Genomic DNA, 288358 nt, shown 5'->3' on the forward strand with positions numbered 1-288358 from the left:
GTATCAACTATGGAAACTTGGTTCGGCGAGGCTCTGTGAGGAGAGTCTGTGGGGAAAACATTTCTTGGGGCAATGTCGTAGGAAACGGCCTTTGCTGGGGATATGAACTTGCTAATCGTCCTCTAGCTGGGGATTAGAACAAATCTGTTAGAAATAATCTGCTGGGGATGAGATGAACACTGGGAACACCACCCTCTTGTCCGTTGGATATGCAACCACTCCGCTGTTGCTAGGAAGATACAGTCTGACACCGTCAACTCCGCTGGGGATATATAGTCTGGATATTGTCAACTCTACTAGGGATAGACAGTCTGGATACTGTCAACTCTGTTGGGGAACATGCTCTGCTGAGGAGAGACTTTGTCAACCGCTTGGGGATGAGGATTCATGACTTGGCATCCGGTTCCTGTGACCTGCAACCAAAAATACACGTATGGCTCGGGGGAATTACTCGGTTTGAATTCACCGTCCGGGATTAAGCACATTCAAAGCAATTTTAAATGTTTTCCTGTGCAAATCATCTGCAAAAGCCACCATTATGTTCATATGCAATATGTTTTATCAAAAATTCGGACATTTTTGCAAACAAACTGATAAATGAAAAATAAAGAGGCTCTTTAACTAAATTATTCGACTCTTACTGGGGAGAAAATTTGTGCCAGGAATAGGCGAGGGTATCAGGAAGCTGATCCCTGAAAAGAGGTGATCGCTATAAAAAAAAGAACTATCCTAATGGCAATGGGGATACGGGGTCCCACTGAGTTTCGACTCTACTATGACTCGTATGTCCTCAAGACGCTCTGCTCATCTTGCTTTCTGAAGTGGATGATTAGTCGATCTTTAACCTTCGAAGATTGCCGGATTGAATGAAACGGTGATATAACACTGATGAACTCAGATCACAGTCATTCGCTTATTCCCTAACTTTTGTCTGGATCGCCCCCTTTTCGGGTTTTCAATCCACCGGGATACCCATTTTTGCCTGAGCCGCCCTTTTGGGTTTTCGACTCACCGGGTGTACTCTTTTTTTTTTTTTACCCCTAATTTTTGCCCGAACCTCTTTATTCTTTTTTTTTGTTCGTCGGGATGCCCCTTTTTTGCCTGGACTATTCTTTTTACTGTCCAGCAGGTCTATTTTATGCGAAGTATTTTTTAACCGCGTCTGAGTTAATAGGGGACGGGAATCCTTCGCCCTCCATGGTTGTTAGCGTCAAAGCTCCGCCATAGAAAATCCTTTTAACCACGTACGGACCCTCATAGTTCGGTGTCCATTTGTCCCTGTGATCTGTGTTGGGAGGAAGAAATCTTTTGAGTACCAATTCACCGACTCGATACTCCCGAGAGCGCACTTTCTGACCAAATGCTTTCTTTATTCGTCTCTGACCGAGATACGTCAATTCTGGGTACGTAGTTCCAGCATAGCACCATTTCCCGTTGGTTTGATTGATGACCAAAGCTGAGTCCCCGTATACATCCAGGGTTTCAATCTGTATATTGACGGCTTCCTCAAGTCTTAGGATACAAGCTTCGTATTCGGTTTCATTGTTGGTGCAGGGAAAAGTTATTCTGGCACCAAATGGCATATGAACCCCCTTCCGGTGTGATCAACACTATACCACCTCCGCGACCATTGACGTGGACCGCCCCATCAAACATCATAACCCATTTGGATTCAGGGTCAGGCCCCTCCTCCGGGAGTGGTTCCTCTCAATCTTTTGATTTGAGAAACATGATGTCCTCATCAGGAAAGTCAAACCTCATAGGTTGGTAATCATCAATCGGTTGCTCTGCAAGATAGTCTGACAAGACACTTCCCTTGATGGCTTTTTGTGAAGTGTATTGGATGTCATACTCTGTCAGTATCATTTGTCACCTAGTGACTTTTCCGGTAAGTGCTGGCTTTTCAAAAATATACTTGACTGAATCCATTTTTGATATCAATAGAGTCGTGTGAGTCAACATATACTGTCTTAGTCGGCGAGCAGCCCATGCCAAAGCGCGGCAAGTTTTCTCGAGCAATGAGTATCTTTGTTCACAGTCGGTAAACTTTTGCTAAGGTAGTATATTGCATGCTCTTTTCGACCTGACTCATCATGCTGACCGAGCACACAACCCATTGACCTTTCTAACATAGTCAAGTACATGATCAACGGTCTTTCCTCTCGGCCTGTAGACTGGCCCCGATCTTGATCTCTTTCTTGTCGTCTTCGGTACCAACGTTGATGGTCTCAACCACCTCCTGATAAGGTGTAATAGCTCGGTCCTCCTGTTTCAACAATCTGGCTAACCCTTCAGGCAATTCACAAACTTCCTCAACCTTTTCTTCGGCTTGATAGATAGGATTGTCGAAGTCATACTTGGCCATAGCAGTGTCGTTAGCAGTGAGATCCGGGTGGTCGGCTCTGCATGATGGAGGATCATGCTTTACCTTAGAATGAGAGATTTTTTTTTTGGAAAGAGAGAAAAAACGAAAAAAGAAACATTGCCATTTTTTGGTAAAAAGTAAAAAAACTGAAAGAAAGAGAACACAAAATTGTTTGCAAAAGCCGTCCTTTATTGATGATAAAAATAAATTACGAAATGTAACTAAATGGATGGCCCTACAAATGAGCCGTTACACCTTGGGCAAAGTGTAAGACTTTATTATGCATGTAATAAAGGAAAACAATAAAAATCACTCTTTCAGCAGAGTAACCCGAACGGTTTTTCGGACGACCAATTGTCGAGCTTTTCTCCTGGGACACACGGGCGAATCCAGCTATCTAAGTCACAGTCGCTGTCAGCCTTGTCTTCATCTGCAGCATTGACGGTGTGGGGAGGAACCAAACCCCCGCTGGAGAAAGTACCGGTTTCATTCTTCTGAGATCCCGGAGCATACCCCAATCCAAACTTGTCTTCTTTGATGACTGGCTCCATAAATTTGCCCCAGCCTTGGGCATTACCAGCTTCAACCACTTCGACAACATTAATCCCCTGCCCGCCGTGAGCCGGCATCGGGTTCTGGATAACATTAGGCACCGGAGCAAAATTGATAGCCTGGGCGTCTCTCAAATCTTGTACCTTTAACTGGAGATCCTTGCAATTATCTGTAGTATGGCCAGGTGCGTTGGAGTGAAAAGCACATCTGGCGTTGACATCATAACCTCTAGGCAAATTATTGGGATCGATTGGCGGAGCCAGAGTTCTCAACGTAACCAGATTCATGTCAATCAGCTTGAGAAGTAATACTGAATAAGGCATTGGGATTGGCTCGATGACCCGGTCCGTCTGCCTTGGACGTTGTTGATAGTGTCTCTGTTGACCCGGATTACCTCCTTGTTGTTGATTGTTGTACCTGGGTTGTTGTTGCGGATGATATTGCGGTTGAGGAACAGGTGTTCGAATAGTGACTGCGGCCACTTGATCTTGATAATAATTAGGGCGTCCTCTACCCCTGCCTTTGCCGGTATACACAGCGCTTGTCTCGCCTTCTTTTCTTCGCTGACCGTTACCAGCAAACGGTCTCTTGGGACCTGATGAGTTGGAAGCACTATTGTCTTGAATTCGGCCCATCTTCAACAGACTCTCGATTCTTTCTCCAGCAATTACTATCTCTGCAAAGCTGATTGACGGGCAAGCAACCAATCTCTCAATATAATTGCCTTGAAGAGTGTTCATGAACATGTCCGCCATCTCCCTTTCAGACATAGGGGGTTGGACGGACGCAACAATCTGTCTCCAACGCTGAGCATACTCTCTAAAGGTTTCCTTGGCAGTCTGAGACATACCTTGCAACAAGGTCCGATTTGGAGCCATGTCCAAGTTGTATTGATATTGCTTGATAAAAGCCTCTGCCAAGTCTTTCCAGCTCTTGATGGTAGTACGAGACAAGTGAGAATACCATTCACGAGAAGCTCTAGTTAGACTGTCTTCAAAATAGTACATCCACAGCTTTTCATCTTCCGTGTGAGCTCCCAACCTTCCCAAATAAGATTGGAGATGAGTGCGTGGGCAAGAAGCCCCGTTGTATTTCTCAAAAGTAGGGGGTTTGAACTTGTGAGGAATCCTTACTCCCTGAACCAGACCAAGATTTGTGACATCAAAGCCTAAGGAATTTTGAGACTCCAAAGATTTGAGCTTCTCAGCAAGCTCATCCATACGGCGAGTGGTCTCGAGGGCCTCGTCGTGCAAAGAAAATTGATCATACTGATAATCTTCAGTAACGGGGTGCCCGTTAATCCGAATTCCTTGATTCACATTGTACCTTCCGCCAATACCATTTCCAACATTCCCTGTGTTGCCAACATTACCCGGGTTTCCATCAGCATTTGCGTTACCCGCGTTACCAGTGTTCACAGGGTTATCAGTGTTCCCAGGGTTACCAGGGTTTCCCTCAGCATTTAGTATCTCCACCTCAGGCCTCGGTTGCCCAACCAATTCCTTCAGCTTCGCCTGGCCTTCTGCCATACCAGTCATCAATGTCATGAACTGATCCATCCTTTCACGCATATCAGCCAGCTCTTTCTGTACTTGGTCCATCGCTAGTCGTGGACGGTTTTCCTTTGTCGGGTATCTGTGAACTTGCTTGGGACCAATAACTGCCTGATACAGGGAACAAACATTAGACACTGCGGTGACACCTGCAAAACAAACAAGGGTTAATATGCATGGTATGCGATGCACTGCTTGTTCAGTTTTAAGGCACCCCCGTTTTGAAAGGGAATACCCTGCAAATGAATAAGCATGAGATGTTGGATGCAAATATGCAGATGATATTATGCAATGCAAAGGCATGTCAATCAGAATTGATGGATCCGCTTGAACATCTGCCAGGTTGCACTGTCTGGAGAGAAATTAAGAGCACACCAAACAAAGGTCATGGGATGGATCATGTTATCCTTAATATCAACCACCCATTTTGGTGGATTATGGTTTACACCTTATCAACACCCGAGTTTCATTGATATTAAGGATACCTGATCGGATTAACCATGAATCAAGGGTTTGTTGCAAGTCACGAGCATGGAGTTTAGGTTAAGAACCACCCAAAAGGAGTGTACTAAGGTTTAAACCTGCCAAACATGTTCTACAAAAGGTTCCCATAGTCATAATCCCATCTTTCGGATATTATCAGAGGAACGACTACTCGTATTCCAACAATATTCTTAAGAGAGACTCTTATGAGTGTAGTATCGCGTAACAATCGTATCAAATCTTACACTTGAACGACTTTCGCACTACGTCCTACGAATAGGCCAAGATGGGTTTGGTAAACTAAGGTCCTTGGCTTCTTAGGTCTATATTGGAACAAGTAATGTCTAACCACAACTTACTTATGTGACATTATTGATCTCAACATGACCTCCACCAAGTGAATGGGCTTGCAAGTCAACTCGCTAAGGAATACTCCACACAAGTTGACAGGACTATGCCATTCTCCTATCCTAAGTGCACTCGAGTTCGGGTATAGAACTCATCTCACAAAGATCACCAAGCAGCCATAGCCAACAGAAACATCAATGATATATACACAATGCAATAAGGTAAAGCAGGTAAATAAATAACTGCACAAAAGCATGAACACCCAATAAACAAACAAACTACAAAAGCTAGGAGGGACTCGCTTAGGGAAGATGGACCAGCAAGAGGTCAACTTCTTTTTCCCCAGCAGAGTCGCCAGCTGTCGCAACCTGAAAAATACAGTGCGCGAAAAAACAACCAGTGAAAGAAAATGACAGAAGAGTCGCCACCGTGCGTTATTCATCCCAAAGGAGGGAAAGGAAACGCTCGAAGTAAACCTGAAAAAGGAAAGGACAAGACGGGGTCTCGCAACCAAATCTTGGGTTCGGGAGTCGGTTATGCGAAGGGAAGGTATTAGCACCCCTACGCATCCGTAGTACTCTACGAGATCCACTTTTGTAGTTCTTGTCTAAAGGGTGTGGGTTTATCTTGTGCTGTTTGCCAAAAAAAAAGGGTTAAATGAAAATGACTCGCGCGGATGTCGCATCCACTGCATACGTATCTCATCTGAATATGAGAATCAGAGTCTTCGTAGCTCGGATGACCTATGGGTTGGGGGGATGTGTGCTCGCTAAGACATCGCGTCTTATGCCTACGTATCTCATCTGGCCTGAGAATCAGAGCAAAACGTAGTTCGGCTAACTACGGGGTTATGGATTGGGTTTTGGACGAACGACGTTACTACGCAATCTACCGGATGCTCGACCTTTGGAGACTTACTCGCCTGTAGTAGAAGGAGTTAGCGTATTGCTTTGGGTTTTAGGGTTTGGGATGCTCAAGGGCAAAAAGGGCAGTCCTTGATGAAGGAACCGCGCTACCTGCAGGGATACGAACACAAAACACAAAACATGTATCTTGAGGTAAACACAAAACATTGCCTCCTATCGAGGTCTTCCAGCTAGGAAAGCAGTAAAATGTGGGAAAAGGTAAAAAGTACCACACGGATAAAGATCCAAAGTAACAGCAACCAAGGGGACAAGAAACCCAGAGATCTCTCCAAGCTAATGCCATCAAAGAAAAGTGAGTCAGTACAGGTAATCGGAATGAACCTCCAGGGGTTATCCCACAAATAAAGTGGGAAACCACGCAAGTTATCCCTGCAAAAGTCATGTGAGCCCTCACAAAAATTCAACAAAAGGGTTAGTGAAACATCATAAGCATTTTTTTCATGAATAACAGTATGGTTTCAGAAACCTCAAACCCTGTGGCATACACTCAAAAATTAAACGGTTAAACATTCAGGGCATTGTTTATACATTCATATACATATTAAACCCATAGGCAAAAAACCTAATGAAATTCATCCATCATACCTCATACATTCAGAGTATTCAACTTCAAAGCAAAAGGTAATGGGAATAAAGGCAAACCTGATTGGAGAGCTTGATTGAAATTGAGTTGCACCCGTGAGGTTTACAAAACAATCTTCAGGGTTTATGTGAGGCAGAGGTGAATCTGTGTAGTTGAGTTCCCTTCGGGGTTTGGAGGCTGCTCTGAACTCCGTTAGGTCTTCTCTCACTATCTTTTTCCTCAGGGTTTTGTTCCAAGGAAACCTCAGAGTATTTTGCTTCTCTTCCTTCTTCTCCTCTTCTGTGTTCTCTCAAGTGAAGCCTTGGTATTTATAGACTGAATTTCATGGTTTTGTGGGCTTAGATGAGAGATACCCAAGTCCAAAATTTTTTTTATTATATTTTTTTTATTTAATTATTTATTTAATTAATTAATTAATTAAAAAAAAATTTATTATTATTATTTTTTTGTAAAAAATTATATATATATATATATATATATATATATATATATTTTTTTTTTTTCGTTTTTTTTTTTTTTTTTTTTTTTTTTTTTTTTTTTTTTAGATCTAATTCTGATTGACATGATGAAATGCAATATGAAATGCTAAATGAATGCATGAATGAGGAGGGCAAATTTTGGGGTGTTACAGGTCTGCGGCAAAATATGCACAAGAAGAAGATGAAAATGGTATAATGAAAGTTGCACACAAAAATTCTAAAGTGTGTGTTTACACTTGGCTATAGATTCGATTCGCCCCCACCAATTTAGGAAAATATTAAGAGACTTTGTGGCGCTAAAGTCATGGTAAATTTGTGCCTATCTTTCTCCTAAAACTTCCTCTCTCATCTTTTTTTTTTTAAAATTTACTTTTAGTTTTTTCTTTCATAAAAATATTTAAAGTTACCAAAGTAAGGGTGAATTAAGTCACCCAATCCATTTTCTGTGATAGGTTTAGATGACTTTGTGGTGTCAAAAATGTTTAACCCATTTTGACCCAAATTGTAATGGATTCGTTTAACATATTTTAATTTAATCACAGTCGATCACTAACAATTCATTAAGAAAAATAGTAAAACATCTTTTTAACACTCTTACGGATTATTTTTTGTGACAATAACACATCCTTATCAATCTCTAATAATTCTAATTACTAGTATGTGGCCTTTAGTTATAACTCGATTAATTAAACAGAGACAAATAGTTTGACAAAGAGAAGGTTATACCAACAAAAAATAAAGTAATACCAACAAATAAAGACAAAAATAAAATTAGAAAAAAAATTAAGTAAAGGCATTTCACCATCTAGAATGTTGTTCGGGATTGAGATTAGCACTATGATGATACGTGTGTCCAAATTGATTACTCCTTATATTACTCTTGAAGTAATGGATTGTTAATAATATGATTTATTAGAGACTAAACTTATCAAATTTATTTGGTTTGCTTCCAAATTTGTCTAGTAATTTCATCTTATGATTTCCACCATTTTTGAAAGCGAAGGTTCCCCTAAAATATCCTCAAAACAATATAAAACTCAATCATATGAACTAAATTGAGAAATAACCTAGTCAAAATGAGATAAAATTGCATGCCAAAAAAAGAGGAATATGTGATGCAAATTCAGAATGACATGCATTAGGAATGCACCAAATTGGTGCAAAAAATGCTTTCTTGCATGGATACTTGGAGACCGTATAAATAGAGATTGCAGTGCACATGATGCCACAAATGGAGAAATGCACATTAAAGGTGTTTGGCAATAGTTTTTGTTGGCTAGTTTTTTCTATTCCTTTTAAATGGAAATTGTTGTTGAGATGATTTCTAATATCATTCATATGGAAATGGGTGATAAGAGCTTTTGCTCTCGGTCTCGTAGTTCCTCTCGCACTATGCCTAAGAATGTTTGGTATTATGACTAAGAATGTTTGGATTCTGGAACAAATGATAATTTAATGTCCCATTTAGAATTGTTTACTTCATATACTTCTCCTTCTAGAACATTAAACTCCAGCCTTGTTATAAACCAGAAGACGTTTGCATGTTCCCACACACTTTCATAGTTTTATCCTTATTCGTAAGCTTACCAAAGAACATAATTATGAGGTAATATTTTTTATTTTCGTTCTACTTTTTATGTTCTCGCAACTGAAATATGATTGGAGTTGTTTAGGAACAATGAGATTTTTACTATCTATCTGATGATTGAATTGGTCATAATGTTGTTATCTTATGCACTTCAGTCAAGTGATAGTATCACACTTCTATCTCACAAGTCTAGCTTCAGCCCTAATGTCTTGATTTTCCTCTCTTTTTCTTGACGAGGTCTATGTTTCAATATTTGTTTTTAAAATGAGTCTTTTAATTTTGACATTTGTTTGTTTTCTAAGCACCAACATACTTGTTTTCTTTCTAGTTTTACTAAGGGTATGTTTGAATTGATGGAATTGATGGAATAAAATGGAACGCAGTGAAATATAATTAGATTTCACTATTTTTATTTGTAAATAATGGATGGTGTGGAATGGAACATGATGGAATGCATTCCATCATATTCCATCAAATCCTTCCAATTTCGTTCCACCCAACTTCAGATGTATGCAATGGAATGAAATAATTTGTTCTATTATGTTCTGTCAATTTATAAAAAAATCCAAACAATTGAATGAAATCTTTGTTCCATTTTTCTCCATTCTACTTAGTTCCATCATGTTCAATTCCGCTCCACTCCGTTTTAGTCCATCAATCCAAACAGAGTCTAATAGTGTTATTAACCTTTTGATTTAGATAATTCTAATGTTTGGGGACTTTTACTATTTCTAATATTTTTGGTGCAAGATAGTTTTTTTTATTAATGACTTTACTCGAGTAATTTAACTTTTTTTATTAAGGATAAATTAGAAGCATCTCAAATGTACATTCATTTTTACAACAAAGTACAAATACAATTTGGAAAACCCAAGTTACTTTTTGTTTTGGTTCCTCATTTCTCTTTTATTTTTAGTGAATCAAGACCCTCAAAACCAACAATGACCAAATCAAGTGAACTACTTTTAGTGTATTATAGAAGAAGTAAATCCGACCCATTATTGAAACAACCTCAATCGCTTGAGTCAGAAGTAAGTACTGAAAGTAACTATTCTATTATTGATTCTTAGATTTATGATACTTACGATATTGATCGAGATGATTTACATATCTTTTTGAGAAAAGATAAAAGGTATTGTTCCAAATATACTATTTCTCAATTTTTCTCCTATAATAATTTTCGTATGCAGCATCCGAGTTTTATTGTAGTTGTTGAATGTGTGAGAATCTCATCATATGTTCAACTTAAAGACAATTGGGTTGAAGCTAAGGACGGGAGAACGGTAGCACTTGAAAGAAATGCGACTTGAGTTGGATGCAAAGAAACCAATTGGATGCAGGTGGATCTATGAAGTTAAACATAAATCATACACCATCTTGATTAATACAAGGCTAGACAGGTGGAAAAAGATACCCTATGACACATGATATTAATTAAAAGGAGACATTTTCTCCAATGGTGAATATAAACATTGTTCAAATCTTAATGTTTCTTGTTGCTCTCCCTAATTACAACTTATGCTTGTTTGATGTAAAAAAACAGTTTCTTACATATAAACTTAAAGTAGGATGTGTATATGGAGATTTTCCCAGAATTTGGATCAACTGGTGGAACAAACCAAGTGTGATGAGTGAGGAAATCTTATATGGGATAGAATAGTCTCCCCGAGCATGGTTTGAAGATTGACAAAATCAATAGGGGGCATGAACAACAAGCTGATCAAGGGAGATCATACATTTTTTAAACATTTACACGGAAGAAAACTTATTATTTTTCTTGTTTATGTTGATGATATCATTATTAGGGTCATGATATGGTCGAGAGACAATTATTCAAGGAGAAACTATCTGCAGAGTTTGAGATGAAAGAACATTTTCTTCATATTTGAGGTGGCTTGCTCACAACAAGATATTTTTATTTTTTAGTGAAAGTATGCTCCCGCTCTCTTTGTGGGAAACAAACATACTTAGATGTAAACATGCAAGTTTTTCCATCGAGTAAAATCATTAGATAAGCTATGAAGTGAAAGTGCTACGATTCACAAGGTTCAGTATTTAAAATTAGTCATAAAGTTTATTTACTTGGCTCATACAAGGCCAAACTTCACATATGCAATCAATATTGTGAGATAGTTTATGCATAATCCAAGGAAGAGCCACCTACAAACCATAATATATTAAGGCTATTCGAAAGAGATGACTCCTTTTCAAAAGACGTTGAAGTTTTACTATGGAGACTTATATTAATGCCCACTATGTAGGTTCAATGAGTGATAGAAGGTCCACTTAAGTGTATTGTATATTCGTTTGGGGAAACTTTGTGTCTTGGAGAAACAAGAAAAAAAGTACAGTGTCTTGTTCGAGTGTTGAGGTAGAATTTAGAGCCATGACACAATTTATGAGCTGTCGTGGATTAATATTGTGTTAGAAGGTTTAAAGATAAAGTGTGAATCCCTATGAAGTTGAGTTTATTTGTGATAATAAATCGATCATCACTATTATTTATAATTTTGTTTACCATAATGGAGAAAAATACATGAGATAAACAAACATTCCTTAAAAATAAATCAAATAATGAATTAATAACTATAACTTACATTTCTTTTAGATATTAGTTTTATTTTATATATTATTTGACAATCAATTTACTTATAATATGTGAATGATACCAATTTGAAAGAGGGTCTTGTAAATATTAATGAGATTATAAGAGTGTGAGCAAAAATCATCTATATTTATTACATTCACTATCACTATTCCAAATATACCCCATTCTTTTCATATTTATATGTTTTTAACAATTTTCAATGCAAAAAGTAGGAGTAAAATTAGAAAGAGTGTGAGACTTTAATGCATTTAGATATTTTTCTTAAATGATGATTTTTTTTGTAACATTGCTTATATAGGGGTGTACGTGAGCTGGTTTGGATTAGGCTTGGCCAAACCCAATACCCAATCCATATAGGATACTTCGGTTTGGGTTAGGTAAAATAACCACCCATTACACCAATGAGCCGGTTTGGATAAATCCACTAATTTTCGGGTTGGGTTGAGTTGGGTAGTGGGTTGCCCAAATAATTTTTCTTTTTATTAATATTAAATAATAAAATGATAATTCATCATATTATTTTCATAAAAATTACTCAACATTTATATTTTCTTTAAAAAAATTAGATAACCTATTTTTACTATCTTTTAGCATCATAAAATAATAAATGATATCATCAATTAATAAAATTATTATAAAATACTAGCAATAAATTAAAGTTTTGTGACATAAAATTGTATTAGCATTAAAAATATTAAAGTGTGAAACATTCAAAATTAGTTAAAGTCATGATTCACTAAAATAATAAATCTTAAGAGACTAAAATTGCAATAACTAAGATAATATTCATCAAAACCATTAAAATTGTAAAATAAATTTTTGATTAGTGAGACAATGAGTTTTTTGAGTTTGGGTCTGATTTTACTCGAAACCCGATTTTTTTAATGGGTGTTTTAGTTTTCAAACCCATATCCACCCAATTACCCAACCCAACCCACTTTTTTGATTTTTTTTAGGTGGGTTTAACCGGATTTTGTGGGTTGACCCAACCCATGTGCACAATGAGATCGAAGGGAGTAGCAATCTTTCCTTCATATCTCCATTTAGAGTCTCAACTTTATTGTTAATAACTACACCTTTTTTGTTGTGCTCGAGTATTAGAAGCTTCTAAAAAAATTTTCTAGCCCACACAAAGCCAACCATGACATGGACAGAAAATGTGTTTAGTCAATTCATGCATTGTCACCTATAAAAATATTTTTAGACAATCAATAGGATTATGCAGTATTTATAGGTGTTCATGGAGAAGTAAAAATCAAACTATAATGGTAAAGTTGAGAATGCATGATAGATATTTGTTCACTTATTTGAGAAGAAGTAGTGTGTTATAGGAACATCTTCATATCTTCCATTTCATGTGTGATGTTATCACTCCGTTTACTTAATTTTAAAATAGCCACTACTCTAATTTATGCACTCTAATTTATGCACATCTTTTTCTGTTCAATTTGATTACAAACAATTAATATTCAAGTCTAATCATATCCACTCTTGAAAATTTGTAACCTCCTATTTTTTAAGTACTTTAGTTATATATAATGTATTAAACTATAGCTTATGACACATAATTTTTGTGATGGATGTTTAGGTGAACATGCTCACACACACAAACAAGGTGGATATAGATCCCAAGCAGAGAGAAATCATAAATAAATTAAAGAAGACATATGATAAAAAAGAAATTTAGAACTTTATGGTGAAGCTGAAGTTGGTGTTCCCAAGAAAACAAGGTCAGGGGAGAGATTTTATGGACATTGAAAAAGGATCCAAGGTTGTTCTTGATGGCGTTGTTTAGGATATCTCCCATTGGGAAGATGTCACAAACTTAATTGAGTACGTAAGAAAACATCAGAAGGAATCTCACCATATCAACAATGAAAGTTAGAAGATGTAATTCAATGTTTTGGTAAAAAAGTTGTATTCGACGTAATTATGTTAGACAACATAGTCGAAGTAAGCTAAATAGAAGCAAATTATGTTTGACGGAGTCGAATACAACATGTGTATCGAAGTTTATAAGCATGTATTCAACATTGTTGAATACTGCAATTATTGAACTTTTTTTGGTTGAGAGAGAGAGAGAGAGAGAGAGAGAGAGAGAGAGAGAGAGAGAGAGAGAGAGAGAGAGAGAGAGAGAGAGAGAGAGAGAGAGAGAGAGAGAGAGAGAGAGAGAGAGAGAGAGAGAGAGAGAGAGAGAGAGAGAGAGAGAGAGAGAGAGAGAGAGAGAGAGAGAGAGAGAGAGAGAGAGAGAGAGAGAGAGAGAGAGAGAGAGAGAGAGAGAGAGACTACAATCAAAAATTAATATACAGAAATATATTTCAATTTTACAATAATAAAATTTCCTTTTCACAATATAATTTCTCTCTCTTCTTCATTTTCTTCATTTTTCTTGAAAATCCTAATTGTTATAATAAGTTAGTATCAACGAGTCTGGCTGCGATTCAGAGTGAATATGTAATGGCAAACGGAAACACAACATGAATGCAATTTCTATCGAATCTACAGAGAGAGAGAGATACTGGAATCAAAAATTAATATACAGAAATATATTTCAATTTTACAATAATAAAATTTCCTTTTCACAATATAATTTCTCTCTCTTCTTCATTTTCTTCATTTTTCTTGAAAATCCTAATTGTTATAATAAGTTAGTATCAACGAGCCTGGCTGCGATTCAGAGTGAATATGTAATGGCAAACGGAAACACAACATGAATGCAATTTCTATCGAATCTACGGGTTTTCAAATGTGAGAACTGTGAGAGGTGGATTGCGCAAATGAAGTTCATCTTCAAATTTATAGATGTCACTAAAATCATAAGTGATGGAGTACCTCCATTGGAAGAGAATGCAAATGATGTCCAGAAGGCTACGCATAAGGAGTTGTAAGACTCCAATTTTGACCCTAAGATCCCTCATGCTATTCTCATCATATGCATTAACATTGGGATCAGACCTTGTCATCCTGCTTACCCTTCATTCATTGGGTTTGCATTGGGAGAGATCACCAAACACATTTGATTGTATCATACTTCATTTTTCATTATTTACTAACCAAAATACCAAAAATATGTCATTTGTATAGTTTAACTGCTTTTGTAGGTAGTATGTATGCTCACCTTTGATCTATCAAGCTCATATCTAGGGTTCAAGACCCCCAATGCAAGGAGATCAATCAAGATGTGGTTTACTATGGCTCTAATTATCATATATGGATCCCCATGATCTTCACATGTTATTTTGATCAAGAAATCATCAAGAGTTTGGAGCTTGTTTGCCTTGGAAGCCCTATTTCATATGGGTATCTTATGTGACTTCTTCAACAAGTTTCCGTAGAAATTGATCAAATATTTAAAGGTATATTTCAAATTTCATCATCTTATGCATATATGATCCTCCATGAGTCCCAAAAGTCAAGAGAATATCAAGCTAGCAAGTTGGTTCAGGGTGGTTGACCAGAGGAATTCAACTGGTCAAAACTGGGGTTCCCTAGACCCTATCTCCTACAATTTTTATAATATGAAAATGATTCCAAGAGCCAAGTTACTCTAAATGACATTTCAAACAACTTTCATGTTTAATTCAATAGCTAGTTTTGTTTGGAAAGTCATTTTTTATGGTGAAAGATTATAGGTCATTTTGTCTAAACCCTAATTTGGAGATCAACTTCCCAAGATCATAACTTGCTCATTTGGTATTATATTAAATCCATTCAAGTTGCATGATTAAATTCAAGATGTCTACTTCAACTTTTATGTTTGGAGTAAGTGCAAATTCAACTTGAAAATGCATGCGCCAAGAGGAAACATTATAGGTCACTTTGGACCAATACCATTGAACAAGTGATTTTCCTCAACTTATGAAATGGATAACTCCTTCATCCCAAGTCCAAGTGAGATCCAATTTGTGACCACTTTGAATGGATTTGGAAGAGCTACAACTTTGATGAAGGAACATTTCTCATTTGAAGCCCATAGAAAAAGTTATTCAAGGTGGAAGAAGTGAACATATGGCTTGGTACTTAGAATTTTTTTTGATATGTTTGATTTTTCAAACTTCCACCTCAAAATTCATCATGATACAAGCTTCAAATGAAAAAGTGTTCAACATTAAAGTTGTTCCTCTTGATCTAACCTTTCCAAAAAGTCGAAAATCATCTCATTTGGACAAAGGATGAATTACTTGCGCATGGGTTAAAATGGAAGGACCATTTGGATAATATCAAGTTCCACTTTTGATACACGAATGTTTGGCTTGACAACATGATTTCAGCATGGCTTACACTCAATTTCGGACCTAAGTGCATCACTTGGTAGGCCTATCACACGCCCATGCAAGCATGCAAGAGAGATTTTCAAGTTTTGCCAAAAATGGAAGTGTGCAAATATCAGTCCCATTGGCCTACAAATAGAAGCTCTTTTGCTCAGAAATAAGGACCTCATGCGCAAGCTTTATTTCAGCAACCCTAAACCCTCACCATTAAAGGATAAGCTTGAAGATTTTCTTTGAAAATCGAGTTTCAAATCTCTAACTGTTTTGAGATTGAAACTCCAAGAGTTCATCCCTTTCCTTGATCCATTTCTATTCCATCAAGCATCTGAAGCAAGGCCAAGCATAATTGAGAGCAAGATCGTGCCAATCTGAAGCTCCATTGAAGGTGATTTTCCAGATTTTTCCACTCTTCGACTCTCTTATTTCTCCATTATTCTTGTTGATTTTTGGTTGTCTGAAGTCCTACCAATGTAGGCAACAAGATTGAGTTGCTTAGAGGTCAAATCGAAGCAACTCAGATCATGATCCTCAAATTCAACTCCATGTATCTTCTTATATACTCGGAGTTAGACAAAATTGAGGTCAGATTCGAGCTCTTGAGCATTTTTTCTTTAAATCCATGTCTTGCTTTTTCATTTTGGTGATGGTTGAAGGTGGACCAGTTCGGTGAGGTCCACCGAAGAATAAGACCGAAGCTTTGGCTCCGGCGATGTGTTGGCAAGTCTCTGAACCACATGATCCATTCAAAATGTTTTAATCCTGAGCATTGGTTATGATTACCATGTGTGCTGCGCAGTTGACTAGAGATCATATGGAAAGCGTGCTTTGGACCATTTGATCTGCCACATCAATTAATGAGGGAGATCAAATGGTCCACATATTTTTGATTTTTTTGAAATTTCATTTTAATTGATTTATTTACATTAATTCATATTAATTTTAATATTGATCCAAAAATTATGGGACTTTCACCAAAAAATTTCAAATATTTTTCTCTTTCATTTTCTGAATTAAATTTATTTTTTGGATCAACATTAATATTTTTCATGATTTAATTGTTTTTATGCATATTTTTAATCGTTTAAAAATACTTTTGACTTTCCAAAAATAATGAAATTTTTTCTCCAAGGTCCTTTGACCTTGTTTGACCTATGATAAATCTCTTGGCCATTTATTTGGTGTTTTGAAGAGGTTTTAGGTTTTTGATCAAACATAATTTAATTTAATGCATTTTTAATTATTTTTAATTGTTTAATTGTGAATAAATTGTGTTGAGCTATTTTTATTGACTTGTGAAGTTTGACTATTGTGTTTGGGTCTTGGTCAAGGTTGATTTGACTTTGTTGGATTAAAATCATTGAATTTAGGGGATTGATGAAATGTATATTTCATCTCCCAAAATGAATGAATGATTTTAATTTGATAAAATTCTTCTCATGACCAATTTGTGTTTGTCTCATTTCCCTTCCCTCTTCATCTCCAATCCCCTTCTATCTCATCCATTTCATTGACCAATGGCATCTCTATATCCTAAGGCTAATTAGTCCATAAACCAATACAAGTATGGATGAGATTAGGTCCATCCTTTTGCCATTTTCTTTTTAAGTGTGGTATGTTTTAAGAGTGTGATTCATTATACCGTATCTCTAACTTGCATTAACACTTCAATTTCTATTGCCCAACCTCAGATAGTTGTGACTTCTACATAAGTCCAATTACGATTGCTTAACACATCACTAAATTTTGACCCAAAAACATAACATTCTAGTAAGTGAGATTGTAAGTCTCCCCCCTTTCATGGTATTGTATGGAAACTTGGCCTTTTTTCCTTCCTTTGGAAGATGTCTTGGTTCAAGGATCCATGCTTGTGAATAGAGGGTTGAGTGTTCACCAAAGAATGACTTAAACAATTGAAAAGCAAAAATAATACTAACATCAAATCAACTAACATTTGACTAACTTTTAATTTCAAGACATTTACCTTATGCACTTTAAATTCAAGCCCTTTTATCATTTGCCATTATTCATATCATTTAACTTGTTTATTTTAATGTCATTTTCAATCTGCTCACTTGAGCCATATATTGTGATTGTATATACTTGTTTGTGTATTTTGTTTGTGTTTGTGGTCTTAGGACCTTAATGCACATAACAACAAAAAAAACCCTAAAAAATGTTTGTGTGGACTGTTGGATTTGATCTGAGCTTTGGACTTAGAATTAGGCAACACTCCCTATGCAAAAGGACTTGACCAATGCTAAATTTTCTGAAGCCAAGTCATTATGAATTAAACTTTCATCTGATGCAAGTATTGAGATCCCCTTTGAGTTCATCTACTACATGGTCCTGATGCAAAACTTACTTTGAACCTGTGTCTAATGCCTTATTCTAAGCTATTCAAGGAGTATGTCATCTGATACATGGAAGATTATGAAGAAGACTGTGAATTTGCTAACTTGGTGTCATACCCTAATTTTGTTCGGCCATTTGTGGTTTACCCATGAGATCTCTTTGTTTCAAAGGCCCATTTGCATAAGCGTGTTCATAATCTAAAATGTGGTTTGAGTTTTTTTACATTACTAATCCAAAATCTATTTTCTTATTAGTAAGTATTATGAGCCATGTTATTATTTCTATGATCACTATTTACTAGTCCATTTACACATTCCACCTTGTATAATTCCATCACATTTGTCAACAAAATCAACATGCTTTATGTATCATAATTATTCATTTCATTCAAAAAACCAATTCTAGGCCAAACTACACTTCATAATATGCTAAACCATTCACTTTCTTTTCATAAATCAATGCACATCCCATTGTCTTATACAAGTAATGATTCAATTCTTTTCAAGCTTTCCATGGAAATTTTCAATCATAAGTCAACCACATTCATAATCATCATCTTTTCACTTCGTACATACCATACATTTTGAATTAGATTTGTTTCATGCTACTTGTTCATGCTTGGTTAAGAATGAACTTTGAACTTTATAACTCCATTCACATTCATACACCTACTTCCTTATGACATGATTAAAGAGGTGACTTCAAATATTTGAATTCATTAATCCATTTCCAAGGTCCATTTTACTTTCATACATGAAGTTCTACATACATACATAGATAACATGAAATTAATATGGAGAAATTGTTTGAAATAATATTAAAATCATGTTGAATACATAGTTGTTAATGGCTATTAGACTTCAAATGAAACAAGTTGTACAACTTCCAAATGCACCAAAGTCCAATTAAACTACAAGTATTACACGTCCATCTTCACGTAGCCTACATTCCATTCCATCAAGTCAATTCACCTGTAACATGCAAAGAGAAAAAACAGCTTAATTAAAAAGCACTTTTCAGAAGCGCTTGAGGAACTGAAAAATAACTAAATAAATTATTCAGTTTAATGCTTTATCCAGAAGGCTAACGTGAACATCCAAAAAGCATGTCAAAATTGGTCTAAAACAAGAACAAATCAACAAAAATCAAATCCCACATAATCTGGGATGGGACAAATTGAAAAAGGAGTTTTCTTCAAGGCTTTAAAAATTCGCCATTTAAGCAATGGATCAGAAAAAAGGTTAACAACAAGAGAAAGAGGACAGAGGAGATAACAGAGCGGTTTTTTTTCACACATCATAAACACAACAGCAAGATATTTCAAAAAGCCCTAAAAACTAAACAGTGAACATCAAACATTTTTTCAGAAATCCCAGAGATTAAGAACATCAAACATAAAATTTCCGAAAAAAACAGTGAAAGATAAAACAGAAAGTTGAAACAATTTTGTAATCCATAATCCTCAGACGAAAACAGACAAAGAAGAAAGGTAGAGGAAGAAAACTTATCCGAAACTGCGACGGGTTGCCGGCGACGGACTCGGATCAAAGCGCTCCTTCTTCGCCTGAAGCCATCTTTTTGCCTCCTTCGCTGTGGTAAGTGAAACAAGATCCTCCTTATTTTCCTTAAGTCTTCACATGCAAAAGCCTCGATTTCGCGGTAAGGGTTTAGAGATCTAGGAGATTTGAGCGTGGTTTAAGAAATTTTAGGTTCAGATTCGACCTCGGAAGGGCGTGTTTAGTAAGCTAGGTGGTGTTTTGGGGTAGGGTTACCGGAGAAGGACGGAGGCTCCTCCGTGAGCCGCCGCCTTCGGTCGTCTTCTCCAAGAGAGACGAGTTTTTAGGGTTTCTGCAAAGCTCCTTCTGAGCGTAAGTTTGAAGAGAGAGAAAGAATGAGTTGAATGTGAAAACGTTTCCAGTTTTTCCTTTTTTTAAACCGTGTTTTGGTTGGTGAGGTGGCGGTGACAAGTGTCACCAGTTTGAGACACTTGTCACCAGAGAGAAGGGGACGGCGACTCTGTTCCCATGCATAAGGGTATAGCGTGTTACCACGCAACCCTTTATAATCTTCATTCGATTGACAAACCTGGCCAAAGCTTTTGATCTGACGATTGGAATGGATCCCTGAAGTCAACACGTTTGACTGGGTTATTCTGAACCCCTTGTGGACTGAAATGGGCCACCTCTCTCAAGGCCCATGTTCTTTCTACCATTTATTTTCTTTTTATTCTATTATTTCTTTTTTGCACCCCCACAGTTTAGAATAGAACAAAGCTTTGACTTATTTATTTTTATTTTCGAAATTATAATTATACTATTGTTAATATTATTTTATTTTCGAAACTATAATTATACTATTGTTAATATTATTTTATTTTCGAAATTATAATTATACTATTGTTAATTTTTTTTTATATATACACTAAATATGTAATTATATTACTATTATTATTATTATTTTTTAAAAGTAAATACACAATTATATGGTTGTTATCATTATTAATATTTAATTATTTGGTTATATTCATTTTTTTATTATTACTATTTATTATTTAATTAAAATAAAATAATTCGTTAAACATTCAGTTAATTAATTGATTATAGAATCACAAATGACCTTCATAATTTAGATGTTTATTTATCTTAAGGAGTGTATGTGCACGATTATTCTTTATCTATTTGTTTATATTGAATCTTGAGTGTACACGAAATAAGATGTTATAATTGTGACAAAGTCACGTCGCTTTCATCGATTTTAAAATAATCCGAGCCGATTTCAAAATAAATCACATACTTCTCGATTCAAAGTCGAGCCCATTTTCAAAACACCTCTGTAAGTCGATCGCTTGTAAAAGCATCGCCATCAACCTCACATGGCTTACTCTTGGGCCTTCTTACAATGAGACATATTCGGTTTTAATTAATCGATTAGATGGATTATTCACTAAATAAATTCAATTCATTCACAAGAATGAAAATTTTAAAACCTCGATTCGACATCAAAAGTTAAATTAAAATACCCAATCACAATCAAACACCATTTCATTTGGAAATGAAAAGGGGGATGGCTTTGAGTTTTCAATTCCTCTCCTCGATTATTTGAATACGAGTTCTCTTACTCGGTTAGTCAATTAGTCGTCATTTCTAATCCACTTAAACATAATTAAATCAAACATTCTTACAATAACAGAAATCATAAAAGGAGATGGTTTTTTGAGTTTTCAACTCCTCTCCTCGATTGTTTAAATACGAGTTCTCTTACTCGGTCAGTTAAACACTCGTCATTTCGTTACAAACTTCCAAACCCCGTTGAAATCAAATTATTTTCATATTAAGCTAAATGAAAAGGGAGATGACTTTGAGTCTTCAACTTCTCTCCCCAATTGTTTGAATACGAGTTCTCTTACTCGGTCAGTCGAACATTTTTTCCACAAACATATAACCTAATATAATCATTTTCATAACAAACTATACGAAAAAGGAGATGGTTTTGAGCTTTCAACTCCTCTTCTCAAATGCTTGGATATGAGTCGTTTTACTCAGTTGTTCAAGTATTTGTCGTTCATGCTAAAATACGTCAACCTTATACAACCTTATTTTCATAAATATTCGGATGAAACAGAAAGCGGTCTAGAGTCTTCTATTCCTCTTCCCGATTATTAGGATGCGAGTTGTCTTACTCGAGTATCCAAGTAATCGTCATCCATTCAAAACACCTTAATTATTATCCAATCCTTTTCATAATTACTCAGATGAAACAGAAAGCCGTCTAGAGTCTTCTATTCCCTTTCCTGATTATTTGGATACGAGTTGTCTTACTCGATTATTCGAGTAATAGTCATCCAACCAAAAACATCTCAATACATCAAATCTATCCTTTCCTCACCCTCGTGCAATCAAAACCAATCAAACAAAACATCAAACACATCAAACCAACTCGTCACCCTCGTGTGACCAAAACTATTTTCAAAAGAACACTATTAATCCTTTCTAATGCGCACAACAAACTAATGCTTAAGCCTCCGCCGAGAGTAGACAAGCCAACGTTTAGCCTTTAGGATGCGATCTACATAGTCGTTCATTAAAAAACACCAACCAACCGTAGTTCCCCGAACTACGAATGCTCTAATTTCCTTATTATACCATAAGGATACGTAGGCAGGAGATTGCTGTATCTTCGTGAGCACACTAATAAAAAACCTCCCCTTTCTCCTTTCTGAGGTTCTCATCCATTTCTATTTTCAATATTTTATAACCCAAAGATAACAAACAAACATGAATTAACACTCAAAACACACATTAGAACTAAAAGGTTCCCGTTGAGTATAACAGACGTAAGGGGTGCTAATACCTTCCCCTTACGTAATCCACTCCCGAACCAGAATATGGTTGCGATGACCATTATTCCATTTCCTAAAGGTTTTATCGATATTTTCCTATTCCTTCATTGGGATAAATAAAGTTCAGTGGCGACTCTGTTCGAACATAAATTTTTCCGCGACTATCGCGAGGAATCGTATTTTTCGAGATGCGACAGATGGCGACTCTGCTGGGGACTAGCTCCAAGCAAAAGAGAGTGAAGCCTAACTTAGTTCAGTTGATGTATTGTGTGTTAATTTTATCTGTTTGTTATTTATTCTGTTATTATTATGCTGTCATGATGAGTGTATTGTGATTTATTGAATATGTCTTATTTGGGGTTCTCTGGTCGGTGATATTTTGTGAGATAGGCTCTCTACCCGAGTCTGAGAAAAACCATAAGATTAAGTTGGTGGTTGCGTAGTGGGCGCCCACAAGGAGTCTTCCTTGTTGGGAAGAAACGAAGACCCCGCCTAGAGGAGATTCTCTTGAAATATTGTTTCCCGACGAGTTTTCGTCACGACGATAGCATTCTCAAGTTGGATCAATGACTCTAGGGACCTTTTAACCCATTATATCTGGTGGTTATGTAGTATTTACCTGAAAAGTCTCAGACTTATTAGGTTAATACGAAATCCCCAATCAGATGAGATCCCTTGGGCGTATTACTACCTTACAGTGGTATTCCCAACCTCGATCTATGACTCTGAGAACCTTATTAGAACCTTGGACTCGAGAGTTGTGTAGTATGGGCCCACTAGGAGTTTTCCTCTTTGGGACCATACGAAGGCCTCACCCAGATGAAACTTTGTTTGGGGATGTTATTTGCAGATGAGTTTTCATCATGACAATAACTTTTCTAGATATTGATTGATGACTTTGGGAACTTCTTACCTTTAGCATTCTACCAAAAGGGTTTTGTTTAGTAATCAAGAGTACCCACTCGCATGACTTGTATATCAACCTACATGTGACACGCATAATATCATTCATAGCATAGCATTCATATTATTTTATTTCCAAGGAATCTGAGTATCATGGGTTGCAGGAATTCAAGAAGCATGGAATCAAGCAAAAGAAACATTTACTCTTTCAAATTCAAGGATCCCGATCTGAAGAACTTACGTAACCTGGTCTCTCAGATGCACCCTGTATACAGAATCAACTTTGGAAAGAATTATGGCAATTTTCTCAGCATCCTCAATCAACAAGTGGACCATACAGGCTTGATCACTTTAGCCCAATTTTATGACTTACCTTTAAGATGCTTCACATTCCAAGACTTCCAGCTAGCACCAACGTTGGAAGAATTCTAGCGTCTTGTTAGGATTCCTATGAAGGACAAGTCATTATTTGAAGGGACATATGAATCTTTTCCCCTCGAGGTCATTGCTAGTGCGCTTCACATGGATGAAAAGGAAGCAAAAGATAACTTAGAGATCAAAGGGAATACCAAAGGATTTTCACTAAGTTTTCTTTTGGAAAGAGCTCATACGCTGTTGAAGGCAGAAAGTTGAGATGCTTGTTACTCTGCTATTGCATTGGGCATCTATGGCGTCGTCCTATTCCCGAATATGGATGGTTTCGTAGACATGACTGCCATTTGTGTCTTCCTTACTGGGAACCCAGTACCCACTTTGTTAGCTGATGTCTATTATCACATAAGTCATAGGTATACTAAGAAGAAAGGATTGATTGCTTGTTGTACTCCTTTATTGTATCAGTGGTTTCTAGAACATCTTCCGAAGACATGTGCTTGGGTTGAACAGACAGATGTTAGTTGGCCTCAGAGATTGGGATCACTCCGATCTGAAGATCTCTCTTGGTACTCCAAAGAATATATCAACGTAGACATCATATTCAGTTGTGGAGATTTCCCAAATCTACCGCTTATTGGAACTCAAGGATGTGTGAATGCTAACCCAGTTCTATCACTCAGACAACTCGGTTACCCAATGGAAAGCCCTCCAGAGGCAAATTCTTTGGAAGCTTTCTTGTTACTTGACTTTGGGGTTGAGAATCCTAGCTTATTCCAGCAAATCAAAGAAGCTTGGAAGAATATCAATCGAAAAGGGAAAGCTGAGTTAGGGAGAGCAAATGGGATTACAAAAGAACCACATTTTCAATGGGTAAAGGAAAGGGTGCAGATGATTAAAATGCCATTTTTCATTCGGACACCTATACCTCTTCCTGAACCTAAGATCACCCATGTCCTTATTGAAGAAATGGAGGAACTCAAGACCACCATGGCGAAGCTAGAAAAAGAGAATGAAGAGCTGCAGATAAAACTCCAATAAACCATCAATGAGAAAAACAATATGAAGTGGGAGCTCGAGAGAAAAGAGGCACAACTTCAAGCCCACATGGAAAAGTTCAACAAGGAAGAGCATAAGAGAAAGAAGATCAAAGTGGGATTAGAACAAGCTGATCATTTTTTGGATACTCTTAAAGGTCAACTACGACAAGCTCAGAAAAAATGTCAAGACAATGAGCGTTGGTGGCATCTAGCCACAAAGGAAAACAAGACGATAAGGGATACACTTAGGGCTCAAATAAAAGAACTCACCAATTATGTTCGTCATGCAAAAGCTGAAGTAGATCAGGAGCGCTGACTCAAGAAAATAGCCACTGAAGCTTCTAGGGTGTCACCCATGGTACGGGAGGAGAAGTGTCGAGAAGTAAGAGATGCCAGGGAGTCTGTAAACTATTGGAAGAACCAGCTAGAGTCATTACGCCAAGATAGCTCCATATGGTTGAAAGAGAGAGACTATGTGATTGAAGATTATGAATCCTTTAAGAAGACCATAGACTTCTTACAAGGGGATAGGGATAAGTTTCGTGCAAAACTCGATGGGCTAGTAGGATTCTGTAATTAGGCAGCTAAAGAATTGCCATGGAGGTTGAGAGACGCAGTCGAAGAATTGAAAGAAGATAGCACTCCTCCAGCCATAATCAATTTCATTCTGCTCTATAAAGGGTTGTTGAAGAGATTCAATGAGGAACTAGAAGAGCTTCAGGCCAGAAAGCCAGTTGTTTAATTTGCCTATGTCTTGTATTTTGTTCCTTTAACAAATGTACTTTTGAACTATGACCTCTTTGGACCTCTATGTTATGTATTGGAATGAATGACGTTTAAAAATTACTCCATTATTGCTATTCTAAGTATTTTTTGTTTCTTCGAATTACTAAACAACTAATGAAACTCGAATAACTCCCTGGAAATAAAATATGCATAACATTCGCATCTTCATTATGCATCACACTTCATGAAAATCAAAAAACTTACCCAACCTTTTTACCTTTTATCCAGCCACACTAACTAATCAACACCGGTACGAGACGCGAAGCAAATACAAGATGACATTAGAACAAGTTGAGGCCAACCAGGTTACCATGAGGACAGACATCAATACGATCCAAGAGAAGATGGATCAGCTATTGGAGACAATGCTTGCGATCACTCAGAGAGAGAGGAGCAAAGAGGAAGAAGCTAGGGCAAGAAGGAATGATGGCGCACCAGGTCCGAATCCCCAAGACGAAAGTTACGTCCCCACCAAGAAGAGATTGGTTCAGATACCAGTAGGAGGCAAAGGAGATGGAGACCGTGCAGAACCTTCTGATACGTCTACTCATCATGGATCCGAAATTGGAGATGACCAGTATGGTGCATTCTATATGCCCGATAAACCAAAGCCTAAGATACTTTCAGATCCTGCTGCAGATAGGCTACGTGTCATGGAAAAGAAAATCAAAGCCATAGAAGGAAACAACATCTTCGGTGCTTTTGCCATGAACATACGTTTGGTATCGAATTTAGTCATCCCGGCTAAATTTAAAACCCCTGATTTCGAGAAATACAAAGGACAGACTTGTCCAAGAAGTCACTTGGTGATGTACTTCAGGAAAGTGGTTGCTCATACCGAAAATGACAAAATACTTGTACACTGTTTCCAAGACAGTTTGAGTGGAGCATCTCTGAGATGGTATATGAGTTTAGAACAGGGGCGAATTCAAAGTTGGGAGGATTTGGCTGACGCATTTCTCCGTCAATACAAATACAACTTAGATATGGCACCCGACCAAATGCAGTTGCAAGGGATGGCTATGAAAGAGAGTGAGTCATTCAAAGAATACGCCCAGCGGTGGAGAGAGTTGGCTGCTCAGGTAGAGTCACCATTGTCGGAGAAGGAAATGACCGGGATATTTATGGACACCTTGAAGGACCCATTTTTTGATCGATTAGTGAGCAGTGCAGCATCTGACTTCGCACATCTAGTTACAATTGGAGACCGCGTAGAGAAGGGGTTGAGGGATGGAAAGATTCCAGGAGGAGTGACAGCACCTAACGCACCAAAGAAATATTCTGGAGGTTTCCCGAAGAAAAGAGAAGGCCAAACAAACGCCATATCCAGAAACTACAAAGGGAAGAAACAGGCTTCATATGGCCAAGTCTCCTCCGTAGTACCCATACCCTATCAACAGCCAATACAACAACAACAAATGTGTCAGCCACAACATCAACAACATCATCATCAGCAAAATACCGCACCACCAAGACAGTTCAAGCCAAGACCTCCAAGAAGGCAACTTGACCCTCTACCAGTACCTTTTAGTTAGATATTCCCATATCTGCAGAAGGAGGGCCTTCTAACATTGAGGGTGTTAAAACCAGCTGTTTTTCCATATCCACCTGGATACGACACTAATGCCCATTGCGAATTTCACATGGGAGCACCTGGTCATACCTTGGAAAACTGTTTCGCATTTCAGAATCGGGTATAAGACTTGATCGAAGCCAAGGCCGTTTCTTTCACTCCAAGACGCCCGAACGTGAACACCAACCCTATGCCGACGCATAAGGATGCTTCCGTCAATGCCATTGAGGAGAGTGATCAAGGCAAATTGATCCGTAAGGTTGAAGAGATTCAAACCCCTATCACCATGATAGGAGCACAATTGCTGAAGAGTGGTCTGATCCCGGAAGAGATGGTTGAGGAAGAGAATAGTGAAGAGTTGAGGAGTTTTATATAACAAATGTTGGATCGAGGCGAGTTACAGATAAATTACCGTGTCAAGAACAAGCGTCAAGAAGAGATAACGGTGGTGGACATCCCCTATGATGAAGTTAAAGTAGAAATACCTATAACCCCTTGGTGATAGAGTTCCCAGCACCATTCGAATATAAAAATGAGAAGGCAGTCCCATGGATATATCAGCCCAGAGCTTTTAAGCAGGGGCAGGAAGAAAAACCTTTAATGATTAACGAACTAAATGTCACTTCAATTATGGGGCCAGCAGGAATGACGCGTAGTGGCCGGGTTTTCGCACCAAGAACTGCTGATACTTCTGAGAGAGCTAAAGGGAAGGAGGTTGCTGTCCAGATCCCCATCCCTAATCAGGGGATGCAAGACATGCACCTGTCTCCTAAAGCTGCTGTCACTCGTGAGGAGGCTGAGGAGTTTTTGAGAATAATCAAGAAGAGAGATTATAAGGTGGTGGACCAGCTAAACCAAACACCTTCCAAAATTTCCATGTTATCTCTCCCGCTTAACTCAGAAGCACACAGGAATTCGCTGTTGAAGGTGTTGAGTGATGCTCATATCACCAAGGACATAACAATAGAACGGTTTGATGACGTGATAGCTTGCGTAACTACTGGGAATTTCTTGGGTTTTAATGATGACGAACTATCAATTAAGGGAAAGAACCATAATAAGCCTCTCCATATCTCCTTGAAGTGCATAGATACTATAATGTCAAGGGTGTTGGTAGACACAGGTTCCTAATTGAATGTCATGCCGAAGACAACTTTGATAAAGCTGCCAATAGAAGGGATAAGTATGAAGCCTATCACCCTAATCGTAAAGGCATTTGATGGCTCAAGGCGAGCAGTGATAGGAGAGGTTGACTTACCCACCAAGATAGGTCCAACTATTTTCAATATCACGTTCCAGGTCATGGATATACATCCTGGTTACAGTTGCTTACTCGGGAGACCCTGAATTCACTTCGCAGGTGCTGTCACCTCCATTCTGCATCAAAAACTAAAATTCATTACAAATGACAAGATGATTGTGGTTGGAGGAGAAGAAGATATCTTGGTTAGTCACTTGACATCTTTCCGATATATCGAGGTGGATGGTGAAATCACTGAGACACCCTTCCAATACTTGGAAGTAGTAAACATGATGGCCATTCAACAGACCTTGGAGGTCCCGAAATCCGGACCATCCATGGCCTCATGGCAAGGAGCTAAAGCTGTTATGGAAAGTGAAGATGCACAAGATTGGGGCAAAGTGGTGGAATTGAAAGAGAAACGAGACAAGTTTGGCTTGGGGTATGACCCATTGTAACACCTCAAAATTTGCCCTCCTCTCTTGGGACTAGCATAACATATTGCATATCATTTTTAGGTCATTAGGCATTGCATATTGCATATCATGTGGTTACATTGTGCAAGTCATCCTCTTAAGTCTTGATCAGGAGATGAAGAGGTCATGGTGCAAGCTAGGGTTTCATTGGACTGGTCATTAATCATCTGAGGATGTGGAGGTCCAAATTAGGGTTTTGTGGTTCTCAAGGAGATTGGTCTTCATCTTGGTGGAAATGATACATCATCATCATCATGGTTTTGATATCATCCCAGAGGTTCAAGAGATTGATCAGATACCTTGGGATTAGGGTTTTGACCACTGGTCAACCCTAATTAGTTGCATTGGGCCAATCAGGGCATGGCAAGGAGATGGGGTCTATGATGGATATGGGGATCATTTCATGATTGTATTGAGCTTATTGAGGCTAGGGTTTCACCATTGAGCCATTTCATCAGAGAATTGGGGCTCAGATTGATCAGTGCATTGCCAAATTCATCTATCAGTTGAAAAGTCAACTGTGGTCAACTGTGCTTGATTTTATGGATTTGGAGGTGGGAGGGAGTTGGATACACTTCATTCATGTTGAAACAAGTTTTATTTGACATGTCAAAGCTCAAGAATGAAGAAAATAAAATCAGACAAAAAGTTTCCAAAAATGGAAAGTGACTTGTAATGGAAGTTTCCAAAAATGGAAAGTTTTTCACCACAAAATTACATGTCCAAAAAAGCTTCAAATGAAAATTTGTTCAACATGAAAGTTGTAGATCTTGGTCTCACCTTTCCAAAAAGTCCAAGAACTTGAAATTCTCATGTATGGTTGACAAGTTATGGTCCATTCATTTTCCAAAAATGCCTATAATCAAAGTGGCATAACTTTCACATGGAATGTCCAATTGAGTGATCTTTTTATGAGCAAACCCCATTTCACATGTACTTTTATGGTGAATAATCAAAATTCATCAAAAATGGTCAATGCAAAAAGTCAAATTTCAAGTGGATTTAAGTGTATTTTTGGTGTGAGATAGTGAATTTGAGCAATACAAGGCCAATTGACATGAAAACCATTCCAACACACTCCAAATGCCATTTAGAAGTTGTTTGAGCTGTCATCTTGCTGTCCCATGGCCAATTTGGAAAGGTCACTTTTGCCCTTGCATTAAGAAATCACATTATGCTAATCTTCCAAGTTTTTGCTAATTGAGATTAAGAAGTGATTAAAGCATTGGTATAAATGGCTAATTGTAACAGAAATGTTAATCACAATTGCATATTCCAAGAGATCTAACAAACTTTCCCTCCATTTTCTCACAATTCTCTCAAGAACTTCATCAACATTTTTCATCAAAACTTCACCAATTCTTCATCAAATTGCATAATTCTTTTTGATTCGATCTTCTACAAGCTTCCATCTCCATCTGTTTTGGTGAATTGTTGCAAAAAGACTCAAGAATCGTGACTGTTCATAAGGTGCTCATCAATGGTGATTTGAGATTTCTTCCAATTGAAGCAACATTGAGCTTAGCTAGGCATTGCATTCAACTTCCTATACCTCAATCATCATCTGTTTGGAGCTTTAGCATCGTGAATCATCAAGAACAAGATCTGCCATCTCCAAGGTGCAAAAATTCGAATCTCACCATTGCTTAAATTATTACATGCGTTTTATAGATCTTTGATTGTAAATGAACATGATGCTTGTGGTTTGTGAAATGATTGACTGTGGAGAAAGTAATCACGATTTAAAGTTTTGTGTTCATATCTTAATTTGATCGATCCCGTGGCTGTGTTAGGAATTAGGAGAAATGAGTTACATATCTTGAATCTACATGGAAAGCCGGTTCTAATGACTATATGCTTGTTGATTTTGGTTGCAATTCGTTGTTCTTGATTTCTGGAATTTTCTGGATGTGTTCTTGCTGAAAATGCTTCATGAACTCGTGTTTGATCCAACATTTTGCCTTGCCTTGTTTAAATGTTGTTTGGCGCCACCGCTGGCCAATCAGGAAGCGCCAACGCTTCTTTTTGAAACGGCGTCGTTTTGCGCCTGAGCCTAAATATTACGACAATGCCACTGGCGCATTTAATTATTTATTATTTCACTTTCTTTTTCTTATTTTCTTTACATTTTGTTACATGATCTTGTAAAAATCATATCTCACTCATTTTGCATCCAAATTTTGTGAAATTTTTTGCATAATATTCATGATGATGTGTAGAATTTGATTATGATTTTTGTGAAATTTTTGCACGTGTGGAAAATTAATTGGCCTAGGGTTTGATTCAATGTGTCAGATTTATGTATGTTTTGCCAAATCTCTCATGAAATGATGATGCCTTCAAATAAATGAATGAATTTTTTTGTGCTTGTTCTGGATATCTTGATGGTGATTTTCATGTAGAGTTTGTGGTTTTTGGATACTTGGTTGATTAGATATGAATTTTTGAATTAAGGTGTGACAATTTGTGTCACACCAAGCTAGGTCAACTTCATGATTTTATTTGCCTGGCCTAGAGATGTTTGATTGAGCTAATTTTTTGCATGAATGATCATTGATATGTCAAGATAACATGTGATTTTTGCTGGAATTTTTGATGGAGTTTTCTAATTGATTGATAATTTTCTTCTCTGTTGGCTCATTTTGTGACATTGTGTGACACATGTTGGCATTATGCTTGTGAAATGCTCATATGGTATTGGATGAAGATGAAATTTGACATGAGCATTCTAGACACATTGTAGGACATCATGGTTTTGATCCCATTCATTTCCAATATGTTGTCACTGTTTTATGAATTATTGAAATGGATGCTTGTGTTGATGCCTTGAATTGGCTTGTATAAATGTGTCTGGACTTCTTGATTTTCATTGACCTACTTTATTTTATCCAATTTAGCTGAAAATTGACATGCTATACATTGAATGTGTCCTGTTTAGGTGTGAATTTTTGTGGAATTAATTGAATTGTTTTGGTATGTTTTTGATTGAGATAGTTCTGTTTGGTCATTTGAAGGTGCAAATTGCATGTTTGATACTAAATTGTGCATGAAATGATAATGATGAATGATATGAGCATGGGACCCATTGCATTTGCTTTTGATTTGTTTGAATGTGATTTTGGATAAATTTCACTTGCTGTTTTGATTTTTTTATCCCCTTTGGACCCTAGGCTTGGCCTAGTGGTCTAGTTTCTCACATTTGGTTTGGATTTTCAGATTGAAATGCAAAAGGCTTAAGGGAAAAAGTGCAAGTTGATTAAATTGAGTTTTGTTTGATGTTGTAAACTAACATTGGCTTTGTGTTGTAGGTTTGATGCTTGAGCTTGGGCTCATGGCTTGCACTTATGTGCATTAACTTGTGTTGTCTGTATAGATTGACTTTTGCTGTTTACTGTTGGTTTGTCTGAGTACTGATGATGCTTGATTGATTTCAGGTACATTTAGTCGCTTACAGTTCTTTAAGAACTTGCTTGATGCTGCTTGGTTGTGTAAACCAGTTGAGGTAGACTCTCTTGTCTCCATGTAGTCTGGAAGACCTGGCTTGTTATTTAGCCAGGCAACTGTCTGAAGTCCTCCTTAAGAGGCGATGATTGTGATTGTTTACTTTTGTGCCAAGCAGGTAAAGACCTCTATGAGGCAATTGGCGGAACCCAAGGGATATGCAATCTATCCCCCGCTATTCTGTTGAGTCGTCCCTCTGTTCACACCACTGTGTTGACGCATTGGGACACAAACCCAAGATCTTGTACTTTGTACAGTTGTGTCAGAGTCTTGAGCGTAGAAGGGTCCCTCCATTCTGGACCCACGCTCCTTTGTCTGAAGCTCTCCCTGGCCAGGGATAAGAGCTGTGAAGTCTAATCTTCACTCACCTTTCATCAGCTTCACCTTAGCCTCTCAATGGCAAGGTTAAGAGCTAACTCTACCTTGTACAGATGACTTGCCTCGGCAGTCCACCCTTGTTTGAGCCTCACTTGACTGGATATAGTGTGTGCTATGTGAAATGTTTGTTTTATTGTGATTGATGCTTGCATGCTTGCTTTCTTCCTCGATAGGATTAGCTTGCTGTTGTGCAAGTAGGTAGAAACCATAACATAGGGCAATGATGCATGATAACACTAGGCTCGAGTACAGCTCCCTGGTAGTGTGTCTCCCTTTGTATCTGGTTAGAATTTCTTTCCCTTTCAGGGGAACTACATCGCCCTGATCCTCGTTCCAGACGAGGTATATAGGCAGGAGACCGTGCGAGGTCTCTCCGGGCACTTTTTTTCTTTTTGTGTGCGTTTGCTTGTTATCTTCTTGTGTGTCAGGATATGGACGTAAGCCCAGCGATTGGCTGTACGTATCCTGATTGTGTTTGTTTTGGTTCGGATGCTGATGTAAGTCCAGTGATTGGCATTCAGGCTCCCAGTTTGCCTGTGTTTGTGTTTGCTTGTTTGGCGTGCGTGAGCCGAACTACGGCAGCTCTGATTCTCGTTCCAGACGAGATACGTAGGCATAGAATGCGACGTCCTATCGAGCTCTCTTCCTCTTAACCCCACCTGTGTTGTCTTCGGTGCGTGTGTGTGTGTGGTGTTTTAGCAACCTTTTCTTTTCTTAGAGCGTGGATCCCGTCGAGTACGACGAACGTGAGGGGTGCTAATACCTTCCCCTTGCGTAACCGACTCCCTTACCCTTTCTCTTTGGTCGCGAGACCAAGCTTTTTCCAGGTTTCTCTGAGCGTTTCCTTTCCCTATCTTGGGATAAATAACGCGCAGTGGCGGCTCTGTTTGTTTTTTTGTTTTAGCCCGCCGGTTGTTTTTCGCGGATGCGACAGTTGGCGATTCTGCTGGGGACTTTCAAGATGTTGACCTGTGCTGGTCCATATTCCCTAAGCGAGTCTCTCCTAGCGTTCTAGGATGGTTTAGGTTGCTTGTTTTGTTTTTTATTGCATTTATTATTCTAACAAGTGTATATATTTTCATAAATATTTGCATGCATCATACTATCATGTTGCCGTCCTCAGTGCAGGTGGTTCCTCTGTTTGGGGTGGGTGTTATGAGTGGGGCTAAAACCCAGGCCCGAGTATACACCTAGGATTAGCGTGGTCTCACGTCGCTCACATGCCGGTTGGGCACATTGTTGCGACGTGACATACCACAAGCCGAACGAGGTTCATCTGAGAAGTGCTCTTCCAGTGGGGTTTTCCACTTTGGTTGGGTTATCTCTTTTGAACTATTGACTCCGGTGACCGATCATTTCCCGGATCTTTGGTTTAGACGATCTTAAGGGAGCTACAATGGCACACCCGAAAGGGCAAACCCATTGAGTATCTCTGCCCGATTGTCGAGACTATTATCCGCCTTAGGATGACCTGATTAGAATTTACCTGTGAGGGGAGGGTGATTCTTACAGATGCATGTTCTGTTGGTGACTCAGATGGTGACTGTTGGTTTCGTTGATCAGAGTCATATTTATAAGTCGGATTTATGGCCGTTTATTGCCGAGACGCCGGAGTGCTGTCCGTGTTATTTATTAGTGGGGATCCGTTTATTTCAGGATTCCCCGGGCCGATTCAGAGGATTATGGTTATCTGACCAGAGATTGTTTGGTGATGATGATGATGATGATGATGTATCTTTCAGTTCCGTTTATTTCGGAACTCCCAAGTCGGATTTGTGGTTACATATTCCTTCAGATGGTTGTGATCGGTTCAGAGATCAGGTTTCAGTGCAACAGTTGATCAGATGACTCGGAGGATGGCACAGTGCATTGCATTCACGCATCTGCATCATTCTCATTTTGCATTCATCTGCATCGAACATATGTTTAGCCATATGGGGAGTATTATTGATTGAGAATCTGGTTGAGAGACATCTTGAATTTCAGAATGTGGATGTCAAAATATTATCTGTCTCGATGAAGCCAGAATCAAAGGACAGAGTCTTCCTCATATGGATAGATGGTGCATGCGTGAGTCATACTAACCCATTTGCTGTTTTGTAGGTGTCAACCGGTGCGCATAGCTTGTTTGCTCAGATATCCTGCTAGGGGCAACAAATCCAAACTGATGGATTCTCCCAACGCCGACATCCTCGAACTGAAAGAGATGGTGAGGGATTTGTTCAGTGTTGTGCAAGGGCTTGCCTTGGGGCAGAAAGCCATGGCCGAGAGATTGGAAAGGATTGAGGGCTGGATGATCGAGGAGAAAGTTCAGGGAAAGGCTCCGTCATCCGAAGTGACAAATCCCTCTGGCTCTGTAGCAAAGAAGCCCTCTGGTAATGGTCATCTTGAGAAGGAAGTTGAATCAGACGGTGTGCAGGCCAAAAGAGAACACGGTAAGGATCGTTACCACCCATATGCTGATACGGTAACAATCCCTACTAGTAATCAATCTGCACAACAGCGGCAACCACCACCTCAACAGAGGACACAAAGAGCAGTGGGCCAAGTGAGAAGGAGGACGACAGATCGTCATTTCAATAAGCCGCCTGTGACTTACGCCTCGCTGTTTAACAGGTCGAAGGATCTTGGGTTGGTGCAGCCGAGGATGTTGACTCTGTTGAAACCTGATCAGAGGCCTGCCAGTTACGATGAGAATGTCAGGTGCGAGTTCCATGCTGGGGCACCCGGACATCATGTTGAGGATTGCAAAGCTTTTAAGCATGTGGTCCAGGACTTGGTGGACTCTAAGGCAATCAATTTTGCACCGACGACAGATGATAGTGCTAACCCCGTGACAAGGCATGGTCCTGTAAAAGTGGAGATGATGTCGAAGGACAAGAAAGGGATAGAGGTGACTGAGAAGGATCAGTTAAGAATGCCTATGTCTGTGGTCCCAAAACGCCCGACGAAAAATGGAGCTTTCCCTCGTGTTGATGATTGTTGTGCGGCCATCGCAACAAAGGGGTGTGTAGTAATTGGGGAATCGGTCCAGAGAAAGATGAAAGTAGAAATGGACGATGTAAGGTGTAAAGCACCCAGTCTGGCAGTTGAAACCATCAAGGTGAAAAATGCTGTTGGTGTTGAGAAAGAGAAAAAGCCGTCCATTTCTTCTTACAAACAGGCGGTGGAAGTGGTGAGAAATGGAGGGATCCCAGGCTGGGGACAGATCATAGGCATTGTGGTAAAGGCGGATATGTTTGGGATTGGTTATCATCCAGGTCAAGACTCGTCTGAGCAGAACAGAGGACGTCGTCCGTCGTTCACCTTTGTCAGTGCTGGAATGCTAGATTCAGATCACGCCTATACAGTGGGTGAAGAGAGTGACAGCGACCGCGAGCTAGAATCGTGGATAAAATCGTGCGTACCAGGGAACTGGAAGGCCTGAAAAATCAGCACTGTCACTCATCCGGAAGAGTAATGTTTCTTGTTTCTCAATTTTATTTGCATGAAAGCCATACGTGTTGCCCGACACGTAATGGTTCATTGTAAGGGCCACCTCATGTTCATAATTTGCAACATTTCTGCATCATTAATAAATGGATGTTTTTCAGTCAAAAAGCGGTGTTCCCTGTTTTTCATTTATTTTTGCAGTTTAAAAACAAATAAAAATGGCAATGTTTGTTTTCATTTTTTTTCCTTTTTGATTTGTCTCGTTCTGACCCCGGAAAAATAATTCTCCGGATCTCATTGATAACAATTTGGTTACACCTCATATGACTTCGACGATCCGAGCTATCATGCCATAGAAGAAGGCGAAGAAGATTGTGATCTGCTGGAATTAACCAGGTTGTCGAAACAAGAGGAGAAGGTGATTCAGCCGCAGGAAGAGCGAGTTGAGATTGTTAACCGGTACACTGCCGAGGTCGGAAGGAAAAAAAATTGGGGCCGCTTCAGAGGCGAGTCGAGAGCAGAATGGTAGTCCTGTTGAAGGGACACGTGGATACCTTCGCCTGGTCATGTCAGGATATGCCAGGGTCGGATACCGGTGTCGTTGTGCACAAGCTACCATGGAAAGGAGACTGTCCTCTAGAGAAGCGGAACGCCAGCGCATGTATCAGAGAGCCATGGTGACTTTGTTTCATGATATGATTCATCATGAAGTTGAATGCTATGCTATGACATGATAGCAAAGTCCCAAACAGAAGAGGGGCATCTGGTGGGTCTGACCAAGCTGAGTGAACTGGTTGAGACAATTCAAACTGAGGTTGAATTCAGATAAGTGCACTATCAGAGTGCGGTCCGGTAAGATGTTGGGGGTTCATTGTAAGAGAGGAATCGAGGTCGATCCTGCTTAAAAAAAAAAAAAAAAAAAACAAGAAATGCCTGAACCGAGAATGGAAAGAGAGGTTCGTGGTCTCTTAGGCAGATGGAACTACATGTCATGGTTCACATCTCACCTAACAGCCACGTGGGAACCCATTCAAGAAAAAAAAAAGATCAAACGGTCAGGTGAAATAATGATTGCCAAGGGGCATATTGAAATAAAGGAATAAGTTGCAGGAACCTCCGATTCCGATGCCTCCCTGTGGAGGGACGAGCATCAATTCTGTACTTGACGGGCCTCGAGGGGTCTATGAGGTGTGTACTGGGGCAGCATGACGAGTCTTGTCGAAAAGAGCATGCAATTTACCTTAACAAAAAGTTTACCGACTGTGAAACAATACATTCACTGTTCGAGAAAACTTGTTGTACTTTGGCATAGGCTGCTCGCCGACTGAGACAGTGTATGCTGGTTCATACCACTTTGTGGATTTCGAGATGGATCCGATCAAGTATGGGTTTGAGAATCTAGCGTTGACCGGACGGGTTGCGGGAAAGCAAAAGAATGTTGACTGATTTGTGATGCTCCCGGAAAGCGATCAAGGGGTGTATTGTCTGATTACATCGCTCCGCAACCCATTGGGGGTCATCAACCAATGAAGTTTGAGTTCCCTGATGAGGACATCTCGAGGTACTCTAATCGAAAGATTGAGAGTAACCGATCCCGGAGGAGGGGCCGGACCCCGAATCCGAACGGGTTTTGATGTCTGATGGGGTTAATGTGGACAAGTTAGTGCTTTGGTAATGCCGAAAGGATCCCATATTCCTTTTGTGGCCCGGATAACATTTGAACGCGCCGACAATGTGGCAAGTACGAAGCTTGTATACCGGGTATCGAACCTCGGTGCGCCTACTAGGGCAGCGCCTTTCTCGTTGGTGTATGGAATGAAGCCGTGCTACCGTTTGAGGTTCAAATTCCCTCTTTGAGAGTCCTGAGGGATGTGAAATTGCAAGAGGTGGAAGGGGTAAGGACCCGGTACGAGGAGTTAAGCCTGATTGAAGAAAAGAGGCTGGCAGCCATCTGTCATGGGCAGTTATACCAGCAGCGGACGAAGCGTGCTTTTGACAGAAAGGTACGACCTCGGGTATATCACGTGGGTGATATGGTGCTGAAAAGGATCCTTCCTCCTCAAAACGATCGAAGGGGCAAATGGACACCTAATTATGAAGGTCCATTCGTGGTCAAGAAGGTTTTCTCTGGTGGAACCTTGTTGCTAACGACCATGGATGGCAAGGATTTTCCATCCCCTGTGAATGCGGACGCAGTTAAAAAATACTTCGTATAAAGAGACCCGCTGGACGAAAAGAAGAAAATAGTCCAGGCAAAAATGGGCATCCCGGCGAACCAAAAAACAGAAAGGAAAGGTTCGGGCAAAAATTAGGGATAAAAAGGAAAATGTACACCCGGCAAGTCGAAAACCTGAAAAGGCGACTTGGGCAAAAAAGGGTATCCCGATGGACTGAAAACCCGAAAGGGCGGTCCAGGAAAAAGAGGGATTGAAACGAACAACTGCGTCTAGCATGATCGTTTGCGCTTTGGTTAAAGCATCATGGATAATACCCGGTAGGGATCAGTCAGAATCGTCTTGTTCAGAAGGCAGAAAGCATGGAGAGTCTGAGGACATATGGGGTGTAACTGAGTTGGAACTTGATGAGATCACGGGTTTCACATTGCCATTAGGATAGATTTTTTCCTTTTGTGCGCAATTACCTCTTTTCAGGAATTGCTTCCTTTGTATTGCTCATTTGAGCCACATTTTTTTTCAATCAATAAAATGCATATTCAGTCAAATAATTTTGTTTTTGTTTTTCATTACCGCTTTGATTGCAAAAACATCCAGATATTTTGATAAAGAATCTTGCATTTTAAGACATACAGGTCCCTTCCAATGCATGTATATAAGATTGAAGATTTGAAATCTTATTCGGAAGGTTGAGTGACCCAAGTGTTGAAATCTTGACATGCCTGGGGCATGGTTTTATCTAACGATCTATTTTGCAGGAACTGTTAGATATTTTCACTCACTTGCAGGTTGTGATGTGGAAGCTGTTGACAAAACAAATCCCCATGGAGTCCGATCAGGGACGAGTGAATGGATAGTGAAGGGATGATGAAGAGGCGTTGAGACGTACGACGATCCTTGAATGATAATCAAGAAGACTCTTCAAAATCGGAAGATTGGAAAGTCTGTAGAAATTCCCCGCAGGGTCTAATCAGGGACGAATGAATGGGTAGAGAAGCGACGAAGAGACGACGAAGGACGTACGACGATCCTTGGAATTAATCAAGAAGACTCTTCAAAGTCAGAAGATTGAAAAGTCTGTATAGTCCCCAGGAGTTCGCTCTTCGTCGATCGCGGCGCGACTTGGAATACAAGATGATGGAGCAGAAAAGGTCCAGACGAGTCTGGGAGTTCTCAAAAGTGGAAGGCTGATACGAGATTGGGAGGCGGATGCCGTGGTTCGACGATTCGACGGGTGTTCTGTACCAACTTTTCTCATTTCCCCAGCTATATCCCCAAGCAGAGTTGTGAGGACTAACTCCCCAGCAGATCCAAGGTCTGTGGATCCCCTAGCTGAGTCAGGATGGTTATCCCCGGCAGGTTTAAAACGGTGTTTCCTCAGCAGCCAGGCCTGAAGGTTGCTATTCCCCGAGTGGAGCGGGTTTCAATGAAATATATCTCCAGCAGTGTATCCTACGTATGGATTGGATGGGTCGTCCCCAGCGGAGTAGCATTCGTTTCCCTAGCAGGGTCAGGATGGTTATCCCCAGCAGGTGTCAGATCGATGCTTCCCCAGTCGCCAGGTCTGGAGGTTGCTGTTTCCCAGCAGAGCTATCTGTGAGCATTTTCCCAGTGAAGTCGCTAAGTATCTGTGAGGGTTTCCCAAGGCAGAGTCGGGATTGATATTCCCATCAAATCAAAAGACTGAGGTATCCCCACAGAGTGTTGGTGGTTCTTATACCCAGCAGTTTCCCGAGCGGATCGGGTGCAAAGGAGGCTTTCCCTAGCAAGGGTTACCTTTTCCCAGCAGCAGCAGTACTATTCCCCAGCGGGGTGGAGATCGGAGTATTGTCGAGTTCCTTTCGGCGGAGTGTCTCGTGCTCCCCAGTAGAATCCCTTGAGGGGGACGCTTTTTATGCATTCATCATGTAGAGTAAGCATAGCATATTGCATAATAAATCGCGTAGCATTTCCATAATTATGGAGCATTACGTAGAAAAAGTCATGCATCATTGCAAGCATAGGCTAGTCTCAAGCTGTGGTTATTGTTTGAGAGGTGGTTTCGACAGAAGTTGGAAGATGCTACTCTGATGGGTTTAGCATCATGATGTCAGATCAGCAATATTCCCCAGTAGTGCGATGCTGGAGGAAACTTTTCCGTCGGACAGAGATAGAAATGTTACGCGATCAGCGCGACTCGAGCCGTGGTTACCGCTTGAGATTTGGTTTTGCCGGACAGTGAAGACAATACTCCGAGGAGTTCAGCATTGTGAGTTTGGAGCAACAGTATTTCCCAGTCATCAGTAAGTGTCTGGTCGAGCTTTCTTTGATGCCTGTAAACATCATTGTTCGATGTCCTGTCAACATCATTGTTTGATGCCTGTCAATATCATTGTTTGATGCCTGTAAACATCATTGTTTGATGCCTGTCAACATCATTGTTCGATGTCCTGTCAACATCATTGTTCGATGTCCTGTTAACATCATTGTTTGGTGCCTGTAAACATCATTGTTCGATGTCCAGTAAACGTCGAGTTTTCTCCCAGTCATCAGTTAGTGTCTGGTTGAAAGTGTTACTCTGAGGAGTTCAACATCATGACGTCAGATCAGCAGTGTTCCCCAGTAGTGCGATACTGGAGGAAATTTTTCAGTCGGACGGAGATGGAAATAAAATCAAAGGATATTACGCGATCAGCGCGATTTTGGGGTTCAACTGGAGAAGAGGAAATGTTGATACATTTTCTGGAGATCGGGGTCCAAATGGAGAAAAGGAAGTGTTGCGACATTTTCTGGAGATCGGGGTCCAAATAGAGATTGAAGTTGAAGATTATATCCAGGATGAGGTCCTAAGGATTATCTTCTGTTCATGTGTCACCTTAGACTTTGGCAGAGGCCAACAGAAGTCGTTAGGGGTGTCTTCTGAAGAAGAGATGCACGTGTTACCTTCCTTTTGTGAAGGTGTACCCTCTGATATGTCGCCCTCAGAGTGGTTTGGTATTATTTCCGATGTTGCCAGCGGAATTATCACGAGAGATGGGAGAGCGGGGTTCAAACGGAGAAAGGGAAGTGTTGAGACATTTTCTGGAGAATGGGGTTCAAATGGAGAAAGGGAAATGTTGCGATATTTTCTGGAGAATAGGGTTCACAATGGCGATCACAAGTTATCGTCAGGCGACTGGGGTTCAAATGGAGAAAAGGAGACACGAGGTGTTTTCTGGAGAAATGGGGTTCATTATTTTGGCAAACAGGAGAACGGGGTTCAAATGCAGTGATCGGGGATCATTTACGCCGAAAGAAAATTTTGGGGTTCAAGAAAATAAAAAAAAAGGGGAGATTATCAGAAAAATTTCGGGGTTCAAGAAAAGCATAAAAAAAAAAGATATAATCCCCAGCGGATGTGTGGTGTTCAAGCCATGGTTATCCCTGTGTTACCATTTATTTTGGTATCCAGGTCGACGTTTCTGTTTCGGTGATCAGGCCGACTTTCTCCGTTCCAGACGGATGTTTCTTCCAAGATTGTGTTCTTTGCCGATTCTGACAGGCATTGTTAATTATTTTCCCATCAGAGTGCAAATTGTTCGTCTGTTCTTGGTATTCAATCACTCTTCATCCTGATCATCTGAAAGCCGAGGCTATTCAAATCGACAGGTTCACAGTGGATTGAATAGGGGCAGCTGTAACACCTCAAAATTTGCCCTCCTCTCTTGGGACTAGCATAACATATTGCATATCATTTTTAGGTCATTAGGCATTGCATATTGCATATCATGTGGTTACATTGTGCAAGTCATCCTCTTAAGTCTTGATCAGGAGATGAAGAGGTCATGGTGCAAGCTAGGGTTTCATTGGACTGGTCATTAATCATCTGAGGATGTGGAGGTCCAAATTAGGGTTTTGTGGTTCTCAAGGAGATTGGTCTTCATCTTGGTGGAAATGATACATCATCATCATCATGGTTTTGATATCATCCCAGAGGTTCAAGAGATTGATCAGATACCTTGGGATTAGGGTTTTGACCACTGGTCAACCCTAATTAGTTGCATTGGGCCAATCAGGGCATGGCAAGGAGATGGGGTCTATGATGGATATGGGGATCATTTCATGATTGTATTGAGCTTATTGAGGCTAGGGTTTCACCATTGAGCCATTTCATCAGAGAATTGGGGCTCAGATTGATCAGTGCATTGCCAAATTCATCTATCAGTTGAAAAGTCAACTGTGGTCAACTGTGCTTGATTTTATGGATTTGGAGGTGGGAGGGAGTTGGATACACTTCATTCATGTTGAAACAAGTTTTATTTGACATGTCAAAGCTCAAGAATGAAGAAAATAAAATCAGACAAAAAGTTTCCAAAAATGGAAAGTGACTTGTAATGGAAGTTTCCAAAAATGGAAAGTTTTTCACCACAAAATTACATGTCCAAAAAAGCTTCAAATGAAAATTTGTTCAACATGAAAGTTGTAGATCTTGGTCTCACCTTTCCAAAAAGTCCAAGAACTTGAAATTCTCATGTATGGTTGACAAGTTATGGTCCATTCATTTTCCAAAAATGCCTATAATCAAAGTGGCATAACTTTCACATGGAATGTCCAAATTGAGTGATCTTTTTATGAGCAAACCCCATTTCACATGTACTTTTATGGTGAATAATCAAAATTCATCAAAAATGGTCAATGCAAAAAGTCAAATTTCAAGTGGATTTAAGTGTATTTTTGGTGTGAGATAGTGAATTTGAGCAATACAAGGCCAATTGACATGAAAACCATTCCAACACACTCCAAATGCCATTTAGAAGTTGTTTGAGCTGTCATCTTGCTGTCCCATGGCCAATTTGGAAAGGTCACTTTTGCCCTTGCATTAAGAAATCACATTATGCTAATCTTCCAAGTTTTTGCTAATTGAGATTAAGAAGTGATTAAAGCATTGGTATAAATGGCTAATTGTAACAGAAATGTTAATCACAATTGCATATTCCAAGAGATCTAACAAACTTTCCCTCCATTTTCTCACAATTCTCTCAAGAACTTCATCAACATTTTTCATCAAAACTTCACCAATTCTTCATCAAATTGCATAATTCTTTTTGATTCGATCTTCTACAAGCTTCCATCTCCATCTGTTTTGGTGAATTGTTGCAAAAAGACTCAAGAATCGTGACTGTTCATAAGGTGCTCATCAATGGTGATTTGAGATTTCTTCCAATTGAAGCAACATTGAGCTTAGCTAGGCATTGCATTCAACTTCCTATACCTCAATCATCATCTGTTTGGAGCTTTAGCATCGTGAATCATCAAGAACAAGATCTGCCATCTCCAAGGTGCAAAAATTCGAATCTCACCATTGCTTAAATTATTACATGCGTTTTATAGATCTTTGATTGTAGATGAACATGATGCTTGTGGTTTGTGAAATGATTGACTGTGGAGAAAGTAATCACGATTTAAAGTTTTGTGTTCATATCTTAATTTGATCGATCCCGTGGCTGTGTTAGGAATTAGGAGAAATGAGTTACATATCTTGAATCTACATGGAAAGCCGGTTCTAATGACTATATGCTTGTTGATTTTGGTTGCAATTCGTTGTTCTTGATTTCTGGAATTTTCTGGATGTGTTCTTGCTGAAAATGCTTCATGAACTCGTGTTTGATCCAACATTTTGCCTTGCCTTGTTTAAATGTTGTTTGGCGCCACCGCTGGCCAATCAGGAAGCGCCAACGCTTCTTTTTGAAACGGCGTCGTTTTGCGCCTGAGCCTAAATATTACGACAATGCCACTGGCGCATTTAATTATTTATTATTTCACTTTCTTTTTCTTATTTTCTTTACATTTTGTTACATGATCTTGTAAAAATCATATCTCACTCATTTTGCATCCAAATTTTGTGAAATTTTTTGCATAATATTCATGATGATGTGTAGAATTTGATTATGATTTTTGTGAAATTTTTGCACGTGTGGAAAATTAATTGGCCTAGGGTTTGATTCAATGTGTCAGATTTATGTATGTTTTGCCAAATCTCTCATGAAATGATGATGCCTTCAAATAAATGAATGAATTTTTTTGTGCTTGTTCTGGATATCTTGATGGTGATTTTCATGTAGAGTTTGTGGTTTTTGGATACTTGGTTGATTAGATATGAATTTTTGAATTAAGGTGTGACAATTTGTGTCACACCAAGCTAGGTCAACTTCATGATTTTATTTGCCTGGCCTAGAGATGTTTGATTGAGCTAATTTTTTGCATGAATGATCATTGATATGTCAAGATAACATGTGATTTTTGCTGGAATTTTTGATGGAGTTTTCTAATTGATTGATAATTTTCTTCTCTGTTGGCTCATTTTGTGACATTGTGTGACATATGTTGGCATTATGCTTGTGAAATGCTCATATGGTATTGGATGAAGATGAAATTTGACATGAGCATTCTAGACACATTGTAGGACATCATGGTTTTGATCCCATTCATTTCCAATATGTTGTCACTGTTTTATGAATTATTGAAATGGATGCTTGTGTTGATGCCTTGAATTGGCTTGTATAAATGTGTCTGGACTTCTTGATTTTCATTGACCTACTTTATTTTATCCAATTTAGCTGAAAATTGACATGCTATACATTGAATGTGTCCTGTTTAGGTGTGAATTTTTGTGGAATTAATTGAATTGTTTTGGTATGTTTTTGATTGAGATAGTTCTGTTTGGTCATTTGAAGGTGCAAATTGCATGTTTGATACTAAATTGTGCATGAAATGATAATGATGAATGATATGAGCATGGGACCCATTGCATTTGCTTTTGATTTGTTTGAATGTGATTTTGGATAAATTTCACTTGCTGTTTTGATTTTTTTATCCCCTTTGGACCCTAGGCTTGGCCTAGTGGTCTAGTTTCTCACATTTGGTTTGGATTTTCAGGTTGAAATGCAAAAGGCTTAAGGGAAAAAGTGCAAGTTGATTAAATTGAGTTTTGTTTGATGTTGTAAACTAACATTGGCTTTGTGTTGTAGGTTTGATGCTTGAGCTTGGGCTCATGGCTTGCACTTATGTGCATTAACTTGTGTTGTCTGTATAGATTGACTTTTGCTGTTTACTGTTGGTTTGTCTGAGTACTGATGATGCTTGATTGATTTCAGGTACATTTAGTCGCTTACAGTTCTTTAAGAACTTGCTTGCTGCTGCTTGGTTGTGTAAACCAGTTGAGGTAGACTCTCTTGTCTCCATGTAGTCTGGAAGACCTGGCTTGTTATTTAGCCAGGCAACTGTCTGAAGTCCTCCTTAAGAGGCGATGATTGTGATTGTTTACTTTTGTGCCAAGCAGGTAAAGACCTCTATGAGGCAATTGGCGGAACCCAAGGGATATGCAATCTATCCCCCGCTATTCTGTTGAGTCGTCCCTCTGTTCACACCACTGTGTTGACGCATTGGGACACAAACCCAAGATCTTGTACTTTGTACAGTTGTGTCAGAGTCTTGAGCGTAGAAGGGTCCCTCCATTCTGGACCCACGCTCCTTTGTCTGAAGCTCTCCTTGGCCAGGGATAAGAGCTGTGAAGTCTAATCTTCACTCACCTTTCATCAGCTTCACCTTAGCCTCTCAATGGCAAGGTTAAGAGCTAACTCTACCTTGTACAGATGACTTGCCTCGGCAGTCCACCCTTGTTTGAGCCTCACTTGACTGGATATAGTGTGTGCTATGTGAAATGTTTGTTTTATTGTGATTGATGCTTGCATGCTTGCTTTCTTCCTAGATAGGATTAGCTTGCTATTGTGCAAGTAGGTAGAAACCATAACATAGGGCAATGATGCATGATAACACTAGGCTCGAGTACAGCTCCCTGGTAGTGTGTCTCCCTTTGTATCTGGTTAGAATTTCTTTCCCTTTCAGGGGAACTACATCGCCCTGATCCTCGTTCCAGACGAGGTATGTAGGCAGGAGACCGTGCGAGGTCTCTCCGGGCACTTTTTTTCTTTTTGTGTGCGTTTGCTTGTTATCTTCTTGTGTGTCAGGATATGGACGTAAGCCCAGTGATTGGCTGTACGTATCCTGATTGTGTTTGTTTTGGTTCGGATGCTGATGTAAGTCCAGTGATTGGCATTCAGGCTCCCAGTTTGCCTGTGTTTGTGTTTGCTTGTTTGGCGTGCGTGAGCCGAACTACGGCAGCTCTGATTCTCGTTCCAGACGAGATACGTAGGCTTAGGATGCGACGTCCTATCGAGCTCTCTTCCTCTTAACCCCACCTGTGTTGTCTTCGGTGCGTGTGTGTGTGTGGTGTTTTAGCAACCTTTTCTTTTCTTAGAGCGTGGATCCCGTCGAGTACGACGGACGTGAGGGGTGCTAATACCTTCCCCTTGCGTAACCGACTCCCTTACCCTTTCTCTTTGGTCGCAAGACCAAGCTTTTTCCAGGTTTCTCTGAGCGTTTCCTTTCCCTATCTTGGGATAAATAACGCGCAGTGGCGGCTCTGTTTGTTTTTTTGTTTTAGCCCGCCAGTTGTTTTTCGCGGATGCGACACCCATCATCACACAAAGTTGGTAACCAATTTGACAAAGAGAAGATTCCTTCTGTGGAGAAAACGTTCACCAGCGCTGGCCACATCTTTGGCAAGCAGGTGGCAATGATCAGTGAAGAAGACCGCAAGGAGGAGGTATCCAGCTGGATGCGTCAAGCCGCGCCTAATGAAGAACTAACAAACTAGAAGGCTGTGGAAGTTCCCCAAATATTTCAAAAGTAATTTTATCATTTTTAGACAAAACCTTGTGCTCTGCCCAAGGCACAGTGGCATGTTGTAGGGCCTCCTTTATCTTTTTCAAGAGTTTTTATCATTAATGAAATGATGTTTTGCATTCAAATTTTTGTTCCTTTTCTTTCGTTTTGATCTATTTACGAAAATGGCAATCAATTTTTATGCACGCACTTTCTAAATAAACTGCATAAATCATAACATGCAGAAACACCACCGAGACCATTGATAACGACACTGCTATGGTCCAATATGACTTTGATTATCCAATCTACCAAGCTTAAGACGAAGTGGAGGAAGATTGCGAACTCCCTGAAAAGTTGTCCAGATTACTCAGACAAGAAGAAAAGGTTATTCAACCACACCAGGAAGACGTTGAAGTTATCAATCTGGGAACAGAAGAAGATAAGAGAGAAGTAAAGGTAGGCACGGCGCTTCAAGATGCGGTGAAGACAAGACTGGTAGAGCTCCTCCATGAATATGATGACGTGTTTGCTTGGTCATACCAAGACATGCCCGGATTAGACACTGACATCGTGACCCACAAGCTTCCCCTAAAAGAAGAATGCCCGGCTGTCAAACAAAAGCTAAGAAGAACTCGACCAGATATGGCTCTCAAGATCAGAGAAGAGGTGAGAAAGCAGTTTGACGTTGGTTTCCTGGAAGTCGCTAAATACCCATAATGGGTTGCCAACATTATACCGGTGCCGAAGAAAGATGGAAAGGTCCGCATGTGCGTAGACTACCGAGACTTAAATAGAGCTAGTCCCAAAGACGATTTCCCATTACCTCACATTGATGTACTGGTGGATAACACAGCTCAGTTCTCCGTATTTTCCTTCATGGATGGTTTCTCAAGATACAACCAAATTAAAATGGATCCTGTAATACCTCAAAATTTTCCCCCCTCATTCATGCATTCATTTTTAGGTCATTTAACATTTCATATTGCATTTCATCATGTCAATCGGAATTAGATCCAAGAAGCTTGAATATCATCCAAGACACTTTGTGGGTCCTATCTGGGTGATCAGTCAACACAAGGGAATGGCTTGAGATACTTCCAACATGTTCAAATGGGGTCTATTCATCTGTCAAAACGTTAATCTTGAAGGAGCAAAAGTTTGTTCATGAGCTGTCATGCTCGCTAGGCGAGCAGAATGGGTCGCCTAGCGAGTCCCAAGAAAAGCCACCAGAATCACCTACGCTCAGAGGAATTTCCTGAACTGTTATGCTCGCTAGGCGAAGCTCACGCGTTTTGAAAAAAAAAACGAAAAAAAATAATAATAATAATAAAACGAAAAACAAAACGAAAAATAAATAAATAATAATAATAAATAAATAAATATATAAATATATAAATAAATAAAAATATAACAGAAAAATCTTGGATTTGGACCTCTCTCATTTGAGCCCACAAAGCCACGAAAATCAGGTTATAAATACTAGGATTTCAGTGAAACAAAGCACAGACAGAACAGAGCTAGAAAAAAAAGGAGAATTGGTGAAAGCTGAAAACACTTTGAAGTTTCCTTGGAACAAAACCCTAGAGAAAAAAGAAAGAGAGAGATTCTAACTAATTCAGAGCAACCTCCAGAGACTGAAGGGAACTCATCTGCAAAGAACCAATTCCCTCTCATGTAAACCCTAAGATTGTTCTGCAAAGCCAACGGTGCAATTCAATTTCAATCGATCCTCCCCAATCAGGTATGCCCTATTTCCACTACTTTATACTTTCAACCTGAAATTTCTAAATGTATGAGGTATTATGGGTGAATTTGGAAGAGTGGGTATCGTTAGGTTTTGCATGTGGGCATATGTTTTAGTATGTATGTCATGTCTTGTTGTGTGGATCCTTGCCCCCTGACTTTGAATTTTGATACCCTTTTGATGCATGTGTTTGACAAGAGGTTTAGGCCTCCTACACTTGGTTGCTTTTTGTGAGATTTTTGTGAACTTTAATGGCATGATTCATGTGACTCTATTATTTGGTGCAACTCTTGATTACCCTATCTTGTTTCTCTAACCTGTTTGTTGAGTTTTTTTGTGAGGGCTCACATGACTCTTGCAGAGATGGCTTGCTTGGTATTCCACTTTATTTGTGGGATACCCCCTGAAGGTTTATTCCGATTACCTGTACTGACTTGCTTTCTTTGATGGTGCCAGCTCGAGAGATCTCTGGGTTTCTTATTTCTTTAGTTGTTATTACTTCGGATCTTTATCCGTGTGGTAGATCTCTTGATCCTTTATCTTTCCCGCATTTTACCGCTTTCTTAGCTGGAAGACCTCAATAGGAGGCAATGTTTTCTTTTGTTTGTTTACTTTTGTGCCCAAAGACCTCCAAGAAGAGGCATCAGTGCTAAAGACCTCCCTGAAGAGGCAATTGACGGATAAAAGGGATTAGTAGCCAATCCCCCGTTATTCAGTGCGTCGTTCTTTAAGATCACACTACATGTCGATGCATCAGAACAAAAGCCCAAGATCTTTTGTCCGGTCAGTCAGTGGAGAGGGTTCCACCTTTCTGAATCCCTGCTTTTTGTCATGAGCTCACCCCGTTCAGGGTTAAGAGCTATGAGGTCTTATCTTCATTACCTTGTTGATCTGCTCACCCTGACGTTCAATGTCAGTGGTTAAGAGCCCGTTTGATTACCTATTCCATGGCTTGTTTGTCGAGGTTGATATGACCCCTCTTGACTAAAGCCCTACCCATGTATGTTTGAGCCCCCTTGGTGGCATTTTACTTTATGCATGTTTGTTTTGTATGGTGTGATCGTCTCCCCATAGGATTGTTAGGCTTCGTATAGTCTCTCGTTGGCATGTCAATTAAGGTAGCACTGTTCCTTCGTCTAGGACATCCTTTTTTGCATGAGCATTCCTAAAACACAAACAAACTCATTGATTTTTCTTCTCCTAAGAACACGTTTACTCCTTCTACTACAGGCAAGTGAGTCTCCAAAGGTAGAGCATCTGGTAGATTGCGTAGTAACGTCGTTCACCCAAAACCAAACCCGCAGGTAGCCGAACTACGGCTTGCTCTGATTCTCATTCCAGATGAGATACGTAGGCATAAGACGCGAGGTCTTAGCGAGCACACTCCTCTTTAACCCATAGGTAGCCGAGCTACGAAGACTCTGATTCTCATATTCAGATGAGATACGTATGCAGTGGATGCGACATCCGTGCGAGTCATTTTCTTTTGACCCCTCTTTAAGTAAATAGTACATTAGATAAACACACACCCTTTAGACAAGAACAGCAAGAGTGGATCCCGTAGAGTACTACGGATGCGTAGGGGTGCTAATACCTTCCCTTCGCATAATCGACTCCCGAACCCAAGATTTGGTTGCGATACCTTGTCTTTTCCTTTCCTTTCCCCAGGTTTACTTCGAGCGTTTCCTTTCCCTCCTTTGGGATAAATAACGCACGGTGACGACTCTTCTTTCTTTTTTCTTTTTTCGCCGGTTGTTTTTTCGTAGGTTGCGACAGCTGGCGACTCTGCTGGGGACCCTGGTTTCCCAGAGCGAGTCCCTCCTAGCTTTTGTAGGTTGTTTGTTTATTGGGTGTTCATTCTTTTGTACAGCTATTTATTTTTCAGCATTTACCTGCTTCGTTGCATTGTGTACATATCATTGCTGTATCTGTTGGCTCTACTGTTGGTTTGTTTGTTTGTTGGGATGGGGTGTTCTATGAGAGATAAGCCCATTACCCAGGCTTGAGTGTACACACAGGTTTTAGAGTGGATAGTCATGAGGCTTGCGTGGCATGTTGCTACGTTAAGTCGTTCATGAAGACCCACATCCAGACGAGGTTTCTTTTGGATATATTATGTCCTATGGGTGTTCCATAACGGCAGATGTTCCTCTAGAAATCGTCGACTCTGGTGACCATTTCTTGAGGACTCAGTCGAGGCCTCTCCTCCGAGACGTGATTATGTTAGCTCTGGTGGGCGCATTCTCGCTGATCAATCCGAGGACCCCGAGACTGGGAACTTGCTATTAGGATGTTCTGTTGAGGGGAGTCAGTGGAGGTCTTTTATCCTGTAATAATGCCAAACCTTCAATGGTAAACGTATTATTCTCGACCGAAGGGCCGAAGTTGACAAACTTCTGTTCTTAGAACCTACCAGTGAGGGGCGGGCTAAATTCAGGAAACCTTAACCTCCAACCAACCCGGTTTTCTGGAGCAGAGCTTTGATCTTGTATTATATTCTTCAGTGGGTTTCTCTTCAGACAGTGCAACCCGACAGATGTTCAAGCAGATACAGCAATCCTGATTCCCATGTCACATCATTGCATCACATCATTTTGCATTCATATCATTTAACACATGTTTATCTATTTCTAGGGGGTTTACATCTTCCTCTTGATTCCGGTCGGGGTTTCTCTGGTTCTCTTAAGATGGATATTGGCAGAAAGAGACATGTCGCCTACAAGTTTCCTGTGGTCTGTTTGGAGCCTATTCAACAACTGATGAAGTTAATGGATCCTGATTCTCTAGAAGGATTCCGAAAGGATTACGGTTTGATTCTAAGTTTCGTCACGGTTCTTTCCAAAGATCAACACGATGCTCTCTTTACATTGTTGCAGTTCTATGATCCTCCATTGAGGTGTTTCACATTCCCAGATTACATTCTGGTCCCTACTTTGGAGGAGGTTGCTAGTTTTCTCAGAATTCCTATCAAGCCGCAGTTGCTATTCTACAGTTCCGAGTTTCTGCCCGATCTCAGCATGGTTGCTTCAACCACATATTTGGGGGAATCAGTCTTGAAGGCTAATATGTGTCAGAAGAGAGAAGTTAATGGTTTTCATCTGAGTTTCTTACTGGGAGAAGCAAAGAAGAAGCTTGAAGATGGTGACCAGAGGGGTTTCAATGCTGTGTTGGCTCTTTGTGTGTATGGGATCGTCCTGTTTCCTAATGTGGCGGAATTTGTGGACGTAGACGCCATACGCCTCTTCATGTTGGGAAATCCAGTGCCGACCTTATTGGGAGATTTCTTTCATTCAATGCATCACAGGAATGAGAATAGAAGGGGAGGATTGGTGAATTGTTGTGCGCCTTTGTTTTATAAGTGGTTCAGTTCCCACCTGCCCAAGTTAGGAGCGTTCGTTGATGTCAAGGACTCGTTGAGTTGGTCGAAGAGATTGATGGGGATAAGAGCTAAAGATATTTCTTGGTGGTCAGACCGGGGCTTGCTTGGGGCGGATATTATTCATAGTTGTGGGAACTTCCCGAATGTACCGTTGGTAGGAAGAAGAGCAGGTATCAACTACAATCTTTCTCTGGCAGTCAGACAGTTTGGATATGCTTTAAGAACTCCGCCTTTGGAAAAGGATGTGGAAGAATCTATGTTTTTCCATTCTTCATCTGATCTGACTGTATCCCGTAAGGCAGCTGAGGCTTGGCTCAAGGTGATCAAGAGAGGAAGGACTGTGCTTGGAAAAGGAGATTGCAGGACTTACCCTCAGTATGAAGGTTGGCTTCAAGGAAGAGTCGAAGAGTTCGGTCTGCCATTTCCTATTGAGGAACCTTTGTATCCACCTACTCCTGAGCAGTCAACAATGGTGAACCGAGAAGAGTATGACAAATTGAAAAATGCCATGGAGGAGCTTCAATCTGAAAACTCGGAGTTAAGTGTGAAGCTGCAAGACTGTATGCATCAATTCCATGAGGCGGAATATCAGAAGAGGGAAGCCGTCAGATTGCAAGGGGAAGCAGAGAGGAAATTAGTTGTGGAGGTGGATTTCTTCAGGAAGACAGACGAAGCCTTGAGATCATCCAGTTCTGAGTTGAGGCGAGTCAAACAGCAGTTAGCAGATGCTCATGGTAAGTTAGCTGGTTGGCAAGAGCAATGGGATACATTTTTAGCTTCTCGGAAGGCAAAAGAGGAGGAGACGGTGGTCCAATTGACTGGTCAGATGGAGAAGTTGAAGATCCTGCTGAGGGAGAAGAACCATGAGCTGCTGTGCGCCTGTTCAACCAATGGCTATATCACAGATCAGTTCAACAAAGCTCAAGGACAGATTGAGGAACTCAAAGTGCTGGCAGGTTTGAAGAAATCCAGACTTGAAGAGGTATTCGGAGAAGATGATGGGAATTACTACAGAGAGCACATCAACGAGTTGGATGGAGTTATTCACAGAAGGAATCTTCTTATCCGGCATTTGACAGAATCTCCATATCATCCTGACACAGTGGCACTATTGGCTGAAGTGAGGAGCAATCCTTATGGGTTGTATACGGGAGGCTGATTCCTGATTTTTTGTTCCTCTCTTTACTTATTGTATTGTAGTGATGATCCACAAGCTTGTTGTGGAGATCCTTTTTTATGTACTATTGGCTAAGGCCGTTTCCCTTCGCAAACTCATTTATATGATGGTTTTCCTTATTGCATCTTGATCTTCGAAGCTTATCTACGACTCGGTCTTCTTGCGTGAGACTGGAATCAAGGGGGTAGAATACCCTTTGGAATTGATAAGCATGTCATTACATTTGCATATTCATTTGCATATCTTGCATAACAGGTACCGCTGTGGTGTTCTCAATTTATTTGGTGTTCCACTAGTAGGATAGCTGATTCAGGCATTCACCGATATGGTACCCGAAGCAATCAACGGTGAAGATAGGGATAGTGATTGCGACATCGACAACTGGGTGCGTCCGAGGATCCCAGGTGAAGTCATCAACAATTGGTCTTCTGAGGAGATTGTCCAAGTCACTTAATTTTCTTTGTTTATTCATGCATATCCAAGTCTTACGTTCCGCCCAGGGCATAATGACTCATTGTAGGGCTCATCTATGTGACACTTGCATTTTTTATCATAAATAAAGGACGTCTTTTTGCATTCAAATATTTTGTTCACTGTCTTTCTATTTTTGCAGTTTTCAAAAAAAAAATCAAAAAATATTTTGGCAATGTTTTGTTTAGTTTTCACTTCTTGTTCACACTCATAAGCACATACCATCAATCATGCAGATGCACATCACCGGATCCTATTAATAACGGTTCTGCTATGGCTCGCTTCGACTTTGAAAATCCAATCTTTCAAGCTGAAGAAGAGGGTGATGAAGACTGTGAACTCCCTGAAGAACTTACCTGGTTATTAAAACAGGAGGAAAGGGTCATTCAACCGCATCAAGAGTCTGTTGAAGTGATTAATCTCGGCACCGAGGATGCCAAGAGAGAAATCAAGATAGGGGTTGCTTTGGAAGATAATGTGAAGAAAGGGCTGATTGAATTGCTGCAAGAATATGTTGACATCTTCGCTTGGTCTTATCAGGACATGCCAGGGCTTGACACAGATATTGTGGTGCACCGTTTGCCTCTCAAAGAAGGTTGTCCTCCGGTCAAGCAGAAGCTCAGAAGAACAAGACCAAAGATGGCTGTCAAGATAAAGGAAGAAGTGCAAAAACAGTTGGATGCAGGGTTTCTAGCAGTCACAAATTATCCGCCATGGGTTGCAAATATCGTTCCAGTACCTAAGAAGGATGGAAAGGTACGGACGTGTGTTGACTACCGGGATCTGAGCAGAGCTAGTCCTAAAGATGATTTCCCATTACCTTATATCGATGTTTTGGTGGATAACACAGCTCAGTTCTCGGTATTCTCCTTCATGGATGGCTTTTCTGGCTATAATCAAATTAAGATGGCACCAGAAGACATGGAGAAGACAACATTCATAACCCCATGGGGCACCTTCTGCTACAAGGTGATGCCGTTTGGTCTGAAAAATGTCAGAGCAACATATCAACGAGCGATGGTGACTCTGTTCCATGATATGATTCATCATGAAATCAAGGTTTATGTTGATGATATGATTGCCAAATCTCAGACAGAAGAAGAACATTTGGTGAATCTGCAAAAACTGTTTGAGCGTTTGAGAAAATTCAAGCTGAGGCTTAATCCGAATAAGTGTACTTTCGGGGTGAGATCTGGGAAACTGCTGGGTTTTATTGTTAGTGAAAAAGGGATTGAGGTGGATCCGACCAAAGTGAAAGCGATACAGGAAATGCCTGAGCCAAGAACAGAGAAACAAGTTCGTGGTTTCTTAGGGAGGTTGAACTACATTGCAAGGTTCATCTCTCACCTAACAGCCACGTGTGAGCCAATATTCAAGTTGTTGAGGAAAGATCAGGCTATCAGGTGGAATGAAGATTGTCAAAAGGCTTTCGAGAAAATAAAAGAGTATTTGCAGAATCCTCCTATCCTTGTGCCTCCGGTCCCAGGGAGACCGCTGATTATGTATTTGACAGTACTAGACAATTCCATGGGTTGTGTTCTCGGTCAACACGACGAGACAGGTAGGAAAGAGCATGCCATCTACTACCTGAGTAAGAAATTCACAGATTGCGAGTCGAGATACTCGATGCTTGAAAAGACATGTTGTGCACTTGCATGGGCTGCTAAGCGTTTGAGACAATACATCCTGTCTCACACAACCTTACTGATCTCCAAGATGGATCCAGTCAAATACATATTCGAGAAGCCAGCTCTTACCGGAAGGGTTGCTCGTTGGCAAATGGTACTGACAGAGTACGATATCTGGTATACATCCCAGAAAGCCATCAAAGGGAGTATTCTGTCAGACTATCTTGCTCAGCAGCCGATTGATGATTATGAGCCGATGAAGTTTGATTTTCCAGATGAAGACATCATGTTCCTCAAGATGAAAGACTGTGAAGAGCCAGTTGTTGAGGAGGGACCTGATCCAGACGAAAAGTGGACTTTGTTGTTTGATGGGGCTGTCAATGCCAGAGGAAGTTGAATTGGCGTTGTCATTACTACTCCGAAAGGTGCCCACATGCCTTTCACCGCTCGTCTGACTTTTGAGTGCACAAATAATGAAGCTGAGTATGAAGCCTGTATCTTGGGTATTGAGCAAGCCATTGATTTGAGAATCAAGACTCTGGACATCTTCGGAGATTCAGCTCTAGTGATCAATCAAGTGAATGGTGATTGGAACACTCTCCAGCCCAATCTGGTCCCCTATAGAGATTACACGAGAAGACTGTTGACTTTCTTCGCAACAGTAAAGATGTATCATATACCTCGTGATGAGAATCAGATGGCAGATGCTCTTGCCACTCTATCCTCCATGATCAACGTGATTCGGTGGAACCACGCTCCCAGGATCGATGTGATGCGCCTCGACAGAGTCGCGTATGTGTTTGCTGCTGAATTGGTAGTTGACGACAAGCCCTGGTATCACGACATCAAGTGCTTTCTGAAGAATCAAGAGTACCCTGCAGGGGCATCCAACAATGATAGAAAGACCTTGAGAAGATTGGCAGGCAGTTTCTTCTTGAACAAAGATGATGTTCTGTATAAGAGGAACTTAAACATGGTTTTGCTCAGATGCGTGGATAGACACGAAGCAGACATGTTAATGCAGGAAGTTCATGAAGGCTCCTTCGGTACTCATGCCGGCAGACATGCAATGGCTAAGAAATTGTTGAGAGCGGGTTATTACTGGATGACCATGGAATCTGATTGTTTCAAATATGCTCGGAAGTGTCATAAATGCCAGATTTATGCTGATAAGGTACATGTGCCGCCAAATCCTTTGAATGTGATGTCTTCACCGTGGCCTTTTGCTATGTGGGGCATCGATATGATTGGAAAGATTGAGCCGACCGCCTCCAATGGGCATCGCTTCATCCTTGTTGCCATCGACTATTTCACCAAGTGGGTCGAAGCAGCATCGTTTGCGAATGTCACCAGACATGTGGTTGCCCGTTTCATCAAGAAAGAAATCATTTGTCGCTATGGGATTCCCGAAAGAATCATTACTAATAATGGTTCTAATCTCAATAATAAAATGATGAGGGACTTGTGCCAGAACTTCAACATTCAGCATCACAATTCTTCCCCTTACCGCCCTAAGATGAACGGTGTTGTTGAGGCGGCAAATAAGAACATAAAGAAGATTGTACAGAAGATGGTCGTTACGTACAGAGATTGGCATGAGATACTACCCTTCGCCTTGCATGGGTACCGTACTTCAGTACGTACATCGACCGGGGCAACCCTTTACTCCCTTGTGTATGGTATGGAAGCAGTCCTACCTGTTGAAGTGGAGATTCCTTCTCTAAGAGTCCTGTTGGATGTCAAGTTAGACGAAGCTGAATGGATTCGGACAAGGTTCAATGAGTTGAGTCTTATCAAAGAGAAGAGAATGGCAGCCATTTGTCATGGGCAGTTGTATCAAATTCGGATGAAGAGATCCTTTGATCGGAAAGTGCGTCCTCGATGTTTCCAAGTTGTAGATTTAGTATTGAAAAGGATCCTTCCTCCTCAGACAGATCACAGGGGCAAGTGGACTCCTAACTATGATGGACCGTATATTGACATCAAGGTTTTTGATGGTGGGGTCTTAATGCTTGCAACTATGGACGGTGAAAACTTCACTTCCCCTGTGAACTCAGATGCAGTTAAAAAATACTTCGCATAAAATAGACCCGCTGGACAGTAAAAAGAATAGTCCAGGAAAAAATGGGCATCCCGACGAACCAAGAAAATGAAAAGGTTCGGGAAAAAATTAGGGATTAAAAATGAAAAGATCGTACACCCGGTAAGTTGAAAACCTGAAAAGGCAACTTAGGCAAAAATGGGTATCCCAGTGGATTGAAAACCCGAAAAGGGCGATCCAGGCAAAAGTTAGGGATTGAGCGAATGATTGCGCTCTGAGTAGTTCTGAATCTCATCTCGTGTCAATGACTGGAAACTTTTGAAGGATAGGAAACAGTCCAATCACTCTTTTCAGAAAGTTGATCATCTAGAGGATCTTGAAGACGAGCAAGTCATAGCAGAATTGGAACCCAATAGAAATCCATTTCACATTGCCATTAGATTAATTTCTGTTTTTATCCTTTGTGTGATTACCTCTTTCCAGGGATTGCTTCCTGATGTAAATGCCTATTCAGAGGCCATTCAATCAATAAAATCATGTTATTCAGTATATCTCTGTTTTCATTTTCATTTTACTGTTTTGTTTGCAAAAATGACGTCCGAATTTTTGATAAACATTGCATCATGAAATATAAGAGCTTTACAGGTACATGCTTAATAAACATTTAAAATTGCTGTAAATGTTAAGTGCTTTAGATCGTCTATTCAGAACAGGTACCCTCGGGGCATTTCCTTAAGGTTCCCCGCCGATGATCGCGAATGTTTTCCCCCAACAGTCGAAGTTGGTATCTTATCCCTGCAGAGCTGATCAGAGCATTGGATTCTTCGATCCCCAGCAGGCTCTCACTGTTGTACCTCCCCCAAGCGGTTGTTTCAGAATATACACTCCCCAGTAGAGTTGACAGTGCCAGACTATATATCCCTAGCGGAGTTGACAGTGCCCAACTGTATCTTCCCAGCAGAAGCGGCTGCTCCTCAGGGTTCGATGCCAGATCGATGATCTCGACGCCAAATCCATGGTCTCTTTCCTTGAAGCAGAATCTTGGTACCGTATCGATGTTTTCTTCCCCTGCTAAGTCGTCTCTCTCGCAGATTATGGTTGCCAAAACCACTATCGCTTTCCCCAACAACAGGTTTTCAGTGTCGTTCTCTCCCCAGTCAGAGTCTCGGTTTTTTGTCATTGCTAGAACACCGTGTGGCGGGTCATTTCCCCACAGAGGTCTTTGCGCTGTGCATCTCCAACAGCCTTGTCAGGGTCCAGAAGATGGTGATCATTTCCCCAGTAGATTCCCTTGCCTCGGCTTGGCATTCTACCCAGCATTTCGCATCCCTGCATGTAGAATCATATTGCATTGCATCCTCCCAAATCGCGTAGCATTTCCATTTTTTATGGAGCATTACACCATTGAAAAATTCAAACATACTCATGTAAGCATAAAACATTCTCGGTATCCCAAGTGATAAGCCAAAAGTTGTTTCCAGTACTCAGACTGAAGATTGTTCATGACTTACCTTTATTATCCCCAGCAAGTGTCATTGGCCCATGCGCCGCCTCTATTATCTTTCCCTATTTCTGTCGATGCTGACAGGCATGAAGTTTTTCCGGTATTCAGACCGAAGTGGCATTCAGGCCAGTTTTCCGATGTTCAGATTGAAGAAGTTTCTGACATTCAGGTCGATGCAACTTGTGGCATTCAGGCCAGTTTCCGGTATTCAGACCGAAGTGGCATTCAGGCCAGTTTCCGATATTCAGACCGAAGTGGCGTTCAGGCCAGTTTTCCGATGTTCAGATCGAAGAAGTTTCCGACGTTCAGGTCGATGCAACTTGTGGCATTCAGGACAATTTTTCGATATTCAGATCGAAGTGGCATTCAGGCCAATTTTCCGATATTCAGATCGAAGTGGCTTTCAGGCTAGTTTTCCGATGTTCAGATCGAAGAAGTTTCCTACATTCAGGTCGACGCAACTTGTGGCATTTAGGCCAGCCTCTCGGTGTTCAGACCGATATTAATAATCTCATATCTTCCGAAGTTCAGATCGAAGTCATTTCCAGTATTCAGACTGATGAGCGGCATTCAGGCCATGGTTATTTCTGTGTTACCATTTATTTTGGTATCCAGGTTAACATTCTTTTTCGGTATTCAGACTGACTCTCACCGTACCAGACGAATTCTTCTTTCAAGACCACCTCTTTGCCGATTCTGACAGGCATTGTTACTTCACTTCAGTTCAATGCAAATTTTCGGGCTTTTATTGTATTCAATCCCTTGATACCTCGAAAGTGTGAAAGCCGCTGCTATCTTCTTTTCGGGTCTCTAGTTGATTGAATAGGGGCAACTGTAATACCTCAAAATTTGCCCCCCTCATTCATGCATTCATTTTTAGGTCATTTAACATTTCATATTGCATTTCATCATGTCAATCGAATTAGATCCAAGAAGCTTGAATATCATCCAAGACACTTTGTGGGTCCTATCTGGGTGATCAGTAAACACAAGGGAATGGCTTGAGATACTTCCAACATGTTCAAATGGGGTCTATTCATCTGTCAAAACGTTAATCTTGAAGGAGCAAAAGTTTGTTCATGAGCTGTCATGCTCGCTAGGCGAGCAGAATGGGTCGCCTAGCGAGTCCCAAGAAAAGCCACCAGAATCACCTACGCTCAGAGGAATTTCCTGAACTGTCATGCTCGCTAGACGAAGCTCACGCGTTTTGAAAAAAAAACGAAAAAAAATAAATAATAATAAAACGAAAAACAAAACGAAAAATAAATAAATAATAATAATAAATAAATAAATAAATATATAAATAAATAAAAATATAACAGAAAAATCTTGGATTTGGACCTCTCTCATTTGAACCCACAAAGCCACGAAAATCAGGTTATAAATACTAGGATTTCAGTGAAACAAAGCACAGACAGAGACAGAGCTAGAAAAAAAAGGAGAATTGGTGAAAGCTGAAAACACTTTGAAGTTTCCTTGGAACAAAACCCTAGAGAAAAAAGAAAGAGAGAGATTCTAACTAATTCAGAGCAACCTCCAGAGACTGAAGGGAACTCATCTGCAAAGAACCAATTCCCTCTCATATAAACCCTAAGATTGTTCTGCAAAGCCAACGGTGCAATTCAATTTCAATCGATCCTCCCCAATCAGGTATGCCCTATTTCCACTACTTTATACTTTCAACCTGAAATTTCTAAATGTATGAGGTATTATGGGTGAATTTGGAAGAGTGGGTATCGTTAGGTTTTGCATGTGGGCATATGTTTTAGTATGTATGTCATGTCTTGATGTGTGGATCCTTGCCCCCTGACTTTGAATTTTGATACCCTTTTGATGCATGTGTTTGACAAGAGGTTTAGGCCTCCTACACTTGGTTGCTTTTTGTGAGCTTTTTGTGAACTTTAATGGCATGATTCATGTGACTCTATTATTTGGTGCAACTCTTGATTACCCTATCTTGTTTCTCTAACCTGTTTGTTGAGTTTTTTTGTGAGGGCTCACATGACTCTTGCAGAGATGGCTTGCTTGGTATTCCACTTTATTTGTGGGATACCCCCTGGAGGTTTATTCCGATTACCTGTACTGACTTGCTTTCTTTGATGGTGCCAGCTCGAGAGATCTCTGGGTTTCTTATTTCTTTAGCTGTTATTACTTCGGATCTTTATCCGTGTGGTAGATCTCTTGATCCTTTATCTTTCCCGCATTTTACCGCTTTCTTAGCTGGAAGACCTCAATAGGAGGCAATGTTTTCTTTTGTTTGTTTACTTTTGTGCCCAAAGACCTCCAAGAAGAGGCATCAGTGCTAAAGACCTCCCTGAAGAGGCAATTGATGGATAAAAGGGATTAGTAGCCAATCCCCCGTTATTCAGTGCGTCGTTCTTTAAGATCACACTACATGTTGATGCTTCAGAACAAAAGCCCAAGATCTTTTGTCCGGTCAGTCAGTGGAGAGGGTTCCACCTTTCTGAATCCCCGCTTTTTGTCATGAGCTCACCCCGTCCAGGGTTAAGAGCTATGAGGTCTTATCTTTATTACCCTGTTGATCTGCTCACCCTGACGTTCAATGTCAGTGGTTAAGAGCCCGTTTGATTACCTATTCCATGGCTTGTTTGTCGAGGTTGATATGACCCCTCTTGACTAAAGCCCTACCCATGTATGTTTGAGCCCCCTTGGTGGCATTTTACTTTATGCATGTTTGTTTTGTATGGTGTGATCGTCTCCCCATAAGATTGCTAGGCTTCATATAGTCTCTCGTTGGCATGTCAATTAAGGTAGCACTGTTCCTTCGTCTAGGACTTCCTTTTTTGCATGAGCATTCCTAAAACACAAACAAACTCATTGATTTTTCTTCTCCTAAGAATACGTTTACTCCTTCTACTACAGGCAAGTGAGTCTCCAAAGGTCGAGCATCTGGTAGATTGCGTAGTAACGTCGTTCACCCAAAACCAAACCCGCAGGTAGCCGAACTACGGCTTGCTCTGATTCTCATTCCAGATGAGATACGTAGGCATAAGACGCGAGGTCTTAGCGAGCACACTCCTCTTTAACCCATAGGTAGCCGAGCTACGAAGACTCTGATTCTCATATTCAGATGAGATACGTATGCAGTGGATGCGACATCCGTGCGAGTCATTTTCTTTTGACCCCTCTTTAAGTAAATAGTACATTAGATAAACACACACCCTTTAGACAAGAACAACAAGAGTGGATCCCGTAGAGTACTACGGATGCGTAGGGGTGCTAATACCTTCCCTTCGCATAATCGACTCCCGAACCCAAGATTTGGTTGCGATACCTTGTCTTTTCCTTTCCTTTCCCCAGGTTTACTTCGAGCGTTTCCTTTCCCTCCTTTGGGATAAATAACGCACGGTGACGACTCTTCTTTCTTTTTTCTTTTTTCGCCGGTTGTTTTTTCGTAGGTTGCGACAGCTGGCGACTCTGCTGGGGACCCTGGTTTCCCAGAGCGAGTCCCTCCTAGCTTTTGTAGGTTGTTTGTTTATTGGGTGTTCATTCTTTTGTACAGCTATTTATTTTTCAGCATTTACCTGCTTCGTTGCATTGTGTACATATCATTGCTGTATCTGTTGGCTCTACTGTTGGTTTGTTTGTTTGTTGGGATGGGGTGTTCTATGAGAGATAAGCCCATTACCCAGGCTTGAGTGTACACACAGGTTTTAGAGTGGATAGTCATGAGGCTTGCGTGGCATGTTGCTACGTTAAGTCGTTCATGAAGACCCACATCCAGACGAGGTTTCTTTTGGATATATTATGTCCTATGGGTGTTCCATAACGGGAGATGTTCCTCTAGAAATCGTCGACTCTGGTGACCATTTCTTGAGGACTCAGTCGAGGCCTCTCCTCCGAGACGTGATTATGTTAGCTCTGGTGGGCGCATTCTCGCTGATCAATCCGAGGACCCCGAGACTGGGAACTTGCTATTAGGATGTCCTGTTGAGGGGAGTCAGTGGAGGTCTTTTATCCTGTAATAATGCCAAACCTTCAATGGTAAACGTATTATTCTCGACCGAAGGGCCGAAGTTGACAAACTTCTGTTCTTAGAACCTACCAGTGAGGGGCGGGCTAAATTCAGGAAACCTTAACCTCCAACCAACCCGGTTTTCTGGAGCAGAGCTTTGATCTTGTATTATATTCTTCAGTGGGTTTCTCTTCAGACAGTGCAACCCGACAGATGTTCAAGCAGATACAGCAATCCTGATTCCCATGTCACATCATTGCATCACATCATTTTGCATTCATATCATTTAACACATGTTTATCTATTTCTAGGGGGTTTACATCTTCCTCTTGATTCCGGTCGGGGTTTCTCTGGTTCTCTTAAGATGGATATTGGCAGAAAGAGACATGTCGCCTACAAGTTTCCTGTGGTCTGTTTGGAGCCTATTCAACAACTGATGAAGTTAATGGATCCTGATTCTCTAGAAGGATTCCGAAAGGATTACGGTTTGATTCTAAGTTTCGTCACGGTTCTTTCCAAAGATCAACACGATGCTCTCTTTACATTGTTGCAGTTCTATGATCCTCCATTGAGGTGTTTCACATTCCCAGATTACATTCTGGTCCCTACTTTGGAGGAGGTTGCTAGTTTTCTCAGAATTCCTATCAAGCCGCAGTTGCTATTCTACAGTTCCGAGTTTCTGCCCGATCTCAGCATGGTTGCTTCAACCACATATTTGGGGGAATCAGTCTTGAAGGCTAATATGTGTCAGAAGAGAGAAGTTAATGGTTTTCATCTGAGTTTCTTACTGGGAGAAGCAAAGAAGAAGCTTGAAGATGGTGACCAGAGGGGTTTCAATGCTGTGTTGGCTCTTTGTGTGTATGGGATCGTCCTGTTTCCTAATGTGGCGGAATTTGTGGACGTAGACGCCATACGCCTCTTCATGTTGGGAAATCCAGTGCCGACCTTGTTGGGAGATTTCTTTCATTCAATGCATCACAGAAATGAGAATAGAAGGGGAGGATTGGTGAATTGTTGTGCGCCTTTGTTTTATAAGTGGTTCAGTTCCCACCTGCCCAAGTTAGGAGCGTTCGTTGATGTCAAGGACTCGTTGAGTTGGTCGAAGAGATTGATGGGGATAAGAGCTAAAGATATTTCTTGGTGGTCAGACCGGGGCTTGCTTGGGGCGGATATTATTCATAGTTGTGGGAACTTCCCGAATGTACCGTTGGTAGGAAGAAGAGCAGGTATCAACTACAATCTTTCTCTGGCAGTCAGACAGTTTGGATATGCTTTAAGAACTCCGCCTTTGGAAAAGGATGTGGAAGAATCTATGTTTTTCCATTCTTCATCTGATCTGACTGTATCCCGTAAGGCAGCTGAGGCTTGGCTCAAGGTGATCAAGAGAGGAAGGACTGTGCTTGGAAAAGGAGATTGCAGGACTTACCCTCAGTATGAAGGTTGGCTTCAAGGAAGAGTCGAAGAGTTCGGTCTGCCATTTCCTATTGAGGAACCTTTGTATCCACCTACTCCTGAGCAGTCAACAATGGTGAACCGAGAAGAGTATGACAAATTGAAAAATGCCATGGAGGAGCTTCAATCTGAAAACTCGGAGTTAAGTGTGAAGCTGCAAGACTGTATGCATCAATTCCATGAGGCGGAATATCAGAAGAGGGAAGCCGTCAGATTGCAAGGGGAAGCAGAGAGGAAATTAGTTGTGGAGGTGGATTTCTTCAGGAAGACAGACGAAGCCTTGAGATCATCCAGTTCTGAGTTGAGGCGAGTCAAACAGCAGTTAGCAGATGCTCATGGTAAGTTAGCTGGTTGGCAAGAGCAATGGGATACATTTTTAGCTTCTCGGAAGGCAAAAGAGGAGGAGACGGTGGTCCAATTGACTGGTCAGATGGAGAAGTTGAAGATCCTGCTGAGGGAGAAGAACCATGAGCTGCTGTGCGCCTGTTCAACCAATGGCTATATCACAGATCAGTTCAACAAAGCTCAAGGACAGATTGAGGAACTCAAAGTGCTGGCAGGTTTGAAGAAATCCAGACTTGAAGAGGTATTCGGAGAAGATGATGGGAATTACTACAGAGAGCACATCAACGAGTTGGATGGAGTTATTCACAGAAGGAATCTTCTTATCCGGCATTTGACAGAATCTCCATATCATCCTGACACAGTGGCACTATTGGCTGAAGTGAGGAGCAATCCTTATGGGTTGTATACGGGAGGCTGATTCCTGATTTTTTGTTCCTCTCTTTACTTATTGTATTGTAGTGATGATCCACAAGCTTGTTGTGGAGATCCTTTTTTATGTACTATTGGCTAAGGCCGTTTCCCTTCGCAAACTCATTTATATGATGGTTTTCCTTATTGCATCTTGATCTTCGAAGCTTATCTACGACTCGGTCTTCTTGCGTGAGACTGGAATCAAGGGGGTAGAATACCCTTTGGAATTGATAAGCATGTCATTACATTTGCATATTCATTTGCATATCTTGCATAACAGGTACCGCTGTGGTGTTCTCAATTTATTTGGTGTTCCACTAGTAGGATAGCTGATTCAGGCATTCACCGATATGGTACCCGAAGCAATCAACGGTGAAGATAGGGATAGTGATTGCGACATCGACAACTGGGTGCGTCCGAGGATCCCAGGTGAAGTCATCAACAATTGGTCTTCTGAGGAGATTGTCCAAGTCACTTTTTTGGAGGAGTAATTTTCTTTGTTTATTCATGCATATCCAAGTCTTACGTTCCGCCCAGGGCATAATGACTCATTGTAGGGCTCATCTATGTGACACTTGCATTTTTTATCATAAATAAAGGACGTCTTTTTGCATTCAAATATTTTGTTCACTGTCTTTCTATTTTTGCAGTTTTCAAAAAAAAAATCAAAAAATATTTTGGCAATGTTTTGTTTAGTTTTCACTTCTTGTTCACACTCATAAGCACATACCATCACTCATGCAGATGCACATCACCGGATCCTATTGATAACGGTTCTGCTATGGCTCGCTTCGACTTTGAAAATCCAATCTTTCAAGCTGAAGAAGAGGGTGATGAAGACTGTGAACTCCCTGAAGAACTTACCTGGTTATTAAAACAGGAGGAAAGGGTCATTCAACCGCATCAAGAGTCTGTTGAAGTGATTAATCTCGGCACCGAGGATGCCAAGAGAGAAATCAAGATAGGGGTTGCTTTGGAAGATAATGTGAAGAAAGGGCTGATTGAATTGCTGCAAGAATATGTTGACATCTTCGCTTGGTCTTATCAGGACATGCCAGGGCTTGACACAGATATTGTGGTGCACCGTTTGCCTCTCAAAGAAGGTTGTCCTCCGGTCAAGCAGAAGCTCAGAAGAACAAGACCAAAGATGGCTGTCAAGATAAAGGAAGAAGTGCAAAAACAGTTGGATGCAGGGTTTCTAGCAGTCACAAATTATCCGCCATGGGTTGCAAATATCGTTCCAGTACCTAAGAAGGATGGAAAGGTACGGACGTGTGTTGACTACCGGGATCTGAACAGAGCTAGTCCTAAAGATGATTTCCCATTACCTCACATCGATGTTTTGGTGGATAACACAGCTCAGTTCTCGGTATTCTCCTTCATGGATGGCTTTTCTGGCTATAATCAAATTAAGATGGCACCAGAAGACATGGAGAAGACAACATTCATAACCCCATGGGGCACCTTCTGCTACAAGGTGATGCCGTTTGGTCTGAAAAATGTCAGAGCAACATATCAACGAGCGATGGTGACTCTGTTCCATGATATGATTCATCATGAAATCAAGGTTTATGTTGATGATATGATTGCCAAATCTCAGACAGAAGAAGAACATTTGGTGAATCTGCAAAAACTGTTTGAGCGTTTGAGAAAATTCAAGCTGAGGCTTAATCCGAATAAGTGTACTTTCGGGGTGAGATCTGGGAAACTGCTGGGTTTTATTGTTAGTGAAAAAGGGATTGAGGTGGATCCGACCAAAGTGAAAGCGATACAGGAAATGCCTGAGCCAAGAACAGAGAAACAAGTTCGTGGTTTCTTAGGGAGGTTGAACTACATTGCAAGGTTCATCTCTCACCTAACAGCCACGTGTGAGCCAATATTCAAGTTGTTGAGGAAAGATCAGGCTATCAGGTGGAATGAAGATTGTCAAAAGGCTTTCGAGAAAATAAAAGAGTATTTGCAGAATCCTCCTATCCTTGTGCCTCCGGTCCCAGGGAGACCGCTGATTATGTATTTGACAGTACTAGACAATTCCATGGGTTGTGTTCTCGGTCAACACGACGAGACAGGTAGGAAAGAGCATGCCATCTACTACCTGAGTAAGAAATTCACAGATTGCGAGTCGAGATACTCGATGCTTGAAAAGACATGTTGTGCACTTGCATGGGCTGCTAAGCGTTTGAGACAATACATCCTGTCTCACACAACCTTACTGATCTCCAAGATGGATCCAGTCAAATACATATTCGAGAAGCCAGCTCTCACCGGAAGGGTTGCTCGTTGGCAAATGGTACTGACAGAGTACGATATCCAGTATACATCCCAGAAAGCCATCAAAGGGAGTATTCTGTCAGACTATCTTGCTCAGCAGCCGATTGATGATTATGAGCCGATGAAGTTTGATTTTCCAGATGAAGACATCATGTTCCTCAAGATGAAAGACTGTGAAGAACCAGTTGTTGAGGAGGGACCTGATCCAGACGAAAAGTGGACTTTGTTGTTTGATGGGGCTGTCAATGCCAGAGGAAGTGGAATTGGCGTTGTCATTACTACTCCGAAAGGTGCCCACATGCCTTTCACTGCTCGTCTGACTTTTGAGTGCACAAATAATGAAGCTGAGTATGAAGCCTGTATCTTGGGTATTGAGCAAGCCATTGATTTGAGAATCAAGACTCTGGACATCTTCGGAGATTCAGCTCTAGTGATCAATCAAGTGAATGGTGATTGGAACACTCTCCAGCCCAATCTGGTCCCCTATAGAGATTACACGAGAAGACTGTTGACTTTCTTCGCAACAGTAAAGCTGTATCATATACCTCGTGATGAGAATCAGATGGCAGATGCTCTTGCCACTCTATCCTCCATGATCAACGTGATTCGGTGGAACCACGCTCCCAGGATCGATGTGATGCGCCTCAACAGAGCCGCGTATGTGTTTGCTGCTGAACTGGTAGGTGACGACAAGCCCTGGTATCACGACATCAAGTGCTTTCTGAAGAATCAAGAGTACCCTGCAGGGGCATCCAACAATGATAGAAAGACCTTGAGAAGATTGGCAGGCAGTTTCTTCTTGAACAAAGACGATGTTCTGTATAAGAGGAACTTCAACATGGTTTTGCTCAGATGCGTGGATAGACACGAAGCAAACATGTTAATGCAGGAAGTTCATGAAGGCTCCTTCGGTACTCATGCCGGCGGACATGCAATGGCTAAGAAATTGTTAAGAGCAGGTTATTACTGGATGACCATGGAATCTGATTGTTTCAAATATGCTCGGAAGTGTCATAAATGCCAGATTTATGCTGATAAGGTACATGTGCCGCCAAATCCTTTGAATGTGATGTCTTCGCCGTGGCCTTTTGCTATGTGGGGCATCAATATGATTGGAAAGATTGAGCCGACCGCCTCCAATGGGCATCGCTTCATCCTTGTTACCGTCGACTATTTCACCAAGTGGGTCGAAGCAGCATCGTTCGCGAATGTCACCAGACATGTGGTTGCCCGTTTCATCAAGAAAGAAATCATTTGTCGATATGGGATTCCCGAAAGAATCATTACTAATAATGGTTCTAATCTCAACAATAAAATGATAAAGGAGTTGTGCCAGAACTTCAACATTCAGCATCACAATTCTTCCCCTTATCGCCCTAAGATGAACGGTGTTGTTGAGGCGGCAAATAAGAACATAAAGAAGATTGTACAGAAGATGGTCGTTACGTACAGAGATTGGCATGAGATGCTACCCTTCGCCTTGCATGGGTACCGTACTTCAGTACGTATATCGACCGGGGCAACCCCTTACTCCCTTGTGTATGGTATGGAAGCAGTCCTACCTGTTGAAGTGGAGATTCCTTCTCTAAGAGTCCTGTTGGATGTGAAGTTAGACGAAGCTGAATGGATTCGGACAAGGTTCAATGAGTTGAGTCTTATCAAAGAGAAGCGAATGGCAGCCATTTGTCATGGGCAGTTGTATAAAAGTCGGATGAAGAGATCCTTTGATCGGAAAGTGCGTCCTCGATGTTTCCAAGTTGGAGATTTAGTATTGAAAAGGATCCTTCCTCCTCAGACAGATCACAGGGGCAAGTGGACTCCTAACTATGATGGACCGTATATTGACATCAAGGTTTTTGATGGTGGGGTCTTAATGCTTGCAACTATGGACGGTGAAAACTTCACTTCCCCTGTAAACTCAGATGCAGTTAAAAAATACTTCGCATAAAATAGACCCGCTGGACAGTAAAAAGAATAGTCCAGGCAAAAATGGGCATCCCGACGAACCAAGAAAATGAAAAGGTTCGGGCAAAAATTAGGGATTAAAAATGAAAAGATCGTACACCCGGTAAGTTGAAAACCTGAAAAGGCAACTTAGGCAAAAATGGGTATCCCGGTGGATTGAAAACCCGAAAAGGGCGATCCAGGCAAAATTTAGGGATTAAGCGAATGACTGCGCTCTGAGTAGTTCTGAATCTCATCTCGTGTCAATGACTGGAAACTTTTGAAGGATAGGAAATAGTCCAATCACTCTTTTCAGAAAGTTGATCATCTGGAGGATCTTGAAGACGAGCAAGTCATAGCAGAATTGGAACCCAATAGAAATCCATTTCACATTGCCATTAGATTAATTTCTGTTTTTATCCTTTGTGCGATTACCTCTTTCCAGGGATTGCTTCCTGATGTAAATGCCTATTCAGAGGCCATTCAATCAATAAAATCATGTTATTCAGTATATCTCTGTTTTCATTTTCATTTTACTGTTTTGTTTGCAAAAATGACGTCCGAATTTTTGATAAACATTGCATCATGAAACATAAGAGCTTTACAGGTACATGCTTAATAAACATTTAAAATTGCTGTAAATGTTAAGTGCTTTAGATCGTCTATTCAGAACAGGTACCCTCGGGGCATTTCCTTAAGGTTCCCCGCCGATGATCGCGAATGTTTTCCCCCAATAGTCAAAGTTGGTATCTTATCCCTGCAGAGCTGATCAGAGCATTGGATTCTTCGATCCCCAGCAGGCTCTCACTGTTGTACCTCCCCCAAGCGGTTGTTTAAGAATATACACTCCCCAGTACAGTTGACAGTGCCAGATTATATATCCCTAGCGGAGTTGACAGTGCCAAACTGTATCTTCCCAGCAGAAGCGGCTGCTCCTCAGGGTTCGATGCCAGATCGATGATCTCGACGCCAGATCCATGGTCTCTTTCCTTGAAGCAGAATCTCGGTACCGTATCGATGTTTGCTTCCCCTGCTAAGTCGTCTCTCTCGCAGATTATGGTTGCCAAAACCACTATCGCTTTCCCCAACAATAGGTTTTCAGTGTCGTTCTCTCCCCAGTCAGAGTCTCGGTTTTTTGTCATTGCTAGAACACCGTGTGGCGGGTCATTTCCCCACAGAGGTCTTTGCGCTGTGCATCTCCAACAGCCTTGTCAGGGTCCAGAAGATGGTGATCATTTCCCCAGCAGATTCCCTTGCCTCGGCTTGGCATTCTACCCAGCATTTCGCATCCCTGCATGTAGAATCATATTGCATTGCATCCTCCCAAATCGCGTAGCATTTCCATTTTTTATGGAGCATTACACCATTGAAAAATTCAAACATACTCATGTAAGCATAAAACATTCTCGGTATCCCAAGTGATAAGCCAGAAGTTGTTTCCAGTACTCAGACTGAAGATTGTTCATGACTTACCTTTATTATCCCCAGCAAGTGTCATTGGCCCATGCGCCGCCTCTATTATCTTTCCCTATTTCTGCCGATGCTGACAGGCATGAAGTTTTTCCGGTATTCAGACCGAAGTGGCATTCAGGCCAGTTTTCCGATGTTCAGATTGAAGAAGTTTCTGACATTCAGGTCGATGCAACTTGTGGCATTCAGGCCAATTTTTCGATATTCAGATCGAAGTGGCATTCAGGCCAATTTTCCGATATTCAGATCGAAGTGGCTTTCAGGCCAGTTTTCTGATGTTCAGATCGAAGAAGTTTCCTACATTCAGGTCGACGCAACTTGTGGCATTCAGGCCAGCCTCTCGGTGTTCAGACCGATATTAATAATCTCATATCTTTCGATGTTCAGATCGAAGTCATTTCCAGTATTCAGACTGATGAGCAGCATTCAGGCCATGGTTATTTCTGTGTTACCATTTATTTTGGTATCCAGGTTAACATTCTTTTTCGGTATTCAGACTGACTCTCACCGTACCAGACGGATTCTTCTTTCAAGACCACCTCTTTGCCGATTCTGACAGGTATTGTTACTTCACTTCACTTCAATGCAAATTTTCGGGCTTTTATTGTATTCAATCCCTTGATACCTCGAAAGTGCGAAAGTCGCTGCTATCTTCTTTTCGGGTCTCCAGTTGATTGAATAGGGGCAATTGTAATACCTCAAAATTTGCCCCCCTCATTCATGCATTCATTTTTAGGTCATTTAACATTTCATATTGGATTTCATCATGTCAATCGGAATTAGATCCAAGAAGCTTGAATATCATCCAAGACACTTTGTGGGTCCTATCTGGGTGATCAGTCAACACAAGGGAATGGCTTGAGATACTTCCAACATGTTCAAATGGGATCTATTCATCAGTCAAAACGTTAATCTTGAAGGAGCAAAAGTTTGTTCATGAGCTGTCATGCTCGCTAGGCGAGCAGAATGGGTCGCCTAGCGAGTCCCAAGAAAAGCCACCAGAATCACCTACGCTCAGAGGAATTTCCTGAACTGTCATGCTCGCTAGGCGAAGCTCGCGCGTTTTGAAAAAAAAACGAAAAAAAAAAATAATAATAATAAAACAAAAAACAAAACGAAAAATAAATAAATAATAATAATAAATAAATAAATATATAAATAAATAAATAAATAAAAATATAACAGAAAAATCTTGGATTTGGACCTCTCTCATTTGAGCCCACAAAGCCACGAAAATCAGGTTATAAATACTAGGATTTCAGTGAAACAAAGCACAAACAGAGACAGAGCTAGAAAAAAAAGGAGAATTGGTGAAAGCTGAAAACACTCTGAAGTTTCCTTGGAACAAAACCCTAGAGAAAAAAGAAAGAGAGAGATTCTAACTAATTCAGAGCAACCTCCAGAGACTGAAGGGAACTCATCTGCAAAGAACCAATTCCCTCTCATATAAACCCTAAGATTGTTCTGCAAAGCCAACGGTGCAATTCAATTTCAATCGATCCTCCCCAATCAGGTATGCCCTATTTCCACTACTTTATACTTTCAACCTGAAATTTCTGAACGTATGAGATATTATGGGTGAATTTGGAAGAGTGGGTATCATTAGGTTTTGCATGTGGGCATATGTTTTAGTATGTATGTCATGGCTTGATGTGTGGATCCTTGCCCCCTGACTTTGAATTTTGATACCCTTTTGATGCATGTGTTTGACAAGAGGTTTAGGCCTCCTACACTTGGTTGCTTTTTGTGAGCTTTTTGTGAACTTTAATGGCATGATTCATGTGACTCTATTATTTGGTGCAACTCTTGATTACCCTATCTTGTTTCTCTAACCTGTTTGTTGAGTTTTTTTGTGAGGGCTCACATGACTCTTGCAGAGATGGCTTGCTTGGTATTCCACTTTATTTGTGGGATACCCCCTGGAGGTTTATTCCGATTACCTGTACTGACTTGCTTTCTTTGATGGTGCCAGCTCGAGAGATCTCTGGGTTTCTTATTTCTTTAGCTGTTATTACTTCGGATCTTTATCCGTGTGGTAGATCTCTTGATCCTTTATATTTCCCGCATTTTACCGCTTTCTTAGCTGGAAGACCTCAATAGGAGGCAATGTTTTCTTTTGTTTGTTTACTTTTGTGCCCAAAGACCTCCAAGAAGAGGCATCAGTGCTAAAGACCTCCCTGAAGAGGCAATTGACGGATAAAAGGGATTAGTAGCCAATCCCCCGTTATTCAGTGCGTCGTTCTTTAAGATCACACTACGTGTCGATGCTTCAGAACAAAAGCCCAAGATCTTTTGTCCGGTTAGTCAGTGGAGAGGGTTCCACCTTTCTGAATCCCCACTTTTTGTCATGAGCTCACCCCGTCCAGGGTTAAGAGCTATGAGGTCTTATCCTCATTACCCTGTTGATCTGCTCACCCTGACGTTCAATGTCAGTGGTTAAGAGCCCGTTTGATTACCTATTCCATGGCTTGTTTGTCGAGGTTGATATGTCCCCTCTTGACTAAAGCCCTACCCATGTATGTTTGAGCCCCCTTGGTGGCATTTTACTTTATGCATGTTTGTTTTGTATGGTGTGATCGTCTCCCCATAGGATTGTTAGGCTTCGTATAGTCTCTCGTTGGCATGTCAATTAAGGTAGCACTGTTCCTTCGTCTAGGACTTCCTTTTTTGCATGAGCATTCCTAAAACACAAAAAAACTCATTGATTTTTCTTCTCCTAGGAACATGTTTACTCCTTCTACTACAGGCGAGTGAGTCTCCAAAGGTCGAGCATCCGGTAGATTGTGTAGTAACTTCGTTCACCCAAAACCAAACCCGCAGGTAGCCGAACTACGACTTGCTCTAATTCTCATTCCAGATGAGATACGTAGGCATAAGACGCGAGGTCTTAGCGAGCACACTCCTCTTTAACCCATAGGTAGCCGAGCTACGAAGACTCTGATTCTCATATTCAGATGAGATACGTATGCAGTGGATGCGACATCCGTGCGAGTCATTTTCTTTTGACCCCTCTTTTAGTAAATAGTACATTAGATAAACACACACCCTTTAGACAAGAATAACAAGAGTGGATCCCGTAGAGTACTACGGATGCGTAGGGGTGCTAATACCTTCCCTTCGCATAATCGACTCCCGAACCCAAGATTTGGTTGCGACACCTTGTCTTTTCCTTTCCTTTCCCCAGGTTTACTTCGAGCGTTTCCTTTACCTCCTTTGGGATAAATAACGCACGGTGGCGACTCTTCTGTATTTTTTCTTTTTTCGCAGGTTGCGACAGATCCCGAAGACATGGAGAAGACCACGTTCATTACTCCTTGGGGCACCTTTTGTTACAAAGTAATGCCATTTGGTTTAAAAAATGTTGGGGCAACATATCAACGTGCCATGGTGACTCTCTTTCACGACATGATTCATGAAGAGATTGAGGTGTATGTCGATGACATGATTGCCAAATCCCAGACAGAAGAATAGCACATCATCATCCTGGAGAAACTATTCACACGTTTTAGGAAGTTTAGGTTGAGACTTAATCCTAATAAATGCACATTTGGGGTTCGATCTAGAAAGCTTTTAGGCTTTATTGTAAGCCAAAAGGGAATTGAAGTAGATCCTGACAAGGTTCGAGCCATTCAGAACATGCCTGCACCAAAGATTGAGAAAGAGGTTCGTGGTTTCTTGGGGAGACTAATTTACATCGCCAGGTTTATCTCTCGCCTCACTGCAACATGCAAACCAATATTTAAGCTTCTGAGGAAGAATCAAGGCATGGAGTGGAATGAGAATTGTCAGATGGCCTTTGACAAAATCAAAGAATACTTGCAAGAGCCACCAATTCTAATGCCCCCTGCCGAAGGAAGACCTCTCATCATGTATCTAATCGTGCTCGATGAATCCATGGGTTGTGTATTAGGACAACAAGATGAGACTGGTAGAAAAGAGCATGCCATCTACTATCTGAGCAAGAAATTTAATGATTGTGAGACGAGATATTCGTTACTCGAGAAGACTTGTTGTGCACTCGCATGGGCTGCTAAGCGTCTCAGGCAGTACATGCTAACTCACACAACTTGGCTGGTATCTAAAATGGATCCCATCAAGTACATATTTGAGAAACTAGCTCTCACTAGTAGGATTGCTCGATGGCAGATGTTGTTGTCAGAATATGATATCCAATATGTTACACAAAAAGCGATCAAGGGAAGCATACTAGCAGACCATCTTGCACACCAACCACTGGAGGATTACCAATCTTTGAAATTTGACTTTCCAGATGAGGACATCATGGCTGTTAAGGATGTTGAAGACTCCGAACTAGAGGAAAGCCTCGAGCCAAGAGCAGGCTGGACGCTCATGTTTGATGGTGCCTCAAATGCAATAGGCCATGGAATTGGGGCAGTGTTGATGTCTCCCAAGAATTTCCATCTACCATTCACCGCAAAGCTCTGTTTTACCTGTACAAATAACATGGCCGAGTATGAAGCTTGCATGCTATGGTTGGAAGAAGCTATTGAGTTGAAGATCAAGATACTAGAAGTGTTCGGGGACTTCGCTCTAGTCATACATCAAATCAGAGGCGATTGGGAAACAAGACATGCTAACCTAATTCCATACATGGATTATGTGCTAAAGCTACTCCCAAAGTTCGACGAAATCACTTTCTCTCATATTCCTCGAGAAGAGAATCAGATGGCAGATGCCTTAGCAACTCTGGCCTCCATATACAAATTGATATGGCCTAACCATCAGCCTCATATTGAGATTAAGCGTTTTGACGAACCTGCTCATTGCCTGACAACAACAGAAGAGCCAGATGGTAAACCCTGGTTCTTTAATATCAAACAGTATCTAGAGAAGAGGACGTATCCGGCAGAGGCTTCCAGCCTTGACAAAAGGACCCTCCGGAGATTGGCATCAAAATTCCTCTTGAATGGGGAGGTATTGTACAAACAAAACTATGACATGGTTTTGTTAAGGTGTATGGACAAACACGAAGCAGATCAGCTTATGAGGGACATACACGAAGGTTCTTTCGGTACGCACGCCAATGGGCATGCCATGGCCAAGAAAATTCTAAGGGCAGGTTACTATTGGTTGACAATGGAAACCGACTGTTATCATTACACCAGAACATGCCACAAGTGCCAAATCTATGCTGACAAAATACACGTACCGCCTACCCCGCTGAATGTCATAGCATCACCTTGGCCTTTCTCTATGTGGGGCGTCGACATGATTGGAATGATAGAACCCAAAGCGTCAAACGGACACAGATTTATCTTGGTGGCCATAGATTATTTTACCAAATGGGTGGAAGCCGCGTCTTATGCGAATGTCACAAAACATGTAGTCGCCCGTTTCTTGAAAAATAACATCATATGTCGATATGGGATTCCCAACAAAATCATCATCGATAATGGGTCCAATCTGAATAACAAGACCATGGACGAGTTATGCGCAACATTCAAGATCGAGCACCACAACTCATCACCCTATCGACCTAAGATGAATGGGGCTGTTGAGGCTGCAAATAAAAATATCAAGAAAATCATCCAAAAGATGGTTATTACGTACAAGGATTGGCACGAGATGTTACCTTTCGCATTACATGGTTATCGCACGTCGGTACGAACTTCAACAGGGGCAACCCCTTATTCCTTGGTTTATGGTATGGAAGCAGTTCTCCCTATAGAAATGGAGATCCCCTCGATGAGAGTATTGATGGAGACCAAGTTAGACGAGGCATAATGGGTTCAATCAAGGTACGACGAGCTCAACCTCATTGAGGAGAAACGCTTGAAAGCGTTAGGTCATGGTCAACTCTATCAGAGGCGTCTTAAAAAGGCATTCGACAAGAAAGTTCGTCCCAGGGTGTTTCAAGAGGGAGATTTAGTGCTGAAGAAAATCTTGTCCATTCACAAAGACTCTAGAGGGAAATGGACACAAAATTATGAAGGCCCATTTATGGTGGTTAGAGCCTTTTCCGGAGGCGCTCTAATCCTAGCAACTATGGACGGCGATGAGTTGCCGCTTCCCACCAATACTGATGCTGTTAAAAAGTACTTTGCCTAAAAAAGTGGAATAATAAAAGCCGCATAATCAAAAACCTGAAAGGGCGATTTAGGCAAAAAAAAATGGCTATCCCGGTGGATCGAAAACCCGAAAGGGCGATCCAGGCAAAAATTAGGGATAAAAATAAAAGAATATGACCCGCTGAGTTGAAAATCCGAAAGGGCGACTCAGGAAAAAATGGGTATCCCGGTGGATCGAAAACCCGAAAGGGCGATCCAGGCAAAAGTTAGGGATTAATTCCAAGGCAAAAAGTTGTACTCACGGACATCTGACATACCCTCGAAGACAAAGAATCAGTCTACCTCACTTTTCAAAAGCAAAGTGCTCGGGCTATCAAAGACATAAGGATCATAGCAGTGTGGGAACTCAATAAGAACTCAATTTTCATTTCCATTTTGTTTCTATGCACATCAATTACCTCATTAAGGAATTGCGTCTTTATGTACAATCACCCATTTAAGGGTCAAATCAATAAAAGAGAATTTTTCTCAACAAAGTGTTCCCAAATCATTTTTTTTTATTTTATCTGTTTGTTTGCAAAGCACCTTTTATTTTGAAAAACATCACTTTTAAAAACTATTGGAGAAAATAAAATGCATGTTTGAATAAAGTGGTAAAATTGCTTTTGAAACAGTAAGCGGACGAATCCTTCAGTCCCCAAGATTCACTCTTGTCTTTCATAAAGGTGCAGGACTGATTGCAGACGGTTAGGTTCCTTTCAACTACTGATTCATACCTCTCATAAATGTACTCATGGTATAGCCAGACCGGGGCAAGGCTCTATCACATTTCCAACAGAAACATTGACAAATCATGGATGGAGTATCGCGTGTTGAAAAGTCTGAACTTTTCAATGACTCGGAGCAACCCAAATATATTCCCAAAACCACCTAGCAGGGGCATTAAAATTTGATCTCCATTGATTGCCCCAATGATAAAAAAATCCACACTGTTGGCATCATACCTCAAAGCGAAATGTCTTAACCGGGGCATATCCAATTACCCAGTTGCATTCCCACATGCATCACACGAATCATCCATACATGGTTTTCCTACCAAACAGAAAATTCAAAAAAACACATTCATATCAATCATCAGCATACTCATGCATAACACTCCCACAAAATGGGAATTTCAGCAAAATAAAAATCATTCGCATTCCTACATGCACAACCAAATATCCCCAGCAATTGCATACTGCATACGTCTCATGCATCCTCTCATGCACAGTATTCCCACCCGAAGGGGAACATCATATAAAAATCACACCAAAATATCAAGATCCATGGCCATTCATATGTATCCCGGACACTTTTCATTTAAATTCTATAAAGTTATTACCCTACATGTTCTCGTGGAATTATTTCTTAGCAAATCATTTTTCAACTTTATGATTAATAATGATATTTCCAGCATTTTCTTTGCTAGCATCGCTCCCCAAGCAGAGGTTACCCTAAAAAGTCTCTTATGAGTTTTTTCCCCTGCAGAGCATTTCTGGTAAATCTCCCTCAAAAGGAGTCTTTTAAAAAAAATCCCCCAACAGACGAATATTCGAGATACTACTTCATTTATCTGAAGAATCTCATTTATCTGTTTGAGACGCTGCTTCATTTATCTGAAGAATCTCATTTATCTGTTCGAGATACTGCTTCATTTATCTGAGGAATCTCATTTATCTGTTCGAGATACTGCTTCATTTATTTGGAGAATCTCATTTATCTGTTTGAGATGTTGCTTCATCAATATGAAGAGTCTCATTTTATTTTATTTTTTCGAGATACTGCTTCATTTATCTGAAGAATCTCACTTTTACTATTTGAGATACTGCTTCATCAATTTGAAGAGTCTCATTATCAGATTTTTTAGAGATACTGCTCTAATATCCTCGGAGAGTCTTAGATTCAATTAAGGTATCATTCCCTTGTTCGAAATATCTTAATTCTATCATATAAGATGTTGTTTCGACCCGATACAGAGAATCTCACTTTTTACTGTTTGAGATGCCGCTTCATCAATATGAAGAGTCTCATTTCAGATTTTTTTAGAGATACTGCTCCAAGTATCCTCGAAGAGTCTTAGATTCAATTAAGGTATCATTCCCTTGTTCGGAATATCTTAATTATATCATATAAGATGTTGTTTCGACCCGATACAGAGAATCTCATTTTTTACTGTTTGAGATGCTGTTTCATCAATATGAAGAGTCTCATTTTAGATTTTTTTAGAGATACTGCTCTAATATCCTCGGAGAGTCTTAGATTCAATTAAGGTATCATTCCCTCGTTCGGAATATCTTAATTCTATCATGCAAGATGTTTTTTCGACCCAATACAGAGAATCTCATTTTTACTGTTTGAGATGCTGCTTCTTCAATATGAAGAGTCTCATTATCAGATTTTTTAGAGATACTGCTCTAATATCCTCAGAGAGTCTTAGATTCAATTAAGGTATCTTTCCCTTGTTGTAATATTTTAATTCTATCATATAAGATGTTGTTTCGACTCGATACAGAGAATCTCACTTTTACTGTTCGAGATACTGCTTCATCAATATGAAGAGTTTCATCTCAGATTTTTTTAGCGATACTGCTCTAATATCCTCAAAGAGTCTTAGATTCAATTAAGGTATCCTTCCCTTGCTGGAACATCTTAATTCTATCATATAAGATGTTGCTTCGACTCGATACAGAGAATCTCACCTTTACTGTTGAGATGCTGCTTCATCGATATGAAGAGTCTCATGTCAAATTTTCTTTATACTGCTCTAGCATCCTGAAAAATCTTGAGATTTAGCTAGGGATGCCATTCCATTGCTAACATATCTTGACTATGACGTCCAAGATACTGTTCTGACGACTCCTAGAAAGTCTTGACTGTTCCATTTTACTGTTTGATAATGTCTTTTGCCATTTCTCACCGCATTTTCTTCCTGTATTTTCTTCCTTTCATTTCCTAGGATAAAATTTGGGTCTTCTTGTAGTTAATTAACTCCCACCGTGAATGCGTAAAGACTATTGTCATTATCACTTACCGGTTTGAGGTAATTAAACAGGGGCAGCTGTCATACCTCAATTTTGTCCGGCCATTTGTGGTTTACCCATGAGATCTCTTTGTTTCAAAGGCCCATTTGCATAAGCGTGTTCATAATCTAAAATGTGGTTTGAATCTTTTTACATTACTAATCCAAAATCTATTTTCTTATTAGTAAGTATTAAGAGCCATGTTATTATTTCTATGATCACTATTTACTAGTCCATTTACGCATTCCACCTTATATAATTCCATCATATTTGTTTACAAAATCAACATGCTTTATGTATCATAGTTATTCATTTCATTCAAAAAACCAATTCTAGGCCAAACTACACTTCATAATATGCTAAACCATTCACTTTCTTTTCATAAATCAATGCACATCCCATTGTCTTATACAAGTAATGATTCAATTCTTTTCAAGCTTTCCATGGAAATTTTCAATCATAAGTCAACCACATTCATAATCATCATATTTTCACTTCATACATACCATACATTTTGAATTAGATTTGTTTCATGCTACTTGTTCATGCTTGGTTAAGAATGCACTTTGAACTTTATAACTCCATTCACATTCATACACCTACTTCATTATGACATGATTAAAGAGGTGTGTTCAAATATTTGAATTCATTAATCCATTTCCAAGGTCCATTTTACTTTCATACATGAAGTTCTACATACATACATAGATAACATGAAATTAATATGGAGAAATTGTTTGAAATAATATTAAAATCATGTTGAATACATAGTTGTTAATGGCTATTAGACTTCAAATGAAACAAGTTGTACAACTTCCAAATGCACCAAAGTCCAATTAAACTACAAGTATTACACGTCCATCTTCACGCAGCCCACATTCCATTCCATCAAGTCAATTCACCTGTAACCTGCAAAGAGAAAAAACAGCTTAATTAAAAAGCACTTTTCAGAAGCGCTTAAGAAACTGAAAAATAACTAAATAAATTATTCAGTTTAATGCTTTATCCAGAAGGCTAACGTGAACATCCAAAAAGCATGTCGAAATTGGTCTAAAACAAGAACAAATCAACAGAAATCAAATCCCACATAATCTGGGATGGGACAAATTGAAAAAGGAGTTTTCTTCAAGACTTTAAAAATTCGCCATTTAAGCAATGGATCAGAAAAAAGGTTAACAACAAGAGAAAGAGGACAGAGGAGATAACAGAGCGATTTTTTTTCACACATCATAAACACAACAGCAAGATATTTCAAAAAGCCCTAAAAACTAAACAGCGAACATCAAACATTTTTTCAAAAATCCCAGAGATTAAGAACATCAAACATAAAATTTCCGAAAAAACCAGTGAAAGATAAAACAGAAAGTTGAAACAGTTTTGTAATCCATAATCCTCATACGAAAACAGACAAAGAAGAAGGGTAGAGGAAGAAAACTTATCCGAAACTGCGATGGGTTGCCGGCGACGGACTCGGATCAAAGCGCTCCTTCTTCGCCTGAAGCCATCTTTCCGCCTCCTTCGTTGTGGTAAGTGAAACAAGATCCTCCTTATTTTCCTTAAGTCGCCGCATGCAAAAGCCTCGATTTCGCGGTAAGGGTTTAGAGATCTAGGAGATTTGAGCGTGGTTTAAGAAATTTTAGGTTCAGGTTCGACCTCGGAAGGGCGTGTTTAGTAAGCTAGGTGGTGTTTTAGGGTAGGGGTACCGGAGAAGGAAGGAGGCTCCGCCGTGAGCCGTCGCCTTCGGTCGTCTTCTCCAAGAGAGAAGAGTTTTTAGGGTTTCTACAAAGCTCCTTCTGAGCGTAAGTTTGAAGAGAGAGAAAGAATGAGTGGAATGTGAAAACGTTTCAAGTTTTTCCTTTTTTTTAAAACCGTGTTTTGGTTGGTGAGGTGGCGGTGACAAGTGTCACCAGTTTGAGACACTTGTCACCAGAGAGAAGGAGACGGCGACTTTGTTCCCATGCATGAGGGTATAGCGTGTTACCACGCAACCCTTTGTAATCTCCATTCGATTGACAAACCTGGCCAAAGCTTTTGATCTAACTGTTGGAATGGATCCCTGAAGTCAACACGTTTGACTGGGTTATTCTGAACCCCTTGTGGACTGAAATGGGCCACCTCTCTCAAGGCCCATGTTCTTTCTACCATTTATTTTCTTTTTATTCTATTATTTCTTTTTTGCACCCCCACAGTTTAGAATAGAACAATGCTTTGACTTATTTATTTTTATTTTCGAAATTATAATTATACTATTATTAATATTATTTTATTTTCGAAACTATAATTATACTATTGTTAATATTATTTTATTTTCGAAATTATAATTATACTATTGTTAATTTTTTTTATATATACAGTAAATATGTAATTATATTACTATTATTATTATTATTTTTTAAAAGTAAATACACAATTATATGGTTGTTATCATTATTAATATTTAATTATTTGGTTATATTCTTTTTTTTTATTATTACTACTTATTATTTAATTAAAATAAAATAATTCATTAAACATTCAGTTAATTAATTGATTATAGAATCACAAATGACCTTCATAATTTAGATGTTTATTTATCTTAAGGAGTGTATGTGCATGATTATTCTTTATCTATTTGTTTATATTGAACCTTGAGTGTACATGAAATGAGATGTTATAATTGTGACAAAGTCACGTCGCTTTCATCGATTTTAAAATAATCCGAGCCGATTTCAAAATAAATCACATAATTCTCGATTCAAAGTCGAGCCCATTTTCAAAACACCTCGGTAAGTCGATCGCTTGTAAAAGCATCGCCATCAACCTCACATGGCTTACTCTTGGGCCTTCTTACAATGAGACCTATTCAGTTTTAATTAATTGATTAGATGGATTATTCACTAAATAAATTCAATTCATTCACAAGAATGCAAATTTTAAAACCTCGATCCGACATCGAAAGTTAAATTAAAATACCCAATCACAATCAAACACCATTTCATTTGGAAATGAAAAGGGGGGTGGCTTTGAGTTTTCAATTCCTCTCCTCGATTATTTGAATACGAGTTCTTTTACTCGGTTAGTCAAATAGTCGTCATTTCTAATCCACTTAAACATAATTAAATCAAACATTCTTACAATAAAAGAAATCAGAAAGGGAGATGGTTTTTTGAGTTTTCAACTCCTCTCCTCGATTGTTTAAATACGAGTTCTCTTACTCGGTCAGTTAAACACTCGTCATTTCGTTACAAACTTCCAAACCCCGTTGAAATCAAATTATTTTCATATTAAGCTAAATGAAAAGGGAGATGACTTTGAGTCTTCAACTTCTCTCCCCAATTGCTTGAATACGAGTTCTCTTACTCGGTCAATCGAATAATTTTTCCACAAACATATAACCTAATCTAATCATTTTCATAACAAACTATATGAAAAAGAATATGGTTTTGAGATTTCAACTCCTCTTCTCAAATGCTTGGATATGAGTCGTTTTACTCAGTTGTTCAAGTATTTGTCGTTCATGCTAAAATACGTCAACCTTATACAACCTTATTTTCATAAATATTCGGATGAAACAGAAAGCGGTCTAGAGTCTTCTATTCCTCTTCCCGATTATTAGGATGCGAGTTGTCTTACTCGAGTATCCGAGTAATCGTCATTCATTCAAAACACCTTAATTATTATCCAATCCTTTTCATAATTACTCAAATAAAACAGAAAGCGGTCTAGAGTCTTCTATTCTCTTTCCCGATTATTAGGATACGAGTTGTCTTACTCGACTATCCGAGTAATCGTCATCCAACCAAAAACATCTCAACACATCAAATCTATCATTTCCTCTCCCTCGTGCAATCAAAACCAATCAAACAAAACATCAAACACATCAAACCAACTCGTCACCCTCGTGTGACCAAAACTATTTTCAAAAGAACACTATTAATCCTTTCTAATGCGCACAACAAACTAATGTTTAAGCCTCCGCCGAGAGTAGACAAGCCAACGTTTAGCCTTTAGGATGCGATCTAAATAGTCGTTCATTAAAAGACACCAACCAACCGTAGTTCCCCGAACTACGAATGCTCTGATTTCCTTATTATACCATAAGGATACGTAGGCAGGAGATTGTTGTATCTTCGCGAGCACACTAATAAAAAACCTCCCATTTCTCCTTTCTGAGATTCTCATCCATTTCTATTTTCAATATTTTATAACCCAAAGATAACAAACAAACATGAATTAACACTCAAAACGCACATTAGAACTAAAAGGTTCTCGTTGAGTACAACGGACGTAAGGGGTGCTAATACCTTCCCCTTACGTAATCCACTCCCGAACCCGAATATGGTTGCGACGACCATTATTCCATTTCCTAAAGGTTTTATCGATATTTTCCTATTCCTTCATTGGGATAAATAAAGTTCGGTGGCGACTCTGTTCGAACATAAATTTTTCCGCAACTATCGCGAGGAATCGTATTTTTCGAGATGCGACACTTGGACATGGCTATCTTTATTTGATGCCTTGCTCTTCATCTTGCTATTTGTGTATTGATATTGCTTGATTTCAAAGTCCAAAGGAAAAGTGGGTTTCTATATGACATTCTTGTCTATTGGATTGCATCCCATTGGTCAGATCTTTTCAACTCTTAACTTTTAAATTTTTGCTTAGGATTAGTATCTTCATCTCCTCCCACTTCTTAAATTTCAAATATCTCCCCTCTTTCAAAATCTTCTTTGCTTGTTTTTTTTTTAATTTAGACTTTATTGCAAATTAGAAACTTTGGCCTTATGCCATTGAATTTTTAAACTTCTTTTTCTTAATCAAACTTGTAAATGAACTTAACCATATTTGACTTAAAATTTCAAAAGACAAAAATAACTAACACTCATCCAAACTTTTTAGGCCTTTTGTGCCTCTTTTAAACTTTAATTTTTTTTAAAAGCAATTCACTCACTTTGAAATTGATACCACGAACTATGAGGTTTTGATCCCTCATTTTATGTTGGTACGTAAGCACAAGTTCGAAGGTCTTGTCAAACACAAAAATATAATTAATGAATTCTTTTCTTATCCCCACACTCTATTTATTGCAAACATCATTTTATACCAAAACACATGCACACACAAAAAAGGGCTCCCTAGGAGTACCTAGGACACTTTGGGTGCTAACACCTTCCCTCTGTGTAACCAACCCCCTTACCTGTAATCTCTGGCATTTTATTAGTTTTGATTTGAAAACTTCTTATCTTTGGGTTTTGTTCATACTTTTCCCTTTTCCTTTGGAAGCAATAAAAGCGCGGTGGCGACACTGGCTTTATTGACGTTAAGTTTATCAATAGCTTAATGGTCATGAATTTACCGCTACAGGAACAAAGGAAGAAAGATGGAAAAACTCTTTTCTTGATTCATCAATGTGTGGATCCTAACTTGTTCGAGAAGATCATGGAATAAGAAACGTCCAAATGAGTGTAGGACAAGTTGAAGAACTTGTACGACGAAGATGAAAAACTGAAGAGGGTGATTTTGCAGACCCTAAGAAAGCAGTTGGAGATAACACATGTAAAAGAAGATGAATCAGTTGTTGATTTCTTCTCAAGATTAGTATCACTTACAAACCAGATGAAAGCATGTCGTGAATTGATCAATGAGTCACAGAAGATTGAAAAATTGTTGAGATCTCTGATTGCAAATTTTGATTACATTATAATGTTTATTGAAAAGTCCAAAAACCTAGTTGAGATTAAGTTATAAGGACTTAAAGCTTCATTAGATGCTCATGAGATGAGGCTGAAGCAGAGGAACTCAAAAAGGAAGAAGGTGGCTGAACATGCATTGCAAGCAAGATTCATTAAGAAGTCTGGAAAAGAAAAGGCGAAGCAAAGAAAGAATATTGCAAATGATGAGAAGTCAAGCAAGAAATCAAAGAATCACTCTGATTCAACTAAAAAAGGCATGTGCATCAAGTATTCGGGGATGGAAGTTGACATGAAGGAGGTGCAGATGAGTTGGTCCTTCCTCATGAAAAGAAAATATGAGACAAAAACCTTGATAATGTAATTCATCAGTTTGGGTTATACTTAATTTGGAAAGACCATCAAGAAGATCAAATCAAATAATGGAAAAAAGTTCTTAATGGATAATCATTTCAAAGAATAGGGCATAATTTATCAAAGGACATGCATAGAAACTCCTTCATTAAATGTTGTTGCAGAAAGAAAATGCATGAATATTCTCAATGTTGCAAGAGCCATCATGTTTCAATCCAACCTACCAAAGCTTTTTTGGAATTTTGCTATCCTCTCATATTATCAACTCTCAGTCTCCCTATGAAGTTCTTAATCAATCTCATCATGACTACACCAACCTCAAGGTCTTTTGTTGTCTTTCCTTTTCATCAACACTTGTTTAAGGGCGACAAATATTTGACCATCATGCTACAAAATGTGTGTTCCTTGGCTTCAAAAAAGGCACCAAAGGATACATTGTCATGGACCTCAACACAAGGGAGATTTTCATCTCTAGGTATGTTCACTTCTATGAAGACTCATTTCCATTTATCAAGCTATCCACCATTACTAACCCTTACCACACCAAGAATCTTGATTATGACCTACCTTTTCTAGGCACACCTACAAACTAATCTACTACTCCAACATCTCAGGATCAACTCAATTTCTCTCAACCAACTCAATCCACACAATCTGATTCACCAACAACACCTTATCCACAAACTATCCCACATATTCCTTAAAACTTTGAACCTACCATATCTCAACCTTCACCCTTTTCCATAATAACCAATCCTCTTATCATTTCCAGAATCTCCAATAGAACCATCCATAAACCAAAAATATTTGATGACTTTGTTTACAACAATCTCATTGCTTAATATACTGGAGACAAATTGCGAAACTCTTTCTTAATTTCTACCATTCCTTTGTCGGGTTTTCATCATTTCACTGTATAGTTTGATGAATGATTGTAAAAACAAATTAATGATTAGGTTTTTGTTCCTCTTATATATACTGAATTTAGTTTTTAGTTTCTTAAAAATTTTCTTTCGAATTTTTGTCTCCTTAAAATTTTCCGCTCACACAAAAATAAAAGTATTTTAGGGGACTAAATTGCAATATTGTGGATGAAAAATTATAAAGGTACCCAATTTCAAAAGAAATATTTTAAATACTAAAAGTGAAATTTAACTTTTTTATATATTTAACTCTAAAATCGATAAAATTCGATCTAACATTGTCCAATAAAGACGGGATAATACCAAAAGCATACCAGTACATAAATATTTTTTATACAAATACATACATATTTTTTTTCTTAAAAAATTAACCAATAATTTTTAAATTTTTTTAGACAAATGGAAATGGGTGATCCTGTAGTTCCTCTGGTACTATGATTAAGAATGTATAGAACCTGGAACCAACAATCACTTGATGTCTAATTCATACCCTTTTACTTCATATACTTCTCCTTCTAGAACATTGAACTCCAACCTTGTTATAAAATGGAAAACGTCTACATATTCCCACATACTTTCATAGTTTTATCTCTATTTGTAAGCTTACCAAGGATCATAATTATGCGGTAATTTTTTTTATTCTCATTCTACTTTTCAGGATTTTGCAATTGGAAAGATCTTTGATGCTGTTAAGGAACAATGAATGTTGTACTATTTCTCTTCCTCATTTTGGTCTAATGTGAAGGAGAATAGCGATCCAAAATGCAGCGGAATTTAAAATTTTCTCCTTTAGTGATCCTTACGAATGGACATGATCAGTGATAGAATTGTTACCTCTTGTGACGATTGAAACCTTTGATGCAGATCTACGGAGCTATCACGAACGTTGAACGATGACAACGCCTATACTTAGTCAACACGAACGGATTCCTTCAATCTCAGTGCTAGCTGCTACGAATGAAGGCTTTGAGTGAGAGAGAGAGAGAGAGAGAGAGAGAGAGAGAGAGAGAGAAACAAAAATTGCAACTACTCAAATGCTTCTGCACAAGGGTTCTATTTATAGAACCACTTGTGTGGGCTATAAGCTAAAAAGCCCACTTAAGTGTATGTGGCCCATATCTTATAATATGCCAAAATCACTTAAGCGCATGGTACCTTACCATATTCTGTATTCTACTTAAGTATACTGTACCTTACGATGTTCTACAATTCACTTAAGTGCACTGTACCTTACGGTGTTCCTTAGTTACTCTATCTCTCATCAATCCGTCCTTTTGTGCGTGACCCTGTAGGTTTTCGCGGCATTGGCAATTATATTAAATCACGTATTTAACATAATAAACAATGAGCGGTATCTAGCAACACATCACTGCTACCCAAGACACGAAAATGTCATGTGATCTGACAAATCCTTTTGTGATAATACTTATGTGTACAATTACCCTTTTGCCCTTATGTCTATATTGAACACAAGGCATAGACCGTGCCATCCTTGTCCAGTTCAATATTGGGCCCATAGACACTTATCCTGTTATGCAGGATGGGAAAATTCCATCTAGGTCACTCATGTCCCTTAGCATGCTTCGCGGAGTACCCATCAACTGTCTTTATGGTCATCCAGTTACGGACAATGTTTGATCAGCAATAAGGCACTCGACTCTACATCCAGGGTCCATAGTGGTTTCAGGTCGAAGGGTGGTATACACCATTGTCACCATGAGAATAACTTATGACACTTTGCATAACATTCTATATAGTATTCTCATAGAGGGTCAATCCAGTATAAATATTACTCTTAATATTCATACATATGTTTAAGACTTGATAACTCCTTATCCATGATCCATGAGATGTGATCATCAGTCTATATACATAATAGTCTTAATGCTTTAATGTTATCCCACTTTACAATAAAGCTCGACTACGGATACTTTAAGAATAATTTCCTTATGTTTAATGTGATCTCATGATTAAGTCACACTTGATACATTAAATGGACTAGCTATTCTAGGGACTTTATTAAACAAACATATTAAAGAAAAATCCTTTTATTATTAATAAATAGTTCGATACAAGTACCAAAAGTATTGGCCTCTAGGGCTTACACCAACAATCTCCCACTAGCACTAGAGCCAATCAGGCATACCCCTAATGCCCATAAATCTAGTATGGCCATCATGCTTCTACTGCACAAGAGGCTTTGTCAGTGGGTCAACAATATTGTCAAGTGTAGGTACTCTGCATATTTTCACATCTCCTCTATCTATTATCTCTCGAATGAGGTGATAACGCCTAAGTATGTGTTTGGATCGTTGGTGAGATCTAGGCTCCTTAGCTTGTGCGATAGCACCATTGTTATCACAATAGAGACCAATAGGATCCACAATGTTAAGAACTATGCTAAGTTCACTAATGAAATTTTTGATCCAAACAGCTTCCTTTGCTGCACTTGAGGCAACAATATACTTGGCCTCGGTTGTAGAATCAGCAACTGTATCTTACTTTGAACTTTTCCAGCTCACAGCGCCACCATTTAAGCAAAACACATAACCAGATTGCGATCTAAAGTCATCCTTATCTGTCTGGAAGCTAGCATCGGTGTATCCAATTACAGCCAGCTCTTCCTGACCTCCATATATCAAGAATGAGTCCTTAGTCCTTCTCAAACACTTAAGGATATTCTTGACAACTACCCAATGAGAATCACCAGGATCAAATTCGTACCTACTCGTTGCACTTAAAGCATACGAGACATCTGGTCGAGTACATAACATGGCATACATGATAGATCCTATTGTAGATGCATATGGAATCTTATTCATGTGATCCCTTTCTTCCTTAGTTGAATGGGATTGTGTTTTTGATAGACACATGCCGTGTTGCATAGGTATGAATCCTTTCTTGGAATCATGCATATTAAAGTGTCTCAGCACTTTGTCTATGTATGTACTTTGACTTAGGCCAAGCAGTTTTTGTGATCTATCTCTATAGATTCTGATTCCTAATATATAGGTTGTTAAACCTAGGTCCTTCATAGAAAAGCATTTCCCCAACCAAGACTTTACTTGTTGTAGGGTAGGGACATCGTTTCCGATGAGTAATATGTCATCTACATATAATACCAGGAAAATGATCATGCTCCCACTAACCTTCTTGTAGACACAAGGCTCATCTTCGTTCTTGATGAATCCATATTGTTTTACTGTTTCATCAAAACGAAGATTCCAGCTTCTGGAAGCTTGCTTCAATCCATAGATTGATCTTTGTAACTTATATATCTTTTGGGCTTCTTCTGGTATGTCAAATCCTTTAGGTTGTGTCATGTACACATCCTCAAGAAGATTCCCATTAAGGAAAGAAGTTTTGACATCCATCTGCCATATTTCATAATCATGATATGCAGCGATAACAAGTAAAATCCGAACAGATTTAAGCATTGCAACTGGTGAAAAGGTTTCATCATAGTCAACCCCATGAATTTGTTTATATCCTTTTGCATCCAGGCTTACCTTATAGGTATGTACCTTACCATCCATGTCAGTCTTATTTTTGAAGACCCACTTGCATCCTGTAGGGTTAACTCCTACAAGAGGCTCTACCAAGGTCCATACTTGGTTTGTGTACATGGAATCCATTTCAGATTTCATGGCTTCTAGCCACTTCTTAGACTCGGGACCAGTTATGGCCTCTTGGTAGGTCACAGGCTCATCTTGATCCATGAGTAATACATCACCTTGATCAGTTATGAGATATCCATATCTCTCAGGTAGGTGATGTATCCTGCTTGACCTACGTTGGTCTTGTTCTACTTGAGCAGGTTGCTCTTCCACAACTACTTGTGTTTCCTGCTCTAATTCCTCCATAGGTGTATCAATGCTTTGTGATTCTTGAATTTCTTCAAGCTCTACTTTCCTCCCAGTGTTTCCTTTGGAAATAAAATCCTTTTCTAGGAAAACTCCAGTTCGAGCGACAAACACTTCGCCCTCAGAAGGATTGTAGAAGTAATACTCTCATGTTTCTTTAGGATACCCCATAAATAAGCATTTGTCAGATTTGGGCTCTAGCTTAGTTGAAATTTGTCGTTTCACATAAACTTCGCAACCCCAAATCTTCATGTAAGACATATGTGGTTTCTTACCACTCCATATCTCATATGGTGTCTTCTCAACCTTTTTGGATGGAACACGGTTAAGTGTGTAAGCTGCTGTCAATAGTGCATGTCCTCAAAAGGAGTTTGGAAGATCGGCGTGACTCATCATGGATCGGACAATGTCTAACAGGGTTGGATTTCTTCTCTTAGATACACTATTCTATTACGGTGTTCCAGGAGGAGTAAGTTGGGATAGGATCCCACACTCTTTTAGATGATCATTAAACTCTAGGCTTAAATACTCACCACCTCGATCTGATCGAAGAGTCTTAATATTCTTACCTAGTTGGTTTTGTACTTCATTCTTGAATTCCTTGAACTTTTCAAAGGACTCTGATTTGTGTTTCATTAAATACACATAACCATATCTACTGAAATCATCAGTAAATATGATGAAGTACTGAAAACCTCCTCTGGCTGGTATGTTCAGTGGTCCATATACATCAGTATGTATGAGGGCCAAAAGATCATTAGCTCTTTCACTTTTTCCTGTGAATGGAGACTTTGTCATATTTCCAATTAAACAAGATCTGCATGTCTCATATGATTCATAATCAAAAGAGTCCAAGAGCCCATCTTTATGGAGTTTGGAAATGCATTTCTCATTTATGTGGCCTAATCGACAATGCCAAAGGTAAGTTGGATTTAACTCATTAGGTTTCATCCTTTTAGTATTAATGTTATAAATAGGCATTTCAAGATCAAGGACATATAGTCCATTGTTCATTTGTGCAGTAGCATAGAATATATCATTCAAATAAATTGAGCAACAATTGTTCTTTATTATAAATGAAAAACCAAACTTGTCCAAACAAGAAATGAAAATAATATTCCTGCTAATTGCAGGTACATAATAACAGTTCTCTAACTAAATTATTAAACCACTAGTTAAAATCAATACATAAGTTCCTACGGCTAAAGCAACAACCTTTGCTCCATTGCCAACTCGTAGGTCAACTTCACCTTTTGCCAAATCTCTACTCCTTTTTAGCCCCTGCACATTGGTACAAATGTGAGAACCGCATCCAGTATCTAATACCCATGATGCAGAAGTAGATAAATTAATTTCAATAACAAAAATACCTGAAGTTGAAGTCTCTACTCCATTCTTCTTATCTTCCAGGTACTTTGGGCAGTTTCTCTTCCAGTGCCCGGTCTTACCGTAATGGAAGAAGGTGCCTTCCTTTGCTATGCCTCCACTAGGCTTCAAAGCAGCAACAGTGGGTTTGGATTTGGCAACTTCCTTGCCTTTCCTTTTATCACCCTGCTTGGTGGGTCTTTTGTTTTGTCTCTTTCCATTTTCGATCATCAGAATGGACTTCCCTTTTGACTTCAGATTCTGCTCAGCAGTTCTTAACATGGCTAGCAGTTCAGGAAGAGATTTGTCCATATCGTTCATATTGAAATTTAGGACAAATTGACTGAATCTATCTGGCAACGATTGCAAGATCAAATCAGTCGCAAGTTCCTTTCCGAGGGGAAAACCCAACCTCTTAAGATTTTCCACATACCCAATCATCTTGAGCACATGGGGACCTACAGAGGCTCCCTCAGCTAACTTGCCTTGAAAAAGGGCTTTTGAAACTTCAAACCTTTCATGCCTTGATTGCTCTTGATAGAGCATCTTCAGGTGTTCGATCATATCGAACGCTGCCATGTTCTCATGTTGCTTTTGCAACTCTGAGTTCATGGTAGCTAGCATGAGACAAGGAGTTTCATTGGCATCATCGACATGCTTCTTATAAGCATCTCTTTCTGCCTTAGGTGCAGAACTAGGAGGTTCCTCTTCAGGAACAGGTTTCTCCAAGACATACAGCTTTCTATCATGTTTGAGGATAATCCTCAGATTTCGGTGCCAATCCAGAAAATTTGTCCCAGACAATTTTTCCTTGTCAAGGATTGATCGCAAAATATTGTTAGAGGTGTTTGTTGTCATGGTAATCTACATGAAAATAATGAAAATATAAGTATCAATAACATATTTAATTAGGCCTTTAATTAAACATGCTCCCACTATTTTACTCAAAATAAATGACCCTCATCATTTGATTCGAAAAATCCCGTTGGAAGATTTTCTAGTGGGTCGAGATCCACATTTCACTTTGTTTTAAGTCCGTGTAGGTGGATTACACAAAACTAGGTTATTTAGGTAGGAACTCCTTCCAATTGTATCAAATACAACTCTCAAATATTTTAGTTGGGTGAATAACTCCTTATTCCAATCCATCACATGGATCATTTCCAACTCTTGCTTCTAAACATATATAATCTTATTATAATTTGTTTAGTTAAGTTTGATCCATTGTTTTAACAATTGGATATTACAATTATCCCATCGCACCTTACTAATATAGAACATGCACCTCGCGTAGGCGAAACCTACATTATCCGATACTAGTCTTGATGAGTGCTAAAACTTGGAAAGCATAAACTTAGTATTTAATTAGAGGAAATTTGCAATTATTCTGATCTCACCGGCTTATTTATCATATAAATCGTCTCTCACATGCATCAACATACATTCACATGCATCAACATACATAATGAAACAGTTATGGCCCCTAGCGCAATTGTTCTCCCAAGCCAATGAGAGAATCTAAGCTAACCTAATAACGATTTAAGCTTCTCCAAGCAAGATCTTCAAGGTTGTCCTCCTTTGATATTGAATTCTTCTCTTTCTTCATAATATTACATTACATAAAAGAAACTCGTTTTACATACGAGGCATTGAGATGAGAAAAGAAGTTACATTAAGAGATTAAAAGAGAGGGACGACACGCAGGTCGTATTTTAAAATCCCAAAACAAAATAAAGGAAAACTAAGACCATAACCAATCACCACAAGACAATAATAATAAACATATTATTATTATTAATTTTAATTCTTTTAATTAATTAAAACCAAATTAAATTTCGGTGACCGATCGCACTATGCAGAGTTAGTCGGGGTTCCGCTGCCCGGTCACAAAACAGAAAAACACATAATACAGACTTTGTGAATGTGACAACCGTCACAAAGCATGTCACGACCGTCACATCCAGCCTGTCACGACCGTCACAGGCCCGTCACGAACGTCACGCGACCAAAATCAACGCTTTGAAACCGTCAACAGAAGCGATCCAACAGGCCCTCAATTCATTTAAAATCGACGTCGTTTATGCATCAACACTTTATACTTTAAAGCACAACTCTTGCGCCGTCACAACCCTAATCACATAACTCTTTGACAGCACAACCCTTGTGTCGCCATTAACCCTAATGCACCAATTTCAGACCGTCAAACATACCTCGATTGTTAATTCAGTATGATTGATCAATAGGTCATTGCTTCACCATACTAATGTCGGATCAAGAAGCAAACGACCATTGATCGCTCAAAGGAAAACAACCATTAAGTGTTTGAATGAACGAAACAGAAACAGTATATCATATATACCATATTTTGCATCAGGATTACTTATATCATATACATAACTTGATCGATCTCAATTGCGTAATCTATGGACGGTCGATGTATCGCTGCTTCACCATACTAATGTCGGATTCCGAAGCATAGTCAACATATATCATCCAAATCGTACACACATGATGCCAAATTTAATTACTCGTTTATTCTTTTATTCATTCTGTCTTTTAATCATATTAATACAGAAAATAAACAGTTATCAGATGCATGGTTTCGTAAGTGGCTCTAATACCACTGAAGGAGAATAGCGATCCAAAACGTTGCGGAATTTAAAATTTTCTCCTTTAGTGATCCTTATGAATGGGCATGATCAGTGATAGAATCGTTACCTCTTGTGATGATTGAAACCTTTGATGCAGATCTATGGAGCGATCACGAATGTTGAACGATGACAACGCCTCTACTCAGTCCACACGAACGGATTCCTTCAATCTCAGTGCTAGTTGCTACGAATTAAGGCTTTGAGTGTGTGTGTGTGTGTGTGTGTGTGTGTGTGTGTGTGTGTGTGTGAGAGAGAGAGAGAGAGAGAAACGAAAATTATAACTAACCAAATGCTTCTGCACAAGGGTTCTATTTATAGAACCACTTGTGTGGGCTATAAGCTAAAAAGCCCACTTAAGTGTATGTGGCCCATATCTTATAATATGCCAAAATCACTTAAGCGTGTGGTACCTTACCATATTTCGTATTCTACTTAAGTACACCATACCTTACGATGTTCTACAATTCACTTAAGTGCACCGTACCTTACGGTGTTCCTTAGTTACTCTATCTCTCATCAATTCGTCCTTTTGTGTGTGACCCTGTAGGTTTCCGCGGCATTGGCAATTATATTAAATCACGTATTTAACATAATAAACAATGAGCGATATCTAGCAACACATCACTGCTACCCAAGACACGAAAATGTCATGTGATCTGACAAATTCTTTTGTGATAATACTTATGTGTACAATTATCCTTTTGCCCTTATGTCTATATTGAACACAAGGCATAGACCGTGTCATCCTTGTCCAGTTCAATACTGGGCCCATAGACATTTATCCTATTACGCAGGATGGGAAAATTCCATCTAGGTCACTCATGTCCCTTAGCATGCTTCATGGAGTACCCATCAACTGTCTTTATGGTCATCCAGTTATGGACAATGTTTGATCAGCAATAAGGCACTCGACTCTACATCTAGGGTCCATAGTGGTTTCAGGTCGAAGGGTGGTATACACCATTATCACCATGAGAATAACTTATGACACTTTTCATAACATTCTATATAGTATTCTCATAGCGGGTCAATCCAGTATAAATATTACTCTTAATATTCATACCTATGTTTAAGACTTGATAAATCCTTATCCATGATCCATGAGATGTGATCATCAGTCTATATACATAATAATCTTAATGTTTTAATGTTATCCAACTTCACAATAAAGCTCGACTACGGATACTTTAAGAATAGTGTCCTTATGTTTAATGTGATCTCATGATTAAGTCACACTTGATACATTAAACAGACTAGCTATTATAGGGACTTTATTAAACAAACATAATAAAGAAAAAAAACCTTTTATTATTAATAAATAGTTCGATACAAGTACCAAAAGTATTGGCCCTTAGGGCTTACACCAACATAATGATAGTCTCCCACTTTTGTCTCACAAATTTAGCGTCAACCCTAACATCTTGGTTTTCCTCTTTTTCTTGGTGAAGTATATGCTTCCATCTTTGTTTTTAAAATGAGTCTTATAAGTCTGACATTTGTCTATTTTCTAAGCATCATTATACTTATTTTCCTTCTAGTTTTACTAAGAGTGTGATTAACCATTTGATTTAATTCATTCTAATGTTTGGGGACATTTCCTATTTCTAATATTTTTGGTACAAGATTTTTTTTCTTTTATTAATGACTTTACTCGAGTAACTTGACTATTTTTGTATGAAGGATAAATCAGAAGTATCTCAAATGTTCATTCTTTTTTACAATAAAGTACAAATAGAATTTGGGAATCCCAAGTTCCTTTTTGCTTCGATTCCTAGTTTCTCTTTTATTATGGAGGAATCAACACCTTTGACACCGACGAAGACCAAAGCTAGTGAACTACATTTAATGTATCCGAGAAGAAGTAAGTTCGACCTATTCTTATATAATCTTGATTGGTTGATCCAGAAGTAAGTACATAAAGTAATCACTCTATTAGTGATTCTTAAATTTATGATACTTACGATATTGATCTAGATGATTTACCTATGGTTTTGAGAAAAGAAAAAAGGTATTGTTCAAAATATCTTACTTCTCAATTTGTCTCTAATAATTTTCCTCCGCAACATCAACATTTTATTGTAGTTTTTGAATGTGTAAGAATATCATCATATGCTCAATTGAAAGACCAAATGAGGTTGAAGCTATGGATGAGAAAATGGAAGCACTTGAAGAAAATGAGACTTGAGTTGGAAGGAAAGAAGTCCATTGGATGTAGGTGGGTTCATAAAGTTAAGTACAAATCAGACAACCCTCTTGATTAATACAAGGCTAGACTTATGGCAAAAAGATACCCTTAATTTGTCTCCTCTAATAATTTTCCTCCGCATCATCAGAGTTTTATTTTATTTGTTGAATGTGTGAGAATATATCATATGTTCAACTGAAAGACAAAATTGAGTTGAAGCTATGGATGATAAAATGGTAGCACTTGAAAGAAATGATACTTGAGTTGGGAGGAAAGAAACCTATTAGATGTAAGTGGGTCTATAAAGTCAAGCAAAAATTAGATGACACTCTTAAAAAGAAAGCCATTAGATGCAGGGGGTCTATAAAGTCAAGCACAAATCAGACGACACTTGATTAATACAAGGCTAGAATGGTGGCAAAAATATACTCTTAGACACATGGTATTAATTATGAGACATTTGCTCTGATGGTGAACATGAATATTGTTCGGATCTGAATGCATCTTGTTACTCGCTATGATTGTAACATATGTTTGTTTGATGTTAACAACAATTTCTTACATATAATCTTAAAATATGAGGTGTATATGGACATTTTCCTAGAATTTGGATCCATTGGTGGAACAAATAAAATGTGTAGAATGAGGAAAACCTTATATAGGGTAAAATAGTCTCCTCGAACATGGTTGGAAAATTGACGAAATCAATAGGGGGCATAGGCAACAAGTTGGGAAGGGAAAATCATACATTTTTCTTCAAACATTTACATGGAAGAGAACATATTGTTCTTCTTGTTTAAGTTGATGATATCATTATTAGAGGTGATGATATGGTTGAGAGAATTATTCAAGGAGAGAATATCTGTAGAGTTTGAGATGAAAGAAAACATGTGACTTAAGTATTTCTTCATAACTGAGGTGGATTGATTGCAATAACATTTTTATTTTTTAGTGAAATTATGTGCCCGATCTTTTTGCAGGAAATAAACATAGATGTAAACTCGCAAGTGTTCCCATATAGAAAAATCATTGGATAAGCTATGAAGTGAAAGTGCTAAAATTCACAAGGTTCGATACCAGATGTTAGTGAGAGAGTTTATTTACTTGGCTCATAGAAGGCCAAACTTAACATATGCAATAAATATTGTGAGACAGTTCATGTACAATCTAAGGGTGTGCCACCCGCAAACTTTAGAGTGTGTACCACAATATCTTAAGGCTATTTCAGAGAGATGACTCATATTCAAAAGATGTGAGAGTTTCACTGTGGAGACTTACACTGATGTTGATTATCGTATCTTCTTGTGGGGAAACCTAATGACTTGGAGAAACAAGAAGAAAACATAGTGTCTTGTTCAGGTGTTGATATTTAATTTAGAGCTATGATACAATTTATAAATTGTTGTGGATTATTATTGTGCTAGAAGGTTTGAAGATAAAGTGTGAAGCCATATGAAATTGATTTGTGACAATAAATCAACCGTCGTTGTTCATAATCTTGTTTACCATAATAAGATAAATGCTTGAGACAAACAAGCATTTCATCAAAGAGAAATAGTAAAATAATGGATTATTAACTACAACTTACATTTCTTCTAAACATCACAATCATTTTTACCATAACGGGTAAAATGCATGAGATAAACAAACATTTCATAAAAAAAAAGTAGTCAAATAATGAATTGGTAACTACGACCTACATTTCTTTTAGACATCACGTGACAACCAACTTAGTAGTAAGATGTGAATGATATATATTTCACCAATTTGAATGAGAGTCTTGTAAATATTGTTTTTATTATTTGTACAAATAGAATTTTACCCCTGTAAATTAGGCCTTATAGTTATAGGTATAACTTAGCCTATTTAATTAAGTAAACAAGTTAGCAATCATACTCTTATTAATTTTAAAATAATATTCATAAGATTATTTTCAATTCTACACCGTGAAACAGCCTCCTTGTTTTTTTATTAAGGAGGTTATAACTCAGGATATAGTGTCGTTTGAATATTCTTTTGGTTAATGTATATGATATAATCACAAATGATGAAATTAGTATAATGACAAGTGAAGACTCAATGATAGAAATATAAGGTTAAGAAGAAATGATCTTCTGATTGAATTCAATTTTTCATGAAAATTTTAAGAAACAATTTAGAAATATTTTAGAAACACTAATCAGGAACATAACAAAAAAAAAACTTGAAAAGTGGATTTGATTAGCAGATGAAAAAGATAGATAAAAAGTGATTGCCATGAGATTTGAAAACCATCATTTGAAAAGTCTCGTGATAATATCTATAATTCGTTCAATCAATAATCTTTGTGAATAATTTCTACATCACACGAATATAAAAACTTGATAAATTCTTCCAACAATTTTTTTTGGAAAAAATTGCATGAATTCTTATTTATAGACATGCAAGTTGAATGCTAAACATAACCCCTTAGATTACTAAAACTAATCTATATGCTCAAGTTACACAATTAAATTATCACACAGTCACAAAAGGAGAAAACTAAAAGATATAAAAGTTCAGCATAAAAAAAAGTTAATACATATAAAGTATGGATAAATGTCGGAAAAATTATACAAGTATTGGAAAAGTCAGACAAGTGTTCCCACTTTTTTGTACCTTCGACACTTTTAAATTATTGTCCGACACCCGTATGATACTCATATAACACGTGTCAAAAAATTCAGACAACTCTTTCAAAAAGAATTTTTTTTTTCTATGCTTCAACACACTCTACATTTTTTGGACAAATATCACACACTTTTAAAAAGTTAATCATGTATTGAATCAATATTATAAATGAAGAATTAAAGACATTAATTTTAAATATTTTAAATAGATGAATAAATGAAGCTCAAATACAATTTTATATATATATATATATATATATATATATATATATATATATATATATATATATATATATATATTTCTTGATAAATATTATTTGGACAAATCCCCTTGAAACAGGTCAGGTGGGATCGCAATCTTCCTGTCTAGCAGGAGGTAGGTTAGGAAAGAATCAATGACCATCATTGTTGGCGGTCCAAGGTTTCTTGTATGTTTTCTTTTTTTTGTCTTATTCATACATCATGACCCCTTTTTGGTATCTAGACTCCTCTATTTATATTGTTAATCTCCACCTCCCCAACATTCCAAAAGATTCACCCAATTGCTTTTTATGGACATAAGTCCAATTTGATGGTCATTAGTAGAATAGCCGTTACAGTCGCCCATTATTGATGAATGTCATAACGTTTCATGATTTATGGAAGAATGTTGTAATAGACAAATCATAATTTCACAATTGGTGAATAACCTTTGGCTATCCCTTCTAGAATCCGATATGAGTGCATCCTGTCTGAGTAAGCCATCTTGTCCATATCAAAATTCGGGATGTATACACCCTTACAGTTGTTACGTCGATTTGTACTCATCATCCAGAAACGTGCCTCCGAGAACTCTATGACCCAGACTCCTATTTGTTTCGTAAGTAGCAACTTGATTATCTTTTCCAGTATCCGGCACACCCGACTTTCTCCTCTCAAGTCTAGTGACTTATAACTCGACTTTGAGAATTTTGGGGTGTACATAAGCCTCCCGATCACGAGGTCCAACAGAATGAAGTGTTCAAATAGAGAATCCTAGAATTATTTCCTCTTGAATGGTAGTACTTCCATCTGATTTGGTTTAATCCAGCGGTCATCTCGTGCCCTACTGACATATGATAGTGGTTTTTTAAGAGTAATTATGATATTTATCTTGTCAAATCTCCTCTCTTTCCTTGTCATAATGACTTATGGAGAAGACAATCTCCATCATAACTCTAGGTCGATAGAGTTTCCAAAACATTTTAAGACATAGAGAAGTCGGAGAACCCCAATGGGATCTCAACTTGTTGGTGTCGTAGAACTCGTTAGGTTCTAGACATAGAGAATTCGAAGAGCCATAGTGAGATCTCAACCTGTTGGTGTCATAGAACTTGATAAGTTCTAGATATAGAGAAGTCGGAGAGTCCCAGTGGGATCTCGTCTAGTTGGTGTCGTAGAACTCGGTAGGTTCTAGGCATATATAAGTCAGAGAGCCTCAAGTGGCATCTCGAGTGATTAACGTCCCATTTTTAATTAAGCCAAGGCTTGGCCTTGTTATTAGAATTATGATAGCCCATGTGAGTTGGGGTCCGATGCCTAAGAATCTTTGGCGTGATGGAAACCAGATATCATTCTCATCGGAGCATTGGTTCACAATCATTTTGTCGTTATCCATTTTTTACGGATGTATTTTGTAATGTTTTGGACTCTTTTCTGATCCTTTGATAATAATATTCAAGCCCCAAGAGATCGTTTTAGTTTATGATCATGTTAGTCCTCCCATAGTTGTTATATTTCCTTAACGTGCTTTATTTCTTTGATAATTTGATTTATTCGAATGGAAGTCAAATAGAACAACAGACACCAAGAAAATTTTAGCTTATCTTTAGCTAAGGTCTGTATCGTATAAGTTTAAAGCCCCAATGAGCTGGGATTTATCGATTGATGGGTTTCGTCATTTTTAAACACATGTTGGCCAATCCCCTGGTGGATCATATCAGTCTTTGGCCAGGGATAAGTTATCCAAACCACTTAAGGTCATAGGTACGTCAATTTGACCAGGATGCCAGATGTATATTAACTTAGACTTTTGATTCGGTCAAAGTTTTTATTTAACATAAACCAATCAGAGGTTCCTATTTACTTGACTGATTTTCCTGAGATTTTATTTACTTGGACTTTTGAATCAGTTAGAGGTTTCAATTAACATAACCTGATCCATGATTTTTATTTACTTGATTGATTTTCCAAAGGTTTTTATTTACTTGGACTTTTGATTCGGTCAGAGATTTTAGTTTAACATAACCCAGTCAGAGGTTCCTATTTACTTGACTGATTTGTTTTATTCATGTGACACATTCGTTTATTTTTATAATAGTGTCTGTTATCCTCTTAATGAACGTTTGAATTCTTTGATAGGATATAGTATCTTCCAACAACCACCATGCATAATTTTTAAGAGTTAGACCAGAAGAGGTGCATCCCACTCTCGCAAGGGAAAAGAGCGACACCCATTGCCCATAGTATGTTCTAAATGGATCATTAGTTACAAACGACAAAGACATTAGCTCGCCTTATCCTACAATAACGATAATTACATGGGCACTTAAATAGTACATTATAAAAACACACACCCGATATTGGTTTTCTTAGCACTGCAGAGTATAGCTAGTTGTTAGGCTTTAGTGTTTACAAGTGAATGCAATCTTTGTATGCTTGGATATGTTGTGCTAGAATGTTGTTTAATTTAGTTGATAGCTAAGGTATACCACAACTATGTGGAAGACATTTGTGCGCGTGATGACTCTAGATAATTTTGAGTTCATGATAAAGATCTTCCATTATGCTTCAATTAACCTGGATATCCTCATGACTACACTTTATAATGCAACCATAGTTTAGTTGCAGTTGATGTTTATATATTGTTGTTTGATTAAAGATCTTGTGATAGCCTCAATAAATCACCATCTAAAATTTTAAGATAGTTACTCGTTTTTCCTTCGATTGAGGTAACCCTCACAATGTCTCTTCGTGGCTGCAAAAAGAATTTGTATATACACTTTTGACAATATTCAGTTCCACAATATTAGTGATTCATGAAATAAAGTTTTTTAGATTTAACAAAAAATATCATAACATCTTACTCGGGGAGTTAGGCCCGTATCAAATCGTGTGGTTTGGAATATGTTCTTTATAGTCCTTCAAAGGTCTTCCTCAATAAGCTTTTTCTCCAAGAATGAACACACGCCAATACCACATAGGATAATACATACAAATAACACATAGGATAACATATACCAATAGGTTAAAATTGGATGCTTTTATCCATTCCCAAACAACACATATGCACTATATCAGTTAAGTACTATATCAATTATGCACGATATTGATCAACACTCTTACTTTCTAAACAATTTTGCACTAATATCAATTCTTCGTGAAATCTGATAAAACTCTGCATCCTTGAACATATATATTACCGATTATACCATGAGTTTCATCTTTGAGAACATGTATCACTCAGTTCATCCCCTGCATCATTCCATATGGCAGCTGCCTGACTCAGTTCAACCTTGTATCATTCGGTACAGTAGTAGCAGTCGTGCGACATGGTTCAACACCTATTGTCGGGCAACCTTTAATTCAACCTCCAAAGGAGCAAGAATTTCTTCTTATGGGGTAATGTTATCGTCCTTTTAAGCAGTATGTATCCTTCTAAATTTAGCTCCAGCAGTGTCGTACCTTAAAAAATACGATCCTTCGCAAAGCGCATTACTCGCTCACGGAAAATGATCTGAACATAGTCGTTATTGAACTTTATTTATTCCAATGAAGGAAGAGGAAAATATCGATAAAATCTTTTAAAAGAATGACTAAGATTTGCTCGTCACAACCAAATCAGGGTTCAGGAGTCGATTACGCAAGAGGCAGGCATTAGCACCCTTCACCTGCATTGTATTCAACGAGAACCGTTTAGTTAGTTACGCGCATTAGTGTTAGCTTACGTTAATTTTTTTCTTCAATTTAATAAAAGTGAAAAAGGGAAATAAAATGGGTCGCACAATATTTTTTTTAATGTGTCTAACAAGATTACGGGTCTCGCTCTTACGTATCTATGGGTGATAGATAACTCAAGGCTATGTAGTTCTGGGTATAAAATGTTTATTTGTTGGTAGATTTTAGAGAAAGTTATTTTGTCTCAATCGACAGAACAACATTGCTTGCTACCCAAAACAAGTGGAGAAGAGAACGTTTACATCATGACAGAATGGATTACAAATCAACACTTGTGGGAAACGTCACTAGCTTACTCACACATATAAGTGGACGAAGCATCGTCTTGAGACGAAATACCTTTCGTTTATGAAAAGGGTTTGAAGATTAATCACGTGGGGGTGAGAAAAGAGTTTGATTTGTTGAATTTTTTATAAGTGAATGACAAATGCTTGATGAGAATGAGTCGTAAACCTCATGACCAATTATTCGGGGTTCCACCAGAATGCTAGACTCCAATGATCATTTTTCATTCAAGATATTTAAGAAATTTGTTTAATGGATAGAAAACGCTTGATAAGAACGAGTTGTATGCCTTGAAATCGTTTATTCAAGGGTTCCATCGAAATGCTGGACTCCAACAGTCCTTTTCTTTGTCCAAGTTGGTGTTAAGTGTTTTAGAAATGAAAGAATGAACAAACGGTTAACCCAAGACATGTGCATTGAGACTAATTATTCAAGGATTCAAGGAATGCGAGACTCCAAGGGTCATCTTCTTTCATGTTTGCTAAGAAAAGATTTTAATGTTATGTTTAATTGGGAAAAGATTTGTATCACATTGAAATGAAATTAATCGAGGGAAACGAGTTTGAAAAATTCACTTGGCGTTGGACCAAGGTTTTGATGTGTTTGAAACTATTCCCTTAACTATTTATCTATATTTATTACTATTATTATCATTTATTTAATTAATTGTAATATTTAAAAAATAAATAAATAAAAACCAATAATAATAAAATAAATAAAATTAAGGGGTTTTGAAAATCCACTTAGCGTTGAACCAAGGGTTTTTAAATTAGAAAATATATTTATCATTATTATAAATATTAATTCAATTTAATTATTTAATAAATAAATTAACAAATAATAATAATACAAATATAATTCTAAGTGAAACAAAAATGATATGTGGAAGTGTATGAGGCATGAGAGATATGATAGAGCAAATAGTATTTAAACAAAGAATTAATTAACTAACATTTGATTAAATTGATTATTTATTATTTAATAAAATAAAATAAATGAATTAAAAAAATAATAATAAAGTGGGAGGTATGATGAAGTAGATGGGGGATATAAATTTAGTAATCAAATATATAAAAAGACAAAAGGAATGACCTAAGTCCACTTAAAAAAATAAACAATTCAAATAAAAAAATAGGTGAGCACAGCAATCTAACCCAAGGAAGAGGCCCACATGTGCAGGAAAAAATAGTAAGATGCATCGGGTGGTGGTAATCAAATTTGGGTTTGTTCCTCTTTATTCATCACTATTCATCTTTATTTTGGTCATAACTTGCTCAACTTTTTATGGAATTAAGTAAATGAATAATGAAAATTTATCTACTCGATCTTACGAACATCATAGAAAGCTCAGAATTAAAAAATGAGCTAAAAAAACAAAAATTAAATCATATTTAATCACTTTTGCTCATGGAGGTTCAAGAACACTTTAAACTCTTGATTTTGAATCAATGGAGTTTCCATGCAAAATTATGATGGTTTAAGATACTAATTAAGTGCAGCAAGAACAATAATGCAAATAAAATTAAATAAACAAAAATTAATTCACATTTAATCACTTTTATTCATGGAGGTTCAAGAACACTTTAAACACTTGATTTTGAATAAATGAAGTCCATGCAAAACGGTGATGATTAAGATATTAATTAAGTGTAACAAGAATAATAATGTAAAGAAAGTTAAATAAACAATAAACACTAAAAGTCTACCTAAATAAAGAAAAATAAAAAATAACTTGAAAATTAGAGAGAAATTTGTGCAAAGCTTTGGATTATTCTTGTGAGTGATTCTTTGTGAGATTTGTGAATGAGAATGATTTTATTTATATGCTCTAAAAAGGGTAGTTTATGAACTTTGAAAAAGAGGTGAGAATAATGTGGTTGCCTTCTAGAAGCTTAATTAATTAAATAGTGAATTATAATGTAATATTTGTATAGAATAATGATGTAATAAATGTGAGATATTTTGGGTCTTCTAGATACATTGATTTTTGTTTTATGATGTATGAAAATGATTAATAAAATTCAAATGAATATATGACAATAATCAAATGATCATGAAAAAATTATTTTTCCAAAGTGCATAATGAAAAAGGCAATTTTAGTAAATTTCTTCAACATCTGAAATGTTGACTTTTTTTTACTATAATGCATATATGCATGATTATGGTGACTTTATTTGATGATAAAAATGCTTATGGCTAAAAATACAAAACTTGACAAATGGACATGTGTCATATGAATATAAAAGGCTCGTAAAAAATTGAGGTATGATAGTTGCCCCTATTTAATTACCATGACCCTGAAGGTATGAATGACAGCGGTCTTCGTACATTCATGGTGGAAGATAATTAAATACAAAAAAGATCCTGAATTTTTTCCTTTGAAAAGCATAGCTGAAGAGATGCAAATGTCACGATATATATATATATATATATATATATATTGCATAATGGTTGTTTATTCTAATCGTTATGATATATATCGCACTACCTAGTTTATCACAACAATCATACCTTATGGTAGAAAACATCATACTTGCAACCATACCCTGCCTCATAATGGTTGGTCAATCGTGATGGTATCTCTTTCTCCAACCGTTGTGAAATGGGTTTTCCGTAGTAGTGCTTGGTCTTTTGACTCAAATCATAAAATTTTCTTGACTCGAATCTAACTAACTTTTTCCATCCATTTTTTGTGCTTAATCCCAATCACATATAAATTCATTTTGTCATCTTATTTTCAAAAAGGAAATTTCATAATCTACATTCTGATTTTATGAAATGAACACCCTCTCATTTTGTAAAACTAAAAAACTCTTGCAAACATAAATTATTTCATCTTCAGCCTCTAGTATGATTTCATATATTGATTATGGAGATTTGTAATTATTGAGGAAAACGTGTCTTGAAACTAACCGTTCTTAAATGTTTGGTAAAGATATTCAGGAAGCTTACAAGATTGAGGTTGTTGTTATTGGTAGTGACGAATTCCAGTGAAAAGAAGGAGGTTCTTCTCTCCAGCTGACCTTGGTAGTGATTGTATGGAAGGCTACAAACAAGGTGGAGTTCTTCTAAATATTTGAATAATTTACCGCTCAAGAAATCCGTGGATTCAAGGGGTGATTGCCACACACGAATACTGTTAGCAGATTGGTGAAACTGGAAGATTCAAGAAGCGAGAATCGAGTACAGATTTTGCAGAAGAGTTTGGCATTAAGTTGTATCAAGTCAAGATCCATATAGAAGATTTATTTTTCTCAATATTGTTATGGATTGGTGATTGTATGAACTCTTGTAATATTTTTCAAAACATAAAGGAAGAAAATAGGTAATTATGGGAAACCATTGAAGAGTAGAATAGGCTCCTGCGAAAACGATAGAGTTGAACCACTATATATCCTGGTGTACTCTCTCTCTCTCTCTCTCTCTCTCTCTCTCTCTCTCTCTCTCTTACATTTTAATTTTCGTAGGATAATTGCATGCTTAGGTTATCAATTCTTAGCGTAGTTTATCATTTATTTTAGTTGGTAGTGATTTATTACGTAAGGCTAGATTTTGTTAGAATTGGTACCTAATTGAGCTTTAGTGCTGATTAAAATATGGAAACTATTGTTGTTAGAATTCGGTATTAATTGAATCATTGTACATGGCACATCTCGTGTAATCTACAATTACTCAATTAATCATTGTTTGAACAATCTGTGAGTTTTATAAATTATGCATTTGTCAATGTGATGAATTTCAATATAAGCATAAGATCTCTATTTTCATGTTAAGACTTCCACACGTTTTTAAAAACCTATTATATTCTGTTTTTGGAAAATCGTTCGAATTTTTAATATGAGTATATTCACCCCCTCTAGATTGTTTCTCTACTCCATATTCCCACCCAACATGCTGCAATATTTTAGTAGATGGATGGACTAACATATGTTGCCATATATCTACGTTCAGTGGCGGAGCCAGATAAAAAATATTGGGATGACTGCTAACGTAAAATAAAGATTATAAATAAAATATAAATATTATTTTAAATAAAACATTAAAGTTAAAATAAATACAAATTTAATTATTAAAAATTTAAATGACATGACTTAAAACTACCTTAAAGTAATGCTTTACGCATTCCGAGTGACTTGAAATCGTCAATAGTTGACTCCGAACTAATGCTTGCACTAATCTCCCTTTCAATATATATTGTCATGCTATCTCCAAGAAACCCATCATCCATCTTGTTTCTCAACTTAGTCTTAATAATTTTCATTGTTGAAAAAGACCTCTCAGTTGTGGCCGTAGAAACGGGAAGAGTCATGATAAGACGAAGTAGTCTATCAATCAAGAAGTAAGTTTCAGCCTGTCCAGATGCAACCAAACATGAACATAGTTCTTGAATAGTTGATAAATTATTCAAGTTTGATGCTTGATGAGTAACAAATAGAAAATGTTGGAGTTGAAATTGCAAATTATTCTTCTCTTGATCACTAAAATTCATAGGATAATATTTTTCAACTAAAGAACAAATAGTATCAATGCTAAAAGCTTTATATCCATCCTTAGGAGATAAAGAACAAGAAAGAGTTAACAAATTCATTGCTTGCTCACTGAATCTGCTATTCAACTCTTGTAACTGTTTGTCAATGGTAGTGAAAAAGATTTCAACTTTAAAGTAATGTTGAATTGTGACTTGATTCTCTTCAAGACGGGAGCGTCCAAATCTTGTTGTTGAATGAACATCATTAAGATCAAGAATCTCAATACCATGCTTTTCACAAAAAGATACCACTTTAGTAAACAATATATCCCAACCATTTTCTCTCAAACCTTGAATAAGATGTTTTGTTGAACGAACCAAGTTCATAGCATTAACTACATCTTGATTTTTTTTGTAAGGTTTGACAAAGCATATCTGTTATTCCCATGATTTCTTCCATCAAGTGCAAAATAAATATAAAATAAAATGCCTTCAAGTAATTGTAACAACTATCTACATCCCCACGTGTAGCATAACTCCCTCTATCTTTTGCAATTTTTTTTAAAACTAAACAAGTTGCTTCATACATGTTTATCAAGCTAGAAATTGAATCGTAATGTGATCCCCAACGAGTATCTCCAACTCGTTTCAATGTACCAACTTGATTTGCACCTTTACCAGTTACAATCTCATCAATCTCTAACAAATAAGCAATTTCTTCTAATTGGGCAGCTTGTAACTCATCATGACGCTTTGTAGAAGAACAAACAACATTCACAACAAAGATCAGCTTCTCAAAAAATTTATGAACAGGTTTGACTTCTCTTGATGATGTAACTAATGCAAGTTGCAATCGATGAGCAAAACAATGAACATAGTATGCATAAGGACAATCCTTCATAAAGAGGGCTTGTAAGCCATTCCATTCTCCTCTCATATTGCTAGCACCATCATACCCTTGGGCACGAATGTTAGAAACATCAAGGTTATGTCGAGAAAGTATATCACATATTGCTTCCTTAAGAGTTAAAGATGTGGTTTCTTTAACATGTGCCACATCAAAAAATCTCTCTTGTATTAAACCAACTTTATCAACAAATCTTAATACAAGAGCCATTTGTTCCTTTTTTGACTCATCACGAGCTTCATCAACAACGATACAAAATTTGGAATCACCAATTTCCTCACGAATACTCTTTTTCACCCTACTAGAAAGAATTTACAAGAGCTCTTTTTGAATTTGATGTGAAGTATAATTGCAATTTTGTGGAGCATTTTCCAACACAACTTTTGCAACTTCATCATTGTAGGATGTTAAAAGTTTCAATAACTCAAGAAAGTTACCTTGATTTCTTGATTTGCTACTTTCGTCGTGACCCCTAAAAACACAAGCTTGTAGTGTTAACCAACGAACAGTGTCAATTGAAGTCTTGAGTCGTAACCGATTATTCATTCTTTGACTTGAACTTTGCACTTGAATAACATTTCTAATATGACCATCTTGATTCAACAAGTCTTGACAAGCTTTCATTGCATTGTTGTATGGTGAGCAAGGATCCTTCCCTATGTGTTTAAGAAAGGAACAATGTTTTCCATTCCTAACTTTCTTCCAATTTCTAAAATCCATAGAAATAAAGACAAGTGATCCGGGACGTCCACTTAGTTTTTTGTTAAAAAGGTAACATGGTAAGCAATATGCGACATCTTCAGATGGTGAATATTCTAACCATGATGGAAATATGCTAAACCAAGTATGTTGAAACCTTCTCGGATGATCCTCGTTACCGGACAAAGGATAGTTTTCTAAATGAATTTGATATGGACCCCATTTTAGATAAGCTATTCGTATTGCATCCACTTGATTTGGTGGATATTGCCAAATCGGAGGACGCTTTCCAGGATTGCGTTCCAAAGAATTTTCAAAACCATGATGCTCTTCAATTGTTGGATTCTCAAGAACTATTTCAGATTCGGATGTCGGGATTATAATTTCTTCATCTCTCTCTTTTATTTCAATTTCACATGCTTTCCTTTTGAAAAAAGAATCAATTTTCCTATTATTCATCTTTACTCTACCTATAATATCATATCAGATCCAAAAATCAATTTAGAGAACATAAAAATTAAAAAAGAAAAAATTTAATAAACTTAATTAATCAACTTTAATCCGTTTTCAAATACCGGTAACTTCACTATTAGAAATTAGCAGCCATAATGATTAAATAAACCTTATAACAATGTATAACTATATTTGTAAATTACAGTGTTATGAATTGACTTAATAAACCTCATATAGATTATTTTAACACATCAAGAAAGAAGAACCCTAAAAATCTCAAAAACACAAATCAAACAATCACTTTAATTTGTTGCTTTTTATAAAAGAAGAATGAATAAAGTTTTTTACCTGTTAGATGTCGATCACTTTAATCTGTTCTGATTCCGATGCCGGTAGCAAACCCATATGAGAAAGAAAGGAAAGATATGAGTTTTTACCTTATCTGTATTTTAACCTAACTTTGAATGAAAAAGAAAAAATAAAAATTAATTTTAATTTAAAATAAGGATGTTTTAGTAATTTAATATATATGAATTAAAAAAAAAATTGAGGGGTGGTCGTGGTCTTCCCACGTCCCCCCTCAGTTCCGTCACTGAAAGGAACAATGTTTTCCATTCCTAACTTTCTTCCAATTTCTAAAACCCATAGAAATAAAGACAAGTGATTCGGGACGTCCACTTAGTTTTTTGCTAAAAAGGTAACATGGTAAGCAATATGCGGCATCTTCAGATGGTGAATATTCTAACCATGATGGAAATATGCTAAACCAAGTATGTTGAAACCTTCTCGGATGATCCTCGTTACCGGACAAAGGATAGTTTTCTAAATGAATTTGATATGGACCCCATTTTAGATAAGCTCTTCGTATTGCATCCACTTGATTTGGTGGATATTGTCAAATCGGAGGACGCTTTCCAGGACCGCGTTCCAAAGAATTTTCAAAACCATGATGCTCTTCAATTGTTGGATTCTCAAGAACTGTTTCAGATTCGGATGTCGGGATTATAATTTTTTCATCTCTCTCTTCTCTTTCAATTTCACATGCTTTTCTTTTGAAAAAAGAATCAATTTTCCTATTATTCATCTTTACTCTTCCTATAATATCATATCAGATCCAAAAATCAATTTAGAGAACATAAAAATTAAAAGAGAACAAAATTAATAAACTTAATTAATCAACTTTAATCCGTTTTCAAATACCGGTAACTTCACTATTAGAAATTAGCAGCAACAATGATTAAATAAACCTTATTACAGTGTTTAACTATATTTGTAAATCACAGTGTTGTGAATTGACTTAATAAACCTCATATAGATTATTTTAACACATCAAGAAAGAAGAACCCTAAAAATCTCAAAAACACAAATCAAACAATCACTTTAATTTGTTGCTTTTTATAAAAGAAGAATGAATAAAGTTTTTTACCTGTTAGATGTCGATCACTTTAATCTGTTCTGATTCCGATGCCGGTAGCAAACCCATATGAGAAAGAAAGGAAAGATATGAGTTTTTACCTTATCTGTATTTTAACCTAACTTTGAATGAAAAAGAAAAAAGAAAAATTAATTTTAATTTAAAAAAAGGATGTTTTAGTAATTTAATATATATGAATTAAAAAAAATTGAGGGGTGGTTGTGGCCTTCCCACGCCCCCCCTCAATTCCGCCACTGAAAGGAACAATGTTTTCCATTCCTAACTTTCTTCCAATTTCTAAAACCAATAGAAATAAAGACAAGTGATTCGGGACGTCCACTTAGTTTTTTGCTAAAAAGGTAACATGGTAAGCAATATGCGGCATCTTCAGATGGTGAATATTCTAACCATGATGGAAATATGCTAAACCAAGTATGTTGAAACCTTCTCGGATGATCCTCGTTACCGGAAAAGGATAGTTTTCTAAATGAATTTGATATGGACCCCATTTTAGATAAGCTCTTCGTATTGCATCCACTTGATTTGGTGGATATTGTCAAATCGGAGGACGCTTTCCAGGATCGCGTTCCAAAGAATTTTCAAAACCATGATGCTCTTCAATTGTTGGATTCTCAAGAACTGTTTCAGATTCGGATGTCGGGATTATAATTTCTTCATCTCTCTCTTCTCTTTCAATTTCACATGCTTTCCTTTTGAAAAAAGAATCAATTTTCCTATTATTCATCTTTACTCTTCCTATAATATCATATCAGATCCAAAAATCAATTTAGAGAACATAAAAATTAAAAGAGAACAAAATTAATAAACTTAATTAATCAACTTTAATCCGTTTTCAAATATCGGTAACTTCACTATTAGAAATTAGCAACAACAATGATTAAATAAACCTTATTACAGTGTATAACTATATTTGTAAATTACAGTGTGATGAATTGGCTTAATAAACCTCATATAGATTATTTTAACACATCAAGAAAGAAGAACCCTAAAAATCTCAAAAACACAAATCAAGCAATCACTTTAATTTGTTACTTTTTATAAAAGAAGAATGAATAAAGTTTTTACCTGTTAGATGCCGATCACTTTAATTTGTTCCAATTCCGGTGCCGGTAGCAAACTCATATGAGAAAGAAAGGAAAGGTAGGAGTTTTGTACCTTATCTGTATTTTAACCTAACTTTGAATGAAAAATAAAAAATAAAAATTAATTTTAATTTAAAATAAGGATATTTTAGTAATTTAATATATATGAATTAAAAAAAAGTTGAGGGGTGGCCGTGGCCTTCCCACGTCCCCCCTCAGTTCCGCCACTGTCTAAGTTGCTATGGGAAGCTACATCATTCAAGTCAGCAAAATTACAAGCATTAATGTGATTACAGTGTGTGGAACTACAAAATGATGAAGTGTTTATAGGAACTTTGTGAAGAATATACATGTTGTTATGTTGAGCCACTTTTCCAATCATCCTCTTTATAGACACATATTGGATGTGATAGAAAATGTGTTAGAAGGAAATATTGTATTGAGAATTCTGACATAATTTAGAAATGGAAATGAGGCTAAAACAAAACTCTGGATTGAACAGAATATTATAAAAATACAGATAATGGTTGAGGATGATAGTTTCAGAGAATTCGGTAGAGAGATTATGCTTATTAGGGAGATGAATGGTAATAGGTTCAATAATTTTGATGTCAGAAAATCATTTGATGTAGGGGCATACATGGTCAGATGCCCCTAAATCAAGAATTCACGTAGAGAAAATTTTAAAATTAGTACATGCATTGACGATGCCTGATATTACATGAGCGACAACAGTTGGATTCTTTGCAATGTTTGATGCGTGAGCGTCTTTCTTTGATTGTTGCAAGAGGAGAAACAAGTGTTGATAATCTTCCTTAGATATGACCCCATGTTGTTCTGAATTGTTGGGTGGCTTAGAATCTGATGAACTGTCGATGTTTTTGGTGCGATATATGGGAGGGAATCCATGCTTGAAATAGCAAGTGTCCACTGTGTGATTAGTCTTGCTGCAATCGGTGTATAACATAGGGAGTTTGTAGTTACCTTTGTCTCTTCAACGACCAAAAGAATTAAGATAGTTAGCAAATAAAGTTGTTGAGAAGGGAATTGATGGTAAGGCCATTTCTTGTTGGACAATGAGAGAGTAAACTCTACTTATGCTAGGAATAGGATCAAGAAGCAAGATCTGGGTGCATATGTTGCGGTAATTGTTGTTCAAATCCTTAAGGAAACAAGAAATGCATTCCATGTGTTTGTATTTGCAAACAACTTTCGCAAGATCGCAAGTGCAGGGATAGGGCAAGAACAAGAAGGGGTGGGACAAAGGTCTTCGAGTTTATCCCAAATAAATTTCATATCAGTGAAGCATTGGGGAAGAGACCTATCACCTTGCTTGATTGAATGAAAGTCACGCAGTAGGTCAGAGAAACGAAAATGGTTACCTTTGGTGAATCTTTCGCAAAGGTCGTCCCAGAGATCAAATGCAAAATCAAAGCAAATAATGCTCTGAGCGATGTGAGTAGATATGGTTATATTGATCCAAGAAAGCACCATATTGTTTGCTTGATCTCATAGCTCAAAGTTGGAATCAGAGAAATCTGGTTTATGTAGGGTTTCGTTGATAAAAGCGATCTTGTTCTTGGAAGTAAGAGCACGACGCATGGACTTTCTCCAATTATGGTAATTGTTGTCATCTAGCGAAGGCACAACAAGAACTGAACCAGAATTTTCGTCGAGATAAAGTTAATAAGGCTTCTAGGATTTATGGTGAGATCTTGAAGGGTTGTGGTGGTGTCGTCGCTTGGGTTGGTGGTGGTTGAATCTTTGATAGTGTTATTTTTTTTATCGGAGTCACTATCATAAACCATGATAATCGAGGATTTTAGAGGGATTTTGAATGCGAGATGAAGGAGATGAACGATGTGAAGAAGAGAAAAGAGACTCGGGGTATGTTCTTTTTCTGATACCATATCGCAAGGAGAGATGAATGAATGAAAGAGCCCATTGGGCTTGAATTATGAAAATGCAATGATGATCTGATACATGATAGAATGCCAAGTGCTATATATAAGCAATTGGGCTGAAACTAACCTAGCCTAAAAACCCAATAAAATAGCTCACTAACCAAAGAAAAGGGAAAAATATATAAGTTTCTAATAAACCATGGGAATACAAACCTCTGATTCATACAATAACTTTGGAGGTCTTCGATTTATCCACCTGAACAATCACTGACGACATCCTTCATCATACATCAAATTTATACTATGATACATAGTATCACATATGAGGTCTCTCTACCATTATCTTACATTGTCAAACTCGTAGTGTAAAACAGTAATTATTTTTGTCAGATTAATTAATAATTATAATTGATACATTTTTATATGGTTTCAAACTAGTTACTCCAAATAACACTAGTCTTTTTAAGAAAAAGAGTTGGCGTGGGTTTAGTAGTGCTCCCTCCACTTTATACTAATTTTTGTTACAGCTAGACTCCAATAATATAGAAAAGAGACTATTGCTTTTACCTTTCCTATGTTAACAAGTCGACAATTTTCCTCCCTTTGTCTGTACTTGTTCATTTTTTAAGTGTTTGTTGGTTCATGTTCACATCTTTTGACCTTATTGTCTCTAGCATGTGCAATTTGGCCACTATACCATGTGCATTACCTCTTCAATCAAAGTTTAATTATATGAATCAGAATCATAAGTTATAGGAAACACTACAATACACCGTCTTGGTGCAAGGGTTGAAAACACACTTGCAAGAATTTTAGTGACACTACACACCCTCTAACATGAGATGATGAAATGAGAAGTAAATTCCAAAGAAAAATATTATAAGTGCAGTTTTCACACGTCTACTATGTAAACATCTTGTATAGTACAATGACACAAGAAAATATCTCAACACAAACATACAAATAAAAGAGAAACGATCTTTTTTTACACAATTATTTAAATAAAATTAGAATCACTTTTTCAAAACAAATTATTAAATCCAGTAAAAAAAATATTCGGTTTTTCAAAACGTAGACTAGTGTTACTGTTGTGGTAGTTGTAGTATTTAATTGGGAAATAAATTAAAAAGCAGCAACATGCCCAAGATTTGTGCGGTGGAAACTAAAAAAACATTCTCATTTTGTTTAATCCTTTAGATCCTCTTCAGATCTAAAAAGATTATTAACATTTCATATTCCCTAATCCATTCTCTAAACTATAATAATACAGTAACTTTAATAAACTTGATTAAAAAAAGACAATTAAAAAAAAGATAATAATCGAAAAACAAAAGAAAGGGAAAGAGTTATTCCCATGATTTCTCACTCAGACGCACCCTCTCGGGGCAAACCCGACCCGAGAACCCGCGAGATCATAAACGACCCGAAATCCTTGCTGCTGAATGTTACCGATGATGGACAACCCACTCATTGTTCCGGCGAAAGCAAAGCAGAAGCTTCCACTGTTATCCACCGGAATCAAGTAATTCGTAGCTGGAAGTGACACGTCAGCACCTCGGAAATGAAGCACCACCGTCGGCACCTTCACCTCCGTCAGCCCTGACAAATCAAAGCAAGTATCGAACAGCGAGAACTCCGGTGCCTTCTTCAGATGAGAAGCACCAAGCCTAAAAGCATCTCTCAGTGCAATGTAAGCGGGACGTGTCAATCGGGTTACTGACGTGCCTGAATCAATGATAACTCCGCCGTTACCGGCGGGATCGAGCTTGAAGAGAGAAGCGGAGACGCCGCGAACGGATGCACCACCGACACTGATTCCGAGAAGTTCAATGTAATAGAAAGTATCGAGTTTAGGGTTTTTGAGGAGTGGAGTAAACCGGGCGATTCGTGAAATAGCTGAATCGCCAAAAACCATGGAAGATGGTTTAGCTGAAGCGGACCGGTCCACAAGACAATAAGAGAATTTCTGATTAAACCGGCGTCCGGTTTGAACCGGGAAAGATAATCTTCCACGTCCAAGTCCCAATAAACCAGCAGCACCAACGAAGAGACCTTCATTATCATGACCACATCCCAAAGCCACGCGCGTCACACGCGTCTTTCGAAACGTCAGCGTTTCAGTGGAGAAATCACCGAAAGTGAAAGAACCATCACCGTAAGAAACCTGATACTGACAAACCTTATTCTTGTTGTTGCATCCGGCAGAGTCGAGTCTCCGGCAGAGAGGAGCACCGCATGGGATCCCGGCGAAGGTGCGTGACTTTGTCGGATCGAAAACTGGATCTGCTTGTGAGTAGCATTTACGGCATGGAGCACATTGAAGCCAAACGACGTCGCTTCCGGTGTCGAGAACCATGAAAACGTACTTGGCTGGAGTGCCGACACCTATGCGTGTGAAATACTCGCCGCTGCCTTGTGAAAGACCAGAAACGATGGAGCTGCTGAAACCTGTACCGGATCTAAGGGGACGGGAGTGATTAGGAGATACTGCAAGGTTGAAGGATTGGACTCTGGCAGCGTCTCTTTGGAGTCTGAGGTGGAAGAGTTGTTGTGGTGTTTTGTTGGAGGAGAGTGAGTCTATGTGGTGTAGTTGAAGTGAGAGAGGTTCAGAGTCGGATAGAGATTCTTGTTCTGATTCTTGTGGCCATGAGAGGGTTGAAGGGTTAGGGAGAGAGTGAATAGGTAGAGTTTGGGTTTGGAAAAGAGTGGTGGTGGTGGTGGATGAGAGTGTGAAGGAGATAGCTAATAATAGGAAGAGAAGGGTTCTTTTGTTGTAGTTCTCTTCCATTGTAGTGAGAGTGAAGAGAAAAGAGTGTGATATGAGAGTAGTAGAAATGGTGAATAAATAAGTAGTGGTACTAGTAGTAAGTAATAATTGAATGAGAAGAGAGTGAGAGTGAGGTTCGGTGCGGTTGTGTTGAAATGAGTGTGGGGTGGCTGAGTCAGTGCAGTGATTGTTGTCTAACCATATTAGATTACATTACCCGTGTAAAAATGAATTATTATTATTGCGTGTAGTTGGGTAAGGTTGGTGTTGTTGGGGTAGAGCTGGATATCATTACCAGTAATTGCTTTGCCTTTATTGTTATTCTAGATAGACGGGTGAGTTATGTTATGGAGAATCTTTCATTGCTTCTTGCAATTAGTTATGGTAAGTAGTTACACTACCAACAAGTGGCCAATGTCCAATTTGCTACTACTATGTGGCCAATGCCCCATGCATTTAGTGAATTTCTATTCAAACTAAATTTTGTAACTAGTTTCTTACGTTTGTTCAGAATACTAAGTTTGTAATTTTTATCACTAAAGTAACATTAAATATCGTTAAAAATGTGTTAAGAAAATATTATTAATAGATAATTTTATCTCTAATGTGGCATCTCTTTTATTTTCTTATAATATTAAACTAATTATTATAGTTATATAATCTTTCTGTTGAGATAATCATTTAAATTTAAATTTAAATTTTGCAATTCAAAACAAAAATTAATAGTCAAGCGGAAACTTCTGATAGTTGTAAGTGGAAAAAAATATTTTGTAATTGATAAAAAAATAATTAATATTTGGATAATTTTTTCGAAGGGAATCAGATGAAACCATAAAACCATAGAAATTAAGTGTTTGAGAGGTTTTTTTTTACAAGAGAGGAATGTCCATCATTTTTGTGGTCTTTCAAGTTCTTCTTTGTATCCGTGTCACCCCTTTTGATCAGTGTCACCCCTTTTGATATTCTCTTTGGAATCTCTTATGTAATTCTCCTTTCAATCCTTTTTCTTTGACTTTTTCTATAATGAGATACCCCTACGCTTCCTATGCTTGAATTCTCAAGGAAATGTATGTCGTCTCACTAATGACTACTAATCATGAGTTGCAACAGTTCAAACATCAATTTTGTAACCTCTATGTGACCCTGTTCGCACGGGTTTTTGGGCGAAGAATCTCTAACCTCCTATTGAGGTTTACTTGCAGGATCAGCTACAAAATCCTAGACTAAGTGTTAAGTTTATGAGATGTTTTATTTAAATGTTTGGATTAAGAAAACAATAGACACGAAATGCATGTAAAAGGTGCAATTAAAATAGATGGACGAAAGACAAGATAAACCGTAAATGGCAAAGTAGATAAAAAGACTTGGTAATTTAAATTGCTTGAAGGTAAATGTGGACGCAATCATACATTTTCGTAGGAATGAACTTTTTTCTCTAAATGCTTGATACTTTGAGTGTTTTCCCTCTACAATGTTACAAATGCGACCTTTAAAACTAACAATGAACTTTGCTTAAATAGGAAATAAAATTAACTTCTATTTCGCTCTTGATGATTAATAGCTTGACATGTGTTTGTCCACTTACTTTATAACTTCTCACGTTCTTACTATTTTCAAATCTTACCCACGTAAACTGTCATTTGCTTCGACTTCGACCTGCACATTTTCTATCTGTCGGACCTATTTCAACTTGGCCTGTGTTCCATATTCGTCTTGTCTGTCGAACCCCTTCGACCATGTTCACTCTTCTCGACGCTTCGTTTTGTGATTCCATACTTCTCGCTTCGATTTTCCTCTTTTGCTTAGTCAAAATTTGTTGGCTAACAAATTTCCCCTTAAAAGGCCAGTTTCGATTGAGAAACTTGGCGTTTTGTCTTTCCCAATTTCGACTGGGTGTCTAATCGTTGTTGATATCATGCGCAATGACGAAACCTTTATGTGCCATGATTTCTAAGGGGAGATATCATCATTTGCAGTTACTTCCTAGGTCGTGGATTTTCAACCACCTTTATTAACTTTCCACTATAGTAGAAACTGAACATTTTTTTACCCTAGACTGTCTCTTGGTTGGCCTCAACTTTTGCTTACAAATACCATTCTTTCACATTTTTTGTTTTCCTTCTTCTCTGTTTGCGTATATTTTTCTATAACTTTCAGAACAATAATACTTTCCTCATTTCCCTTCTTTCTTCCATTAAAGTGGCCTCTTCTGCTAACGCTATGGATGCAGTCACCTATAACACTGGTAACAACCCCGTTGCTTTCAACCTCACTGAAGAAGAAATTCTAAAACCCATTCCTCAACCAGCATCTACTAACGAAGTTGTAGTAGAGATTTGACAACGTCAAATGCTCATTCCCTTTGTTGTTGCTGATAAATTCCTCGCTTTCCACGAGCCATATCGAAATACAAAAATGCAATTGAAAAACGTCCAATCATACTTTCCTTGCTTTACTCCAGCTGTTCCACCGGCCTTTGAGAAGAATGGTTCCATCGACCTGAAGTTCATGGACCCAAAGGCCAGGGTTTTTAGGTCGATGCCCACTCTTGGTAACAAAGAGTATGTGGCTTGGCTCAACAAATTCCAAAACAAACGTCAGGAATAATGGAAAACGGTTGGCATCTTCGACTCCATCCAAATTTCGAGGAACCCCATCGAATCAACCCATGTATGTTACTTGCTTCGATGTACTTCTGGGAAGGTTCGACTAACACCTTACAACTCCCTTATGGCATGTTTACGCCTACCCTTTTCGACATGGCAGCCATCACTGGTCTCTCATCTCTGGGCGAAACCTTCGACCCAACTCTTTTGACGGAAAACAGTTTTGCCTTCAATCGTGCAAGTTTTTAGAATTACATTGAAAATCACTATGATCAGGACTCCACTGAAGTGTCCGACGAGGAACACATTGCTTTCCTAACTCTCTAGCTCTCATATTATTTGTTTTGTCATGGCTCTCTATAGATAGCTAAGAGCTATATAAGCTTGGAGATCCAAAATCATGAAGGTAGATTGGTCTCTTTGGGCAAGCTTCTGCTAGCATCTCTTTACCACTATCTAGGGCTTACGACACTGAAGCTAAAGTTTCTCCACTCTACTTCTAAGGCCTTAAATATGTCTGGCCCTATGTGGTGCTACAACACTAGCTAAATGCCACTTTCGAGTATCGGTTGGGTTATCTTGTGTCGGTGTGTATGATGCGTTTGACCCAGGATCAGCCTATAGAAGGTGTAAGACTTGCCTTGATGATATGTCAGGAGACCCCCTACAAACATATTTTCACGAAGTACATTAATATGTTCATTGAAGCCACCTCTTTTGTTCTAGGCATGGCCCCTTTTGTGGATAGAAACTTTGGTCTAACATGGTTCAAAAACCTTTTTCCTGGTGACTCTCCATAAGCTGTAGCACTGCCGAACACTGTGTGGATGGCATTTCTGACTCCCACAATGTTGTCCTTTAGGATAAAGAATGGGTCGAAGGGGTATGGATTTATGAACTATCAGTCCAACTTGGTGGCTCAACAATTTGGCTTGAGTGAGATGCTGCCAAAATCTTTGGTGTATCAATTAACTGATATTGTGTGGGCTGGTCAACAACTAAACTTTAAAGGTCACAAAGCTTGCCTTAAATTTCACAAATCGACTCAGCACCTTGAGTTACCCGTTTTCAAATTTCACCAATCATTCTTAACGACCAAGGACTTCAACAAGTAGTGGTCTGAATACCAACACAAGTATTTCCCCAATGCACTCTTCCTCCAAAATTTGATTGACGTTTTTTCTGCCCTTGCTGGTGAAACACTGGCTTCACAGCCGAATACTGACGCTCCCGTCGAGAACATACAAACTATTGATGCCGATGAGGACCAACCAAAGAAGGTTAATATTGCTTTATTTCCTTTCCTTTCTTTAAGAAGCAAAACCCACTTACCTTCTCTGTATTTGTTTTCTAGGGTCGAAAGCGGGCTCCAGTTGCTGCGCCATCTACTCCGTCCACTTCGGCAAGAAAGAAAAAGAAAGTTCCAGCCAAGAAACCATCTTTAAAAACTCTTTCTTTGACTACAAAGATTTTTGTCTCTGACGTTCTTATTGAGATCTTTAAACCCATTGGTCAAGAAGAACCTATTCCAACTTCCCCAAAACACGTAACTCCCGAGGTATTTGAACATTCTTGTTTGGTAACCTCATGAATTATTCCTCGATATTGATCCTAACTTCTTTTTGTAGGGAAAAACGGCTGATTCGACTCTATAAGACCCTAATTTTGATCCTAAGATCCCTCATGTTATCTCATCGTATGCATTGGGATCACACTTTGGCATTCTCCTTACCCCTCATTCATTAGGTTTGCATTGGGAGAGATCACCAAGCACATTTTATTGTATCATACTTCATTTTTCTTTGTTTACTAACCAAAATACCAAAAATATGTCATTTGTATAGATTAACTCTTTTGTAGGTGGTGTGCATGCTCACCTATGCTCTATCAAGCTCATATCTAGGGTTTAACACCCTCATTGCAAGGAGCTCAATCAATAATTGGTCTATATTGGCTCTAATTATCATATATGAATCCCCATGATCTTCACATGTCATTTTTATCAAGAAACCATCAAGAGTTGGGGGTTTTGTTTGCCTTGGAAACCCTAATTCATCTGGGTATCTTGTGTGACTTCTTCAACAAATTTCTCCAATAATTGATCAAATATTCCAAGGTATACTTCACATTACATCATCTTATGCATATATGATCCTCCATGAGTCCCAAAAGTCAAGAGAATGTCAAGCTAGCAAATTGGTTCATGGTGGTTGACCAGGGAAAGTTAACTGATCAAAATTGGGGTTCCCTGGACCCTATCTCCTACAACTTTTGTCATATGAAAATGATTCCAAGATCAAAGTTACTCTAAGTGACATTTAAAACAACTTTCAGGTTGAGGTCAAGATCTAATTTTTCCTGGAAGGTCATTTTTTATGGTGAAAGATTATAGGGCATTTTGTCTAAACCCTAATTTAGAAGTCAACTTCTCAAGACCATAACTTACTCAATTTTCATGAGATGAAAGCCAATAAAATTTCATAATCAAATTCAAGATGTCTAAGTCAACTTTTATGTTTGGAGGAAGTGCAAATTCAACTTGCAAATGCATGTGCAAAGAGGAAACATTATAGGTCATTTTGGGCCAATACCATTGAACAAGTGATTTTCCTCAACTTCTAAAATGCATAACGCCTCCATAACAAATCCAAATGAGGCCAAATTTGTCACAAAATTGAATAGGTTTGAAATAACTATAACTTTGATGAAGCAACCTTTCTCATTTTAAGTTCATAGAAAAAGTTATTCAAGGTGGAAGAAGTGAACATTTGACTTGGGACTTAGAAATTTTTCAAATATGTTTGATTTCTGAAACTTCCACCTCAAAATTCATCATGATCCAAGCTTCAAATTAAAAAGTGTTTAACATGAAAGTTGTTCCCCTTGATCTCACCATTCCAAAACATCCAAGATGATATCATTTGGACCAAAATTGAAGGACTTGCACATGGTTTCATTATGGGAAGTGTTTTGGCAAGATTGAACTTCACATGATCATTTCCATTTGCATGTTTGCACATGATGGTTTCAGCAGACTTTGTACATGATTTGGAAGTGGATTGCATCACTCTTGAGGCCCAAATGATTGCTCATGCACCCATGCAAGGAAGTTGCTAATTTTGTCCAATTTTCAAGTGGTGCAAATATCAAACACATTGCCTATTTAAACAAGCTTAAGGCTTCAGATTCATGATCAACACCTTGCCCAAGCTTTGTTAGACCTCTGCAAACCCTCACTGCCATAGAATTTTCTAAGATTTCTTTTGAAATCTAGCTTGAACTTCACCTTTTGTTTGGAAGTTAAAACCCCAGAAAGCAATCAAATCCAGATCAAGATCAAGTGAAATTGGATCAACTCGAATGTGATTTTTCAGAAATTTCTCCTCTTCGATTCTATTTTATTTATCCACTATTCTTGTTGATTTTTGGTTGTCTGAAGTCCTACCAATGTAGGCAACAAGATTGAGTTCTTTGAGGTCAAATCGAAGCAACTCAGTTCATGATCCTCAAAATTCAACTCCCTGTATCTTTTCATATACTTGGAATTTGATAAAATTGAGGCCAAATTCAAATTCATGAGCATTTTTTTCTTTAAATCCATGTCTTGCTTTTTCATTTTGGTGATGGTTGAAGGTGGACCAGTCTGGTGAGGTCCACCGGAGAAGAAGATCGGAGCTCTGTCTCCGGCGATGTGTTGGAAGCATCTCAACCATAGGATCCATTCAAATTATTTTAATCTTGAGCGTTGTTTCTAATTACCAAGCGTGCATCTTAGTTGACCCATACCTTTGTGGAACGCGCGCTTTGGACCATCTGATCTGCCACCTCAATTAATGGGGGAGATCAGATGGTCCACGTATTTTTGAATTTTTGAATTTTCATTTTTATTGCTTTATTTTCATTAATTCATATTAATTTCATTATTGATCCAAAAAATACGGGACTTTCACCAAAAAAAATCAAATGTTTGTCTCTTTTATTTTCTGAATTAAAATTATCTTTTGGATCAATATTGGTATTTTTTATGATTTAATTGTTTTTGTGCATATTTTTAATTGTTTAGAAATACTTTTGACTTTTCAAAAATAGTGAAAAAATTTCTCCAAGGTCCTTTGACCTTGTTTGACCTATGATAAATCTCTTGGCCATTTATTTCGTGTTTTGAAGAGGTTTTAGGTTTTTGATAAAACATAATTTAATTTAATGCATTTTAATTTGATTTTTATTTGTTTAAATTGTGAATAAATTGTGTTGAGTCATTTTTATTGACTTGTGGAGTTTGACTATTGTGTTTGGGCCTTGGTTAATGTTGATTTGACTTTTGTTGGATTAAAATCATTGGATTTAGGGGATTGATGAAATGTACATTTCATCTCCCAAAATGAATGAATGATTTTAATTTGATAAAATTTCTCCCATGACCAATTTGTGTTTGTCTCATTCCCCCTCCCTCTTCATCTTCAATCCCTTTCTACCCCATTCCTCTCATTGGCCAATGACATCTCAATATCCCAAGGCTAATTTATTCATGAACCAATACAAGTATGGATGAGATTGGGTCCACCATTTAATCATTTTCTTTTTTGTGTGTGGTATGTTTTAGGAGTATGATTTATTATACCATATCTCTAACATGCATTAACACCAAAAAATTTATTGCCCGACCTCAGATAGTTGTGACTTCTACATAAGTCCAATTACGATTGCTTAACATAGCGCTAAATTTTGATCCAAAAGCATAGCATTCTAATAAGTGAGATTGTAAGTCTCCCCCCTTTCATGGTATTGTGTGGAAACTTGGTCTTTTTTCCTTCCTTTGGAAGATATCTTGGTTCAAGGATCCATGCTTGTGAATAGAGGGTTGAGTGTTCTCCAAAGAATGACTTAAACAATTGAAAAGTAAAACTCCACTAACTTCTAATCAACTAACCCTTGACTAACTCTTTAATTTCAAGTCATTTACTTTATGCACTTTAAATTCAAGCCATTTATCATTTGTCATTATACATATCATTTAACCTGTTTATTTTTAATGTCATTTTCACTTTGCTCACTTAAGCCATAGATTGTGATTGTATATATTTGTTTGTTTATCTTGTTTGTGTGTGTGGTCTTAGGACCTTAAAATACTCAATAAACAACAAAAATCCTAAAAATATTTGTGTGGACTGTTGGATTTAATCTGAGCATTGGACTTAGAATTAGGCAACATTCCCTATGCAAAAGGACTTGGCCAATGCCAACATTTCTGAAACCAAGTCATTATGATGTGAGCTTTCATCTAATGTAAGTTTTGGGATCCACTTGAGTTCATCTGCAACTTGGTATTGATGAAAATGTTACTTTGAATCTGTGTCTAATGCTTTATTCTGAGTCATTCAAGGAGTATGCCATCTGATACACGGGAGCTTAAGAAGAAGACTATGAAGTTGCTAGCTTGGATGTGGCTATATTTATTTGATGCATTGCTCTTCATATTCCTTGTTTATTGGTATTTGTTTGATTCTAAAGTCCAAAGGAAAAATGGGTTTCTATATGACATTCTTGTCTATTGGATTGCATCCCATTGGTCAGATCTTTTCCACTCTTAACTTTTAAGTTTTTGCTTAGGACTAGTCTCTTCATCTCCTCCCACTTCTTAAATTTCAAATCTCTCCCTCTTTTCAAAAATCTTCTTTGCTTGTGATTTTTAAACCTAGACCTTATTGCAAACTAGAAACTTTGGCCTTATACCATTGCATTTTTAAACTCTTTTCTTAAATCAAATTTGTAAGTGAATCTAATCATATTGACTTAAAATTTCAAAAGACAAAAAGAACTAACACTCATCCAAACTCTTTTAGGCCCTTTGTGCCTCTTTTTAATTTAAAATTTTATTAAATGCAATTCACTCACTTTGAAATTGATACCATAAACTACGAGGTTTTGATCCCTCATTTTCATGTTGGTATGTAGGCATAAGTCTGAAGATCTTGTCAAACACAAAAATATAATTAATGAGTTCTTTTCTCATCTCCTCACTCTATTTATTGCAAACATAATTTTATACTAAAACACATGCACATATAAAAAAGGGCTTCCTAGGAGTACCTATGACACTTTGGGTGCTAACACCTTCCCTCTGTGTAACCAACCCCTTTACCTGTAATCTCTCGCATTTTATTAGTTTTGATTTGAAAACTTCTTATCTTTGGGTTTTGTTCGTACTTTTCCCTTTTCCTTTGGAAACAATAAAATCACGGTGGCGACTCTGGTTTTATTGACGTTAAGTTTATCCATAACTTAATGGTCATGAATTTACCGCTACAGACTCTTGCTGAGGCTAACAACAACGTAAGGGTCGAAACTGAGAATCCAGCTGAGACTGCCACCCTTTTGAGTCCCCAAAAAATTGATGAGTTTCACGACACATATCAAATTCAAGATCCTTCAACCGCTGTTGGCAAAGGTAATACAACCGCTACTATTGGCGAAACCCTTTTGACTACTACTAGCAATCTGATTGGAAAAGAAAAATCAAATCCCCTATCCTCTAAAAAAATTCCCCCCTTGTGTAAGACAAAAGTTCCAATGGTACTCTTTCTCTAGAGAAGATTCTATCTATGAAGCATCAGAATCTAGCAGAGACATTGAGAAGGCTATAGAAGCATCGCCAAGCATCGACTGATGTTCAACCCTCTGGCTCGACTGCCATGCCTATTCCAGAAATGGATGCTTCCGTCATTCTCAAACTCCAACAGTGAAAAACCTATTTGTTTGAGCGTGAAATTTTGGTCGTCGTCGCAGAGGAAGAGGCCTTGGGGGTCGACGTCCTCAAGCTTCTTGACGAGCTTTCTCAACATAAAGTTCCTGCTCCTGTGGCCAAATATCTGATTGAATTTGAAGCCTTCTTCACTCACCTTGTCAAATACCTCACTCTTCATCGGCACGTTGACTTCCAAATTAAAACGAAGCTCAACGAGATGAGACGAGAATGGGACTTCAGCGAAATTTATGAAAGGAAACACAATAATTTTGAGACTAAGAAGCAAGAGCATTTCAACTAACGACAAGCCTTTGACCAGAAAATCTCAAACTATCAGGCTCAAATGGCTGAACTCGCCAAGAAAATTGCTGAAGTCGAGAAACAAAAAGCCTCATTAGATTCAACTGAGACCCTGCCGGCTCAAGATGTTATTGATTAGGAAGTTTTTAAAGGAATTTCACATGGTGAGAAGGCCTTTGAGATTAAAGAAAGTATTGACCAACTGCAGGAGAAGAGGGACCTCCTCGACAACAGGATTGATCATGAGAAGACTCTTTTTGAAGACTTTAAGTCTAGATTTCCTGCCTAATGTATTTCTCTGTCGAGACTATGTAACTCCGCTTGGAGATTCTGAATGCCATCTTGGCTTTTTCCATTTTAGCTTTGATCATTAATGACAAGTTTTATTACCTTTTGATTTGAATCTCTTGGAGCATAGGTTTATATTTTTTCAAATATTTCCCATTTACCCTTAAGATTTGTCGACCAATACCCAACTCTTGAATTTCATAGGCATTATTCGTAAACGTTTGGATTACTTGAAATGGTCCCTCCCGATTTGGTGACTATTTTCCTAAAGTTTGATCTCTTTGATCCATAGGTAAGATCACCTTCCAAAAGTAATCATTTATTGCAAAAGTTTCTATCTTGGCCTTTTTATTATATGCTTTAGCCACACACACTTTTTGTCGTAACAACATGTCTATTGCAGCCAACCTTTCTTCGTCTAAATAGGTCTTTTCGTCGAACATCAGTCTCCAATATTATTCTGACGGATTATCGTTTTTCCGCTACACTCTAACTGATTATAAACGGATTTTTGCTGGCAACACGACATCATGCCCAAATGTCAAACAGAAAGGCGTTGAATTGGTTACCTCCTTTGGGGGTGTTCGACAAGCCCATAGAATTTGATCTAATGTTTTATGCCAATTCTTAGGTTTCTTGGAAACGTTTTTTTATTAACCCGATTATCACTTTATTGGTTTCCTCAACTTGGCCATTTTCTTGGGCGTAGTAAGGTGTGGAAGTAACCAAATTGAATCCTATTTCAGCAGCAAACTCTTGCATCTTTTGACAAACAAAAACTGAACCTTGATTTGTAGTAAAGATTTCAGGAATTCCAAACCTATGCACAATATGTTTTTGAATGAATTCAATCACATCCTCTTGATCCATTTTTATCAAAGGGATAACTTCTATCCATTTTGTGAAATAGTCTATACCTACCAGGATAAATTTTTGTTGTTTCAACGAGGCTGGTCGAATCTCACCGATTACATCTAACGCCCAACCTCGAAAGGGTCGGGGATTGATGATTACATGCAACTCGTTGACTGACACATGTTGAATGCTTGCATGTATCTGACATTCTTGACACACTTTGGAAAAGTCAATGCAGTCTTTTGACACACTTGGCCAGTAAATACCTTGTCAAAATAATAACCATTTCATTTTATGGCCGTCTTAGTGAGCTCCACATATTCCACTATGTACCTCAGACATTGCCAAGTATGCTTCAGTATCCCTAAGAGAAACACTCCTTCTAGAGTCTTTTTCAATAACTCATTTCACAGACATACATAACTTAACGCTCTATACTTGATTTTCTTGTTAGTGTTTCCGACTGGATTTTCTAAGCACTCCATGATTAGTTTTCTCCAATCTGATTGTGACAAATTGTCAATGGCAAAAACTTTATGTATTTCATAATTTTCAAATTTTCCAAAAATTTTACTTGACATCTCCCCCCCATTTTTTAGGATTGCCATTTTGGGTGACGACGAGACATTCGACGTCATCTTTTCTTTCACCTTCATAAAGTCATTGAGCCTATCTTTTGACAATTTATACCCAGATGCAATTTGTGCTAAATCGTTAGCTTCTTGATTCTTTATTCTAGGCACATGTGTGATGCTGACAACCTTGAAGTACTCTAATAGGCGTTTCTCCATTGCGAAATACAACATTAGATTTTATTTAATGCACTTATATTCTCGTTGGATTTGTTTGATCACTAGCTCAAAATCACCCTTTATCTCGACCTTCTTGGCTTCTAAATCCCTCAAGATTTTAAGGCCAGTGATTAGGGATTCGTATTCTGCCTCATTATTGGAACAATTTACGTCGACTTTACATTTGAACTTCGTCAGAATACCTTGTAGGGATAATATTAAGATCCCAACATCTGTTTCGTTTTTGCGACTTGACCCGTCGAAGTATAACCTCCATGGGTTCGTGTCGACCATGTTTAGTGATGGTTCGACTATTGCATGGTCTACAATAAAATCTGCCAATATTTGGCCTTTCATAGACCTCAAAGGCATATATGTTAAAGAAAATTCAGTTAATGCTAGTGCCCATTTCCCAATTCGACTATGTAGAATAGGTTTAGACAACATATGTTTAATAACATCAAAATGAGACGAAGCATAAACATCAACTGGTTTTATATATTGCTTTAATTTTATACATTAGAAGTACAATCATATGCATATTTTTTCAATCATATTGTACCTAGTTTCAACATCTATTAAAATTCGACTGAGGTAATAAATGGGTCTTTCGACACCACTGTCATCCTCTTGTGCTAAGATACTTCCTATGGTTGTATCTGACGCAGCAATATATAACCTCATATTCTTATTCATACTAGGTGGAAATAAAATGAGAGGCTTTGTGAGGTACTCTTTGATGGCGTTGAAAGCCTCTTGTTGCTCTCGTTTCTAGTGAAAATCACTTTCCTTCTTGATCTTGAGCAATGGCGAGAAAACCTTTGTCTTGCCACTTAGATTTGATATAAATATTCTCAAGAAATTTATCTTTCCTAACAAAGACCGGAGCTGCTTCTTTGTCGAATGAGTCTAGAGATCCAAAATTGCTTTTATTTTGTTTTGGTTGATCTCGATGCCTTTTTGTTGCACCAAGAAACCCAAGAAGTCTCCTGCATGTACACCAAAAGCACATTTTAATGGATTCATTTTTAATCCATATTTTCTCATCCTCTCAAATGAGCGTCGAAGATGGTCCAAATGACCATTTTCAGATGAATACTTTATCACAATATCATCAATTTATACCTGCATAATATTTTCAATAAAATCATGGAATATGGCATTCATGGCTCTATGATAGGTTGCTCTGGTGTTTTTTTAAACCAAACAGCATCACAACCCTTTTGTATGTTCCCAAAGCTCTGGGGCATCGAAATGCCATCTTGAGAACATCATTTTCTGCTATGAGAATCTTATTATAGCCAGAATAACCATCAAGCATACTTAAGTATTCAAAACCTGTGGCTGAATCGACTAAGATTTCTCTGGCCACTGGGATCGAATACTAATATTTTGGAGTTGCATTGTTTAAGTCTCTAAAATCTATACAGACTCTAAGTGTTCCATTTTTCTTGATAACAGGTACTATGTTGGCTAACCATTTGACGTACCTTGCAGTTCTGATGAACCTGTTGTAGCAGTAAATTCATGACCATTAAGCTATGGATAAACTTAACGTCAATAAAACCAGAGTCACCACCGCGCTTTTATTGTTTCCAAAGGAAAAGGGAAAAGTACGAACAAAACCCAAAGATAAGAAGTTTTAAAATCAAAACTAATAAAATGCGAGAGATTACAGGTAAGGGGGTTGGTTACACAGAGGGAAGGTGTTAGCACCCAAAGTGTCCTAGGTACTCCTAGGGAGCCCTTTTTAATGTGTGCATGTATTTTGGTATAAAAGATATTTGAAGAGTGCGTGGATGATAAAAGAATTCATTGATTATATTTTTATGTTTGACAAGACCTTCGGACTTGTGCCTACGTACCAACATAAAAATGAGGGATCAAAACCTCATAGTTCGTGGTATCAATTTGAAAATGAGTGAATTGCTTTTAACAAAATTTTAATAGAAAGGGGGCACAAAGGGCCAAAAATTTGAATGAGTGTTATTTCTTTTTGTCTTTTGAAATTTTAATTCAATATGATTAGATTTATTTATAGGTTTAATTTAAGAAAAGGTTTGAAAATTCATTGGCATAAGGTCAAAGTTTCTAATCATTTAAACAGAGTCTAAGTTTGAAATCACAAGTAAAGAAAGTTTTTTAAAAGGGGGAGATATTTTGAAATTTAAGAAGTGGGAGAAGATGAAGAGGCTAACGTAAGCATAAAATTAAAAGTTAAGAGTTGAAAAGATCTGACCAATGGGATGCAATCCAACAGACAAGAATGCTATATAGAAAATGCATTTTCCCTTTGGACTTTGAATCAAGCAATAATCAATCAAGAAATTAGCAATATCAGACACCATGGAGATCAAGGCATCAAATAAAGACAGCCACATCCAAGCAAGAAAATCCCATAGCTAGTAGTCTTCTTTGTCTTCTCATGTATCAGATGAAATACTCCTTGATTAACTCAGAATAAGGCATTAGACACAAGATCAAAATAACAGTTGCATCAAGACCATGTAGCAGATGAGTTCAAATAAATCCCAATACTTGCACCAGATAAAGGCCCAATTCACAATAACTTGGTCTCAAAATGTTGGCATTGGCCAAGTCCTTTGCATATGGAATGCTGCCTAATCCTAAGTCCAAAAGTTCAAATCAAGCTCAACAGTCCACTCAAACATTTTTTAGGGTTTTTGTTTTTTATTAGGTAATTTAAGGTCCTAAGACCATAAAAAGAATCAAAATACACAAGTAAATATATACAATCACAATATATGGCTCAAATGAGCAAAGTGAAAATGACATAAACATAAACAAGTTAAATGAAATGGAAATGGCAATGAATGGTAAATGACTTAGAAGTTAAATTACATAAAGTAAATGACTTGAAAGTAAAAGCAGTATTAATAAGAGTTAGTCAAATGTTAGTCAAGGTTAATTGAATGTTAGTGATATTTTGTTTTTCAATTGATTAAGTCATTCTTTGGAGAATACTCAACCATCTATTCACAAGTATGGATCCTTGAACTAAGACATCTTCCATAGGAAAGAAAAAAGGCCAAGTTTCTGCACAATACCATGAAAGATGGGAAACTGACAATCTCACTTACTAGAATGATATGCCTTTAGGGTCAAAATTTAGCTTTATGTTAAGCAATCATAATTGGACTTATGTAGAAGTCACAACCATCTGAGGTCGGGCAATAAAAATTTAGGTGTTAATGCATGTTAGAGATTTGATATAATGGACCACACTCCTAAAACATACCACACACTAAAAGAAAAGATCAAAAGAAATGGACCTATCTCATCCATATTTGTATTGGTTTATCTGACACAAGGTCACTGATGAACCAATTAGCCTTAAGATATTGAGACTTCATTGTTCTATGAAAGGGATGGGAAAGAATAGGGGTGAAGATGAAGGGGGGGGGGGGGGGAGAGGGGTGAGAGAAACAAAAATTGGTCATGGGAGGAATTTTACCAAATTAAAATCATTCTTTCATTTTGGGAGATGAAATATATATTTCATCAATCCCCTAAATCCAATGATTTTAATCTAATAAAAATCAAATCAATCTTGACCAAGGCCCTAACAAATAGTCAAACATCACAAGACCATAAAAATGACTCAACATAATTTTTACACAATTAATCAATTAAAAAATCAAATTAAAATGCATTAAAATACAAATTTGTTTGGTCAAAACCTAAAACCTCTTCAAAACACCAAATAAATGGCCAAGAGATTTATCATAGGTCAAGCAAGGTCAAAGGACCTTAGACAAAAAATTTCATGATTTTTAAAAAGTTAGAAGTATTTTTAAACAATTAAAAATATGCACAAAAACATTTAATTCATGAAAAATATCAAAATTAATCCAAAAAATTATTTTAATTCAGAAAATGAAGAGAAAAATATTTAAAGATTTTTGGCGAAAGTCCCATATTTTTTGGATTAAAAATGAAATTAATATAAATTAAACAAAATAAAGGGATTAAATGAAAAATCAGAAAATAAAAAGAAATTAAAAAAAACAAGGGCCATCAGATCTCCCTCATTAATTGAGGTGGCAAATCTGATGGTCAAGCGCGCGCTTCCATCCAACACCTCAGTCAATGTGTGTACACACGTGGTATGCAAAAGCAAGGGCTAAGATTAAAACGTTGAACCAATATCAGATGGTTGGAACCTTGCCAACACACCACCGGAGCCCTAGCTCCGGTCATCTTCCCCGGTGAGGGCCACCAGACTGGTCCAACCTAAACTTCATGAAAAATGGAAAACAAGGACACTAATTTGAATTGAAAATGCTCAGGATCACAAATCTAGCCTCAATTTTCTCTAATTCCAAGTATAAAATAAGATACATGGATTTGAATTTTGAGGATCATGAACTGAGTTGCTTCAATTTGACCTCAAAGCAACTCAATCTTCTTACCTATATTGGTAGGACTTCAGCCAACCAAAAATCACAAAGAATAGTGAAGAATTGAGAGAGAATCGAAGAGATGAAGTTTCTGAATTTTCACCTTCAAGTAGCTTCAAATTTGCTTGATCTTGATTTGGATTTGCTTGATTCCTCTTCCTCTTGCTTGCAGTGACCAATTTAGATGGAAAGGGCAATGCAATCTTGAAGTTTGAATTTCAAAACAAAAGGTGAAATTCAAACTCGATTTCAATGAAATCCTCAAAAAATTTTATGGAATGAGGGGTCTGAGTTGTCTTGGCAAAGCTTGGGCAAGGTGCTCATGCATTTCTGAGCTCATAGCACTTGTATTTATAGCCTTTTCAAATGCTTTCCACACAATTCCTTTAAAAATCCAAAAATAACAATTACCTCATGCAAGCTTGCATGAACGTGTACAAAGCCTAAAGAATGATTGGAATTGGTCCAAAATCATGCACATGTGATGCTGAAAGCAATTCATGAATCCATGCAATGTAGAATAGAAATTGGTCATGAGAATCTTCCAAATGGGACCATTCATTACACCCATGCACAAGTCCTTCAGTTTTGATCCAAATGAGATGATCTTGGACTTTTTGGAAAGGTGAGACTAAGGGGGACAACTTTCATGTTGAAAACTTTTCCATTTGAAGCATAGATAATGATGCATTCTAAGATGGATGTTTGGAAAATCAAACATACTTGAAAATTTTCTAAGTACCAAGTCAAATGTTCACTTCTTCCACCTTGAATAACTTTTGCTATAGATTTCAAATGGAAAAATTTCCTTCATAGAAGTTGTATCTATATCAAACCTCTTCAATTTGGTCACAAATTTGACCTCATTTGAATTTGGCATGAAGGAGTTATGCATTTTAGAAGTTGGGGAAAATCACTTGTTTAATGGTAATGACCCAAAATGACCTATAATGTTTCCTCTTGGCACATGAATTTTAAAGTTTAATTTGAACTTATTCCACACATAAACATTGAATATGACATCTTGAATTTGATCATGGAGCTTGAATGGCTTTCATATCATAAAAAGGAGCAAGTTATGGTCTTGGGAAGTTGACCTCCTAACTAGGGTTAGGACAAAATGACCTATAATCTTTCACCATAAAAAATGCCTTTCCAAGAAAAACTAGATCTTGACTTAAACATTAAAGTTATTTTAAATGTAACTATGAGTAACTTTGCTCTTGGAGTCATTTTCATATGACAAAAATTGTAGGAGATAGGATCTAGGGAACCCCAGTTTTGACCAGTTGACTTTCTCTGGTCAACCACCATGAACCATCTTGCTAGCTTGACATTCTCTTGATTTTTGGGACTCATGGAGGATCATATATGATGTCTAGAGCTAATGTGAACCATATCTTGATTAGTCTCCTTACATTGAGGGTCTTAAACCCTAGATGTAAATTTGATGAGGCATTAGTGGACACACACACACACTACCTACAAAAGCAACAAACTTTACATTGACATATTTTTGGTATTTTGGTTAGTAAGAATAATGAAAAATAAAGTATGATACAATCGTGATGTGCTTGGTGATCTCTCTCAATGTAAACCCAATGAATGGGGGGTAAGGATGATGCCAAGGTGTGATCCCAAAGCCAATGCATATGATGAGATAGCATGAGGGATATTAGGGTCTAAATTGGGGTCTTACTGTAAGTTAGGAATGAGCTTAAGAGGGGGGGGTTGTAACACCCTTCTAAAATACCCCAATAATTAATTAAAACAACAAATATAAATCAGAGTAGATATGCAATTAAGGATGTCACACTTGACACTTCACACCATTCACCAAAATAGTTTGTCATGCTCATTTATTAATCAAAATGAAATATTGCACAATTCGCAGCGGATATGCAACCATGTAACACATTACATGTAAAACTGTTCAACAACCACAAATGAAAACAAAGTAAACATCCCGTCCCGATGTTACATCTACCGGAGCATGACCCACTAAGGAACTACACTAGACTCCAAGCACTAGCTTCTACTCAATCACTGCTCGTTACCTGAAACATAGTTGTAAGGGTGAGTTCCTCAATCGATATAATAAGCATTATAAAATATCATGTAATGCTAAGTAAATTAACACATTTCATCACCCTAATCATATCACACATTCAGCAACGGCAACATCAACTCATAATCATACTCAACACAACACAACACAACACAAAACACACGTATAATATTGGAATACATCCATTCATATTATACGCCATACATACATTATGCAATGAGACTCCATGCATGCGGTACCGACTATTCGTGAACACATAGTTCAACCTCACCGATCAAACCCAGATACGGCTACCAAGCTCACTAGTCCCACTCATTTGAGACCTAGTGACTTACTCACTAATTCCTCACCATGGGAATTAGCTACCACCCCAAGGGCTATGCTATGCACGCTAAATCACCTAGCATGCAAACATCAACAATAATCCACAATAACTCACTCACTAATTCCTCACCATGGGAATTAGCTACCACCATAAAGGCCATACTATGCACGCCAAATCACCTAGCATGCAACCATCAACAACAATCTACAATGGACATATGCTCACACTCTAAGCCATAAACAATCCATCCACAATTGCATACATAACAGATACATTCACAGCATTATGCATACCATCATACATCATCAACATATTTATCACAGAATCATATTCATATCATGCCAAATAATAAATCACAGTATTAGCACACTCTACTAATATCTATACTGCTCAAAACAACGGGAAATGATCCCTACTATATCATACACCAATATAGGCCAAACGTCAAATATGTACACAATATTTGAATAACAATTTTCCACTTTCCAAACAGTGTTAACCGGTTAACGCCCTGGGTTAACCGGTTAACGCAACACAGAACACGCTTCCTGGCACATTTTAACAGTGTTAACCGGTTAACACCCTGGGTTAACCGGTTAACGCAAGACAGACAGCAATATTTCTCAATTCATAACAGTGTTAACCGGTTAACACCCTGGGTTAACCGGTTAACGCAAGACAGAAAGCTGTTCCTGCGCTAACACGAAGCAGAATGCAGAATTCTCCGCATTTTCCGCCGTTGGAGGACTTCCGGACCTCCGATTCCAATTCCGTAAAAAGCTACACGTTCGGAAAATCACAACTCACCCAAATATAGATTCAATTACAGCTTAATCATAACTTATTCATCACAATTTTTTCAGCACTCATCATCCCAATTAGGGTCAATTCAACGGCTTATTACTACCCATTACATGTTAACCCATAATACCCATTAAACGACGATAAACCCCCCTTACCTGAGTTAATCCGGCAATCCTTTAGCTTCAAGCTTTTCCCTTCTTCAACCCTCGTTCTCTTGTTCTTCCTCCTTGCCCTTTTCTCACTTTCTGTCGCTTCTCTGGTTTTCACGTGAAAAACCCTTTTTACCAAATGGAACTCCTTATATATATTCCAACTTTATTATTCCAATAATAATAATTCCAAATAATATTCCAATAATAATCCAATTATTTAATTAAATTAATAAATATACTATTAACTTAATTTAAATAATTATCATATTTTATCGGGGTGTTACAACTCTCCCCCACTAAAAGAGTTTTCGTCCTCGAAAACATACCTCAAGCGAATAACTCTGGATAAGACTCCTTCATCTGACTCTCAAGTTCCCAAGTCACATTGCCACCTGCTGGTCCTCCCCAAGCTACCTTTACCAAAGCAATCTCTTTACCCCGCAACTGCTTCAACTCTCGATCCTCGATCCTCATAGGTGATGTTTCAACAGTCAGGTTATCTCTCACCTGTACATCATCTACTTTGACCACATGCGACGGATCAGGAATGTACCCCCTCAACTGACACACATGAAAAACCTCATGCAAATTCGCAAGTGACGGCGGTAAAGCGATACGATAGGCTACCTCCCCTATCCTCTCCAAAATCTGATAAGGACCAATAAATCGAGGTGTCAACTTCTTCGACTTCAAAGCTCGACCAACCCCAGTTACCGGAGTAACACGAAGAAACACATGATCTCCCTCTTGAAACTCAAGTGACTTCCTCCTCTTGTCGTGATAACTCTTCTGACGACTCTGAGCAATCCTCATCTTCTCCTGAATCATCTTAATCTTTTTCGTAGTTTGTTGAACAATCTTCGGTCCAACCACAACACTCTCACCGGACTCATACCAACATAAAGGTGTCCGACATCTCCTACCATACAAAGCTTCAAACGGTGCCATACCAATGCTCGAATGAAAACTATTGTTGTAGGTAAACTCAATCAAAGGTAAATAACAATCCCACGCACCTCCCTTTTCCAAAACACAAGCCCTCAAAAGATCCTCCAGTGACTGAATCGTCCTCTCAGTCTGACCATCAGTCTGCGGATGATATGCAGAACTCAATCTCAGCTTAGTTCCCAAAGCCCTCTGCAAACCTTCCCAGAACTTCGATGTAAATCTAGGATCTCTGTCCGAAACAATACTCGACGGAATACCATGCAAACTTACAATCTTCTCAATATACAACTCAGCTAATCTCTCTAACGGATAATCCATTCTGATCGGAATGAAATGAGCCGATTTTGTCAATCTGTCAACAATCACCCAAATAGCTTCAAAATTCTTAATTGTCCTCGGTAAACCAGAAACAAAATCCATACTGATACTATCCCACTTCCACTCTGGAATAGCCAACGGTTGCATTAGCCCAGACGGCTTCTGATGCTCAATCTTTGACTTCTGACAAGTCAAACAAGAATAAACAAAACTCGCAATTTCTTTTTTCATTCCCGGCCACCAAAATAACTTTTTCAAATCATGATACATCTTCGTAGCCCCAGGATGAATACTCAGGCCACTACGATGTCCTTCCTCAAGAATACTCTTCTTAAGTTCGGTAACATCCGGAATACACACCCGATTACCAAATTTCAAAACACCATTCTCATCAACTCTGAATTCACCACCTTGACCTTGATTCACTAGAGTCAACTTATCAACCAAAAGCACATCGGATTTCTGACCCTCTCTAATCTCATCCAGAATACCACTCGTTAACTTCAACATTCCCAATTTAACACTATTGTGAGTACTCTCACACACCAAACTCAAGTCTCTAAACTGCTCAATTAAATCCAATTCCTTAACCATTAACATAGACATATGCAATGATTTCCGACTCAATGCATCAGCCACTACGTTTGCTTTACCCGGATGGTAATTCAAACCAAAGTCATAATCCTTCAGAAACTCTAACCATCTCCTCTGTCTCATATTCAGCTCTTTCTGATCAAACAAATACTTTAAACTCTTATGGTCACTGAAAACCTCAAATCTTGACCCGTACAAGTAATGCCTCCATAACTTCAGAACAAATACCACAACTGCCAACTCTAAATCGTGTGTCGGATAGTTCCTCTCATGAACCTTCAGTTGTCTCGAAGCATAAGCTACAACCTGCTTATTCTGCATCAAAACACCACCCAAACCCAACAATGAAGCATCACAGTAAACCTCAAATGGTTCTGACGGACTTGGTAATATCAGAATAGGAGCAGTAGTCAACCTTCTCTTTAACTCTTGGAAACCTTCTTCACATTTTGAGTCCCAAACAAACGCTTGCCCCTTTCTAGTCAACATCGTTAACGGTAATGCCAACTTAGAAAATCCCTCAATGAATTTCCTATAATAACCTGCAAGTCCAAGAAAACTCCTTATCTCAGAAACTGACTTCGGAGCTTCCCACTTAGATACCGCTTCTATCTTAGAAGGATCAACAGCAATACCACCCCTTGAAACCACATGACCAAGAAAACTAACCTCTTCTAACCAAAATTCACACTTGGACAGTTTAGCAAATAACTTCTTTTCTCGTAGAACTCCTAAAACCACTCTCAAATGTTCAGCATGCTCTTCTTCAGATTTCGAATACACTAAAATATCGTCAATAAACACCACAACAAACTTGTCTAGGTACGGATGGAAAATCCTATTCATATACTCCATAAATACCCCAGGCGCATTAGTCACACCAAAAGGCATTACAGAATACTCATAATGTCCATACCTTGTTCTGAAAGCAGTCTTCTGAATATCCTCAGTTTTCACACGTATCTGATGATACCCCCGATCTCAAATCTATTTTGCTGAACACACTCGCACCAACCAACTGATCCATCAAATCATCAATCCTCGGCAAAGGATACCGATTTTTGATCGTCACTTTATTCAGTTGCCTGTAGTCCACACACAACCTCATAGTACCTTCTTTCTTCTTAACCAATAACACTGGTGCACCCCACGGTGACACACTCGGACGAATAAATTTCTTATCCAACAAATCTTCCAACTGACTTTTCAATTCAGTTAACTCAACAGCAGACATACGGTACGGAGCCGTCAATATCGGCCTAGTACCAGGTACCAAATCAATCGAGAACTCAACTTCACGCTCTGGCGGTAATTCATTCACTTCTTCAGGAAACACATCAGGAAAATCACACACCACAGCTAGATCGCAAATCGCCAGTTTATCTTTAGCCTCCAAAGTCGCTAACAGCATAAACAACTCTGCCCCATCTGCTACTGCCTCATTCACCTGCCTTGCTGATAGAAACAAACTCTTTCCTTCCTCCATCTCAGGAAAGATCACAGTCTTATCAAAACAGTTGATATAAACTCGGTTAAACACCAACCAGTTCATACCCAGGATAACATCAATCTGCACTAGTGGAAGACACACGAGGTCCATTCCAAAGTCTCTACCAAAAATACTCAAAGGACAATTTAAACAAACTGAAGTAGTAGTCACTGAACCCTTCGCAGGAGTATCAATCACCATACTCCCATGCATCTCAGATATCTCTAATTTAAGTTTCACAGCACAATCCAAAGATATAAAGGAATGAGTCGCACCTGTGTCAATAATAGCTACAAGAGGAAAGCCATTAATATAACACGTACCTCGGATCAAACGATCATCTGTAGAAGTCTCAGAACCCGATAAAGCAAAGACCTTGCCTCCCGACTGGTTCTCTCTCTTCGGCTTAGGACACTGTGGACTGATATGACCCACCTCTCCACAGTTGAAACAAGTCACAGTCTTCAACCGGCACTCTGCAGCCAAGTGACCACCTTTTCCACACTTGAAACACTTCTTCTTAGTACTGGTACACTCATGGATACGATGTTCAGCCTGACCACATCTGTAACACTTAGCAGGGGCACTGGAGTCTCCCCCACTAGGTCTCTTCATCCCACTCTGTCTCTGGAAACCCTTGCCAGCTGCATACGGTTTTCCACGATCATTCTGATTCTTGCCTTTCCTATCAACCCTCTGCTGATAGCTCTCCGCTCTGGCCTTGGTATCCTGTTCAAAAATCCTGCAACAGTCAACCAAGTCAGAAAACACTCTAATCCGCTGATACCCAATAGCCTGCTTGATCTCGGGACGTAACCCGTTCTCAAACTTCACACATTTTGAAAATTCCCCAGTAGCCTCATCATAGGGAGTGTAATACTTCGACAGCTCTGTGAACTTAGCAACATACTCAGTAACAGACCGGTTGCCCTGCTTCAATTCTAAGAACTCTATCTCTTTCTTTCCTCTGACATCCTCTGGAAAGTACTTCCTCAGGAATCTCTCTCTGAACACCGCCCAAGTGATCTCAGCATTCCCAGCAGCTTCCAACTCAGTGCGGGTAGCAACCCACCAATCATCTGCTTCCTCTGACAGCATATGCGTACCGAACCTGACCTTCTGGTTATCGGCACACTCAGCCACTCGGAAGATCCTCTCGATCTCCTTCAACCACTTCTGAGCACCATCTGGATCGTATGCTCCCTTAAACATTGGAGGATTGTTCTTCTGGAACTCACTCAGTTGACGAGCAGCTCCCAATCCCACCACATTCGGATTCCCTCCAAGTACTCCAGCTAGCATACCCAGAGCCTCAGCAATCGCAGCATCGTCTCTACCTCTTCCAGCCATTTCTATTCTGAAAACCCAACAAGCTAAAACAATAAGTACTGATAGGGTTACACAACACCTATCACGTACAGGGAAACAAAATAATTACGACTCGACTCGACCGACTATGTTCTGATACCACTAATGTAACACCCTTCTAAAATACCCCAATAATTAATTAAAACAACAAATATAAATCAGAGTAGATATGCAATTAAGGGTGTCACACTTGACACTTCACACCATTCACCAAAATAGTTTGTCATGCTCATTTATTAATCAAAATGAAATATTGCACAATTCGCAGCGGATATGCAACCATGTAACACATTACATGTAAAACTGTTCAACAACCACAAATGAAAACAAAGTAAACATCCCGTCCCGATGTTACATCTACCGGAGCATGACCCACTAAGGAACTACACTAGACTCCAAGCACTAGCTTCTACTCAATCACTGCTCGTTACCTGAAACATAGTTGTAAGGGTGAGTTCCTCAATCGATATAATAAGCATTATAAAATATCATGTAATGCTAAGTAAATTAACACATTTCATCACCCTAATCATATCACATATTCAGCAACGGCAACATCAACTCATAATCATACTCAACACAACACAACACAACACAAAACACACGTATAATATTGGAATACATCCATTCATATTATACGCCATACATACATTATGCAATGAGACTCCATGCATGCGGTACCGACTATTCGTGAACACATAGTTCAACCTCACCGATCAAACCCAGATACGGCTACCAAGCTCACTAGTCCCACTCATTTGAGACCTAGTGACTCACTCACTAATTCCTCACCATGGGAATTAGCTACCACCCCAAGGGCTATGCTATGCACGCTAAATCACCTAGCATGCAAACATCAACAACAATCCACAATAACTCACTCACTAATTCCTCACCATGGGAATTAGCTACCACCATAAAGGCCATACTATGCACGCCAAATCACCTAGCATGCAACCATCAACAACAATCTACAATGGACATATGCTCACACTCTAAGCCATAAACAATTCATCCACAATTGCATACATAACAGATACATTCACAGCATTATGCATACCATCATACATCATCAGCATATTTATCACAGAATCATATTCATATCATGCCAAATAATAAATCACAGTATTAGCACACTCTACTAATACCTATACTGCTCAAAACAACGGGAAATGATCCCTACTATATCATACACCAATATAGGCCAAACGTCAAATATGTACACAATATTTGAGTAACAATTTTCCACTTTCCAAACAGTGTTAACCGGTTAACGCCCTGGGTTAACCGGTTAACGCAACACAGAACACGCTTCCTGGCACATTTTAACAGTGTTAACCGGTTAACACCCTGGGTTAACCGGTTAACGCAAGACAGACAACAATATTTCTCAATTCATAACAGTGTTAACCGGTTAACACCCTGGGTTAACCGGTTAACGCAAGACAGAAAGCTGTTCCTGCGCTAACACGAAGCAGAATGCAGAATTCTCCGCATTTTCCGCCGTTGGAGGACTTCCGGACCTCCGATTCCAATTCCGTAAAAAGCTACACGTTCGGAAAATCACAACTCACCTAAATATAGATTCAATTACAGCTTAATCATAACTTATTCATCACAATTTTTTCAGCACTCATCATCCCAATTAGGGTCAATTCAACGACTTATTACTACCCATTACATGTTAACCCATAATACCCATTAAACGACGATAAACCCCCCTTACCTGAGTTAATCCGACAATCCTTTAGCTTCAAGCTTTTCCCTTCTTCAACCCTCGTTCTCTTGTTCTTCCTCCTTGCCCTTTTCTCACTTTCTGTCGCTTCTCTGGTTTTCACGTGAAAAACCCTTTTTACCAAATGGAACTCCTTATATATATTCCAACTTTATTATTCCAATAATAATAATTCCAAATAATATTCCAATAATAATCCCATTATTTAATTAAATTAATAAATATACTATTAACTTAATTTAAATAATTATCATATTTTATCGGGGTATTACAGGGGTGAATTAGGACTTTATAAATTTTATTCTGATTTGGTGGATAAAGTTTCTTTTCTTTTCTGGATTGATAAGATAATGGAAGCGGTAAAGAGCAGAAAGTAAAGAACACCAGGAATTATACTGGTTCCCCTCACAATTTGAGAGTACTCCAGTCCCCTTACAATGTGTAAGAGATTTTATTATTGTTAGATCTCCTAAAGCAATCCTCTAACTAAGTGATCAAGAACAATCCTCTTGAAAACTTAACTCACAAGAAAAGAAAACAATCTTTCCTTTTCTTGACACTTATATCCAACAATCCTGGATGATAAGCAACACACATAAAACCAAACAATCCTTGGTACTTAGCATTTTCCAAAATAATTTTGAATGAATATGAATAATTGTATTGGACAAGACTTTAATCAATTGACTATAATCTTCTTCTCTTTCAATATGAAGGTTCAAGACAAAATAATCTCTAAGTGCTCAAGAGTACTTTTGAAGAAATTGATATGAAAATTCTATTTCAAAAGTATCTGAATATGAAAATATAGATGAAAATGAATGTATAGAGATTTTGTAAATTGATTTGAAAGAGGTGAATTTGAAATGAAAATATAAATAATATTTATAGTATGAATGCATCCCTTCAAACATAACATGGCAATGGTTAAAAGAGAAATATGAGATTTGTTGATGAAAGGATGTAAGGTTTTGCCATGAAGAGTTATGATGAATTGGTGCAAAAAGTGGTGAAATAAAATTTTAGATTTTTCAAAAATTTCCCAGCATCAATCGATTGACTCTCATAACCAATCGATTGACATAACCAAAAAACTGAAAAATACACTAAGATCAATCGATTGATATACAACACCTATCGATTGGTCCAGCTTTGAAAATGAAAAATGCTAAAACAAAAAGTTTGATCAATCGATTGCAATATAGCATCAATTGATTGACACAGGCAAAACTTTGAAAATTTTCTAAGTTAAAAAACTTTTGAAAATGCAATGTTTTAAACATCATTTTAAAACAAAAAATCATGATAAAAAAAGTTTTAAAATGATCATATGATGTATGATAAAAACTTTTGAGCACTAGGAGTATATTGTCAAGAATTCCATATACCTTTACTAGATCCATGAAAAACTTGAGCAATGTTAAAATGATCTTCCTTTTCATTATTTTGATATGGAGGGCTTGATATGTTGTCTTCATCAAAATCTTGTAGGAAGCTTGTCTTCACATTCTCCCCCTTTTTGATGATGACAACCAATCTTGAAGCTTGAACTCATACTCCCCATATCTCTTGAAAGTACTCAAATGAAAAACTCCCCCTGCATAAAACAACACAAGCAAAACACACATGCATACATCTTCTCCCCCTATGTCATGATCAAAAATAAGGGAAAAGAACACAATAAAATCTAAGAGAAAAATAAACATTAAAACACACAAAGATTTTCAAATGTTACAACACAAAGAACCAAATAAGTGATGCATAACATAAAACTAGTATGACAAAAGACAGAATTGAAGAAGAACAAGTCATAAAAATACCACAAGAGATCCAATCACTGATTATTGTTCCCATGATTTGACCCACCACCTTGATAACCACATTGAGAAAACTCCCAACGATCCATCCTTGAAGATAAATGACCAATCTCGGTCATAACATCCGTTCGGAACCCTTGAAGATATTCCATAATCATTTGATTGGAGGGTTGATCCAGTTGATCTGCTGAAGGAGGGTTAAAGTCTTCATCACTATGGACTTCAGGTTGAGATTCTTCATCATCATTGTCTAGGTATTTTACCTCATGGGTCTGATGATTGTAGATAACTCCCATCTTCCTATAGACCTGCTTGATACTAATCATGAAGGAAGGTTTTTCCAATGAGAAGCACAGTTCATTCTCCATGTTGATGTTGAAATGACGAAAAATCTTGGTCAAGAAATATGCATATGGCAGACCCTCAACATATTCATCATGGGACATCATATGAGAAATAATTGTATGCCCCCAATCAACACGAAAATTATTTTTGATGGCATATAGGTGCATCATTTCCGGATCTGTTATAGTGCAGTGATTTGAGAATCTAGACACAATAACATAAACCAGAAAATAGTGCAACATTCTATCATCAATAGAGAACTTTGCTAGGGAACAGTAAACACGCTCCGGGTTATCTCCTCCAAAACTCTTCTTCCTCTTGTTGTAAAACTGATGCTCAGACAAACGACTCAAACTATAGTAGAAAGCATGTTTTCTATAGTCTTCCCACGGAGCCTTTGTGCCAACAAACTTGTGACCACCAGTAGGAATTTCAAGAATAACACTTAAATTAGAAGCCTTCATAGAGATCGGAACTCCTTTCACCACAAATGTTAGTTTCCCTTTCTTCTTCACCATGTTGGAATAAAACACTTTGACCAATTCAGGGTAAAAATTTGTATTGTAACCAATGAGGTCACTCAATCCCAATTCCTCAAAAATAGTAGGAAAACTAAACACATCTTCAGGAAAAGAAACAAAAGAGCCATACTTTGGCTTCATTATTTTCTTTTGGAAGAAGTAAGTCTCGTACCTTTCCTGTTGACTTTTGGTGGTAAAAAGCCTTGACAAATCTAGAGGGCCTCTAGAACTAGAAACATTTCCCTTGCCTTTAGATTTATGTTGAGAGGCCATGAAGGTTGCTTGGAGAAAAACAAGGGATTGAAGGAGAAAGAAAAAGCCTTTGAGTGAATAAGACAAATCATGTAGAATGCTGAAGATTTTCATGAAGAGAGATGTGGTTTTATGGTGGTAAAGTGTAGTAATGAGAAGAATCAAGTGGTTGGACCAAGAAAATAAAGAGCAATGAATAGAAATAAAGTGACATAAAGAGCTTTTAACAAGACTTGGTAAATAACACTTACTTGAAAATAGGAAAAGGAGAAGGAATGGGAGAAAAAAGTGGTAAAAGACAAAAATGAATAAATGAAATATGGAAGAGTGTATCAGTAGATATAACAGGAGGCACATGTGAAGAAATAAAGTGAGAAAAAAATAGGAGAGAAATGATGTGCATGCTGAACACATAAAACAAAAAAATTTAAAGACCAATCGATTGGCATAGTGAAAATTTTGAAAAAATAAGAGGACCAATCGATTGATATTAAGGATTCAATCGATTGGTTGATGAAATAAATTAAAAAAAATAAAAAAATAAGGAATCAATCGATTGATATAAGGATGTAATCAATTGAATGAACTTACTGTAAAACAAAAATTGAGAAATTAAGATGGACCAATCGATTGACACAAGACCAACAATCGATTGACACTAAACAAATTTTGATAAATGTTTAAAATTAACACATCAGCAAACATACTTATTAAATTAAAAACATTTTCAATTACATTTAAACAATTAATTACTAAATATTATGAGAAAGAGTGCACCTTTAAATTTGAATTGATGTGTTTTTGATGAGTTATATATCACACTCATCTAGAATCCCAAGTTCCCTTCGAATTTTGTAAAACAGTTCCCGTGCCAAAGGATTTTTGAAGATGTCGGCAAGTTGATTATGAGTATCCACAAATGTGACTTTGACATCTCCTTAAACCACGTGGTCACGAAGAAAATGATGTTGAATGTCAATATGTTTGGTTCTTGAGTGCATGACCGGATTCTTTGTAACGTTTATCGCACTTGTGTTGTCACAACAAAGAGGAATGCATCCAAGCTCGAGTTCGTATTCACGAAGTTGTTGCTTAAGCCAAAGTATTTGAGCGCAACAGCTACCTGCTGCTATGTATTTCGCTTCGACAGTGCTAAGAGAAACACACACTTGTTTCTTGCAAGTCCAAGATACTAATGCATTTCCAAGGATGTGACATGTACCACTAGTACTTTTTCAATCAATTTTACTTCCTGCATAATCAGCGTCAGAATAACCAACTAATTTGCAAATACTACCTTTAGGATACCATAGGCCGGCATTTATTGTTCCCTTGAGATACTTCATGATCCTCTTAACAGCGGTGAGATGTGATTCTTTTGAATTGGCTTGAAAACAAGCACAAAGACACACGCTGAACATAATATCAGGACGACTTACCGTCAAATAAAGTAAGGAACCAATCATACCTCGATACTTTGTTATGTCAATCGAAACACCTGATTCATTTTGATCAATATAAGATCCGGATCCCATTGGAGTAGACATTGCCTTGCAACTATCCATGTCGAATCTTTTTAATAACTCTTTGCAGTACTTCGATTGGTTTATGGAAATGCAATCCTTTAGTTGCTTAATTTGAAGTCCAAGAAAATAGTTCATCTTACCCATCATGGACATCTCGAATTCTCCTTGCATCATCGATGAAAATTCTTCACACATTTCTTTGTTTGTTGAGCCGAAAATGATGTTGTCAACGTAGACTTGAAGCAATAAAGTGTTACCTTTTATTTTCTTAATAAACAAGGTTTTTTCAATTTTACCTTTTTCAAAACCCTTTTCACAAAGAAAGTTACTCAGACAATCATACCATGCTCTAGGTGCTTGCTTTAGGCCATAAAGAGCTTTCCTCAACTTGAAAACATGTGAAGGATTTTTGAAGTCTTCAAAGCCCGAGGGTTGTTTGACATAGACTTCTTCATTGATGTAGCCATTCAAGAATGTGCTCTTGACATCCTTTTGAAATAATTGAAAATTTAATGAACATTCATAAGCAAGTAATAAACGAATAGCTTCTAACCTTGCAACTGGAGCGAATGTTTCTTCAAAATCAATGCTTTCCTCTTGATTGTATCCTTGGGCCACCAACCTTGCTTTGTTTCAAACAATTATACCATTCTCATCAGGCTTGTTCTTAAACACCCATCTGGTACCTATGATGTGTTTATTACTTGGCTTAGGGATAAGTTCCCAAACTTGATTCCTTTCGAATTGGTTTAACTCTTCTTGCATAGCAATTACCCATTGGTCGTCACCTAAAGCTTCATCCACTTTGGAAGGTTCAATTTGTGAAACAAAAGCCATATTTAAGCATGCATCTTTGAGATTTAATCTTGTTGCAACGCCTTGACTAATATCACCAATGACTTTATCAATTGGATTATCCCTATGAGTTCTCCATTCCTTAGGTAGATCATTATCATTTGTTTTTTGTTGATCTTGCTCATCTTGACGTTTTGGTTGATCACCATTGTTTCCACTTGAAGTATCTTTTTGAGGAACTTCTATCATATCATCATCATCATCACACAAAACAATATCCTCCTTGGAGGGGTTAGATTCATAGAAAGTAACATGCATAAATTCTTCAATTTTTAAAGTTCTTTTATTATATATTCTAAATGCTTTACTAGTAAGAGAATATCCAAGAAATATACCTTCGTCGGACTTCTCGTCGAACTTACCTAGATTGTCTTTGTCATTGTTGAGGACAAAGCATTTGCATCCAAAAATGTGAAAGTAAGAGATGTTTGGTTTCCTTCCTTTGAAGAGTTCATAAGGGGTCTTTTTCAAGAAAGGTCTAACAATGATTCTGTTACTTACATAGCATGCCGTGCTTACCGCATCCTCCCAAAAATACTTTGGAAGATTTGAATCGCTAAGCATTGTTCTTGCAAGTTCCACAAGTGACCTATTCTTTCTCTCAACCACTCCATTTTGTTTAGGAGTCCTTGGTGCCGAGAAATTATGAAATATTCCATGTTCTTCGCAAAACTCTTCGAAGGAGGCATTTTGAAATTCTCCACCATGGTCGCTTCTTATGGAGGCAATAGTTAGTGATTTCTCATTTTGGATTTGTTTTGCATATTTCTTGAACGCCTTGAATGCATCATTTTTATGCACTAAGAAGAAAGTCCAAGTGTATCTAGAGAAATCATCAACAATAACTAAAGCATATACATTACCTCCGAAGCTTCTTGTTCTTGATGAACCAAATAAGTCCATATGCAACAATTGCAGTGGCCTTGTAGTGGACTCCACATTCTTTGATATGAAAGTTGATTTGGTTTGTTTTCCCTTTTGACATGCATCACGCAGTCTATCTTTGACGAGTTTTATCTTAGGCAAACCAATGACAAGATCATGCTTTATAAGTTTATTCAAATGTTCCATATGAATATGTGCAAATCTTTTATGCCACAACCATGACTCATTATTGTTTACCATAAGAGATTTTACCTTCAAAGAAACATCATCAAGAGAAATCATAAATATATTATTAATTCTCGTACCTTTGAGTTTTACCTCATGAGAGACTTCATCTTCAATCAAACATTCATCTTTGGATAACTTGATTTTGAAGCCCTTGTCGCAAAGTTGGCTAATACTTAGAAGATTATACTTTAGTCCTTCGACATAAAGGACATCTTCAATGGATGTGAAAGGTGGTGCTCCAACTTTGCCTATGCCAAGATTTCTCCCTTTGTTGTTATCACCATATGTGACATAACCCTTGGCCTTCAATGCTAGATTTGAAAATTTGTCAATGTCTCCCGCCATATGCTTGGAACAACCACTGTCAAGATACCAGAGGTTTGAAGTGGTTTTCAAGCATACCTACAAAACAAAATTAAGTTTTTTTAGGTACCCAAATTGCTTTGGGTCCTTCATAATTAGTGCCTTTATTTACCCATACATAATTCCCACTTGCTATGCTGAAATTTCTAACATAGCACACATTTGGTGTATGGCCAATTATTCCGTAATAAAAACAAGTAGGTTCAAAGTTGCTTCTATATCTAGGAACATAAGATTTATTTTTAGGAAATCTCTTCTTTTTAGGATAATGATGAACAACTTTAGGATTGTTTACTTTCTCTTTGGATGGTTATTCCTTAGCCTTAACAAATACAGTTTCACTGGTACTTGGTTTGGAAAATTTTGAGTAACCAAGACCACTTTTATCATTTAAATATATTTGTTGGCTAAGGACTCCTTCCAATCCAATTTGTCCTTTTTCATATATTTCAAGAACTCTTTTTAATTGGACAATTTGGAAAGAAAATGACTAACAGTTTTTACCTACAAAGTTTTATTTTTCACTAATCATCTTTTGTTTTTCATCGTTGACATCTTTTTCAATTGTCACGATTTTTCCTTCAAAAGATAAAATTGTTTTATTTTGAGATGATATAGTTTTATATAGAATTTTGCATTCTTCAAGAAGTTCATTTATAGAACCTTCTGCATCACTATCGAAAAGAGAAAAGTTGCTACTAACCTCATCTTCTTCATCGTCAGAGTGGTGTGAAGCCATTAATGCTAAATTTGCACATTCGTCGCTCTCTGATTTGGATGAAGAACTTATCTCATTATCTTCCCATGCAACATACACCTTTTTGTTCTTGAAATCCTTCTTGCCTTTAAAGCCTCCTTTCTTTGAGAGTCTTGGACAATTTGGTTTTATGTGACCTTGCTTTCCACATTCATAACATGTGACTTCTTGTGTGGAAGTGGAAGCCTCCCTTTTCCTGAAATGTTTATTTCTTTCAGCATGAAAAGGTTTGTCATTTTTACCAAAAACACTTACCAAGCCTTTTAACAAGGAGCATGGAATTTTCATCTTCCTCCAATGCGACCTCATCTTTTTCTTCCTTTGGTTCAACTTTTAAAGCAATTCCTTTGGATTTCTTTTCTTGATTTTCATGCTTTTCAATTCTTCCAAGTTCAAGTTCATGTTCTTGGAGTTTTCCGAATAATGATGCGGACGTCATTGTAGAAAGACTTTTCTTCTCTGATATGGCTGTAACTTTAGGTTGCCATTCTCTCGTCAAGGATCTTAGCACTTTAAGGTTGAGATCATCATTTGTGAAGGTCTTTCCAAGAGCAATTAAGTGATTTGTTAAGTGGACAAATCTTTTCTGTAAAGCAACAATGGATTCTCCGGGCTGTATTCTGAACATTTTGTATTCTTGACTCAATGTATTTAATCTGGATCTTTTAACTTCAGTGGTTCCTTCGTGAGTCTCCACCAAAGTATCCCATATTTCTTTCACAGATTTGCATTGAGATATGCAGAAGAACTCGTCCATACTTAATGCACTTTGAAGAATATTGATGGCCTTATTCTCATTAAGTATTCTCTTCTTATCGTCTTCATCATACAAGCTTTTGATCTTTGGGGTGCCAACACCATTGACCATACTTGTCGGATTATGTGGACCATTTTCTACGTTTCCTAGATACCATCTCCTTGTGCTTCTAAATGTGCTTTCATGCGGATTTTCCAGAATTCGAAATATTCTCCAGAAAATAAAGGTGGTTTGTTGCTACTACCTCCATCTTTAAACGCCGAGTTTGCGCTTGCGGAATCCATCGTCTGGATCTGTGGAGCAAGTTACCAAAACCTGCTCTGATGCCAAATGTAAGTTAGGAATGAGCCTAAGGAGGGGGGGGGGGGGAGGGTGAATTAGGACTTTAGAAATTTTATTCTGATTTGGTGGATAAAGGTTCTTTTCTTTTCTGGATTGATAAGATAATCGAAGCGGTAAAGAGCGGAAAGTAAAGAACACCAGGAATTATACTGGTTCCCCTCACAACTTGAGAGTACTCCAGTCCCCTTACAATGTGTAAGAGATTTTATTATTGTTAGATCTCCTAAATCAAGCCTCTAACTAAGTGATCAAGAACAATCCTCTTGAAAACTTAACTCACAAGAAAAGAAAACAATCCTTCCTTTTCTTGACACTTATATCCAACAATCCTGGATGATAAGCAACACACCTAAAACCAAACAATCCTTGGTACTTAGCATTTTCCAAAATAATTTTGAATGAATATGAATAATTGTATTGGACAAGACTTTAATCAATTGATTATAATCTTCTTCTCTTTCAATATGAAGTTTCAAGACAAAATAATCTCTAAGTGCTCAAGAGTACTTTTGAAGAAATTGATATGAAAATTCTATTTCAAAAGTATCCGAATATGAAAATATATATATGAAAATAAATGTATAGAGATTTTGTAAATTGATTTGAAAGAGGTGAATTTGAAATGAAAATATAAAGAATATTTATAGTATGAATGCATCCCTTCAAAGATAACATGCCAATGGTTAAAAGAGAAATCTGAGATTTGTTGATGAAAGGATGTAAGGTTTTGCCATGAAGAGTTATGATGAATTGGTGCAAAGAGTGGTGAAATAAAATTTTAGATTTTTCAAAAATTTCCCAGCATCAATCGATTGACTCTCATAACCAATCGATTGACATAACCAAAAAACTGAAAAATACACTAAGATCAATCGATTGATATACATCACCAATCGATTGGTCCAGCTTTGAAAATGAAAAATGCTAAAACAAAAAGTTTGATCAATCGATTATAATATAACATCAATCGATTGACATAGGCAAAACTTTGAAAAATTTCTAAGTTAAAAAACTTTTGAAAATGCATTGTTTTAAACATCATTTTAAAACAAAAAATCATGATAGAAAAAGTTTTAAAATGATCATATGATGTATGATAAAAACTTTTGAGCACTAGGAGTATATTGTCAAGAATTCTATATACCTTTACTAGATCCATGAAAAACTTGAGCAATATTGAAATGATCTTCTTTTTCATTCTTTTGATATGGAGGGATTGGTATGCTGTCTTAATCAAAATCTTGTAGGAAGTTTGTCTTCACACTTACAACTGCCCCTATTTAAGGACATTCTAACTGAGGATGTGAAGGTTAAAATCTTCATATCGACTTAGTAGAATGGACTTAAATAACAACACATAGAAACAAATTTTGGTCCATAAGAGACCTCATGATACAAATGATATGAATGTTAAAAATAATCTTTATGGGGAAATATGTTGCCACAAAGGAAAATAATCCAGAGAGACTGGAAGTCCGCATGTGTAAGACCCCAATTTTGACCCTAAGATCCATCATGCTATCTCATCATATGTCAATTTTGTAGGTAGTGTGTATGCTCACCTATGCTCTATCAAGCTTATATCTAGGGTTGAGACCCTCAATGCAAGGAGCTCAATCAAGAAATGATCCACATTGGCTCTAAGTATCATATATTTATCCCCATTAAATCCACATGTTACTTTGATCAAGAAATCTTCAAGAGTTTGGAGTTTGTTTGCCTTGGAAACCCTAATTCATCTGGGTATCTTGTGTGACTTATTTAACAAGTTTCTTCAAAAATTTATCAAATATTTTAAGGGATACTTCACATTACATAATCTTATGCACATATGATCTTCCATGAGTCCCAAAAGTCAAGAGAATGTCAAGCTAGCAAGTTGGTTCATGGTGGTTGACTAGAGAAAGTCAACTAGTCAAAACTGTGGTTCCCTAGACCCTATATCCTACAATTTGTGTCATATGAAAATGATTCCAAGATAATATTTACTCAAAATGACATTCCAAACAACTTTCATATTGAGGTCAAGAGCTAGTTTTTCTTGTAAAGTCATTTTATATGGTGAAATATTATAGGTCATTTTGTCTGAACCCTAGTTTGGAGGTCAACTTCCCAAGATCATAACTTGATCAATTTTTATTAGATGAGAGACATTCAAGTTGAATTATCAATTCAATATGTTTACTCCAACTTTGATTCTTGGAATAAGTTCAAATTCAACTTGCAAATGCATGTGCCAAGAGGAAACATTATAGGTCATTCTGGGCCATTACCGTTGAACAAGTGATTTTCCTCAACTTCTAAAATGCATAACTCCTTCATTCCAAATCAAAATGAGGTCAAATTTGTGACCAAATTGAATACGTTTGAAAGATCTACAACCTTGATGAAGGAACTTTTCTCATTTGAAATCTATAGAAAAAGTTATTCAAGGTGGAAGAAGTGAACATTTGACTTGGGACTTAGAAAATTTTCAAATATGTTTGATATCCCAAACGTCCACCTCAAAATTCATCATGATCCAAGGTCCAAATGAAAAAATTGTTCAACATGAAAGTTGTTCCCCTTGATCTCACCTTTCCAAAAAGTCCAAAATCATCTCATTTGGCCAAAGTGTGAGTGACTTGCGCATGGGTGTAAGTTAAAGCACCATTTGGATAATTTCAACTTCCATTTTTCATACACATTTGCATGGACTTTTAACATGATTTCAGTATGAAGTACATTGAACTTTGGATCAGATTACATCATCTCATGGGCCTAGTAGGCGCCCATGCATCCATGCAAGAGAGAATTTCAAATTTTGCCAAAATTGGAAGTGTGCAAATATCAATCCCATAGCCTATAAATAGAAGTGCATTATGATCATAACTTGAGGAAAACCTTGCCCAAGCGTTACTAGACTGATTCAAACCCCCACTGCCATAGAATTTCTGAATATTTCTCTTGAAATCGAGCTTGAACTTCATCTTCTGTTTGGAAGTTCAAACTCCAAAAATTCACTTCCCTTTTTATCTCAATTGACTTCTGCAAGCAAGAGGAAGAGAAATCAATCAAATCCAGATCAAAATCAAGTGGAATTGGATCAACTCGAAGGTGATTTTTCAGAAACTTCATCTCTTTGATTATCTCACAATTCTTCATCATTCTTTGTGATTTTTGGTTGTCTGAAGTCCTATCAATGTATGCAAGAAGATTGAGTTGCTTTGAGGTCAAATCGAAGCAACTCAGTTCATGATCCTCAAAATTCAAATCCCCGTATCTTTTTATATTCTTGAAATTGGACAAAATTGAGGCCAAATTCGAGCTCCTAAGCATTTTTTCTTTAAATCCATATCTTGATATTTCATTTTTGTGGAAGTTGGTGGTGGACCAGTCGATGAGGTCCACTGGAGATGACAATCGGAGCCCTAGCTCCGGTGGTATGGTGGCATGCGCCTATCCATCAGATTTTCTATCCATCAGATTTTCTCTCCATCTTCTAATCTCGCGCATTGCTTCTGATTACCACGTGTGTGTTTCAGTTGACCAAGGTACATGTGGAACACGCGTTTCTCACCATTTGATCTACCATCTCAATTAATGAGGGAGATCAGATGGCTCTCCTTTTTTGAATTTCTGAATATTTTATTTAATTGCTTATTTTTAATTAATTCATATTAATTTCATTTTTAATCCAAAAAATATGGGACTTTTACCCAAAAAATTCAAATATTTTCCTCTTTCATTTTCTGAATTAAAATTATTTTTTGGATTAGTTTTGATATTTTTTATGATTTAATTGTTTTTATGCATAATTTTAATTGTTTAAAAATACTTCTGACTTTTCAAAAATAATGAATTTTTTTGTCCAAGGTCCTTTGACCGTGTTTGACCTATGATAAATTTCTTGGCCATTTATTTGGTGTTTTGAAGAGGTTTTAGGATTTTGATCAAACATAATTTAATTTAAATGCATTTTAATTTAATTTTTAATTGATTAATGTGTAGAAATTGTGTTGAGCCATTTTTATTGACTTGTGAAGTTTGACTATGTTTTTGGGCCTTGGTCAAGGTTGATTTGACTTTTGTTGGATTAAAATCATTGGATTTAGGGGATTGATGAAATGTACATTTCATCTCCCAAAATGAATGGATGATTTTAATTTGATAAAATTCCTCCCATGACCAATTTGTGTTTGTCTCATTCCCCCTCCCTCTTTATCTTCAATCCCATTCTATCCCATTCCTTCCATTGACCATTGATATCTCAATATCCTAAGGCTAATTGGTTCATCAATAACTTCATGTTAGATGAACCAATACAAGTATGGATGAGATTAGGTCTATCATTTGATCATTTTCTTTTTGTGTGTGGTATGTTTTAGGAGTATGGTTCATTATACCATATCTCTAACATGCATTAACACGAAAATTCCTATTGCCCGACCTCAGATAGTTGTGACTTCTACATAAGTCCAATTACGATTGCTTAACAAATCACTAAATTTTAACCAAAAAGCATAACATTCTAGTAAGTGAGATTGTTAGTCTCCCCCCTTTCATGGTATTGTATGGAAACTTGGGCTTTTTTTCTTCCTTCAGAAGATGTCTTGGTTCAAGGATCCATGTTTGTGAATAGAGGGTTGAGTGTTCTCCAAAGAATGACTTAATCAATTGAAAAGCAAAACTTCACTAACATCTAATCAACTAACATTTGACTAAATTTTATCACTATTGCTTTTTAATTTCAAGTCATTTACTTTATGCAATTTAGATTTAAGTCAGTTACCATTCTATTTGCCATTTACATATCATTTAACTTGTTTATGTTTATGTCATTTTCACTTTGCTCATTTGAGCCATATATTGTGATTGTATATATTTGTTTGTGTATCTTGTTTGTGTTTGTGGTCTTAGGACCTTAAAATACTTAATAAACAACCAAATCCCTAAAAAATGTTTGTGTGGACTGTTGGATTTGATCCGAGCCTTGGACTTAGAATTAGGCAACATTCCCTATGCAAAAGGACTTGGCCAATATCAACATTTATGAAACCAAGTTATTGTGAATTGAGCTTTCATCTGATGCAAGTATTAAGATCCACTTGAAGTCATCTTCTACATGGTCTTGATGTAAATTTTACTTTGAACCTGTGTCTAATGCCTTATTCTAAGCCATTCAAGGAGTATGTTATCTGATACTTGGGAAGATAAAAAAGAAGACTATGAAGTTTCTAGCTTGGATATGGCTATCTTATTTGATGCATTGCTCTTTATCTTGCTACTTGTTTATTGATATTGCTTGATTCTAAAGTCCAAAGGAAAAGTTGGTTTCTATATGACATTCTTGTCTATTGGATTGTATCTCATTAGTAAGACCTTTTCAACTCTTAACTTTTAATTTTTGCTTAAGATTAGTCTCTTCATCTCCTCCCAACTCTTAAATTTCAAATATCTCCCCCTTTTTAAAATCTTCTTTGCTTGTGATTTCTAAAAACTTAGACTCTTTTGCAAATTAGAAACTTTGGCCTTATGCCATTACAATTTCAAACTCTCTTTCCTTAATCAAACTTGTAAATGAACTTAACCATATTGACTTAAAATTTCAAAAGACAAAAAGAACTAACACTCATTCAAACCCTTTTAGGCCTTTTGTGCCTCTTTCAAATTTAAATTTTTGTTAAAAGCAATCCACTCATTTTGAAATTTTTACCACGAACTACGAGGTTTTGTTCCCTCATTTTTATGTTGGTACATAGGCACAAGTCCGAAGGTCTTGTCAAACAAAAAAAAACATCATTAATGAATTATTTTCTTATCCCCACACTCTATTTGTTATATCATTTTATACCAAAACACATACACACATAAAAAAAGGCTCCCTAGGAGTACCTAGGATACTTTGGGTGCTAACACCGTCCCTCTGTGTAACCATCCCCCTTACCTGTAATCTCTGACATTTTATTAGTTTTGATTTGAAAACTTCTTATCTTTGGGTTTTGTTCATACTTTTCCATTTTCGTTTGGAAACAATAAAAGCGCAGTGGTGACTCTGGTTTTATTGGAGTTAAGTTTATCCATAGCTTAATGGTCATGAATTTACCACTACAGCAGGAGTATAATGCATTCCATAAGGAACACTCACTAGGGAGAAAAGGACTCTGTGGAATAAAAGTTGTGTGTAGGCCAGGCTACAACTTGAAATCTGATGGAGATACGAGGGGAATTCCATGAAAATAAATCAATGGAAGGACTTGGTCTGGGGATAAGGGAAAATTTGTAGGGGAAACGGGTAAATCAGAACAACTGAAATACTCGAACCAAGCAGGGAAATGAAGACTTCACTGGGGAAATACACATTCAAACTTAACTGAGGAAGAAAGATCTTCAACACAGGAGTACCAAAAGTACATTATCTATTATCAGTTACTGGGTAGGAAGATAACATACTCTGACAGAGAGACATCCATTACCGATTAGGGTAAACATATCAAGGATGACTCGTTGAGAAACAGGAGGTGTATTCGTTTCTGGTTACTGGGTAAGAATAGCCTTCTGGGGAAAATATCAAATAGGATTTACAACTACCGGTTACTGGGCAAAAGACTGAAGAGAGAGAATATCTGTCACGGGTTAAAATGAACATATCAAGGATAAACTCAGAGGAAGAATATCCGTCATCGGTTAGGATGAACATATCAAGGATAAACTGCCTGAAAAAAGTAGGAATTATATCTATCGGTTACTTGATAGAATACCAAAGAGATAATATCTGTCACCAGTTAGGATGAATATATCGAGGATAAACTAAGCATGGGGGAAGCAGGATTTACAACTATCGGTTACTAGGCAGAAGACTGCGAAGAGGAGAAAACCCGTCATCGGTTAGGATGATCGTATCAAGGATTAACTCTCTGGGGAATGAAATAGGGATTACAACTACCTTTTTACTAGGCATAAAACCACAAAGGGAGAATATCCATCATCGGTTAGGATGAACACGTCAAGGATAGATTGCTTGGGGAAACATGAAAACGAATCCGATGGGGAAAATAGAGGAAGTAAATTACCTTTACCGGGTATTAGGAAAAAGTAAAATACTCACAAATTAAAAAGAAATATCACCAGTTACAAGGAAATACACTTTCGAGGGACCAAAAGTATCTATCTAGGTAAGAGCTAGAAAGAAACGGTCAAACAAAGACTCAACCCAATGAGGATATAACTCAGGAGGAGTGGTTCCATCCAGGTAATTAATTGGGGAGGAAACTGAAATAATAATCATCCATGAGGAAATAACTCAGTGGGGAATGATAAATATTAAACTTTTTCTGCTTAAAGGGGCTGACACTCTATAATTGGAGGAGGACAAACACATCAAATCTGCATGGGGAAATATCATCACCAAAATAGAGAATTAGAATCAAATGCAATAAAAATGCAAAAATGAAATATCTGATGTATGAATATGTTTGTATATGATTGTTGATTATGCTGACACAACTATCGCAAAGGATACAAATGTCACAGATTTGAATCATCACTACAACATTCAACTAATCTCGTCAAGATGGAAACACCAACTAGAGAAACCTAATGGGGACGGATACAAATGATTTGGCTCTGAATGTCTCAACCCTGGTTGGGGAAAGAGAAAAGATATGCTGAGGATCTAAGTTGTTATCTTTGCGGGGAATTTTAGGTTAACACCATATCAAATGGGAGACAACCTCGTAGGGGACCTAAATCAAACACTACTCAGAATCAACACTGTCGAGAATCAGAAATGAACTCCGTCGGGGACTACATGAGACAAAACTCTGTACGAGATATGAGCCAAACTGTTGAGGATGGGAGCCTATAACTCAACTGGAGGTGACCCACAAACTCAACTGGGGATACTTGACCATTGTTGGAGAGGAAAAGGTTACCAAACCAACTGCTTGGGACGACCAACAATGCTTCGCACTTTAGGACTTACCTATTCTCATATTGCTGTTGATATTCCTTACTGAAATTGATTGCTTTTTTAAATTGATTGCTTTCATTATTTAAGAAAAATGATTTTTAATTTATTTCAAAATTATCATCATAAAAAATTCAATTCTATTTAGCTGAAAAATAAATAAGAGTAGAAACAATTGGATAAAAAGCTAAACTTTATTTAATAGAGTGGTAGTCTGTAAATGACAAAACTCCATAGATCTTTACAAAAGTTGAAAAATGATAATTTACATGGAAAATGGCTACATTGAACACAACGATCACTATTCCTTCTACCAACTTCAATATTTGTTGTGCTCTTGGCTTCGGTTGAAAATGACGAATCAGAACCGAATGACTTGCTCAAAACTACTCCCATGACTAGGGATCACCCGACTGCAATTACTTGCCACAATCCCTATTTTTTTTGCATATATTGCCCCAAGGTGGGGTACGCAATCTATTGGGATAATTTTCTATTTCATGTCTCTAATTTTTGCCTGGATCTCCCTTTCGGGTTTTCAATCCACCGAGACGCTAATTTTTGTCTAAGTTGCCATTTCGGGTTTTCAACTTAGCGAGTTGTTCTTTTCTTTTTAGGCGAAGTATTTCTTGACTGCATCGGCATTCACAGGGAGAGTGAGCTCTTCACCATCCATAGTTATAAGAATTAAAGCACCGCCTGAAAAGGCTCTCTTAACAACATATGAGCCTTCATAATTAGGAGGCTATTTTCCCCTAACATCTGGTTTGAAAGATAAAATCTTCTTCAGCACAAGGTCACCTTCTCTAAACAAACTAGGTCTGACGTTCTTATCAAATGCCTTCTTCATTCTCTGCTGGTATAACTGGCCATGACACATGGCAGTCAACCTCTTCTCTTTAATCAAATTCAGCTGGTCATATCTGGTATGACACCATTCAACTTCTGCCAACTTGGCTTCTATTAGTACACGTAGTGACGGGATCTCAACATCTACTAGGAGTATAGCTTTCATGCCATAAACAAGAGAGAAAGGGGTTGCCCCTGTTGAAGTGCGGACAGATGTACGGTACTCATGCAGAGCAAACATGAGCATCTCATGTCAATCCTTGTACGTTACAACCATTTTATGAATGATATTTTTAATGTTCTTATTTACAGCTTCAATAGCCTCATTCATCTTAGGCCTGTAGGGAGAAGAATTATGATGTGCACTCTTGAAGTCTTTACAAAGAGCTTCCACCATGTTATTGTTCAAGTTCGATCCATTGTCAGTAATGATCTTACTTAACACACCATACCGGTATATAATCTGATTCTTGATAAACCTTACCACAACTTGCTTAGTTACATCCGCATACGACGCCACTTCAACCCACTTTGTGAAGTAATCAATAGCCACTAAAATGAAACGATGTCTGTTTGAAGCTTTGGGCTCAATCATGCCAATCATATCAATTCCCCACATGGATAAGGGACGTGGAGAGGAAATGACATTCAACAGTGTCGGAGGAACATAATTCTTATCTGCATAAATTTGACACTTGTGGCATTTATTCACAAACTTGCAACAGTTAGATTCTATTGTCTGCCAATAGTGACCTGCTCTCAACATCTTCTTGGCCATAGCATGTCCATTGGAATGAGTACCAAAGGAACCTTCATGGACTTCAGTCATCAATAAGTCTACATCGTGTCTATCCATGCATCTGAGCAAAACCATATCGAAGTTTCTTTTATAAAGCACATAACCATTCAGGTAGAAGTTGCCAGCTAATCTTCTCAAAGTCTTATTATCTTTAAAAGATGCCCCAGGCGGGTAAATCTGACTTTGGAGGAAACTCTTGATATCAAAATACCACAGTTTTTCATCTTTGACCTCTTCAACAGCAAACACATGAGTTGGCCTATCAAGACGCATCACAGTCAAATTGGGAGACTCATTCCAAAATTTCACCACAATCATTGAAGCCAACATTGCAAGAGCATCTTCCATCTGGTTTTCATCTCGAGGGATATGATGAAACTCAACCTTTGTAAAGAAAGTTGAAATCCTCCTCGCATAATCTCTATACGGTATCAAACCGGGTTGATTCGTCTCCCATTCACCTTGATTTAATTCACAACAAAAGTTAAATCTCCATAGATGTTAAGATACTTGATTCTGAGATCAATGGCCTCTTCCATCCCCATGATGCAAGATTCATACTCTGCCATATTGTTTGTACACTTGAAAGTCAATCTAGTTGTAAACGGAAAATGAGTGCCTTCAGGAGTAATAATCACTGCCCCAATTCCATACCCATACTAATGAACAGCTCCGTCAAATACCACGCCCCATCAGGAACTAGGTTCTAGCTCTTCTTCAATCAATGGTTCATCACAATCTTTCATTTTCAAGTACAAAATCTCTTCATCAGGAAAATCATATTGCACTAACTGGTAATCTACAATTGGTTGGTGAGCCAAATGGTCAGCCAAGACACTACCTTTAATAGCTTTCTAAGATCGGTATTCAATATCATACTCAGATAATAACATTTGCCAACGGGCAATCCTCCTAGTTAAAGCAGGCTTCTAAAAAATATACTTGATTTGATCCATTTTAGATATCCACCAAGTAGTATGATTCAACATATACTAGCATAGACGCTTAGCAGCCCAAGCCAATGCGCAACAAGTCTTTCCAAGCATAGAATACTGAGTCTCACAATCAGTGAACTTCTTACTGAGGTAGTAAATTGCTTATTCTTTCTTTCCAGATTCATCTTGCTAACCAAGAACACAACCCATACTTTCATTAAGTATAGTCAAATACATGATCAAAGGTCTTCCTTCAACAGGCGAAGACAGAATCGGAGGCTCAAGCAGATACTCTTTGATACTGTCAAAAGCTTTCTGACAATCTTCGGTCCAATCACAAGACTGATCTTTTTGAAGAAGCTTGAATATAGACACACATGTGGCAGTCATATGCGATATAAACCTTGAGATATAATTCAAGCGGCCGAGAAAACCTCTAACTTGCTTCTCAGTTTTGGGAGCAGGCATCTCTTGTATTGCTTTGACCTTGGCAGGATCAACTTCAATACCCTTTTCACTGGAAATAAAGCCCAACAACTTACCAGAACAAACGCCAAACATACACTTATTGGGATTCAAGCGGAGTTTGTACTTCCTCAAATGCTGAAATAGCTTCAACAAATGCTCAACATGTTCTTCTTCATCACTTGATTTGGCAATCATATCATTAACATAAACTTCAATCAATTTACGCATCATATCATGAAAAAGAGTAGTCATAGCTCTCTGGTATGTCGCACCAGCATTCTTTAAACCAAAAGGTATCACTCTATAACAGAATGTTCCCCAGGGTTTAATGAATGTGGTCTTCTCCATATCTTCAGGTGCTATCTTGATTTGATTATAACCGGAAAATCCATCCATAAATGAAAAGACTTTGAATTTAGCTGTATTATCTACCAACATGTCAATGTGTGGTAGAGGGAAATCATCTTTCAGACTAGGTTTATTCAAATCTCTATAATCAACACACATACGGACTTTGCCATCTTTCTTCGGAACAGGCACAATATTAGCCACTCACTGCGGATACTCCGAGGTTACAAGAAAACCAACATCAATCTGCTTTTGCATTTCCTCTTTGATCTTCACTGCCATATCAGGATGGGTTCTCCTCAACTTCTGCTTGACTGGCGGACATTCTGGCTTCAACGGTAATCTATGCTCCACAATCTCAGAATCTAACCCATACATGTCTTGATAGGACCAAGCAAGCATATCAGAATATTCTCGAAGAAGATCAATCAACCCCTTCTTAGCCTCTGGACACAGTTGAGACCCAATCTTGACTTCCTTCACACCATCTTCGGAACCCAAGTTGACTAGTTCAATCCTCTCTTCGAACGATTGAATGGATTTTTCCTCATGCTCAAGTAAACGAGATAATTCATCAAATACTTCTTAATCATTAGTCTCTTCCTCAGCTTCAAACATAGGGAAATCGAAGTTTGGAGAGGGAGTAGGATCATTGTATTCATGAACTTGAGAACCAACTTGCATAATGATTTGATATATTGATTTTAGAGAAGTGAATTGTGACCAAATATTATGCAGATGGAAGATTATTATTTATTTATGTTTTTTGTGATTACCATTTTCAGAAAAGCAAAAAGTAAAAATAAAACATCAAAGATGTGGATGAATAAAATTGTATTTTATTGATGATAATTGAAATGCCCAACAATGTTCACTTCTCCCTTAGGCATAGGAGAAGGATTTTTCTTAAAATGGAAAACAAATTACTTAGATCGGTGAACAATAATAGGAACATCAACAGCAACCCAATTGTTGCAAGTCTAGCCATACGTCACAAAGTTGGCGCAAGTTTCATCTTCATCGTCACCATCCTCAATCACATCAGCTGAGTGTTGATCATTACCATGAATGAACCCTCCACTGCGGAAACTCGGTTGGACATCTTCAGCTTTGACGTTGAACGACCATAGTTGAAATCCCAATCCGGCCCTATTCTTATTCTCATCAATCTCTATCATACGGCCCCACTGATCAGTTCTGCTAGTCTCAATAACTTTCTGAGCATCTTTCAAAGAAGACATGGGTGTCATAGTTTTCTTCACTTTATCAGCAATAGACAAGGCTTGGGATGGAGTTCCAACCTCCTCCTCAACTTCAACATAAGAAAAGGATGACAAATGGCTCACTAAAAGAGTCTTCTCTCCACCAACAACGACAAGCTTGCCGTTTGTAGTGGTAAATTCATGACCATTAAGCTATGGATAAACTTAACCTCCATAAAACAAGAGTCACCACCGCGCTTTTATTGTTTCCAAAGGAAAAGGGAAAAAGTACAAACAAAACCCAAATATAAGAAGTTTTCAAGTCAAAACTAATAAAATGCCAGAGATTACAGGTAAGTGGGTTGGTTACATAGAGGGAAGGTGTTAGCACCCAAAGTGTCCTAGGTACTCCTAGGGAGCCCTTTTTTATGTGTGTATGTGTTTTTGGTATAAAATAATGTTTCCAATGAATAGAGTGTAGGGATGAGAAAATAATTCATTAATTATATTTTTGTGTTTGACAAGACCTTCAGACTTGTGCCTACATACCAACATAAAAATGAGGGATCAAAACCTCGTAGTTCGTGGTATCAATTTCAAAGTGAGTGAATTGCTTTTAACATAAATTTAAAATTTAAAGAGGCACAAAAGGCCTAAAAGAGTTTGAATGAGTGTTAGTTCTTTTTGTCTTTTAAAATTTTAAGTCAATATGATTAGTTTCATTTACAAGTTTGATTAAGAAAAGAGTGTGAAAAATGCAATGGCATAAGGCCAAAGTTTCTAATTTGCAATAAAGTCTAAGTTTAGAAATCACAAGCAAAGAAGATTTTGAAAAGGGGGAGAGATTTGAAATTTAAGAAATAGGAGGAGATGAAGAGACTAATCCTAAGCATAAAATTTAAAAGTTAAGAGTTGAAAAGATCTGACCAATGGGATGCAACCCAATAGACAAGAATGTCATATAGAAACCCACTTTTCCCTTGGACTTTAAATCAAGCAATATCAATAAGCAAGTAGCAAGATGAAGAGCAAAGCATCAAATAAAGATAGCCATATCCAAGCTACCAACTTCATAGTCTTCTTCTTAATCTTCCCATGTATCAAATGACATACTCCTTGACTGGCTCAGAATAAGGCATTAGACACAGGTTCAAAGTAAAATTTACATCAAGACCATGTAGAAGATGAACTCAAGTGGATCCCAATACTTGCATCAGATGAAAGTTTAAATCACAATCACTTGGCTTCAGAAATGTTGGCACTGGCCAAGTCCTTTTGCACAGGGAATGTTGCTTAATTCTAAGTCCAAGGCTCAAACCACATCCAACAGTCCACACAAACATTTTTGAGGGGTTTTGGTTGTTTATTAACTATTTTAAGGTCCTAAGACCACAAACACAAACAAGATCCACAAATAAGTATATACAATCACAATATATGGCTCAAGTGAGCAAAGTGAAAAATGGCATAAACATAAACAAGTTAAATGATATGTAAAATGGCAAATGAAATGGTAAATGGCTTGAATTTAAAGTACATAAATTAAATGAATTGAAATTAAAAGCAATAATAATAAAATTTAGTCAAATTGTTAGTTGGTTAAATGTTTGTCAAGTTTTGCTTTTCAATTGATTAAGTCATTCTTTGGAGAGCACTCAACCCTTTATTCACAAGCATAGATCCTTGAACCAAGACATCTTCCAAAGGAAGTAAAAAAGGCCAAGTTTCCACACAATACCATGAAAGGGGGGAGATTTACAAACTCACATACTAGAATTCTATGCCTTTTGGGTCAAAATTTAGCTCTATGTTAAGCAATCGTAATTGGACTTATGTAGAAGTCACAACTATCTGAGGTCGGGAAATAGAAATTTTGGTGCTAATGCATGTTAGAGATATGGTATAATGAACCATACTCCTAAAGCATACCACACACAAAAAGAAAATGATCAAAGGATGGACCTAATCTCATCCATACTTGTATTGGTTCATCTAACACAAAGTTATTGATGAACCAATTAGCCTTAGGATATTGAGACTTCATTGGTCAATGAGAGGGATGAGATACAATGGGGTTGAAGATGAAGAGGGAGGGGTGTAGCGGGGTTTTCGTTATCTTTAGGTTTATTGACTAAACCAAAAGTCAACATAGAATTCGAGTCGCCATCGCACTTTTATTTGTCCAAAGGAAAGGCTAAATAGCGAACAAAAGCCAAGTAAGAAGTTTTTCAAATCAAAAACTAATAAAAATGTCAGACATCCTGGTAAGGGGGTTGGTTATGAAATGGGAAGGTTTTACGCACCCAAAACATCCTTAGTACTCGAAGGGAACCTCTTTTTGCAAATATGTGTTGTAGGTAGGATCAAAACCTCGTAGTTCGGGGTAAAAATCACAGAGATTGGTGAATTGATTTGACCAAAAGCCTTAAGATCTTTTGTTATCAAAGGGAGAAAACTCAACCTAAACCAATAATCCACCATGTGAGGAAGGCTTCAACATACTAGTGAGGGGTTAACCCTATAATAAGTATGGAAGACTTATAATCCAATCACTAAGGATGAGGTGAGATTTACATCAACCACTATGATAACTCAAACCTATGACTAATGTTTATGAAAAAGTTTTAATAAGGTGACCATTGGAACCACAAAAACAACTTGAAGTGGGTCATGTTTACAAGTTAAATTTATTTACAAAATGAGGTCAAAGTTGGATTAAGTTTTATTCACAATGAGTATTAATGAAAATGGTTTTGAAAAGTCAAAGGCTTAAGGCCTAGGTTTCTAATTTAAAACAAAGTCAAAGTTTTGAAAATGATTTTTGGCTTGGTTAGAGTGGGGAGAAGAAGAGAAGGGCTAGTCCTAAAGCATACAAAGATAAGAGAGAAAAGATAAACCCTTGGAGTTCCTTTTCTTGAAATCATAGAGATGATTTAAGATGCTCCTTTCCTTTGAACTTTGCACACAATCAAGCAATCAAACAAATTTGATTCAAGCTCCTAGGATCTCCATTTGGCTTGTCTCTCTTAACTTGGCTACTCATGACAATGGTCCTTTTTACTATCTCAAGATGGAATCCCTATCACACAAAAGCAAACATCAAAAAGTTCACAACACAATAAGAGGAATGGACAAAGAATAAGTTTATATGGGAAGTCCTTTAAAGTCAACTTTGAAATTTAGCATTCTAAAGGCATGAGGCCTAGTTGCTCTTCAACAAGTTTAGCATTCTAAAGGCATGAGGCCTAGTTGCTCTTGAACTCCTTTAAGCATAGGTATGTCCTAATTCTAAGTCCTTTTTCCTTTTTGCATTAGATTCACACAAAACAAAGACAAAGCAATCACAAGACAACCATATATTTATATACAATAATGAGCTCAAATGAGCAAAAGAAAAATTACATAAACATAAAAATATGCTCAAGTGAGCAAAATGAAAAGCAACATGAATAAATGAGCAAGAAATAAATGACATTAAAGGTAAAGGGCAAGAAATTAAATGCTCAAATTAAAGTTAGTAATTAGTGAAGTTATGTTAGTTTGTCATGAGATAATGTAGCACTATGTTAAGCAATCGTAAGTGGACTAATGTAGTAGTCACACCTATCTGAGGTCGGTCAATAAAACTATAGGCAAATAAACACAAGTTAGAGATCATGACTAGTAAGCGAAACTCCACAAACTTGCCATGCCAAAACAAAAGGGGAAGGGCCTCATGTGGACTTTAGGTTATTTGCTTGACCAAGAAGCAACCTATCTTGGACACAAAATAACTCACTTAATCATGGACAAGTTGAGTTTGGTTTGGATCAAAGAAGGTTAAACCTCTCATTTGTCAAGACCAACCATAAGATATTAACTCGTTGGTCAAATGATGAAAAGAATGGGATGAAGATGAAAGGGAGGGAAAGAGAATTCGAGTATCAAATTCAATTGATCAAATGTGAATCAAGTCATCATCAATCAATGCCAAACAGAAAAGAAATGAAGATTACAAGTCAACAAGTCAACAATATTTTTTTGGTATTTTTTGAATTAAAAATAAAATGCAAATTAAATAATCAAAATATGGTCAAACGTCAAATTTAATTATAATCAACTTCAACAAGTCCAATTAAATTCTCATAGGTCTAACATGGTCAAATAAACTTCGACTAATTTTCTCAACAATTTTGGAAATCAGAAACTATTTAAAAACAATTAAAAACACTAAAAAATAACACAATATGAACTAAAATCTCAAATAAATCTCAAATCAAATAAGAAATTGATGAGACTATTTTTCGTTGACTTATCATGATCCATAAGTGTTAGGAAAATATTTTTGGATTTTTCAAATATCAGAAAGTAATTTAAAATGAATTAAAACTATTGAAAACTAAATAATTCACAAAAAATATTAAATGAGGTCACAAAAATAATTAAAAATCAAAATATGAAACTAGATTTTTCAAGAAATTTTTTGGCATTGGTCTCATATTTTTGTGACTTCAAATAAAATTTTTATGAAATTTTGAAAATAAAAGGAATTAACTTAAATTAAAAAATAAAAATAGAAATAATGAAAAATCCAGCGCCATAGGATCAATTTCATTAAATGACGTGGCGTGGATGGATGGATCAGATGCAAGGGCGCATGGTGCACTTGAGTCAACCGCGCGACATGATGATTTAAAATAAGTAAACATAACGAACGCATGAGATTATAACGTGGCCAAGCAATCCAAGGGCTGGGAAGGTGCATACGTGGTGATGGTGGTGGAAACCACCATCTTCTCCGGTGAGATAGCAGAATCTGGCCACCACTTGTAGAGAATTTTTTTTAACGAAAATGAAAAACAAGGACATCAAATTGAAGCTCAGGTGATGTACATCACCACTGTATCCATGGATCTTCCTCACTCTTCCTATTTTGAGAGATATGTGAGATGGAAGATCATGGTGTATCAACTGTAAATGCACGAAATGAAAATTTTAGACCACCACTGGCCTACCTCAAGTGTGAGGACTTCAGAAAACCACACAAACAAGAGAATACTACATTGTATTGCAAGATCTAGATCCAAAAAGTTTGAAGTTCTACATCTGAATTGGAGCTCTTAAGGCCACAAATTCTTCAAGATCTTGATTCCTTTTTGCTCTGGAGATGTAATGGAGATGAGAGGCTAAGGAATTGAGCTTTGAAAATCAACTAATGATGTTGAATTTCAAGCTTGAAAAAGAGAGAAACATCTGAAAATTCCTTTGGTATTGGTTGGGATTTCAGTGCTGCAGCATTTCAGGTCTCCACAAGGTTCCTGGATGAATGAGAGGGAGCTCTTATTTATAGTTGAAATGTAGCTGAGTTCATGATTCCCTCGTGTGCATGGCAATTTGAACTTTGGTGTATGGGCTTGTACAGGCGCATGTGAGGCCCAATGATGGGTGCTAAACCAAGCTGAACTCAATTGAAATGGAATTGGATGTGTACATGTGATGTAATCAGCTTGCACATTGAGTTTCAACATGAAATGCATAAATGAACATAAAGAAAGAGCTCTTCGAGACTCACCAATGGAAAGTCCAAAAAAGTAATGTGAGTAATGGTTGGAAAGCCCTTGAAATAAGGAACAAAAGTCATGTTGGGAAAAAATTCATTTGGCATTTGGAAATTAATGAAAACTGGTTGTGAAAGTTTGGGTACAAAACATGTTTAAGTCTCCCTTTGAAAATTTTCACCAAAAGCAAGCCTATTCAAGCCCTTCTGTTTCCATGATGCAAGCTTCAAATGGAAAAAACTCCAACATAAAAGTTGTATATCTTTTCAAGATAATCAATTTAGACTCAAATTTTACATCATTAGGATTTTCCATGAAAACATTATGGGAATTTGAAGTTAGGCACTTTTTCAAATTCAATGACTTAAGTCCAAAGTGACCTATAATGTTTTGTATTATCACATGTGTTTATTTTAGGATTATGAAATTTTGTCCAACATAACATTTGAGTTAGACATCTTAATCTTTCCAATGCATTTGGTTTCACCTAAAAATCATAAAAATTAAGGAATTTAGGTCCTTGGGAAGTTGACCCAAAATTAGGGTTTCAGTCAAAATGACCTATAATATTTTGAAATGAATGATGACCTTCCAAGTTTCAAATGTATTTTTGATGAATGTGAAAGTTGTTCATATGATTCCTAAGAACATTTTTTCTCTTGGGGTCATCTTCATTTGACAAACACATCAAAAGTTGTATCTCAATGATCCTCAATTTAGTCAAATGACTTGACTGGTCAACTTTTTAAGGCCAAACTTCCAATCTTGATGAATGAATGATTGAGGATCCACAAATAGGCTCATATATTCATAAAATAATGAATGAAAGAACTTCTCTTGATTAAATTTGATCATAAGTTGAGGTTGCTTCATGAGCAAGGCACAGTTGAATTAGGGTTTCCTTGGGAAACAATCCTCAAGCCCTTTGGGTTATCTTGACCAAATTGGCAAATTGAGATACTTGGGAGACATATATGATGATTAGGAACTTTGTGGACCATTTTCATGCTTTTTATCATCTTCATCTAGCCATATCATTGAGCTTAGGAGCCTCCTAGGAGCATTGGAGCACATGATCACTTGAGCTTCAAAACAAAAAGAGTTAGTGACATATTTTTTGCTTTTGGTTAGTAATCAAAATAAGAAAAGAAAATATATATAATACAAGCATTCTTGGTGGTCTCAAACCACTCACACAAGTCCCAACCCTAGGTTTAAGGAGCCAAACATGCTATGATCCTTGAGGCAATGCACTGAGCAATGATATGATACCATGAGGGATCTTAGGGTCAAAATTAGGGTCTTACAAGGGGAAATGAGACAAACACAAATTGGCCATGGGAGTAATTTTGTCAAATTAAAATCATTCATTCATTTTGGGAGATGAAATATACATTTCATCAATCCCCTAAATCCAATGATTTTAATCCAACAAAAGTCAAATCAACCTTGACCAAGGCCCAAACACATAATCAAACTTCATAAGTCAATAAAAATGGCTCAACATAATTTCTACACAATTAATCAATTAAAAAACAAATTAAAATGCATTTAAATTAAATTATGTTTGATCAAAAACCTAAAACCTCTTCAAAACACCAAATAAATGGCCAAGAGATTTATCATAGGTCAAACAAGGTCAAAGGACCTTGGACAAAAAAATCATAATTTTTGAAAAGTGAGAAGTATTTTTAAACAATTAAAAAATATGCACAAAAACAATTCAATCATGAAAAATATCAAAATTAATCCAAAAAATATGTTTAATTCAGAAAATGAAAGAGGAAAATATTTGAAATTTTTTGGTGAAAGTCCCATATATTTTGGATTAATAATGAAATTAATATGAATTAATCAAAATAAATGGATTAAATGAAAACTCAAAAAATAAGAAAAAATAAGTGCCATCAGATATCCCTCATTAATTGAGGTGGCATATCTGATGGCCAAGCGTGCGCGTTCCATGACGTACTGTAGTCAACGTGTCACACACTTGGTAATCAGAAGCAACACACTAGATTAAAACATTTAAATTGGATCCTATGGCTGAGATGTGTGACAATACATCATCGGAGCTAGGCCTCCGGTCTTCTTCTCCGGTGGACCTCACCGGACTCATCCAGCATCAACCATCACCAAAATGAAAAAGCAAGACATGGATTTAAATAAAAAATGCTCAGGAGCTCGAATCTAGCCTCAATTTTGTCTGATTCCAAGTATATAAAAAGATACAGGGATTTGAATTTTGAGGATCATGAACTGAGTTGCTTCGATTTGACCTCAAAGCAACTCAATCTTCTTGCCTACATTGATAGGACTTCAGACAACCAAAAATCATAAAGAATGATGAAGAATTGAGAGAGAACAAAAGATATGAAGTTTCTGAAAAATCACCTTCGAGTTGATCCAATTCCACTTGATCTTGATCTAGATTTGATTGCTTTCTCTTCCTCTTGCTTGCAGAAACCAATTGAGATGAAAAGGGAAGTGAATTTTTGGAGTTTGAACTTCCAAACAGAAGATGAAGTTCAAGCTCGATTTCAAGAGAAATCTTCAGAACTTCTTTGGTAGTGGGGGTTTGAATCAGTCTAGCAAAGCTTGGGCAAGGTGTTGATTATGATTCTGAAGCCTTGAGCTTATTTAAATAGGCAATGCATTTGATATTTGCACCATTTGAAATTTGGCCAATTTTAGAAACTTCTTTGCATGGGTTCATGGGCAATGATTTGGGCCTTAGGAATGATGCAATCCACTTCTAATTCGTGTGCAAAGTGTACTTAATTCATCATGTGGAAGCATGCAAAAGAGTTTGATCATTTGAATTCAAATTTTTCCAAAACACTTCCCACAATGAATCCATGCTCAAGTCCCTCAATTTTGATACAAATGAGATGATCTTGAACTTTTTGGAAAGGTGAGATCAAGGGGAACAACTTTTACGTTGAACACTTTTTCATTTGAATCTTGGATCATGATGGAGTTTTAGGTGGAAGTTTGGGAAATCAAACATATTTGAAAATTTTCCAAGTCCCTAGTCAAATGTTCACTTCTTCCACCTTAAATAACTTTTACTATGGACTTCAAATGAGAAACATTCCTTCATTAAAGTTGTAGATCTTTCAAACCTATTAAATTTGGTCACAAATTTGACCTTATTTGGATTTGTAATGAAGGAGTTATGCATTTTAGAAGTTGAAGAAAATCCCTTGTTCAATGATAATGGCCCAAAACGACCTATAATGTTTCCTCTTGGCACATGCATTTTCAAGTTGAATTTGAACTTCCTCCAAACATAAAAGTTTCCGTAGACCTCTTGAATATTATCATTAAATTTGAACCATCTTGCTAGCTTGACATTCTATTGACTTTTGGGACTCATGGAGGATCATATATGCATAAGATTTGTCATACCCCAATTTTGTCCGGGCATATTTAAACTTTCATAGAATTGACTTCATTTTCATTTTTGCATCACATACATACCATTACATACATTCCATCATGAATAAATACCTAGAATGTCAGTCGGGATAAATTTATTGAAAATACAGACCAATCAGTTGAATCATTTCTCAAGAACAGGCAAAGTCAGCAGTGACTGTTTCAGGTTATATCGTGACCCGCCTGAGCCTTTTAACTGGGGCAAATTTATTTCGGAATTTGAATAAACGATGTTTTTTTTAAGTATGTTTTGTCCTGACAATTTTAGTGTGACCGATTCGATTTTCCGAGCAACTTTATACTCGATTTCTATTTCTAATTGGTCAATAATCTTTGATTTAGTTATTTAATTAAAACAATTAAAAGTTAATATTAATTAGATTTTTCTTTTTATGATTTTATTCTTCTTAAATAAATAATAAATGTAAATATATATATATATATATATATTTACATTGGATTCTAATTCCCTCACTTCCTCTCCCAACGGTCACACACGTGACTCTCCACTCTCTCTTACCAGCAAACGACAAAAAAAGAGAAAAGAAAAGGAAAATCCACTCACACAATTCCACACTCACAAAACCACTCATTCCCTTCACGAAAAAGGAAAAACAGAAATAGTAAAAGAGAGAAAATCAATATCTCTCTTCAGTACCACACGCGACCATCACCAAAACCCTCGCCGCTTCGTTCCCATCTTTCTCTCCTCCTCACACGCCTCACTCCCTCATTTCATCCCCCTCACTTTCGTTCTCACACCCACACCACCATTCATTCTCATCTTCATCTTCCTAACGTCTCCTTCTTCCTCGACCAACATCTCGCCGTCATTAACCCTTCATCGCCTTGCCGTCACCACCACCATAACCCCCAAATCTCCACTCTCCGTTCATCACCGCACCTCATCGCCATCTTCAACCACTCCCTTCATCTCCTTGCCGTCACCACCACCATATCTCCCAAACGCCACTCCGTCTTCACCGCAACCGTAAGCCACCGGAAATCTCCTTCTAACCCTCACCCACACGACAAGCTACCATGAACAACGATTCACTTTCGTCACAATCATCGTCGCTGAAAACCACCACAACGATACATGCCAAACGCTACCGCCACGAGATCCGTCCGATCTACACATAGCAACCTCTGTCAGAACCGCCGCTCTCAGGGTTCTATCGCCGTCTTCCTTCAGTCGATGACCGCCGCGGTATCTTCCAGCCCCGACGATCTCCTTTCTTCCAAAGCTCTCTGATTCAAACTCTTACCTCAAAAGGATTCCAGATCTACTTGACGATTCACAAAGATCAAGTATCGAATGACTTAGCAGCTTACCCTTATCACCGCAGTGGATTCATCGATCCAAACCAGTTGGTGCGAAGCAACTGCTGACCCAGTGGGGGTAATTCTTGCTGTTTTTTTATTTGAATCATATAATATGTTGGATTGTTTTTAAATAAGTCATATAATGTTGGGTTGATACAATAATCATATTTTGATATGTTATATGGATTTTATGTTTGGTTTTGATACTTGTGAGTCAATTCCGTGGCTGTACAAGTGAGTTGGATTTACATTACTTTCGATACCGAATAGTAATGCGGATAAATCGTGGATGTGCATAAATTGTGGTTTGTGTTTGTATTTTCGACTCGAATGCATATAATCCATTGCTGCTAATTACTACGTCCAAGCTTGGCAAAATCTTTTCGTTTTTTTTGGAAAAAAGTTGAAGTTTCTGACTTGTGTCTATGGTGTTGAATACTAATGTTGAATTTCAGTTGAAAGTGTAAAGAATGCTAAGAGTTCCCTCTCCATTTGTGGCTGTTCTCATTGTTTCTTTACTTGTTTATTGTTATCAGTTATATTTTCAAAATAAAATGGGTCAAATTTTCGTTCATGTACTGGTTTATATTTTCAAAGTAAAAAGGGTCAAATTTATGGTTGTTGATTTATTGCACTTCTCATGTGATGGGATCCAGGAGATATTGGAAATAATACTGTGTTGTTGATTAGTTTTATTACGTTAAAATCGATTTCCTTTTAATCCAAGGATTCGGTAATTCAATGCCGTTATGCCGACCAAGTTCTAATATATTAATTTGTACATTTTCACCGTGTTACAACCTCGCATAGGACATCAATCATATTGTCCTTATGCTCAAACCGGTTCCGAGAGCATCTTCATCTACACATACCGATTAAATCAATGTTAATACCCATTTTCTTTCTCTTTTGACTTAATTAATTGATTAAAATCTTTAATTAGTTTAATTTCTATTAATTAATTTTAATTAACTTAATTATTTGATTTAATTAAATAATTTTGATAATTAATTTTAATTAATTTAATTAATCAATTTAATCAAATTTTAATAAATTAATTTTGTTAAAAAGAAATTGATTAACTTCTTCCACTCTCACAAACTTCACATTGTTTCAAACAAAAAAAAACTATTTCATGTCATCACCACTTCATAAATCATTTTCAATTTTATTCAATGTCAATTCATCAACAACATAAACCAATTTCAAAAGGCACAAATCATACAATTCTCGATTCAACATCGAGCCCACTTTCAAAAACCCTTGTAAGTCGATTGCTTTTAAAGCGTCGCCATCAACCTCACATAGCTTACTCTTGGGCTTCCTTACAATGAAACCTACTTGGTTATTGATTAATCGAGTAGATGAAATAATACACTAAATAAAATTCATTTCATTCATAAACACAAATTCAAATTATTTTTCCAAACCATTCAATTTCAAAAGAATTTTTCTTTTAGACATAAACTTGGGATGAAAAGGAGATAGGAAGCGTACGCTTCACTATTTCTCAAGCACTTGAATAATTGGCGTACGCCATATTGCGCGAGTTCTTGTCACCCGATTAAATCTTAAATCACACAACTTCAAATCATTTTTCCAAACCATTCAATTTCAAAAGAATTTTCTCTTTTAAACATAAACATTGGGATGAAAAGGAGAATAGTAAGCTTCCGCTTCACTATCTCTCGACTATTCGAATAATTGGCGTACGGCATATTGCTCGGATTTTCGTCATTCATTTAAAACCCTAAAACTCCATAAAATTAAAATCACTCCCCCAATTAATTTTAAATTCTAAAAGCTCTATTAATCTTTGAATGAAAAGGAGAATAGTGAGCATCCGCTTCATTATCTCTCGATTATTCGAATAATTGGCGTACGCCATATTGCTCGGATTTTCGTCATTCAAATAAAACCCTAATAATCATACAAGCTCAAATCACATTTCAGATCAAATCCAATTTCACAAAATAAACTTTCACTCAAACTTCGATAGAGAATGGGAGGCGTACGCCTCATCATTCCTTGATTATTTGAATAATTGGCGTACGCCACATTGCTCAAATCATCTATCGATCCAAACCTACCAATTCAAAATTCAAACTATTTTCACAAACCAAATGCAAACATCTAAACATATCTTTTACAATTTAAACTTCGGATGATAAAAGAGGGGAGGCGTACGCCTCGCCCTCTCTCGATTATTTGAATAATTGGCGTACGCCATATTGCACAAGTTATCGACTTCCGACTAAAACACGTTAAATAAACTTGGATAAAGGAATAAGGGGCGTACGCCTCACTACCGTGCATATTCAACATCCACAAACAAACTTTCAAAATAATTCGAACGAAAAGGGAATAGAAGGCGGTCGCCTTATTATTCCTCAAAAGAATTGGACGATTGGTGTACACCACATTGCTCAATCTTTCGTCGTTTTTCAAAAAACATCTCAAACACATCAAACCTAACTTCTCGCCCCCGTGCGATCGAAACCTATCAAACCCAAACACATCAACTCAACTTGTCACCCCCGCGTGACCAAAACCCTTCTCAAAAGAACACTGTCAATCCTTTCTAATGCGCCCAACAAACCAGTGCTAGAGCCTCCACCGAGAGTAGACAAGCCAGCGTTTAGCCGTTAGAACGCCGACCTACACAGTCGTTCATCAAAACAAAACCCACCAATTATTCGTAGTAGCCCGAACTACGAATGCTCTGATTTCCTTATTGCACCATAAGGATACGTAGGCAGGAGATTGTTGTATCTTCGCGAGCACACTAATAAAAAACCTCCTCATTCCCCCTCCTGAGGTCTTCATCCATATCTATCATCGATTCTAGTCACTCGATTCTAGTACACGTAGTGACGGGATCTCAACATCTACTAGGAGTATAACTTTCATGCCATAAACAAGAGAGAAAGGGGTTGCCCCTGTTGAAGTGCGGACAGATGTACGGTACTCATGCAGAGCAAACATGAGCATCTCATGTCAATCCTTGTACGTTACAACCATTTTATGAATGATATTTTTAATGTTCTTATTTGCAGCTTCAATAGCCTCATTCATCTTAGGTCTGTAGGGAGAAGAATTATGATGTGCACTCTTGAAGTCTTTACAAAGAGCTTCCACCATGTTATTGTTCAAGTTCGATCCATTGTCAGTAATGATCTTACTTAACACACCATACCGATATATAATCTGATTCTTGATAAACCTTACCACAACTTGCTTAGTTACATTCGCATACGACGCCACTTCAACCCACTTTGTGAAGTAATCAATAGCCACTAAAATGAAACGATGTCTGTTTGAAGCTTTGGGCTCAATCATGCCAATCATATCAATTCCCCACATGGATAAGGGACGTGGAGAGGAAATGACATTCAACAGTGTCGGAGGAACATAATTCTTATCTGCATAAATTTGACACTTGTGGCATTTATTCACAAACTTGCAACAGTTAGATTCTATTGTCTGCCAATAGTGACCTGCTCTCAACATCTTCTTGGCCATAGCATGTCCATTGGAATGAGTACCAAAGGAACCTTCATGGACTTCAGTCATCAATAAGTCTACATCGTGTCTATCCATGCATCTGAGCAAAACCATATCGAAGTTTCTTTTATAAAGCACATAACCATTCAGGTAGAAGTTGCCAGCTAATCTTCTCAAAGTCTTATTATCTTTAAAAGATGCCCCAGGCGGGTAAATCTGACTTTGGAGGAAACTCTTGATATCAAAATACCACAGTTTTTCATCTTTGACCTCTTCAACAGCAAACACATGAGTTGGCCTATCAAGACGCATCACAGTCAAATTAGGAGCCTCATTCCAAAATTTCACCACAATCATTGAAGCCAACGTTGCAAGAGCATCTTCCATCTGGTTTTCATCTCGAGGGATATGATGAAACTCAACCTTTGTAAAGAAAGTTGAAATTCTCCTCGCATAATCTCTATACGGTATCAAACCGGGTTGATTCGTCTCCCATTCACCTTGATTTAATTCACAACAAAAGCTAAATCTCCATAGATGTTAAGATACTTGATTCTGAGATCAATGGCCTCTTCCATCCCCATGATGCAAGATTCATACTCTGCCATATTGTTTGTACACTTGAAAGTCAATCTAGTTGTAAACGGAAAATGAGTGCCTTCAGGAGTAATAATCACTGCCCCAATTCCAGACCCATACTAATGAACAACTCCATCAAATACCACGCCCCATCAAGAACTAGGTTCTAGCTCTTCTTCAATCAATGGTTCATCACAATCTTTCATTTTCAAGTACAAAATCTCTTCATCAGGAAAATCATACTGCACTAACTGGTAATTTACAATTGGTTGGTGAGCCAAATGGTCAGCCAAGACACTACCTTTAATAGCTGTCTAAGATCAGTATTCAATATCATACTCAGATAATAACATTTGCCAACGGGCAATCCTCCTAGTTAAAGCAGGCTTCTAAAAAATATACTTGATTTGATCCATTTTAAATATCCACCAAGTAGTATGATTCAACATATACTAGCATAGACGCTTAGCAACCCAAGCCAATGCGCAACAAGTCTTTCCAAGCATAGAATACTGAGTCTCACAATCAGTGAACTTCTTACTGAGGTAGTAAATTGCTTATTCTTTCTTTCCAGATTCATCTTGCTAACCAAGAACACAACCCATACTTTCATTAAGTATAGTCAAATACATGATCAAAGGTCTTCCTTCAATTGGCGAAGACAGAATCGGAGGCTCAAGCAGATACTCTTTGATACTGTCAAAAGCTTTCTGACAATCTTCGGTCCAATCACAAGACTGATCTTTTTGAAGAAGCTTGAATATAGACACACATATGGCAGTCATATGCGATATAAACCTTGAGATATAATTCAAGCGGCCGAGAAAACCTCTAACTTGCTTCTCAGTTTTGGGAGCAGGCATCTCTTGTATTGCTTTGACCTTGGCAGGATCAACTTCAATACCCTTTTCACTGGAAACTGTAGCGGTGTATTCGTCGCTATATGATCTATCGATTAAACCATAAGCAAGGTATACAATGAATTCGAGTCGCCACCGCACTTTTATTTATCCAAAGGACTGGCTAAAAAGCGAACAAAAGCCTAAGAAGTTTTACACATAGAAAACTAGTAAAAAGATCAGAGAGTCTGGGTAAGGGGTAAATTACGCAATGGGAAGGTGTTAGGCACCCACTACGTCCTAGGTACTCCTAGGGAGCCCTTTTCACACTTGTTGTATAAAATTGTTATTTGTTATGACATAAGTATTGTGCAAACATGATTGGGATGATGAGAAAAGAATATACAATTTTTATTGGGTTTGAACGGATGAACCCGTTGCCTACGTACCTTCCATCAAAGGTAAGGATCAAAACGCCGTAGTTCGGCTAAAAGATTTCCAAAAGTTGGTGGATTCAATTTTAAACAATAGCACTGAGGCTTTTCATTATCAATGGGAGAAAACTCGACCAAGACCAACATCCACCATGCGAGGATAGCTTCGACGTACTAGAGGGGTTAGCCCTGTTTTCAGTACGGAAGTCTTATAGTCGACTCACTAAGGATAGGGTGAGGTTTACATCAACCACAATGATAATTGAAACCTATGGCTAATGCATGAAAAGATTAACAATGGACAAAGCCAAAACAAGTGAATGGGTGAAGTTAATTGATTGTGATTATGAAAGTGGGGTCAAAGTATGATTAAGATTAATTCAAAAGAAGTATCATGAAATGGAGTTTGAAAAAAGTCAAGGACTTGGGGTCCAGGTTTTTAGTTTGAAAAGCATGAAGACGTTTGCACAATAGCTATCTCAAGTTTGAAAGTGATGTGTGAAAAGGTTTAGGACAAAATGGGAATGAATGGATGAGGATGGATTGTAAAACTTCTTAGAAGGTTCACCTCTTGAGATCATATGGGAGATGATTCAAGTGTGTCCTTTGGAATAGGCAATGAGTAATAACAAAATAATCAAACAAATGATACCGGATGCCACTCAATGGTCTTACTCCAATCTCACAAAACAAAACCGGATATTAGAGGCCACTCTATGGACTTATACTAATCTCCTTAAACAAAAATGAAACTTGGATACCGGATGCCAATCTATCTGGGCTTATACCAATATCCAACATATGATCATAGGAAAGCAAAGGCCAACTTGCAGGGACTTATAATTGCATCCTCACATAAACAAACAAAAGCAAAACATGGATGTCAGATGCCAATCTATCTGGGCTTACTCTAACCTCCACAGTATGGTCCTAGGAATACAAATGCCACATCACAGGGACTTATAATTGCATCCTCACATACAATCAACAAAGCAACTTATGATCACAGGAAAGCAAATGCCAACTTACAGGGACTTATAATTGCATCCTCACATAAGCAAACAGAAGCAACATATGATCACAGGAAAGCAAATGCCAACTTACAGGGACTTATAATTGCATCCTCACATAAACAAACAGAAGCAAAACATGGATGTCAGATGCCAATTTATCTGGGCTTACTCTAACCTCCATAGTATGGTCCTAGGAATACAAATGCCACATCACAGGGACTTATAATTGCATCCTCACATACAACAAACAAATGCATCAAGCAAAGATAAGATGAGTGGCCAATGAAATGGTCTTACAACTCACTTCCATATCATAGGAACAATGGCCAAAGGATGGTCTTACAATTGTTCTCAATGGGAAAACAACAAAGATATGATGTCACAAAGACAAATGAGATGATCATGCAATAATGAGCAATTAATGATGATAAATGCATAGAGCATACAAGCAAACATGTGCATATGAAGATAAGCAATCAATCAATGAAATCATTCAGCACACACTATAACCAAACAAAGAGGCTCATACAAAAGGGTTAGGCATTAAAGCCACCTGGAATAGGGTCAATGGTGCTCTTAACCTTGCCATTGAGGGGCTAAGGTGAAGCAGATGAAAGGATATGAGGGGTGTGCCTCATTGCTCTTATCCCTGGTCAGGGAGAGCATTGGATATCAGAAGATGTGGGAGTTCAGAAAGTAGGAACTCTCTCCACAGATAAGACTCTATAGATCTTGGGCTTGGATCTCAATGCTACAACCATGTAATGGGAGCAAGGAGAAGACTCACAGAATAGTAGGAGATAGGTTGCATATCTCTTGGATTCTACCAATTGCCTTATTTGAAGGACTTTTCCTGCTTGGGACAAATGTAAACACACACAAGCATTGCCTCTTAAGGAGGACTTCAGACAGTTGCCTGGCCAAATAACAGGCCAGGTCTTCCAAACTACATGAAGAAAAGGGATTATACCTCAATGCAAATTGCTATATAGCAAAGCAAAGCAAGTTCAAAGAACTAAGCAACTAAAGGTACCTGAAATAGTCAAACAGAATCAGTACACAATTCAAAAGTCAAAGCAAAAGGAAACAGAAGTCAATAGTCAAACAAATAGACAAATGTGCAATGCACAAGTCTCAAGGCATATGAGCCAAGCCACCTACAAAACAAAGAGGTTAGCTCATGATAAATAATCAAGCTCAATCAAGTTTGTATGATCTCTTTGGAACATTGTTGCTTAACCTGAAAACATGAATTCAAACATAAGCAACAGGACCACTAGGACAAGCCTAGGGTCAAAAGAGGATGAGAAAGTCAAAACAGCAAATGATATCCAATCAAAATCAAGTTCAAACATTTAAGAAGCAAGCTCAATTGGTTTCATGTTCATATCATGCATCATCATCATTTCATAAACAAAAGAAGTCAAAGCATGGCAAATGAAAGCTCATAGAAGTCAACAGCAAGACTTAACTCAAAACCAAACATAAACATTTCCAAAAATCATCAAATAAATCATGATCAATCACAATCCATAACATGACATGCATATAAAATTTCAGCTCATTTGGATCATGGGAAGATAGTCAATGAAAATCAGGAAGTCAAAACAATTTCAAGCATGCTCAAAGAAGTCAACCAAACATGCATCAACTTCAAAAATTCATAACTCAGTGATAACATATAATAAATGAATGAGATCAACACCATGGCAAAGCTTAAGATGTCTAGTAATCACATACCAAATTTCAAATTCATCCAATAAAGTATGAGAATTTCACAAATGAAATGGCAACATGTATCACAAAAGTCAACATTTTGGTCAAACAGGGGAGAAAATCTCAAACAATTGGGAAATGCCACAAATAATTCCAAGAAAATTCACATGTAAACTAGACATACAAGAGTAGGTTCATGCAAAAATTCAAATCAATTGGAGGTCAAGAAGCATGGTATCAAAAATCATGAAGTTGCACATCATTGGTGTGACACAAATTGTCACACCCTACTTCAAAAATTCATAACTCACAATCCAGATAAGATAAATTCACAAACTCTATACCAAAATCACCATGGATGAGTCTAGTTTGTGCACAAAAAAATTCAGGGCTATTGGATATATCATCATCATTTCACAAAGGTTTTGGTAAAAGGTATAAAATATGGATACATGTCATAAACCCTAATACCATTTAAAATCTACTCATCCAAAAAATCAGAAAAAATCATGATAAATAAGTAGAGATCAAGCAGAGCACAATGCAAAAATTTTCATGAAATTTGGATTTAAAATGAAGGTGTTATGAATTTTGAAAGATGAGTACAAAATGAAATGAATATTGTAAAAAAATGAAATGAAATACAACATGGTGTGATGGTCAAATTGGGCACGGTGGCATACTTGTAATTACTGGGACTTGTTAATGAAACGCTGTGCAGCGCTTGGTGAGGTGTCATGCAATGATTTGTTATGGCAATAAAACAGTAGCATTCACATGCAGAAACACGAGACAACAACAGCCAATGCGATTTCATGAATTGAAAACAAATTCTGGGCGCAAATTTTAGGGTTTCATGAACAGTGTCATCTTCCTCACTCAACCAAAATCGTGAATGAAATTATTGTCACAGAAATGAGCAAATGGCATGTCATTCTAATCAGCAGACCAAGCACAATCATAATCCAACATCCATATTCATTAAACCAAACTAAACAAGAAGCAACAAGCAAAAACATCCATGAACATCAACTTTCAAATCGACATATCTTCATAAATATCCAACCATTTTCAAAAACTCAAAGCTCAAAACAATCATCAAAGGAAGACCTACATAATGCATAGCATGATTTAGAGAAATGAGAGACTCGAAAACTGACCAAAGTTGGAGAGCAGTTGAGCTACAGTTGCTATTTGGCTTCAGATGCTCGAAACAGATGCACACTCATGCTCCAAATGATGGATAGTGAAAGGATTTTGGCTTAAGGATACTTGGTTTCACTCCAATCCAGATCTGCCATTAGTGAAGCTCGATGTAGCAGTCATGTAAACAGGCATTACAGTTGGGAAAAGATGTTTGAAATGAGCTCAACAAGGGTGATATACCATGTAGCAACCAAGGCAGGTCGTGCTCTTTGAGGTTTCTTCAAGAAAATTTCCAAAGTGCAAAAATGAAGAATGGAGAGAAAAATGGTTTTCTGTTTGGTATGTGAGGCTGCTAGGGTTGGAATTGACAGAAAATGAGCTCTTATACCTCTGTTTTGTGTTGGCTAATGGAGTGTTAATCATGATTTGGTTTAATGGTAAGTTTTTACTAATTTTGTCATTTTGGCCTAAGTGCATGGTGTATGAGCAACAGCTGCGAAATGGGCCTTGTAACATGACCAAAACATGATTTCAGAACATATTCAATTGGCAAAAATGGCTGGAAGTGGTTAATTCAACATTTCACTTTTGTACCACACTTGAAATTAATTAATGTAAGTCAAAAAAGGCCATTTTGATCCATGAGATTTTGGTGCATGAGGGTTACATTTTTGGAAAGAGGGGATCAAATATGACTTGTTGGAAAAAACCCCACCAAATTTGGCCAAATGGTTTGAGAGATATGGCCTTTTGAAGTTCACAAAATTTTGAAAATGAATTGATTATATCTTGCCAACCATACATGGGAATTGAGTGTTCTTGGACTTTTTGGAAATGGGAGAACAAGATCTTCAACTTTCATGTTGGGCAAAAATTCATTTGAAGCTTGTATCATGATGTAAGTTTAGGATCAAGAAGTTTCCATTTTTGGCAAATTTGAATTACAGGTCAACTTTCTATTTTTGGAAATTTCTTGTCTGACTTTATTTTCTTCACTGTGGATGCTTGACATGATATATGAAGCTTGTATAGGCATGAATGAGACCTCTCAGACCAAATCCCACCATCAAATCACTGATTAAATGGACAGTTGACCAAGTTTGACTTTCTAGGGTTTTGCTTGACTGAACCACCTTCTGATGAATTCCAAACCCTAATTCCTTGAGATCTTGATTCCAAATGATGTCACAAGTCATATGAACTCTTGATTATTGATCATGGTGCCCAAATTCTTCAAGAATGGCCACCATCCACTACAATGACTGACTTTGACTGATGATTGCTTCAGCTGCAAGTAACATGGTTAGATGACAATATTTTTGTACTTTTTGGTTAGTAAACATATGAAAAGCAATGATATACAAATGCAAAACATGCTTGGTGATCAAGAACCACACTCACAAGGCAAACCACCCACTAGGAGGGAAGCTAGGGCATGCAATGATCCTTGAGGCCATGATATGATATGATATGGGCCATGAGGGATCTTAGGGCCAAAATTGGGGTCTTACAGAAATAAAGCCCAACAACTTACCAGAACGAACGCCAAACATACACTTATTGGGATTCAAGCGGAGTTTGTACTTCCTCAAATGCTGAAATAGCTTCAACAAATGCTCAACATGTTCTTCTTCATCACTTGATTTGGCAATCATATCATTAACATAAACTTCAATCAATTTACGCATCATATCATGAAAAAGAGTAGTCATAGCTCTCTGGTATGTCGCACCAGCATTCTTTAAACCAAAAGGTATCACTCTATAACAGAATGTTCCCCAAGGTTTAATGAATGTGGTCTTCTCCATATCTTCAGGTGCCATCTTGATTTGATTATAACCGGAAAATCCATCCATAAATGAAAAGACTTTGAATTTAGCTGTATTATCTACCAACATGTCAATGTGTGGTAGAGGGAAATCATCTTTCAGACTTTGTCATCTTTCTTCGGAACAGGCACAATATTGGCCACTCACTGCGGATACTCGGAGGTTACAAGAAAACCAACATCAATCTGCTTCTGCATTTCCTCTTTGATCTTCACTGCCATATCAGGATGGGTTCTCCTCAACTTCTGCTTGACTGGCGGACATTCTGGCTTCAACGGTAATCTATGTTCCACAATCTCAAAATCTAACCCATACATGTCTTGATAGGACCAAGCAAGCATATCAAAATATTCTCGAAGAAGATCAATCAACCCCTTCTTAGCCTCTGGACACAGTTGAGACCCAATCTTGACTTCCTTCACACCATCTTCGGAACCCAAGTTGACTAGTTCAATCTTCTCTTCGAACGATTGAATGGATTTTTCCTCATGCTCAAGTAAACGAGATAATTCATCAAATACTTCTTAATCATCAGTCTCTTCCTCAGCTTCAAACACAGGGAAATCGAAGTTTGGAGAGGGAGTAGGATCATTGTATTCATGAACTTGAGAACCAACTTGCATAATGATTTGATATATTGATTTTAGAGAAGTGAATTGTGACCAAATATTATGCAGATGGAAGATTATTATTTATTTATGTTTTTTGTGATTACCATTTTCAGAAAAGCAAAAAGTAAAAATAAAACATCAAAGATGTGGATGAATAAAATTGTATTTTATTGATGATAATTGAAATGCCCAACAATGTTCACTTCTCCCTTAGGCATAGGAGAAGGATTTTTCTTAAAATGGAAAACAAATTACTTAGATCGGTGAACAATAATAGGAACATCAACAGCAACCCAATTGTTGCAAGTCTAGCCATACGTCACAAAGTTGGCGCAAGTTTCATCTTCATCGTCACCATCCTCAATCACATCAGCTGAGTGTTGATCATTACCATGAATGAATCCTCCACTGCAGAAACTCGGTTGGACATCTTCAGCTTTGACGTTGAACGACCATAGTTGAAATCCCAATCCGGCCCTATTCTTATTCTCATCAATCTCTATCATACGGCCCCACTGATCAGTTCTTCCAGTCTCAATAACTTTCTGAGCATCTTTCAAAGAAGACATGGGTGCCATAGTTTTCTTCACTTTATCAGCAATAGACAAGGCTTGGGATGGAGTTCCAACCTCCTCCTCAACTTTAACATAAGAAAAGGATGACAAATGGCTCACTAAAAGAGCCTTCTCTCCACCAACAACGACAAGCTTGCCGTTTGTAGTAGTAAATTCATGACCATTAAGCTATGGATAAACTTAACCTCCATAAAACCAGAGTCACCACCGCGCTTTTATTGTTTCCAAAGGAAAAGGGAAAAAGTACAAACAAAACCCAAAGATAAGAAGTTTTCAAGTCAAAACTAATAAAATGCCAGAGATTACAGATAAGGGGGTTGGTTACATAGAGGGAAGACGTTAGCACCCAAAGTGTCCTAGGTACTCCTAGGGAGCCCTTTTTTATGTGTGTATGTGTTTTTGGTATAAAATAATGTTTCCAATGAATAGAGTGTGGGGATGAGAAAATAATTCATTAATTATATTTTTGTGTTTGACAAGACCTTCAGACTTGTGCCTACATACCAACATAAAAATGAGGGATCAAAACCTCGTAGTTCGTGGTATCAATTTCAAAGTGAGTGAATTGCTTTTAACATAAATTTAAAATTTAAAGAGGCACAAAAGGCCTAAAAGAGTTTGAATGAGTGTTAGTTCTTTTTGTCTTTTAAAATTTTAAGTCAATATGATTTAGTTTCATTTACAAGTTTGATTAAGAAAAGAGTGTGAAAAATGCAATGGCATAAGGCCAAAGTTTCTAATTTGCAATAAAGTTTAAGTTTAGAAATCACAAGGAAAGAAGATTTTGAAAAGGGGGAGAGATTTGAAATTTAAGAAATAGGAGGAGATGAAGAGATTAATCCTAAGCATAAAATTTAAAAGTTAAGAGTTGAAAAGATCTGACCAATGGGATGCAACCCAATAGACAAGAATGTCATATAGAAACCCACTTTTCCCTTGGACTTTAAATCAAGCAATATCAATAAGCAAGTAGCAAGATGAAGAGCAAAGCATCAAATAAAGATAGCCATATCCAAGCTACCAACTTCATAGTCTTCTTCTTAATCTTCCCATGTATCAAATGACATACTCCTTGAATGGCTCAGAATAAGGCATTAGACACAGGTTCAAAGTAACATTTACATCAAGACCATGTAGAAGATGAACTCAAGTGGATCCCAATACTTCAATCAGATGAAAGCTTAAATCACAATCACTTGGCTTCAGAAATGTTGGCACTGGCCAAGTCCTTTTGCATAGGGAATGTTGCTTAATTCTAAGTCCAAGGCTCAAACCAAATCCAACAGTCCACACAAACATTTTTTAGGGGTTTTGGTTGTTTATTAAGTATTTTAAGGTCCTAAGACCACAAACACAAACAAGATCCACAAATAAGTATATACAATCACAATATATGGCTCAAGTGAGCAAAGTGAAAAATGGCATAAACATAAACAAGTTAAATGATATGTAAAATGGCAAATGAAATGGTAAATGGCTTGAATTTAAAGTACATAAATTAAATGAATTGAAATTAAAAGCAATAATAATAAAATTTAGTTAAATTGTTAGTTGGTTAAATGTTTGTCAAGTTTTGCTTTTCAATTGATTAAATCATTCTTTGGAGAGCACTCAACCCTTTATTCACAAGCATAGATCCTTGAACCAAGACATCTTCCAAAGGAAGTAAAAAAGGCCAAGTTTCCACACAATACCATGAAAGGGGGAGATTTACAAACTCACATACTAGAATTCTATGCCTTTTGGGTTAAAATTTAGCTCTATGTTAAGCAATCGTAATTGGACTTATGTAGAAGTCACAACTATCTGAGGTCGGGAAATAGAAATTTTGGTGCTAATGCATGTTAGAGATATGGTATAATGAACCATACTCCTAAAGCATACCACACACAAAAAGAAAATGATCAAAGGATGGACCTAATCTCATCCATACTTGTATTGGTTCATCTAACACAAAGTTATTGATGAACCAATTAGCCTTAGGATATTGAGACTTCATTGGTCAATGAGAGGGATGAGATACAATGGGGTTGAAGATGAAGAGGGAGGGGTGTAGCGGGGTTTTCATTACCTTTAGGTTTATTGACTAAACCAAAAGTCAACATACAATTCGAGTCGCCATCGCACTTTTATTTGTCCAAAGGAAAGGCTAAATAGCGAACAAAAGCCAAGTAAGAAGTTTTTCAAATCAAAAACTAATAAAAATGTCAGACATCCAGGTAAGGGGGTTGGTTATGAAATGGGAAGGTTTTACGCACCCAAAACATCCTTAGTACTCTAAGGGAACCTCTTTTTGCAAATATGTGTTGTAGGTTGATATTTGTGAAAAGATTCATACAAAAGATTAGAGGGATGAGAAGAGAATAGGTTATACTTACAAATTTGGTTGTTTGAATGGATGAACCCTTTTCCTACATACCATCACAAAGGTAGGATCAAAACCTCGTAGTTCGGGGTAAAAATCACAGAGATTGGTGAATTGATTTGACCAAAAGCCTTAAGGTCTTTTGTTATCAAAGGGAGAAAACTCAACCTAAACCAATAATCCACCATGTGAGGAAGGCTTCAACATACTAGTGAGGAGTTAACCCTATAATAAGTATGGGAGACTTATAATCCAATCACTAAGGATGAGGTGAGATTTACATCAACCACTATGATAACTCAAACCTATGACTAATGTTTATGAAAAAGTTTTAATAAGGTGGCCATTGGAACCACAAAAACAACTTGAAGTGGGTCATGTTTACAAGTTAAATTTATTTACAAAATGAGGTCAAAGTTGGATTAAGTTTTATTCACAATGAGTATTAATGAAAATGGTTTTGAAAAGTCAAAGGCTTAAGGCCTAGGTTTCTAATTTAAAACAAAGTCAAAGTTTTGAAAATGATTTTTGGCTTGGTTAGAGTGGGGAGAAGAAGAGAAGGGCTAGTCCTAAAGCATACAAAGATAAGAGAGAAAAGATAAACCCTTGGAGTTCCTTTTCTTGAAATCATAGAGATGATTCAAGATGCTCCTTTCCTTTGGACTTTGCACACAATCAAGCAATCAAACAAATTGGATTCAAGCTCCTAGGATCTCCATTTGGCTTGTCTCTCTTAACTTGGCTACTCATGACAATGGTCCTTTTTACTATCTCAAGATGGAATCCCTATCACATAAAAGCAAACATCAAACAAAACAAAGACAAAGCAATCACAAGATAACCATATATTTATATACAATAATGAGCTCAAATGAGCAAAAGAAAAATTACATAAACATAAAAATGTGCTCAAGTGAGCAAAATGAAAAGCAACATGAATAAATGAGCAAGAAATAAATGACATTAAAGGTAAAGGGCAAGAAATTAAATGCTCAAATTAAAGTTAGTAATTAGTGAAGTTATGTTAGTTTGTCCTGAGATAATGTAGCACTATGTTAAGCAATCGTAAGTGGACTAATGTAGTAGTCACACCTATCTGAGGTCGGTCAATAAAACTATAGGTAAATAAACACAAGTTAGAGATCATGACTAGTAAGCGAAACTCCACAAACTTGCCATGCCAAAACAAAAGGGGAAGGGCCTCATGTGGACTTTAGGTTAGTAGCTTGACCAAGAACCAACCTATCTTGGACATAAAACAACTCACTTAATCATGGACAAGTTGAGTTTGGTTTGGATCAAAGAAGGTTAAACCTCTCATTTGTCAAGACCAACCATAAGATATTAATTCGTTGGCCAAATGATGAAAAGAATGGGATGAAGATGAAAGGGAGGGAAAGAGAATTCGAGTATCAAATTCAATTGATCAAATGTGAATCAAGTCATCATGAATCAATGCCAAACAGAAAAGAAATGAAGATTACAAGTCAACAAGTCAACCATATTTTTTTGGTATTTTTTGAATTAAAAATAAAATGCAAATTAAATAATCAAAATATGGTCAAACGTCAAATTTAATTCAAATCAACTTCAACAAGTCCAATTAAATTCTCATAGGTCTAACATGGTCAAATAAACTTTGACTAATTTTCTCAACAATTTTGGAAATCAGAAACTATTTAAAAACAACTAAAAACACTAAAAAATAACACAATATAAACTAAAATCTCAAATCAAATAAGAAATTGATGAGACTATTTTTCGTTGACTTATCATGATCCATAAGTGTTAGGAAAATATTTTTGGATTTTTCAAATATCAAAAAGTAATTTAAAATGAATTAAAACTATTGAAAACTAAATAATTCACAAAAAATATTAAATGAAGTCACAAAAATAATTAAAAATCAAAATATGAAACTAGATTTTTCAAGAAATTTTTTGGCATTGGTCTCATATTTTTGTGACTTCAAATAAAAATTTTATGAAATTTTGAAAATAAAAGGAATTAACTTAAATTAAAAAATAAAAATAGAAATAATGAAAAATCCAGCGCCATAGGATCAATTTCATTAAATGACGTGGCGTGGATGGATGGGTCAGATGCAAGGGCGCATGGTGCACTTGAGTCAACCGTGCGACATGATGATTTAAAATAAGTAAACATAACGAACGCATGAGATTATAACGTGGCCAAGCAATCCAAGGGTTGGGAAGGTGCACACGTGGTGATGGTGGTGGAAACCACCATCTTCTCCGGTGAGATAACAGAATCTGGCCACCACTTGTAGAGATTTTTTTTTTAACGAAAATGAAAAACAAGGACATCAAATTGAAGCTTAGGTGATGTACATCACCACTGTATCCATGGATCTTCCTCACTCTTCCTATTTTGAGAGATATGTGAGATGGAAGATCATGGTGTATCAACTGTAAATGCACGAAATGAAAAATTTAGACCACCACTGGCCTGCCTCAAGTGTGAGGACTTCAGAAAACCACACAAACAAGAGAATACTACATTGTATTGCAAGATCTATATCCAAAAAGTTTGAAGTTCTACCTCTGAATTGGAGCTCTTAAGGCCACAAATTCTTCAAGATCTTGATTCCTTTTTGCTCTGGAGATGTAATGGAGATGAGAGGCTAAGGAATTGAGCTTTGAAAATAAACTAATGATGTTGAATTTCAAGCTTGAAAAAGAGAGAAAAATCTTAAAATTCCTTTGGTATTGGTTGGGATTTCAGTGCTGCAGCATTTCAGGTCTCCGCAAGGTTCCTGGATGAATGAGAGGGAGCTCTTATTTATAGTTGAAATGTAGCTGAGTTCATGATTCCCTCGTGTGCATGGTGTCGCATCACGCGAAAAACCGGCGGGAAAAGAAAGAAACAACAGAGCCGCCACCGTGCGTTATTTATCCCAAAAGAGGGAAAGGAAACGCTCGAAGTAAACCTGGGAAAGACATGGTCTCGCGACCAAAGAGGATGGGTTCGGGAGTCGGTTATGCGAAGGGAAGGTATTAGCACCCCTACGCATCCGTAGTACTCTACGGGATCCACGCACAAAAGGAAGGATAAATGGTTGCTAAAACACTGCTCAAACTCACACACACTGGCTGAAAGAGACAAAAGAAACTGACTGAAACTGACTCGGCAGGATATTGTATCCTGGGCCTACTTAGTCTATCAGGCATAGACATCAGAGTCGAAGTAGTTCGGACTGGGGAAACGACACATGCTCGCTAGGATGTCGCATCCTATGCATACGTATCTTCTCGGACGAGAGAAGAATCAGAGCATTCGTAGCTCGGCTGACACGCACACAAACAAACAAGACACAGGCAAACGTGGAGCCTGAATGCCAATCACTGGACTTACATCAGCATCCGAACCGAAACACACACAGGAAACCAACTGCCAATCGCTGGACTTACGTCGGACTCCAACCCGAACACACACAAGGGTGGTTAAGACACAAAGGGTCGAAAAAGAAAAAGGGCGCCCGGAGAGATCAGCTCAATCTCCTGCCTACATACTTCATCTGGTGTGAAGATCAGGGCGATGTAGTTCCCCTACGCAGGGATAAAGGACTTAGCCTAACCAGATAACAGAGGGAGACACAACACTAGGGAGACTACGACTCGAGCCTAGATGTTGTCATGCAAAGTCAACCCTAAGTTAAGGTTTCTAGCTAAATGGCACAAGGGCCAAACTATCCTAGACACGGCTTGCACAGGAAGCAAGGGTCTCGATTGCAACTAGGGCAAGAGAAAGGGGAGGTCTCGATCGCAACGAGGGCGAGAGAAGAGAATTAGTGTTAGTTGTTAGTCAAACTCGACAAGACATCGCATCTCGTGCCTACGTATCTCATCTGAACATGAGAATCAGAGTTGCCGTAGTTCGGCTACGGAGGGACAAAGGTCTCGATTGCAACTAGGGCAAGAGAAAGGGAAAGTCTCGATCGCAACGAGGGCGAGAGAAAGGAAAAGGCTCGATCGCAACGAGGGCGAGAGAAAGGAAAAGGCTCGATCGCAACGAGGGCGAAAGCAAACAAGGATTAGTCTAAACTAAACCTAACTTGCACAGGAAGCAAGTCAAACAAACATACAACCACAGGTAGCACACACTATATACACACAAGGGGCTCACACAAGGGTTAGGTTTTAGTTGAGGGGTCATATCAACCTCAACAAACAAACCTCTGGAACTGGGTAAAGGGTGCTCTTAACCTTGCCATTAAGGGGCTAAGGTGAAGCAGATGAAAGGAGATGAGGGGTGTGCCTCATTGCTTCTATCCCTGGCCTGGGAGAGCATTTGACAAGAATGTGTGGGTTCAGAAAGTGGGAACCCTTCTACACATTTGATACTGACTCAACTGTGCAATTGCACAAGATCTTGGGTTTTTATCTGAAATGCATCAACACAATGGTGTGAGCAAAACAGAAGACACACTGAATAGCAGGGGATAGGTTGCTTATCCCCTGGTTCTGCCAATTGCCTCTTCACTTAGGAGGTCTTTGACTCTGTACAAGGACAATTTAAACATACACAAGCATTGCCTCTTAAGGAGGACTTCAGACAGTTTGCCCGGCCAAATAACAGGCCGGGTATCCAGAATACATGAAGAGAGAGTAATTATACCTCAAAAGCAAATTGCTAAATAGCAAAGCAAAGCAAATAAAGCAACTAAGAGTACCTGAAAAAGTCAAACTAATCAGTAAACAGTTCAACAGTTTAAATCAAAAGGAAATGAATCAAACAGTTAAATCAGAGGGACCAATGTGCCAAGCACAAGACTCAAGTCACATGAGTCACACCTACAAAACAAAGGTTAGCACATGATATATGATCAAGCTCAATCAAATTGGCAATGGTTTCTTTTGAGGCATTGTTGCTTAACCTGAAACATAAACTCAATCATAAGTCCAAAAGACCACTAGGACAAGCCTAGGGTCAAAAAAAAAAGGGAAAGTCAAAACAGCAAACAAATAGTCAACCAAAGTCAAGTTCAAGCATTTAAGAAGCAAGCACAATTGGTTTCAAACTCATATCATGCATCATCATCAATTCACAAACCAAAGAAGGCAAGGCATAGCAAATGAAAGCACAAGGAAGTCAACAGAATGACTTGCATCAAAAGTCAACTCAAACAACTTCAAAAATCATCAAATAAATCATACTCAATCCTAACATCTAGCATGGTAAGCATGTCAAATTTCATTGCATTTGGACAAGTGGAAGGCAGTCAATTAAAATCAAGAAGTCAACACAATTTCAAGTAAGCACAAAGGAGTCAAACAAACATGGGTCAACTTCAAAAAATCATAACTAAATGAAAACAGATGAGAAATGAATGGGATCAACACCAATGTAAAGCTCAAGATGTCTAGTTATCTCATGCAAAATTTCATGATCATACAATAAGGTATGAGAATTTCCCAAATGAAATGGCAAGATGTGTCACATAAAGTCAACAATTGACTAGGCAGGGAAGAAAAATCACAAACAATTAAGAAATGGCACAATTAATTCCAGGAAAATTCACACATCAACTAGACACATAAGAGATGGCTCATGCAAAATTTCACATTATTTGAAGGTCAGAAGGCATGTCAACAAAAATCATGAACTTGCATATCATTGGTGTGACACAAATTGTCACACCCTACTTCAAAAATTTATATCTCACAAGCCACATATGATAAATGCACAAACTTTACATCAAAATGATCATGAATGAGTGTAGATTAACCACAAAAAATTTCAGATCAAATGGATGCAACATGATTATTTCACAAAAGACTTGGCAACATGTACAAGATATGGTCACATAGTACAAACCCTAAAGCCATTTAACAACCAATGATCAAAAAAATTATTAAAAATCATGGCAAAAAACTAGACATCAAACAGGACATGATGCAAAAATTCCCACTGGATTTAGAATTGAAATGAGCAAGTTGTGAATTTTCCAAAATTGATGAACAAAGTAAAATATTTATTGAAATTTAAATGAAATAATTTGGAATTAAAGGGACCGAGTGGCACATTGGTAATATTGGGCCTCATTTAGCAAAACGACCGTGCATAGGCAAAGGCAATCAAATGTTCTGATTGGCTAGCAACTAATAGAACAGTAACAACATCACATGTAATATGTAAAACCCAGAAAACTTGGCAATGCAGCTAGGGTTTATCGACTACAGGGCAACATTATCTTCATGCAATCATCATCAATCGAAGTTCAAATAACACGGCAAACAAGCATGGCAGTGATACAGTAATGTTCATGCAACATCCAAACAGCAATAAACCAAACATGAACAATGTGAATTTCTGGACAGATTCAAAGGGTTTTGGAACAGCAGGGCATTTCATGCAACCAACATCAACAAACAAAATTCAACCAAGCATCACACAACAGCATGGTATTGATATTCATGCAACAAAAGCAACAGTAAACAAGCATATTCATGCAAATTTCTGGAAACTGGCTCTAGGGTTTCAACAGCATAGCTTCATCATCTATAACAACAAACTCGATTCCAGATTTTTTTTCAGAAACACAAATTGAATATACACTCATGGTCAGCAAGCAACATAGAACAAGAATGTAATATCCATTTTCACCAAATCATTTCAAGCAAAGCAAATCGAGCACAATCATGTTTGGTCACAAAAATGTAAATCCAGATTTCTTACAGCACAATCAACCAATTCAAATGAGACAAGTTGCAATGGATTCAGCATTAAAAGATCTAACTAAAGCATGTTGTAGTTTGGCAAATGGAGGAGATCGAAACTTACTTGATTCTGAAGAAAAGTTAAGATGCAGTGATGTTTTGGCTCCCAAAGTCTGAAACAGTTACTCCACGAGCTTCAGGAAGCTGAATGATTGAAGGTTTCGAGCTCAAAAATGCTGGGTTTGGTCCATGCTTAGAACTGCCATGTTTGAAGCTTGAAGAAAACAGTCGAATACACCTCTTTCCAGTTGAGTTTCGATGCTCCAAATCTCTTCCAAATGATGGCCTGGTGATGATTTAATGAAAGGAGGCTCGAGTCTTTTTGGGGTTTGAGCAGAATTTCAATTTTGGTGAAAATGCAAATTGAGAGAGAAGAGAGTATTCTGATGTTTGCAGCTGCTAGCTAGGTTTAGAAATGACAGAAAATGGTTTATATATGACTGTTTAGCATTACTTAATGAAGTGGTAAGCTTGATTAGCTCAAATGGGACCATTTGCACATTTTGCTAATTTTGACCATATGGAAGTGGAGGTGCAAGTTCTGGCCGAGTTGGGCTTGCAAACAAGTCTCAAATAACAATTAGAACAATTTCCAAATGGCCACTTGTGCTGAAAAGCCTTAATTCACAAAGTCAACATTTGGTCATACTTGAATTTAAATGAGACAAGTCAAAAAATGCCATTTTGATTGGCAAGGTTTTGGTACATGATGTTTATATTTTTGGAAAGAGGAGATGAAATGTGGTTTGTAGGAAAAAACCCCACTAAATTTGGCCTTTTGGTTCATGAGATATGGCTTGTTGAAGTTCAAAAAAAAAGTGAAAGTGAAATGATCATATCTTGCAAACCATTCATGGGATTTGGGAGTTCTTGGACTTTTTGAAAATGGGAGAACAAGATCTTCAACTTTCATGTTGGGCAAAAATTCATTTGAAGCTTGTATCATGATGTAAGTTTGGGATCAAGAAGTTTCCACTTTTGGCAATTAAAATTACAGGTCCAGTTTCTATTTTGGGAAATTTTCTGATTGGCTTCAAATTCTTCAATGATGTTGATTGCCATGGTACATGAGGCCTATTGGGACATGAATAAGCCCTCTCAAACCAAATCCATCCATCAAAACCACAAAATCAACCACAGTTGACCAACTTTGACTTTCTAGGGTTTCTGACTGACTGTGCATGAATTGATGACTTCTGAACATCCAACCCTTGACTTAAACACTTCAAATGGACCTCCAAGTCATGTGAACTTGTTGGACAAACCCTAGGGCCTTGGCTCCTTGATAATTGTGCTTGCTTGCTTGGTGGACTGACCTCCTGATCAGTTTGACCTAATTTTTGACTGGCTTGCACTTGAGGCAACTGGGGACAATGCAATGCTATGAAAATGGACCATGATATGCTATGACCTAATATGAGATGGTATGTACAATGATAGGTGCAAATTTGAGGTGCTACAGCTGCCCCTATTCAATCAGCTGGGAACCCGAATGGATGATAGCAGCGGCTGTCAGACTTTCAGGGTAACCAGGGATTGAATACCAAGGACCGTAGAATTTGCACAATAGGGATCCACCAATGGAAACGTCCACTGGGATTTGATGCTTATTACTGGGTATTTTTTTTTTTTTTTTTTTTTTTTTTTTTTTTTTTGTTTTCAAAGGGTACGGCCACATCCAGACATCGCAATGACGATGAATGGGAAAAGAAATCACAACTAGATGCCAACGGACAACTAGGAAAAACTCAACGTTCACCAAGACCAACGGAGAGGTAAATCCACAAGGGGACAGGTACAACTAGACGTCATAGGACGAATAGGAAGACTCACGTTTATCGACACCAACGGAGAGGAGGAAAACTTCAACCAGACGTCATAGGACGAGAGGTAGACTCACGTTTATCGACACCAACGGAGAGGAGGAAAACTTCAACCAAACGTCATAGGACGAAAGGGAGACTCACGTTTATCGACACCAACGGAGAGGAGGAAAACTTCAACCAGACGTCATAGGACGAAAGGGAGACTCACGTTTATCGACACCAACGGAGAGGAGGAAAACTTCAACCAGACGTCATAGGACGAGAGGTAGACTCACGTTTATCGACACCAACGGAGAGGAGGAAAACTTCAACCAGACGTCATAGGACGAGAGGTAGACTCACGTTTATCGACACCAACGGAGAGGAGGAAAACTTCAACCAGACGTCATAGGACGAAAGGGAGACTCACGTTTATCGACACCAACGGAGAGGAGGATAGCTCAGCCAGACGTCATAGGACGAGAGGTAGACTCACGTTTATCGACACCAACGGAGAGGAGGATAGCTCAGCCAGACGTCATAGGACGAAAGGGAGACTCACGTTTATCGACACCAACGGAGAGGAGGATACTTCTTCGATTTGAAAATCGGAAATTGGCCTGAACGCCATGAGTACATCGACCTGATCGTCGGAAACTCCTTCGGTCTGAATACCGGAAAAAACATGAGACATATTATCTATAGCCGTCAAAACGTAGATAATACACTCGCATGGAAGATTATCCATAACCGGGTTGTAGGTTGTTAAATGAATAATCGACCGAAAAGAAAGGCATCTGGGTACCAAACTAGGTATGCAAAAGATGACCAATTAAAAGAGGATGAAGTTGCTTACTCGGAGCAAGTATCCAAAAAGAAGGTGAAGACCCAATGGGGACAATACTGCTTGATCAAGGCAAGTATCCAAAGGGGACAAGACCATTAATACCACAAAGAGGGGATTACATCTACCGGTTTGTAGGCAGAAAACCACGGAAAAGTAACCAGTCATCATCGGGATGAGCACAAAGGGTTAACTCCGCCAAGGGGAGAACGTGGGATTTTACAACTACCAGCTTGTGGGTAGAAAACCACAAAGATAGGACTTACAACTACCGGTTTGTAGGTAGAGGCCAACAAACAAACTCCGCCATGGGATGAAAGTGGGATTTTACAACTACCGGTTAGTGGGTAGAAAACCACAAAGATAGGACTTACAACTACCGGTTTGTAGGTAGAGGCCAACAAATTCTGTTGAGGATAAAATGAATGAGTGCCGGTTAGTGAGCAACTATTCATTTATGCCCCAGGGAAGCATAGGAAACAGCCAACAGGAAGCCGATTTAGGATCGATCCAAATAGGCAGACTGAAACAAGACTCATCCTAATGAGGAAAGAACTCAATAGGGACAAACCATCCCGTGTAGGGAGGGAACGGAAGCAACCGTCATCCACGAGGATGTATCTCAGTGGGGAAATGGAAAGAAAGGATAGACACTTTCTGCTTAAGGGTTGGCTCTACATGGAGAGATCAGACACACCCATATCTGCTTAAGGAAAATCTACTGGAGAGATCTGTATTACCAAACAGCAGAAGGCAAACATCAACGGATATACTGCAACAACTGCAACATGAGTATCTGAATGCTATGATTATGCATGTATGCATTATGCATGATGAATGTATGATGAATGTTGACAAACAGACATGCTCAACACGCAGGTCCGGGAATCAACCGTCCGGAGAGAAAACCAAAGCCACCAGAGAGCAAAGAAAATCCACTGGGGACTGGGATATCAGGGAGCATTTATCCTGCAGGGGAGGAAGGCCACCGGAGGCTTCCGGAGGGATCGTCGGTCACAACCGGAAAACAGAGTTCAACATACAGGCGGATGCGCCACAACAACTTGTGCTGGAAATCAGGGATACCAAGAAGCAACCAGATCTCTGATGAGGATACATAAGCATTGGTAAAGCTCATCATGCCAACAACTCCGCTGAGGATCCATCTGAGGGCATGACATAGTACTGGGATGTCAATCCACCGAATACTGAATCTTCAAAGAAAAACACCCACGTTGGGGGAGAGAGGAAGACTACTCTGCTGGAGAGAGGAAAGTTAAAGTCTTCAGTAAACACTCTGCTTGGGGAACTGCCCCGCAAAAGTATTTCAACAGCAAACTTGCTGGGAATGCCCCACGGTAGGGCTCAAACAACACTCTACTGGGGACGCCCCACAATAGAGCTAATAGGGACTTGGAGGAAGAATCTGTACTGCCGGGAACATGAAGATGAATAACTTCAAACGACACTGCATCGGGCAACTTCACTGAGGAGAAACCATACGAGGTTCTGCAGGACAAAGATACAGTCATGCTCGAGATACGAACAATTGTCTTACCTGTTGGTAATCATACCACCCTCGGGAGAGCACTGCGGATCTCCTAAGTATCCTTCCATCATCGCGAACATTCACTTTGTTTAAGAACAGTTTTTTGAAAAATTTGTTTATTTTGAAAACAATGATACTTTATCAATTAAAAACATGCAAAACATTTGTTGAGTCGAAACAAATAAGAGTGCAAATAATTGGATAAAAAGCTCAAATTGATATGATAGAATGGAATGGTAGTCTGCAAAGGGCGAGACTCCATAGATCTGTACAAGTTTGAAATCGGTGATATATATTGGAGAGGACTGCATTGAACATAATGACCTTTCCTCTACCATTCTGAATTTTCGATGTATTCAAAGCTTCAGTCGACGACGAATCGAGAATCCCTGACGGATGACAGATATAGAGCATAGTCTTGTCAAGATGCAGTTACTTGCCAAATCCCTAATTTTTGCCTAGATTGCCCCAGTGTGAGGTGATCAATCTAGCGGGATGCAAATTCCTTTTTTCAATGTCTCTAACTTTTGCCTGGATCGCCCTTTCGGGTTTTCAATCCACCGAGACGCTCCTTTTTGCCTAAGTCGCCCTTTGGGGTGTTCGACTTAGCGAGTTGTTTTGCTTTTTTTTCTTTTAGGCGAAGTATTTCTTGACTGCATCTGGAATTCACAGGACGAGTGAACTTCTCCATCCATTGTTGTAAGTGTCGAAACATTGCCTGAAGAGGCTCTCTTGTCAACACATGGACTTTCATAGCTTGGGGGTTCACTTGCCCCTGGAATCGGGCACGAAAGACAAGACTTTCTTGAGCACAAGGTCCCTCGGAACACACGAGGCTTGACCTTCTCGTTGAATGCTTTTTTCACTCTCTGCTGACATGACTGACCATGACACATGGCAGTTGATCTTTTCGTTCTTTCTGTCGAATTCAGCATTAGTCAACTTGGGACTTTGAGGGTGCTATCTTTCTTTTGTTGTTTTTTTTCTTTCTTTTTCTTTCTTTTGATTTCTTTTGATTTTGCTTTTGATTTTTTTTCTTGGATTTCGCACCCTCCTCTTTTTCTTTTTTTTCTCTTCTTTTTGATAATGCCCCAGTTGGCTGTTCTGCTGATTCTCGAGATGCAGCTGAGTGTGATTTTCTTTTCTCGCTCAAGAAGTCGGGAAATCTCGTCAGGAATCCCTTCAACATCATCTTCTTCCGCTTCGAATACAGGGAATTCAAAATTGGGAGATGACGTCCGATCATTATGTTCAATGGGTTTGAGAAACAACCTGCATAAAAATTTTGATATGAAAAGCTCTTTGAAAATCAAACAAGACAATCGTTATGCAGATGAAAAGATTGCTTTTATTCTTGTTTTTAAAGGTTTTTTGTGATCACCAATTTCATGCAAAAAAGCAAAAGGGGAAACAAATGGAAAACAAATGTTTTAACATGAATTATTTGAATGAAAATATCATTGCACAAAATGATGCCAACAATGTCATCACTTCTCCTTTTGGCATGGGAGAAGGGTTTTTAAACAAAGTGATTATTACAAAGACTTATGAACAACTGTAGGAACGCCCACAGTGACCCAATTGTGATAGATCCCGCCGGGGACGATGAAATTGTTCAAGTCCTCTGCATCCTCTTCCAAGATAGCAGCATCCTCTTCTTCAGGTTGATCGTCATGGATGGATCCTCCACTTGCAAACAAACCTTGCTCCTTAAGTGCCCCAGAACAGTAGCCAATGCCAGCCCGGGATTGGTTAACCAGGAATAAATCCATCAACAGCACTAAGTCTGGCAAAATCTCTCTCGAGTTCACAATTCTCTTGCTCAGGATGATCCATCAATCTGGCAGAGTCGGCTCTGGTATAATACCGGCAAAGTGCGTCTTCAAAATAAATGAAGATCGCAGGGTCAGACCACAGGACGGGAGACCGGAACAAAACACCCGCTGATGTAAATGGTGCATGAAGTGTTTATGCATATGCTTGTTTTTATTTCAAAGGAACTCGAGGGTTTTATTTGCAAACTTTGAAATATTTAGCATTGTGATCATATATGAGAATATCTCATCAGATATATCAGGTGAAAAAATTTTCCCGGTTTTTTCATGTTTTGAATTTTTTTTGCAGATAAACTCCTTTGAGTTCCTTGAAAATTTTCTTTTTTTCTGATGATATGGATGCAGATGAATGCATGAATGCATGAATGCAACAAACACACTCAAGGATCAAGCAAAGCACGCCAAACAAAGGTCGTGGGAAAGCTCATTGTATCCCTAATATCAATCATCCATTTTGGTGGATTTAGGTTTTCACCTTATCGACACCCAAGTTCCATTGATATTAACGGTACATGAACCAGCTCAAACATCCTTAATATCAACCAGCCGCTTTGGTGGATTTTAGGTTTTACCCCTGATCCGGGATCCATTGATATTAACAATGTTTGAACGACTCAACCACGAATCATGGGTTTGTTGAGAGTCACGAGCATGGAGTCTCGGTTAAGAACCACCCAAAGGGAGTGTACTAGGGTTTAAACCTGCCAGACATGTTCTATCAGAGGTTCCCATAATCATCGTTCCATCTCTCGAATATTATCGGAGGAACGAATACTCGTATTCCAAGAATATTCTCAAGAGAAACTCTTATGAGTGTAGTATCGCGTAACAATCGTATCAGAACTGACATCTGAACGACCTCCGCACTACGGTCCTAAAAAATAGGCCAAGATGGGTTTGGTAAACTAAGGTCCTTGGCTTCTGCGGCACATGATTGAGAGAATAATGCCTAACCACAAATAACTTGTGTGACATTATTAGTTCAACATGACCTCCACCAAGTGAATGGTCTCGCAAGTCAACTGGCTAAGGAATACTCCACACCAGTCAACAAGACTATGCCATTCTCCTATCCTAGAGAGCACTCGAGTTCGGGTATAGAACTCATCTCAACTGACTTCCACCCCACAAAGAAAAACAGACAACCAGCCAGGCAGAATGAATAATGAATATGAATGCAAACATAAGTGTACACAATAAATGCAAACAATAAATGCACATATATACAATGAATGCAATAAATAACAGCACAAAGCAACCAAAACCCTAACCTAGAGAGCGCTAGGAGAGACTCGCTCAGGGAAGATGGACCAGCTTAGGTCAACTTCTCTTATCCCCAGCAGAGTCGCCAGCTGTCGCATCACGCGAAAAACCGGCGGGAAAAGAAAGAAACAACAGAGCCGCCACCGTGCGTTATTTATCCCAAAAGAGGGAAAGGAAACGCTCGAAGTAAACCTGGGAAAGACATGGTCTCGCGACCAAAGAGGATGGGTTCGGGAGTCGGTTATGCGAAGGGAAGGTATTAGCACCCCTACGCATCCGTAGTACTCTACGGGATCCACGCACAAAAGGAAGGATAAATGGTTGCTAAAACACTGCTCAAACTCACACACACTGGCTGAAAGAGACAAAAGAAACTGACTGAAACTGACTCGGCAGGATATCGTATCCTGGGCCTACTTAGTCTATCAGGCATAGACATCAGAGTCGAAGTAGTTCGGACTGGGGAAACGACACATGCTCGCTAGGATGTCGCATCCTATGCATACGTATCTTCTCGGACGAGAGAAGAATCAGAGCATTCGTAGCTCGGCTGACACGCACACAAACAAACAAGACACAGGCAAACGTGGAGCTTGAATGCCAATCACTGGACTTACATCAGCATCCGAACCGAAACACACACAGGAAACCAACTGCCAATCGCTGGACTTACGTCGGACTCCAACCCGAACACACACAAGGGTGGTTAAGACACAAAGGGTCGAAAAAGAAAAAGGGCGCCCGGAGAGATCAGCTCAATCTCCTGCCTACATACTTCATCTGGTGTGAAGATCAGGGCGATGTAGTTCCCCTACGCAGGGATAAAGGACTTAGCCTAACCAGATAACAGAGGGAGACACAACACTAGGGAGACTACGACTCGAGCCTAGATGTTGTCATGCAAAGTCAACCCTAAGTTAAGGTTTCTAGCTAAATGGCACAAGGGCCAAACTATCCTAGACACGGCTTGCACAGGAAGCAAGGGTCTCGATTGCAACTAGGGCAAGAGAAAGGGGAGGTCTCGATCGCAACGAGGGCGAGAGAAGAGAATTAGTGTTAGTTGTTAGTCAAACTCGACAAGACATCGCATCTCGTGCCTACGTATCTCATCTGAACATGAGAATCAGAGTTGCCGTAGTTCGGCTACGGAGGGACAAAGGTCTCGATTGCAACTAGGGCAAGAGAAAGGGAAAGTCTCGATCGCAACGAGGGCGAGAGAAAGGAAAAGGCTCGATCGCAACGAGGGCGAGAGAAAGGAAAAGGCTCGATCGCAACGAGGGCGAAAGCAAACAAGGATTAGTCTAAACTAAACCTAACTTGCACAGGAAGCAAGTCAAACAAACATACAACCACAGGTAGCACACACTATATACACACAAGGGGCTCACACAAGGGTTAGGTTTTAGTTGAGGGGTCATATCAACCTCAACAAACAAACCTCTGGAACTGGGTAAAGGGTGCTCTTAACCTTGCCATTAAGGGGCTAAGGTGAAGCAGATGAAAGGAGATGAGGGGTGTGCCTCATTGCTTCTATCCCTGGCCTGGGAGAGCATTTGACAAGAATGTGTGGGTTCAGAAAGTGGGAACCCTTCTACACATTTGATACTGACTCAACTGTGCAATTGCACAAGATCTTGGGTTTTATCTGAAATGCATCAACACAATGGTGTGAGCAAAACAGAAGACACACTGAATAGCAGGGGATAGGTTGCTTATCCCCTGGTTCTGCCAATTGCCTCTTCACTTAGGAGGTCTTTGACTCTGTACAAGGACAATTTAAACATACACAAGCATTGCCTCTTAAGGAGGACTTCAGACAGTTTGCCCGGCCAAATAACAGGCCGGGTCTCCAGAATACATGAAGAGAGAGTAATTATACCTCAAAAGCAAATTGCTAAATAGCAAAGCAAAGCAAATAAAGCAACTAAGAGTACCTGAAAAAGTCAAACTAATCAGTAAACAGTTCAACAGTTTAAATCAAAAGGAAATGAATCAAACAGTTAAATCAGAGGGACCAATGTGCCAAGCACAAGACTCAAGTCACATGAGTCACACCTACAAAACAAAGGTTAGCACATGATATATGATCAAGCTCAATCAAATTGGCAATGGTTTCTTTTGAGGCATTGTTGCTTAACCTGAAACATAAACTCAATCATAAGTCCAAAAGACCACTAGGACAAGCCTAGGGTCAAAAACAAAAGGGAAAGTCAAAACAGCAAACAAATAGTCAACCAAAGTCAAGTTCAAGCATTTAAGAAGCAAGCACAATTGGTTTCAAACTCATATCATGCATCATCATCAATTCACAAACCAAAGAAGGCAAGGCATAGCAAATGAAAGCACAAGGAAGTCAACAGAATGACTTGCATCAAAAGTCAACTCAAACAACTTCAAAAATCATCAAATAAATCATACTCAATCCTAACATCTAGCATGGTAAGCATGTCAAATTTCATTGCATTTGGATAAGTGGAAGGCAGTCAATTAAAATCAAGAAGTCAACACAATTTCAAGTAAGCACAAAGGAGTCAAACAAACATGGGTCAACTTCAAAAAATCATAACTAAATGAAAACAGATGAGAAATGAATGGGATCAACACCAATGTAAAGCTCAAGATGTCTAGTTATCTCATGCAAAATTTCATGATCATACAATAAGGTATGAGAATTTCCCAAATGAAATGGCAAGATGTGTCACATAAAGTCAACAATTGACTAGGCAGGGAAGAAAAATCACAAACAATTAAGAAATGGCACAATTAATTCCAGGAAAATTCACACATCAACTAGACACATAAGAGATGGCTCATGCAAAATTTCACATTATTTGAAGGTCAGAAGGCATGTCAACAAAAATCATGAACTTGCATATCATTGGTGTGACACAAATTGTCACACCCTACTTCAAAAATTTATATCTCACAAGCCACATATGATAAATGCACAAACTTTACATCAAAATGATCATGAATGAGTGTAGATTAACCACAAAAAATTTCAGATCAAATGGATGCAACATGATTATTTCACAAAAGACTTGGCAACATGTACAAGATATGGTCACATAGTACAAACCCTAAAGCCATTTAACAACCAATGATCAAAAAAATTATTAAAAATCATGGCAAAAAACTAGACATCAAACAGGACATGATGCAAAAATTCCCACTGGATTTAGAATTGAAATGAGCAAGTTGTGAATTTTCCAAAATTGATGAACAAAGTAAAATATTTATTGAAATTTAAATGAAATAATTTGGAATTAAAGGGACCGAGTGGCACATTGGTAATATTGGGCCTCATTTAGCAAAACGACCGTGCATAGGCAAAGGCAATCAAATGTTCTGATTGGCTAGCAACTAATAGAACAGTAACAACATCACATGTAATATGTAAAACCCAGAAAACTTGGCAATGCAGCTAGGGTTTATCGACTACAGGGCAACATTATCTTCATGCAATCATCATCAATCGAAGTTCAAATAACACGGCAAACAAGCATGGCAGTGATACAGTAATGTTCATGCAACATCCAAACAGCAATAAACCAAACATGAACAATGTGAATTTCTGGACAGATTCAAAGGGTTTTGGAACAGCAGGGCATTTCATGCAACCAACATCAACAAACAAAATTCAACCAAGCATCACACAACAGCATGGTATTGATATTCATGCAACAAAAGCAACAGTAAACAAGCATATTCATGCAAATTTCTGGAAACTGGCTCTAGGGTTTCAACAGCATAGCTTCATCATCTATAACAACAAACTCGATTCCAGATTTTTTTTCAGAAACACAAATTGAATATACACTCATGGTCAGCAAGCAACATAGAACAAGAATGTAATATCCATTTTCACCAAATCATTTCAAGCAAAGCAAATCGAGCACAATCATGTTTGGTCACAAAAATGTAAATCCAGATTTCTTACAGCACAATCAACCAATTCAAATGAGACAAGTTGCAATGGATTCAGCATTAAAAGATCTAACTAAAGCATGTTGTAGTTTGGCAAATGGAGGAGATCGAAACTTACTTGATTCTGAAGAAAAGTTAAGATGCAGTGATGTTTTGGCTCCCAAAGTCTGAAACAGTTACTCCACGAGCTTCAGGAAGCTGAATGATTGAAGGTTTCGAGCTCAAAAATGCTGGGTTTGGTCCATGCTTAGAACTGCCATGTTTGAAGCTTGAAGAAAACAGTCGAATACACCTCTTTCCAGTTGAGTTTCGATGCTCCAAATCTCTTCCAAATGATGGCCTGGTGATGATTTAATGAAAGGAGGCTCGAGTCTTTTTGGGGTTTGAGCAGAATTTCAATTTTGGTGAAAATGCAAATTGAGAGAAAGAGAGTATTCTGATGTTTGCAGCTGCTAGCTAGGTTTAGAAATGACAGAAAATGGTTTATATATGACTGTTTAGCATTACTTAATGAAGTGGTAAGCTTGATTAGCTCAAATGGGACCATTTGCACATTTTGCTAATTTTGACCATATGGAAGTGGAGGTGCAAGTTCTGGCCGAGTTGGGCTTGCAAACAAGTCTCAAATAACAATTAGAACAATTTCCAAATGGCCACTTGTGCTGAAAAGCCTTAATTCACAAAGTCAACATTTGGTCATACTTGAATTTAAATGAGACAAGTCAAAAAATGCCATTTTGATTGGCAAGGTTTTGGTACATGATGTTTATATTTTGGAAAGAGGAGATGAAATGTGGTTTGTAGGAAAAAACCCCACTAAATTTGGCCTTTTGGTTCATGAGATATGGCTTGTTGAAGTTCAAAAAAAAGTGAAAGTGAAATGATCATATCTTGCAAACCATTCATGGGATTTGGGAGTTCTTGGACTTTTTGAAAATGGGAGAACAAGATCTTCAACTTTCATGTTGGGCAAAAATTCATTTGAAGCTTGTATCATGATGTAAGTTTGGGATCAAGAAGTTTCCACTTTTGGCAATTAAAATTACAGGTCCAGTTTCTATTTTGGGAAATTTTCTGATTGGCTTCAAATTCTTCAATGATGTTGATTGCCATGGTACATGAGGCCTATTGGGACATGAATAAGCCCTCTCAAACCAAATCCATCCATCAAAACCACAAAATCAACCACAGTTGACCAACTTTGACTTTCTAGGGTTTCTGACTGACTGTGCATGAATTGATGACTTCTGAACATCCAACCCTTGACTTAAACACTTCAAATGGACCTCCAAGTCATGTGAACTTGTTGGACAAACCCTAGGGCCTTGGCTCTTTGATAATTGTGCTTGCTTGCTTGGTGGACTGACCTCCTGATCAGTTTGACCTAATTTTTGACTGGCTTGCACTTGAGGCAACTGGGGACAATGCAATGCTATGAAAATGGACCATGATATGCTATGACCTAATATGAGATGGTATGTACAATGATAGGTGCAAATTTGAGGTGCTACAGCTGCCCCTATTCAATCAGCTGGGAACCCGAATGGATGATAGCAGCGGCTGTCAGACTTTCAGGGTAACCAGGGATTGAATACCAAGGACCGTAGAATTTGCACAATAGGGATCCACCAATGGAAACGTCCACTGGGATTTGATGCTTATTACTGGGTATTTTTGTTTTTTTTTTTTTTTTTTTGTTTTTTTTTTTGTTTTCAAAGGGTACGGCCACATCCAGACATCGCAATGACGATGAATGGGAAAAGAAATCACAACTAGATGCCAACGGACAACTAGGAAAAACTCAACGTTCACCAAGACCAACGGAGAGGTAAATCCACAAGGGGACAGGTACAACTAGACGTCATAGGACGAATAGGAAGACTCACGTTTATCGACACCAACGGAGAGGAGGAAAACTTCAACCAGACGTCATAGGACGAGAGGTAGACTCACGTTTATCGACACCAACGGAGAGGAGGAAAACTTCAACCAAACGTCATAGGACGAAAGGGAGACTCACGTTTATCGACACCAACGGAGAGGAGGAAAACTTCAACCAGACGTCATAGGACGAAAGGGAGACTCACGTTTATCGACACCAACGGAGAGGAGGAAAACTTCAACCAGACGTCATAGGACGAGAGGTAGACTCACGTTTATCGACACCAACGGAGAGGAGGAAAACTTCAACCAGACGTCATAGGACGAGAGGTAGACTCACGTTTATCGACACCAACGGAGAGGAGGAAAACTTCAACCAGACGTCATAGGACGAAAGGGAGACTCACGTTTATCGACACCAACGGAGAGGAGGATAGCTCAGCCAGACGTCATAGGACGAGAGGTAGACTCACGTTTATCGACACCAACGGAGAGGAGGATAGCTCAGCCAGACGTCATAGGACGAAAGGGAGACTCACGTTTATCGACACCAACGGAGAGGAGGATACTTCTTCGATTTGAAAATCGGAAATTGGCCTGAACGCCATGAGTACATCGACCTGATCGACACCCACGTTGGGGGAGAGAGGAAGACTACCAATAGAGCTAATAGGGACTTGGAGGAAGAATCTGTACTGCCAGGAACATGAAGATGAATAACTTCAAACGACACTGCATCGGGCAACTTCACTGAGGAGAAACCATACGAGGTTCTGCAGGACAAAGATACAGTCATGCTCGAGATACGAACAATTGTCTTACCTGTTGGTAATCATACCACCCTCGGGAGAGCACTGCGGATCTCCTAAGTATCCTTCCATCATCGCGAACATTCACTTTGTTTAAGAACAGTTTTTTGAAAAATTGTTTATTTTGAAAACAATGATACTTTATCAATTAAAAACATGCAAAACATTTGTTGAGTCGAAACAAATAAGAGTGCAAATAATTGGATAAAAAGCTCAAATTGATATGATAGAATGGAATGGTAGTCTGCAAAGGGCGAGACTCCATAGATCTGTACAAGTTTGAAATCGGTGATATATATTGGAGAGGACTGCATTGAATATAATGACCTTTCCTCTACCATTCTGAATTTTCGATGTATTCAAAGCTTCAGTCGACGACGAATCGAGAATCCCTGACGGATGACAGATATAGAGCATAGTCTTGTCAAGATGCAGTTACTTGCCAAATCCCTAATTTTTGCCTAGATTGCCCCAGTGTGAGGTGATCAATCTAGCGGGATGCAAATTCCTTTTTTCAATGTCTCTAACTTTTGCCTGGATCGCCCTTTCGGGTTTTCAATCCACCGAGACGCTCCTTTTTGCCTAAGTCGCCCTTTGGGGTGTTCGACTTAGCGAGCTGTTTTGCTTTTTTTTCTTTTAGGCGAAGTATTTCTTGACTGCATCTGGAATTCACAGGACGAGTGAACTTCTCCATCCATTGTTGTAAGTGTCGAAACATTGCCTGAAGAGGCTCTCTTGTCAACACATGGACTTTCATAGCTTGGGGTTCACTTGCCCCTGGAATCGGGCACGAAAGACAAGACTTTCTTGAGCACAAGGTCCCTCGGAACACACGAGGCTTGACCTTCTCGTTGAATGCTTTTTTCACTCTCTGCTGACATGACTGACCATGACACATGGCAGTTGATCTTTTCGTTCTTTCTGTCGAATTCAGCATTAGTCAACTTGGGACTTTGAGGGTGCTATCTTTCTTTTGTTGTTTTTTTTCTTTCTTTTTCTTTCTTTTGATTTCTTTTGATTTGCTTTTGATTTTTTTTCTTGGATTTCGCACCCTCCTCTTTTTCTTTTTTTTTTTTCTTCTTTTGATAATGCCCCAGTTGGCTGTTCTGCTGATTCTCGAGATGCAGCTGAGTGTGATTTTCTTTTCTCGCTCAAGAAGTCGGGAAATCTCGTCAGGAATCCCTTCAACATCATCTTCTTCCGCTTCGAATACAGGGAATTCAAAATTGGGAGATGACGTCCGATCATTATGTTCAATGGGTTTGAGAAACAACCTGCATAAAAATTTTGATATGAAAAGCTCTTTGAAAATCAAACAAGACAATCGTTATGCAGATGAAAAGATTGCTTTTATTCTTGTTTTTAAAGGTTTTTTGTGATCACCAATTTCATGCAAAAAAGCAAAAGGGGAAACAAATGGAAAACAAATGTTTTAACATGAATTATTTGAATGAAAATATCATTGCACAAAATGATGCCAACAATGTCATCACTTCTCCTTTTGGCATGGGAGAAGGGTTTTTAAACAAAGTGATTATTACAAAGACTTATGAACAACTGTAGGAACGCCCACAGTGACCCAATTGTGATAGATCCCGCCGGGGACGATGAAATTGTTCAAGTCCTCTGCGTCCTCTTCCAAGATAGCATCATCCTCTTCTTCAGGTTGATCGTCATGGATGGATCCTCCACTTGCAAACAAACCTTGCTCCTTAAGTGCCCCAGAACAGTAGCCAATGCCAGCCCGGGATTGGTTAACCAGGAATAAATCCATCAACAGCACTAAGTCTGGCAAAATCTCTCTCGAGTTCACAATTCTCTTGCTCAGGATGATCCATCAATCTGGCAGAGTCGGCTCTGGTATAATACCGGCAAAGTGCGTCTTCAAAATAAATGAAGATCGCAGGGTCAGACCACAGGACGGGAGACCGGAACAAAACACCCGCTGATGTAAATGGTGCATGAAGTGTTTATGCATATGCTTGTTTTTATTTCAAAGGAACTCGAGGGTTTTATTTGCAAACTTTGAAATATTTAGCATTGTGATCATATATGAGAATATCTCATCAGATATATCAGGTGAAAAAATTTTTCCCGTTTTTTCATGTTTTGAATTTTTTTTGCAGATAAACTCCTTTGAGTTCCTTGAAAATTTTCTTTTTTCTGATGATATGGATGCAGATGAATGCATGAATGCATGAATGCAACAAACACACTCAAGGATCAAGCAAAGCACGCCAAACAAAGGTCGTGGGAAAGCTCATTGTATCCCTAATATCAATCATCCATTTTGGTGGATTTAGGTTTTCACCTTATCGACACCCAAGTTCCATTGATATTAACGGTACATGAACCAGCTCAAACATCCTTAATATCAACCAGCCGCTTTGGTGGATTTTAGGTTTTACCCCTGATCCGGGATCCATTGATATTAACAATGTTTGAACGACTCAACCACGAATCATGGGTTTGTTGAGAGTCACGAGCATGGAGTCTCGGTTAAGAACCACCCAAAGGGAGTGTACTAGGGTTTAAACCTGCCAGACATGTTCTATCAGAGGTTCCCATAATCATCGTTCCATCTCTCGAATATTATCGGAGGAACGAATACTCGTATTCCAAGAATATTCTCAAGAGAAACTCTTATGAGTGTAGTATCGCGTAACAATCGTATCAGAACTGACATCTGAACGACCTCCGCACTACGGTCCTAAAAAATAGGCCAAGATGGGTTTGGTAAACTAAGGTCCTTGGCTTCTGCGGCACATGATTGAGAGAATAATGCCTAACCACAAATAACTTGTGTGACATTATTAGTTCAACATGACCTCCACCAAGTGAATGGTCTCGCAAGTCAACTGGCTAAGGAATACTCCACACCAGTCAACAAGACTATGCCATTCTCCTATCCTAGAGAGCACTCGAGTTCGGGTATAGAACTCATCTCAACTGACTTCCACCCCACAAAGAAAAACAGACAACCAGCCAGGCAGAATGAATAATGAATATGAATGCAAACATAAGTGTACACAATAAATGCACATATATACAATGAATGCAATAAATAACAGCACAAAGCAACCAAAACCCTAACCTAGAGAGCGCTAGGAGAGACTCGCTCAGGGAAGATGGACCAGCGTAGGTCAACTTCTCTTATCCCCAGCAGAGTCGCCAGCTGTCGCATCACGCGAAAAACCGGCGGGAAAAGAAAGAAACAACAGAGCCGCCACCGTGCGTTATTTATCCCAAAAGAGGGAAAGGAAACGCTCGAAGTAAACCTGGGAAAGACATGGTCTCGCGACCAAAGAGGATGGGTTCGGGAGTCGGTTATGCGAAGGGAAGGTATTAGCATCCCTACGCATCCGTAGTACTCTACGGGATCCACGCACAAAAGGAAGGATAAATGGTTACTAAAACACTGCTCAAACTCACACACACTGGCTGAAAGAGACAAAAGAAACTGACTGAAACTGACTCGGCAGGATATCGTATCCTGGGCCTACTTAGTCTATCAGGCATAGACATCAGAGTCGAAGTAGTTCGGACTGGGGAAACGACACATGCTCGCTAGGATGTCGCATCCTATGCATACGTATCTTCTCGGACGAGAGAAGAATCAGAGCATTCGTAGCTCGGCTGACACGCACACAAACAAACAAGACACAGGCAATCGTGGAGCCTGAATGCCAATCACTGGACTTACATCAGCATTCGAACCGAAACACACACAGGAAACCAACTGCCAATCGCTGGACTTACGTCGGACTCCAACCCGAACACACATAAGGGTGGTTAAGACACAAAGGGTCGAAAAAGAAAAAGGGCGCCCGGAGAGATCAGCTCAATCTCCTGCCTACATACTTCATCTGGTGTGAAGATCAGGGCGATGTAGTTCCCCTACGCAGGGATAAAGGACTTAGCCTAACCAGATAACAGAGGGAGACACAACACTAGGGAGACTACGACTCGAGCCTAGATGTTGTCATGCAAAGTCAACCCTAAGTTAAGGTTTCTAGCTAAATGGCACAAGGGCCAAACTATCCTAGACACGGCTTGCACAGGAAGCAAGGGTCTCGATTGCAACTAGGGCAAGAGAAAGGGAGGTCTCGATCGCAACGAGGGCGAGAGAAGAGAATTAGTGTTAGTTGTTAGTCAAACTCGACAAGACATCGCATCTCGTGCCTACGTATCTCATCTGAACATGAGAATCAGAGTTGCCGTAGTTCGGCTACGGAGGGACAAAGGTCTCGATTGCAACTAGGGCAAGAGAAAGGGAAAGTCTCGATCGCAACGAGGGCGAGAGAAAGGAAAAGGCTCGATCGCAACGAGGGCGAGAGAAAGGAAAAGGCTCGATCGCAACGAGGGCGAAAGCAAACAAGGATTAGTCTAAACTAAACCTAACTTGCACAGGAAGCAAGTCAAACAAACATACAAGCACAGGTAGCACACACTATATACACACAAGGGGCTCATACAAGGGTTAGGTTTTAGTTGAGGGGTCATATCAACCTCAACAAACAAACCTCTGGAACTGGGTAAAGGGTGCTCTTAACCTTGCCATTAAGGGGCTAAGGTGAAGCAGATGAAAGGAGATGAGGGGTGTGCCTCATTGCTTCTATCCCTGGCCTGGGAGAGCATTTGACAAGAATGTGTGGGTTCAGAAAGTGGGAACCCTTCTACACATTTGATACTGACTCAACTGTGCAATTGCACAAGATCTTGGGTTTTTATCTGAAATGCATCAACACAATGGTGTGAGCAAAACAGAAGACACACTGAATAGCAGGGGATAGGTTGCTTATCCCTTGGTTCTGCCAATTGCCTCTTCACTTAGGAGGTCTTTGACTCTGTACAAGGACAATTTAAACATACACAAGCATTGCCTCTTAAGGAGGACTTCAGACAGTTTGCCCGGCCAAATAACAGGCCGGGTCTCCAGAATACATGAAGAGAGAGTAATTATACCTCAAAAGAAAATTGCTAAATAGCAAAGCAAAGCAAATAAAGCAACTAAGAGTACCTGAAAAAGTCAAACTAATCAGTAAACAGTTCAACAGTTTAAATCAAAAGGAAATGAATCAAACAGTTAAATCAGAGGGACCAATGTGCCAAGCACAAGACTCAAGTCACATGAGTCACACCTACAAAACAAAGGTTAGCACATGATATATGATCAAGCTCAATCAAATTGGCAATGGTTTCTTTTGAGGCATTGTTGCTTAACCTGAAACATAAACTCAATCATAAGTCCAAAAGACCACTAGGACAAGCCTAGGGTCAAAAACAAAAGGGAAAGTCAAAACAGCAAACAAATAGTCAACCAAAGTCAAGTTCAAGCATTTAAGAAGCAAGCACAATTGGTTTCAAACTCATATCATGCATCATCATCAATTCACAAACCAAAGAAGGCAAGGCATAGCAAATGAAAGCACAAGGAAGTCAACAGAATGACTTGCATCAAAAGTCAACTCAAACAACTTCAAAAATCATCAAATAAATCATACTCAATCTTAACATCTAGCATGGTAAGCATGTCAAATTTCATTGCATTTGGACAAGTGGAAGGCAGTCAATTAAAATCAAGAAGTCAACACAATTTCAAGTAAGCACAAAGGAGTCAAACAAACATAGGTCAACTTCAAAAAATCATAACTAAATGAAAACAGATGAGAAATGAATGGGATCAACACCAATGTAAAGCTCAAGATGTCTAGTTATCTCATGCAAAATTTCATGATCATACAATAAGGTATGAGAATTTCCCAAATGAAATGGCAAGATGTGTCACATAAAGTCAACAATTGACTAGGCAGGGAAGAAAAATCACAAACAATTAAGAAATGGCACAATTAATTCCAGGAAAATTCACACATCAACTAGACACATAAGAGATGGCTCATGCAAAATTTCACATTATTTGAAGGTCAGAAGGCATGTCAACAAAAATCATGAACTTGCATATCATTGGTGTGACACAAATTGTCACACCCTACTTCAAAAATTTATATCTCACAAGCCACATATGATAAATGCACAAACTTTACATCAAAATGATCATGAATGAGTGTAGATTAACCACAAAAAATTTCAGATCAAATGGATGCAACATGATTATTTCACAAAAGACTTGGCAACATGTACAAGATATGGTCACATAGTACAAACCCTAAAGCCATTTAACAACCAATGATCAAAAAAATTATTAAAAATCATGGCAAAAAACTAGACATCAAACAGGACATGATGCAAAAATTCCCACTGGATTTAGAATTGAAATGAGCAAGTTGTGAATTTTCCAAAATTGATGAACAAAGTAAAATATTTATTGAAATTTAAATGAAATAATTTGGAATTAAAGGGACCGAGTGGCACATTGGTAATATTGGGCCTCATTTAGCAAAACGACCGTGCATAGGCAAAGGCAATCAAATGTTCTGATTGGCTAGCAACTAATAGAACAGTAACAACATCACATGTAATATGTAAAACCCAGAAAACTTGGCAATGCAGCTAGGGTTTATCGACTACAGGGCAACATTATCTTCATGCAATCATCATCAATCGAAGTTCAAATAACACGGCAAACAAGCATGGCAGTGATACAGTAATGTTCATGCAACATCCAAACAGCAATAAACCAAACATGAACAATGTGAATTTCTGGACAGATTCAAAGGGTTTTGGAACAGCAGGGCATTTCATGCAACCAACATCAACAAACAAAATTCAACCAAGCATCACACAACAGCATGGTATTGATATTCATGCAACAAAAGCAACAGTAAACAAGCATATTCATGCAAATTTCTGGAAACTGGCTCTAGGGTTTCAACAGCATAGCTTCATCATCTATAACAACAAACTCGATTCCAGATTTTTTTTCAGAAACACAAATTGAATATACACTCATGGTCAGCAAGCAACATAGAACAAGAATGTAATATCCATTTTCACCAAATCATTTCAAGCAAAGCAAATCGAGCACAATCATGTTTGGTCACAAAAATGTAAATCCAGATTTCTTACAGCACAATCAACCAATTCAAATGAGACAAGTTGCAATGGATTCAGCATTAAAAGATCTAACTAAAGCATGTTGTAGTTTGGCAAATGGAGGAGATCGAAACTTACTTGATTCTGAAGAAAAGTTAAGATGCAGTGATGTTTTGGCTCCCAAAGTCTGAAACAGTTACTCCACGAGCTTCAGGAAGCTGAATGATTGAAGGTTTCGAGCTCAAAAATGCTGGGTTTGGTCCATGCTTAGAACTGCCATGTTTGAAGCTTGAAGAAAACAGTCGAATACACCTCTTTCCAGTTGAGTTTCGATGCTCCAAATCTCTTCCAAATGATGGCCTGGTGATGATTTAATGAAAGGAGGCTCGAGTCTTTTTGGGGTTTGAGCAGAATTTCAATTTTGGTGAAAATGCAAATTGAGAGAGAAGAGAGTATTCTGATGTTTGCAGCTGCTAGCTAGGTTTAGAAATGACAGAAAATGGTTTATATATGACTGTTTAGCATTACTTAATGAAGTGGTAAGCTTGATTAGCTCAAATGGGACCATTTGCACATTTTGCTAATTTTGACCATATGGAAGTGGAGGTGCAAGTTCTGGCCGAGTTGGGCTTGCAAACAAGTCTCAAATAACAATTAGAACAATTTCCAAATGGCCACTTGTGCTGAAAAGCCTTAATTCACAAAGTCAACATTTGGTCATACTTGAATTTAAATGAGACAAGTCAAAAAATTCCATTTTGATTGGCAAGGTTTTGGTACATGATGTTTATATTTTTGGAAAGAGGAGATGAAATGTGGTTTGTAGGAAAAAACCCCACTAAATTTGGCCTTTTGGTTCATGAGATATGGCTTGTTGAAGTTCAAAAAAAAAGTGAAAGTGAAATGATCATATCTTGCAAACCTTTCATGGGATTTGGGAGTTCTTGGACTTTTTGAAAATGGGAGAACAAGATCTTCAACTTTCATGTTGGGCAAAAATTCATTTGAAGCTTGTATCATGATGTAAGTTTGGGATCAAGAAGTTTCCATTTTTGGCAGTTAAAATTACAGGTCCAGTTTCTATTTTGGGAAATTTTCTGATTGGCTTCAAATTCTTCAATGATGTTGATTGCCATGGTACATGAGGCCTATTGGGACATGAATAAGCCCTCTCAAACCAAATCCATCCATCAAAACCACAAAATCAACCACAGTTGACCAACTTTGACTTTCTAGGGTTTCTGACTGACTGTGCATGAATTGATGACTTCTGAACATCCAACCCTTGACTTAAACACTTCAAATGGACCTCCAAGTCATGTGAACTTGTTGGACAAATCCTAGGGCCTTGGCTCCTTGATAATTGTGCTTGCTTGCTTGGTGGACTGACCTCCTGATCAGTTTGACCTAATTTTTGACTGGCTTGCACTTGAGGCAACTGGGGACAATGCAATGCTATGCAAATGGACCATGATATGCTATGACCTAATATGAGATGGTATGTACAATGATAGGTGCAAATTTGAGGTGCTACACATGGCAATTTGAACTTTGGTGTATAGGCTTGTACAGGCACATGTGAGGCTCAATGATGGGTGCTAAACCAAGCTGAACTCAATTGAAATGGAATTGGACGTGTACATGTGATGTAATCAGCTTGCACATTGAGTTTCAACATGAAATGCAAAAATGAACATAAAGAAAGAGCTCTTCGAGACTCACCAATGGAAAGTCCAAAAAAGTAATGTGAGTAATGGTTGGAAAGCCCTTGAAATAAGGAACAAAAGTCATGTTGGGCAAAAATTCATTTGGCATTTGGAAATTAATGAAAACTGGTTGTGAAAGTTTGGGTACAAAACATGTTTAAGTCTCCCTTTGAAAATTTTCACCAAAAGCAAGCCTATTCAAGCCCTTCTGTTTCCATGATGCAAGCTTCAAATGGAAAAAACTCCAACATAAAAGTTGTATATCTTTTCAATATGATCAATTTAGACTCAAATTTTTCATCATTAGGATTTTCCATGAAAACATTATGGGAATTTGAAGTTAGGCACTTTTTCAAATTCAATGACTTAAGTCCAAAGTGACCTATAATGTTTTGTATTATCACATGTGTTTATTTTAGGATTATGAAATTTTGTCCAACATAACATTTGAATTAGACATCTTAATCTTTCCAATGCATTTGGTTTCACCTAAAAATCATAAAAATTAAGGAATTTAGGTCCTTGGGAAGTTGACCCAAAATTAGGGTTTCAGTCAAAATGACCTATAATATTTTGAAATGAATGATGACCTTCCAAGTTTCAAATGTATTTTTGATGAATGTGAAAGTTGTTCATATGATTCCTAAGAACATTTTTTCTCTTGGGGTCATCTTCATTTGACAAACACATCAAAAGTTGTATCTCAATGATCCTCAGTTTAGTCAAATGACTTGACTGGTCAACTTTTCAAGGCCAAACTTCCAATCTTGATGAATGAATGATTGAGGATCCACAAATAGGCTCATATATTCATAAAATAATGAATGAAAGAACTTCTCTTGATTAAATTTGATCATAAGTTGAGGTTGCTTCATGAGCAAGGCACAGTTGAATTAGGGTTTCCTTGGGAAACAATCCTCAAGCCCTTTGGGTTATCTTGACCAAATTGGCAAATTGAGATACTTGGGAGAGATATATGATGATTAGGAACTTTGTGGACCATTTTCATGCTTTTTATCATCTTCATCTAGCCATATCATTGAGCTTAGGAGCCTCCTAGGAGCATTGGAGCACATGATCACTTGAGCTTCAAAACAAAAAGAGTTAGTGACATATTTTTTGCTTTTGGTTAGTAACCAAAATAAGAAAAGAAAATATATATAATACAAGCATTCTTGGTGGTCTCAAACCACTCACACAAGTCCCAACCCTAGGTTTAAGGAGCCAAACATGCTATGATCCTTGAGGCAATGCACTGAGCAATGATATGATACCATGAGGGATCTTAGGGTCAAAATTAGGGTCTTACAAGGGGAAATGAGACAAACACAAATTGGCCATGGGAGTAATTTTGTCAAATTAAAATCATTCATTCATTTTGGGAGATGAAATATACATTTCATCAATCCCCTAAATCCAATGATTTTAATCCAACAAAAGTCAAATCAACCTTGACCAAGGCCCAAACACATAATCAAACTTCATAAGCCAATAAAAATGGCTCAACATAATTTCTACACAATTAATCAATTAAAAAACAAATTAAAATGCATTTAAATTAAATTATGTTTGATCAAAAACCTAAAACCTCTTCAAAACACCAAATAAATGGCCAAGAGATTTATCATAGGTCAAACAAGGTCAAAGGACCTTGGACAAAAAAATCATAATTTTTGAAAAGTCAGAAGTATTTTTAAACAATTAAAAAATATGCACAAAAACAATTCAATCATGAAAAATATCAAAATTAATCCAAAAAATATGTTTAATTCAGAAAATGAAAGAGGAAAATATTTGAAATTTTTTGGTGAAAGTCCCATATATTTTGGATTAATAATGAAATTAATATGAATTAATCAAAATAAATGGATTAAATGAAAACTCAAAAAATAAGAAAAAATAAGTGCCATCAGATATCCCTCATTAATTGAGGTGGCATATCTGATGGCCAAGCGTGCGCGTTCCATGACGTACTGTAGTCAACGTGTCACACACTTGGTAATCAGAAGCAACACACTAGATTAAAACATTTAAATTGGATCCTATGGCTGAGATGTGTGACAATACATCATCGGAGCTAGGCCTCCGGTCTTCTTCTCCGGTGGACCTCACCGGACTGATCCAGCATCAACCATCACCAAAATGAAAAAGCAAGACATGGATTTAAATAAAAAATGCTCAGGAGCTCGAATCTAGCCTCAATTTTGTCTGATTCCAAGTATATAAAAAGATACAGGGATTTGAATTTTGAGGATCATGAACTGAGTTGCTTCGATTTGACCTCAAAGCAACTCAATCTTCTTGCCTACATTGATAGGACTTCAGACAACCAAAAATCATAAAGAATGATGAAGAATTGAGAGAGAACAAAAGATATGAAGTTTCTGAAAAATCACCTTCGAGTTGATCCAATTCCACTTGATCTTGATCTAGATTTGATTGCTTTCTCTTCCTCTTGCTTGCAGAAACCAATTGAGATGAAAAGGGAAGTGAATTTTTGGAGTTTGAACTTCCAAACAGAAGATGAAGTTCAAGCTCGATTTCAAGAGAAATCTGCAGAACTTCTTTGGTAGTGGGGGTTTGAATCAGTCTAGCAAAGCTTGGGCAAGGTGTTGATTATGATTCTGAAGCCTTGAGCTTATTTAAATAGGCAATGCATTTGATATTTGCACCATTTGAAATTTGGCCAATTTTAGAAACTTCTTTGCATGGGTTCATGGGCAATGATTTGGGCCTTAGGAATGATGCAATCCACTTCTAATTCGTGTGCAAAGTGTACTTAATTCATCATGTGGAAGCATGCAAAAGAGTTTGATCATTTGAATTCAAATTTTTCCAAAACACTTCCCACAATGAATCCATGCGCAAGTCCCTCAATTTTGATCCAAATGAGATGATCTTGAACTTTTTGGAAAGGTGAGATCAAGGGGAACAACTTTCACGTTGAACACTTTTTCATTTGAATCTTGGATCATGATGGAGTTTTAGGTGGAAGTTTGGGAAATCAAACATATTTGAAAATTTTCCAAGTCCCTAGTCAAATGTTCACTTCTTCCACCTTAAATAACTTTTACTATGGACTTCAAATGAGAAACATTCCTGCATTAAAGTTGTAGATCTTTCAAACCTATTAAATTTGGTCACAAATTTGACCTCATTTGGATTTATAATGAAGGAGTTATGCATTTTAGAAGTTGAAGAAAATCCCTTGTTCAATGATAATGGCCCAAAACGACCTATAATGTTTCCTCTTGGCACATGCATTTTCAAGTTGAATTTGAACTTCCTCCAAACATAAAAGTTTCCGTATACCTCTTGAATATTATCATTAAATTTGAACCATCTTGCTAGCTTGACATTCTATTGACTTTTGGGACTCATGGAGGATCATATATGCATAAGATTTGTCATACCCCAATTTTGTCCGGGCATATTTAAACTTTCATAGAATTGATTTCATTTTCATTTTTGCATCACATACATACCATTACATACATTCCATCATGAATAAATACCTAGAATGTCAGTCGGGATAAATTTATTGAAAATACAGACCAATCAGTTGAATCATTTCTCAAGAACAGGCAAAGTCAGCAGTGACTGTTTCAGGTTATATCTTGACCCGCCTGAGCCTTTTAACCGGGGCAAATTTATTTCGGAATTTGAATAAACGCTGTTTTTTTTTAAGTATGTTTTGTCCTGACAATTTTAGTGTGACCGATTCGATTTTCCGAGCAACTTTATACTCGATTTCTATTTCTAATTGGTCAATAATCTTTGATTTAGTTATTTAATTAAAACAATTAAAAGTTAATATTAATTAGATTTTTATTTTTATGATTTTATTCTTCTTAAATAAATAATAAATGTAAAATATATATATATATATATATATATATATATATATATATATATATATATATATATATATATATATTTACATTGGATTCTAATTCCCTCACTTCCTCTCCCAACGGTCACACACGTGACTCTCCACTCTCTCTTACCAGCAAACGACAAAAAAAGAGAAAATAAAAGGAAAATTCACTCACACAATTCCACACTCACAAAACCACTCATTCCCTTCACGAAAAAGGAAAAACAGAAATAGTAAAAGAGAGAAAATCAATATCTCTCTTCAGTACCACACGCGACCATCACCAAAACCCTCGCCGCTTCGTTCCCATCTTTCTCTCCTCCTCACACGCCTCACTCCCTCATTTCATCCCCCTCACTTTCGTTCTCACACCCACACCACCATTCATTCTCATCTTCATCTTCCTAACGTCTCCTTCTTCCTCGACCAACATCTCGCCGTCATTAACCCTTCATCGCCTTGCCGTCACCACCACCATAACCCCCAAATCTCCACTCTCCGTTCATCACCGCACCTCATCGCCATCTTCAACCACTCCCTTCATCGCCTTGCCGTCACCACCACCATAACTCCCAAACGCCACTCCGTCTTCACCGCAACCGTAAGCCACCGGAAATCTCCTTCTAACCCTCACCCACACGACAAGCTACCATGAACAACGATTCACTTTCGTCACAATCATCGTCGCTGAAAACCACCACAACGATACATGCCAAACCCTACCGCCACGAGATCCGTCCGATCTACACATAGCAACCTCTGTCAGAACCGCCGCTCTCAGGGTTCTATCGCCGTCTTCCTTCAGTCGATGACCGCCGCGGTATCTTCCATCCCCGACGGTCTCCTCTCTTCCAAAGCTCTATGATTCAAACTCTTACCTCAAAAGGATTCCAGATCTACTTGACGATTCACAAAGATCAAGTATCGAATGACTTAGCAGCTTACCCTTATCACCGCAGTGGATTCATCGATCCAAACCAGTTGGTGCGAAGCAACTGCTGACCCAGTGGGGGTAATTCTTGCTGTTTTTTTATTTGAATCATATAATATGTTGGATTGTTTTTAAATAAGTCATATAATGTTGGGTTGATACAATAATCATATTTTGATATGTTATATGGATTTTATGTTTGGTTTTGATACTTGTGAGTCAATTCCGTGGCTGTACAAGTGAGTTGGATTTACATTACTTTCGATACCGAATAGTTATGCGGATAAATCGTGGCTGTGCATAAATTGTGGTTTGTGTTTGTATTTTCGACTCGAATGCATATAATCCATTGCTGCTAATTACTACGTCCAAGCTTGGCAAAATCTTTTCGTTTTTTTTGGAAAAAAGTTGAAGTTTCTGACTTGTGTCTATGGTGTTGAATACTAATGTTGAATTTCAGTTGAAAGTGTAAAGAATGCTAAGAGTTCCCTCTCCATTTGTGGCTGTTCTCATTGTTTCTTTACTTGTTTATTGTTATCAGTTATATTTTCAAAATAAAATGGGTCAAATTTTCGTTCATGTGTTGGTTTATATTTTCAAAATAAAAAGGGTCAAATTTGTGGCTGTTGATTTATTGCACTTCTCATGTGATGGGATCCAGGAGATATTGGAAATAATACTGTGTTGTTGATTAGTTTTATTACGTTAAAATCGATTTCCTTTTAATCCAAGGATTCGGTAATTCAATGCCGTTATGCCGCCCAAGTTCTAATATATTAATTTGTACATTTTCACCGCGTTACAACCTCGCATAGGACATCAATCATATTGTCCTTATGCTCAAACCGGTTCCGAGAACATCTTCATCTACACATACCGATTAAATCAATGTTAATACCCATTTTCTTTCTCTTTTGACTTAATTAATTGATTAAAATCTTTAATTAGTTTAATTTCTATTAATTAATTTTAATTAACTTAATTATTTGATTTAGTTAAATAATTTTGATAATTAATTTTTACTAATTTAATTAATCAATTTAATCAAATTTTAATAAATTAATTTTGTTAAAAAGAAATTGATTAACTTCTTCCACTCTCACAAACTTCACATTGTTTCAAACAAAAAAAAACTATTTCATGTCATCACCACTTCATAAATCATTTTCAATTTTATTCAATGTCAATTCATCAACAACACAAACCAATTTCAAAAAGCATAAATCGTACAATTCTCGATTCAACATCGATCCCACTTTTAAAAACCCTTGTAAGTCGATTGCTTTTAAAGCGTCGCCATCAACCTCACATAGCTTACTCTTGGGCTTCCTTACAATGAAACCTACTTGGTTATTGATTAATCGAGTAGATGAAATAATACACTAAATGAAATTCATTTCATTCATAAACACAAATTCAAATTATTTTTCCAAACCATTCAATTTCAAAAGAATTTTTCTTTTAGACATAAACTTGGGATGAAAAGGAGATAGGAAGCGTACGCTTCACTATTTCTTAAGCACTTGAATAATTGGCGTACGCCATATTGCGCGAGTTCTTGTCACCCGATTAAATCTTAAATCACACAACTTCAAATCATTTTTCCAAACCATTCAATTTCAAAAGAATTTTCTCTTTTAAACATAAACATTGGGATGAAAAGGAGAATAGTAAGCTTCCGCTTCACTATCTCTCGACTATTCGAATAATTGGCGTACACCATATTGCTCGGATTGGTGAATTGATTTGACCAAAAGGCTTAAGGTCTTTTGTTATCAAAGGGAGAAAACTCAACCTAAACCAATAATCCACCATGTGAGGAAGGCTTCAACATACTAGTGAGGGGTTAACCCTATAATAAGTATGGAAGACTTATAATCCAATCACTAAGGGTGAGGTGAGATTTACATCAACCACTATGATAACTCAAACCGATGACTAATGTTTATGAAAAAGTTTTAATAAGGTGGCCATTGGAACCACAAAAACAACTTGAAGTGGATCATGTTTACAAGTTAAATTTATTTACAAAATGAGGTCAAAGTTGGATTAAGTTTTATTCACAATGAGTATTAATGAAAATGGTTTTGAAAAGTCAAAGGCTTAAGGCCTAGGTTTCTAATTTAAAACAAAGTCAAAGTTTTGAAAATGATTTTTGGCTTGGTTAGAGTGGGGAGAAGAAGAGAAGGGCTAGTCCTAAAGCATACAAAGATAAGAGAGAAAAGATAAACCCTTGGAGTTCCTTTTCTTGAAATCATAGAGATGATTCAAGATGCTCCTTTCCTTTGGACTTTGCACACAATCAAGCAATCAAACAAATTGAATTCAAGCTCCTAGGATCTCCATTTGGCTTGTCTCTCTTAACTTGGCTACTCATGACAATGGTCCTTTTTACTATCCCAAGATGGAATCCCTATCATATAAAAGCAAACATCAAAAAGTTCACAACACAATAAGAGGAATGGACAAAGAATAAGTTTATATGGGAAGTCCTTTAAAGTCAACTTTGAAATTTAGCATTCTAAAGGCATGAGGCCTAGTTGCTCTTCAACAAGTTTAGCATTCTAAAGGCATGAGGCCTAGTTGCTCTTGAACTCCTTTAAGCATAGGTATGTCCTAATTCTAAGTCCTTTTTCCTTTTTGCATTAGGTTCACACAAAACAAAGACAAAGCAATCACAAGACAACCATATATTTATATACAATAATGAGCTCAAATGAGCAAAATAAAAATTACATAAACATAAAAATGTGTTCAAGTGAGCAAAATGAAAAGCAACATGAATAAATGAGCAAGAAATAAATGACATTAAAGGTAAAGGGCAAGAAATTAAATGCTCAAATTAAAGTTAGTAATTAGTGAAGTTATGTTAGTTTGTCATGAGATAATATAGCACTATGTTAAGCAATCGTAAGTGGACTAATGTAGTAGTCACACCTATCTGAGGTCGGTCAATAAAACTATAGGCAAATAAACACAAGTTAGAGATCATGACTAGTAAGCGAAACTCCACAAACTTGCCATGCCAAAACAAAAGGGGAAGGGCCTCATGTGGACTTTAGGTTATTTGCTTGACCAAGAAGCAACCTATCTTGGACATAAAACAACTCACTTAATCTTGGACAAGTTGAGTTTGGTTTGGATCAAAGAAGGTTAAACCTCTCATTTGTCAAGACCAACCATAAGATATTAACTCGTTGGCCAAATGATGAAAAGAATGGGATGAAGATGAAAGGGAGGGAAAGAGAATTCGAGTATCAAATTCAATTGATCAAATGTGAATCAAGTCATCATCAATCAATGCCAAACAGAAAAGAAATGAAGATTACAAGTCAACAAGTCAACCATATTTTTTTGGTATTTTTTGAATTAAAAATAAAATGCAAATTAAATAATCAAAATATGGTCAAACGTCAAATTTAATTCAAATCAACTTCAACAAGTCCAATTAAATTCTCATAGGTCTAACATGGTCAAATAAACTTTGACTAATTTTCTCAACAATTTTGGAAATCAGAAACTATTTAAAAACAACTAAAAACACTAAAAAATAACACAATATGAACTAAAATCTCAAATCAAATAAGAAATTGATGAGACTATTTTTCGTTGACTTATCATGATCCATAAGTGTTAGGAAAATATTTTTGGATTTTTCAAATATCAGAAAGTAATTTAAAATGAATTAAAACTATTGAAAACTAAATAATTCACAAAAAATATTAAATGAAGTCACAAAAATAATTAAAAATCAAAATATGAAACTAGATTTTTCAAGAATTTTTTTGGCATTGGTCTCATATTTTTGTGACTTCAAATAAAAATTTTATGAAATTTTGAAAATAAAAGGAATTAACTTAAATTAAAAAATAAAAATAGAAATAATGAAAAATCCAGCGCTTAGGATCAATTTTATTAAATGACGTGGCGTGGATGGATGGATCAGATGCAAGGGCGCATGGTGCACTTGAGTCAACCGCGCGACATGATGATTTAAAATAAGTAAACATAACGAACGCATGAGATTATAACGTGGCCAAGCAATCCAAGGGTTGGGAAGGTGCACACGTGGTGATGGTGGTGGAAACCACCATCTTCTCCGGTGAGATAGCAGAATCTGGCCACCACTTGTAGAGAATTTTTTTTAACGAAAATGAAAAACAAGGACATCAAATTGAAGCTCAGGTGATGTACATCACCACTGTATCCATGGATCTTCCTCACTCTTCCTATTTTGAGAGATATGTGAGATGGAAGATCATGGTGTATCAACTGTAAATGCACGAAATGAAAAATTTAGACCACCACTGGCCTGCCTCAAGTGTGAGGACTTCATAAAACCACATAAACAAGAGAATACTACATTGTATTGCAAGATCTATATCCAAAAAATTTGAATTTCTACCTCTGAATTGGAGCTCTTAAGGCCACAAATTCTTCAAGATCTTGATTCCTTTTTGCTCTGGAGATGTAATGGAGATGAGAGGCTAAGGAATTGAGCTTTGAAAATCAACTAATGATGTTGAATTTCAAGCTTGAAAAAGAGAGAAAAATCTTAAAATTCCTTTGGTATTGGTTGGGATTTCAGTGCTGCAGCATTTCAGGTCTCCACAAGGTTCCTGGATGAATGAGAGGGAGCTCTTATTTATAGTTGAAATGTAGCTGAGTTCATGATTCCCTCGTGTGCATGGCAATTTGAACTTTGGTGTATGGGCTTGTACATGCGCATGTGAGGCCCAATGATGGGTGCTAAACCAAGCTGAACTCAATTGAAATGGAATTGGATGTGTACATGTGATGTAATCAGCTTGCACATTGAGTTTCAACATGAAATGCAAAAATGAACATAAAGAAAGAGCTCTTAGAGACTCACCAATGGAAAGTCCAAAAAAGTAATGCGAGTAATGGTTGGAAAGCCCTTGAAATAAGGAACAAAAGTCATGTTGGGCAAAAATTCATTTGGCATTTGGAAATTAATGAAAACTGGTTGTGAAAGTTTGGGTACAAAACATGTTTAAGTCTCCCTTTGAAAATTTTCACCAAAAGCAAGCCTATTCAAGCCCTTCTGTTTCCATGATGCAAGCTTCAAATGGAAAAAACTCCAACATAAAAGTTGTATATCTTTTCAATATGATCAATTTAGACTCAAATTTTTCATCATTAGGATTTTCCATGAAAACATTATGGGAATTTGAAGTTAGGCACTTTTTCAAATTCAATGACTTAAGTCCAAAGTGACCTATAATGTTTTGTATTATCACATGTGTTTATTTTAGGATTATGAAATTTTGTCCAACATAACATTTGAATTAGTCATCTTAATATTTCCAATGCATTTGGTTTCACCTAAAAATCATAAAAATTAAGGAATTTAGGTCCTTGGGAAGTTGACCCAAAATTAGGGTTTCAGTCAAAATGACCTATAATATTTTGAAATGAATGATGACCTTCCAAGTTTCAAATATATTTTTGATGAATGTGAAAGTTGTTCATATGATTCCTAAGAACATTTTTTCTCTTGGGGTCATCTTCATTTGACAAACACATCAAAAGTTGTATCTCAATGATCCTCAGTTTAGTCAAATGACTTGACTGGTCAATTTTCCAAGGCCAAACTTCCAATCTTGATGAATGAATGATTGAGGATCCACAAATAGGCTCATATATTCATAAAATAATGAATGAAAGAACTTCTCTTGATTAAATTTGATCATAAGTTGAGGTTGCTTCATGAGCAAGGCACAGTTGAATTAGGGTTTCCTTGGGAAACAATCCTCAAGCCCTTTGGGTTATCTTGACCAAATTGGCAAATTGAGATACTTGGGAGACATATATGATGATTAGGAACTTTGTGGACCATTTTCATGCTTTTTATCATCTTCATCTAGCCATATCATTGAGCTTAGGAGCCTCCTAGGAGCATTGGAGCACATGATCACTTGAGCTTCAAAACAAAAAGAGTTAGTGACATATTTTTTGCTTTTGGTTAGTAACCAAAATAAGAAAAGAAAATATATATAATACAAGCATTCTTGGTGGTCTCAAACCACTCACACAAGTCCCAACCCTAGGTTTAAGGAGCCAAACATGCTATGATCCTTGAGGCAATGCACTGAGCAATGATATGATACCATGAGGGATCTTAGGGTCAAAATTAGGGTCTTACAAGGGGAAATGAGACAAACACAAATTGGCCATGGGAGTAATTTTGTCAAATTAAAATCATTCATTCATTTTGGGAGATGAAATATACATTTCATCAATCCCCTAAATCCAATGATTTTAATCCAACAAAAGTCAAATCAACCTTGACCAAGGCCCAAACACATAATCAAACTTCATAAGTCAATAAAAATGGCACAACATAATTTCTACACAATTAATCAATTAAAAAACAAATTAAAATGCATTTAAATTAAATTATGTTTGATCAAAAACCTAAAACCTCTTCAAAACACCAAATAAATGGCCAAGAGATTTATCATAGGTCAAACAAGGTCAAAGGACCTTGGACAAAAAAATCATAATTTTTGAAAAGTCAGAAGTATTTTTAAACAATTAAAAAATATGCACAAAAACAATTCAATCATGAAAAATATCAAAATTAATCCAAAAAATATGTTTAATTCAGAAAATGAAAGAGGAAAATATTTGAAATTTTTTGGTGAAAGTCCCATATATTTTGGATTAATAATGAAATTAATATGAATTAATCAAAATAAATGGATTAAATGAAAACTCAAAAAATAAGAAAAAATAAGTGCCATCAGATATCCCTCATTAATTGAGGTGGCATATCTGATGGCCAAGCGTGCGCGTTCCATGACGTACTGTAGTCAACGTGTCACACACTTGGTAATCAGAAGCAACACACTAGATTAAAACATTTAAATTGGATCCTATGGCTGAGATGTGTGACAATACATCATCGGAGCTAGGCCTCCGGTCTTCTTCTCCGGTGGACCTCACCAGACTGATCCAGCATCAACCATCACCAAAATGAAAAAGCAAGACATGGATTTAAATAAAAAATGCTCAGGAGCTCGAATCTAGCCTCAATTTTGTCTGATTCCAAGTATATAAAAAGATACAGGGATTTGAATTTTGAGGATCATGAACTGAGTTGCTTCGATTTGACCTCAAAGCAACTCAATCTTCTTGCCTACATTGATAGGACTTCAGACAACCAAAAATCATAAAGAATGATGAAGAATTGAGAGAGAACAAAAGATATGAAGTTTCTGAAAAATCACCTTCGAGTTGATCCAATTCCACTTGATCTTGATCTGGATTTGATTGCTTTCTCTTCCTCTTGCTTGTAGAAACCAATTGAGATGAAAAGGGAAGTGAATTTTTGGAGTTTGAACTTCCAAACAGAAGATGAAGTTCAAGCTCGATTTCAAGAGAAATCTTCAGAACTTCTTTGGTAGTGGGGGTTTGAATCAGTCTAGCAAAGCTTGGGCAAGGTGTTGATTATGATTCTGAAGCCTTGAGCTTATTTAAATAGGCAATGCATTTGATATTTGCACCATTTGAAATTTGGCCAATTTTAGAAACTTCTTTGCATGGGTTCATGGGTAATGATTTGGGCCTTAGGAATGATGCAATCCACTTCTAATTCGTGTGCAAAGTGTACTTAATTCATCATGTGGAAGCATGCAAAAGAGTTTGATCATTTGAATTCAAATTTTTCCAAAACACTTCCCACAATGAATCCATGCGCAAGTCCCTCAATTTTGATCCAAATGAGATGATCTTGAACTTTTTGGAAATGTGAGATCAAGGGGAACAACTTTCACGTTGAACACTTTTTCATTTGAATCTTGGATCATGATGGAGTTTTAGGTGGAAGTTTGGGAAATCAAACATATTTGAAAATTTTCCAAGTCCCTAGTCAAATGTTCACTTCTTCCACCTTAAATAACTTTTACTATGAACTTCAAATGAGAAACATTCCTTCATTAAAGTTGTAGATATTTCAAACCTATTAAATTTGGTCACAAATTTGACCTTATTTGGATTTGTAATGAAGGAGTTATGCATTTTAGAAGTTTAAGAAAATCCCTTGTTCAATGATAATGGCCCAAAACGACCTATAATGTTTCCTCTTGGCACATGCATTTTCAAGTTGAATTTGAACTTCCTCCAAACATGAAAGTTTCCGTAGACCTCTTGAATATTATCATTAAATTTGAACCATCTTGCTAGCTTGACATTCTATTGACTTTTGGGACTCATGGAGGATCATATATGCATAAGATTTGTCATACCCCAATTTTGTCCGGGCATATTTAAACTTTCATAGAATTGATTTCATTTTCATTTTTGCATCACATACATACCATTACATACATTCCATCATGAATAAATACCTAGAATGTTAGTCGGGATAAATTTATTGAAAATACAGACCAATCAGTTGAATCATTTCTCAAGAACAGGCAAAGTCAGCAGTGACTGTTTCAGGTTATATCTTGACCCGCCTGAGCCTTTTAACCGGGGCAAACTTATTTCGGAATTTGAATAAACGCTGTTTTTTTTAAGTATGTTTTGTCCTGACAATTTTAGTGTGACCGATTCGATTTTCCGAGCAACTTTATACTCGATTTCTATTTCTAATTGGTCAATAATCTTTGATTTAGTTATTTAATTAAAACAATTAAAAGTTAATATTAATTAGATTTTTCTTTTTATGATTTTATTCTTCTTAAATAAATAATAAATGTAAATATATATATATATATATATATATATATATATATATATATATATATATATATATTTACATTGGATTCTAATTCCCTCACTTCCTCTCCCAACGGTCACACACGTGACTCTCCACTCTCTCTTACCAGCACACGACAAAAAAAGAGAAAAGAAAAGGAAAATTCACTCACACAATTCCACACTCACAAAACCACTCATTCCCTTCACGAAAAAGGAAAAACAGAAATAGTAAAAGAGAGAAAATCAATATCTCTCTTCAGTACCACACGCGACCATCACCAAAACCCTCGCCGCTTCTTTCCCATCTTTCTCTCCTCCTCACACGCCTCACTCCCTCATTTCATCCCCCTCACTTTCGTTCTCACACCCACACCACCATTCATTCTCATCTTCATCTTCCTAACGTCTCCTTCTTCCTCGACCAACATCTCGCCGTCATTAACCCTTCATCGCCTTGCCGTCACCACCACCATAACCCCCAAATCTCCACTCTCCGTTCATCACCGCACCTCATCGCCATCTTCAACCACTCCCTTCATCGCCTTGCCGTCACCACCACCATAACTCCCAAACGCCACTCCGTCTTCACCGCAACCGTAAGCCACCGGAAATCTCCTTCTAACCCTCACCCACACGACAAGCTACCATGAACAACGATTCACTTTCGTCACAATCATCGTCGCTGAAAACCACCACAACGATACATGCCAAACCCTACCGCCACGAGATCCGTCCGATCTACACATAGCAACCTCTGTCAGAACCGCCGCTCTCAGGGCTCTATCGCCGTCTTCCTTCAGTCGATGACCGCCGCGGTATCTTCCAGCCCCGACAATCTCCTCTCTTCCAAAGCTCTATGATTCAAACTCTTACCTCAAAAGGATTCCAGATCTACTTGACGATTCACAAAGATCAAGTATCGAATGACTTAGCAGCTTACCCTTATCACCGCAGTGGATTCATCGATCCAAACCAGTTGGTGCGAAGCAACTGCTGACCCAGTGGGGGTAATTCTTGCTGTTTTTTTATTTGAATCATATAATATGTTGGATTGTTTTTAAATAAGTCATATAATGTTGGGTTGATACAATAATCATATTTTGATATGTTATATGGATTTTATGTTTGGTTTTGATACTTGTGAGTCAATTCCGTGGTTGTACAAGTGAGTTGGATTTACATTACTTTCGATACCGAATAGTTATGCGGATAAATCGTGGCTGTGCATAAATTGTGGTTTGTGTTTGTATTTTCGACTCGAATGCATATAATCCATTGCTGCTAATTACTACGTCCAAGCTTGGCAAAATCTTTTCGTTTTTTTTGGAAAAAAGTTGAAGTTTCTGACTTGTGTCTATGGTGTTGAATACTAATGTTGAATTTCAGTTGAAAGTGTAAAGAATGCTAAGAGTTCCCTCTCCATTTGTGGCTGTTCTCATTGTTTCTTTACTTATTTTTTGTTATCAGTTATATTTTCAAAATAAAATGGGTCAAATTTTCGTTCATGCACTGGTTTATATTTTCAAAATAAAAAGGGTCAAATTTGTGGCTGTTGATTTATTGCACTTCTCATGTGATGGGATCCAGGAGATATTGGAAATAATACTGTGTTGTTGATTAGTTTTATTACGTTAAAATCGATTTCCTTTTAATCCAAGGATTCGGTAATTCAATGCCGTTATGCCGCCCAAGTTCTAATATATTAATTTGTACATTTTCACCGCGTTACAACCTCGCATAGGACATCAATCATATTGTCCTTATGCTCAAACCGGTTCTGAGAACATCTTCATCTACACATACCGATTAAATCAATGTTAATACCCATTTTCTTTCTCTTTTGACTTAATTAATTGATTAAAATCTTTAATTAGTTTAATTTCTATTAATTAATTTTAATTAACTTAATTATTTGATTTAATTAAATAATTTTGATAATTAATTTTAATTAATTTAATTAATCAATTTAATCAAATTTTAATAAATTAATTTTGTTAAAAAGAAATTGATTAACTTCTTCCACTCTCACAAACTTCACATTGTTTCAAACAAAAAAAAACTATTTCATGTCATCACCACTTCATAAATCATTTTCAATTTTATTCAATGTCAATTCATCAACAACACAAACCAATTTCAAAAAGCACAAATCATACAATTCTCGATTCAACATCGAGCCCACTTTCAAAAACCCTTGTAAGTCGATTGCTTTTAAAGCGTCGCCATCAACCTCACATAGCTTACTCTTGGGCTTCCTTACAATGAAACCTACTTGGTTATTGATTAATCGAGTAGATGAAATAATACAGTAAATAAAATTCATTTCATTCATAAACACAAATTCAAATTATTTTTCCAAACCATTCAATTTCAAAAGAATTTTTCTTTTAGACATAAACTTGGGATGAAAAGGACATAGGAAGCATACGCTTCACTATTTCTCAAGCACTTGAATAATTGGCGTACGCCATATTGCGCGAGTTCTTGTCACCCGATTAAACCTTAAATCACACAACTTCAAATCATTTTTCCAAACCATTCAATTTCAAAAGAATTTTCTCTTTTAAACATAAACATTGGGATGAAAAGGAGAATAGTAAGCTTCCGCTTCACTATCTCTCGACTATTCGAATAATTGGCGTACGCCATATTGCTCGGATTTTCGTCATTCATTTAAAACCCTAAAACTCCATAAAATTAAAATCACTCCCCCAATTAATTTTAATTTCTAAAAGCTCTATTAATCTTTGAATGAAAAGGAGAATAGTGAGCATCCGCTTCATTATCTCTCGATTATTCGAATAATTGGTGTACGCCATATTGCTCGGATTTTCGTCATTCAAATAAAACCCTAATAATCATACAAGCTCAAATCACATTTCAGATCAAATCCAATTTCACAAAATAAACTTTCACTCAAACTTCGATAGAGAATGGGAGGCGTACACCTCACCATTCCTTGATTATTTGAATAATTGGCGTACGCCACATTGCTCAAATCATCTATCGATCCAAACCTACCAATTCAAAATTCAAACTATTTTCACAAACCAAATGCAAACATCTAAACATATCTTTTACAATTTAAACTTCGGATGATAAAAGAGGGGAGGCGTACGCCTCGCCCTCTCTCGATTATTTGAATAATTGGCGTACGCCATATTGCACAAATTATCGACTTCCGACTAAAACACGTTAAATAAACTTGGATAAAGGAATAAGGGGCGTACGCCTCATTATTCTTTGAATAAGCAAGTAGGATGCGTACGCCTCACTACCGTGCATATTCAACATCCACAAACAAACTTTCAAAATAATTCGAACGAAAAGGGAATAGAAGGCGGTCGCCTTATTATTCCTCGAAAGAATTGGACGATTGGTGTACACCACATTGCTCAATCTTTCGTCGTTTTTCAAAAAACATCTCAAACACATCAAACCTAACTTCTCGCCCCCGTGCGATCGAATCCAATCAAACCCAAACACATCAATTCAACTTGTCACCCCCGCGTGACCAAAACCCTTCTCAAAAGAACACTGTCAATCCTTTCTAATGCGCCCAACAAACCAGTGCTAGAGCCTCCGCCGAGAGTAGACAAACCAGCGTTTAGCCGTTAGAACGCCGACCTACACAGTCGTTCATTAAAACAAAACCCACCAATTATTCGTAGTAGCCCGAACTACGAATGCTCTGATTTCCTTATTGCACCATAAGGATACATAGGCAGGAGATTGTTGTATCTTCGCGAGCACACTAATAAAAAACCTCCTCATTCCCCCTCCTGAGGTCTTCATCCATATCTATCATCAATTCTAGTCACTCGAAGCAAGCAAATAACAGTCAATTAACAGTCAAATAGCAAAATCAGACTAAAAGGTTCCCGTTGAGTACAACGGACGTGAGGGGTGCTAATACCTTCCCCTTGCGTAATCGACTTCCGAACCCGAATATGGTTGCGACGACCATTATTCTTATTTCTAAAGGTTTTCCCGATATTTTCCAATTCCTTAATTAGGAATAAATAAAGTTCGGTGGCGACTCTGTTTCGAACATTTTTCCGCGTCCTATCGCGAGGGATCGCATTTTTCGAGGTGCGACAGACTGGCGACTCTGCTGGGGAACCCGCTCCAAGCAAGAGAGAGTCTAGCCTAACTTAGTCTGATTTTGCTATGATTGTTGGAAGATATTCTTTCTTTCCATGTTTATCTCTCTGTATTTTATTCTGATTACTTGTGTTGTATTGTATGTCTTGATACTTTAGCATGGGACTCGATGTATGATGTGAGATAAGCTCCATACCCGAGCTTCGAGAAAAACTTAGAACCCGGAGTTGTGTAGTATTGAACTGAGGGGTGTACACCTCATTGGGACAATACGAAGACTCCACCTGGAGTAGATCTGTTTGGAGTTTCCATCACAATATGGCTAGCCCATCATTGTGGGGGAGGTTCTAGATACGATCCGTGACTCTAGGGACCTCGCCTTAAACCCAAGTTTTGTTTTCATGATTGGTGATTGTGTAGTATTGAACCGAAGGGTCTATACCCTGTTCGAACAGTACGAGAATCCCACTTAGATTAGATCAGTTCAGAACTCCCATCACGATGTGGCTAGCCCACCATTGCGAGGAAGTTTTGAACCTGATCCGTGAGTCTAAGTTCCTTCCTTGAAAACATAACTTTAGAACCTACCTTTGGGGAATTTCTAATCAGAGAAACTTGTGCTTCTTCCAGTTATACTAATGTACTCGACATGTGGATAATTTTGAGTCTGTATTCCTCTGCGAAAAAATCATGACAGAATTTCATACATTTGCATATCATCAACATGCATTGCATATCATTGTCCAGCAACAAAAACTTACACCATATTCTCCCCTTGTCCATTAACGCTGACTACTCGACACCGGTACGAGACACTCCGCAACTACAAGATGACACTTGAACAGCTGGAAGCAAACCAAGTCTCGATGAGAACAGACATTGACTCCATGCAGGCAAAGATGGATCGCTTGCTAGAGACCATGTTACTCTTGGCCCAGAAGGAGAAGGATGCTGAGACTAACGCCGAAGCCAGGAAAGTTGTTGCCCAGTTTGGATCACCATCGCTTAGCATCCATGGAGTAACTGAACTTGATGGTAACCCCGTCCAACCTAGAGGAGGGCCGATCCCTATTCCTGTTCCCATGGTCAACATGAACCCCCATGAGCATTCTGCTACATCTGCTCGACATGGATCCATGATGGGTGATGAGGATCCATATGACGCCTTCTTCATGCCACAACCCGCCAAACTGGATGTTGGAGGTATCCCGGACCCAGCTGTTGAGAGACTCCATGCTCTTAAAGAGAAATTCAAGTCCTTGGAGGTTCACACTACTCCCGGTTTGGACGCTGTTGACATGTGCCTGGTGCCAGGACTCGTGATTCCACAAAAATTCAAAGTCCCAGACTTTGACAAATACAAAGGGATCAGCTGCCCGAGAACCCATCTTAGAGCTTATACTCGTAAAATGGCTGCCCACATCAATAATGATCAACTCCTTATTCATTACTTCCAAGATAGTCTCAGTGGGGCATCCTTGGAGTGGTACATACAACTGGAGAGAGGTCAGGTCCAATCATGGAGAGATCTCGCTAAAGCCTTCCTTAGGCATTACCAGTACAACACTGATCTAGCACCCAACCGCACCCAGCTGCAAGACATGACTCAACGTAACAACGAGTCATTTAAGGAATACGCTCAGCGGTGAAGAGAGCTAGCAGCTCGTGTCCAACCTCCCCTTCTTGATAAAGAATTAATCGACATGTTTATGGGAACCCTGTACACCCAGTACATGGAAAAAATGGTAGGATCCAGTTTCCTAACTTTTGCTGAGGTCGTCTCCGTGGGAGAACGAATCGAGAGCCAGATCAAGAAGGGGAAGCTACCTTGTGCCGCCAATGCTTCAAATGGGATGAAGAAACCTTATCCTAATCTCCCAAAGAAGCCAGAAGGGCATACCAATGCCATAATGGGAGGAGGAGGATATAGGACACATCCATATGTTCCTGTACCTTATCACCAGACTGCCGCGGTCATCCCGACACCGTATCAGCCACCATATCAGCAACAATATCAACCGCCATATCAACAGCCGGCTTACCAGCAGCTGCATCAGAATCAACAACAACGTGCTCCACAATGTCAACCTAATCAGCAGAGGGCAAGGAGGCCAGAAAGACATTTCGATCCTTTGCCAGTATCATATAGCAAGATCCTCCCCTACCTACTAAAGGATGGGTCAGTTGTTCTGAAGGAGATAACACCTGCAACTCCACCATATCCTCCAGGCTACGACGCCAATGCTCACTGCGAGTATCACATGGGTGCCCCAGGGAACACAATAGAGAACTGTAAGGCTTTCAAGCACAAGGTTCAAGATTTGATTGACAGTAAAGCACTTACATTCACGCCAGTGAGGCCAAACGTTGCAACAAACCCCATGCCGGCGCATGCAGAGTCAAGTGAAGCTCGAAGGTAAAACTTCTCACCGGCCTAAAAAAACAGAGCAATTCCGCCAGAGAATCAAGAAATGAAGGAATGTTTCTTTGAATGAAGGAGATCATTATGACATTCTTACCATTTCTCACTTTTGTAATTTGTTCTTGATTGTTTAAGTACTGTATGCTTTAAACATTGTTATTTGTATTTGGTTTTGTTAATGGGATGATTATGCATGCTTTGAATCAATCTTTCATATTCACTCATATTATCACGTTTGCAAATCAGAAACACATACTTTTCCACTTCCCCTTCTTCATCACACTATTGTTAGTAAATGTTGGAAGGAGGATGACGAAAACGAAATACTCGTAATTGTTGCTCGTATGCTTTCGGATAAAACTTTGCTGATGATGTACAGGCATTGTTTCAAATCCCCAAACACTGGAGAGATAAGGAGTTAATCCCTAGTCAACCACTTAGAGCCTAGAAGTAGGAGTTTCTTTCGGATCTACAAACCCTTACGCTTAACCTGGGGCAGGGTAATGTTCAGTTAATCTGACTACGCATTCAAATTACAAAGATGAAATATCCCATACAAGGATCAACCATATGACATTCTTCACACACATCCTGAAGTGTCGGAGGAACCGTACAAATCCAAATTTTATGTCGGTTGTTCTTCAATGACCAATGACTTGGCAGTCACAATTCAAAAAAAAAAGTCAAAGAAACAGCCCGCTAAGTCCAACACCCTGAAAGGAGACTTAGGCAAAAACAGGGGCAATCCCGATGGATTAAAGCTTCAAACAAAGCGGTCCATGCAAAAGTTAGGGATCAAAACAAAAATCGAAAGAGACAATGAAAGTCTCCAATAAAGCAAAACAAGATTTAGTGACCATCATACCAAAATCAAAGGGTCACCAATATCCAAAAAATAAGGTGGCTGCCATTCTGACCTTGAATCACCATCTTTATCCTTACACCTGCAAAAAATGAATGTGTGTGAATTAACTTAACATAGGATTGGAGATCATCATGAAGAAGGGGTTGGTTAAAATAAACTTTGATCCTTATATCCTTTTGTTTCAATAACCATGAACCAAGCCACGTTACAACCTTCAAAAGACCTAATTGAAGTAGGGTTTATTCTGAAAGCATACTATAGCAAGGATGAGTAAGCTGACTCCTAGACATTTGCTAATATTCTATTCTCTCTATATCACCCACACGCTAGCTAAATCAGCACCACGATTGGACACGTGATCCACTCGCCACACACTACCACAACATCCCCGAGTGAATGATTGTTTTTCAAAACTTGCATAACTATTGCATTAAAATCACCATTTCTTGGATAACAATTCTTAATTGTTAGTCAGTACTTGACATCGAGAAAATCCTACAAGGGGCAATCCAAGGAGTACTTGATCGTTGGTGCTGACACGAATGAAGACCATCTCATGGATCAGGGGCACGACATCTTTTGATCATATTGACTTGGGAAGTAGTCAATATAAGACAAATCTCCAAGCATCGGTTGATCAGGGAGGAAAAACGCTTCAATACTCAGTACGTCTAAGGCAAGTTCCCCAAAGGCTAATCAGGGGCAGGCCATTGCAAGATTCAGGAGCTGGGAAAAACAGACTCAGACCACGTCATCGGATAACCACTCCCAAGGTTTCCTTTCAGGGAGAATGCCATTTGGTACCCTACAGTCTGGGGCAAAACAAGTTGTAAGGGGCAGATTCCCTTCATATCTTCAAGTCAGTCAAGCAGATTGCGTCAGACACTAGTAACTGCTTAAAATTCACAACAGAAACGTCTAAGGTTCATACCAGGGCAACATCATATCTTGATAAGAATCCTTGGGGCACATCAAAGGCATAACCAACATGCGTTGATCACATCGCTATGCTCAGTTACAAGCTGACCAAACACTTCAGAAGAAGAAACCGAGATCTTCTCAAAGACGAATTCACAACATATTAGCAAGAGATCAAACTTAGGGCACCAAGAGTATCCACATCCATTGCGTGTTCATCACATCATCAAATATCGAGTGTCGGGAAGTCCGAACCTTTCCATCAACCAATAGTCAATCCATATCGACTACCACAAAAAGACCAAAGCCCACCCCGTTGGCATCTGTACAAAAACAATCCAATCCACATTAACAATTACAAAAAACCAAAGCCCACCTTGCTGGCATCCACACAAAAATAAATACAACCAGCACTAGTTTCCAGAAAATACATTGCCTTTGAAAGGGGGGCCAATCCCTATCAAACCAAGCATTCTTTGCATTCAAACATGCATCACATGCATCATATGCATCACCTCATACATAACGCATACATGACATTTATGCATATAACACGAATCAAAATCCAAGGTTTAGTCGTAGGCATCCAAGCCAACCCTCGGTCAAGTCGCTGTCACTTCCTCTGAGTGAGTCCCTACCTTGTATTATTGGGCGTTCCCCATTGAGTTACATACTTCAACATTTTGTTGATAAGATGTTATCCTCAGCTAAGTCAAACAATGTTTCTCCAAACCCATACCTTGTTTCACGTTGAGCGTCCCTCAATGAGTCGTTTCCTGTAGCCTTTTGTTGACAGAAACTACACCTCCCCAGAGAATATTGGTTCTCCAACCTTTTGTTATTGATACCCCCAAGCAAGTCTTACTCGGTAATGTTCCAACACTACCCAGCAAATCAGGTTTACTGAACTTTGACAGTAGCCTTGTTTTTCCAATATTTTTCTCACTATCATCCTTTTGGTGAAAGACCATTGAGGAATAATATTAATCATCACCCTGTTTACAATAACCGTTATCCTTTTGGTAATGGTAAATCCTTGACATTTGTGATCTTATTGTCATCCTTTTGGTGTCGAAGATCCTTGGAGTTTTGGTCCAACCTTCATCCTTTTGGTGAATGGTGACCTCTACAATTATTACAACCTACCGCCATCCTTTTGGTGACGGCGATCCTTGTGGTGATAAGGATCCTTATCATTTTGGTTCAACCATCATCCTTTTGGTGATGACGTCCAGTTCAATCTAAATATCATCCTTTTGGTGATAGAGATTATGGAGTTTGGTTTAAGCTATCATCCTTTTGGTGATGGTGACCTTTGGAAAGTCCAATCCCACTGTCATCCTTTTGGTGCCAGCAATATTTGAAGTTATTATAACTTATTATCATCCTTTTGGTGGTAACAAGTTTCGAAGTTATGATATCACCCTCATCCTTTTGGTGATGGTGATGGTTGATTCATTATCATCCTTTTGGTGATAACGAGTTCTGTTGTTTGTAATACCTTCATCCTTTTGGTGATGGTGACTATTGACTTATTATCATCCTTTTGGTGATAACAAGTTTTATTGATTGGTCTTACCTTCATCCTTTTGGTGACGGTGACCATTTGAGTTATGGGTTCATTATCATCCTTTTGGTGATAACGAGTTTTGTTTTGATCTTACCCTCATCCTTTTGGTGATGTCGATCATTGAGTCTGTTTCAGCTTATTATCATCCTTTTGGTGATAACAAGTTTTGAAGTTCTGTCCTTATTATCATCCTTTTGGTGATAACAAGTTCGGTTTGTTTGATCTTACTGTCATCCTTTTGGTGTCAGTGATATTTAAGGTTATTGACTTATTATCATCCTTTTGGTGGTAACAAGTTCTGTTGTCGATCTTACCTTCATCCTTTTGGTGATGGTGATCAATTGCGTGTGTGCTTATTATCGTCCTTTTGGCGATAACAAGTTTCGTCTTTTAATTATCCCTTCATCCTTTTGGTGATGGTGATTGTTGACTTATTATCATCCTTTTGGTGATAACAAGTTCTGTTGTTGATCTTACCTTCATCCTTTTGGTGATGGTGATCAATTGCGTGTGTGCTTATTATCATCCTTTTGGTGGTAACAAGTTTTGTCGTTTGACAATACCTTCATCCTTTTGGTGATGGTGATTGTTGACTTATTATCATCCTTTTGGTGATAACAAGTTTGTCTTGATCTTACCTTCATCCTTTTGGTGATGGTGATCAATTGCGTTGTGTGACTTATTATCGTCCTTTTGGCGATAACAAGTTGTGTCTTTTAATTATACCTTCATCCTTTTGGTGATGGTGATTGTTGACTTATTATCATCCTTTTGGTGATAACGAGGTTTTGTTTCGATCTTACTATCATCCTTTTGGTGATGGTGATCATTGGGTTTCGACTTATTATCATCCTTTTGGTGATAACATGTTTGTTGTGTGATTATACCTTCATCCTTTTGGTGATGGTGATCATTGAAGTTATTTGACTTATTATCATCCTTTTAGTGATAACAAGTTTTGTTGTTGGATCTTACCTTCATCCTTTTGGTGACGGTGATCTTTGAATTTGATGAGTTGACTATCATCCTTTTGGTGATAACATTGATGTTATACTCTCGGTAATGGGAAAATTTATCAAAATAACCATCATCCTTTTGGTGACGGACATCATCCTTTTGGTGATGGAAATCTTTGAATTGTGTCTGACTTTCATCCTTTAGGTGATAGCGAGATGTGTTGTTGATCTTACCATCATCCTTTTGGTGATGACGATCTTTGTTGTAGCCACTGTAACCATCATCCTTTTGGTGATGACTACCTTGGGAGCTCAGCTTATCCATCATCCTTTTGATGACGACGATCTTGGAAATCATGGTGAATTCCTATCATCCTTTTGGTGATGGAAATTAATTTTACTATCATCCTTTTGGTGCCAGAGAACCCATTCGGTTTCCGCTCTCACATAAGAAACGACCTTTGCAAGATCGAATGTTGACTTGAGGGCTGGCTTTGATTTGACATTCTACCCCTATTACCTTGGTGCCGTTAGAATCCATTGCATTTTCTTTCTGCATATCCCATTGCATTCCAAAGGACAAAATTTGGATCTTTTCGTATTTAATTACCTTCCACCACGAATGTATGAAGACTGTCGTCATTCTTACTTTCTAGTTCAAGATAATTAAATAGGGGCAACTGTCATACCCCAATTTTGTCCGGGCATATTTAAACTTTCATAGAATTGATTTCATTTTCATTTTTGCATCACATACATACCATTACATACATTCCATCATGAATAAATACCTAGAATGTCAGTCGGGATAAATTTATTGAAAATACAGACCAATCAGTTGAATCATTTCTCAAGAACAGGCAAAGTCAGCAGCGACTGTTTCAGGTTATATCTTGACCCGCCTGAGCCTTTTAACCGGGGCAAATTTATTTCGGAATTTGAATAAACGTTGTTTTTTTTTAAGTATGTTTTGTCCTGACAATTTTAGTGTGACCGATTCGATTTTCCGAGCAACTTTATACTCGATTTCTATTTCTAATTGGTCAATAATCTTTGATTTAGTTATTTAATTAAAATAATTAAAAGTTAATATTAATTAGATTTTTCTTTTTATGATTTTATTCTTCTTAAATAAATAATAAATGTAAAAAAAATATATATTTTTACATTGGATTCTAATTCCCTCACTTCCTCTCCCAACGGTCACACACGTGACTCTCCACTCTCTCTTACCAGCAAACGACAAAAAAAGAGAAAAGAAAAGGAAAATTCACTCACACAATTCCACACTCACAAAACCACTCATTCCCTTCACGAAAAAGGAAAAACAGAAATACTAAAAGAGAGAAAATCAATATCTCTCTTCAGTACCACACACGACCATCACCAAAACCCTCGCCGCTTCGTTCCCATCTTTCTCTCCTCCTCACACGCCTCACTCCCTCATTTCATCCCCCTCACTTTCGTTCTCACACCCACACCACCATTCATTCTCATCTTCATCTTCCTAACGTCTCCTTCTTCCTCGACCAACATCTCGTCGTCATTAACCCTTCATCGCCTTGCCGTCACCACCACCATAACCCCCAAATCTCCACTCTCCGTTCATCATCGCACCTCATCGCCATCTTCAACCACTCCCTTCATCGCCTTGCCGTCACCACCACCATAACTCCCAAACGCCACTCCGTCTTCACCGCAACCGTAAGCCACCGGAAATCTCCTTATAACCCTCACCCACATGACAAGCTACCATGAACAACGATTCACTTTCGTCACAATCATCGTCGCTGAAAACCACCACAATGATACATGCCAAACCCTACCGCCATGAGATCCGTCCGATCTACACATAGCAACCTCTGTCAGAACCGCCGCTCTCAGGGTTCTATCGTCGTCTTCCTTCAGTCGATGACCGCCGCGGTATCTTCCAGCCCCGACGATCTCCTCTCTTCCAAAGCTCTATGATTCAAACTCTTACCTCAAAAGGATTCCAAATCTACTTGATGATTCACAAAGATCAAGTATCGAATGACTTAGCAGCTTACCCTTATCACCGCAGTGGATTCATCGATCCAAACCAGTTGGTGTGAAGCAACTGTTGATCCAGTGGGGGTAATTCTTGCTTTTTTTTATTTGAATCATATAATATGTTGGATTGTTTTTAAATAAGTCATATAATGTTGGGTTGATACAATAATCATATTTTGATATGTTATATGGATTTTATGTTTGGTTTTGATACTTGTGAGTCAATTCCGTGGCTGTACAAGTGAGTTGGATTTACATTACTTTCGATACCGAATAGTTATGCGAATAAATCGTGGCTGTGCATAAATTGTGGTTTGTGTTTATATTTTCGACTCAAATGCATATAATCCATTGCTGCTAATTACTACGTCCAAGCTTGGCAAAATCTTTTTGTTTTTTTTGGAAAAAAGTTGAAGTTTCTAACTTGTGTCTATGGTGTTGAATACTAATGTTGAATTTCAGTTGAAAGTGTAAAGAATGCTAAGAGTTCCCTCTCCATTTGTGGCTGTTCTCATTGTTTTTTACTTGTTTATTGTTATCAGTTATATTTTCAAAATAAAATGGGTCAAAATTTTGTTCATGTACTGGTTTATATTTTCAAAATAAAAAGGGTCAAATTTGTGGCTGTTGATTTATTGCACTTCTCATGTGATGGGATCCAGGAGATATTGGAAATAATACTGTGTTGTTGATTAGTTTTATTACGTTAAAATCGATTTCCTTTTAATCCAAAGATTCGGTAATTCAATGCCGTTATGCCGCCCAAGTTCTAATATATTAATTTGTACATTTTCACCGCGTTACAACCTCGCATAGGACATCAATCATATTGTCCTTATGCTCAAACCGGTTCCGAGAACATCTTCATCTACACATACCGATTAAATCAATGTTAATACCCATTTTCTTTCTCTTTTGACTTAATTAATTGATTAAAATCTTTAATTAGTTTAATTTCTATTAATTAATTTTAATTAACTTAATTATTTAATTTAATTAAATAATTTTGATAATTAATTTTTACTAATTTAATTAATCAATTTAATCAAATTTTAATAAATTAATTTTGTTAAAAAGAAATTGATTAACTTCTTCCACTCTCACAAACTTCACATTGTTTCAAACAAAAAAAAACTATTTCATGTCATCACCACTTCATAAATCATTTTCAATTTTATTCAATGTCAATTCATCAACAACACAAACCAATTTCAAAAAGCATAAATCGTACAATTCTCGATTCAACATCGAGCCCACTTTTAAAAACCCTTGTAAGTCGATTGCTTTTAAAGCGTCGCCATCAACCTCACATAGCTTACTCTTGGGCTTCCTTACAATGAAACCTACTTGGTTATTGATTAATCGAGTAGATGAAATAATACACTAAATAAAATTCATTTCATTCATAAACACAAATTCAAATTATTTTTCCAAACCATTCAATTTCAAAAGAATTTTTCTTTTAGACATAAACTTGGGATGAAAAGGAGATAGGAAGCGCACGCTTCACTATTTCTCAAGCACTTGAATAATTGGCGTACGCCATATTGCGCGAGTTCTTGTCACCCGATTAAATCTTAAATCACACAACTTCAAATTATTTTTCCAAACCATTCAATTTCAAAAGAATTTTCTCTTTTAAACATAAACATTGGGATGAAAAGGAGAATAGTAAGCTTCCGCTTCACTATCTCTCGACTATTCGAATAATTGGCGTACGCCATATTGGTCGGATTTTCGTCATTCATTTAAAACCCTAAAACTCCATAACATTAAAATCACTCCCCCAATTAATTTTAAATTCTAAAAGCTCTATTAATCTTTGAATGAAAAGGAGAATAGTGAAAACCCGCTTCATTATCTCTCGATTATTCGAATAATTGGCGTACGCCATATTGCTCGGATTTTCGTCATTCAAATAAAACCCTAATAATCATACAAGCTCAAATCACATTTCAGATCAAATCCAATTTCACAAAATAAACTTTCACTCAAACTTCGATAGAGAATGGGAGGCGTACGCCTCACCATTCCTTGATTATTTGAATAATTGGCGTACGCCACATTGCTCAAATCATCTATCGATCCAAACCTACCAATTCAAAATTCAAACTATTTTCACAAACCAAATGCAAACATCTAAACACATCTTTTACAATTTAAACTTCGGATGATAAAAGAGGGGAGGCATACGCCTCGCCCTCTCTCGATTATTTGAATAATTGGCGTACGCCATATTGCACAAATTATCGACTTCCGACTAAAACACGTTAAATAAACTTGGATAAAGGAATAAGGGGCGTATGCCTCATTATTCTTTGAATAATCAAGTAGGAGGCGTACGCCTCACTACCGTGTGTAACACCCTTTTTAAAATACCCCAACTTTTAAATTAAAACAACAAAATATAAATCAGAGTAAATATGCAATTAAGGGTGTCACACTTGACACTTCACACCATTCATCAAAATAGCTTGTCATGCTCATTTATAAATCAAATTAAGACATTGCACAATTCGCAGCGGATAGAAGATCTAACAGTATGCAAACCATGTAACACATTACATGTAAAACTGTTCAACAACCAACAAATGAAACAAGGTAAAACATCCTGTCCCGATGTTACATCTACCAGAGCATGACCCACTAAGGAACTACACTAGACTCCAAGCACTAGCTTCTACTCAATCACTGCTCGTTACCTGAAACATAGTTGTAAGGGTGAGTTCCTCAATCGATATAATAAGCATTATAAAATATCATGTAATGCTAAGTAATTTAACACATATCATCACCCTAATCAGATCACACATTCAGCAACGGCAACATCAACTCATAATCATAATCATACTCAACACCAACACAAAACAACACGTATAATATTGGAATACATCCATTCATATTATACGCCATACATACATTATGCAATGAGACTCCATGCATGCGGTACCGACTATTCGTGAACATATAGTTCAACCTCACCGATCAAATCCAGATACGGCTACCAAGCTCACTAGTCCCACTCATTTGAGACCTAGTGACTCACTCACTAATTCCTCACCATGGGAATTAGCTACCACCCTGAAGGCCATGCTATGCACGCTAATCACCTAGCATGCAAACATCAACAACAATCCATGATAATTCACTCACTAATTCCTCACCATGGGAATTAGCTACCACCATAAAGGCCATACTATGCATGCTAAATCACCTAGCATGCAACTAACAACAACAATCCAAGATGGACATATGCTCACACTCTAAGCCATAAACAGTCCATTCACAATTGCATACATAACAGATACATTCACAGCATTATGCATACAATCATACATCATCAGCATATTTATCCCAGAATCACATCATGTCAAATAATCAGTCACAGTATTAGCACACTCTACTAATACCTACACTACTCAAAACAACGGGAAATGGTCCCTACTATAGCATACATCAGCTAAACTACATTACTCAGCTGAAACGACCGAAATTGCACAACAACAGCTCAGGAAAAATCACAATTCTGCCCATACGCGTATGCCTCATGCCCATACGCGTATGGCCCATTTTCTAGCCAAATCCATACGCGTATTGGCCTGTCCCATACGCGTATGCTACGCGTACCACTTCCTCATACGCGTACCAACAAAGACAAAACTACGTTAAAATCATCATCTTCCTCATCCATACGCCTATGGCCTCACCCCATACGCGTACCAACACAGGATACGCGTAATACACGCGTATGGCGCGTATCAGCGCCAGTTTTTCCCCCCTCCAGGCCATCTCATACGCGTATTGCCTAGTGCCATACACGTATGACCAGAACCAGAATTTCCAGATCTGCTATGGGTTCTCTCTGCTACGAGGTTTCCCAAATCCAACCTCCCACAGTCCAATTTTTACACAGAATTCATTCATATCATCTAACACAAATCATACCCTATTCAATTTCACAAATTCTAACATTATTCCATCTAATTCTTACGGATCTTCTCCCATTATAACCCATATCTCGTTCATCCATCAGTTCCCAATTTACAGCATTCATCATTCCAATTAGGGACAAATCAATGGCTTATCACTACCCATTACATGTTAACCCATAATACCCATTAAACGACGATAAACCCCCCTTACCTGAGTAAATCCGGCAACCTTTTGCTTCCAGCTTTTTCCTTTCTTCAACCCTCGTTCTCTTGCTCTTTGCCCTTTTCCACTTTAGAGTCGTTTTTCTGTTTTCACGTGAAAACCCCCTTTTACCAAATGGGACCTTTTTATTTCCAACTCTATTATTCCAATAATAATAATAATAATAATCCAATAATAATAATCCAATTATTTAATTAAATTAATAATATACTATTAACTTAAATTAAATAATTATCATATTTTATCGGGGTGTTACAACTCTCCCCCACTAAAAGAGTTTTCGTCCTCGAAAACATACCTCCAGCAAATAACTTTGGATAAGACTCCTTCATCTGACTCTCAAGTTCCCAAGTTACATTGCCACCTGCTGGTCCTCCCCAAGCTACCTTTACCAAAGCAATCTCTTTACCCCGCAACTGCTTCAACTCTCGATCCTCGATCCTCATAGGTGATGTTTCAACAGTCAGGTTATCTCTCACCTGTACATCATCTACTTGGACCACATGCGACGGATCAGGAATGTATCTCCTCAACTGAGACACATGAAAAACCTCATGCAAATTTGCAAGTGACGGCGGTAAAGCGATACGATAGGCTACCTCCCATATCCTCTCCAAAATCTGATAAGGACCAATAAATCGAGGTGTCAACTTCTTCGACTTCAAAGCTCGACCAACCCCAGTTATCGGAGTAACACGAAGAAACACATGATCTCCCTCTTGAAACTCAAGTGACTTCCTCCTCTTGTCGTGATAACTCTTCTGACGACTCTGAGCAATCCTCATCTTCTCCTGAATCATCTTAATCTTTTCCGTAGTTTGTTGAACAATCTCCGGTCCAACCACAACACTCTCACCGGACTCATACCAACATAAAGGTGTCCGACACCTCCTACCATACAAAGCTTCAAACGGTGTCATACCAATGCTCGAATGAAAACTATTGTTGTAGGTAAACTCAATCAAAGGCAAATGACAATCCCAAGCACCTCCCTTTTCCAAAACACAAGCCCTCAAAAGATCCTCCAGTGACTGAATCGTCCTCTCAGTCTGACCATCAGTCTGCGGATGATATGCAGAACTGAATCTCAGCTTAGTTCCCAAAGCCCTCTGCAAACCTTCCCAGAACTTCGATGTAAATCTAGGATCTCTGTCTGAAACAATACTCGACGGAATACCATGCAAACTTACAATTTTCTCGATATACAACTCAGCTAATCTCTCTAACGGATAATCCATTCTGATCGGAATGAAATGAGCCGATTTTGTCAATCTGTCAACAATCACCCAAATAGCTTCAAAATTCTTAATTGTCCTCGGTAAACCAGAAACAAAATCCATACTGATACTATCCCACTTCCACTCTGGGATAGCCAACGGTTGCATTAGCCCAGACGGCTTCTGATGCTCAATCTTTGACTTCTGACAAGTCAAACAAGAATAAACAAAACTCGCAATTTCTTTTTTCATTCCCGACCACCAAAATAACTTTTTCAAATCATGATACATCTTCGTAGCCCCAGGATGAATACTCAGGCCACTACGATGTCCTTCCTCAAGAATACTCTTCTTAAGTTCGGTAACATCCGGAATACACACCCGATTACCAAATTTCAAAACACCATTCTCATCAACTCTGAATTCACCACCTTGACCTTGATTCACTAGAGTCAACTTATGAACCAAAAGCACATCGGATTTCTGACCCTCTCTAATCTCATCCAGAATACCACTCGTTAACTTCAACATTCCCAATTTAACACTATTGTGAGTACTCTCACACACCAAACTCAAGTCACTAAACTGCTCAATTAAATCCAATTCCTTAACCATTAACATAGACATATGCAATGATTTCCGACTCAATGCATCAGCCACTACGTTTGCTTTACCCGGATGGTAATTCAAACCAAAGTCATAATCCTTCAGAAACTATAACCATCTCCTCTGTCTCATATTCAGCTCTTTCTGATCGAACAAATACTTTAAACTTTTATGGTCACTGAAAACCTCAAATCTTGACCCGTACAAGTAATGCCTCCATAACTTCAGAACAAATACCACAGCTGCCAACTCTAAATCATGTGTCGGATAGTTCCTCTCATGAACCTTCAGTTGTCTCGAAGCATAAGCTACAACCTGCTTATTCTGCATCAAAACACCACCCAAACCCAACAATGAAGCATCACAGTAAACCTCAAATGGTTCCGACGGACTTGGTAATATCAGAATAGGAGCAGTAGTTAACCTTCTCTTTAACTCTTGGAAACCTTCTTCACATTTTGAGTCCCAAACAAACGCTTGCCCCTTTCTAGTCAACATCGTCAACGGTAACGCCAACTTAGAAAATCCTTCAATGAACTTCCTATAATAACCTGCAAGTCCAAGAAAACTCCTTATCTCAGAAACTGACTTCGGAGCTTCCCACTTAGATACCGCTTCTATCTTAGAAGGATCAACAGCAACACCACCTCTTGAAATCACATGACCGAGAAAACTAACCTCTTCTAACCAAAATTCACACTTAGACATCTTAGCAAATAACTTCTTTTCTCGTAGAACTCCTAAAACCATTCTCAAATGCTCAGCATGCTCTTCTTCCGATTTCGAATACACCAAAATATCGTCAATAAACACCACAACAAACTTGTCTAGGTAAGGATGGAAAATCCTATTCATATACTCCATAAATACTCCAGGCGCATTAGTCACACCAAAAGGCATTACAGAATACTCATAATGTCCATACCTTGTTCTGAAAGCAGTCTTCTGAATATCCTCAGTTTTCACACGTATCTGATGATAACCCGATCTCAAATCTATTTTGCTGAACACACTCGCACCAACCAACTGATCCATCAAATCATCAATCCTCGGCAAAGGATACCGATTCTTGATCGTCACTTTATTCAGTTGCCTGTAGTCCACACACAACCTCATAATACCTTCTTTTTTCTTAACCAATAACACTAGTGCACCCCACGGTGACACACTCGGACGAATAAATTTCTTATCCAACAGATCTTCCAGCTGACTCTTCAATTCAGTTAACTCAACAGCAGACATACGGTACGGAGCCATCGATATCGGCCTAGTACCAGGTACCAAATCAATCGAGAACTCAACTTCACGCTCTGGTGGTAATTCATTCACTTCTTCAGGAAACACATCAGGAAAATCACACACCACGGCTAGATCGCAAATCACCAGTTTATCTTTAGCCTCCAAAGTCGCTAACAGCATAAACAACTCTGCCCCATCTGCTACTGCCTCATTCACCTGCCTTGCTGATAGAAACAAACTCTTTCCTTCCTCAATCTCAGGAAAGATCACCGTCTTATCAAAACAGTTGATATAAACTCGGTTAAACACCAACCAGTTCATACCCAGGATAACATCAATCTGCACTAGTGGAAGACACACGAGGTCCATCCCAAAGTCTCTACCAAAAATACTCAAAGGACAATTTAAACAAACTGAAGTAGTAGTCACTGAACCCTTCGCAGGAGTATCAATCACCATACTACCATGCATCTCAGATATCTCTAATTTAAGTTTCACAGCACAATCCAAAGATATAAAGGAATGAGTCGCACCTGTGTCAATAATAGCTACAAGAGGAAAGCCATTAATATAACACGTACCTCGGATCAAACGATCATCTGCAGAAGTCTCAGAACCCGATAAAGCAAAGACCTTGCCCCCCGACTGGTTCTCTCTCTTCGGCTTAGGACACTGTGGACTGATATGACCCACCTCTCCACAGTTGAAACAAGTCACAGTCTTCAACCGGCACTCTGCAGCCAAGTGACCACCTTTTCCACACTTGAAACACTTCTTCTCAGTACTGGTACACTCATGGATACGATGTCCAGCCTGACCACATCTGAAACACTTAGCAGGGGCACTGGAGTCTCCCCCACTAGGTCTCTTCATCCCACTCTGTCTCTGGAAACCCTTGCCAGCTGCATACGGTTTTCCACGATCATTCTGATTCTTGCCTTTCCTATCAACCCTCTGCTGATAGCTCTCCGCTCTGGCCTTGGTATCCTGTTCATAAATCCTGCAACAGTCGACCAAGTCAGAAAACACTCTAATCCGCTGATACCCAATAGCCTGCTTGATCTCGGGACGTAACCCGTTCTCAAACTTCACACATTTTGAAAATTCCCCAGTAGCCTCATCATAGGGAGTGTAATACTTTGACAGCTCTGTGAACTTAGCAGCATACTCAGTAACAGACCGGTTGCCCTGCTTCAATTCTAAGAACTCTATCTCTTTCTTTCCTCTGACATCCTATGGAAAGTACTTCCTCAGGAATCTCTCTCTGAACACCGCCCAAGTGATCTCAGCATTCCCAGCAACTTCTAACTCAGTGCGGGTAGCAACCCACCAATCATCTGCTTCCTCTGACAGCATATGCGTACCGAACCTGACCTTCTGGTTATCGACACACTCAGTCACTCGGAAGATCCTCTCAATCTCCTTCAACCACTTTTGAGCACCATCTGGATCGTATGCTCCCTTGAACATTGGAGGATTGTTCTTCTGGAACTCACTCAGTTGACGAGCAGCTCCCAATCCCACAACATTCAGATTCCCTCCAAGTACTCCAGCTAGCATACCCAGAGCCTCGGCAATCGCAGCATCGTCTCTACCTCTTCCAGCCATCTCTATTCTGAAAACCCAACAAGCTAAAACAATAAGTACTGATAGGGTTACGCAACACCTATCACGTACAGGGAAACAGAATAATTACGACTCGACTCGACCGACTATGCTCTGATACCACTAATGTAACACCCTTTTTAAAATACCCCAACTTTTAAATTAAAACAACAAAATATAAATCAGAGTAAATATGCAATTAAGGGTGTCACACTTGACACTTCACACCATTCATCAAAATAGCTTGTCATGCTCATTTATAAATCAAATTAAGACATTGCACAATTCGCAGCTGATAGAAGATCTAACAGTATGCAAACCATGTAACACATTACATGTAAAACTGTTCAACAACCAACAAATGAAACAAGGTAAAACATCCCGTCCCGATGTTACATCTACCAGAGCATGACCCACTAAGGAACTACACTAGACTCCAAGCACTAGCTTCTACTCAATCACTGCTCGTTACCTGAAACATAGTTGTAAGGGTGAGTTCCTCAATCGATATAATAAGCATTATAAAATATCATGTAATGCTAAGTAATTTAACACATATCATCACCCTAATCAGATCACACATTCAGCAACGGCAACATCAACTCATAATCATAATCATACTCAACACCAACACAAAACAACACGTATAATATTGGAATACATCCATTCATATTATACGCCATACATACATTATGCAATGAGACTCCATGCATGCGGTACCGACTATTCGTGAACATATAGTTCAACCTCACCGATCAAATCCAGATACGGCTACCAAGCTCACTAGTCCCACTCATTTGAGACCTAGTGACTCACTCACTAATTCCTCACCATGGGAATTAGCTACCACCCTGAAGGCCATGCTATGCACGCTAATCACCTAGCATGCAAACATCAACAATAATCCATGATAATTCACTCACTAATTCCTCACCATGGGAATTAGCTACCACCATAAAGGCCATACTATGCATGCTAAATCACCTAGCATGCAACCAACAACAACAATCCAAGATGGACATATGCTCACACTCTAAGCCATAAACAGTCCATTCACAATTGCATACATAACAGATACATTCACAGCATTATGCATACAATCACACATCATCAGCATATTTATCCCAGAATCACATCATGTCAAATAATCAGTCACAGTATTAGCACACTCTACTAATACCTACACTACTCAAAACAACGGGAAATGGTCCCTACTATAGCATACATCAGCTAAATTACATTACTCAGCTGAAACGACCGAAACTGCACAACAACAGCTCAGGAAAAATCACAATTCTGCCCATACGCGTATGCCTCATGCCCATACGCGTATGGCCCATTTTCTAGCCAAACCCATACGCGTATTGGCCTGTCCCATACGCGTATGCTACGCGTACCACTTCCTCATACGCGTACCAACAAAGACAAAACTACGTTAAAATCATCATCTTCCTCATCCATACGCGTATGGCCTCACCCCATACGCGTACCAACACAGGATACGCGTAATACACGCGTATGGCGCGTATCAGCGCCAGTTTTTCCCCCCTCCAGGCCATCTCATACGCGTATTGCCTAGTGCCATACGCGTATGACCAGAACCAGAATTTCCAGATTTGTTATGGGTTCTCTCTGCTACGAGGTTTCCCAAATCCAACCTCCCACAGTCCAATTTTTACACAGAATTCATTCATATCATCTAACACGAATCATACCCTATTCAATTTCACAAATTCTAACATTATTCCATCTAATTCTTACGGATCTTCTCCCATTATAACCCATATCTCGTTCATCCATCAGTTCCCAATTTACAGCATTCATCATTCCAATTAGGGACAAATCAATGGCTTATCACTACCCATTACATGTTAACCCATAATACCCATTAAACGACGATAAACCCCCTTACCTGAGTAAATCCGACAACCTTTTGCTTCCAGCTTTTTCCTTTCTTCAACCCTCGTTCTCTTGCTCTTTGCCCTTTTCCACTTTAGAGTCGTTTTTCTGTTTTCACGTGAAAACCCCCTTTTACCAAATGGGACCTTTTTATTTCCAACTCTATTATTACAATAATAATAATAATAATCCAATAATAATAATCCAATTATTTAATTAAATTAATAATATACTATTAACTTAAATTAAATAATTATCATATTTTATCGGGGTGTTACACCGTGCATATTCAACATCCACAAACAAACTTTCAAAATAATTCGAACGAAAAGGGAATAGAAGGCGGTCGCCTTATTATTCCTCGAAAGAATTGGACGATTGGTGTACACCACATTGCTCAATCTTTCGTCGTTTTTCAAAAAACATCTCAAACACATCAAACCTAACTTCTCGCCCCCGTGCGATCGAAACCAATCAAACCCAAACACATCAATTCAACTTGTCACCCCCGCGTGACCAAAACCCTTCTCAAAAGAACACTGTCAATCCTTTCTAATGCGCCCAACAAACCAGTGCTAGAGCCTCCACCGAGAGTAGACAAGCCAGCGTTTAGCCGTTAGAACGCCGACCTACACAGTCGTTCATCAAAACAAAACCCACCAATTATTCGTAGTAGCCCAAACTACGAATGCTCTGATTTCCTTATTGCACCATAAGGATACGTAGGCAGGAGATTGTTGTATCTTCGCGAGCACACTAATAAAAAACCTCCTCATTCCCCCTCCTGAGGTCTTCATCCATATCTATCATCGATTCTAGTCACTCGAAGCAAGCAAATAACAGTCAATTAACAGTCAATTAACAGTCAAATAGCAAAATCAGACTAAAAGGTTCCCGTTGAGTACAGCGGACGTGAGGGGTGCTAATACCTTCCCCTTGCGTAATCGACTCCCGAACCCGAATATGGTTGCGACGACCATTATTCTTATTTCTAAAGGTTTTCTCGATATTTTCCAATTCCTTCATTAGGAATAAATAATGTTCGGTGGAGACTCTGTTTCGAACATTTTTCCGCGTCCTATCGCGAGGGATCGCATTTTTCGAGGTGCGACAAGATTATGTAATGTGAGGTATACCTTGAAATATTTTATCAATGGTTGAAGAAACTTGTTGAAGAAGTCACATAAGATACCTAAATGAATTAGGGTTTCCAAGGCAAACTAACTCCAAACTCTTGATGATTTCTTGATCAAAATAACATGTGAAGATCACGGGGATCCATATATGATAATTAGAGCCAATGTGAACCATATTTTGATTGAGCTCCTTTCATTGAGGGTCTCAAACCCTAGATATGAGCTTGATAGAGCATAGGTGAGCACACACACTACCTATAAAAGCAACAAACTATACATTGACATATTTTTGATATTTTGGTTAGTAAACAAAGAAAAATGAAGTATGATACAATCACATGTGCTTGGTGATCTCTCCCAAATGCAAACCCAATGAATAAAGGGCAAGGAGGATGCCAAAGTCTGATCCCAATGCTAATGCATATGATGAGATAGCATGAGGGATCTTAGGGTCAAAATTAGGGTCTTACAGCTTCCCCTATTTAAGGACGTTCTAGCTGAGGAGGTGAATGTTAAAATCTTCGTATCGACTTAGTAGAATGGACTTAAATAACAACAATAGAAACAAATGTTGGTCCCTAATAGGTCTCATGATGCATATGATATGAAATGTTAAAAATAGTCTTTGTGGGGAAATTATTGCCACAAAGGAAAAGAATATGGAGAGACTGAAAGTCCATAGGAGCATAATGCATTCCCTAAGGAAAACTCACTAGGAGACAGAGACCCTGGGGGATAAAAAGTTGTGCGTAGGCCAGGCTACGACTTAAAACTATTGGAGGACACGAGGGACTCCATGAAAATAAATCAATGGAAAGACTTAGCCGGGGATAAAGGAAAAATCTGCAGGGGAAATAGGTAAATCAGAACAAAACTGAAATACCTGAACCAAACAGGAAATGGCAATTTCACTGAGGAAATACGCACCCGAACTCAACTGGGGAAGAAAAGATCTTCGACACAGAAGTAATATAAGTATATTATCCACTACCGGTTACTGGGTAAGGAGATAACGTAATCTGATAGAGAGGACATTTGTTACCGGTTAGGGTAAACATATCAAGGATGACTCATTGAGGGCGACATGAGGTGTATTCATTACCAGTTACTGGATAAGAATAACCAAATGGGGAAATGCCAAATAGGGTTTACAACTATCGATTACTGGGTAGACGACCTAAGAAAGAGAATATCCGTCACGGGTTAAAGTGAACATATCAAGGATAGACTCAAAGGGAAGAATATCTGTCATCAGTTGAGATGAACATACCAAGGATAGACTGCTAGGAAAAAGTAGGAATTACATCTATCAGTTACTGGATAGAATACCAAAAAGAGAACATCCATCTTCGGTTAAGATGAAAATATCAAGGATATACTCCGAGGGGAGAAATATGAATTATATCTATCAGTTACTGGATAGAAAACCAAAAGAGAATATTTGTCACCGGTTAAGATGAACATATCAAGGATAGACTCCGTAAAGGGGATGCAGGATTTACAACTACCGGTTACTGGGCAGAAGACCGCAAAGAGGAGGAAACCCATCATCAGTTAGGATGAACATATCAAGGATTAACCCTCTAGGGAATGAAATAGGTATTACAACTACCTTTTTTACTGGGTAGAATACCAGAACGAGAATATTCGTCATCAGTTAAGATGAACATATCGAGGATAAACTCAAAAGGGAAAGAATACCCGTCATTGGTTAGAATGAACATATCAAGGATAGACTTCCTGGGGAAACGGGAAAATAAATCCGCTGGGGAGAAATAAAGGAAGTAGATTACTTTTACCGGGTATTGGGCAAAAGTAAAATACTCGCATATCGAGAAGAATATTACCAGTTACTGGGTAATAGACTCTCGTGGGACCAAAAGCATCTATCTAGGTAAGAGCTAGAAAGAAAAGGTCAATCAAAGACTCAATCCAATGAGGACATAACTCAGGGGGAGTGGTTCCATCCAGATAATCCACTAGGAGGAAGCTGAAATAATAATGATCCACGACGAAATAACTTCATGGGGAATGAGAAAGGTTAAATTTTTTCTGCTTAAGTGGCTGACACTCTATAATTGAAAGAGGACAAACACACCGAATCTACATGGGAAAAGGATACCACCATAGGAGAGGATCAGAAAAAGGATGAATAACAAAAATGCAATAATAAATGCAAATGATGAAATCTATGAATGTATGTGTATATGTATATCTGATGATTTTGCTGACAAAACAATCACGAAGGATACGAATGTCACTGATATGAATCATCGATACAACACTGAGCCAATCTAAACAGGAGGGAAACACCAACTGGAGAAAGATATGTAAAGGATGAACGTGAATCATTCTTCTCAAAGGCTCGACTATGGCTAGAGGAAAGAGAAAAGATCTGATGAGGATCTGCTTCATCAACTCTGCGGAGAATTTTAGGTCAACACCATATCAAATGGGAGATAACCTTGCAGAGGACCAGAAATATTTCTCAAGAATCAGTGCTAACAGGGATCAAGCACAAACTCTGCTGACGACCTGAGGGGAGATAAAAATCTCTGTTGAATCCATGTAAACCGCTGAGACAACACGCCTACAACTCAAAAGTAGGGAGGCAAATATAAACTCGGTTGGGGAAACCAATAAAACTCGGCTGTAGATGTTGAGTTGTCGTTCGGAAAAATATGACCGAACTAACTGCTTGGGGAAGACCAACAATGCTTCGTATTTTAGGATTTACCTGTTCTCAGACTGCTGTTGATATTCCTTAAATGAAATCGATTGCTCTTAAAAAGTAATTGCTTTTTATTATTTAAGAAAAACAAGACTTTAATTTTTAAATTCAATTTCAAAATGATCATCATAAAATTTAATTCTATTTAGCTGAAATAAATAAGAGTAGAAATAATTGGATAAAAAGCTCAACTTTATTTAATAGAATGGTAGTCTATAAGTGACAAGACTCCATAGATCTTTACAAAAGTTGAAAATGGTAATTTATATGGAAAAGGGCTACATCTAATACAATAATCACTAATCCTTCTACCATCTTCGATATCCACCGCACTCTTGGCTTTGGTTGAAGATGAATCAGAACCATATGACGTGCTCAAGAATGTCTTCAAGACTGAAGGTCAACCGGATGCAGTTACTTGCCACAATCCCTAATTTTTGCATAAATTGCCCAAAGGTGGGGTACTCAATTCATCGGGATAAATCTTCTGTTTTATATCTCTAACTTTTGCCTGGATCTCCCTTTCGTGTTTTTAACTTAGCGAGCTGTTCTTTTCTTTTTAGGCGAAGTATTTCTTGACTGCATCGGCATTCACAGGATGCGTCAACTCTTCACCATCCATAGTTGTAAGAATCAAAGCACCGCCTATAAAGGCTTTCTTAACAACATATGGACCTTCGTAATTAGGAGTCCATATGCCCCTAGAATCTGGTTTGAAATATAAAATCTTCTTGAGCACAAGGTCACCTTCTCTAAATACACGAGGTTTGACCTTCTTATCAAATGCTTCCTTCATTCTTTGCTGATATAACTGACCATGAAACATGGCAGTTAATCTCTTCTCTTCAATCAAATTCAGTTGATCATACCTGGTTTGACACCATTCAACTTCTGTCAACTTGGCTTCCATCAAGACCTGTAATGATGGGATCTTAACCTCTACTGGGAGCATAACTTCCATACCATAAACAAGTGAGAAGGGGGTTGCCCCTGTTGAAGTGCGGACGAATGTACGGTACCCATGAAAAGTAAAAATGGGAGCATCTCATGTCAATTCTTGTACGTCACAACCATTTTTTGAATGATCTTCTTGATGTTCTTGTTTACAGCTTCAACAACCCCATTCATCTTGGGTCTGTAGGGGGGAGAATTATGATGTGCAATATTGAAGTCTTTGCAAAGAGCTTCCACCATATTATTATTCAAGTTAGATCCATTATCAGTAATGGTCTTACTTGGCACACCATAACTACATATAATCTGATTCTTGATAAACCTTACAACAACTTGCTTGGTTACATTCGCATACGATATCGCCTCAACCCACTTTGTGAAGTAATCAATATCCACCAGAATGAAACGATGTCCGTTTGAAGCTTTAGGCTCAATCATGCCAATCATATCGATTCCCCGCATGGAGAAGGGCCATGGAGAGGAAATGACATTCAATAGTGTCAGAGGAACATGAATCTTATCTGCATATATTTGACATTTGTGGCATTTCTTCACAAACTTGCAACCGTCAGATTCGATTGTCAGCCAATAGTAACATGCTCTCAACATCTTCTTAGTCATACCACGTCCATTGGAGTAAGTACCAAAGGAACCTTCATGGACTTCAGTCATCAACAGGTCTGCTTTGTGTCTATCCACGCATCTGAGTAGGACCATATCAAAATTTATCTTGTAGAACACATCACCATTCAGGTAGAAGTTCCAAGCTAATCTCCTCAAAGTCTTCTTATCTTTCAGAGATGCCCCAGGCAGGTAAATCTGACTTTGGAGAAAACATTTGATGTTGAAATACCACGACTTTTCATCTTTGACTTCTTCAACAGCAAACACATGAGCTGGCCTATCAAGACACATCACAGTCAAATTGAGAACTTCATTCCAGAATTTTACCATAATCATTGAAGCCAACGTTGCAAGAGCATCTCCCATCCGGTTTTCATCTCGAGGGATATTATGAAATTCAACCTTTGTAAAGAAATTTGAAATCCTCCTCGCATAATCTTGATATGGTATCAAACCGGGTTGATTAATCTCCCATTCACCTTTGATCTGATTCACAACAAAAGCTGAATCTCCATAGATGTCGAGATATTTGATTATGAGATCAATGGCCTCTTCAAGCCCCATAATGCAAGCTTCATACTCGGCCATATTATTTGTACACTTGAAAGACAATCTAGCTGTAAACGGAAGATGAGTGCCTTGAGGAGTAATAATCGTTGCCCCAATGCCATTACCACACTGATTAACAACTCCATCCAATACCATGCCCCAACAGGGACCAGGTTTTGGTCCTTCTTCAAGCAATGGTTCATCACACTATTTCATTTTCAAGTACAAGATCTCTTCGTCAGGAAAAACATATTGTACTGACTGGTAGTCTTCAATCGGTTGGTGAGCCAAATGGTTAGCCAAAACACTACCCTTGATAGCTTTTTGATATCAGTAATCAATATCATACTCATATAACAACATCTGCCAACGGGAAATCCTCCCAGTTAAAGCAGGCTTCTCAAAAATATACTTGATTGGATCCATTTTGGATATCAACCAAGTAGTATGATTCAACATATACTGACGAAGATGCTTAGCAGCCCAAGCCAATGCGCAACAAGTCTTTTCAAGCATAGAATACCGAGTCTCACAGTCGGTGAATTTCTTACTGAGGTAGTAAATTGCATATTCTTTCTTTTCAGTTTCATCTTGATGACCAAGAATACAACCCATACTTTCTTCAAGCACAGTCAAACACATGATCAATGGTCTTCCTTCAATAGGCGGTGACAGAATCATAGGCTCAAGCAGATATTCTTTGATATTGTCAAAAGCTTTCTGGAAATCCTCGGTCCAATCACAAGACTGCTCTTTCCGAAGAAGCTTGAATATAGGCGCACATGTGGTAGTCATATGTGAAATGAATCTTGAGATATAGTTCAAGCGGCCGAGAAAACCTCTGACTTGCTTCTCAGTTTTGGGCGCATGCATCTCTCGTATTGCTTTGACCTTGGTAGGATCAACTTCAATACCCTTCTCGCTAACAATAAAGCTCAACAACTTACTAGAACGAACACCAAATGTACACTTATTGGGATTCAAGCGGAGTTTGTACTTCCTCAAACGCTGGAATAACTTAAATAAATGCTCCACATGTTCCTCTTCATCACTGGATTTAGCAATCATATCATCAACATAGACTTCAATCTCTTTATGCATCATATCATGAAAAAGAGTGGTCACAACTCTCTGGTATGTTGCATCAACATTCTTTAAACCGAAAGGCATCATTCTATAACAGAATGTTCCCCAAGGTGTAATGAATGTGGTCTTCTCTATATCTTCGGGTGCCATCTTGATCTAATTATAACTGGAACCATAAATGAGAAGACTTTGAATTTAGTTTTATTGTTTACCAACATATCAATGTGTGGCAGAGGGAAATCATCTTTTGGACTTGCTTTGTTCAAATCTCTATAATCAACACACATATGGACTTTTCCATCCTTCTTAAGAACAGGCACAATATTGGCCACCCATTACGGATACTCAGCAGTAACAAGGAAACCGGCATCGATATGCTTTTGCACTTCTTCTTTGATCTTTATTGCCATATTAGGATGAGTCCTCCTCAATTTCTTCTTGACTGGCGGGCATTCTGGCTTCAACGACAATCTACGCTCCACAATCTTAGAATCCAAACCAGGCATGTCTTGATAGGACCAAGCAAACACATCTGAATATTCTCGGAGATGATCAATCAACCACTTCTTAACTTCTGGACACAGTTGAGACCCAATCTTGACTTCCTTCACATAATCTTCGGAACCTAAGTTGACTAAGTCAATCTGCTCTTCGAATGGTTGAATGGCTTTTTCCTTGTGCTCAAGTAGACGAGATAATCCATCATACACTTCCTCATCACTTTCTTCCTCAGCCTCAAACACTGGGAATTCAAAGTTTGGAGAATGAGTAGGATCATTGTATTCAATGGGTTTAGAAACCAACATGCATAATAATTTGATATTTTGATTTTAGAGAAGTGAATTGTGACAAAATATTATGCAAATGGATAATTATTATTTATTTATGTTTTATGTGATAACCATTTTTAGAAAAGCAAAAAGTAAAAATAAAAACATCATAGATGTGGATGAATAGAATTGCATTTTATTGATGATAAATTTGAAAATGCCCAATAATGTTCACTTAGGCATAGGAGAAGGATTTTCTCAAAATAATGAAAAACAAATTACTTAAAGCGATGGACAATAACAGAAACATCAACAACAACCCAATTGTTGCAAGCCTTTCCATGCGTCACAAAATTGGCGCAGTCTTTATCCTCATCACCCTCGATTACAGCAGTTGAGTGTTGTTCATTACCATGGATGAACCCTCCGCTACGGAAACTCGGTTGCATATCTTCAGCTTCAACATTAGATGCCCCTCGCTGGAATCCCAAACCAGCTCTATTTTTATTCTCGGCGACCTCTACCATACGGCCCAACTGATCCGAACTGCCATCTTCAATAATCTTCTGCGCATCTTTAAAAGAGGACATGAGTGCCCTAGTTTTCTTCACCTCAGCAATAGATAGAGCTTGGAACGGAGTTCCAACCTCCTCCCCATCTTCCACATACAAAAAAGACGACAGATGGCTCACCAACAACGCTTTCTCTCCACCCATAATGACAAGCTTTCCATTCTTTACAAATTTCAGTTTTTGGTGCAAAGTGGATGTCACATCTCCAGCCTCATGGATCCATGGCCTTCCCAACAAGCAGCTATAGGCCGGGTGGATATCCATTACTTGGAAAGTAATTTGAAAATCACTCAGACCTATCTTTATCGAAAGGTTCACTTCTCCTATAACAGTCTTGCGAGAACCATCAAAAGCTTTGACGATCACGCCACTGTACCTCATCGGGGCGCCTTGATATGATAACCTTGATATATTTGACTTAGGAAGTACGTTCAAAGAAGAATCGGTATCAACCAACACATTTGACAGTGCATCCTCCTTACAGTTCATTGATATATGCAGTGCCAAATTGTGATGTCTGCCTTCCTCAGGAAGTTCCTCATCACTAAAGCTCAAGTTGTTGCAGGAAGTAAAGTTAGCCACAATATGGTCAAATTGATCCACAGTTACATCGTGCTCGACGTAAGCTTGCTCCAACACTCTTTGTAGTGCTTCTCTGTGCGCTTCAGAATTCATGAGCAGAGACAACACTGAAATCTTTGAAGGAGTTTGGAGCAGCTGTTCCACCATATTAAATTTACTCTTCTTAATTAAACGTAGTACCTCATCATCATCGTTAAAATTCAATATTCTAGATTCACCAGACTGACACATTGGAGTGGTAACTGGATTTACTACGGGTACATCAACCTTCTTATTGACAGACACATCCTCTATCACCTCTTTTGGAAACACAGGTCCAAAAACACAACCATTACGGGTCACCTTTGCTATATCGGCAATGTTCACAATAGAATTGGTCGTAGGCAATAGAACCTCTTGACCATTGTCTAACATGGTAGCATTATACTGATAAGGAACAACTCTATCTGACGCATACGGGACGGGGCCCGCTCACCGTATCACTAACGGTGATACCGATCTACTAACACTGTTACTGCTGCTGCTGTCAAATTGAATCACTACCCGCCTAGGGTTTTAAACACTAGTACTATAACATTCACATTATATATATCCCTCGATTGTTGAATCTGGATTACATTCTCATCCATCAACCTCTGGATATCTCTCTTGACAATCAAACATCCACGGGGGTTTACACTGCAAATTACACAACCGTCATGGTCATGCTCACAATCACTAATGGTATACAAGGTCTTATGCATCTCCACCAAGGACCGACGAATACGTCGCACATCGAACACTCGAAAACTTCCTAGACAACCATCTACCATATTAACAGATGAGCAGGCAATGGATTAGCTTTCACGTTCGGCGCACGGTCTTCAAAGGACACCATCCCACTCTTTACAAGCTTCTGGACCTCATACTTCAACGGGTAACAATTCTCGATATCATGGCGGATTCCTTGGCTGAAGTAGGTTCTTGAGAACCAAAGACGGGTAGTGTTCGGCATATGACATATGAATAGGGTCGAAAGAGACCTTCTTCCTCTCAAAATTTTGTTGTTGTTGTTGATTATTGGTATTGTTGTTGTAGTTGTTTGTTCTTTGTTGTGGTTGTTATTGACATTGTTGTTGAACTGGTACTGATTGATTGTTTGAAAATACTGGAATAACTGATGAAACTTGCCGATGATGCTGACGCGGTTGCAGATTTCTTTTTACATGAGGCCTCCTCTGCCTCCCTACTAACATTGCATTGGTCTCACCTTTCTTCTTTCTGGAGAAACTGCACCCATACTTCTTGCTCGATGACACCTCTTCTTTAGACATACGTCCCTCTCGGACTCCTTCCTCTAACCTTATCCCCATGTTTACCATTTCGGTAAAATCATTGGGGCACTAACAATCATTCATTCGTAATAAAACAAACTCAGGGTCTTAAGGAAAATCTTGGTCATCTCCTTTTCTTCCAACGGAGGATTGATCTGAGCAACAAGCTCTCTCCACCTCTGGGCATACTCTTTGAATGTCTCTTTGTCCTTCTGAGACATAGACCTCAGCTGTTCTCTATCAGGTGCCATGACCATGTTGTATTTATACTATTTCACAAAAGTTTCAACCAAATTATTAAATGTGCGAGCACTTGGACTATCTAGCCCCATGTACCACCTCAAAGCGGCATCAGTTGCTCTGTCTAGAAAGTAGTGAATCAATAGCTGATCATTATCAGTTTGCATTGACATTTTCCTGGCATACATAACAAGATGGCTAAGTGGGCAAGTAATTCCCTTATATTTTTCAAAGTCAGGGACTTTAAACTTCATCGGGATCTTGACATTCGGCACTAAGCCAAGTTCATCAGCACTTTTACCGAACAAGTCCTTTCCTCTTAACATCTTCAATTATTTTCAAGGAACTAATCCTTCATCTCGTCCATCTTCTCATAAATATCGGGGCCCTCACACGGCTCAGAATGATAGAGGGTATCCTCAACACGAGGCAGAGTGTGAGCAACTGAAGTCGGTACGAACATGACCAGGCTAGATGTCGGCATGAAAGAAAAAGTAGGCGCAAACCCTTCAAGCATGAAATTCGGTGGCATCCCCCGCGGGAATTCAGCAGGCATAGTCGGAACGGATTGAGTAGCATCCACAGGAATAATTGAGGCAACAACCTCGGAGATGACAGTCCTTTGAGGAGGAGGAGTTGCAGGAGTAGGCGAGCAATCTCATCTTTCAACTCTCGGTTTTCTTGTTCCGAATTCTCCATGATTCTCGTTTGATTGGCGCGAGTGTTGTATCGGTGGGTCAGCTTGGCTGAAGCACAGAAGAATAACCGATAAGACATCTGGCACAAGAAACCTGTTTATGCAAATGATGCATGAAATTCAATGTTTTTGTTTGTTTATTTTTCTAGGAACATACTATTTTATTTGCAAATATATAATAACAATAACAACAATTTGATTGACCATAAAAAATCTCTTTTATTCATATAAAATTTGGAAGGATTACACTGAGTATAATTTCAGAAACCAAAATACAAATACAAGAGAAAAGGAAACTAATCATCCTAAGGGTCCCTCAGCAACGGTGTCAGATGATCTGGCTGCAGGGGCGTACTTCCTTCATATGCGTCGGATCTCGGACTCAAAAGAAGTCTTCATCTGACCTTTCTCAAGGACAAGCTGATCAACAATCTTCTTCCAAGCACTGGAAGGCTAAGGCATACTAGAGGAAGATGGACCCTCTGGCTCTCTCTATCTCTTCATTGCTCGGTCTTCAAGAAGTTCAATAAGCGCATCTTTGTCCTTAAACTCAAGCTGCAACTCCTCATGCTTTCGGCTTAAAGCATGGAATCTCTCTTCCCACATATCCTTCTCTTGTTTCATCTTGGCAAGTGCGTCTTCCAACTCCTCTACATCTTCGTTAGGGAGAGTTAATGGCTTAACCACAACCATAGACATAGGTGTAACACCCCAAAAGTTGCCCTCCTTATTCACGCATTCATTTTTAGGTCATTTAACATTTCATATTGCATTTCATCATGTCAATCGGGATTAGCTCCAAGAAGCTTGAACATCATCCAGGACATTTTGTGGGTTCTATTTAGATGATCAGTCAACACAAGGGAAAAACTTGAGTTACTTCCAACAGGGGTCTATTCGTCAGTCAAAACGTTAATCTTGAAGGAGTAAAGGTTTGTTCATGAGCTGTCATGCTCGCTAGGCGAAGCCCGCGTGTTTTGAAAAAAAACGAAAAATGAAAAAAAAAACGAAAAAAAAGAACGAAAAAAAACGAATAAATAAATAAATAAAAGAAAATTTTTGGACTTGGGCCTCTCTCATTTGAGCCCACAGGTCCACAAAAATCAGGTTATAAATTCAGAGTTTCAGTGAAACAAAATTCCATTCTATTCCTATTACCCTGGCTGGAAAAAGATAGTGAGAGAAGAGCTAACAGAGTTCAGAGCAACCTTCAGGCAACTCTGAAAGGTTCATTCTGACTCACACACTTTCAGCTCAAGCAAACCCTAAGATTGCTCTGCAAACCCAACGGTGCAATTCAATTTCATTCGATCTCTCCAATCAGGTTTGCCCTATATCCATCATCTTTATGCCTTCAATTTGAATGCTCTGAATGTATGAGGTATTATGGGTGAATTTGATACCCTTTTGATGCATGTGTTTGACAAGAGGTTTATGCCTCCTACCCTTGGTTGCTTTTTGTGAGCTTTTTGTGAATTTTAATGGCATGATTCATGTGGTTATATTTTGATTTGGGGGCAACTCTTGGTTACTCTATTTTGTTTCTCTAACCTGTTTGTTGAGTTTTGTTTTATGAGGGCTCATATGACTCTTGCAGAGATGGTTTGCCTGGTGTTCCACTTTATTTGTGGGATACCGCCTGGAGGTTTCATTCCGATTACCTGTACTGACTCACTTTCTTTGATGGTGTTAGCTTGGAAGGATCTCAGGGTTTATCGTTCCTTTAATTGCTGTTACCTCGGATCTTCATCCGTGTGGTACTTTTACATTTTTCCCGCATTTTACTGCTTTCCTAGCTGGAAGACCTCGATAGGAGGCAATATTTTTGTGTTTACTTTATGCAGGTTCCTTTGTCCAGGACTCCTTTTTGCATGAGCATCCCTAAGCCTACCAACTCATTGATTTTTCTTCTCCTAAGAACACGTTAACTCCTTCTACTACAGGCGAGTAAGTCTCCAAAGGTCGAGCATCCGGTAGATTGCGTAGTAACGTCGTTCGTCCAAAACCCAATCCATAACCCCGTAGTTAGCCGAACTACGGCTTGCTCTGATTCTCATTCCAGATGAGATACGTAGGCATAAGACGCGATGTCTTAGCGAGCACACTTCCCTTTAACCCCTAGGTAGCCGAGCTACGAAGACTCTGATTCTCATATTCAGATGAGATACGTATGCAGTGGATGCGACATCCGTGCGAGTCATTTTCTTTTGACCCCCTTTTTTTAGTAAATAACACATTAGATAAACCCACACCCTTTAGACAAGAACTACAAAAGTGGATCCCGTAGAATACTACGGATGCGTAGGGGTGCTAATACCTTCCCTTCGCATAATCGACTCCCGAACCCAAGATTTGGTTGCGAGACCCTGTCTTGTCCTTTCCTTTTTCCAGGTTTACTTTGAGCGTTTCCTTTTCCTAATTTGGGATAAATAACGCATGGTGGCGACTCTCCTGTCTTTCTTCGCCGGTTGTTTTTTTCGCATTCCATTTTTCAGGTTGCGACAGCTGGCGACTCTGCTGGGGACCTGGTTTCCCTAAGCGAGTCCCTCCTAGCTTTTGTAGGTTGTTTATTTATTGGGTGTTTATTCTTTTGTACAGTTATTTATCTTTCAGCATTTACCTGCTTTATTGCATTGTGTACATATGACTGCCGTATCTGCTGGTTCTGTTTGTGAGATGAGTTCTATACCCGGACTCGAGTGCAATTAAGATAGGAGAATGGCATAGTCTTGTTGACTTGTGTGGAGTTATTCCTTAGCAAGTTGACTTGCAAGCCCATTCACTTGGTGGAGGTCATGTTGAGATCAATAATGTCACACAAGTAAGTTGTGGTTAGACATTACTTTTTCCAATATAGACCTTAGAAGCCAAGGACCTTAGTTTACCAAACTCATCTTGGCCTATTCGTAGGATGTAGTGCGAAAGTCGTTCAAGTGTAAGATTTGATACGATTGTTACGCGATACTACACTCATAAGAGTCTCTCTTGAGAATATTTTTGGAATACGAGTAGTCGTTCCTCCGATAATATCCGAAAGATGGGATTATGACTATGGGAACCTTTTTGTAGAACATGTTTGGCAGGTTTAAACCTTAGTACACTCCCTTTGGGTGGTTCTTAACCTAAACTCCATGCTCGTGGCTTGCAACAAACCCTTGATTCATGGTTGATCCGTTCAGGTATCCTTAATATCAATGAAACTTAGGTGTTGATAAGGTGTAAACCATAATCCACCAAAAATGGATGGTTGATATTAAGGATAACATGATCCATCCCATGACCTTTGTTTGGTGTGCTTTGCTTGATCCTCTTAATTTCTCTCCAGGCAGTGCAACCTGACAGATGTTCAAGCGGATCCAGCAATTCTGATTGACATGCCATTGCATTGCATAATATCATCTGCATATTTGCATCCAACATCTCATGCTTATTCATTTGTATGGTATTCCCTTTTTTAAGGGGGGGGGGGCTTAAAATTGAATAAGTAGTGCATCGCATACCATGCATACTAACCCTTGTTTGTTTTGCAGGTGTCACCGCAGTGTCTAATGTTTGTTCCCTGTATCAGGCAGTTATTGGTCCCAAGCAAGTTCACAGGTACCCGACAAAGGAAAACCGTCCACGACTAGCAATGGACCAGATACAGAAAGAACTGGCTGATATGCATGAAAGGATGGATCAGTTCATGACATTGATGACTGGTATGGCAGCAGGCCAAGAAAAGCTGAGGGAATTGGTTGAGCAACCGAGGCCCGATCCAGATTTGGAGATACCAAATGCTGAGGGAAACCCTGGTAACCCTGGGAACGCTGATAACCCTGTGAACACTGGTAACGCAAATGATGTTGGCAACACGGGAAATATTGGAAATGGTATTGGCGGAAGATACAATGTGAATCAAGGGATTCGGATTAACGGGCGCCCCGTTACTGAAGATTGTCAGTATGATCAATTTTCTTTGCACGACGAGGCCCTCGAGACCACTCGCCGTATGGATGAGCTTGCTGAGAAGCTCAAGTCTTTGGAGTCTCAAAATTCCTTAGGTTTTGATGTCACCAATCTTGGTCTGGTTCAGGGAGTAAGGATCCCTCACAAGTTCAAACCCCCTACTTTTGAGAAATACAGTGGGGTTTCTTGCCCACGCACTCATCTCCAATCTTATCTGGGAAGGTTGGGAGCTCACACTGAAGATGAAAAGCTGTGGATGTACTATTTTGAAGACAGTTTAACTGGAGCTTCTCGTGAATGGTATTCTCATTTGTCTCGTACTACCATCAAGAGCTGGAAAGACTTGGCAGAGGCTTTTGTCAAGCAATATCAATACAACTTGGACATGGCTCCAAATCGGACCTTGTTGCAAGGAATGTCTCAGACTGCCAAGGAGACCTTTAGAGAATATGCTCAGCGTTGGAGACAAATTGCTGCATCCGTCCAACCCCCTATGTCTGAAAGGGAGATGGCGGACATGTTCATGAACACTCTTCAAGGCAATTATATCGAGAGATTGGCTGCTTGCTGTCGCATTACGCGAAAAACCGGCGGGAAACAAAGACAACAGAGCTGCCACCGTGCGTTATTTATCCCAAAAGAGGGAAAGGAAACGCTCGAAGTAAACCTGGAAAGAACATGGTCTCGCGACCAAAGAGAATGGGATCGGGAGTCGGTTATGCAAAGGGAAGGTATTAGCACCCCTACGCATCCGTCGTACTCGACGGGATCCACGCACAAAAGGAAGGATAAAGGTTGCTAAACGCTGCTCAAACAAACATCCAACACTGGCTGAAAGAGACACAGAAAACAAAAGAAACTAACTCGGCAGGATATCGCATCCTGGGCCTACGTAGTCTGTCAAGCACAGACATCAGAGTCGACGTAGTTCGGATTGGGGAAACGTGCTCGCTAGGATGTCGCATCCTATGCATACGTATCTTCTCGGACTAGAGAAGAATCAGAGCACTCGTAGCTCGGCTAACGCACGCCAAACAAAACCACACAGGAAACCGACTGCCAATCGCTGGACTTACGTCAGACTCCACACAAAGAGGCAAACCTGGAGGTCGAATGCCAATCGCTGGACTTACATCATACTCCGAACCAACAAACACACACACAGGAAACCAACTGCCAATCGCTGGACTTATGTCAGACTCCAACAAGCAAACAAGACCCAGGAAACCGACTTCCAATCCCTGGACTTATGTCAGTCTCCAAACACACACAAAGAGGTTGCAAAAGAAAAAGGGCGCCCGGAGAGATCAGCTCATCTCCTGCCTACGTACCTCATCTGGTATGAGGATCAGGGCGACGTAGTTCCCCTACGCAGGAACAAAGGACTAGCCTAACCAGAAACAAAGGGAGACACAACTAGGGAGACTACGACTCGAGCCTAGATGTTATCATGCATATCATCCCTAAGTTAAGGTTTCTAGCTAACTTGCACAGGGAGCAAGCTAAACCTAAACAGCATAAGCAAAGCACAAGAGCAAGCATACACACAAATAGCACACACTATATACAAACAAAGTGGGCTCACACAGGATTAGGCTTTAGTCAAGGGGTCATGTCAACCTCGACAAACAAGCCACTGTATCAGGGTGATGTTAGCTCTTAACCCTAACATTGAGAGTTAGGGTGAAGCAGATTAAATAGGAAGTGAGGGGTGTGCCTCACGGCTCTTATCCCTGGCCAGGGAGAGCTTTGAATAATAGAAGGTGTGGGAGTTCAGAAAGCAGGAACTCTTCTATCCACATGTGACTAACACAACAAAGATTTTGGGCTATTATCCACAAGGCGTGTGAGCAAAGTGGATGACACACTGAGTAACAGGAGATGGACTACACATCTCTTGTGTCTGCCAATGCCTCTTCACTTAGGAGGTCTTTGATATGTACAGGGGACAAAGATAAACAAACACAAGCATTGCCTCTTAAGGAGGACTTCAGACAGGTGCCTGGCTACATAACAGGCCAGGTCTTCCAGACTACATGAAGAAGAGAGATTATACCTCAATGCTCAAGCAATCAAGCAAAGCAAAAGCAAGTTCACAATGAACTATAGCAACTAAGGTACCTGAAAACAATCTAACTCAGTCAGTATACAACTCAAAAAGTCAAACAGACAAATCCAAAAGTCAACAGACATAGTCAAACAGACAACAAGTGCAAGCTACAATGTGCAAGGCACAAGCTCAAATCAAATGAGCTAAAAGCAACCTACAAAACAAGTTAAGGTTAGTCAACATTCAACAATCTACCAACTTTAAGCAATGTGAATCAATCTCCTCAAGGCCATATGCTTCTTATCCTGAAAACAAAGCTCAAACATAAGCACCAACCACTAGGACAAGGCCTAGGGTCAAAGAGGGAGAAATAATTCAAAACAGAACATGAAAATTGACAAGAATCAAGCTCAATCAAATAAGAACATCATCCAAGTGGTCTCATATCAATAGCATTAACCAATTTCATTTCACAAAGCAATCATGGCAAAGCATGCAATTTCAAAGCTCATTGAAGCAATAGAATGAACAAATGCATATTAATTCCAAAATGATTCAATAAATCTCAAGAAAAATCATGGCTAAACAGAACACATCACATGATCATCACACCAAAATTCAAGGCATTTGGACAAGTAGAAGCATGGAAATTAAATTCATCAAGTCATGGTAAGCACAAACAAGCTCAAATAAGGCACAATTAGATGCATCTAATTCACACAAGCCTAAAACAGAATCCAAACATGATAAATGACTCAAACCAAAGCCACAATAAACTTCAAAGTGTCTAGAATCAATGTACAAAATTTCAAGTTCATATGGTCAACATCAAGCATTTCATAAATCATTGAAGTTCATGACTATCAAAAAGTGCAAAATGATCAACTAGCAAAGAAAATCCCAAACAAATCAGAAATGCATCCAACAATTCTACAAAAATTCATGCTCCATCCTAACATCCAGAACTAGCATCATGCAAAAAATCATATCAATTGGCATTTATTTGGCATGGAAAAGAAAATCAACAAGTTGAGCAAGAAAAGGTGTGACACACATTGTCACACCTACATTAACCAGATCATATCTCAACAACCAAAAATGCTAAAAATCCAAAATCTATACCAAAATGACCAGCAAGATGTCTATTTTAAGCACACAAAATTTCAAGAGTGTTGGATAAAATCTCATCATTTCACAACCAAAATGGCAAGGTAGGTCAAGAAAGCACATGTATACACATTCCCTAAGAAAAATAAAAATCCATGCGGGCACAATTTCTAGAAAAAATATCATAAAATACTAGACATGATGATGAACAATATGCAAAAAACCTCACATCATTTGGACAACTATTCAATGAGTTATGAATTTTTGAAGTTTGGAAAACAACATTAAAATAAAATGGACAATGCATATGGAAATTGGAGGGAAAGATTAAATGGATTTAAGTTTGAAAATATGCTGCAGGTGATACGCGTATGGTGCACAGTGATACGCGTATGGCGCGCATGGTGCCTAGTGATACGCGTATGGTGCACAGTGATACGCGTATGGCGCACAGTGATACGCGTATGGCCAGTGGTGGTTTCCACCATCTTCTTCGCGAAGACGGCGGAGCTACAGTGCATGCGTTCAGAAAATTTCCAGAATTTCGCCAAAAAATTATATCAACAGAAAGCTCTTCCAATGGAGATTACAGATCAATCAATATCTAAGCCTAACAATCCATGGATTAAGAGATCCGAGCAAAAACATTTTGACATGTCAAACTTTAATCAATCATAACTCATTCATTTCTCATCCATTTCACACGAATTTTATATCAGATTAATCAGCGTGAAAAGCTCTACCTAAACATGGCAATGGATTGAAGAATTAAGAGATTCGAGTTTTTACCTCTTGAAGAGCAGAACAATAAAACCAGCGATTCAAGCTCCTAAAGTGTCCAGATCCACTCCTATATTGATGACTTGAAGCTTTATGACGAAATTGGAGCTTGTAATGGCTTAGATCTTGATTAATTTTCCACTTCCATCTTCATGAATTTGCTTGGAGTGTGCTTGATTTTTGCTCGAATTCAATGATCCAATGCTTGATTCTTCATCCACTACACTCAATAAACCAGAATATGGAAGAAAAATGCTATGCTATGTGGAGAATTTTCAAGTTTTGATTGAGAGAAAATTTTGGAGGGAAAAAGTTTCAAGATCCAAAAATGGTGAAAAAGTGATTAACCTCCCAAATTCTGTTATGATTAGAGTATATATATGCTCTACTAATCACTCTCTAATCAAACTTAAGCCAAATGCTAATGAAATTAACCAATTTGAGGTGCAAATGCAAATTTTGGATTTTCACCCTATGCATGAAAATGCATGGTGAATAGTGCATGAATTTCCACTTAATTTCCCTCAAAAATCTCTTTTGGAGCCAATGGAAATGGTGTAATGTTCAAATAATGCACAAATTTCAAATTCCATATTTTCCCTCCAAAAATGCAAGAATTTGCAAATGATTATGTGATGACAACTTGTGCAATGCAATGCATGCTTTGGAAACTAGAGGTTAAAATAAGAATTTAGCAAAAAGAACCACTTGATTTGGAGCTATGAATCAAAAGTTATGCTCATTTGAAATCCCATGCATATTTGGCAATGATTTGATCATATCTCTTCAACCACACGTCATAAATCCATGATCTTGGACTTTTTGGAAATGGGAGAGAGAGATCTTCAACTTTCATGTTGGACAAAATTTCATTTGAAGCTTTCTTGATGATGTAATCTTGAGGAGAAAATCTTTCCATTTTTGGCAATTTCAAATTACAGGTCACTTACTATTTTTGGAAACTTTTCATCTGACCTCAAATTCTTCATTGTTGATGTTTGAAATGTCAAATGAGACTTGTATGGACAGGAATGAGGCCTCTCTAACCATCTCCCACCTTCAAATCCATGATTGAATTGACAGTTGACTTTGGTTGACTTTCTAGGGTTTCAGATGAAATGATCATGACTGATGAACTTTGAACATCCAACCTTTGGACAAACCACTTCAAAATGATCCCTAGGTCACATGAACTCATTGAACCAACCCTAGGGCTTTGCTTCCATAGGAAATGCACTTGCTTTCTTGCACAACTGTATCTCCTGACCAGTTGACTGATGACTTGGTAGACTATGCAATGAACAATGCAAATGTTAATGACCTAAAATGAAAATGTATGTACAAAACGGGAGGTGCAAATTTGAGGTGCTACACTTGCCCGTCAATCAGCTTTGCAGAGATAGTGATTACTGGAGAAAGGATCGAGAGTCTGTTGAAGATGGGCCGAATTCAAGACAACAGTGCTTCCAACTCATCAGTTCCCAAGAAACCATCTGCTGGTAACGGTCAGCAAAGAAGAGAAGGTGAGACGACCGTTGTATATGCCGGCAGAGGCAGGGGCAGAGGACGCCCTAATTATTATCAAGATCAAGTGGCCGCAGTCACTATTCCAACACCTGTTCCTCAACCGCAGTATCATCCGCAACCGCAACCCAGGTACAACAATCAACAACAAGGAGGTAATCCGGGTCAGCAGAGACACTATCAACAACGTCCAAGGCAGGCGGACCGGGTCATTGAGCCAATCCCAATGCCTTATTCTGTATTACTTCCCAAGCTAATTGACATGAATCTGGTTACGTTGAGAACTCTGGCCCCACCGGTCGATCCCAACAATCTGCCTAGAGGTTATGATGTCAACGCCAGATGTGCTTTTCACTCCAACGCACCTGGCCATACTACAAATAATTGCAAGGCTCTCCAGCTAGAGGTACAAGATTTGAGAGATGCCCAGGCCATCAATTTTTCTCTGGTGCCTAATGTTATCCAAAACCCGATGCCAGCTCACGGCGGGCAGAGGATTAATGCTGTTGATAGTGGGGAAACTTTGAATTTGGTTTCTGATGTGGCTAAAGTGAAGACTTCGCTATCGGTAGTTAAAGACCGACTTTTGAAAGGACAAATTTTCCCGGGCTGTGAGGAAGAGTGCGGAAATTGTCAAGCTGCCGAGAACGGATGTGACAGTTTGAGAAAGGGTATTCAGCAACTGATAGATGAAGGTTGTCTTTAGTTCGATCAGACTCGTCCAGTGAAGAATGATATGTCGACAGTAACGTTTTATTTCACTCCTGAAGAAATATATGTTCCCGAGAGACCCGCTCCGATGACAATATATTTCCCAGAAAGTCCAGCACCAATTTACTCTGACAACCCTCAACCGACTTTGATTGGTCCGGTCACCATCACGGTACCAGGACCTGTTCCGTATGAGAAAGACAGTGCTATCCCGTGGCACTATGGGGCTGATATCTACTGCCAGGGGCAGAAAGTTAATGAAGAAGACATTGACATTGGTAGCTCCGCTGTAGACAATGTTGGAGGAATTGGTGGCTTCACTCGCAGTGGACGCCTATTTGCACCATCAACATTGCGCACGAATGCTGAAGTTGAGGCAGCTGCCAAGGCTAAAGGAAAACAAGTATCCACCGAAGAGGTTACTACCGAGGAAGCTCCTCCTAAGACCGCATTCGAGAAGGAGGTGGATGAGTTTATGAGGATTATCAAGAAAAGTGACTACAAGGTAGTCGACCAGCTAAATCAGACACCCTCAAAGATCTCCATTCTCTCACTATTGATGTGCTCCGAGGCACACAGAGCAACCTTGTTGAAAGTACTGAATATGGTCTATGTTCCACCAGAGATAACTGTTAACCAGCTGGAGTCGGTAGTTTCGAATGTACACACTAGCCATGCGCTAGGTTTCACCGATTATGACCTGACGTCTGAGGGAAGGAATCATAACAAAGCCTTGCATATCACAATGGAATGCAAAGGGACGATGCTTTCCCATGTCTTGGTTGATACAGGCTCTTCTCTGAATGTTCTTCCAAAGAAAGCCTTGATGAAGTTGGATTGCGACGACGCCACCCTGAGGCCGAGTAATTTGGTTGTGAGGGCTTTTGATGGCTCTAAGCGAGCTGTCTGTGGCGAAGTTGAGTTTCCAGTTAAGATTGGACCACAGGTATTCAAGAGTACCTTTTATGTGATGGATATCCAGCCTGCCTATAGCTGTCTGCTAGGTCGACCCTGGATTCATGCTGCCGGTGCTGTTACTTCTACTCTCCACCAGAAGCTCAAATATGGACTAGAAGGTCAGATCGTCACTGTCTGTGGTGAAGAGGATATTTTTGTTAGCCACCTGTCTACATTTAAGTATGTGGAAATGGATGGCGAGATGCATGAGATGTTGTGTCAGGGCTTCGAAGCCATAAACATTAGTGAGGTCGCGCCCGAAACTGTCTTTTCACCTGAGCCTGAGAAGGTCGGGACTTCTATCTCTTCATACAAGCAAGCTATTGAAGTGGTTAAGGCTGGTAATGCCCAAGGCTGGGGAAAATTTGTGGAGCCAATCATAAAAGAAGACAAGTTTGGATTGGGGTATACTCCGGGGTCTCAGAAGAATGAAGCCTGTACTTTCTCCAGCGGGGGTTTGGTTTCTCCCCACATCGTCAATGCTGCAGATGAAGACAAAGCTGACAGCGACTGTGACTTAGATAGCTGGATTCGCCCGTGTGTCCCAGGAGAAAAGCTCGACAATTGGTCGTCTGAAAAAGTCGTCCGGTTTACTCTACTGAAGGAGTAATTTTTATTGTTTTCCTTTTATCACATGCATAATAAAGTCTTACACTTTGACCAAGGTGTAATGACTCATCTGTAGGGCCATCCATTAGTCGCATTTCGCAATTATTTTCATCATCAATAAAGGATAGCTTTTGCAAACAATTTTGTGTTCTCTTTCTTTCAATTATTTTACTTTTACAAAAAATGAAATGTTTCTTTTTCGTTTTTCTTTCCAATAAACACCTCATAAAATTGATCACCCGGATCTCACTGCTAACGACACTGCTATGGCCAAGTATGACTTCGACAATCCTATCTATCAAGCCGAAGAAGGGGCTGAGGAAGATTGTGAATTGCCTGAGTAGTTAGCCAGGTTGTTGAAACAGGAGGACCGAGCTATTACACCTTATCAGGAGGTGATTGAGACCGTCAACATTGGTACCGAAGACGACAAGAAAGAAATCAAGATCGGGGCCAGTCTACAGGCCGAGGTGAAAGAACGATTGATCAGTCCTATCAAGATATGCCAGGTTTCAAGAAATGCCTGCACCTAAAACAGAAAGAGAGGTTCGTGGCCTCCTGGGCAGATTGAACTACATTTCAAGGTTCATATCTAATCTTACAGCCACATGCGAGCCATTGTTCAAAATGCTGAGAAAAGAGCAAGAGGTCAGTTGGAATGATGATTGTCAGAAAGCCTTTGAAAGAATAACAGAGTATTTGCAGGAGCCGCTGATTCTAATGCCTCCAGTAGAGGGAAGACCGTTGATCATGTACTTAACTGTGTTAGAAAGGTCAATGGGTTGTGTGCTCGGTCAGCATGACGAGTCCGGTCGAAAAGAGCATGCAATATACTACCTTAGCAAAAAGTTTACCGACTGTGAACAAAGATACTCACTGCTCGAGAAAACTTGTCGTGCTTTGGCATGGGTTGCTCGCCGACTAAGACAGTATATGTTGACTCACACGACTCTATTGATATCAAAGATGGATCAAGTCAAGTATATTTTTGAAGAGCCAGCGTTTATCGGAAGGGTTGCTAGGTGGCAAATGATGCTGACAGAGTATGACATCCAATACACTTCACAAAAAGCCATCAAAGGAAGTGTCTTGTCAGACTATCTTGCCGAGCAACCGATTGATGATTACCAACCTATGAGGTTCGACTTTCCTGATGAGGACATCATGTTTCTCAAATCAAAAGATTGCGAGGTACCACTCCCGGAGGAGGGGCCTGACCCTGAATCCAAATGGATTATGATGTTTGATGGGGCGGTCAACGTCAATGGTCACGGAGTTGGTGCAGTGTTGATCACGTCGGAGGGGGTTCATATGCCATTTTGTGCCAGAATAACTTTTCCCTGCACCAACAATGAAGTCGGACAAAGCAGAATGGGTTCGTTCTCGATACAATCAGCTGAGCCTAGTTGAGGAAAAAAGACTAGCACCTATATGTCATGGCCAACTATATCGGAGACGGATGAAGAAAGCATTTGATCAAAAAGTGCGCCCTCAGGAGTATCAAGTTGGTGAATTGGTACTCAAAAGAATTCTTCCTCCCAACACAGATCACAGGGGCGAATGGACACCGAACTATGAGGGTCCATACATGGTTAAAAGGGTTTCTCTGACGGAGCTTTGATGCTAACAACCATGGATGGCGAAGACTTCCCATCCCCTGTCAACTCAGACACAGTTAAAAAAAAAATACTTCGCATAAAATAGACCCGCTGGACATTAAAAAGAAGAGTCCAGGCAAAAAAGGGCATCCCGAAGAACCAAAAAAAAGAACAAAGAGGTTCGGGCAAAAATTAGGGATATAAAAATCAAAAAAAATGTACACCTAGTGAGTCGAAAACCCGAAAGGGCGGCTCAAGCAAAAAAGGGTATCCTGGTGGATTGAAAACCCAAAAGGGCGGTCCACGCAAAAGTTAGGGAATAAGCGAATGACTGCAACCTGAGTTCACCTGTGTTCCATCACCGTTTCATTCAATCCAGCAATCTTCGAAGGTTAAAGATCGACTAATCATCCACTTCAGAAAGCAAGATGAGCAGAGCGTCTTGAGGACATACGAGCCATAGCAGAGTCGAAACTCAGTGGGACCCCGTTTCCACATTGCCATTAGGATAATTTCTCTTGTTCAATTTATAGCAATCACCTCTTTCCAGGGATCAGCTTCCTGATGTACTCGCCTATTCCTCGCACAAATTTTTCAACCAACAAAAGTCGAATAATTTAGTTAAAAAGCCTCTTTATTTTTTATTTATCAGTTTGTTTGCAAAAGATGTCTGAATTCATGAGGAAACATATTGCATCTGAATATAATGGTGGCTTTTGCAGATGATTTGCACAGGAAAACATTTAAAATTGCTTTGAATGTGCTTAATCTCGGACGGTGAATTCAAACCGAGTAATTCCCCGGGGCATACGTGTATTTTTTGGTTACAGGTCACAGGAACCGGATGCCAAGTCATGAATCCTCATCCCCAAGCGGTTGACAAAGTCTCTCCTCAGCAGAGCCTATCCCTAGTAGAGCTGATAGTATCAAGACTATATATCCCCAGCGGAGTTGACAGTGCCAGACTGTATCTTCCCAGCAACAGCGGAGTAGTCGCATACCCAACAGACAAGAGGGTGTTGTTCCCAGTGTTCATCTCATTCCCCCAGCAGATTATTTCTAACAGATTTGTTCTAATCCCCAGCTTGAGGACGATTAGCAAGTTCATATACCCAGCAAAGGTCGATTCATACGACATTTCCCCAGGAAGTGCTTTCCTCACAGACTCTCTTCACAGAGCCTCGCCAAACAAGGTTCCCACAATTGATACTCCCCCAGCAAGGTCAACTTTTCAAAAAAGGCCGATTTATTTTCGGTGGCTCCCCGGTCCCGGCAGACGGATCGTTCCCCACGGAGCATTCAAGGATTGATACAGCGATCCGTTCCCTACCGGAGTTTGCTTCCCCAAGCAGATTTCTTTTGCACCATGCATAACATTTGCATTTGCATTTGCATGCATATCAAACATACACATAAGCTGATAAATAGGTTCTCCAAAAGCAGACTGAAGAATTACTTTACAACCAAAGTCATGAGATCCAGCCAGAGGATCAAGTGTGAGTGATCCAGCCTGAGGATCATTTTGAAGATTCAGCCTGAGAATCGTGTTCCAGTGATCCAGCCTGAGGGTTATTTTGAAGATTCAGCCTGAGAATCATGTTCCAGTGATCCAGCCTGAGGGTCATTTTGAAGATTCAGCCTGAGAATCGTGTTCCAGTGATCCAGCCTGAGGGTCATTTTGAAGATTCAGCCTGAGAATCGTTTTCCCAAGAGTCAGCCTAAGGTTCGTTTTGAAGATTCAGCCAGAGAATCGACTACGGGCGTTATTTCCCCAGCAAGCCAGCTGGAGGAATAGATTGACAGCTCAACAGAAAATCAGCTTACAAGAGGATCCAGCCCGCGGATCGCATTTAAAAAACAAAGTCTAATCGAAAAGTCGTTATAACATGTTCTAGCCTGAAGAATATGTACGAAGCCCAAGAGTGGGATATTCTCGAAGCTACATATCTAACATGAAGATTGGGCGCAGATTTCGAAAGAGAGTCAACCAGCGCATGCCTCAGATGCGAGATGTTGATGATGGGAATTTATCATCAAATCAATCCAGATCTAGCCAGAAGATCGAAGTCAGGTCTAGCCCGAAGACCAGAAATAGATTCAGCCAGAGAATCAAAACAATTCAGATCTAGCCAGAAGATCGAAGTAGATTCAGCCAGAGAATCAAAGAAAATAGATTCAGCCAGAGAATCGAAACAAAGGAGATCTAGCCAGAAGATCGAAGAACTTCTAGCCAGAAGATTGAAATCGTATCCAGCCCGAGGATCAAAATTAACATCCAACCAGAGGACTAAATTAAGTATAGATTCAGCCAGAGGATCGAAACTCCAGATTAAGTCAGAAGACTGATTCAGATTCAGTCAGAGGATCGAAAGAGAAATAAACAGCGCGGTGTATTTCAGCATTTTTGTGGTGTTCTCGGAGCGCAAATTTTCGGTCTGTCTTTGGTATTCAATCACAACTCACCTTGTTTGTCTGATAAGTTGTTCGCTTTCATCCTGCTCGGGTTAGCTGATGACTGAATAAGGGCAGCTGTAACACCCCAAAAGTTGCCCTCCTTACTCACGCATTCATTTTTAGGTCATTTAACATTTCATATTGCATTTCATCATGTCAATCGGGATTAGCTCCAAGAAGCTTGAACATCATCCAGGACACTTTGTGGGTTCTATTTAGATGATCAGTCAACACAATGGAAAGACTCGAGTTACTTCCAACAGGGGTCTATTCGTCAGTCAAAACGTTAATCTTGAAGGAGTAAAGGTTTGTTCATGAGCTGTCATGGTCGCTAGGCGAAGCCCGCGTGTTTTGAAATAAAAAACAAAAAAAATGAAAAAATGAAAAACGAAAAAAAAAACAAAAAAAAAAGAACGAAAAAAAAATAAAAATAAATAAATAAATAAATAAATAAATAAATAAAAGAAAAATTTTGGACTTGGGCCTCTCTCATTTGAGCCCACAGGTCCACAAAAATCAGGTTATAAATTCAGAGTTTCAGTGAAACAAAATTCCATTCTATTCCTATTACCCTGGCTGGAAAAAGATAGTGAGAGAAGAGCTAACAGAGTTCAGAGCAACCTCCAGGCAACTCTGAAAGGTTCATTCTGACTCACACACTTTCAGCTCAAGCAAACCCTAAGATTGCTCTGCAAACCCAACGGTGCAATTCAATTTCATTCGATCTCTCCAATCAGGTTTGCCCTATATCCATCATCTTTATGCCTTCAATTTGAACGCTCTGAATGTATGAGGTATTATGGGTGAATTTGATACCCTTTTGATGCATGTGTTTGACAAGAGGTTTAGGCCTCCTACCCTTGGTTGCATTTTGTGAATTTTAATGGCATGATTCATGTGGTTATATTTTGATTTGGGGGCAACTCTTGGTTACCCTATTTTGTTTCTCTAACCTGTTTGTTGAGTTTTGTTTTGTGAGGGCTCATATGACTCTTGCAGAGATGGTTTGCCTGGTGTTCCACTTTATTTGTGGGATACCGCCTGGAGGTTTCATTCCGATTACATGTACTGACTCACTTTCTTTGATGGTGTTAGCTTGGAAGGATCTCAGGGTTTATCGTTCCTTTAATTGCTGTTACCTCGGATCTTCATCCATGTGGTACTTTTACATTTTTCCCGCATTTTACTGCTTTCCTAGCTGGAAGACCTCGATAGGAGGCAATGTTTTTGTGTTTACTTTATGCAGGTTCCTTTGTCCAGGACTCCTTTTTGCATGAGCATCCCTAAGCCTACCAACTCATTGATTTTTCTTCTCCTAAGAACACGTTAACTCCTTCTACTACAGGCGAGTAAGTCTCCAAAGGTCGAGCATCCGGTAGATTGCGTAGTAACGTCGTTCGTCCAAAACCCAATCCATAACCCCGTAGTTAGCCGAACTACGGCTTGCTCTGATTCTCATTCCAGATGAGATACGTAGGCATAAGACGCGATGTCTTAGCGAGCACACTTCCCTTTAACCCCTAGGTAGCCGAGCTACGAAGACTCTGATTCTCATATTCAGATGAGATACGTATGCAGTGGATGCGACATCCGTGCGAGTCATTTTCTTTTGACCCCCTTTTTTTAGTAAATAACACATTAGATAAACCCACACCCTTTAGACAAGAACTACAAAAGTGGATCCCGTAGAATACTACGGATGCGTAGGGGTGCTAATACCTTCCCTTCGCATAATCGACTCCCGAACCCAAGATTTGGTTGCGAGACCCTGTCTTGTCCTTTCCTTTTTCCAGGTTTACTTTGAGCGTTTCCTTTCCCTAATTTGGGATAAATAACGCATGGTGGCGACTCTCCTGTCTTTCTTCGCCGGTTGTTTTTTTCGCATTCCATTTTTCAGGTTGCGACAATAGGTCTCTCACAATCATCTTCTGCTTCATCTTCTGCTTCGAATGTTAGGGATATTTACCCTCTTGATAGAAAATACATTCTAACTGAGTGTTATTAGGTTTGTCTCTCAAGGGGAACCCAAGTTGACGACGAGCCAAAGCAGGTTTGTAGTTGATTCCTCCTTGTGTACCAATGAGAGGCACATTAAAGAATTCACCACAACTATCAATAATATCCAACGCTACTCAATGAAGAATCATACCAAACTATATCATCATTAGTGAGAGACATAAGTCTCTGAGACCACCGTAGACATTGTTTGTTCTCCATAAAAGCATGTGTATGAGGCAAATACAAAATAAACCACTTGTACAAAAGAGGAACACAACACACAATAGTTCCACCACCTTTAGAATTCCTCAAATGCAAAGAGAAGTATATATCAACTAACAAAGTAGGCACATGATTCCTAATAAAGAAGATTCCAATGGCGTTAACATCAACAAAATCGTAAATGTTAGGGAACAAAGCCAAACCATAGATGATCAACACAAAGATGGCTTCAAAAGCATCCACACTACCGGCTTGAGCAAAGGCAATAGCTTTCCCAATAAGGAACTCAAAAGTTAACCTAAATATTCTTCCTTTATTCACCCAATGAGCCTCAATCTCAGACTTCTTCAGATGAAGAGCTTCAACTATGATATGAGATCTGGGAATCTCCTCCAATCCACTAAAAGGCACTTTGTCAGAAACAAGTATTCCCAAGAGATGGGCATACTCCTCTAACATAGGCATAAGCTGGTAGTCAAGAAAAGTGAAGCAACGATAGAGAGGGTTATAAAACTGAACCAACACACTCAAGAGTCCTTCAACCACATCAGCAGATAACACAGATAAAAGCTTCCCATGACGTTGCTTGAAGTCCAAGGGATCTAATACAAAAGATGATAGCTTCCTTAGCTCTTTCAAGTCGGGACATCTGAAATTGTACTTCTTAGTGTTCCTTCATCCATAATCCATGGTCTGACCATTCAGAGATCACCAAGCACAACAAGCAGATTATATCATACAAACAAATATATAAACATCAAATATACAATTATATACACATAAAAAAGTAGGTTAAAATCCACTGAGGACTACTCCCCAGCAGAGTCGCCACTTAATTTCTGTTGAGGTAAATTCATGACCATTAAGCTGTGGATAAACTTAACGTCAATAAAACTTGAGTCGCCACCGCAATTTTATTGTTTCCAAAGGAAAAGGGAAAAAGTATGAACAAAACCCAAAGATAAGAAGTTTTCAAATCAAAACTAATAAAATACCAGAGATTACAGGTAAAGGGGTTGGTTACACAGAGGGAAGGTATTAGTACCCAAAGTGTCCTATGTACTCCTAGGGAGCCATTTTTATGTGTGTATGTGTTTTTGGTATAAAATGATGTTTGCAATAAATAGAGTGTGGGGATGAGAAAAGAATTCATTAATTATATTTTTGTGTTTGACAAGACCTTCAGACTTGTGCCTACGTACCAACATAAAAATAAGGGATCAAAACCTCGTAGTTTGTGGTATCAATTTCAAAGTGAGTGAATTGCCTAAAAGAGTTTGAATACGTGTTAGTTCTTTTTGTATTTTGAAATTTTAAGTTAATATGATTAGATTCATTTACAAGATTGATTAAGAAAAGAGTGTGAAAAATACAATGGCATAAGGCCAAAGTTTATAATTTGTAGTTAAGTCTAAGTTTAGAAATCACAAGCAAAGAAGATTTTGAAAAGGGGGAGAGATTTGAAATTTAGGAAATGGGAGGAGATGAAGAGACTAAACAATTTAAAAGTTAAGAGTTAAAAAGATCTGACCAATGGGATGCAATCCAATAGACAAGAATGTCATATAGAAACCCATTTTTCCCTTGGACTTTAAATTAAGCAATATCAATGAGCAAGTAGCAAGATGAAGAGAAAGGCATAAAATAAAGATAGCCACATCCAAGCTAGAACCTTAATAATCTTCTTCTTAATCTTCTCATGTATCATATGACATACTCCTTGAATGGCTCAGAATAAGGCATTAGACACAGGTTCAAAGTAACATTTGCATCAAGACCATGTAGCAGATGAACTCAAGTGGGTCCCAATACTTGCATTAAATGAAAGCTCAAATCACAATCACTTGGTTTCAGAAATTTTGGCATTGGCCAAGTCCTTTTGCATAGGGAATGTTGCCTAATTCTAAGTCCAAGGCTCAGATCAAATCCAACAGTCCACACAAACATTTTTTAGGGGTTTCGATTGTTTATTAAGTATTTTCAGGTCCTAAGACCATAATCACAAACAAGATTCACAAATAAGTATATACAATCACAATATATGGCTCAAGTATGCAAAGTGAAAAATGGCATAAACATAAATAAGTTAAATGATATGTAAAATGGAAAATGAAATGGTAAATGGCTTAAATTTAAAGTACATAAAGTAAATGACTTGAAATTAAAAGTAATAATAATAAAATTTAGTCAAATTGTTAGTTGATTGAATGTTAGTGAAGTTTTGCTTTTCAATTGATTAAGTCATTCTTTGGAGAACACTCAACCCTCTATTCACAAGCATAGATCCTTGAACCAAGACATCTTCCAAAGGAAGGAAAAAAGGCCAAGTTTACACATAATACCATGAAAGGGTGGAGACTTACAATCTCACGTACTAGAATGCTATGCCTTTTGGGTCAAAATTTGGCGCTATGTTAAGCAATCGTAATTGGACTTATGTAGAAGTTACAAGTATCTGAGGCTGAGCAATAGAAATTTTGGTGCTAATGCATGTTAGAGATATGGTATAATGAACTATACTCCTAAAACATACCACACACAAAAAGAAAATGATCAAAGGATAGACCTAATCTCATCCATACTTATATTGGTTCATCTAACACAAAGTTATTGATGAACCAATTAATTAGCCTTAGGATATTGAGACTTCATTGGTCAATGAGAGGGATGAGGTAGAATGGGATTGAAGATGAAGAGGGAGGGGAAATGAGACAAACACAAATTGGCCATGGGAGGAATTTTGTCAAATTAAAATCATTCATTCATTTTAGGAGATGAAATGTACATTTCATCAATCCCCAAAATCCAATGAAAATGGCTCAACATAATTTCTGCATAATTAATCAATTAAAAATCAAATCAAAATGCATTTAAATTAAATTATGTTTGATCAAAAACCTAAAACCTCTTCAAAACACCAAATAAATGTCCAAGAGATTTATCATAGGTCAAACAAGGTCAAAGGACCTTGGACAAACAATTTCATAATTTTTGAAAACTCAGAAGTATTTTTAAACAATTTAAAAATATGCACAAAAACAATTAAATCATGAAAAATATCAAAATTAATCGAAAAAATAATTTTAATTCAGACAATGAAAGAGGACAATATTTGAATTTTCTTGGTGAAAGTCCCATATTTTTTGGATTAATAATGAAATTTATATGAATTAATCTAAATAAATGGATTAAATTAAAAATCAGAAAATAA

At 38.2% G+C, this 288358-nt stretch overlaps 1 protein-coding gene across 1 annotated transcript; it reads right to left on the reverse strand.

Moving 5' to 3' along the window:
• Window positions 1–115922: 115922 nt before the first annotated feature.
• LOC127132106 (aspartyl protease family protein 2) lies at window positions 115923–117929 on the reverse strand. The gene has a single exon (XM_051060979.1). It carries the CDS (start codon window positions 117561–117563, stop codon window positions 116142–116144), a length of 1422 nt encoding a protein of 473 aa, XP_050916936.1. The 5' UTR covers window positions 117564–117929; the 3' UTR covers window positions 115923–116141.
• Window positions 117930–288358: the final 170429 nt, after the last annotated feature.

Source organism: Lathyrus oleraceus, chromosome 3, assembly GCF_024323335.1.
Source record: "Lathyrus oleraceus cultivar Zhongwan6 chromosome 3, CAAS_Psat_ZW6_1.0, whole genome shotgun sequence".
NCBI classification, from domain to species: domain Eukaryota; kingdom Viridiplantae; phylum Streptophyta; class Magnoliopsida; order Fabales; family Fabaceae; genus Lathyrus; species Lathyrus oleraceus.

What these genes read in the sequence shown, in the direction of transcription:
- LOC127132106 (XM_051060979.1), bottom strand. Translation starts at nt 117,563, where the DNA reads ATGGAAGAGAACTACAACAAAAGAACCCTTCTCTTCCTATTATTAGCT.